At 43.8% G+C, this 247632-nt stretch overlaps 1 protein-coding gene and 1 pseudogene across 3 annotated transcripts; one reads left to right on the plus strand and one right to left on the minus strand.

The window, feature by feature from the left end:
• The first annotated feature begins 63147 nt into the window (after positions 1-63147).
• Positions 63148-238478, plus strand: Egflam (EGF like, fibronectin type III and laminin G domains). Of its 3 annotated transcripts, XM_052743187.1 has the most exons (23): positions 63148-63815; positions 130171-130280; positions 131954-132037; positions 142784-142901; positions 143981-144116; positions 158059-158225; positions 188430-188545; positions 189141-189459; positions 190121-190221; positions 191148-191248; positions 193645-193789; positions 197041-197230; positions 200910-201035; positions 202146-202389; positions 207838-207949; positions 211675-211791; positions 214214-214394; positions 220708-220731; positions 222658-222736; positions 225810-225953; positions 232697-232780; positions 236423-236526; positions 237233-238478. In XM_052743187.1, exons 1-23 carry the CDS (start codon positions 63719-63721, stop codon positions 237385-237387), a joined length of 3054 nt encoding a protein of 1017 aa, XP_052599147.1. In that variant the 5' UTR covers positions 63148-63718; the 3' UTR covers positions 237388-238478. The 3 variants fall into 3 exon arrangements, with proteins under 3 accessions (XP_052599147.1, XP_052599148.1, XP_052599150.1); XM_052743188.1 differs by lacking the exon at positions 220708-220731; XM_052743190.1 differs by lacking the exons at positions 63148-63815; positions 130171-130280; positions 131954-132037; positions 142784-142901 and having other exon boundaries at positions 144017-144116; positions 158064-158225.
• Positions 110019-116106, minus strand: LOC128113805 (peptidyl-prolyl cis-trans isomerase FKBP3-like; annotated as a pseudogene).
• Positions 238479-247632: the final 9154 nt, after the last annotated feature.

Here is a 247632-nt window from a genome sequence, read left to right on the forward strand (position 1 = left end):
ATGAGGATCCCTCAACATGTTGGCTATTCCCTCTTCCTGTGGAGTGGGACAGGAAGGGAGAAGGAAACACAGCTCCGATCCAACCCTGGAAGCTGTCCCCACAGGGTTCCCCAGCCAAAGCCTCATGTAGCGAGTAGATGACCTGGGGAGATTTGGGCCCTGGAGTTTGGTGGGGTTTCCACTCCTGGACAGAATCACTTGCCTTTGTAGACCTTAACGTGCTGTTTAGAATCCTCTTCCTGGAGTAGAGGAAGTTGGGTACATACAGGACATAAATCACACCAACAGCAAATCGTTCACCATGAGAGAGTGTGTGCAATGTTTCACACCCTGCCAGCACGTTCTACTTATACAAATGTGGAAATTATAAGAACTGCTGATGTGAGGACTTAGAAATGCAGACCTGCTTCCAGGACCGCTTGCTGATCTATCCCTCTGTGTCCAGCTGTCTGACACGTCTACGTGTTTATTGTCATGGAAATTGCCACGCAGTGCTAAATACACAAGAACTATCATCTCAAACAGATGCAGAAGCACATTTGGGGTCATTTATAACTCACGTGAGGCTGAAATGCTTTCTAAATTAATCAGGCTATGTCCACATCCAGAACTAGCGTAACTTTGTCATCCATGCTCCCTGTTTCATGGTGTGACTGAACATGGTGGGTTCAGCCCCTGGTGAGGACAAAGCCAAGGAACACAAGGAAAAGATGAAAAAGAGCAGAGAGTTCACTGCCTGCACAGGCAGGGAAAGCTCCTGAGCTGATTCACAAAGCATGTCTCTCTAGAGGAAACGGTGGCTTTTTAAACTGGGGAAACACATATTAAATGAATCATATTGGTAGTTCACATTATATATCCATACAATTCATGTAGAAAAGGCCCATCATCATGTAGAGGTGGCACACTCCTGAGCATGCTCAGTTAGTGTTCTTATATCATGCATTTAAAACTCGGCAGAGAGAAACTCCTCCCAGCAGGTAAGACAGTGTTAGAAGTTTAGTCTAGGTCACCCAAAACAGTGAATAGAGAGACATTGAAAATGTGTCTGGTTCCTTGTAAGTTTCTCTGGAAAGGCTTATCCGAAATAATGATAATAAAAAGGCAATATTGAAGGAGTGTTAACAGTCGTTTAAAGGGGGCAGAAGCTACATCCTCCCCCTGACACACACCAGTTGTCTGACTCAAAAGATACTGGCCTATCTGCTCGCAAATTTGATGCCTTAATATGGCACTCTTGCTAATCCACCTCTCCACTGCTGCCCCTGCTCTGGGACTCAGGTTGAACTCTCCAGGACTTGGTGTAGCTAATTATATCCAGTTATCCCCTCAGGACCCCAGACAGCAAGTGCAGAGGTGGCCGTTTGTGTGATTCCAGCTCAAAACCTCAGAATCTTCAAGGCTACCGCATGCTTCTCTTCTGTCCCCAGACCTAGTTATTCACCAGCAACTCTTACATCTGTCCTCCTTTTACCCTACCCATCTTCACCACCACATCACCGTGCAGTGAACAAGGACTAGTGAGACATGAGTTCAAATCCCAGCTCCATTATGCATTACCTGAATGAATACGGACACTCAAGTCTTAGCTGGAAATAATCATTCATTAATCAACAGTAATAATTAATAAATAATTGTCAATCACAGGTATGAATCATATGCTTATCATTTGACAGGCTCTGGACAAGGCATTATTCATATAAAACAAGTCCAAAAGGCTTTAATTTCATGAAGCTACAAAACAACAGAAAATTAGTGTCTCCTCCTGGTGATCACTTTCACTCTTCTCTCTGGTGTATCTTGCAAACACACACACACACACACACACACACACACACACACACACACACACCACATGTCGTTTTCCACTCAAGACTCTCAATGGCTATCCATGTCCAAATCCATGACATAGATACTCTTTTTTTCAGCCTGTTGTATAACTATTTCCTTTGACTTGAAACATTCCCTCCATCAAGATTTCTATTGCTGCAATGAAACATCACGACCAAAAGCAAGTTGAGGAGGAAAGGGTTTATTCAGCTTACAATTCCACATTGCTGTTCATCACTGAAGGAAGTCAGGAACTCAAACAGGGCAGGATCCAGGGGGGAGGAGTTACTGCAGAGGCCACGGAGGAATGCTGCTTGCTGGCTTGCTTCCCCTGGCTTGCTCAGCCTACTTACTTAAAGAACCCAGGACCACCAGCCCAGGGATGGCACCACCTACCAGGGGGCTGGGTCCTCCACCAGCAATCACTAATTGAGAAAATGCCTTACAGCTGGATCTTATGGAGGCATTTCCTCCTCTCTGATGACTCTAGCTTATGTCAAGTTGACACACAAAACCAGCCAGTACACCCTCCTAGAGTGAGATGGAATACTCATAAAATCTAGGATGCTGAGGAAACTCAAAAGGCCCGGGAAGTTCAGAAAGTCAAAAGATTCATTCATAAGGCCCTTCCCAACGTCAAGGTTAGATGAGCAATCATTGCTAGAGAGAAGACAATCTCCAGCCTGCCAAAGTGTTTGCAAGTCGTGCAGGGACTTTCAGGGACACAGTTTTCATGAATGGCCACCAAGGCTTGGGTGGGCTTTTCAGTGATGTAGCTGCCTTTGAGCTGCCCATGCTCATGTAAGTGTAAGTGTCCCCAGTAAACTGATTGGTTCGGATGGCTTGAATTGTTTTATTGGTCTTCATCAGTACCCTATCTGGAGGGAACAAATGCTTTTTCACATCTCTCCAGGAAAAGTCACACAATGGTGTGTGAAAAGAACTTTTCAATGAATAAAACCCACACCTGCTTTTATAGACTAATTTCCTTCCACTCCTTACACAGATCCTCTTCATGTTCAAGAACTACCTGATAATCCTACAACATAATGGATACTTTTACTTTTTTCCCTTTATTATTTTATGTTAATTTTTCTTATTGCTGTACCAAAATGCCCAACAGACCATCACGGAAGGAAAGATTTAGTGCTAGAAATAAAATGATGAGATGTGTGGTTACATAACCTAAGAATTCAGGAAGCTGAGAGTCCAGGCTGGAATAGAAGCCAGCCTGTAACCCTTAGATCTCCTCCACAGAGACTCATGGCCTCTGGTTGAGTTTCTACTCCGAAGGATGCCACAAGTCCCCAGCACAGTACCACCAGCTGGGGACCAAGTGTTCACACACATGAGCCTGTGGGGGAAATGTCATCCAAACTATGACAATTACTGATTGTAACATCCTTTCTGTTTGGAGAGATCCTTGGGTGAGGGTTTTGGTGTGGAGCAGGTATGGCTTCACACTGAAGAGGCATACAGTCCTTTTCCCCATGCCACAGATCTTCCTGTGGATACAGATGACCCAGACACAGGCCATCAAAACATCTGCCTTATATTCTGTGTTATGAAGTGATATGGTGTCAGCTAAAATATTCCAAAGTGATGAACTCAAGAGATCCTACTGGAGGAATCATTCACAGAGGTAGGAGCAAGAAACCCAACAGCAGATGGTAAGAACTCCTACCTCCCCAAACTAGCAATACCCTTGGGGCTCACCTAGGCAGACAAATCTACATACAAGCTAATATAGCAAGACAGAAATAATGTAACATTTATCTAGTTTTTTTTTTTTTTTTTGGTTTTTCGAGACAGGGTTTCTCCGTGTAGCTTTGCGCCTCTCCTGGAATTCACTTGGTAGCCCAGGCTGGCCTCGAACTCACAGAGATCCGCCTGGCTCTGCCTCCTGAGTGCTGGGATTAAAGGCGTGCGCCACCACCGCCTGGCTCATTTATCTAGTTTTATCTGCAAAAAAAAATCTAAAACTCATATGAGAATACATTTTCATGTTTCTTGGCCAAGGGGAAATGGAATAACTTTGTCTTAGATAGGACCTATCAATATAAGTACAGTAGTGTCTTTAGATCAGGCATCAGAAACTGATCCTAGTTGTTGGCTTGGCTTATAGGCTGAAGCTACTGATAGACAGTGGATGAGAGAAACTCCTTAGCATGAAATAGACCAAGAAGTTAGGAGACCTTGAGAGATGGGGATGCTGGTGTAGATTCTGAATGCTTGACCAGCATCTGATTTTCAAGTTTCTAGAAAGGCTTTCACTGTGGCCTTTGGAAATACCATTGGAGGGAAGACCTCTAACCTCTGAACAGTGTTTCAGGACTATGTAAAAGTATGGCCTTTGAAATGGCTGTCGAGGCAGAAAAGAGCAAGAGAGCCACGGGCAGTACTAGAAGTTAGGTCCCACTGAGACAGAATTCGGCAATAATTCCTCAGGAATACAATATGTCTCTTACTCCATGTTTCCAATGTGAATTCAAGGTCATAGCAGGAACCAAAAGGAGAAGCACTTACTCAGCAGAAACAAGGAGTGGGGTATGTTGACTTGGTGATGGGAATTACTTCGTAAGGATTTTGTTTGAAACCCACTGATCCTAGAGTTCTGTGGGTAGATGAGTGATCCACTAGGATCCTATTAGCTTTGTATAACTAAAATTAACTTTCAGGGATATCTTAGTTAGGGTTTCCATGGCTGCAATGAAACACCATGACCAAAACACAAGTTGGGGAGGAAAGGGTTATTTGACTTACATTTCCACATTTCATCATCAAAGGAAGTCAGGGCAAGAATTCAAGCAGGGCAGGAACTAGAGGCAGGAGCTGATGCAGAGGCCATGGAGAGGTGCTGCTTACTGGCTTGCTCCCTATGGCTTGCTCAGCCTGCTTTCTTACAGAACCCAGGGCTACCAGCCCAGGAGTGGCCCCACACACAATGGGCTGGGCCCTCGCCCATCAATCACTAAGAAAATGCCTTACAGCTGGATCTTATGAAGAAATTTTCTTAATTGAAGTTCCCTCCTTTCAGATAACTCTAACTTGTATCAAGTTGACATAAGACCAGCCAGCACACAGGGGGAGAGATTGATGATCTAACAATAATTTTATGGTATAGATGCATGACTAGAAAGCAAGAATATTAAAACACCTGCTTCCCTCTCAACCTGTTTCCCATGAAAACATCAATGGCCTTGTGGACTGAAGGAGTGCAAACTTTCACCCAGGAAGTTAATTACGCATCAGAAAGGCATCTGCCCATATTGGACCCAGATCATACTTCAGCAAAGCCAACGTGTTGAAGTTATTGGCAGGGATAGAAGTGACAGCTATGATAATGGCGAATAGAAAAGCTTAGTTTAACTGGCATAAGAACTACCTGGACTCATTTTTATGGATTTTATAATTCTGTAATTTCATTGATAGAAGAATTTACATTTATAAACACAGAGGGGATAGCATATCCCAGTGAGTCACAATTTACCTATTTGGTATAGAGTAATGACGTTAGTTTCAAATAGAAAGGATTTGGATCTTGAAAGGGTTTGTTCTCTGTTTGATCCTTAAAAGGTTAAAGAATTATGAATTATATCTAAGGAACTCAGACCACAGTCTTGGAGGTCTCTTCAGTACTAACAAAACAGGAAACCAAAGGCACTTGGCCATGGATGACCCTTCCATGAGCTAAGTGCTGAATGAAGTAGTCTGTTTGGCACATTGCTCTTACACACAAACTAATTTAGAAAAGTTCGTCCTGTAGAAATTTGGTGGCAAAGCAAAAAATCTCAGACTCAAGCATTTTTAATCAACTAAATTAAAACTCGTAGGTTCTGGCATCTCCTATAACCTGAAAATTAATAACATGCTTTATGTGATATGATGTTGTTTTAATTAAGGTTACTATTGCTGTGATGAAACACTGTGACCAAAGCAATTTGGAGAGGAAAGATGCTACCTCATCACTGTTCATCATCTAAGGAAGCCAGGATAATTTAATAAACTACTTAATAATTTAGTTATGATTTATAACCTGTGGCCATGTGTCTAAGCCACATTACTGAGGCAGAGAGGGACAGTAGAACCATGTGCTGTCCTAGAATGAGTTGAATGCATCTGAGGCAGAATTGTGCAAGAACTCCTCCAAGCTTTCCAAAGTAACTAAAGATTATTTAGCAGGGTCTTCAAGGTAACTGAATTCTGGGGAAAACCACCATTATGATAATGATGCTAAGCTAATGAATTCTTAGACTTTGAACTGGGGCTTACGGGGCATGGGTGGGTGATAGTTGGCCCCAAATCTCAAATATAGCCTGGTGAGTATATCCTGGCTATTTCACAATCCTTTAGGTGTATAGTTAAAATTAGTATTTTGATAGGAGAATCTTGTCACCCATAGAATATGATATTTCATGGTAGGAAGACCCCAAAGATGATGTTTGGAAAACTCTACCACAATATGCCCACCCTGTATAAACAAACAAGCAAACAAACAAAGCAAGAGAACGAACATAATTTAGCATCTGTAAGAGCAGGAAGAAGATTTTCATACTGATTGATCATACTTGAAAGGTGCAGGTATATTGAATTTCCAAAATGAGGGTAATAATAGTACATATCTCACAGAGCTACTGTGATAATTAAATAGGTCAGTATGTATAAAGAAATATTAGTCACTTAACAAACGTTAGCCTCTATTCCTCAAGCATTAATATCTATAACCCACATTTAACAATGCACGGGGTTAAGATTATAACACCTAGATAATAGAAATAAGTAAGCATTCTAGAGCTTAGATAAGAGAATAAAAATAAATTTCTTCAACTATCAGGCTTTCCATGTTGAAATTCCATTGAGAGGTCAGTGGTCTGGGGCATGTCAGCCTTTGTTTTCCAAGTAAGGCAAATGGACATACCCCATTCACCTTGTACCAAAGACAGATGTCTAGATTTTGGATATGATGAACGTTCTATCTGTGCTGGACTGCCAAGAATCACTTTTGAGCTGACTTGGAGAGCACTTATTTGGTGAAAAGACGGTAGCTTTGCTTAAAACTCTTAAGGGCCTGTGTGGTCTTCTGCTGGGATTTGCTGTAGGGCCACCTCTCTCAGAAACTCAAATTACCATGTATAAGTCAAGTTCCCTGACCCTTCGTGTTAGAAAGCTGAGAGGTTCCACCTGACCTCCAGCTGGTCCATGTCTCCCTAGGGGAATGTGCAATAGCAGATTCTTACACTCTGTGTCAGCATTATATGGGTTCTGGGAATCTCAACTTAGGTTTTCAAGTTTGCACAGAGCATTTTTACCCACTCACTAAGCCATCTCCCCAGGCCATTAGTCAACCTTGGAAATGCTTTTATTTTTTTGAGATTATAATATAATTATATCATTTTATCCTTTCCTTTCCTCACATTTTATCATTGCTGTAACAAATACCCAGGAAAAATAACTTAAATAAAGGAAAGATTTATTTAGGCACATGGTTTAGAAGGCGTCAGTCCATCTTGGCAGGGAGGGTGTGAGCAGAGTGGCTCACACAGAGACATCCAAAAAGAAGAGAGGATGTCAGTACTGGAAGACTTTTCCATCTTTCCATTATTCCATCTGGGCCTCTAGCCTATAGCATAATAAGGCCAATATTCATTATGAGTCTTCTGTCCTTAGTCAACGGTCTCTGTGAGCTCCCTCAGTCATACCCAGGGATGTGCTTTACTAACATCATAGGGTGTCTCCATCCCATCAAGTTGACAATGAAGATTTATCACCACAGTCAGCATAGCAGTCATGGAGGCTATGCATGTCAACCCTGAAGGTGTCAACCCCACACCTGTCCAGGTTGATCACACTGAACCGGTTCTATGGTGGAAAGGCTAGTGATTTGTCTTCCCTGGGAGATATGCTTCCCTGAATTTGCATTTGCTTCTCTTGGTAGCTTCCGAACCGCTGGCTTCTGCAATTGATTGTCACAAATAGACACACTTCATGAGTCATGATATCCCACAGTATAGTGCTTTTGGCTAAAAGGAATTCATTTCACAGTGGAAAAAAAAAGAAATGGCAGTTGTTCAAGAGGTTCTCTACTGGTTGTGCTTGAGAATACTCTCCATCCCTTTTTAGAAATACATATGTATTTCTATAACAAAGAAATATATATATATATACATATATATATATATATATATATAGTACATAACACACACACACACACACACACACACACACACACACACACACACACACATCTCCTGATAAACCCACATAAGGCAAAAATTAAAGTGAATGTTAGTGGAGGTATGTGTCATTTTCAAGCAGTAGCTTTTGAGCCAGTGAAGAGTTTCCATGTTGTACTTTTCCTGTCTTGTAACCAACAACGTCTTGGCAGAGGCAAATCTATCTGCCTGCGTCCTCGAGTGAAGTCACCATCAAGCAGAATTGTAATGGTCACACGTAGGGTGAGTTGCAAAGAAACCTCTGTTGCTTGTTACTGCAGCATTACTGTGCTGACTGATGCTTTTTCTTGGCAACTTACCCACAAGCAAGAGGCATCATGCTCCGATCAGTATGATGGTCTGCGTAATGTTCAGTCACCGCACAAAAGGTGTGATGTTCTTTATGAGAATGTTCTCACAGACAACGATCAGTGAGCACACTGTGCTTTTACCCCCACAGCACAAACTCAGAGGTGAAACATGGATTTGAAGGGGACAGCTAGACTGTGAAATTCACTTCCCAGCTCTACAGATTATCTTTAATAATCTCTGAGGGTTTTAATGAACAAGGGAAGAGTACCTCTCAGAGGAGAATCAACAGTAGCCGCATTGTATTGCAAGCTGAATGTGCACCTGAACATTGTGTCTTCACACTCGCTCAAGTAAGCAAAAGAACTATAATTGATGATGTGATCAATCTAGCTATCAGATATATAAGTTCGTGCTATACAGAGGCAATAGATGGTGTAGGGGATTTTGCTCCTGATTTCCCCCTTCTGGTCTCTTCTGAGGCTTCAATTTTCCAAGTTTCAGTTCCGCTGCCCAGAAGACTCTAATATTCTTACTTAAACCTCATGCACTGCACCATAACCAGCTGCATCTGGTAGCCAAGAAAGTGGAAGCTTAATTCCATATCTCTTTCTTCTCCTCCTCCCAGACTATCTCCACCAGACTGTCCACTTCTGCTGCTGGCTCGGTGTCTTCAGGCAGATGCCCCTTTCATATTGTGGTTCCTTTCTGTGGAAGAATTACCCAGTGGTCTTACTCTGTTCCTACTAGAATCAAGGTGAAATTTTGACAGAACTAAATAGCTTGAGTAAACTTGACATAAGTATTGTGATTAAAAAGTATAACTGTCAACTTGTCAGAATCATGAATTGTTTGGGAAACTGGCTTCTGGGCACGCTCAGGGGATGATATCTTGATTATATTAATCAACTGGGAAGAGCTGTCTACTGTGGGCAGCACCATTCCCTGGATGGGATCTTGGAGTGTATTAAGTGGAGACTAGGAACTGAGCAGCAGCACGTGCTCCTTGTTTTCTGCTTCTTGACTGTGGTTACAATGTAGCTAGCTGTCTCAGGCTCTGGGAGCCATGACTCCGGTCTCTGGTCTCTGTGACGGACCTGCACCCTGGAGCTGTGAACCAATGTAAGCCTTTCCTTATCCAGTTGTTTTGTTAGGGTGTTTTATTAGCAGAAAAAGAAACTGAGCTGGGCAGTGGTGGCACATGCCTTTAATCCCAGTACTCAGGAGGCAGAGGCAGGTGGATCTCTGTGAATTCAGGGTCAGCCTGGTCTACAGAGCAAGATCCAGGACAGGCACCAAAACTACACAGAGAAACCCTGTCTTGAAAAACCAAACCAAAACAAAATGAAACTGAGACAAGCTTGGTAGTGCACAGCTCTAATCCCAGTACTTAGTGGTTTGAGGAAGAGGAATTGCCATGAATTCAAGGCCAGTTTGGGCTGCAGATTGAGTGGCAGGCCAGCCAGAGTTACCTAGTAAGATTCTGTCTCAAAACAAAACAGAGCAGAACACCTCTCCCCCGCCCACACCAATCCTGCAAAATGACATTTCTCAGAGATCCTGTCAGTAGAAATGGAAACATACCCAGCATGGAAGAAGTGCGGAAAACAGCCCTTTGGGTGAGTATTTTGCTACTTAGATATTGTACAGGAATTGTGAGGGTTGAAGAGATTAGCACAATAGTGGGACATCAGAAGCATGTGCATTGTTGGAAGCCAAGGGCAAAGCTCTGTCCTCACTGGTCTTCTTCATTCAGATAGCAGGAACATGGAACCTATAAACTTGATTTCCCAACAAGCTTCTCTGTGTTCTTCCCCAATAGAATTTTGTACATCTGGATTGTGAGTTTAGATTAATTGTCTAACATGTGGATATCATTGAGATATGAATTTATTGTGCTCTTTTAATTTTAAAATATCATTCTATTCTCTGGGTATATGTCTGCCCATACAATGCTTTTGTGTTTGTTTATCTGTTTCTTTGTTTGAGACAAGATATTGTTATGGAGCAGAGGTTAGCCTCTGATTCCTGATCTTCCTACTTATGCCTCCTGAATGCTGGGACAATATGAGTTTAAATTCATTCTCTATCTTGATCTCTTGTCATTATCTAGATCATTAATATTGGGGGAGATGGGTTTTCAAGTAGAATTATTGCTCTATAATTCAGAACAGTGCCCCATTGGAATCTGAGGCCTGTCAGCTGTGTTAGTGAGGCTCAGCAGCAGCAAAGTTAAAATGTTCAGCAAGATCCAAGGGGCTAATTACACAAAGTGTTCTGCCCAATCAATGGCCTCAGGCATGTTCTACAAATAGAGAATAATGAAATAAAACCACTGTCAGACATGTTTCGCCAAAGGCTAAAATATAACAAGTATTTTTGACATTGGAGGGAAAACTCAGCAGGGAGAGGCCATCTTTTTGATGAAACTTTCCATTGGGAGGCATGGATTTGATTCTCCCTGCAGAAACCCAAGTGGGGGCTGTTCGACACTTCTTGGAAAAGAGAGCACACACCTGTCTTGAGATCAGCTCATGACAGTTTTGCAGATTTTAAGCCACAAAGACAGGGGAAGGTTGATGTCATTCAAAGTAGCTTTGGCTAGGGTCCATGGGTAGTAAGTCTGAGACTACGCCACTCCTGTGGCATGCCGACCATCCTGTTCCCATGGTGAAAGCTTTGACTGTATGTTTGAATGTCTATCCTTTCTATTCCTATTTTCTGGGCTTGCATTCCAAGCTTTCCCTTTCCCTAATGTTCTTCAAAGGTTTAGCATCTTTTCAGTAAGAAGCCTGTCTGGTACTTCCCACGGAACTGCACCTTTCTATCCTGATGCTTATCTAACCAAGGGTTGTAGTCACTTTTCCATTGCTGTGAAGAGACATCATGACCAAGGCAACTAAAAGAGGGAGTGTGGTGGTATTGTGTTCCCCAATATATCATGCACCCTAATAAATTTATCTGGGGTCAGAGAACAGAACAGCCACTAGACAGACATAGAGGCCAGAAAATGGAGGTACTCACACCTTTAATCCTAGCATTCCAGAAGCAGAGATCCACCTGGATCTCTGTGAGTTCAAGGTCACACTGGAAACAGCCAGGCGTGGTAACAAGAGCCTTTAATCCCAGGAAGTGATGGCAGAAAGGTATTTAAGGTGTGAGGACCAAGAACTAGAGCTGGTTAAGCTTCTAGGCTTTTGAGCAGCAGTTCAACTGAGATTCATTCCTGAGAAGGACTCAGAGGCATCCAGTCTGAGGAAACAGGATCAGCTGAGGAATTGGCAAGGTGAGGTAGCTGTGGCTTGTTCTGCTTCTCTGATCTTTCAGTGTTCACCCCAATACCTGGCTCCAGGTTTGTTTTTATTAAAAAGACCTGTTAAGATTCATGCTACAAGGGAGGAGTTTACTGGGACATGCAGTTTCAGAAGGTGAGTCCATGACTATCATGGAAGGGAGTATGGCAGCATGCAAGTAGCCATGGGGCTACAGCAGTAGCTGAGAGATTACATCTTTATCAGCAGATAGGAGGCAGAGAGAGAGAAGAAAGGGACTAACTGGTAATGACATAGGTTGCTGGGGGATGTCTTTCTGTATGCTGTGAATATATGTTGTTCCCATTGGTTAATAAATAAGCTACTTTGGCCGATGGCAAGGCAGCTTAGAGGCAGGCAGAAAATCCAAGAGAGAGACAGGAAGAAGAAAGGCAGAGGCAGAGGAGACACCATCCCACTGTCCAGAGAGCAGCATATAATGGCACACAGGTAAATCCATGGAACATGTGGCGACATATAGATTAATAGAAATGGGCTGAGTTAATTATAAGATCTAGCTAGCAAGAAAATTGAGCCATAGGCCATGGCCATACAGTTTGCAATTAATATAAGCCTCTATGTGCTTATTTTATAAAAGGCTGCGGACTGCAGGTGAGAGATGTGTCCTGACCACAGACCAGGTGGGACACAGGAAATTTTCCCACTACAATAGGTTTTTGAAACCTCAAAACCCACCCCCTGTGACACAGCTTTTTTGACAAGGCCATACCTTCTAGTCCTTCCCAAACAGTTCTACTAGCTGGGGACTAAGTTTTCAAATACATGAGTGCCTGACTTGAAAATCTCCCTTTTTTCTCTTTGACTTCTTTCCTTCCTTTGATGTATTTGTTGGCTTTGGGTGCCCATTCTTCCAAGTGTAAAAGATCTGTGACTCTAAACGCCATTCACAGACTCCCTTGCCAGATGACTTTGGATTGGCTTATGCCACTGGGAATACTGACCATCTGTTAGAAAAAAAAAAAAACAACTAGATGTTCAGATGAAGGATCCTTGTTTGCTCCTAGGTACTGATGACACCTCCCTGGTAGATGGTAATGGACATGCTCTGATGTCCCTCATCAGGTGCAGCATGGAGGGTCTATCCTTGTCCCAACCCCGGATTTCAATGTCCCCTCAGTAGTCATAACACTAGCCACACAGCCTTCAACCCCTAAGCAAACCACTAATGTCATGCAGAACTTCCCATCAGAATGTCCCCATGCTGTGGAGCCCTTTGTCTGTGCTTCCAGGATGGTTTCAAATAACACTTTGGTAGTTTCAAAAAACTCAATGGCAACCTAGTACAGTGGTGCCACAGATGAGCTCCTGCCTCTGGGCAAAACCACCTTCTTCTCTTCATTTCTCTACCTATGGGGAAGAGCTCCCTCCAACAGGCAGACTGATTGTTTGACTTCCTGCCTTTCCTTTCTTTAACTATTTAGGATTGATGTAACTACTTCCCTGAATTAAATCTTCTGTGCTAGAAATATTTAGGTTGGTATCTATTTTCTCGATTTCCTGAACAATGATGGCCCCCTCTTCAATGCTGGAATGCCTTGAAGAATGCCTTCTCCCAAGTGAAGTCTTATCTCCCATCCAGATAAAATCTCTCAACTATTTGCATTTACTTAACAAATTTAAACTCATTTCCCATAAAGTCACTTAGTTTAGCCCACCTAACTTCGGTTAGATTTTAAGTAGATTGGTAACAATCGCAGAATCTTAACCTCATATCCACTAGGTCAGCACTGTAAGATTCTAGGCAAATAGCTGATTTGAATGAATGATCCAAATGGTTGGCCTGTGGACAAAGAGTGTTTGAAGTTTCCAATAGTTCTACTGCTTGTTATGCTGCAGAATAGAAATGATTAAGCCTGTTTGGGAAAAAAAAAATCTTGTGAATGAACATTTGTTAAAATAATATGAAAACATTTACGTACTCCATTTCCTACCGTGTTAAATGGTGCCTTCTAACTTACTGAAATGTATTCACACATATTATGGCATTTAAAGCTCACACTAACAATCCAAAAAACTTCCCTGAGTACTGAAAGGCAGAGCTTCAGGCTGCCAACCTTGACCCTCAAGCCCCCAAGTCCTGTATTCTTCCCTCTCTTTCACCCGGTCTGGTGTTCTGGCCAGCCAAGCATTGTGGTTCTCCCGGTCTTTTCTCAGTCCTAACACACAGTGCGAGAAATGCAGACTTCTGCAAATCTTTTGTAAAGGTACGGAAACAACAGATTATCCGTGTGATTCCCCTTTCATATGAAATTGAGGGAGAAATGGCTGTTCTATCCCTTTGACTTGGAAGATGTGGACAGTCATGTTCTCAATTTCACAGTTCATTGCATGTACGTTTATTAGATTAGCACTGGCTTAGAAACGCGCCGTGGAACCTCCCAATAACTTGGCAGTCACTTTTTGATTGCTTTTCGGAATTGTACTGTCTTGTTCTCCTGAGATTCTGACCAACGTTTAGTGGCTTAAAACTGAAATGCTGCAGACACAAATCGAATGCAACCCAGGCAAGGCTGGAGTTATTACATTTCTCCATCTGATTTCTACTTGGCTTTCCCCCCATGTGGCAGGAATTGCTGCTCTTATGGAAGCAGACACTCCACCCTACCCCCACACTCAAGCTGGGAGATTAATAGCAACATATGCACCATAATTTAGAGGAGATTCATTCCCTCACTATTCAGTATTTATCTCCAAACACCTACCTATATAGCCCCAGCTAGCCCATCTTATACTTGGTAAAAAGTCATTGTTCCGTGGCTATCTATATGTGGTGTTATTTGAAGGCTACTGGTAAGGTCCAGGCATAAATGTAGTTCCCTGTGCCACATTGCTATTGATTTGCTGAATTCTGCCAGTAGGAAGTAATTTCTTCCTGTCTAGTTTTAAAAATCACATGTTCATACAAAGTTTAACACATTAAGTCTGTTTATTTGGTCTTATCCACACACCCCCTTAGATTGTTTTTGACTCTAGAAACTTGGTTTGTCTTAGTCACCACCTGTCTTACCTCCCTAAATGTGGGCAAAGTAGTTATATAGTGAGCCCTCAATCAAAGATAGTTATTACTGTTATTGTTATCGTTACTAGATTTGTTTTTCTAGCTCCATGAATGAACAGTAGTCAGTACTCACTGAACAATACTGTCCTTGGGAATGACTTCATCCATTTAATTTGTCACTTAATTATTGAAGTCACCTTTGAAGTAGGCACTGTGTTCTGCCTTCTTTCAAGAGTATGGAGACAGAGAGACAGCTGCAGTTTCCCAATACCGAAGAGCTAGACCGTGGCGCACTACTAATATTCAGTGGTCAGCAGCCTCACTAGCAGAGGAGTTGAGGGAAGGTCAGGAAGAGGAGCCTCACAAAGCAAGCCATTACCTTAGTCGAGGAAACTGATAGCTGGGCGTGACCTCAAAAACATGCAACAGATATGAAATTTGTCAGACAGAAGAAGAGGTTAAAGGCTTGAGCTATCAGCATGGGCTCCCTTTGTCCCAAGAACTTCCAGAGTCGGGCACATAGTATCTGGAAGGTTTTGAATGTAGCATGCCGAGAAACAGAAGATGTATTAGTAATATTGTTCTAATATTTTTGGGTTACATTAGATTTACTGAGACAACACCCACGTGTACTTAGGTTTGCCTGTAGATAACACCTACCCTTGACGTGAATACATTTCCTTTACTCTTCACATTGGAAATTAAGTGAATGAAGGAGACATCATCTCAGAGCTGTACTACTTTGGAGAACATGGGTCTGGATGACCTTAATGGGCTATCTTAAAGAGAAAGCACCTGGAGAAGGCTTCAAAGCAGCCTTTGACGTCTGCTCTTCTCATGCTCACTACTGATAGCTGTGGACATTATCTTGCCTATGGCTCTACCTCAGGATTTGGGGTATTTCTTGACAGAAAAATAAAAGGAAAAGACAGTGGGATGATTGATTGGCTGGGTCAACCAAGATCAGGTACACAAAGTCCGGACATGCTAGGAAGAAGAGTGTCACTAGTCAGCCCTCCAGCTCTGCAAACTGAGTTGAGTGCCCAGCCCCAGGCTTAGAGCGAGTTCATCCCAGTTATTGAGCTTGAGAGGCTGGAGGCAGGGGTGGGGGGTCAGGAGGATGCTGAAGGACAGTGGCAGGCCCTGTTTTTGTATTCTGGCTCTCATATCTCCCCAAACGTTTTTCTCTTCCCCTGCCTCCCATTCTATGAGTTCTATGTCATTTCCTTTCATCTGAGTAGCCACAGTATCGGCCATGTTAGTGATGAGAAAACTACTAACAGCTCCCACGTGATAACTAGCAAGTTCCACCATAACATTCTAGAGGGCAGGGACTATAATAGAGTGACCTCTGTGAACACAGAAGCCCAGAATCTGTGGTATAAATTAGGAAACAATCCATAATAATTAGCTGTTATGCAGTATCAGACATTTGTTTCTCAAAACAGGTGGAGGGGACTGGAGGGGGGAAGGAGTGTGTGTGTGTGTGTGTGTGTGTGTGTGTGTGTGTGTGTGTGTGTGTGTGTGTGAGAGAGAGAGAGAGAGAGAGAGAGAGAGAGAGAGAGAGAGAGAGAGAGAGAGCTATGAGATCCATGGCTAGAGACTGGTCTCCCCATTACATCTTCCTAGTGAGCCTCCCCCCTTTCCTTGCTGACAGGGACTCATTCTCCACCTCCTCGCTGCACTTTCTCAACACCCGCTTTGTTTCCTTGTCTCCTTTCTCCTCTTCCCTCCCTCCTTTCCTTCTCCTTCCTCATCCTCTCTTGGTTTTCTGCTTCTTTTCATCTCATCTTGAATTATGATATGATAGAAAACAGTAGGCCAAAACTCTAGTCAAGAATGAATTTCTTCCACTTCCCCCCATAGAGTTAGACTGTATCTACATGCAAAATCTTCTCTTCCCATCATCCAGCATGGTTTGGAGTGGAAATGGAGATGGAGATGTGCCTTAGCCAAGCTTTGGGACGAAGCTGCTTGTGGCGCTCATCAATTACCCACATGTCTTACAACGCTCTCTCTTTAAAACAAATTAAATGAAAAGAAATGAGTATTACAAATTTGTAGCATGTGATTGCCACAGAATAACAGCCGCAAACTTAGTGGCATGGCCATTTATTTTGGTTATAGTTTTGGGTCAGTTTTAGCTGACTGAAGCTGAGCAGGCTGGGCTCTACCAAGAAAACTAGTTCTAGTCCATGAGTCTTTTTTTTTTTTAATCCCTTTGTAAGTAGGAGGGATTCTTGGAGCCCATTTGTCTTAGTTAGGGTTGCTATTGCTGTGGCAAAAAAACATGACCAAAGAAACTTGTGGAGAAAAAGGTTTCTTGGCTTACATGTTCATATCACTGTTCATTGAAGGAAGTTGGTATAGAAACTCAAACACATTAGAGACCTGGATCAGGAGCTGATGCAGAGGCCATCGAGGGGTGCGGTTACGGGCTTGCTCCTCCTGGCTTGCTCAAACTATTTTCTTATAGAACCCAGGACCACCATCCCAGGGATGGTACCACCCACAGTAGGATGGGTCCTTTCCCGTCAATTGCTAATTAAGAAAATGTCCTACAGGCTTGCCTGCAGCCTGATCTTACCTTACAGAGTATTTCTTCATTGAGGTTCCCTCATCTCTGATGACCCTAGCTTGTGTCAAGTTGACATAAAACTAGCCAGTACACCATTCTTTTCTGAGAGAAGACAAAAGGCACAGTTCAAGGCTTTGGTCATGTCTTCTATGTTCACTGGGCAAAGAAGACACACGGCCAAGCCAAAGTAAAGGATCAGAAAAATGAGAGATAGAAAGTCACATCATAAAGGGTGCGACTATAAGAAGGAGTGAAGAACTGGTCGGACATCTTAGCATAGTCTGAGCTCCTGAACCTGGACGGATTTCAAAGCCAAGTCTCGGCATCCTTGCATAAAACCTTCCATATGGGAAACAGGCTGCATGGGCGCCCTCTTGAGGCTGAGGCCATGAATGAGATGAAAAAGCAATCACAGGGAAAGCAGGCATGGGCATCCAGGTAACAGGGTGAAGACTCCTTGCTTCTTTCAAAGGGTCAGTCTCCAGGGCACCGTCTCCTTATATAATCTTGAGGCCACTTTTCTATACTTTGAGCCTCTGTTTTTCTGTGGAATAGTGGAAAAGAAGGTCGGGGTGAGCAGTCTGACTTCACCTGATCCTCCCAGACTGAGAAGGGCTTAGGGGTTCTATGCAGCCTAAGCTCACCAAAAAGTTGCTATGTGGCTGAGACTGGCCTGGAACTAATGATCCTTGTGCCTAGATCTATAAAGTGCTGGGATTATAACCCTGTGCCATCACACCCAGCCTTGAAGGGGTTAAGTTTTGACCCAAACAATTAAGAACGTTCTTATCTCCTTTTTTGCTTTTATCCCTCTCTTCAACGGTTATATTTGCCTATTAAGACCTTAACCCAAACTTGCCCTAGCTTCACACCTGAAGCCACGAAGCCTTAGTGTTCTTGAGGGGAACCACACAGTGGATTAAGCCAAGTCCATGTTAGATCACAGCTAAAGAACTCAAATGGGCTCTGGGCATGAACAGTCCTCCTGCACTCTCCTCATAAGCCACTCTGCTAGCTCGTCTCTCACCTTTGCAATGTTTTCTCTTGACCTCAACTCATAACTTCATAGACAACAACAAAGAAGCAACGGATTCTACCCACCAACATACGACTCTTCCTGCTGCACTGCCGTAGCTGATGGGACTTACCACAGCTCAGACAATTTACAAAGGCAGAGTAACAGGAGCAAGAAACAAGCCTTTGTGTTGAGCACCACACTGAGACTCTGGGGATGCTTGTTACTGCATCGGATCTAGTGAAAACTGACTGCCAGTATATTTTTCTTTGGTTTATTGGGTTAATAAGCAGAGTGAAGACAGCTACAATTTGAATTTGTAGCTGAAAGTTAGAAAACCTCTACTTCTCTAGACCCGACCTTAGATTCGTTACTGGGTAACCTTCACTTCTGGACCTCATCTTTGTAATTCTTAACTTGAAACTAGTAAAGTGCCATGGGTGTTTCTGCTAGTTATTATTTTCATACTATAGCTAATAACATTGCTACCATGTTTCCCCTCTTGGTGTTGAACCCCCTTCCCCACTCCATGTACGATAGTCGATATTAAATGTCAACTTGTCACAGCCAGTAACTTGCACAGGGATCCTCAGTTCAGGAATTGTCTACATCAGGCCAACCTGTGGTGGCTGTGGGGGACTGTCTTCATTGCTTTATAGATGTGGGAAACCCCACCCCAAATGTGGGTTAGCACATTATAAAAGAGGAAGATCATCCTTCCTCCTCTACTGGCTTGACTTTCCCTAGGGCTGCTGTGTTAATCTACTGTTTGCTGCTGTTGATTCCTTCGCTGATATTAGAACCAGCTTTTCCATGTGGACTGTGGACCAGCAGCTCTCCAGGAACCCTCCAGGGTGGTGGGACAGACTGGGACAGCAGAGGCATCCAGCCTCATCGACAGAGAGAATAGTGGGTTCTCAGCTTCTATGGTGTGAGGCGGTTAAGTTGGACTGCTTTGTCCACATTGCATAAGCTGATTTAAGATTTCTATGAGTGCTAGGCGGTGGTGGCGCACGCCTTTAGTCCCAGCACTCGGGAAGCAGAGCCAGGCGGATCTTTGTGAGTTCGAGGCCAGCCTGGTCTACAGCGTGAGTTCCAGGAAACGCGCAAAGCTATACAGAGAAACCCTGTCTCAAAAAACAAAACAAAGCAAAACAAAAAGATTTCTATGGGTTTTGTTTCTCTAAAGAATCCTGGCTAACATACTTGACCTTGAGGCCAAGCACCTTAGCACTACCACCTTCTGACGGGGGGTAATTGTTATCTTACACATTCAGAGTTCAGGGTCTTCTAAGATCAAGTGACCTGGCCACAGGTGACAGGATAGTGCACAGCTGCAATCAGGGAAGGAGTGACTAGAAGGTGAGACCATCCTAGGCCATACAGTAAGGTCTGGAATAACCTGGCCTACACAGCAAGACCCTAACTCAGAAGCTAAGGGCTGAAGATGTAGCTCAGGCTAGAGTGCTTCCTAGCATGTGCATAATCCTGAATTCCTGATCTCCAGTGCCACTAACAACACCACCAGTGATGATGGACAGGCTATTTCCTGAAAGAAGAGCACTGAATTAAGCCAGGGTTTGGGGGAATCTATATCTATAATCTATATCTATATCTATATCATCTATATGTGCAGTTCCAAAAGAAAGTGGGAGCTGAGTTTTTCTTGAATTCCAACCGGCACATTATATGAATAAACACTTTAACATAATCATTCTTTATTAGAATAACATAATAGCATTAGGCATAGTTGAAAGCTATACTTGTTTCTTTGTTGAAAAAGAAGGACTGGAAGATGGCTCCACAGGCCAGAGTCATTGTCCTGCAAGCACGAGGACCTGAACTCTAATACCTAGCATCCATGGAAAGAGCTGGGCATGACTTCATGCACCCGCAACTTCAGTGTAGTGGGGTAGAGATAGGCAGACCCACAGAGAGGGCTGGCCAGCCAGTCTAACTGAACTGGCAAGTTCCAGGTCAGTGAGACCCTCTCTTAAAACACTAACACAGAGGACGGCAGAAGATACCCAACATTTTGGCCTCTGCAAAGGTGCACATGGGCATGCAACCACACAGTTACGTGTATACAAAACACACACACACACACACACACACACACACACACACACACACACACACACACCCCACGAATTTTTTAATGAACAGTTTTGTTGCTTTTTGCCACCAGATGGCGATCAAAGCCAACAAGCGCTATCAAGCTGCTGCGTCCAATCCCGACTCAGCCCAAATATTGTGATAAACAGGCCTTCTGCTCGCTCAGATCAGGGATTCCAAGCTAGAAGACCTAAGAGCTCAGTATCCACTTGAGTTTTAGGCACCGGGACCCATAAGTCAAGGCTAAATTTTTTCCAGACACTTTTCCAAATCAGGTGAACTCACCCAGAAAACTTAGACCAAATTCTCTTCTGTCTTTATAAAATTCAGAGGTCTTCAGATCATTCCCACCTTTTGTCAAGAAGCGTGGGTTGGGGATGTGGCTCAGTTGGTAGAGAACTTGCATAGGGCGAGGAGGAAACCCTGTGTTCGATCCTTAGCACTACAAAGTAAAGCAGGTCTGGTGGTGCTCCCCTGTACTCTCAGCATGTATGAGGACCAGACACCCAAGGTCATCCTCAGCTACATAGAGTCTGAGCTCAGCCTAAGCTACAGGAAACCTTTCTTTAAAAATTAAAATTTTATTATACATGTTGCCATCCAGGGTGATAAAGTAGATAGATATTTAATGTAACTAAAGTGTCTGGGCTTACTGTTAAGTGAAAAATTATTGGAGCTCTTTAGAAATGCAGAATTTCAGGACCTACTCCTGACTTGCTGGGTCAGAATCTGCATTTGAATCCTACTCCCAGGTGATTGGTATCGTATTCGAATCTGAGAAGCACCCAAGAGTCACTGCTGGTAAATCGTTTAAAATGCTTCCACTTACAGCCAAGTTCACGGAATCGAAGAGTGGATGGTGGTTTCCTGGCTGAAGGAGGGGTGGCCTGGGTGGTTACCAACTGGACAAACTTTCAGCTGAGCCCGCTGAGTAAGCCTCCTAGCCATGCTGTACAGCGTCAACCCAGTCAATGACCTTTTTAGGGGTGTTTGAGTGGTTTTCTTCTGAGCAGAATAGAATTTCAGGCCTCCGGCATTTGGGGGTAAACGGCGCACTAATCTGCACTTTACACAGAGACCCTGAGTGTTGATGGCCACACTGTGCACACTTGGCAGTCACGTGTGCATTCTCCCTCTTCCCACATCCGCTTTCTTCCTCTCTCAAACCCGTTAGCTCTTCTTCTCGTCTCTCGTTCTTCCTCTCTGTATGTATGATTTGTGCACCCAAAGAACCACCACCATCCACATACATAATATTTGTGTAATCAGGACAATAAGTTACCTTAAAAATGTGTCTGCAAAAATCACTCTTCGATCTTCCAGCTGCTTGGAATCTTTATGACCATCCATTAGCCCTGTAATCAGGACTTGATTATCATCCCAATCCTGGGATACACACACACACACACACACACACACACACACACACACACAGTCACTCATAAACTCAGGCTGTGGAAAGCATGGCAGAAAGTGATTCCAAATCCATGTATTCTCTACAACATCCACAGCAATGCAGAACAGCTGGTATATGTCTTACCACGCCTCGGCATCCTGTTTATTAAATAACAACAAAATAGTCTGGATGGCCTCCGCTGTAATTCTCATCATATTCTCACTAAGCCCTTTTCTGTCTGATGCTCTGTGTCTGAGGAATTAGGTTAAGTCCCACTGGAAAGCTGAGCTGGGCCAACCGCCCCTTGGAGCTGGAGAACAACCTGGGATTTGGGCGCCTCCAACAGAACCAAGTGTCAGCTCAAGGAAGGTCTGCAGAGGAGTGGGGGGGCGGGACTCTATTGGAGCAGAAGAGGGAGGACTATAGGCAGGAGAGGGAGGCTGGGGAGGAGGAAGAAAGAAGAGTAGAGAAGAAAAGGTAAGCAAAAACAGAGAGAGAGACAGAGAGAGAGAGGGGGGCGGGCGGGGGAATGCTGGCAGCTCAGAGCAATCCCAACAGCTCTAAATAGTGGTGATATTCTAGAGCTCGGTCGTTAAGGATATTTGCCACCAAATCGGATATCCTGGCTTCCATCCCCAGAACCCCCATGGTGGAAGGAGAGGACCGGCCCCCACAAGTTGTCCTCTGACCTCTACACAGGCACTGTGGTACATGCGTAAGTACACACACGACACATAAATAAAAACTAATCGAAATTCAAAATCTTTCCTTCTCATACAGAATTAGACGCAGACGACTCTCGATGAGCCCTAACCTGCCTTTCACACACGCCCGCCCAGACTCTCCGCTTATCTCCCACTAGTCCTGACAACCCACCCTTCCTCCTGCCACATCTCCGAGACTTTGCCCTCCTCTCCCTTTATCTGCAAGGCTTGCTTTCTCCTTCAGCCTGTCCCCCTCCACCTGCCCCCTCCTGCTTTCCTTTCCTTTATAGTGCTTATCACTTTCTGATACTGGGTTCTTTCTTCGACTCAGTGGATCAGAAAAAAAAATCAGTCCCTAGAGAATAGAGACCCTGGTTGACCCTGAGAGAAGACAATAAACCCCTGTGGAGGGGAATGCAGGGTTTGCTGTGGGCTGGGCACTCCTGTAGCAGCCCGATTAGTCCTCACCACAGCCCTAGAAAGCAGGCTTTTACAGGGGAAACTGAGTCACCAGATTCTTTGCTGGATTCTTCTCAGACTATCCATTAACCAGTCTTTCTCCAGCACATGCTGTTGAATGGGTGTCGGCTCTCTCATCAGACCCATGCCATTGTGTTTCTGTAAGGGAATGTGTAATGGGTACAGGTGTACCCAGTCGCTCAAGTTTTCTTTGTAGCTGCTTTTGTGCTACAGTTGAGCGGCTGGGACAGGAACCCTATGGTCTAGAAAACCTACAATGTTTACTAACTGGCCCTTCAGCAGTTTGCTGAGTCCTGATTTGGAAGTTCACTGCATTAGTTACTTATCTCATTGTTGTGAGAAAACCCCTAACTGAGGCCACTTGAGGGGGAAGGGTTTACTGGGGTTCAGGTTTTAAGAAAGGATGCAGGCAGGAAGGCACAGTGGCAGAAGTGTGAGGGAGCTGGTCACAGTGCATCTGTGTTCCGGAAGCAGAAAGAGAGGAATGCCAGTGTCCGGCTCCTGTCTTCTCCTTTTGGCCTTACTGTTCAGCCCAAGACCCCAGTTCACGGAATAAGCCTGCTCACATTCTGAGTGGGTCTTTCCTCCCCACCCTCTCTGGAAATGCCTTCACAGACACACCCAGAGGTGTCTCCTGGATTGGTTTGAAGGGTAGTCATCAGAGTAACCGAGCAGGAAAATAAAATAAAACTCCCTGGGGTCATGGAGTTGAAGGCAGAGGTATAATAATAGCTAAGGTTGCTCATGTCTTTCCTATGCAGTAAAAGGAGGATGGAGAAAAGAGTTCTGATTCTAGATGCAGTAAGTGTCATTCTCTTGTCTGTTTCCTATTAGCTGTGTGACTTCCGGTTATCACTCAATGACGATAATGATGATAATAACGTAGATATTAATACTGGCTTTTGCCAAATGCCAAGCTCCATGCTTGGGGTTTTACTAAAACCGTAATGTTTGACGCTTGGCATTAACCTTGTGGATTTTTCATAAATACTTACATTCTTCCCTTGCAGGAACATGGTCGAACGGTAGGTAGGTATGGCCATAGGACTTAGTTTTGTCAGTGCATTGTTGGAGAATGTGATATGTGTGGCTTCTGATTCAACTTTAAGAGACCATGCACATATCCCACCTTCTCTGCATGCATGTTTCCCTCAACCATAATAACCAGAAACGTTCTAGAAAGTGGGTGCCCCTCTGCTGGGCCTCAGAGCATGGACAACGTGCAAATGCTGGGGTGGTTAGTTTTAAATGTTGACTTGCCGTAACCTAGATCTGGGTGGTCTGTAGGTGTGCCTGTCAGGGGACTGCCTGGATTGTTCATTGTTGTAGGAAGACCAAGCCCATTACGAACAACATGATTTCATGGGCTCGGCCCTGAAATTCTGTGAGAGTAGAGGAAGCTAGCTGGCTAGGAAGCAAGTAAAGATATGTTTGTCTTTGTTCTTGGCCTTGGATGTGCTGTGATTTGCTGCTGGACCTCCTGCCTTGACTGCCCATCAGTGATGGACTGTAACCTGAACTGTATGCCAATTCTTCCCTTAGCTGCTTTTCATCAGAGCAACAGAAACAAAAATAGAATAAATATCAAACCTTGTGGAGCATGAACACTCACTCAATATACTTATTGAAAAGTCACTGAGATGTAGGGCTACTTGCGACTGAAGCATCACCTACCCCATCTTATTGAATAAAACATCCCTAAGATAAAAGCTCTAGAGTCATAAGAATACAAGGAGCTTAGATCCTTGCTCTGGAGCAGCAGCATCATTATGTTGCCTCAGGATGACATCACTCTGTGGTATAGAGAGTAGAAAGTGATGTGTGTCAGAGGTCAGCTATGTCTAAGGTACCTAGGCAACAATGGAGAGGATGAGAGAGGGATGCAGCTCTTTTTCAGTGACATGGTAGCAATCCAGTCTACCTTGCTGTTACTCCAGTTATAGTTAGAATCATTCTAACTCCCAAATATCTGCTCTGTGGCCACATTAAAATTCCATTCCTGCTCATCACCTTGGGTGGTGGTTCCAAAGGCCCTTATTGAAATGCCCATGCACAAGGCATTTGAATTTGGAAAGTGGGTACAATAAATGACTGGAAATCATAAATATAGAGTTCTCTTCCCTGGAAGGTAAGTTACTGGGCCTAAGAGAGATACATTTTGAAATGGGGTTTAGGGAAAGGCTTAGCCCTGGACATTCCTTTAAAACAGAAGCTAAAATAGCAAGTGTTCAAAGAGCATGCTGGGAAGGAAGACTGAAGGGGAAAGAAGAAAGAGAGAGAAAACATAGTTGCTTCACTTTGACACAAGTTTGAATGTCAGGCATACCCATACTAGGGATTGGTGTGAGCCTCAAGTTTATGTTGCTTAGCTTTCAGTCACCACAGCAAAATGCCAGGTTTTGTTGGGAACATCATAATGGTAGTATACAGCAGATAAGACAGAGAGAGAGAGAGAGAGAGAGGTCTCACAACTCATACTTAGAGGGCTGGGATCCTGATCTACTCAAGGACATGCCTTTAAGGACCTAACTTCCTCTCACTAGGTCCTACCTCTTAGGGGTTCTACTACCTCCTACCAGCACTGTAGGCCAATGACCAAGTGTAAATGAAAGATGCTTGCTATAGCTTCATTTTGTTAATTCAATGCAAAAATCCACAACATATGAAAAAGACAAGAATGGAACTTATTTTAATAGTAAGCGTAATTGGTAGTCTCCTCCCATTTATTCCCCTCCAACTCATTTTCAGTCAGTATACTTGGGATTCTACTTCCAGATTATAGTGCAGAGAATATGTGTGAAATGGTCCTTTGATCATTTTGACAAATTTTAACTGCATATAGACATTGGATACCCTTGTTTTACAAATTGGAGAATATTTTGCATTGTGCTAGATTAAAGACTTAGTGTTCATTTTAAAGATGAGCTACAGATTACTCTAAAGCAGTGGTTCTCAACCTGTGAGTTGTGACCCCTTTCAGGGTTTTAATGACCATTTCACAGGAGCTGTGTATAAGCTATCCCTCACGTCAGATATTTACGTTATGATTCACAACAGTAGCAAAATTACAGTTATGAAGTAGCAACAAAAATAATTAAAGGGTCACAGTATTAGGAAGATTGAGAAGTACGGCTCTAAAGTGTAGGTGGCCAGCAAAGATAGAGCCAAGTAGCAGCCACATTGGAAATGACAGTAGGTAACTAATGAAGAAACTACACGAGGGTCTGAGGTGCCACTGTTACCGCCATCAGAAACGGAAAATGCACATTAAGCATCTACTGTGTGCCAAGCTCACAGTCTTCTTGTGAAATATTAGCCAGCATACTGCTCCACATGAGAAGGACCACATGTGTACTTTCCATGAAGACTGTAACATGTGTTTGCACTTGGAGATGGAGTATGCCTTTGAATTCATGGTGTGAAGAGACAAGGTTCTTACATGAGAATGGGGTAAGAGGCCTCGAAGGTGGTCACAATCTCGTGTCCTGTTGGGAACAACTGTACGAGGAAGGATCCTCCTGGCAGCTGAAGGTCATACAGTAGATGATATATTTTAAGGCATTCACAGGGTTAACACATAGCAGGACTTTAGAAAGATGGAAGGATTTTATGGGTTAAATGATGCCATTTCTTCCAATGAACTTCAGTTTCCTGTTGCCTTTGTTATCATCATCTTAGTGAGTTCAGTTACTATAGCTAATTACCATCAACTAAATGGCTTAAGTAATAGAAATTTTTTTTTATCACAATTCAATGACCAAAATAACAGTAAAATTAGGTTCTTTGTGGGGCCTTTCCCTTGTTTCTAGAAGTCCATTTTCTTATTTCCTAGAAGGCTGGGGGGCAGAGAAAGGAAGCTAGCTTTCCCTTCACTTTTCTCCTGAGGACACAAATCCCACCCATGAGAACCTCATTCTCATGACCTCCTTACCTTCCAAAGGATTCACCTCTGATCCTATCCGCCAGTGGTTAGGACCTCATCGGAGCATTCAGTTCTTGATGGCCAGAGAAGGTAACACGTGTTTCCTTTTGACAACAAGGGCTCAGCGTGTTGTAAAAGGAGGTGGTAACACAGCTATATACCATGAACACACCGTCAACTGTTTTACATTGTTATAAAGATGGTAGTCTCATATAATTGCATTATAACTTAAGGGAAATAGCTCAGTCTACAAAATGCCCACTCTGCCAGCAAAAGGACCTGAGTTTAGCTGCTAAAACTAATGTAAAAAAGCTGGGTAGGGTGGTACACACTTGTAATCCCAGCACCTAGGAAGGCAGAGACAGGTGGATTCCTGGGGATGGCTGGCCAGCCAGTCTAGCCTCATAAGGAAGCTCCAGACAAATGGGAGACTCTGTATCAAAAACAAAACAAAACAACAACGAAAAAGCAGATAGATGGTGTCTGAGAAATGATACCCAGGGTTGATACACACACATGAACATACCTGTGTACATCAGTTGTTTACACACATATACTAACACTAGCTTGTACTCTCCCACACAAAACTCAATGACATATTTATTAATGGTTTTAAGAGCTAATGAGAATAAGTCATTGGATGAAGTACTGTCATCTTCCTCCAGCTGTGTGTCTAGGGGAGGAAAGTATCCACAGCATCACAGGTAAGCTTGTGTTCAAGAGTTTACCATGCTATCTTAACATCTGTTCACGGTGTATCCAACTCTGTCATAATTACTAACTGAACTGAAAGGCAAGGTTTCAATGGCTGGTGTACCTCTGGTGTAAGGCAAGAGATTTTCTGACAGAAACTCATTTTCCTGACCTACCAGCTTTACTCTGAACCATTCTGGTTTAATATTTAGAAACTTAAATGCTACCCAGGTTTCTAAGCTTAAATCCTTTGTAACGCTCAGTGCATCCATCCGAAAATACAGAACTTCAAATTCTGGGTTTTTTTTTTTTTGCCTTAGTTGTTTAAACTCAAAGGGTATCAGATAGCAAAGAGAAGAAGTTTTTTTTTTTTTTATCACATCCAAAGCATGAGCAGATGGGGGTTTTATCCCACAGTATTCTACAGTGGAGGGCAAACATCATTTTATGTCAGCAGATACACAAAAATATTGGAGGAGAAGCCCCATTCCATATCAGTTGCTCCTTGTGTGTCCCTAACCTCATTTCTCTCTTCTGGGCCTGAAATTCTGCAATTCAATTCCTTCTATTAATTCTGTAGAGTGCTTGAAGACATGGCATATGGGGAAGAGACCAAATGAAAAGAAGCCACCAGACATGTAGTTAAACCATCTCACTGCAAAGCAGGGCAGGGGGAGCACGGACTTAACAGCAAGTGAAAATGAAATGAGAAAACATTTTTCAATTCATCAGAAAACGATTTCCTGTAGTACCCATGAGGTAGGAAAACACATTTAGTCTCCTCTACAAGATGAATTGGAAATGAAAACGAAATATTAGATATAAAAATGGTAGTAAAATCTGACTTTGGTCCCAAATGAGTACTTGAATACAACTTATTTAGTTATGAAAAAAAGATATTTAGATGATGAATTAAAAGGCTGGTTGAAGATCTTTTAGACTATGGAAGAGCCAAGCTCAGAACTGTGATCTCCTAGCTCCCAGAGAAGTATTTATTTCAGTAGACGATATTGCCTCACCCTGCCTCCAGCAAGGACTGAGCTCCTCCGACCTCTCTGTCCTGCTAGAATGAGCTTCACTGAGGCATTATTCTTTTTTTTTTTAAAGATTTATTTATTTATTTATTTATTATGTGTACAGCATATGTGACTGCAGACCAGAAGAGGACACCAGATCTTATTACAGATGGTTGTGAGCCACCATGTGGTTGCTGGGAATTGAACTCAGGACCTCTGGAAGAGCAGTCAGTGCTCTTAACCTCTGAGCCATCTCTCCAGCCCAATCATTCTTAGGTGCTGTCTTGACCCCAATTGCCGTAGGCACGTGGGTCTTTCTTTGTCTTGAGCCATATAAAGACCATTGGGAAAGAGAAGCACCTTTCTGTGGGGGAAACCACATGCAGAGAACCAGAAAGAACCTTTATGAAGAGAAGATGCTGGGACTTTAAGAAGCCCCTCATGAGCATTTCCAAGAATTTTCATTTTTCTGATTCCTCCTCTTTATACACTGAAGTGTTTACTGGTTGGATTCCATTTCAAAGTTAAAATTCCAATGCGATGAAGCTGAGATGGAGATCTGAGCTGAATCTCACTTTAGAATGACCCAAGTTCCCTATCCATGCCAATTTTTTGCCTCTGTGTGTGTGTGTGTGTGTGTGTGTGTGTGTGTGTGTGTGTGTGTGCTCGCCTGTGCATGAATGATGCTTTCTAGTTGCCTTTGAATTTTCAACTCCATGAAACATCATGTTGAAGTATTCTACTCCCCAAAGTCTAAATGGTTCTCCAATCAAACAGTACAGCCTAGCACAATACCCGCTCTCAGACAGCCAAAGACATAGATAGGGGCCAAACAAAGTGCAATTGTGTTAAAGTTGTTTAATAGCCCGCCAATGTGCAGCCCACCAAAATCAGTAGGGCATAGGGGACGGGATGGGGTGGGAGAGCTGGCAGTGACACCCCAATACATAGCAGCACTTTCACATTCAGAAACAAAGCTAAAGAAAGTCTTTGTTTAACATACTTGGGATAAGAGCACAGTGTGACCTAATAATATAGACACCAGCCATCAGCACTCCCCAGGGAGAGAAGACTGATATCTGAAAGTGATAGGCAGATGGATGGCTGTTACCATGGAGACTGTTACCTGTCAGCAGCAAACTCTGGGAGTCTCTAACATTTTGGGGACTGTGAGGCAGATGAGGATGTGTTACCAGTCTCTGAAGATTCTGAGAGTTTTGTTGGTGTAGCTAGACTCTTAACATCCTGAAATGGCTGCCCCCCAGCATCAGGAAGTTAAATCTTCAGTGGTCTGGCAGAAGCAAAGGGTGTTGGTTGGGAGTCGGAGAATATAGAACTGTCTGTCAAAGATGGCCTGAAGCTGAGGAAGAGAGTTCTGAACAATGATCCATTGATGATGAAGAATTTCAGAGATGAGGCAAAGAAGATATTAATGGAAACCATAGATGGGATGTGGGACCGAGTGGCCCCAACACAAACAGTGCTCTGGCTTTTCATCTTTAAGCTTCTGTGGAAACCTGTGCTTCTGACTCTTTCTTACATGTGCAAATCAGCTGGATTTCACAGAAAGACGTGCTCCCTTCCTGTTACATTATAGGAAGGACTCAGCAGAGGGATGTTTGAAGTGAAACAACAACCTTTTGTTTGGTAAGAGTTCCATACTGAAGATTATGACAGTGGGCTCTAAGATGTTGCTGAATAGTGTTTTAAGAGTAAAAAGCCCAAAGCCTTGGAGATATAATTAGTCACTGTCAAATTGTGCTCTTATTTTAAGAGACACTTTCAGCCTCATTGTCACTAATTGTTAAAAGGCCTTTCCACTTATTTGATGAGTTTTGTCTAAGTGGCTATAACACAGATAACTGGAACCCTTCTGTCAATTTTGCATTTTTGATTAACAACTTATATAAACCAGAATTTTATTGTGCTGTTAGATAATCTTCAAATATTAGAGTGAACAGGAGCCCACTGGAAGCCTGGTAAACTATGGGACTCCACCCCCAGAGACTATGATTCAGAAGGGATGGGACCCAGGAACCTGCATTTGAGATTGACACCACAAGAGTAATTCTGAACACAGGCCTCCCATCACTGGCACCTTGAGAGACTCTGCCTGCCTCATCCTTTTCCATTTTCTGTGTCCTTCTTGCTCATGTTAACTCTATCCGGTCCCCACCTCCTGCCATAACTCTTCACGAGAAATCCAAGTGTGGGAAACTTTCTCACAGCCTGTTTCCCGTGTCATCATAGCCAGCAACTCTACCTCTACCCATTAGAAACAGTTTCAAATTTCTCCTGCTTTAGAATATCTTCTAGATAAGTCAATGTCATTGGTTAGTGATAAAATTATTTCCTTTTTTTTTTGTCATATCGGGGATCATTACTTTTGTGTTTTGGTTCATCAACTTCAAAATGAGACAGGCAAGATCAATGATTCTTAAACCTGCTTGGGAGGTACCTACCTAGGAATCTTCGTGGAATGACACACCATATGGAATTTTCTACCTACCTCTGGAAAATGATCAATGAATAGTTTTACTAGAACAAAACTTGACTATACAATATAGAATCATAGACTCACTACAGGAATGTCAGACTGTTCCATAGGTGGTCATACTCATTGTGTCCAATCCCATATATTTTGTTGTTGTTGTTGTTGTTGTTGTTGATATTTTTGCAATACTGGAGGTTAGATACAAGGTCTCACACATGCTGGGCAGGTGCTCCATCATCAAGCTATAGTCCCAGCCATCACTTTACTTTATATTTTGAGGCAGGTGCTACAGGATCTCACTAAGTTGCCCAGGTTGACCTGAATTCACTCAGTAGCCTAGACTGGCTCTTGACTTGAGATCTTCTTGACTCTGCCTTCCAAGTAGCAGGTATTATTGGTCTGAACCACATAGACTTTACCCTACATATTCAAATAATGTGCCTCTATATTAGTATCAGTTACTTTTCTATTATTGTCATAAAATTCCATGAACAAAACAACTTATAGAAGAAAGAGTCTATTTGGGCTTATGATTCCAAAGGGTTAGAATGTATGATGGCTGAGCAGAGGCATGGAGGCTAGACCAGAAGGTGAGAACTCACATCTTGAACTGCAAGCAGGAAGTAAAAATAGCAAAAATGAAATGGGACAAGTCTTTAAACTCCCAAAACCTGCATCTGGTGGCATACTTCCTCCAACAAGTGTAGCAGGGTCCTTGCTGTTGTTCCCTTTGGGGGTGGGGGCCAAGTAGGCGCAGAGTCAAACCACACAGACTCTGGGAGAATGTCGAAACAACAAGCTCAGTTTATTCAGGAAGTGGCAAGCCTTATATACCCTCTACCCCACCCTGGGGGGAGGTCTGATGAATATGCATCAGCTGGTGTGACATGGCTTCCTCTCATTGGTCCAGGTCATCTCCAGATCATGTTTCAGCTGCTGTTGCTAAGACCATCAGGCAGACCCAGGCTGGCTCTCAGAAAGTATCTTTTTTACTTGTTTGGGCTGTCTGGCTCTCAAGCCCGTTAGGGATGAGTCATCCCACAAACAAGGCCACACCAACTGGGTCCAAACAGCACCACCAACTGGGAAACAATAATTCAAGTGCCAGAGTCTATGGGGGACATTCTCATTCAAACCACCAGACACAAGAGAAACTTGTGGCAGCTCCGGTCCACAGAGTTTGGGGAAAATGCTACTTCTTGATGTCCAAGACTAGGTCGTAAAAGAGTATGGTTTCCATCTGCCTCACCTGCTACTCTACCTCCTGGTATTCACAATGGCCACCATGTCAGGAGGAAGCACAGCTGTGACATGAAGCAACCATTCTGCTTCAGGAATGTTGAGGAAGCTGGGCCACCTAGGTGTGATGGCTCGGCTCTTAGATGAAGTCTTGCTCTGTCAGCCTTGAGACATGGCTTGTTTGTTTGGAGACATTGTTTATTTGTAAGCTACAAGAGCACAGGATTTTAATCTAAATTAACAACAACCTTTTGGGGTTTTGTTGTTACTGAAGCTTACTTTCTTGTTGTTGTTGCCATTTTGGAGAGAGCGTCTTGCTAAATGATAGAGCTTATCCTCCAATTCATCATCCTCCTGCGGTAGACTTCTGAATGCTGGGATTAAGGCATGAGTCGTATATATCTAGTTTGTTGAGTGGTTTTAAGATGAGGGAAATCATGATGCTACTCATGCTTCTGCTTTTTGACATTTGTTTTTGTTTTTGTTTTATTTGTTGGGTCTCTCTACATAGCCCTGGTTGGCCTGGAAGTTGTTATGTAGGAAAGACTGGATCCAAACTCACAGAGATCCACTTGCTCCTGCTTCCTGAGTCCTGGGATTATAAGATGGAGTCACTACACCCAGATCAACTACTCATGCTTTCAGAAGGTAACTCTCACAGGTCTGTGAAGAATGGCTTTAGAGATAAACATGAACTCTGGGACACCTGCAGGAACATTTTGGGAAATAATTTATGATGATTCAGACAAAAGTAGTAATGTTGCGAATAAAGAAAAGCACATAGATTTAGGCTATGAGTTGAGATATAGGAATGCATTGGCAGGATTTGCCTGTGGCATTGCTATAGGAAGTTGTGAGGAAAAGGATGCTCTTATCTTTTGACTCGTCTGCCTGGATGGAAAGAGAACCGTCATCATCATACTAAGATGATGACAGTGTAGAGTATGGTGGTGCGTATGGGAATGGCCCCCATAGGCTCATATATTTGAACACTTGGTCCCCCATTGGTAGAACTGTTTGGAAGGATTAGAAGATACAGCCTTGTTGGTGAGATTTCAAAGCCCACACCACTCCCAGTTAGCTTTCTTTCTCTCTGCCTGGTGCAATGGATCAGGTTGGCCTTTCTGTCTCTGTTCCACGCTACTGAGTCTACTCCTGAGTCTCTACCAAAGATGATTGCTACAGAATGGCCGTCGTTTGTAGGTCAAGCTGCTTTTATGACAGAAAACTCTCACTCAACACAAGCCTCAGCTGTCCTCTCACCGTTAGCTAACAACCAACACTGAGGGATATTCCATTTTAGGTACAGCAACTCTGATACACTGAAGCTGACAATCTGGGTCAGAAACCTGCATTTGAATATTTATTTGGTCTGCTCTTTATTAGCTAGGTATGTGGCCTTGAACATACTCCTTACCTCAGCGGTTCTCAACGTCCCTAGTGCTGCCACCCTTTAATACAGTTCCTCATGTTGTGGTGACCCCCCCCCCCAACCATAAAATTATTTCATTTCTACTTCATACTTGTAACTATGTTATGGCTCATAATGTAAACATCTGATATGTGGGATATCTGATATGTGATGCCTCCAAAGGGGTCACGACCCATAGGTTGAGAACTACTGCCTTAGCTTCTCTGATGCTTAATTTCCTTATCAGTTGGGGTTCTGACCTCCCCGTGAAGATTGTCTCAGAGAAGGCGTAGGAGCATTTGTACTTTCTCAGTTCTGAGGAAGAGACATGGACTTGGCTGATGTCAGTATGTCTGTTTTGAAAGGGAAGAAACACATTTTGATAAAGGGAGAAACGTGGGGCGGGGGGAGAGGGAGACACAGTGAGGATAAAATGTGTTTTGAATACTGGAGATGGGATTGTTTGATGCTTTAGGGAATCATTCGATTGCTTGTTATAAGCTGAATCCATTTTTAATTAAAAAGAATCACAATATACAATAAACTAATTTTTTGTCTTCCCTCACCCTCCAAACCCCAAGAGTTACCAATGCCTGCTCTACCAAACTTTCAGAACAAGCTGAAGTTGAATTTTACAAGCTTACCTTCTTGGGAAATATCCTAATGGGGGGAAAAAAACAACCCAAGGAGGTTTTGGATAATTCAAAAGCTGGGCAGTCAGCTACTGAATAACTGAGTTTGCTGGTCAGGCTCCAAGCTAGTTAGTGAGCCCACCAGTCCCGTGAATACCACAGTTATTGAGTGGATGCACAGCTAGGCCTTGGAAATCCTCATAACTCCAAAGGACCCCCAGCACTCCAAACACAGTATTTGACCGATGGCTTCTAAAATCCAAACGCACGGTGCCCAGGCCCGTCTGCTCTGTGTGTAGTTCAGTCTCTGCTCTGTATATGCTCTGTGTTTGCTTCATCCATGTTTAAAGAAAAACTTGCCATGCTTCCTAACAACGACTGGGAAATGAGGCTGCCTGTCTACAACATCACTCACTGGAAGCCGAATTAAGAGAATATTTCCACTACAGTTCCTGGGAAGAGTGTTGGTGGGATGATTTTTAGGTTCCGAGCTTAGAAACAAACAATAGTGTGATAATTAGGTGAAATCTATTAAGTTTTAATGGAGTTTGCTTTGCCTCTTTGAATGCTGAATAAGCAGGCGTTTGAACTCCCATAAGAATCACTGAAGAAAATAAAAAGGCTTCCATTTTTGCATCGTTCCTGGATGCTACTGTGGTAGAATAAACAACCCTATCAATCAATACTGGTGGTATAAAATCTGCAATTTCTTTTACTCTCCAGCGCATCCACTTGCCAAGGGGCTCATTAACACAAGGTAGACAGTGATACCTGCCAAGGAGGGCATGTCAAAGAAGAGAATTAAATGCTTTCTGAGAATCAATGGGGTCAGCAGCCATCACATGCTTCCCAAGTTCTTGGCCTTTTCCTCTATCTGCTACGAGAAGGAGAAGGTTTTCCGAGGGACCACACATACTATCCCCTTCTGGGTTGGATAGTTTTATGTCAACTTGATACAAGCCAGAGCCATCTGAGAGGAGGGGACCTCAATGGAGAAAATGCCTCCATAAAATCAGGCTGTAGACAAGTCTGTAGGGCAGTTTCTTTATTAGTGATTAATGGGGGAAGGCCCAGCCCATTGTGGGTGGTGGATCCCTGGGGTGGTGGTCCTGGGTTGTATAAGAAAGGAGGCTGAGTAAACCATGAGGAGCAAGCCAGTAAGCAGCACTCCCCCATAGCCTCTGCATCAGCTTCTGTGTCTAGAGTCCTTTCCTGTTTGAGTTCCTGTCCTGAATTCCTTCAATGATCAACAGTGATGTTGAAGAGTAAGCCAAATAAACCCTTTCATCCCCAAACTGCTTTGGGATCTTGGTATTTCATCACAGCAATAGTAACCCCAACTGGGAACACTTTCATCACTGCACAGGATGCCACAACCCAGCCTTTGGGGAGCATATAGCTTGGAACATACTTCTTGAAGCATTCACTGTACCATGATGAGGCTATGTGCTGAAGATCCTGTGTGAACTCAGCCTGCTTCTCTTGTCAGGCTCTTTACTGAACTGGTAATTCTTTTCATTCACAATTTATCAGGGTGTGAGAGCAGTGCCATCTTTGAAACAGAAAAAAAAAGCGTTGGGATTCCGTCTGTTAAAAGCCACTTTTGCTCTTCCAGATGGCTTGAACTTGGTTGCCAGCATTTAAGTCAGGAAGCTCTCAACTGCCTGTGAGTCCAGTTCCAGAGGCCACTGGCCTTCATGAGCACCATCATTCATGTACACATAAGCACACACACACACACACACACACACACACACACACACACACACACAATTTAAAATACATTATATATAAAGGATATCTTAAAAAGTGAAGAAAATGAAGGCTCAGATGGTTTAGACAGCTCCAGGAAGTCTGTGTTTAGAGACATGTGTACAAGGACAGTGGGGATGAGAACAAAACAAGGGGCTGGAGAAACGGCTCAGGGTTTAAGAGCGCTGGCTGCTCTTCTAGAGGACCTGAGTTCAATTCCCAATAAATAGTCACAAAAACATGGAATCCATTTTGTGTTGTCCATCTGGACATGAGGCCTGCCCTCCAGTGTGGTTGGTACACCCAGTGGCACTCCACTGGGGAAAACTGGTTTCCCCCTTCCCAGGAGGTATCAACTGCAAATAGCTTCTTTGTTAGGGGTGGAATTTTGTATCCACTTCTCCTTCTCCATACTAAGGTTTTGTGTTTTTGGAATATACGCAGATCTTGTGCATACTGTTACAATCTCTGTGAGTTCATATATCTATCAGCTCTGTTGTGTCTGGAAGACAGTGTTTCCTTGGAGTCATCCACTGCCTCTGGCCCTTACATTCTTTCTGCCTCCTCTTCTGAAGAGATCTCTGGGCCTTGGGAGTTGGGGGTGACAAAGACATCTTATTTAGGGCTGAGTGCTCCAAAGTCTCTCATTCTCTGCACTGTCCATTTGGGGATCTCTGAATTAATTACCATCTACTACTAAAAGAACCTTCTCTGGTGTGGGTTAAGTGAGGCACTGATATATGGGAATAGCAATATATCATTAGAAGTCATTTCATTGCTATATTCCTTTAGCCTAATAATAGTGACTGGTTTCCCTCTAGGGACTGTGAACTATCTAGTCTCAAGTTCTTGGCCACTTTATCTGAGTGGGCCTTAAATCCAATAAAAGAAGAAGAAGTGGTTGGTTACTCCCAAAACATTTATGCCACTAGAGTACCAGTTTATCTTGCAGGAAAGTTGCTTTTGTAGGTAACAGGTTTTGTAATTGGGTGATGTTGATGATTATTTTTCTCCTTTCATAGTCTGCAAATTACCTTCCAACACCATCAATGCTAGTCAGTAGGAGTGAAGCATCTAATTGGACACCTGCTCAATTTCTCCATGTTCAATGACAGAAGTACATTGTGTCTTCAATAAGCATGGCTTACCATCAAGTTGGGGAGGATAACCAATAGCCTTGAGAATAGTCTGTAATGTTTAGGTGGAGGAGTCTTTGGAACCCTTTTGGGAAATGACTAACAAGATAAAACTTATTTCTGGAAATTTTTGCAACTGTATTCATGAGGGATATTGGTCTATGATTTTCTTTTGTTGCTATATCACTGTGTGGTTTTTGTATCAGGGTAATAGTAACTTCATAAAAATAATTTGGAAGTGATCTTTCAATTTCTATTTTGCAGACTAACTTGAAGAATATTTGCATCAGTTCTTCTTTGAAAGTCTGATAGAATTCTGCACTAAATCCACAGGGCCCAGGGCTTTTATAGCTGGGAGACTTAGTTAATGCTTCTATTTCACTAGAAGTTATGGGTTAACTAGGAGTTATGGGTCTGTTTAAATTGTCTATTCCATTTTGACTCAACTTTGGTAGACTGTATATATCAAGAAATTTGTCTATTTCTTTTAGTTTTTTTTCCAGTTTGGTGAAATACAGATTTCTAAAGTATGTCCTTAAGTCTCTCTGAGTTTCCTCAGTATTGCTGTAACATCTCCCCTTTCACCTCTGATATGATTAATTTGAGCTTATCTTTCTTTTGTTTAATTTGGCTAAAGGTTTGCGACTCTTATTAATTTTCTCAAATAACCAACTCTTCATTTCATTGGTTCTTTGTATCATTATTATTTGTTTCTAGTTCAGTGATTTCAGCACCAGATTTTTATTTCTTCCTGTCTACTCTTTTTGAGTATTATTTCTTCTTGCTTTTTGAGAGCTTTCAAGTGTGTTATTAAGTTATTAATATGAAAGATTTCTTAGTATTTGATGTAACACTTAGTACTATGAACTCGCCTCTTAGAAATGCCTTCATTGTATCCCATAGGTCTGAGTGTGTTGTGTTTTCATTTCCATTACATTCTAGAAAGTTTTTAACTTTCTTCTTGACCCGTTTTTCATTCAATGGTGAGTTGTTTGGCTTCTGTGAGCAACATAATTTCTGCCATTTCTATTGTTGTTGATACTCTGTTTTAATCCATTGTGGTCAGATAGGATGCAGGGTATTATTTCAATTTTCTTATATCTTTTGAGACTTGTTTTGTGTCCAAGTATGTAGTCAGTTGTGGAGAAAGTTCCTTGAGCTGCTGAGGAGAAGTCATATTCTTTTGTGTTTAGGTGAAATGTTCTGTAACTATCTTCTGGGTCCATTTGACTTGTGACATTATTTAACTCCGACATTTCTCTGTTTAGTTTTTGACTACATAACCTGTCTATTGGTAAGAGTGGGGTGCTGAAGTTACCTGCCATCATTACATAGGGGTCACTATATGAGTTTTAGCTATAATATAATTACCTTTATGAATTCTGGTGCCATTTTGTGTTTGGTGCATAAATGTTTGGAATTGCAATGTCCTCTTGGTGGATTCTTCCTTTGATGAGTATGTTGTATTCTTACTCATCTCTTCTGATTAGTTTTGGTTTGAAGTCTATTTTGTCAAATACTAAAACCTGAAGCTAAGCCTGCCTGCTTCTTGGTTGCGTTTGCTTAAAATACCTTTTTCCATTGCTTTAAGATGATATCTGTTCTTGGTGGTGAGGTGTTTTTCTGGGCTATAACAAAAAGATGGATCTTGTTTTTTAATTCAGTCTATTAGTCTGTGTAATTTTATTGAGGGGATTGGAACTATTATTATTGACAGTTATTATTGAGTAATGTTCATTAATTCCTGTTATTTTGTTGTTGTTGTTGTTGTTGTTATGGTGGTGGTGGTGGTGGTGTGTGTTTTCCTTCTGATTAACTGTTTTGGGATTATTTATCCCTTGTCTCCTCTTGGGTACAGTTAACATGATCTTCAAATTGAAATTTTCCTTCTTGTGCCTTCTGTAGTACTAGATTGCTGGACAGACATGGCCTAAATGTGTTTTTGTCATGAAATGTTTTTCTTTCTCCATTGATAGTGAATAACGATTCTTCTGGGTAGAGTAGTCTGAGATGGCAACTATGGTCTTTCAGAACTTTCAGAACGTCTATCTGGCCCTTCTGGCTTCCAAAAATCAGGTGCTATCTAATAGCCTGTCTTTTTTCCCCTTCTGGTTTTTAATATCCTTTTTTTGTTGTTTTATTCATTTAATGTTTCAATTACTATATGTCATGGGGAGTTTTGTTTTCTGTTCTTGTATATTTGGTGTTCCGTATACCTCTTAAACCTTGATAGACATCCATCCATCTTTCTTCCCTCCCTCCCTCCCTCCCTCCCTCCCTCCCTCCTTCCCTCCCCCACCTCTCTTTCTTTCTTTCTTTTGACAGAGTCTTTCTATGTAGTACTGGTTATCATGGTAGACAAAACAAGTTTCCAACTCACAGAGATCCTCCTGCCTCTGCCTCCTGGGTACTTGAATTAAAAAGATGTGCCACTATGCCTGGCTATCTCTTTCTTTAAATTGGGGAAATTTTCCTCTATGATTTTGTTAAAAATATTTTCTCTGCCTTTGACTTGGGTTTCTTCTCCTTTCTCTATTCCAGTTATTTGAAAGTTTGGTTTTCTCATAGTGTTCTATATTTTTCTGGATGTTTTGGGACTGGTTGTTTTATGTTTAATGTTTTCTTTGATTGAGGTATCCATTTCTTCTACTTTGTCTTCAGGATCTGAAATTATCTCTTCCACATAATTTATTTTGTTAACCCGAAATTTTTGTTTAACTTCAGGAGTGTTTTTTAACTTCAAGTTTTATTTCAGTTTGGGTTTTCTTCAGTGATTTTTATTACTTTGATAAATTCTACTTTCAAATCTTCAATTGTTTTTCATTATTTCATTTAACAGTTTGTGTTTTTTACTCATATCCTTTCTAAGGTCTTTGAACATATTCATAATTGCTATTTTGAAGTCCTTCTCTTGTGCTTTGACTGAATTGCTTTTCTTGGGGCCTATTATAACAGAGTGGCTGGCTTCTGGAGGGGGCGGATTGTCTTAGTTGTTCATGTTTATGTTTTTGTACTGGGATCTGGGTGTTTGGAGTTTTGACATGTGTGGTATCTGCTGGTGTAGATATCTGGTCTCAACTTGGTTGCACAGGCATTCTGTCCTTTAGCTGTCACTACCCCAGTCTGGTTCCTAGCCAAGTGTGGTGACTGTGGGGGTCACCAAGGAATGGTGAAGGGCTAGAAGGAGTGGCTGAACCCTAACCAAGCATGTCAATTGTGAGTTCCCTGGTAGAGAGTGATTCTGAGTCCCACCCAAGTGTGTCAGTTGTGGGGTCCTCATAGAGAGTGATTCTGAATCCCATCCAAGTGTGTCAGTTGTAGGGTCCTCATAGAGAGTGATTCTGAATCCCACCTAAGTGTGTCAGTTGTGGGGTCCTGGTAGAGAGTGATTCTGGATCACAGCCAGATGTGGAGGCTGTCGGCCTCTGGAGGGAGCAGTTGTGCAGATCAGCAGGGAGTCACAAGGAATAGAAATAGGATGGGAGGAATGACTGAGGAGGGTGGGGGGACAAGGGTACCCTAGGTCCACACTACGAGTCCCAAAGACATGGCAGTGGAGTGGAAACAGGACTGAAATAATGATTTTTTTTTTAATTCAAAAGAAAGAACAAATGCAACAGGACCAGGGTTTTGTGGTGGGACAAAGTTTTGCTTTCTTTGCCACAAAGCTAAAAGGAGACTGTCATCTGAATGCATGGGGCACATTTCTGGTCTGAGATCTTGGCCCTGCTCTGTCCCTATATACTTTCTGACATGGAATCATACTTTGTCCATAATTAGCTTATGGGAATTGCCAAACATACAAAATGTAAAGCATCCATGACCCAAAGCACAAACTTTTATTCTTTGTGAGCATGTGAAGGGAAATCTTTTGTGTCTTGTCCTCAAACAAGTTACATTTCTAATATAAATTTTTTTGTGGCCTGTTACCAGCAGGTCCTGCCACAGAGCAGGAGTAGACAAGAGAACCAAAGGAAAACTAGTTCAAGTGAGCAGAGGATGACCAGGATCATGCAGAGGATGACCAGGACCATGCAGAGGATGACCATCAGCAGATGATGACCATCAGCAGAGGAGGGCCATGCAGAGGATGACCATCAGCAAAGGATGACCAGGATCATGCAGAGGATGACCATCAGCAGATGATGACCATCAGCAGAGGATGGCCATCAGCAGAGGATGACCATCAGCAGAGGATGACCAGGACCATGCAGAGGATGACCATCAGCAGACGATGACCATCAGCAGAGGAGGGCCATGCAGAGGATGACTATCAGCAAAGGATGACCAGGATCATGCAGAGGATGACCATCAGCAGATGATGGCCATCAGCAGAGGATGACCATCAGCAGAGGATGACCATCAGCAGAGGAGGGCCATGCAGAGGATGACTATCAGCAAAGGATGACCAGGATCATGCAGAGGATGACCATCAGCAGATGATGGCCATCAGCAGAGGATGACCATCAGCAGAGGATGACCATCAGCAGAGGATGACCATCAGCAGAGGATGACCATCAGCAAAAGATGACCATCAGCAAAAGATGACCATCATCAGAGGATGACCATTAGCAGAGGATGACCATCAGCAGAAGATGGCCATTAGCAGAGGACAACCAAGACCATGCAGAAGATGAGCATCAGCAGAGGATGACCAGGACCATGCAGAGGATGACCAACAACAGAGAACAACCATCAGCAGAGGATGACCAGGACCATGCAGAGGATGACCAGGACCATGCAGAGGATGACCAGGACCATGCAGAGAACCTTCCCTCCAGGGCTCAGAATTTCAAGAAATGGGTGAAGACAGCAGGAAACAATTTCCTTGGTGCTAAATTACCAAACAGAGATTAAATTACTCTTTTAATTAGGTTCATTTATTACAAAATAATTTCTCATAAAAAATCAAAACACTTACAAAAAAAGGCTTGTAATTTATAAAAGAATATTTCTTTTTGAATGTATAGTAAGTGTCATATCAGGACTGTCTTCCATCATCTTCAATCATGAGGTCTCCCTGGATAGAGACTGTGTAAACATTCACCAAACTATTTCCCTTTCCTCACTGACACCGTTAGGCTGCATTTTCCAACTTCCTTGCAGCGAGTAGGACCTTGAAAATGAGCTCTGGTCTATGGAGTGTGAGCAGCAGTCACATACACTGCGACTGTTGCCTCTGAAACCTCCTGGACAGTATCCCTGGTTCTCTTGTTCCCTTGTAGACGGCTGGAAGCAGAGGAGTCGAGGGATGGGGGGGGGGGGGAGTGACAGGGAGGCTTTAATTCAAGGACTTCAAACCCAAGAAAAGTGAATGGATAGAATTTGGGGGATCTGAGACCTCTGATGGGTAAAATGTTGTATACTTATGCTTTCTAGAAAACTGGAATTTGCTTCAGTCATGGACAAAAAAAAAATCACAGCAGAATTCACAATAGCTGTGGTTTTGTCACCATTAGAAATAAGTTATTTTTCACATCATATCTGGTAATTGGGAGCGTTGAAGACTATGTGGGCTTTGCTACTCTGACATTTTGCTGGATATTTTGCCACTTCTGGATGGTGTTCTAATAGAGAAGCATGTGTGTCACAGTTTCTTAAATACTTAGAGGACTGTGTTTGGACCTTTGTGATCCTCAGTGACAGCTCTCTGCTGGCTCAGCAGAGTGCCCTGTCTTCCCCAACATCTTTCAGCTGAGCACTCCCACAGTAGGCCAAAGGTCAGCCTGTGAAGGGACAGGAACAACAAAGCCAGTGTGGTCCAAGGACAAGATGTTGAATTGTTCTGAAAGCTGGCATGGAGTAGTACCTGCCTACATACTGCACAGCCACGGGGAAGACAGTTGACCGTCTCTGCCAGGGAGTGCGAATAGCTCTCTGTCAGTTCCCTTCAAACGAGTATTTCCTTCAACACGCAGTCCAATCTTCAGAAATATGCCCTTATTTTTAAAATTGGTTTTAAGACAAGAAAAGCATTTCCATGTGGTCCTCCAAATAAGTAATTAAATAAGTTAGGAGGAGTGCCCACCGGAGGCCATGCATATGCTTCTCATTAAGTTTGGCTACGATGACCTTTTCTTTTCCTTCCCCTTTTCTTTTCCTGATTTGTGTAACAGAACATTTCCTATGATTCTATCTTAATGGTCTCATGATGGTGTTGTATGCATTCATATGTACATTTTTTGAAGAACAGTGAGTTTGTAAGCTAAATTAGGTTGAGGATCATAGAAATCCAAACCAATATCTCACAGGCAATTCTTCATGCACTCTATCTTCATCTACACTTCAGTTGCTAATAACTCGACATTATTTGACTCTAGCCTATTCCATAGGCATATGGACAGAAAACACAGCATCTCTGGCATTCTAGGCTCCCGACACGTAAACTGCAAGGAACCATCTAACATGCTTCAAGTTGGCTTTGTTAATGAGTAGCCTGAATATCTTAAAGGCATCTTATCTCTTAATTAAAAATTCATTTGTTGTATGAATAGATGATAGAGTGAATGTAATTTCCAAACATGAAAGAGCACCAGTGAGGTAGCATGTTTGATTTTTATCCCTTGTTCTAGAAACTTAGTTTCCTCCAGTGAAGGTTGCCACCATTATAAATTTATTACATACCATTTCAAGGTATATATTCCTTTTTATATGTATGTTCATTTCTTCATACAAACAAGATATTGTGCTATGAATAACCTTTAGTGACTTTTTAAGACTTAACAATAACATCCATAAAATCTTTTCATAAAAGTACATAAAAATCTTTCTTTGTCTTCTGTTTAATATTCCATTTTATGGATATACCATGTTCTGTTTAACCAGTTTCTTGTTCACAGACATTTAGATAGATTCTTATCTCTTATGATTATAGCATTTCAATTGTCCTTCCCCAATAAGGTCATTTTATACACATAAGAGGGTGTATCTATTAAGCAAATACCAAGGAAGAGAAGACATGAGAATTTTAATCTGATAAACACCATGAATTATCATAATTTCATAATAATGTCCTTTGCAATGACTAATAAATGGACTTCTCCACTGGAAAGGAATTTCCCCTGAAGAGTTTTAGTGATGAGAGGACCCAGCAACTTCCTTTGCCTCTTTGGTCTTAGATGAAGGATTAAACAGATAGAATAGCTTATACCTAAGGCAGTAATCAAAGATGCAAAGGGCTGGGGGTTAGGGTAGACAGGTGAGGGGCGCGAGAGTGTCTGGGAAGGATAGGCTAATGGTATTTAGAGTCAAGGCTACCCTGGCATCATTAGTGCTACTCTGGCTGAAGATGTCAGGAAGTGAAAAAGAGAGGGACTCTGGAGAATCCCTTGTGTGGTTGGAGAGAAGGGGAGAACAGTGATGAAATTGGGATTGAGAAGACTTAAGCTCACCCTCTCCGATTTCCACTTACTAGGATATCATGATACTGGATAAATTAGGAGAACAGTGCCTTGCAGGTTGTTGTATTAGATACTCCTTTGTACCTGGCAGGAAGCAATTTAAGGAAGGAAGATTTTATTATGAGTTCCCAGTGTAGGGGGTCACAGGCCATCACTGGCAGGAACTTCATGGTGGTGGGAGCATGAGGGAGCTCGTCACATCATGTTGTTGGGAATCAGGATGCAGCAAGTTGTAAACGCTCTCATGCATGCTTTCTCCTTTCCCCCCATTTTAATCAGCTAGAGACATTACCCCAGGAGTTGGTGCTGTCCACATTCAGGGTTTGATCTTCCATCCTCATTAAATGTCACTGAAAACACCCTCATAGGAATGCCCAGAGATGTATCCTCTAACTGATTCTAAATCTAGTCAAACTGATAATGAAGAGCAACCATCACAGGTACCCTAAGGAATAAAAAGATAGTACCTATGAAATATGAACTTAAAGTATGACTGGACCTGAACTAGATTCTCATGTGTTTAGGCATAAATGAACACTAACTGTTGAAAGTTCACCAGAGCATCATCACCTAAGAGCCTAGGCCACGTCTGGTCTGCTCACTGCCATGTCTGCCGCGATTCCAATTCCGGTCCTCATGGAATACAAACCAAGTGAATACTGTTAAACATTCAAATGATGTTAAGTCAACTCCCCTAACCGCAACAAGGAGACAGAAATGCAAAGAGAGAGGCTTGTGAGTGTGAGCGGTCGGATTTAGGGGGCTGTATGTTTATAAATAATCACCATGAGGGAAACCTGACAGTGGTTGCTTTATTTAAATGCCTTGATTAGATAAGCAACTGAATGATGACCATCTCAAAGTGCTTTCAGAAGTTGTTATTTTGTGAAGCGGGTGGGCTCCTCAAACCCGACTGCAAGAAACGAAGAAAGAAGTATTTTGAAATGTATGTGTAATAGTGATGCAAACTGCTGAAAGTTGGCCTTCTCTTATTTCCTTGTAGTTTTAAACTATTTTTTTTTTCCGAACACGTTTTGTTTGAGGAGATGAAAGCATTCAGGTGGCCCGTTGTTGGCTGATTCTAAAGCCTGGCCAACAGTCCATTCTGTCCCCATGCAGAAATGTGCAGATAAGGGATAACTGTTCAAGTGTGGCCAAGCATCCGGTTTTCAAAAATAAAATCAGAGAATTGGGGTTAAATGAACTTGAAAGTTCTTTCCAGCCCTAAAATAGTTGAATTTTGCCAGTGAAGGCACAATGGGGAGGATAGGGGTGAAAAGAATTAAAAAAAAAATAAATAAATGAAAGGAAACCAAGTCCCCCATGAGACAGAAGTCACATTATAGTTGGAGGGTTATAATAAGCACCTATATGTCTTGCTTTGCCTGATTTTTGCAGTTCTTGCAGCAGAGGCGTAGGAGAGTCTGCCCAGAGTCCAGCAGCTGAAGTGAGGAGCTTGCTCTGAGCACATACCATGACTCCAAGCAGCAAGTTGGCCAACAATCAGGGGCTTTGTACAAGTGACTGCGGCCTCAAATCAAAGAACACTCTTCTAGCGAGTTGAAAGAGCTATTAAATGGGGGTGGTCTGCCAGGCACAGAGACAGGCAGAGATAATGTCAGCTGTGACTGAAGGCCAAAGTCTGTGCCGTGGAGCCTTTCCGGTCATGACTCCATGGTGTAGGCCTCTTGCCCTGCTGCATCCTCTCTGAGCGCCAGTTACTATTTCCTTAATTGGTGACATTCTTCCTTCTTTCTATTTCCCACTTTTGTTCTGAGCTAGCCTGGGCAAATTGGCAATACTGTCTCTAGTTTCTTTGTATTAATATCAGGTCTATGCCAATAGTCAGAGGAGGTGAGGTGAGGAATACAAATGTGCAAGCCCATGGTCACGTGACAGATGATACAAGCAGCCCAAGAAAACCCCTACTTCACACATTGCGGACAAGCAGACACAAAATTACATGTAACCCAGGGCCCCCAGGTATTTGTTCCCTTTGACTGGCCAATCACTTCCTGTTTGAATAGTACAAAGGAATCCACGTCACAATGGCATGGCTCAGGTGACCAACAGCTATCACATGACTAGAATTTTCCAAACTCGCAGTTGATTTAGTACTGTCTGAGAGCCCATCTTACTGTGTGAAGAATATGTATTCTAGAACCCTGTTCATTCAAGGACAAATGTCATTTTCCCACATACAAAGCCAAGAGCTGGCAAGCTAGGGCACATGGGCCAAACGGCCTGTGTCTGTCTTAGCAAATAAAGTTTTATTGAAACCCAAGTTTGTCCATCCATTTACCTTCTGTTCATGGCTTTAAGTAGTTGAGCTTTCTCTCAAATCAGAAAGCCTACCCAGACATGGGGGAAAGTTCCATTACGAAGGAATTAGAAAGTGAACTTGGTCTTCCAGTCCTATGTGGACTGAGGGTGAACTGACCAATCTAAAATGAAAATAATGCATTACCTAAGGCTATTCAGATAAAAATAAATTTTAAAAAGCCACTTCCCTCAATTCTTCTTGCTGAAAATGAAAAAGCTAAAGGTTTCACAATTTCTCCGCCATGTAATCCTATCTCAAGGCTGTCAGTGTCTTAATAGTGTATTGATTGGCCCACACTTCAGCTATCTCTAAAGAAGCATTATTACTGTTGGGCCAAACATGAAAAACTACTTTTAAAGGCCTTTTTAAGGGCTTTTTGATTTTTCAAAAGCTTCTTGGGGGCTTATTGAGCTTCTCTGAGAGCAGAATTAACTCTACAGAGCTTTCTCTGTTACCGAGACCGTGAATTCATCTGCAGCCAGCAAAGTATCAATGACTCATGGCGGGGAAATGAGGGGCCCTCAAGATGAATTAATGTGGTAATTAGTTACGTGGACACCTGGATTTCTAGTCCTTTTCTAAGTAAGGAGATTTTTGCTGCCATTGCATTGGAGACCCGTGATCATTACCAATATTCTTTAAAATACATGGAATGGATTCCGGTATGAAAGGGTAGGGAGTAAAGAGAAAGGAAGATGGATTGTAAAAGTTAAATCTGTTAGTGCATAATACTGTTTTTCAATTATATAAATGCCTGGCAAGCAGAAATAAGACATCTTCATTTATAGCCTTCACTGTATTTATTGATTGTTCATATCTTTTACTTCAACATAAAAAAAATAGCACAAGAATAACTTTCATTGAGTGCTTAGGAAAAGATTTGGTGACCGTCCACTAAATGTTATCACTTGGGGCTCCTGTTGTGCTCTGGCCTTTCCTGAAGCTCTGGTGGTCTCTGTGCTTCTCTTTTATCCACTGATCATACAATCCGGTTGAACCGGCTTCTGCCACACTGTTTCCTAGGGAAACCACTTAACCACCTACAACCTTACTCTACTGTCTCAAAATCTGTAGTACTGGGCCAGTGAGATAGCGCAACAGATCAAGGTCCTTGCCTCCAAGCCCAGCAACCTGAGTTTGATTCCCCAGGACCCACGCGGTAGAAGGAAAGAACTGACTTCTGGGTGTTCTTCTCTGGCCTCTATATGGGCAGCCTGGCACCAGTGGGCTGCCACTCACATACACATCATAGGCATGTATATTAATTCTTTATTAATTTGTTACTTATTAAAATAGACAAAATAAAATGCAAAGGACACAATGTACAACTTCAAAAGTGGGTTTGTTAAGGTATAATTAACATATAACTTACAGTTCACAGAGTTCTATACATTTGACAAACACATAAAATTGGACCACCACAATCCAGATACAGAGGAGTGCTAGCCCTAGCCCCACAAATCAGTACCTCTGTCATAGTAACTCCTTCTTCTGCTCACAACTTCCGCAACCACTAATCGGTTTCTTCATCTCTTGTCTGGCTCTCAATAAGGACATTTTTCTCTTACTTTAGTTATCCAAATGTCTTGATTTGCCTCCTTCTTGTGTGGACAGACACCTGCTCCTTTCCAGGCAGAAAGATCACCTATCCCTTTGGCTGACTCCGTTACTTCAGAGAAAGCCTCCTCACTGGCTCTGAAAGATGAAGGATGCTGAGTCTCTAGGGTAAGCATTTGATGATTCCATGCTTCCTTGCCAAGGAACGTGCTAAGCATTCCATTTTGACTACCTCTCCCAGGACCAAACAGATGACTTGGAATTTGCTTTTGACGAAACGAATGTACCTGCTTGCCAGAGATCTCATTACCCAAGGATTGATTTAAAATTCCAAGTCTACACAGGGTTGAATAAAGACCTCTGCTTGCTTCAGCTCCTCTTTGAGAATGGTCATCTGTGACATGGGTGAGACTCTCTTTTTTTTAAGATACCAGGGCACCGGGAGCAGAAGCCTGCTCAGTCCTCATGCTCTTTGGAATGCCTGTTGCTTCTCCTCTCGGTATTTCTTCATTCATATCAATATCATCCAATTGGCAGTTTAATATCTTGAAATCATGATGGCTCCGCGTTACAAGTCTTCAGTATTTGTTCATTGGATGAAGTCTGGGCTTCTTTGGCTGGTAAATAAATGGCCATCTGAGCCCATCCAGGTTGGAGAGTAGAGTTGACATATTTGATTTGTTCCATACACATAGACCCACGTCCCCACCAAGGAAAGAGCACAGAACATTTCCAAGCACAGATCACTAATCCGGAGAACAAATTTCAAGTGGTCCCCAAATCTTGTTGTCACAGATAGGCTGTTTAATCCCATGGAAAGGCTGTGAGGCTTAGGAGCCCACCTGCCCTTGTGAGGATCCTGACCACTCCTGTTACTCATTCTGTGACCTGGGGCTGGTGACACACCTGTGTGTGCTTTTGTTTATTTGTGAAACTTAAAGACTTGTTGAGGAAAACCCTTGTTCCTCTACAATCTCCTGTTCTCCCAGTAGGCTCTGTCTTTGGACAACCTATTCCACTGTCCTTGGATTTGCAGAATCAAACTATTGGCCTTGGTAGCCCTGGCCATTTCCTCTGACTATTTTCTTTTTAAGATTACTCACTGTGTGTGCTTGCACACACGTTTTCTCTCTCTCTCTCTCTCTCTCTCTCTCTCTCTCTCTCTCTCTCTCTCTGTGTGTGTGTGTGTGTGTGTGTGCATGTAGACACTTGTGAGGACAACTTGTAAGAATCAGTGTTCTCTTTCTACTATGTTGGGACCTCAGGGATCAAACTCAGGTCATCAGGCTTGGTAGCAAGTGCATTTACCTTGCTGTCCCTCCATCTGATTTTTTTTTTAAAGACAGATGTTCACTAGGCAGCTTTATTCTATAGAAATTACTGGAATCCTTGTTGTCTCACTGACCAGCAAGACTCCGAAGCAAGAAGAGCATAGAACACTTTAATGGGTGTTTTGGGTGCCTGTTATAAGGAAGGTGTTCACTCTCCATTGCTTCTGTCTATGAGTTCACTTATCTCATAACAAGTCTAGAGTTATTTCCCCCACTTTACAGAGGAAGAGACAGAGACACAGCAGGCTGTGTTATTTGCCCAAATTTACCCGGCAGCAGAATAGTTAAATTGGAATTCAAATATGAGAACTGGACTCCCAGTGTCCATGTTTGAAATCATACTGCATTGAGGGTGTGGCTGACTTCATAAAAGCCATGGGTTGATGCTTTTCTACCTAAATTTGCATAGGAAGCATCCAGTGAATGAACGTAGAAATGAGATGCTGATTCACAATGTCCAATGGGGCACCGAAACTGCCTTCTTTTTTGTTTTGCTTTGTTTCTCTTTTCTTGAAAATAGATTTTTTTTCTCAAGTAATATATCCTGATTTTGGTTTCGCCTCCCTCTACTCCTCCCAGTTCCTCTCTACCTCCCCTCCCATCCAGACCCACCATCCCCTTTCTGTCTCTCATTTTAATCTCTATCCATCTACTTCTCTTATTATCTACTTTTAAAATTTACTTTACAATGTTTACTACTATTATGTGATGTATGTGGGGGCTATACATGCCACAGTGTGTCCGTGTCCGTGTGTGTATGTGTGTGTGTGTGTGTGTGTGTGTGTGTAAAACATGGAGTTATTTTTCTCCTGTCTTTATGCGTGTTCTGTGGGTCAAACTCAGTCATCAGCCTTGCTTAGCAAACACCTAACCTGCTGAGCTATCTCCCTGGACCCCTTGCCCACCCTTATCTTTCGAGTAGATTTCCAGCTTCTACCATGTAAGCATCTACAACTCAGGACCACCTTGGGGGAGGCTCATTGGTCCCTTGAACTGAGCTTTGCTTTGAGGAAGATTTTCCCTTTTCTTGTCTCCTCCTATTCCTTTCCTGTCTTCTCTTCTCTCTTCTCCCTTCTCCTTCCCTTTCCCTTCTCCCTCTTCTCTCCCTTTTCTCCCTCCCTCTCTTTTCCAACATTGTCTCCTTCTACAGGCTATCCTGAAACTCACTGTGTAGACCAGGCTGGCTTTGAACTCGCTGTGAGCTTTCTGCCTCTGCCCGCAAAGTGCTGAAATTACAGGTGTGAACAACCATGCTGAACTTGGAAGAACATGGCTTTTCGCTGGCTTATTACCTGCCAGATGCCCCCAATGGTTTCATTGAGGGAGTTCTGTTTTCTGGCACATTTATTCACCCTTACATGCAGTGGAGTTACAGGAACCCACCCTGTTAGTTCAAGCACCCATGCTCCCTCTGTGGGAAAACATTTTCTCAGCTGTGAGGCTCTCAATTCAGAGAACCACAGACTCTTGAGAGTTGACAGGACCCTTGATGTCGTCTCTACCTTCACCACTCACATGTAGCCTTCAGAAGGACAGAACTGATAACTTCTGGGAGACTGTGAGACATGCAGGATCCCAGGAGCCACCCAGAACTACTGAGTCAGAATTGCAGTTTTAATAAGATCCCAGGAGACGAGAGCTCGCATGAAAGGCAGAGAAGAGTTGCTATGCAGTAGGCTTCTATAAGATGCAGGGATCCATCCGGTCGATAGCCTTCAGGGTCCAGCTTCAGCATGGACCACATGCTCTTAGGCCAGAATATCAGTTCCTGACTTCGATTGCACATGGAAATCACATAGAGTGATGATTTAAAAAAAAAAAAAAAAGAAAAGAGAAGCCGGGCGGTGGTGGCGCACGCCTTTAATCTCAGCACTCGGGAGGCAGAGCCAGGCGGATCTCTGTGAGTTCGAGGCCAGCCTGGGCTACCAAGTGAGTTCCAGGACAGGCGCAAAGCTACACAGAGAAACCCTGTCTCGAAAAACCAAAAAAAAAAAAAAAAAAAAAAAAAAAAGAAAAAAGAAAGAAAAAGAAAAGAAGGGAAACACTCTGATGCTGAGACCTTGCCCTTAAATGATTAGATTGGAATCTCTGCTGCATGAAGTCCCCTAGTGACTTTGAACTCCTGATACAGAGCCATCTATTTGCATCTTATGCTATCTCCTTCTTTCCTTGCTTTGATTTCCTGTGAAAATGCAAATATGCCCTTAGAAAGGCAAAACTGTTATCTCTCATTTACACTTTGCTTGAAAATAGTATTTTTTTTAATCAGCATAAATAATTTATCACAAACTCTCTAATATCCTGCAGTAGTAGGGCATGGCAATTCACACAGGAGCATTCTGAAGTGGAAAGGCCAAGGGTCCAGGGAGGGCACGAAAGTGCACAGTAGGAAGGTGGCCTTGAAGGGCAAAGGTCATGCCTGACCTTCATTCACCAAACTGGGGTGGAACTGGGAAGGAACTGAGCCAGGGCCAGAACCTGAAGCTCTTCTTTGGCTGGTCCGCTGTGGCATTCTTCCCGTCTTCCTGCTTCCTCATGCATAGGATGGGATGAGGGAGGGCTGAGGCAAGGAACGCCAGGGCTGCCTAGGACTGCTGAATCTACCAAATTCTCCTTTATATGTATTCATTTCTCAAACCAAATTATTTTTGCAAAGTAAGTCAATTTAATCTAGATGCTTGAGGATAAAATCTCATCACAATTTCTTCCCCCTGTTCCCGATAGGCTAACTTTTAAGCCTGAACAAACATACTGGGTTCTGTTAATAATGACTTTGACACATAAGATAGATTTATAGATACCTTGGAGGTATAAAAACTTGCTTCTCGGGTCTTTAAATATCCCAGTAGGTGATGTTTATAGATAAGCGTCTATTACAATTCACTCTTTACATCAAATAATATTATAGGAAGAGGGTTTTTTTTTCTTTTGGTAATTTCTGGTGAGGTACAGATGTTGGTGGTCACTATAGGAAGCAGGTGTTCCCAGGTTGCCGACATCTTGCTGAAAGAATTGAAGAAGCACACACAAATAACAAAACAGCAAGGGATTTTCTTCAAAGGCTGCAAAAGTACAGAGTAAACAATCCAGCAAGGAAGTAGAGGGCTCCAAGAGAGAGATTTCAAGAGTCGTGGTAAAGAAGGGTTAGTCTCTAGGAGTGGGGCAGAGGTGGTTTCCTGTTTTGATTGACAAGCTTAGGTGTGATATATGCCTTTGTTCCCTATGTATGACCTTTCCCATGATTCATCTAATTTCAACCCCATGCCTAATGAATCATGCATAGGCATATGACGGTACATAGTTCATCATATAATGTGTTCGTTATGAAGATGTAGCTTGTATTACTGTGCATGCACTGAAAGCCAGTCCAGGATGGGCCAGCTCATTGTCTCCAGTTCCAAGATATATCTCTGGGTGTGTGTAACCACAAAGGGAAATTACTGGAAGGTTCCTAGGGAGCTATTTGGTAGTGTCAGGGATGAGTAATGAGTTGCTTTGTTTGGAGAGAGGTATATGTGTAGCTCAATGCAGCTGGGGGTCCCAGGTCGCTAAGCTGGTCCTGAAAACTACCTGTTTCAAGTACACAGTGCGGTGTGGCCATCCCCAGGCTCAAGGCTGCACAGGAGATTTCCAGAGCAGTGGTCCTCAACCTTCCTGATGCTTCGACTCAACACAGCTCTTCATGTTGCAGTGACCCCCCAGCCATAAAATTATCTTGTTGCTACTTCATAACTGTAATTTTGCTCTTGTTATGAATCAAAGTGTAAACAGCTGATACGCAGGATATCTGATACGTGATCCCTGTGGGGGTCATGACCCACAAATTGAGAACCACTGCTCTAGAGCATATTCATGTTGCATAACTAAAAACTTGTTACCTACACATTAGTGACTAAGTCCCTTCTCTCTGGTGACTACCCCGTTGTGTTTTCTATTTCTCTGAGTTTGATTTTTGTTTTCTTTTAGGTACTGGACATAATTGGAGTCATATAGCATTTATCCTGTGTCTGGGTTGTTTTACTTAACGTAATGTCCCAAAAGTGCATCCAAGTTGTTGTGTACTACAAGATGTCTTTTTCTTGGGCTGAAGAATATTCATATTACATACACACACATGCACACGCTTTCCTTAGCCATCCGTTTGAGAAGGACTTAACGTTGTCCCACAGCTTGTCAGTTGTGAATGCTGCTGCAGTGACAAGGAAGTGCTGCTAAGGACAGCATTGCTGTTTTCCATTATGACCACGCAATTTGCTTTCCCAGGAAAATGTGAGTGGAAGATGGAGAACCTTTTTAATAGCATGTTTTCTGGTAAGCACAGTTATTTTTTCCCATTAATATGGTATTTGAATTTTATTTGGATGCCAGTTTTGGTATACATAGTCTACTTTTTTCCCACTGGCTCGTATTTTAAGTTCAACGTTTGTATTTATTTTTGAGCATATACAGACTGGAATGACTAGCTTGAATATTCTTGACAGGTTTCTATTTTTAAACTAAAATACTTGGAGAAATTACGATGGATTTTTTTTAAGCATGAAAAGAATTCCAGTCATTTTCTGAATGAATCTTTGGTATCAATTCAAATTTCTTAAAGAAGGGTACTCCTAAGAGAATTCAGTGATAATTGTTACTAATACCCCACCTTGAACACTTGACATCAGACAAACATGGTCCTAAAATATACTTATTCAGATTTTTTTAAAGAATGGTACACCTGTGAAGGTTCATCAGCTCGTGCTGGTAGTTTCATGTACCTACTCATTTTGTCCTGAAAATGTGGCAACATGCAAACTTGAAACCATGCAGTCAAATATGAGACAATTGTACAGGACACATGTGGCAATATTCTACATCATCCATGTCTGTTCCTCTTTCCAATTCTAATGTATTTTCCTGATGTCAGTGTCTCGTCTTTGTCCCGAGTTCCTTCTGTATATGTTCTTGTTCCCTGTGGTTAGTGAAAGCTTAAGAATGCACATGCACATCTACTTGCACCCTCAGGTCCACAAAGAACAATAGTACATATAGATACATTAGTTACACAAATATATACACACATGTACAAATACACGGGACACACACACACACACACACACACACACACACACACACACACACACACGCACATGCTTTCTTACCCCTATTAAGGACAGCTTTTCCATCGCCACATTCTGCTTCTCACCCTGGTGAAGGAAGATAGCTTGAATGATATGATTTTGTGTACATGTATAATTAAATTCACCACTACAAAAGAATTTGGAGCCAGAGAAGTATCCGTCCCCCTTTTCACCAAATACACACTTTCAAGGACACTTGCGACACAGAAGACACCATCTCCGTGTTCTAAACATCTTCCTGGATGGTGTATCTATGATCCTGCACTCCACAAACACTCTGACCTCTTCCCACAACTCAGACCCAAGAGCCTTAGTGGTGTCTCCTGGGATACTCTGCTGCAGTCTAGACACAGCTGAGGAGGATGTGCCTGGGACAACCCTGTCCTAAAAGGGACACAAGAATGTGCAAGTTGGGAAGGACATTGTTCCCACCAGTTTAGCCCAGGAAAACGATGTCAGAGAAGCACTGTGACTCATCTGGGGCCCTGTAATAAGTAACAAACAACACCAAAGGACACAGAACATGAAAATCAGACATACTGGGTGAATTAAGAGGCACTAAGGCTGTCGGAAACTCTGCGTGGGCCTCCCCAGCAGCTGGGACTAGATAGTGTCTGCTGCCATTTGGAAGTAGGTTCTGTGTGCACACGCCCCCATTTGAATGGACCAGTCACTCTCCCTACCCAGAAGAACCCTTACCTATTGTCTCATTATTCTTTTGGAAGGTCTTTCATTGTCCCAAGATTCAATCTTTGGTTCATCGTGCTTCTAGGTCCATGTAGGAAACGAGCGATTTGGTTCTTTGTCTTGACCTCGGATTTTGTTTATCATCTCCATGCTTTCTGGGGTTTCAGCCTGGGGTAGACTCAGCTTTGTCTCTGGGAAATGTGACATTGATGGGGTGAAATGAAGCACACAATCGGTGCACATCCACCGTGTGGTGAGCAGAGTGCATCCATTTGTCCCGTGAGCACATCTTTGGACATATAATTTATGCCCCATTGTTCAGGGCAAGAAACAAAAGCTAACTCTCTCATCCTTGACCATTGATCCTTCTTTATATTGTCATTTCATTTAACACCATGAACCTAAGACATCCTCTGCTGCTTCTCTGCCTAAGTAAGTTTCGTGAAAAGACACCATGGTTGCTCTTTCTAACAAGGCCACCATCTGGACATGACACACATCTTTCTCTTGAACCTTTCTGACCCCACAGCCCTTTCCCCTGTGGCTGGGTACAATGTGAGTCTCCCCAATCTAGCTGTTTTCTCCCGACTTGACACATTCTACTTTGTAACACTTCTCAGACCAAGTAATCATCCCTTGTCTCTCAGCATCTGTGAGGAATGAGTTCCAGGATATCCCATAGTTACTCAGGTCCCTTGTATAAAATGCCACAGTAAATCCACATAATCCAATCCCCATCCTTCAGTAGACTTTAAACCATCTCTTGATTACTTACAAAAACCTAATACAATATAAGTTCTATGTTAGTAGTTATTATAAAGTATTGTTTAGACAGTAATGACAACCAAGAAGTCTGTAGATTTTAAAAAGGGACACAGTTTTCTGGAGGTGAGGGGAGTATTTTCCAGCTGTGGATGGGTGAATCTCAACAGTATTGAAGCAGTGGATATGGAAGGCTGGCTGTTCTTCCCAATCCTTTAATCTACCTCCTAGTTCTTATTGTTCTCCTTTTAGGAAACACACAAATAAAAATAAAATCAATCTCAGATGGCAAAATGTACTTTTAATTCTTTTCACAGGTTTTCTCTTGGCATCAGGAAAATCCATATTTATAAGCATCGTTGTTGAATAACTCAAAAATGAAGTCTGCGTTCTCCTGCTTCCCAGGCTCACCTCCAACACTGGAGGTCTGCCCTTCCCACCTTCCCTTCTCACGCCTCCTAGCCTCCCATTTCCGCTGCGTGGGAGGACTCGATATGGGCTGCCTGGAAACTATGATTTGCCTTCCAAGAGCCTTTGCAGAGACAGGGGAAGGCTTTGGTCCTGTGATCAATATGTGGGGTGTGTGTGTGTGTTAAATGCTGCATTTCATTTCATTTTGTTTTTATTTTATTTTACTTTTGGCAAATGAATGGCTTTCCAAACCTCAGGGCTTTTCTGAAAATAAACCTCATACAGGACATCCTTTGCTTTTAACAAGTGACATCTGACTGAACCGGGGTGGGGAAGGAATGTCTTTTGTGGAAGCCGAGACTGCAATGTCTAGGTCGAACTGAGACATCATTTTTCTGATGTCTTCACTTTATAGAAGAGAAAAATAAGGTCTTGAGAGGTCAGTGGAATCAGTAAACTCCTCGTGACAATTAGTGACAGGCCTGGGAAGAGAGTACAGATCTCCTGACCCCACGTCTGTGGAGACTTCGGAGCTGCTGTATCTTCCACAAATGAGCCCTGTACTTTGCAATTGCAAGACAGCTCTCCACATAGATACCTCTAGGAAGAGACACGGTGGTATGTGACAACTTTGGGCCCCCTTGTTTTGCTATACCACATGTGGCTAGCAGCTATGGGAGGCCGGATGTCCTTGAAGCATCCCCAACATCTCCAAGCCTTTCACACACCAGATCTCTGCGCTGTCAAGAAAATGGCAGCTTGTGTCTCTTTCTTGCATGTTTAATTTGGCAGCTCTGGGCAGAATGACATAGTTTGTGAGGTCGGCTCTTCCTGCCCACCTGCCCCTTGGGAGGGCTCGTCTTATGTGCTTCATTTCCCCCTTCTAAGATGTTCAGGTCTGAATCTTTCTCTTGCTGTTTCAATCAGTGTTGTTCTTCTTATCCTACCAAGTCCTTTACCTGAACTGCCCTCTAGCCTTTTAAAAGTCATTCATATTTTCTCTTAGACCTAAATAAAGACATTCCACTGATTAAATCACAAGCATTAAAGAACAAAAACACAACACCACCAGTCTCCTCCGTTCACTGTGGACTCCCGAACACACACACACATCCACTAACACCTGACGTTTGCTCTGATTCTGCTTTGGCCACTTGGTTCATTTATTTGTTTGTTTATGTTTTAGGTAGCTTCACAGATTCCACTGTTTCCACAATGTGTGCTCTTGATCTCTCAGGCTAGGATGGGTCTATGTGTTATTTCCAGGGCTTTGCTATCACCAAGAATCCACTCTGAACTTTACTCACCACGTATTTCTCCTTCCCGGATCACTGTGAACTTGAGGATCTTACCTGCTGTAGATTCTGGAGTTGCTGTCTTAGGAGACAACTAAATTACCGTTAAATTAGTCATTATGATTACGACTAATGGCACTGTAGTAGTGTGACTTTCCTTCCTTTGCAGGAAGAATATGCCCATTTTGTGAAGAAATATGTTGATTAAAGTTCTTAAAACATGTTCCTCTACCTCTCTTTATTTTATGTTCCTTAAACAGGACGTTCATTTAACTTGAGGTGTATATTTCTGGAAGTTTCCAGAACACCCAGAGTCTGATCAGTAAGGTATTTGAAGGTGGCTGGTCCTGTATTCTTCAAAGCATTATGCTGGATTCCCATTGGATGGTCCTGAGTAGGAAGGGCAGTCCTAGTTTTAGCCTTGAGAATGAGCCCAAGACACCATGTGGAGATGGACCTTCCCACCCTTCAGTCAGAAGGGAGCATCCAGCTGAAAAAGCCTCAAGCATTGTCTTGCTTCCTGCTCCATCTATGCAGGTCTAAATGTAGAAGGAAAGTTTAAAACATGCAGAAGAAAGCATGGAATGAAGCATTCATGACCTTGGGTAATAGTTCTTACACAGTTTTAAAATACACTAGCCGTAAATGAAAATTCACCAGGAATAAGTCCAGGACTGTTCCTGGGAAATCCCATTATGGACATAATCATGGTTTAGACTTTAATGAGACTGATGATTATTAGTCTTCTCGTCCTGTTGTGACAAAGTGCCATATGCTGAGTGGCTTAAACAACAGTAGTGTATTGGGGCCAGCTTTGTTGGGTTCTGGGGACAACTCTGTTTTGTAGATGGCCACATTCCTACTGTGTTCTAACAAGCAAGGAGTGAAGGGGAGCAGAGAAGGGGAGGGAAGAGGAAAGAGGGGGGACTTTTTTTGTATCATGTAGTTATAGTTGGCCTAAAACTTGCTAGGTGGACTTGGCTGCCTCAAACATGCCTCTGATTCCTGAGTATTGAGATTGCAGTCACAGTCTTATGAGATTAGGCACCTAGCCCTGTGACCTCCTTAACCTTAACTCCTCTATAAAACTCTGTCTTTCATGGATACCTGGGACTTTGGTACATTGACATATTAATTTGGGAGGGATGCAATTCAGTCCATACAGATGGCTGTGCATTTTATAGTAATATGTGTCATCCTGTACCTTGGTACTTGCACTGTTATGCCTCCAGTATTCTGTTTTAGGGAATGACTGTCTGTACAACTGTTTTCTTGCCCCAATAAAAACAAGTTCTCCCAAGTCCATTTGTATTGTAATTTTGTTATAGTTTGTTTGTATTTTCTGTGCTATATTGTTTACATTCTTATCGCAGAGGCTGCCACATGATGGGACCCATTCTCAATGGATGTTGGACATGGGGGAAGTGATTCTATTGTTTCATGATTGAGTTTTATCTGTGAATGGGATGTCTGAATTCTGTCTCAGGAATATACGCTAGAGAAGTGCGAGCAGGACTTGATGAGTACTGGATGGGTCTATGTCTTGATCTTGGTGGTATTACAATGTGCTCATTTTCCTCTATATAATTCTTCAGGCTGAATACCTGTCCTTTGCATACCTACATACCTTATGCATTAATAAAACATGTGCCATGTGTATTCCACACATATAATATATAAGTCTAGTTTAGTAAGACATTATGTTGGTGTGAGTTTGTGGAAATAGTTATACTTACACATTATGTACCAAAGTACAATTTTCTTTGGCCAAATTATTAAAACTGAAAGCATTTACCTTGGCTGAGCAAGGGCTCACCTAGAAATGAACCCTGCAGTCTATGATAACATGAGCAAATGGTCCCACATTCAAGGTCATTCACTGCAATGCTGTTTATCATGATACAATGGAAAACAATAGAAAAAAAGAACAAATAAATCAGACATCACATGATAGAAGATTATTCAGATGTTAGTGAGGAGGCAGCAGATCTGCTGACTTGGAAGGGTCTGTGGATTAATAAATATGCAGAAGGTGCTCTTGTGTGAGAAAAGCCCAAGCATGTGTGATTTTCTTGGTGCTTGTAGGTCTCTGTAGAAAGCCACCGGAAACACCTACCTGGTGGCTTTCCAGGGAGGAAAGGTAAAATGACACTTTGTTGCTGTCCAATCTATTTAATAAACATTGCAAATTTTATTTCATTTAAGTCAATGACACCAACATTGACACGACTTTTTCCCTTCTGGGCTTCTCTTGTCTTCATTTAGGGTGTTACCAAACACTCCACAATTGAAAGTTTCCCTTTATTTTCTTCACATCTATCCATGGAGCAGAAGCCAGACTCTTCTTCTAACGACATTGAGCAAAGTAGGTAAGGCCATTTGCCTCCTGGCGACATCATTAATTGAGTTTAAATCACCAGAGAATTTGAACACATTTTTTAAAAACAAAACATTCCAAGTAATTTTTGCCATTGTTGGTTCCATCCCCACCCCGTCTCCCCCGGAGGCAGGAAGAGGGTGAATGTCAAGTGTCTCATTTGTCTTTACCTGGATTTACAAGATCCATGAGCTGGTTGTCAGACTGCAAGGAGAGGGAGCCTTGAGGGAAGGTGATTTTAATTGCAAAGGAGAGGAGTGGGTTCCTTCTAAAGCTCCCTTTATATCTGTGACAGTCCCCATGAAGAAAGTTTCATGTCTGTGGCCCCGGGACCCAGAGTATGCAGAGGCCCTCAGAAATCAAGTATGACTCGAAGGTGAGGCCTGTAAAAAACAAACAAGGGTAACCTTTGAAGAAAGAAACCTGCTTCCTCCATCAGCTGTGGCTGTCTAGAGCAGGTAGAGACTACATGGCCAGGGAGAGACATCAGCTCCTATCTGGCAGAGCCCTCGGTATGCTAAAAACCCATGTTTGCAAAATTAACAATAGGCAATTTATATAACGGGGTTTTAAAAAGGCACAATGTGGAGGGAGGGGAGCAGTGGGGGCTGGGATTCCATGGTCCTGCTGCATCAGCTAACACAAAGTTGAAGGTAGAACTAGGGGTGTAGGAGAAATGGGGGTGGCACGCCGTGCCAAGAAAGCTGGAAGCAGATTCCAGGGTGGCATGGAGGTGGGGCAGATGACCCCTAGTGGCCTCAGTGATCCTCATGATCTACTGTCATTATCCCAGCAGCACCTGGGGAGGCTAAAGAAGGCAGATTCTCATTTCAAGGCTGTGGTGGTCTATGCAGTGAGTTCCAGGTGCACCTGGACCACATGGTGAAGATCTGCCTGGACAAGTCAAACAAAACAAATTGCAAACAACAACAACAACCACAACCCCTCTGAAAATTGAGTTATGGCCACCATCCATTCATTTGGGGGACATACACTCCAAGCAGAGCCTGGGGAGAAACTCCCAAGTCTCCTGTTGGGTCTGTCCTCCACCTGATCCCCCTTGAGAGCCTGGCTCTGCGCTGGAGGCAGAAGCTCTAGATTAGTCTTAGTTCTGCACTTGCCAGGAGGGGACATGCACGAATTTGGGCACGTTACTCAGCCTTTTCCTGCTTCAGTCTCCTTAGCTGTGAAATGGGGATAATGCTAAGAGCCACGCCTTCTTGGTATAGTTGCTATGGGGACTAAAAAGCACTTCAAAGAGAGCCCTGTACCCAGATTACACACATATAATACATGCACATCATACGTTCTAACATTAAGATGTTAGTCTTAATATTCATGATTATTATTTCAAATTTATGCACCGAGGAGTCATGTTAAGCAAGAAGGAAAGGGCACTGGCTTGGTCCTGGATATCCCAAGAACTCCGATGTCAAATGTCACTACTGATAGGAGGCGATACAGAAAGATTCAAATGGGGGTGGCACTCCATGCCCAGAAAGCTGAAAGCAGATTCCAGCGTGGCACAGACGCGGGGGAGAAGACCTATAGCGGCCTCAATGATCTTAATGGTCTACTGTAGTGGCAGAAAGTATCTCTTCAGAGTCACCTTGCTTAGTTTGCCTGCCAGGCTTCACCTCAGAAGTGTAGTTCAGTCTGGACATTCCCACACTAATTCAGTGTAAAATGAGAAGCTCCTATGTCCCGACTTAGAGGTCCAGATATTCTAGTAGAGGTGGGCTTTGAGCTTATTTATGGGACTATTGCACACCTGAAAAATGTCAAAAGGTAAGGAAATATATTTTCACCCTGCTAACAGGATTAGGTACATCTGGGGGTCAAGAGCAGAAATCAGGGGGCGGGGACTCAGTCAACACTCTGGCTCTCCTACAGGAAGGTTAACAAGAAGTGGCAGGATGCTGCTCTCCCAGGTGGGGCGTGGCGATCACCCGCAGACCTCAGTCAGTGACGGCAGTATCCATCTGTGGGGCGCTTCCGAGGGCCTTTGATCTTTCCCCGGGATCTGGCGAGGGCTTCTTTTCCTTTTTAGTGCATTCCTCTTAGTTTATTTATTCTATCTGCTTTCAGGAAGGCCCAGAGGTCAGAACCAGTTTGCGCTGGAGTTGGCACCCTTTTGGGACAGTACTGGAAACTCCAACCAGCCACGCACTTCTGGGGGGGAGGAGAAAGGTCTATCCTCAGCTGGGGAGCTACGTGCTGGCCCCCTCCTTGTTCCTATTCTCCAATCCCAGCCTGACCTGCAAATGCTCCCTTTACAGAGGATCTTCCCTGTCAGAAACCAGCGGGGAGTTAGTTGCAGGATTACCTGGAAGTTTGATCTCCTTCCCTGAAGGGTCCAAAGTTGCCATCCACCACCATGAGGGGACCTGTTCCCCAGGCACCAGTCCCTAATCTCCATTTAGCCTTTGCGTCTGAGTGGCCTAGCCTCAGCTCTCCATCTGTGCGCCTTAAATCCCATTTATCTTCTTAGCACCCCAGACTTGGTCCGCCCTGCCCCCCCTCGTCCCCACTTGCAAATTACAGCCCCTCCCTTGCGCTTCCTCTGGAGCTCCAGACAAAGTAGAGTAACCTTTGAGTTGTTAGGAAAAGTGATTTAAACTGGGTGCAAGAGACACAGAGGGGTGTGGGGGAAGAAGGGTCCAGCCAGCGGAACCGAGGCACCCCAAGAGTTCAGGGTCAGGACCCAGCCGAGGACCCTGAGCCCTCAGTCTGAGTCAACGAACTCCCGCGGAATGTCGAAGTCGGTCCCACCCAGGCCCCCAATCTAGGTCACCCACGGGGAAGGGCTGAGCTGGGGGCTGTCTGCTCCGGAGGTGGGCGAGGAGTGAATTGATTCAGACCCTGCCCCTCGCTCTTCCACGAGATTGTAATTCCATCTCTGGCGGGTCGAGCCGCCCTCCCTCCGGCGGCCAGTGCGTCCCTCCCCTCGGCCTCCAGCGTCCACTCCCCAGCCCCGAAAAGCCCTGCAGCCGAGAGAGCCCGCTTCACTCCAGCACGCCAGGCTCCCAGCTGCTGCCTTGCCTCCTCGGACTCCCGAGGGGCTCCTGATTCAGCTCCCTGGGCTCCCCGCCTTCTCATCCGCGCGCCACTGGCGTCCCCACGTCCCCCAGGAGACGCCCTTTCCCCGCGCGCCCGGGACTTGGTGAAACTTTGCAGACACCGTCGGTGAGATGGATTTAACCCCAACCTTCTTGCTCCGTTTCTTGCTCCTGGCCTGCAGCCTCCCGCTCAACGCCGTGTCACTCCGAACCGCTCTGCGAAAATCAGGTAAAGCTCTCAGTGCGCTCCGAGTCATGGTGCCCGAGCACCCTGGTCCTGGCCTTTGGTGGGGTACAAGAGCAGACAGCTCCACACTCCTCTCTCCGCTGACCAGCGTGGGCTTAGCTCGCGTAGGCTATGTTCAGTGCTCAGCCAAAGGGTGAGCCTCGCCCTCTCCTAGCTCAGGCGGTTCCAGGGAGATGGTTTTAAAAAAGAAACACACCAATCTGTTTTCCGGAGCTAGTAGAGGTGGTGGGCTCTGTATGGGACCACAGACTGCTAAAAGTTGGGGGCAGCGATCGCCCTGTCTCGGTTACTGAGGGCTGAGAGAGCGCAGAGGACTTCAGCAGCTCCTCCTGCTTCTTTGAACATCTTATTGGATTCATACTGCCTAGAGCCCAGCCATTTCCTGTTGAGTGTCTGAAGGTTTGCCTGGAGCTCCCCTTCCTGGCTCTGGTCCTGTCCAAGCACTGGGTAGGGACCTGTGCTTTCTGTTTTGGGGATACTCTTGCACCCTGGGGCCATTTGTGCAGAAAAGAGCTCTCAGTGGTTTAACCTGATCTTGTTTAGAACTCCTGCCTGTACTCTGCTGTTCAAACAATGTATAGGCTAGCAAATACAAAGGATCGGAGAGAATGTGAAGCTACAAAAACTAGCATTTCCTCTAGGTAAAAAAAAGTATGTTTTTTAAATCTACATTGATTTGGTTTGTGTCACGAGGGAAAGTAGAACATTCTAAACAATAAAGTTCCAAACATTGCTTCCGAATAACGATTTTTAGTCTTTGTTGGCCAGGACCATATTTAGAATTGTGAAAAAAAATCTGCTTTTTCTTAGCTTACTTTGCAAGTGGGGGTTGTCTTATGGGATTAATTATGTCCTCTGAACAATGGAAAACAATCTAACTATTTGGATCCAGCCTGCAAAACCTCACAGAAAGTGGAGTCCCCCTTCACAATGTTTCTACAAGAAAGAGGCAAACCAGGAAAAATTATCGGAGTGCAAAGAAAATAATCTTGGCAGGCTCCCATTGAGCTGCTTAAATATATCTATAGGAAGTAGTAGGACTGTTGCCTTTTATCCTAGGAGATATCTCAGTCTTCAGGCTGCGTCTGTGGTCACCTGTATCCCCTTACCTGACTTGAAATTTAGGAACATTCTCAGCGTCCGCACCACACTGGGACTGGGAACAAATCTCTCTGCACACTGTCCAGTTCATTTGGGAGGCAAGAGCAGCCACCCAAGGTAGTTTCACATTAAACTGTCTTCTCGAATCTTCATACACCTCCCAGCATTTCAATATGAGGCTCCTTTGAACTTCTTTCCTCCAGAAAACTACACTATGCTCACTCGCGTTCTGCAGGTTTCTGCACAAGAAACCATCTAGCTGCGTGTTTGAATAGCTCATGCATACATCCATGGCTCTTAGCCTGAGTGACATATGCAAGGATCCCTAAGGGTAAACTCCAAGCCATTTAAGCAGGGTGTAAAAATTATTGCACAAAGGCCCACTGTATAAGATTGCACACATGTTTTGCCCCATTTGCCCCTTTATTTCCTCAATTTCATCATTCCTCTCCTAAAATACGTTTTCTGCCTGGTTCCCTCAGATATTCATGTCACCAATGTATCATGTTGGCTTCTTTGGTTTTACTTGAAGTATGGATGGGGGTGATTTTGAAAAGCTTCCTTTTAAATGTTCTTGGCCCCACCAAGGTGGAAGGGATATTTAGACTAGCTCTAGCCTAGAAGAAGCTTTTTTTTTTTTAAATTACTTCATAATTTTATCCAGACAATGGCTTTCAGGTTGAAAAGCTGCTTGGGTGAAAATGACAACTGCTTCGTAAACTTCAGGGGAATTTTTCCTTGTGGGCTCATTTACATCCCATGGAAAGACTAGTTTTTGATCCGTAAAATTGGTCCAGATTAAAAACTGAATGTGCCCCAGTCGGCTCAGATGGGAACAGCAAGAGAGCTCATTTGTAATCTCCCCCAGATACCAGCAAATCCTGCTCCAATCCATATGGGAGTGACTTTGGACCTTGTTCCCCCCCCCCCCCCAATAGAAATTGGCTTGTGTGCAGCACTTGGGCGGTGGTGTGGCCATCCTGCAGGCATTCCAAAGCGGTCTGTTTTGTTTATCTATTCCCCTTTACTCTTTTGATAAGTACAGTTTAGTTGAGAAGTCTTGGATTCTAATTAACCTGAAGGCTGCCTCCCTTCTTTTAGAAAGAGATAAGTAGAAAAGAACACCTTGCCCCCTTACCCCAAGGAGTAGCACCTTCTGGCATTGAGCATTAGGAAAGAAAGCTCCACAGATGCCAAGACTCACAGGAGCTGCCACAGCAGTACTCCAATGAAGTCAAATTAAATAATAATAAGTGACACTAATTAAGTGCTGGTTACACTGTTCTGAGAACTGATTTCTGTAACCCAGCCAGCAGCTTGTTTCTTTGTTTCGCTGAGGGGGAAACTGTGGCTTAGAGAGTAACTCAATATCTATCTTACCGGAGGCCACACAGAAGCCAAGTGGTGGAATGGGAATTTAGGCTCCTCCGGTATTGGCACCAAATCTCAGCCCTTGGCTGTCTTGTTTGTAAAACTATGTATGTAGCCTTGGGTGTTTTCAAGGCTGAGTTCTCCAGGGACAGAGCCCTTCAACCTAGGTGGAGGGCCTGGCCTTGCTGTTTTGTGTAGGAGACCTGTGTCACCTATGGAACATGATGACATGGCCCTCAAGTAAAATAGACTACTAATGTGGGGTGCAGGAAGATACTATCCCCCGACCTATGTACATAAAGCATGTACATAGCCTTACAGAGGAATGAGCTGCTGCTTGCTTTCTTTTGTTAGACTTCTGGGCATTAATAACGTGGAGTCCAGAAGGTCACTGGAGTCCCTTGGGGTTAGGACAGTGAGAAGCTGGAGGGCCCTATGTCTACACCACCTTAACACACCACCCCCACAGGCCTCCAAGGTGTGCAAGCACAATGTGCTGGAAAGGCTTCACTCCTGTTCTGCTACAAATCGGAAGCAAGTGAAAACTCCTCGTTTGGCAATGGGACTGAGAGGGACTGAGTGATTTGTCGGAGTTGACACCAAAAGCTGAACTGAGTTAGTGTGAAGACCCCCAACACCTGAGACCTGTAGCCTCTTGCTTCTGCTTCTCCGCAGGAATTTTGGGGGAGGGGCAGGAGAGTCACACAACTGTGGGGACAAGCAGGGAAGAAACCACCCATAGCCCACAGGAAGACCTGTGATGCTGGCCTTCATTATAAAGATCCTTTCTAGGCAGCTCCATTGAGATAAAGACATTTAGAAAAATTCTTCCTTTTCAGGAATAGTGTGACAAGTTCCAACAAACATATTCAGTAATGAAACTCTGCACCGTTCAGCCTCAGCCAGCAATAACCACCTAAGGGGCCTGTATTCTCCCTCATCACCAAGGAGGCACCTGCCTATGAACTAGCTCCCCTCCTGCAGGCCTTTGTTTTGAAATATATGAATTATTTTCTTTACTCAAGAATATAATCTGTGCTCCTTAGTAAAAACAAAACAAAAGAAAAACAAAAACAAAAAACTACCCCTTTACAGTCCCTGGCAACTGATGATCCGATTTCTGTCCCTATAGTTTCGAGTCTTCCAGAACATCATGTTTTGTGTAGGCTTTCTCACATCCAGCACAACTTTTAAGGTCAATCCATTTGCAGTGGTACTTATCAGTGGTTTGTTCCTTGTTAGTGGTTAGTAGTAGTCTTTTGTACAGGTCTTAGATGGCCACACTTTAATTGTTCACCAGGGAATGACTTTTTAGGTCTTTTCAGCTTCAGGCTCTGGTGAACGAGGCTCCTGCATGCAGCCTTATATGTGTCTCTGGGTGGATACTCTTTCATTTCTCTTGGTAAGGAGCTGAATGAGATCCCTGCTCCCAGAAAACCCTGGCTTGTTTTTCAGAGTGATTTTGCTGTTTCACATTCCTAGGAGCAATGTATGGAAATTCCACTCATCCTGGATTCCCTACAGCAATTGGTACCTGTTCTACTTTTGTTTCTGTAGCTATGAGGAAAAAAAACCAACACAAAACCAAACCTGACAAAAAGAAAATTAGGGGAGGAAGGGTTTAGCTCAAAATTCCAGGTTGTCGTCCATCACGGGAAGTGACAGGACTTTGAAGCGGCCCAGCTGTGCCATGTGCAGTCAAGAGCAAAGAGAAATAAATACACGAGTGCTCGCTCACTCGCTCGCTCGCTCGCTTGCACTCAGTGATTTCTCTGCTCTTAGACAGTCATGATCCCCCTGACTAGAGAACGATGCCGCCCACAGTGGGCTGGGCTTTCCTACATCAACCCATTTAAGATAATTCCCACAGGCCAATTCAATGCTGACAATCCCTTGCTAATATTTTCTTCCCAGGTCATTCTAGGTTGTGTCAAATTGAAAATTGAAGCTAACAATCAATGCACAATTGTTTCTTTGCCGTGTCTCTGTTTTTGTTTTGTTTCAGGTATTCTTTTTTTGTTTTGTTTTGTTTTGGTTTTTGGTTTTTTTTCCAAACAGGTTTCTCTGTGTAGTTTTGGTGCCGGTCCTGGCTCTCACTCTATAGACCAGGCTGGCCTTGAACTCACAGAGATCCGCCTGCCTCTGCCTCCCAAGTGTGGGGATTAAAGGCGTGTGTCACCACCACCTGGACTTGTTTCAGGTATTCTAATAGATGAACAATGATAAATCTCACTATATTTTTAATTTTTGTTTCCTTCATGACTAACGATATTAAACACTTTTCATGAATCATTTGCCTCTCAAATTTCTTTGCATCTTTTGTCTTTTCTGAAAAAATTGAGATATTTGTTTTGTTACTGGATTTTTAAAGTATTCTTTGTACATTTTGAGTGCAGTCTTTTATGTAGTCCAGACATTTGTTTTGAAAGCACCAGCTTCCCAGGTGCAATTTGGTGGTTTTTATGCATGTGTGTGTGCCCAAGAGTGTGTGGGTGGATATGCATGTACAGGCCAGGGGACAACCTAGAATCTCATTCTTCTAAACCCTATCCACCTCTTTTGACAGAGGGCCTCACATTGGCCTAGAGCTAATCAATTAGGCTGGACTTGCTGGCCAATGAACCTCAAGGATCCCCCGTCTCTTTCTCCGCAGCATTGAGATTACAAGTACATATCACCATGCCCACCCAGAAGTTTTAGATGGATTCTAGAGGTTGAATTAGGGTCCTCAGGCTTGCGAGGCAAACACTTTACTGACTGGGTTGTCTCTTCAGCCCTTTCTTTTTGTTTTCCTAATGGTATCTTTCAAAAAGAAGAAAACTTGAATTTGGACCGGTCCAACTCATCTCTTTTTAATGATTATTCCTTTTAAGACAACTTAACCCATGATTACAAAAGTGTTCTTCCTTATCTAGAAGATTTTAAGTTTCCATTTAGTTCTACAAGTTATTTTGAGCTACCTTTTTGCATGATGTGTGATATTATTTATTTATTTATTTATTTTTAACTTTTTTAGATGGGGTCTCTCTACATAGCCCTGGCTGTCCTGGAACTCACTCTGTAGACCAGGCTGGCCTATAACTCATAAAGATCTGTCTGCCTCTTCCTTCTTAGTGCTGGGATTAAAGTGTGTGCCACCATGCCAGGCCATGAGGTGTGATGTTTAAATCAAAGTTTTGTTTTTTTTTTCCGATTTGAGGATGTACTGCCTTTATTATACAAGTACAGTGCTTGGTGGTCACAGTGGGGGTGGGTCTTTGGCTTAATGGATTGCTATGCCTGCTCACAGAAGCTGGTGCCATTCAGGCCTGCTCACCTCCTCTTGCAGCAGATAAGGGGTGAATCTGCCATCTCTCTGCAGGATCTGACAATGTGGCTCGTAGGGATGCCTCTGCCATGGCATGTCTGTTGCCTGGTGCCAAGAGTCAGGATGGGTATACTGGGGCTTGAAGATTTATGGATTAGAGGCCAATACTCCCAATCCTAGGGTGTGAAGTTGTTCTTTATTGATACAAAATGCATGGCGTCATTAAATCTGGCCAAAGTACACAGGAAGGAGAGAGCACATGGGTCCTGCTTTCCTTGCTGACCTGTCCTTTTTTTTGCCTGAGGTCCCAAAGCCAGTGGGAGAAGGTAAAGCCGGGGTCCAGGGTTCAAAATTTTCCTGGAGAAGCTGGTATTTTCCAGTTTCTTCAGTACTTCTCCATCTGTATAATTAGATTAAAATGAAGATCTAGGGAAATTAAAAAAGAGAAAACAAAATCCTGGAGGAGGAGAGTTAGCTCACAGGCAAGTACCTCTTTGGTGGATGGTGAAGAATACAGGTCCCTTTGGGTGATTTCTGCCACTGCTGAGTAACACCAAAAGGCAAGACATCAGGGATCGTCCTGGCATACTTCCCAAACACCACCCTCAACAAGTTCTCCAGAGACTAGCAATATTTTTACTTAGAACTACTTCTAGACCTTTCCCAAAGTATGTGATTTGGAGGCCTCATCTCTTCTGGATGCCCCCAGCCCCAATTTCCTTTTACCAGCCAACTCTATTCCATCACAGTGAGGTTGCATTGGTTCTTGGGGGGAAAACTACTGAGCATACAAATCCCCCCTCTGTGTGTATGGGTAGATGGATAATAGATTGATAGATAACAATATATAGGGATATATCATACGCATACATGTGTATGCTCTCATGCATGTGTAAAATCTAGCAGTTCCTAGCTAGTAATGCTCCAGTGAACTTCAGGGATCGTGGCAGAAGAACCTCTGACTCATCACTGTGTTCACCTCCCTTTCCACAGATGGATCTGTCATATCTAATAACTACAGAGAAACACTTCTACTTGCTTTTTTCTGTCTTTCTCGCTCTCCCTCCATGACTGTGATGATCAAACCTAAGGAAAGAGTCAAGGTCAAGGTAGATGTGCAGATGTGGTTTGACACAAGGCTGTACTTTCCCTGGAGTGACTGATTTGGCCAGAAAGAAACCAATTGGAGATATATCTATATCTATATCTATATCTATATCTATATCTATATCTATATCTATATCTATATCTATCTATCTATCTATCTATCTATCTATCTATCTATCTATTTTCTTCTGTTCCATCACCCCCAGTGGGTTAATATGGCCTGAAAGTATCCAGTGATTCCAAGCTGGATTTATGAAAGTCATAGTCCCATGTGTCTGAGGGTTATAGTGGGCCTTAGCGTCCACATGGTTTGTCCTGTGGATGTCTTGTATTCCCATGTCTCACTCAGTGGGTTAAATCGGTTTGTAGTGTTTTCCAGCTAAATGAAGGGAAGATTTTTTTTTTTTTTTCGTTTTTCGAGACAGGGTTTCTCTGTGTAGCTTTGCACCTTTCCTGGGACTCACTTGGTAGCCCAGGCTGGCCTCGAACTCACAGAGATCCGCCGGCCTCTGCCTCCCGAGTGCTGGGATTAAAGGCGTGCGCCACCACCGCCCGGCTGAAGGAAAGATATATTTTTGTTTATTTGTTTTGATAATTAAGTGAAAACAGGACTCACGTAACTCAGGCTTCCTCCAGCTCCCAACTTCTGTGACTCTGGGTGTGTACCACCACACCTGGCATCATGGCGTCTTGATGGAAGCTGAATGCTTGAGCTGGCTAAGCCCCTGCCTCTTAATGACCCCTGTATGTCAGGCTGCGCGTACTGGGAATTGCCTACAGATTCTGACGGGAAAAGAAAGGAAATATAGATAGCAGAGCCTAAGACGCAAATTGTAGGGAAAGACCCTCAAACCTGTTTATGAACCCACTGCTTGTGGGCCTCCATTTCGAAGAAGGACCCAAAGTGTGGCTTCTATCTCCTGACACAAACCAGCAGGTACAGTAAGTAAGTCTCCATGCTGAACTGCTGATTGAAGAGGGGAGTCCCAGGTGTAACACTTACAAAAACGGCCAGCAGAGGGCGTACTTCCGAGGCTGGCTGGAGCAGATCTCGGGCCTTAGGTGGGAGCCTATAAAAGTCCTCAACCATGCAGTAAGAATTTTTAGAGAACATCCCAGGCATCCGTCTTTGAAACAAGAACTTCAGGAGAGTTGGTAACAAGTGACTCACAGTCTACACATGGAGAATTTGGGCTCCTCTGCCTCCGCTTCTTCATACCCCTGCCCCTGCTACACCACGGTATCCGTTTATCTCTTCCACATCAAACTGGGCCAGCTAGCAGCAGCGTCTGGGCAGGGATAAATTAAATTACGCAACTGTGTATAGACTCCGTGGGATTTCTGGAGGTTGGTTTGGGGATTTGCTCTCTCCTTTCTTCTCTGGTTGCTGTTGTTAACATTATGTTTTAGAGACGAGATCTACCTTGATAGACAGCCCAGGTTAACTCTAAAGAGGTAATCCTCCAGCTTCAGGCTCCTGAGTGACTTGTGGACTTAAGGGGCATGAATGACACCATTCTGGAGCCCAGCCATCCACACCCTCTTTCCCTACTTGTCCGCTGAGGGATGACTGTGTGTAGAAGGGAAACCCTGCGGAAAGACTAACAGCCACACCTCATTCCACACAGCTAATCCTCACCCTCCATTCTTCTCTTACCTCTGTGAAGCTGGTTCATTTAGCTTGCATGGGTGGCTCCTGGCTGAGCAGGCCTGTACGCACTTCAATATTTCAGCAAATTTGGGGCCAAGCTCAGCTTTCTTGTTGGTTATTTGGTGACATTTGGAAAATTAAGTAAGCTATGCAACCGTTCCCTAGTTTCCTTATCTGCAATTAATAAATGAGTAAATAATAATGTTAAGGAAAGTACCTACCTTCTAGGCGTGCTCAGAGGATTAAGGAGGCAGTGCATGTACCAAAGCATTAGATAGGACTGACTGATGATTACAGGCAAAACTGAAGAAACTTTTAAACTGGATTAGATGGAAAAACTTGAAAGACTATATATGCATATGTATTTACAGGTATCCCAATAAACTCGAGCATTATGTTATCATTTCTTTTTTATCCTTTTCTATACATGTTAATGTATCATTGCATGTGGTTTAATCTGCAGTGACTTATAAACATTTCAAATGTTTTATAAAGAATTTAAAAAAAATTGTTCAGCCACATACCTTGATTTTATGTTTGGAAAATTAGGCTGCCAAGAGCATGTGTTTCCTTCGAATGAATGACCTCTGTAAAACAGTATAACCCTTGGGCGATGCTTGGATTTTACCTGGTAACAATTTCGGGTGAAGTTCTACAGAATAAAGGGAAGGGAAGCTGTTTCTGAAAGAATATTCTTGTGTTTGATCTGTGGCAGGGAGTCAGCACAAGTCTGAATGAAGTCACGCACTAAGAAATGGCTCAGGTCTTAGGCACTGCTTAGCGGTGACCCAGACAGGTAGCCCAGGCCCGTGAACTTCCTGTAATGATTTTACCATTTCCTTGGCTATAAGAAGCCCTCACTTCCCCCAGGTAACCTCACAGCTACCTTACTTTGAAAAATCAAAAGAAGTAAAGCAGGCCAGTGCCTTGGAAGAGCTGAAGTACTGTGTCAGGCAGGGTAAGATATGCCAGACTGAACATCCATATCCAAACTCTGAAACCCCAAATCCAAACCTTCTTAAGTACTCACATAGCTCCTCAAATGGAAAAACCCACTGATGGCTGGATATGTAAAATTTAGTTTCCTGCACAAAATTATTTAGAATATTCCATAAATTACCTTTATGCTCTACGTATAAAACATTCGTAAAATGTAAATGTTTTGTGTTTTGACTTGGATCTCATCCCCAGCAAGTATCATTATATGTATGCAAATATTCCTGAACCTGAAAAAAAGTCCAAACCCCTCTCGTTCCGAATTAATTTGTATAAAGGAAATCTGCCTGCTTCATCTAAGAGTAATTGCAGGAACCACTGGTACTTCAGCCAGGCCTGGCAAGCCTGGCCCTTCCCATACCTCTGCTCTCCTCTGGTTTTATTTCTAACTCTCTCCCTTCTCACTCCCCTAATGACACTTGAAATGTGTTTCTTATCTGACTCGGCAAATACTGAGCAATTTAAATTTTAACACTCGTGTTTGCTGACAGGGCACCCCCAAATCCTGAATTAGTTTTAATACAACGTTAATGCTATTTATTTTTCCTGGTGCAATAAGTTTATATTAGCCTTTTAACAGTTTACACTGTGCAAGAGGAGTCGTATCAGCAGGCACTTTTCTGTAACATCTGGGCAGTTGGCAACATAATACTTAAATATAACCTGCATTTAAAGCCTTCCTTGGACAGATGGCTAATTTTATTGATCTAATCTTACACTTTGGAGTAGGTCCCATGATCCTTTGCTCGTAATTCTTGGAGTGAGCAGAGAAATAAATAAGATAGCTGGTGGTTGTGAATTAGGAGGCTGTTTCATGTCTGTGATTTATCTTTTAAATACTTCCATGTAAACAGTAGCGGTATGAATTGCTTGAATCTCTACCCTAAGGGAGTTTAGAGAACGCTCGCCATAACACAGGTAGGAGGGCAGCACTCAGGGATAAGAGTTTACATCTTTTCTCACCTCTTGGTGACAGTGTCATAGTATGGTTAAATGTGGAACATTACCTCAGCCTTAGGCAGGCATCAATGCCCCTGGGCTTGTGAGTTATCATTTGAGCAATTTTAATGTGAAGTCCACTCTCAAAGAGAGCTGCAGAAGTAAAGTCCCACAAGAAACTACGTGTGTGGTGGTACATGTCTGTGTCCTAGGACTTGGGAGGTGGGAGCAGGAGGCTTGTAAATTCCAGGCCATCGTGGGCTGCTACGTAGTGAGACCATCTCAAAACCAAAACCAAGCAAACAAACAGACAAAACCAAACATCGCAACAACAAACCCAAATTCACACGGAAGGGTTTGGGAATCCGTGTTAGATGTGTTTTCATTAGTGAGATATATGACTGGCTAAGAAGTTTGTACATGTTCCTCTGATTTAATCCAGCAAGTCCAGTTCAGTGATTTCTTCATGGGACAGCAAACTCGTTTGTCCACTCTAGGTTAGTGTGTCCTATTGTTAGAATAGTGACATGTCTGTTGCAGCACAAGCAAGTAGGTGCTTGTATCCATCAGGCCAATTAACATCAACCGCTGGATGAACAGCTCTAAAGGTTGGTTTGTTTTCCACTTATTCAAAGTCCAATGTGTGTTTTTCTGGTTGGCTGTTCCCTCTGAACAACTCTCTTGTGTGTGGTGACCCGAGATCTTATCGTCCTTTCTTGTAATGCCACTATCTTCAAGTCAGACCTCCAAGGGGGGAAGTGAAGAACATGAAGGTTTGTGGGAGAGGTTTTATGTGTCGGAACAGACCACAGTCACATAGCCCCAACTGAATTGCAAGGGGCCCAGGAAATGCATTTTAGGTGCGTGCATGGGAAGAACCTGAACCTGGGACAGTGGTTGTCTCTGATGCGCTATTTTGAAGTTTCTTAAAGGACCAAGAAGAGGTATTACCAAATGTTTAGAAACAGGTCATCTACAGTTTTTGTGTCTTTTTACCCCTGGATGAATTTGACCTGGAGTATGCTTTCATTGTAGTGTACAACCTTGCTTGAAAAACAAGTGCTTACTGTTTAAGGCTGTGTGCTGTTACTATATCAGAGTGAATGAAGAGAAGAATAGCCAAGGATGGGTACTTGCAAAGAAAAGAGTAGCCGAGGACGGGTACTTATGAAGAAAAGAGTAACCGAGGATGGGTGCTTATGAAGAAAGAGGTTTACTTGGACTCATGGTCATGATCTGAGATCACAGGCTGCACCTGGTGATACCTTTGCTGGTAAGAATCCTGAGGTGGTACCAAGAGGACCTGGGGCATACAGAAGGGAGAGTGTGTGTATGTATCCTTGTCTCTCTTTTTATAAAGGCACAGTACCTAAGTATAAATGCTCTACTCCATCAGCCTTATCTAATCCTAATCACCTCCCAAAGGCCCCAGCTCTAAGCCCTGTACTCAGATTAAATGTCCACCCTCTTCTCACAGTGGGGATTAAATTTCAACACATGTTACCTAGGGAGATGCAGGCAGATCATGTCCAAACTATGGGAGTTACCATCTGTCCTATTTGTCAGAAGCCACAGCAATATAAGGAAAGACCTTAAAAGCCAAACAATCCAATTGACTTGATCAGTTTGGAACAAGGCCCAAAATATGTAGAGGACTACGTTAACTAGGGCATACTAGCATTCCTCCATTGTGGTTGAACTCTGACAGTTCCTGAAGCTACAGTGATTTGATTTCCAAAATGGAAATACTCAGTTCATCTAGGTGTTTGACTAGCTTCCTTTGCACCCTCATAGCTGGTTCAGAGGAAACCTGACTCCAGGGGCATGCTATGGGCTCCCCATCAATCATGTGGCATAAAACCTACTACCTTCCTCTGGTATCCCAAAACTTTTCAAGCTAAGTGAATGTATGCTGTATGTTACTACATGTTTTTATGTTTTACAAGAAGTAATAGTAATCCCTTTATAGTAGTAACCTCTGATTAGTGCACTGGTTCTCAGCCTTCCTAATGCTGTGACTATTTAATACAGTTCCTCATGTTGTGGTCACTCCCTATCATAAAATTATTTTCATTGCTACTTCATAGCTGTAATTTTGTTACTGGTATGAATCGTAATATAAGTATCTGTGTTTTCTGATGGTCTTGGGGGATCATGACTCATAGATTGAGAAACACTGAATTAGAGCATGGATTTCTGGGGCCAGAGAGATGCTTCAGAGGGTGTCTTAGGCTTTCTTTTGCTGTGAAGAGACACCATGACCACAGTTGTAGACTGAAGTTTCTCAGTCCTGCCCAGTCCCATCTGGGCAGCAACTGTTTTTTATAAAATAATCACTCAGAGGCTTAATATTAATTACAAACTGTTTGGTCTATGGCTCAGGCTTGTTGCTAGTGAGATTTTATATCTTAAATTAATATTTATTTTAAATTTAAATTAGATTAAATTTAAATTAGATTAAATTTCTATTAATCTGTGTATCACCATGTATCTCATGGCTTTACCTGTGTTTCTATTACATCTTGCTTCCCTAGCGGCTCACAGCATCTCCCCGACTCTACCTTTCTTCTTCCTGTATCTCTCAGATTTCCCACCTGTCTATATCCATAGGCCAAAACAGCTTCTTTATTAACCAATAGTAGCAACAAATATTCACAGTGTACAGAAAGACCTTTTTTTTAAGGAAAACATTTAATTGGGGTGGCTTATAGTTTCAGAGGTTTAGACCATTATCATCATGGCAGGACATGGCAGCATGCAGGCAGACATGGTACCTAAGAAGGAGCTGAGAGTCCTACATTCTGATCTGCAGGCAACAGTAAGTGAGCTGTGTCACTGGTCATAGCTTGAGCATATATGAGACCTCAAAGTCCATCCTCATAGTCACACACTTCTTTGAACAATGCCACACCTACTCCAACACAGCCACATCTCATAATAGTGCTGCTCCCTTTGGGAACCATTTTCTTTCAAACCACCACAGAGGGTAAAGTTCTTGCCACAAAAGCATGAGAAATTACCAAGAACCCATGTTTAAAAATCTGCATGTGGTGGCATGCACTTCCAATTCCAGCACTGGGGAGGTAAAGACAGGAGCCTCTGTGGGACTTGCTGGTCAGCTAGTGTAGCCTAATTGGTGAATTCGAGGGTCCTGGAGTCCATCTCTGTCACCCACACACATGCTCACATTCATTTAAGCACATGTATACACATAAGTAAAAGATACATAAAATAAATAAACAAATGGTACTCAAATGTATAAACTAAAATAAAAAATGTATGAACTAAAAATAAAAAATGAATAAAGTAATAAAATAAATAAACAAATGAATGGTACTAAAATATACAGACTAAAATTTTAGCTGCTCCACCCACCAGTTTTCTAGAAACTCCTCTATTTGTGTTCCATCACAAAAAGAACTCTTGAGAGTGGACAATTTATTCAGTAAGATGCTTCTTAAAATATGACAATCATGGACAAGTTATTCAGTAAGATGCTTCTTAAAATATGACAATCACCCTGTTCTGACGAGGATGAAGATAGTGTGACTAGACCCTACTGAGCATAAATTCACAGGTTTGGTTGAATGACTTTCCTGAGCACATCCAGAAAGCTGATTTCCTTATGACTTTGTAATCTTCATCCCATCAGGGCAGATGACTTAGAAGCAGGGAGATGGTATAGCCAAGACATGAACCTAGGCTGGCCAACGGTCTAGCCCTATTGCTTCTGGTCAGCCCAGAGGTGTATCTGCAGCCGACAGACAAAATAACAGTAAAACTCTTGGCAGTAGACTTGAGTCTCACTCTGTTGGATGGCTTGCTATTTCATAGACTTATTTGCTTTCCCAGTGTTGAATGTTATCCTCACATTGGTCTGACCTTGGAATAGCTCTCCCTTACATTGCGCCTGGAGGGATCTCACCAGTGAGATTTCCTCTTCATCCAGCCTTCTTTGAAGAGGCTATGTGCATGCCATGGACACTCTGGAATGACTGAGAACTGTCATGTTCTCAGGCAGCTGGTGTGCAGATGAGAGCTCCTGAATCTTCTGGATGTCTCTGATAGGAGAATTTTTGGTGTCTCAGAGACCACCCAGATCACTGCCTAGCTTTGAAGTTTCTCATCCCTCAAATATTCAGCCACCTTCTTTGGTAGTTAGAAATGATTGAATCTTCCAAGGTTGAATATGTTACATCTTATCATTCAAATGTCAGGGCTTTCTCTGATGTTCTGAGGGTTTCTAATTGATGCCATGAAATAAATAAACCATTAGGTTGTTTAATGGCTATTCTAAAGTAATGATTAATAAGCTCCAGTTACAACCCATATGCAGAACACAGAGAAATTATAGAGATTCCATTTGAATTCTAGCTTCAACCTTTACTGTTGTCTGATTCCAGATGAGTAACTCATTTTTCCATTCTTTATGTTTCTCGTCTAAAATTTAAGCTTTATAATACCTAGAATAAGATTATCTAGATAAGCCTATAAAATACCTAAACATTTGGTGTTCATTAATTAGGTTCATTATGCTTTATAGAGTTTATATAGTAGCAGAGATGGTAGTTGTTTCATATTGACACAACCTCAGATTCAGATGACATTGACGTAACTATGTAAATGAACTTAGGAGCCCATGAAAATGCAAATGAAAGAATTCCATTGCCATAAAGTCACATCGCAGATTTTTAGAATATATGCCCTCAAATGATGAGTTTTGATGTCTAGCTTCATTGTAAAGTTCATGTCCTTGACAAAGACCCAAAGTCAGAGTCAAATAAAAATGGTCAATGTTCCTTTGGGGCTTTGAATAAGATCAGGAAGAAAGGATCGGGCCACTATAGTAGCAATAGATTTTTGTATGTAAACTATCAAAAAGGGGGCTGTTTGAAGTTAAAATATTTTCTTGAAGTTCCTTAGCTACCTTTCCCATCATTCTATCAACAGAATATATTTAAAATATGCTCTTTACTTTTGAGAATTTATTTTCATCTTCATTTATCTATATGGGTGCACACTTGCGTGCAGGTGTCTGCAGAGGCCAGAAGGTATCAGATCCCCTAGAGTTGTAGATGGCCGTGAGCTTTCCAATGCAGATTCTGGGACCCAAATTCTGGTCCTCTAGAAGAATAGCATGCACTCTTAACGATTTGAATCTCTGGCCCAAAAGTGCTTTGTCTATGGTAAATGCTGTCTCTAGGCTGTCCTGAAACTTACCATGCAGCTAAGAATGGCCTTGAATTTCTGATCCCTCTGCCTCCTCCTTAGTGCTGGGATTACTGGCATATAACCCCAGGCTCAGTTTTGGTTTTCTCTCCCCATATTTGATTTGACAGAATTCTGTCAAAATAACTTTTCTAAATCCAGTTCTGGTCCTGCAACTCTTGTATTTAGTGTTTGGTTTTGTTTTGTTTTTTTTTGTTTTCAGTGCTCCTCAGCCTTCTAGACTCTAGACACTCCAGGCTTGTGATAACGTGGCCTTTATTTTCCTGTCTCCTCACTGAATTCAATTCACAGCCTATTCTCCAGCCAAGCTAGATCGCTTGTTATGCTAGAGACCCTCTCCTCATTTTCCAGTGCTGAATGCTATCCACATGTTGGTCTGACTCTTAAAATATCTCTCCCTCATCTCTGCCCAAGCAAATACCTTTGAAGTATGAGTCAATTGTTCCTTGCCTGAGCGTTTTCATATAACACCCCCTAGGCAGCAGCCGGCCCTCTGGCCTCCCATTCTGTCTGGCATGTTGGCTGCGGTGGTCTTTTGCTTTTGGTGTAGTTGAGTTATATCTCCTATTCCTAACTTTGTCAAGAAAAGCATCCTAATTTCTCTGCTTTTGCCTCTCCTCCATTGCCTGATGGAGTGTCTTGAGTGAGGCTGGCCCTTCAACCGACAGCTGTGAGATGGGAAACAACAGCCTCATTCTGGGCAAATGCGTTTTCACATCGTGTGATTAATTTGGTCCCTCTCGCAGCTCCCAAACTCATTTCCTACCTCAAGTGCAATACAGAAAAGGTGTCACCTCCGTGTGCTAACGTTGTTGCTCAACCTGTGCAGACATTTGGAAACCCACGCTGCAGTGTGATTTAGAGAAGGGAATGCCCCCAGGGAGTCTGTCTGCAGCAGCAGGTAATTTAAATCCCACCTCTGCCGGCACAGGGCTGTTGGTGTGCCAGAGTTTTAAGGAGACTTTGATTGAGTCTAAACTGTGAACGGCATCTCTGTTGCTACCCAGAGACAGGTCTGGTCTGAAATAACCTGTGGGACTCAGACTCGCCTCACATGCTCTTCAGAGGTTAAGAAGCCAAGGCAGAACCATGTCCTTAGACGTCAGAGGACAGTGGGTTAGGAAGGGAGAAAATACCCATGTGCCTTTAAAACCAGAGGAAAATGAGCCCCTCATGGGAACGGAATGATGGAAAAGGTCAAGTTGCTGGAGATGGGCTAAAACTAGTCAGTCTACCATAATGAGGTCTGACCACAAGGTCGTGAGGAAAACAGTACCCCAGTTTTTCCACATTCACCTTCAGTTTTATTGTGCTGAACCTGGATTGCTTCCAAAGATCAATTCTGCCAACCCTGGAAAGGCCCAAAGCTGGAATTTTGCAAAGGTGTTTTTCATTGTCTGTCTTCTGAGGACTAACAAGCCTTCTGAAATGAATGCTTCTGGGCAGCCTGACTGAAAGCACCCAATCGATTGACCAAGTAACGGACATCTTGATCTATCTGTATATCAAGAAATATATGAGGATGTACACTCAGACATGTATAATGGAGAGTTAAAAAATGAGTCACATTACGGTTGAGATTAGGAATGAACGACACAAATGATTTGGTGATAGAAGAAAATGTGTCGATGCCTGAAACTGACTTTGAAATGCACTAGGTTTCCTGACAGACTGTTGGACAGATAGTAAAATATTGATGTAGAGTCCTAGTGGTGTGTAGCACGAATTGTTAGAAGGTCTTATTAATAAAAACAAACCTGGAGCCAGGTATTGGGGTGAATGCTGGAAGATCAGAGAAGCAGAACAAGCCACAGCTACCTCACCTTGCCAATTCCTCAGCTGATCTTGTTTTCTCAGACTGGAAGTCTCTGAGTCCTCATCCAGAATGAATCTCATCTGAACTGCTACTCAAAAGCCTAAAAGCTTAACCAGCTCTAGTTCCTGGTCCTCATGCCTTATATACCTTTCTGCTTCCTGCCATCACTTCCTGGGATTAAAGGTGTGAGTCACCATGCCTGGCTATTTCCAGTGTGGCTTTGAACTCACAGGGATCCAGACGGATCTCTGCCTCTGGAATGCTAGGATTCAAGGCGTGTCCTACCACTGCCTAACCTCTATGTTTAATATTATGGATGTTCTGTTCTCTGACCCCAGATAAGTTTATTAGGGTGCACAATATTTTGGGGAACAAAATATCACCACAGTGGTGAGTTCCCTCTAAAATTCTTTCACTTTTCCTTACATTTGAATATTTTCATGGTAAGTGGATGGAAAAGGTGAAATAAGGCAACAAGCAGGTATACATTTTTTTTTAAACCATAAAAAGTGAGGTTCTAACATGGTTTACTCCGCACACCAATGTTTTTTCCTTTGTGGGTGTGTGGTGTATCCCTGTGTATGACTTCATGTAGATGTGTACATGTTGAGTGTCTTCCTCAACGGCTCTCAACCTTATTTGTTGAGACAGGGTCACTCAGTGTGCCTGGAGCTCACTGATTTGACTAGACTGGCTGGCCGGCAAGTTCTGGGGACCCTCCTGTTCCTGCTTCTCCAATGCTAGGATTACAGGGATGTGCCACCAGGCCTGGCTTTTTATATGACTGCCGGAGATCCAAACTCAGGCCCTCAGGCTTCCCTTTAGAGCACCGAGTCATGTCCCACCCACAGACTTCTGACTTCTCTCTTGTGCCCCATTCTTCATCAGGATGCCCCCAGCTCTTCTCTGTCCTGCTCTATGCTCCATAGGGTCAACTCCCTGGACTGTGCCTGAGAAGAGGTGAAGGGAGCCTGGTGAGACCCCCCTCCCCCACTTCCTCACTGACTTTGAACTGCTCAACTGGCTGCGGCTGGGTTTTCCTAAAAGTTGGAGCTCCTGCCATTCCATGGCTCAACTGCAGTGGACTCCAGGAACACCATTTTCTGTATAGTGTGTTCAGCCCTGTGGGTAGGTAGTAACAGCACCACACTGGTGTGATCTCTGGGTGCCCAGGCATCTTAGACTTCCTTAAAGCTGTTCATGCCTCTATATTTTAATTAAGTAGTCTCTTAATTAAAATCTTTTTAAATATTAAGTGAATTCTTCTTCCTGCTGGGACCTTGATTGATACCACTGATACCCGTATTTTGTAATAAACGCCTTCTTTCTGCTATGTTCCTTGCAGGGTATACCCACAGGGCTCTGATTTGTGTGTAGCTAACATTTACAACTCTCTGAGGAGCAGATCTGATTTAGTTGGAGGCTGGCTGCCTGAAACCCATGCAGTAACTATCAGTTAAATGGAAACTTTCATCTTTGGAGACTGGGCTTGTCTACTGGGTGAGATCTGATGACCACTTGGACCAGAGCTGGGCGTGACATACCTGTGGCCGTGAGGGGCTAAGAACTGATTTCAGTGCTCCCAAGGATTCTCCATAGAAATTCTATCAGTGAGTTCTAGAGATCTCTGTACAACCTTGGGCCTATGGGATTCAATATGTATCTCACAATTAAACATCGATTAAAAGAGTAGACTTTATGTTAGGTATTCTTATCATGATAAAATAAAAACAAAAAAATTAAGAAATTTCTCTTGTCACATATACTTTGCTAAGTTTTGATGAATGTAGAATTAAAAGTTAAATGAGGCATTTTTTATCTGATATTACCAGATAAATTACAGGGTTGAATTTGAATTTCAGACAGACCACACATGTGCTGAATCAAATAAATAATTTTTAGTGTAGATGTTCCCAAATATTCTGTGTGGCATACTTAGACCATAAAAGGTAATTATTTGTCTGGTGCTGAAATTTAACTTGACATTCTGTGCTTCTACTTGTTAAATATGGCACTGTAGCTATGGAGTGATCACAGGAGGGTGTCACATGGCTCTGTCTCAGTCTTGGTGCCCCTGGTGCCCAGGAGTAGTGTCTTGTGTCTCTAGTAGATGTGACTTGGTGGAACTTGAATCTGAGTCCCATCAACTGCTTTCCAACTAGGAGAAATGGGACCAGGAAAAGGGGGTTCACTACTAAAGAATTAGGGATTTTCCATGAAGAGGGACCAGAAATAGGTTACATCTAATACACTACACCTGCTCAAAAAAAGAAAAATTTACAGTTGACTTTATTTCAGTAAAAACAGCTGGAAGTTTTTCTAAGAACTCAGAGGCATCTGGCCACATGTGAATTGGAGGGAAGATAATTCTTTATTTACCTCTTAGGAAAGTCTCCAGACCAACCTGGGTGCTGAGAGGACAGCAGGTTTGGTGTGTTCCCCCCCACCCCCCACACACACTTCTGGCTCAAGAAAAGCAAGATTTTCGCTATTCCCATGTCTCTCTCTCTCTCTCTCTCTCTCTCTCTCTCTCTCTATATATATATATATATATATATATATATATATATATATATATATAAATTTTCTGTTCTGATTTTTTGGCTATAGTAGAATTGAACAGGCTTGTTAGTCAAACTCAAGAAGAATGTATTAGTTCACACCATTGTCTTTGATGAGATTCAGCAAAGACTAGATGTCAGAGGAAGAGTTGAATGAGAACAGCTTGTTTGAAAAGTGCAAAGAGCCGGGCGGTGGTGGCGCACGCCTTTAATCCCAGCACTCGGGAGGCAGAGCCAGGCGGATCTCTGTGAGTTCGAGGCCAGCCTGGGCTACCAAGTGAGTTCCAGGAAAAGGCGCAAAGCTACACAGAGAAACCCTGTCTCGAAAAACCAAAAAAAAAAAAAAAAAAAAAAAAAAAAAAAAAAGAAAAGTGCAAAGAAAATAAACAAGGGAGACGAGGGAGGGACAGGAAGTGAGTGGGGCTTTCAAGGAAGGTAGAAGAGAGACACGGAGTGAGTGGGAATCTCTTATCAAGTAATCTGTACATGGGATGACTGAGTTAAAATTCATGGGAAAAAAAATCTAGAACATGACCCAGTTATGATACCCAAGAGGCAGGGATCTGGGATATTCAGACTGGTCCTGCCAGACACTGAAGGAAGACTGCTGGAGCAGGGGCCCTGATTCCTCAGCATTGCCTTTCTTTGGCTTATGTGCAGAGCAGGTCTCTGTGTCTTTTGAGAACGCCCTCAGGCAAACGCTGCAGACCCTGGTAGCTAGAAATGTCCAAAGAGCTATAAAGTGATGAAGCCGGAAGGCTTATGACAAGTGCAGCAGTTCCGCCACACCACTAACTGGCTAGTTCAGCTTGGAAGTGCAGGACCGAACACCATTTACCATCGTGATAGAAGTCACCTCCCCCATCCTGCATCACACGAAAGCACTATAGTTATATATTGTCGATCCCTCATATCTGTAGTTTTACCTTCGGGGTTCCAGGCCCCATTGTCTGCCTCTGTCCAAAAATAGTAAATGGAAAACTCCAGGCATGAACTATTTGTTAGGTTTTTAAAGTGCCTGCTGCTTGGGAAATGAATCATCCTCTGTCCAGTGTTTCCATGCTGTGTACACTACCTGCCCATTAGCCATTTAATAATTCATCTCATATTATTAGATCATCTATCTCAAGACCACAGTGCTCGTGTTCAGGAAACCCCTATTTCACTTAATAATGTCTGCCAACTGCAGGAGTAGTTATGTTGGCAGCTTTTATACAGCAGATTATTAAAAATTATTCCATTTTGTTATTACTCTTGTATCATCCCTAATTTATAAATTAATCTTTATCATAGATTTTATATATATATATAGATAGATATATATATGAACAAAACAGATTACTTACTTTAAAATGTCTATAATGTCAAGCATCTACCAAAAGAGACTTTAATGTTTGGGAACTACAAATTCTGCATCCTGAGTTCTAAGTTTCACCATGATTTTTAAGAGAGAAAGATATCTGCGCCACGGTACAAAACACAGCTATTTTATTGAACCACCTGTTCTCTAGGTGAACTCTTGGGGTTTTAGATTGGAGAACTACCATCGACATCCACTGAAACAAACAAAACATTTCATTCATTTGTTCTTAGGCCAGCAGACTTCAGTTTTCATTACCTAAGTCATGTCTGGTTGAGAAGCTGGTTCATAAATCATTGATTGCTATAATGGGTAAGAATTCACCTTTGGATTTAAAGGTTCACCTTCACAAAACACTAACGACTGACGTTTATACAGTGCTTGCTGTGTGCCAGACAATGACAGTACCAGTACAGCCTCAGAAGGCTGGAATTATAGGACCCCTGGAAGAGGGAGTTTAGGGTGACTGTGTTCTGTAAAAGATCTATCATTTGCCTAAGGCCATCATGCTAGCATGGGTAGACTCTGCTCTAGGATCCCAGTTGTCTGACCCTTGGTCTGCTGCTCTGTCTACAGCTAGATCTACCTGTAGGACTTTATGATGGAGAATGAATGGGTAGATTCTACTTTTATTGAATCTTTCTTCACTTCAGGATTTAGTCTTTGTTATGTATGTAGAGCTAATAAACCACTAACCCAGGCTCCTATAATAGCTTTACACCTGGAGAAACAACCTGTGTAAAGATTGTCTCCACTTCCAGTTCCATCAGACTGCCTTCATGGCCACCTCTTGTAAGCTCTGAACTACAGGTTTGTGAAAGACACAAACTTCTAAGCCATGGAGGCCTGCAGTTGGAGAGGCAGGTGTGTCAGGTACAAATGAGAAGTGTGTTCCCGCTGGAGTTATCTGTATAATATACTCTAAAATAAGACACCTGCAAAAGGGACATTTGTGTCATAGGACTGTGGAAGTGGCTTAGTTAATCACTTGGCTTGCTTCTCATTGTTGTGGATAACCTTGAGGAGGAATTAATTCATCTTGACAAGGTTCCAGAAATGTTTTTAAAAACACAATTGCAGTCACCTTTCTCAGAGCATTATCCTGTGTTAACAAAGTCCTTTAGAACCAAGGTTAGCAACAGTTTTAGTCAAGGGTCAGACAATAAATATATCATTGATTACTATTTCTATCTATTGAATCTATAGTCCAACTACTCATCTCTGTCCATTGTAGATCAGAAGCAGACATAGGCCATATGTAAATAGGTGTGCTACTGCTGTTTCAATAAAATTTTATTTACAAAAAGAAGGCAAGGGCCAGATCTGACCTATGAGCTGTAGTTTGTAGATCCCTGCTGCAGAAGGCAGGGAACCTGTCAGTCCTATGTGTTCAGGTGGCAGTTCAGAAGGCCTATCACCTTTGTTTGCTCCTTTAACAATCTGTTAATTCATCAGTAATCTAAGTAACACCTTCTTTTCCTGCTGAAAGACTCATTTCCTGACAAATAGTTTAATTTAGTTCTCAAACATCAACAAACAAAGACTAAGTTGTTACAATGGTTAGGGTATGTGGTAAACATTAGGGCAAGTCCAGGGAGTTAGCCTTATAGACTTGTGGAGGGTCTACTGTAAATACAAATAATCTTGAGAAGTTTAAGATATCCATCCATCAAAAAAAAGTATAGCATTAGATAGGACTGCTAGGCAATAAATGACTATATCCAACATACACATAGACTGGCTTTTAGCCCTACTCTATATCCTAGAGTCCTTATTTTTATGTTTAAAAAATTTTAAAAATAGATTTATATATTTCCTTTTATGTGAGGGTTTATGTATACCACTTAAACCCTGAGAATTCTTAGTGTTCTCAGAGGTCAGAAGAAGGCACTGGATGCCATGGAACTTGAGTTAAAGATGGTTGTAAACCATCATGTGGATGCTGGGAATCAAACCTGGGTCCTCTGCAAGAGCAACAAGTGTTCTAAACCACTGCCCTATCTCTCCAGCTCATATTTGCATGTTTTAAAAAGAATAAAAGTAACTCCATTACAAAGAAAAAAATCAGATTCAATTTTCTCAAGAGCAATTATTTTCATATAATTAAAACAGAAACTCATCCAGTCCAATTTTCATCGGTTAGTTAATTGAAAAAGGGATGGTTTTCATAGAGATCTAATTACATTTTATGATCAGTTAAAAATGGTCATGGGAGATCTTCTTGGCGAGGTTTGGGTGTAGAGCAAAGCTTCTTTATGTTCTTTGTTTGCTGAAAACTAGAGCCCATCAGTTGGTTACCTTTCAGATGTCACCTGTAGCCACAGTTCATTATCCAAGTCCAGGTTGCTCTTAGACTTTCCCATGTATGAGAGTTATGGCAACAGTTTTTAGGGATCACCTTCATGGACTTATTCAAAAGCAGTCATCTTAGCTCATACAGAAACAAGTCCAGATATTTTGTTTGATTTCTGACCATACCTGCATTTGCTCTGCTTACAAAAGAGATCGTGTGATTACAGCAGCAACCAGGGCAGTCGGAGTAACTCTGACTGGAGTAACACATGACTGGAGGTGGGGCAGGAAGAGGCTGAAGCATGACGGATGAGCGGTGATAGGGGCATGCAGCCAGGACAGGTCCCTAGAAGACTTTGGCCTACGCCAGTGTCAGTACCAGTGAGCTTGACACAGGAATGGACGCCGCTTGTCTATTCAGAGAATAACTTGGGAGACTTCTTTTGCCCCCAGTGTTAGAAAAAGCTGTGCGCCTTTGCTTTGGTCTGCCAGAAATTAATTTCCTTCCTCTTGTTCACACTCTCACTATATTCAGGTAATCTGTGTACAATCCTCTGCCAAACTCTAATAAAACTGTCGACTATTTGGCCTTGGTGGAGTTTCAATCAATGAAACCTTTCTCCAGAGAGTAACCCTCCAACCACCCCTAAAGCTTGCATTTTCCATAATGAAACACATATGTCCAAATTATAGGGACCAGTAAACTTGAGATTTTATATAAAAAAGAAAACATTTATACGGTTTGATTATGTACAGAACATGTTTCACTAGGTTTGATATAATAATGCTTTTGTTCCTATTAACATCAGTTTGAAGCAGACATTCTCCTGTGACCACCATGAAGAGACTAAGACAGAGAGAGGTTAAGTAACAAGATCAGGGCTTGACCCCAGGAAGGCTGCACTAGCACCTTCTTTTAAGCCGTGTCTCCTTTCTGCTTCTCCAGGACTGCAGGTGCATTGAATGGGAAGTGTTGCAACATCACCCACACAAGCATTTTGATATTCGTATCTTTTACATCTTACAGTTCACCCAATAAGCACAAATGGCAGGGTCTCAGCAAAGTGTATCGGAGAGAACAGTCTATGAGGGGCAGTGTGACCTCAGCTTCCCAAGCTACCTAAGTTTTCAGAGAAGGAGTGCTTGCATTGGTGGCTGGAGCGGAATTTCAGTCCTGAATGAGGGTGTGAGAAGCCTTGAGTCAGTGCTCACCAATCCTTTGAAATCCTCAGCATGTCCTCCTAGAGCTCCAACATGCCTACCTTTCAGTGACAGCTGATGGTTGAAAAGCAACCTCATTTGACTGACTGGGAGTACTTTGCTAGCAACACCATCCTTCACAAAATAGTGGGCAGCCATCCCTTCTGTCCAGACTCGGGACAGATGAAACAAAGACCAGTGAACAACTGCCCGGACAGTGATGTCCAATCAGAAGAGACTGGGGGTTTGAACAGAGCAGATCTGGCAGAGTCTGCCACAGTGGTCTGGCAAGGCAGGGACCCGCTGCTCATATTCAATGGTATGCATCAGCTTTAGAGAAGAGATGTTAGTTGGGCAATTCCCGTAACATTGGATATTGGCACACTGTGACAGTGATGGTAGTGTGTAGCTGTAAAATGCTTCAGAGTTTAAAAATCTCTTATCTACCCCATCACAATTGCCGCTTGTATGAACCATCATAATAATAGACTTAGAATGAGACCTATTTTGCCATCATACCTCCTGAATTTCTGACCTTGGTTATGTTCCTCAATCTTTCTGAGCCTCGTTTTTTTTTTTTTCATTTATAAACTGGAACTAAATCATTTGTCTTTTGGAGTTTTATGAGTTGTTATATAACACCCGTGTCATGTGTGAATAGAATTTGGTTGGCAGTAGATTCAATGCAAACCTCCTTTACATATGACACACGCAGGAAGGCTGACAGGCATGGCAGAACTGGACTCTACCTCTCTGGTCTCTCTGACTAGCAGTTCATCACACATTACCTGGAGGTAGGCATGTTTTATTTAATGACTGATGGGGCAGCGGTACCACCCAACTGCAATGGACGAGGAAATGGATCCATGCTCTGAGAAGATAGGGAAGTGAGTATCATTCAGGCCCTGAGTGGGAGCAATGGGAAATCAATACGATTTTATTAATCACTCATTCAAGTTTACATAATCATTGATTGGTCCAGTGGTTGTTTACTTAGCAAGTAGCATATGCCAGGCATTGTGCTTACTAATGGGAATAAAGCGAATAAGATATACAATAATTTCTCTAAAACTCATTAGTGCTTCAGAAAATTCCAAAGATATAACGATTTCTATTGGAAATAGAAATTACTTACTTTGTAATTTAACTCTATTAGATTTAAATCATCTGATTACAGATTATAGAACTAATTATAAAGCTGAAAGGTACATTATGAGCTGCTTTTCAGTCTAATTTCTCATTATAGATCTTTATTAATGTAGTTTCGTATAAATGAAAATTCACCATACAGGTTAGATGGTCTACAGATTTCACAAAACTGTGAGAGAAAAAAGGGTTTAAATACACGGTAAGGTTGTTTTATTGCACTATCCAATTTTCTTGACATCATCTAGCACTTCCAATATAATTAATAAAATAGCTGTAACTTTGGTCAGTTTCAAAACTGGAAAATGGAAAAAAAACCACATTGATGAGAAAGAAAGGACCTCCACTTTGATATGATCTCTTATGCATATCCCATTCTCACCTCTTTCTATTCTCATCTCCTGGTCGGGTAGAAAACCTCCTTTCACGATTGTACTTAGGAAAACTGAACTATTATTCAATAGAACTTTATAATATCAAATAATCTGATTGCATAGCTCCGCTTTCAGTGCTAAGAGTAGAGTTTTGAGTTCCTGAAGCCGTGGTTCTCAAGTCGAGAAGACACAGGACACGCCCTAGTCTTACAGAGAAGACTTTTTAGTTCCATAATGAAGCTCAGGGAAAGTGTTGATTTTCTTATGGCAAAATCCTCTCAGACCATAAGGCAGCAAAGGCTGATAGTAAGTGTTTGGTTTCCCCTCCCTTACAAGTTACATAATCAAACTGTCTAGACAATATTAAATTGACCAAACTGTTGAGCTCTGTTCTGCTTAGATGTCCCTCTTACACACACACACACACACACACACACACACACACACACACACACACACACACACACGTCCTGTGTTCTTCAGGAACGGGGTCTCTGTCCTTGTCCTATTTAGGTTCTATTGCTATGACAAACATCATGACCTAAAGCAACTTGGGGGAAAAAAGCTTTATTTCATCTTATAGCTCTTATCTGAAGAAAAGGTGGGACAGGAACTCAAGACAGGAAGCTGAAGGCAGGAGCTGAAGCAGAGGCCATGGAGGAATGATACTTATGAGTTTGCTTGCCATGGTCTCCTCGCCATGACTTCCACACTCTGGCTAGCCCAGCTTGATTTCTTTCTATACCACCCAGGCAGTCTGATAGAGGCATTTTCTTGATTGATGTCCCTCTTCTGGATAACTAGATTGTGTAAAGTTGACAGAAAGCTAACTGGGACAGTCCTCTGGAACCTTCCATAGTCAATCGTGCTCCTATAGAGCATGCCCTATTCTTGTTTCTCAGACAGGGGAGCATTTGTAGACCTTGACAGATTTCATCTTGAACCTCTTGTAAGCATGGACCATGTTTTCTTCGTAACTTCAGATAAAAATTATGGAATGAGTCTGGTAAATGCGACTGCAGAGGTGCACACACATACATGTACATTCATTTTGCTTTCGGTCTTTCCCAAGGTCACAGTGCAGCCTGGGTTCAAGGACAAGTTTCCTGTTCTCTGCTTCCTGCGCTACCATTGGCTTCTTTGCTCAGCTGGCTTCTGTCACCTGGGCTGTCACTTGCAGTTTCCACTCCTAGGTAGGGCTAGGAGAAGCTACCCACCAAGGACGGCAGCAGTCTCCCGAGTGTGTGACAGGCCCGCTTTCCACACGGTGTAGCTGGCAATGCATGCCATTGTTCCCGCCAGAAATGTAAGTAGAAAGGAGGTAGGGTTTGGTCAATGCAGATGTCACGACAAGACACATACAATTCAATAATCTGCAGGCACTTTGCCCAGGAACTTGACCCTTTACCCTCGCCACCGAGGATCATGGGTAACCAGGAAGTGACACTAGCCTTTGGCTTTGCGTGGCTAGAACTGGAGATGGGAACTGGCTCGTAGGTGCTCTCAACTGATATCTGGTGTTGCCATTCATTAATCTAGAAAAATCGGGCCAGACTGAATAAGAAATTCCACGGGGCTCTTCCTCTTTCAGAGTCCTAGCCTCAGGTCAGTGGAGCTTTTCAGATTTCTGTCACCCACTAAAGTTCCACACAGAGAAGAAACAGTGGAATACATGACTCTGGCCTCATCCATGGAATGAATCTCTTTCTGAGTTGTGCATGCCACCAGGTGTTTTTTTGTTGTTGTTTTTTGTTTGTTTTTTTCTCTCTTGTTTTTAGATGGGATCTAAAAACTATGTCTCTCTGGCTAGCCCGGAATTCATTATGTAGACCGGGCTGGTCTCCAGTTCACAGAGACCCACCCGTCTCTGCCTCCCAAGTGAGTACTGGGATTAAAGGTGTGCACTACCAGACCCAGCTGCCATGAAGTTTCCTCGCCCAACCTTATCTTCTTATAAAGATTCTGGCCTGGTGGTGGTGATGCACGCCTTTGATCCCAGTACTCAGGAGACAAAAGCAGGTGAATCTCTCTGTGAGTTCGAGGCCAGCCTGTACTACAGAGCGAGTTCCAGCACAGCCAGGGCTACACAAGAAATCCTGTCTTGAAAAACCAAAAGAAAAAAAAAAGGTTCTGGACACATTGTGATTCATTCTAAGCAAAGATAAGTGACCCTTCTCCCCTCCTTCACAAGCAAGGGCAGACACAGATCACACTCTTAGTAAATCCTTTCTTTAAAAAAATTTTTTATCAAATTACTTGCCTTAACAATTTCATGCACAGTCAGTTTGTAAGTTAATTATGTACTGGCTTTAAAATGCCTTTTCTTTTATCGGCTTTAAATGACTTGCTGTTTGTTGGATTTCATTGAGTGTCTCTTTGTTCTTACATGGCTGAATCAGGGTTTGTTTGAAGAATGGCTTTGTTGGGTTTTCTGTGTTTGTTGCCACTGCTTAAACAGAAAAGCCTGGAAGGAAAACACTGGGCAACAGCTGCCCAGTTGTGGTTCTCTTGCAAGCACGGGCAACCTCAAAGTTTTCTTTCATCTGCCAAGTGCTGAAATCCTTCCCATTTGTAAAGCATAGAGATGCCCCCATTTGCTGCTGCATGCTCACTGGGTACCCAGAGTTAGTGAGCTGATGATTATTCCCATATTGAAATCATACAGAGGTGGCAGGTGCATTAAATAATTGTTCCACATGCATGTGTAGACAATTTAGGTGCGCTGCGCAAAGACCAACGTTCTTGTTCGGAGCATCTGGGGCGTATGTATGTGTAGGCAGGTTGGCTGGGACTGGGGTGGGGGATGGGAGGACTAACCAAGGAGACCCTTCTGAAGGAGTCAGATTCTGTGTCAGCTTTCTGGGGTGCATGGGAGGAATGAGTCTTTGCTGTAATTCTGTGGAAGCCATATTAAAAACAGATAGAATAAAGAAAAGTCATGTTTTCTGTATCTCACTCTGGAGCCCACAGCATGGCTGCCCTTTTTTTCTGTCTCCCTGTGAAGTCCATGACAGACATGATTGCCCTTCTCTCTGTGTCTCCCTATGGAGCACACAGCATGGCCGCCTTTCTCTCTGTCCCCCTATGGGGTACACAGCATGGCCGCCCTTCTCTCTGTGTCTCCCTATGGGGTACACAGCATGGTTGCCCTTCTCTCTGTGTCTCACTATGGAGCACACAGCATGGTTGCCTTCTGTAGAGCAGCACATTGGGAATCTCCTTTCCTGTTTCCTGCTTGTTTATTTTTAGGCTGAAGCTTTTATTTCTGCCTTTGAGCCTCATACTCCATATGTTTTTCATTTCTACTCGGAAGAGTTTGGATGGCTCTTGACTAAGAGCTTGACTGATTTTTAGTCTAATAATGTTTTTTGTTTGTTTGTTTTATGTGGTTTTTTTTGTTTGTTTGTTTTCGAGACAGGGTTTCTCTGTGTAGCTTTGCGCCTTTTCCTGGAACTCACTTGGTAGCCCAGGCTGGCCTCGAACTCACAGAGATCCGCCTGGCTCTGCCTCCCGAGTGCTGGGATTAAAGGCGTGCGCCACCACCGCCCGGCTATGTGTTTTTTAAACTCTTATTTCATCTGATGTTTTGAACTATCAAGGTCTTTCTTTCCTAATCTGGGGTATATGAGAGTTAACTTCAACTGTGAAGAACATGGGTTTGAATCGGGATAGCTAGGTTTTAGCATTAGCTTCAATCTGAATGGTCTGATTTTAGACAAGTCTTTCTACCTCCCTGGACTTCAATAAAGATAACACCATTAACCCACAGAATTCCAGCAAAGATTATTTCAGTCACATGCATCCAAATTGAAGAAGTCTTTAATCCCTGATCATTGCTCTCATGGTGCTGGCTCCATACTGATTGCCAGGAATTCCTCCTGTCAGTTGTTTTTCCTTTCTGAAATACTTTCGTGAGAATCACTTATCCACACAGGAAACAAGTACAAACGTATTTTTTCCTTAGTAGTTGCCCTTCACCAGCTCCTCAAAGTGCCTTCACATGTAGTTCCTCAGATACAAGGGAGAGCTGCAGTTCTATTGAGTTATTTCCTGAGCCCAGCGATTATATAAGAACTGCACAAAAAGCCAACATTACTTTTGGACATCTTTGTTTTTATTTTGATGTCTCATAAAGTATAGTGTAGATGCTTGGTGTCCCACGTGAGAGTTTCATATAGGGAGTCATTTGTGGTAGCATATTTCTCCTTCAACACCAAAGAAAATTGTGCTTGGGGTTTGATCCTGACCCTGGGAGATACCTGAGGGAATAGAGACCATTAAAGAGCAGTGGGTCCAAGACTCCCATGTCACAGTCACTAAGGGCGTTTGCTCACTCTGCAAATTTTATATCCACCTTTCTTTCTTTTAAAAGTTACTTGATCAGGCAACTATCACCCCAAACTCAATGACCACAGAGTCAATGACCTATGAGAAGTATCATCCATTCCTTCTCACTCACGTTTTATCAGATTGGTTGGGGCCAGGCTGAACTAGGCTAGATTCCTTCTGGAATTGACCTTGTGTGACAGTTTATACACAGATCTATTTCACATTCTGAGACCCAGGCTCAAAGAACAGCAGTCTTGGCTGGGTGGTGGTGGCACATGCCTTTAATCCCAGCACTCGGTAGGCAGAGGCAGGCAGACCTCTGTGAGGTCGAAGCCAGCCTGGTCTACAAAGCTGGTTCCCGAACAGCCAGGATTGTTACACAGAGAAACCCTGTCTCAAAAAAAAAAAAAAAAAAAAAAAAAAAGAAAGAAAAGAAAAGAAAAAAGAAAAAGAAAGAAAGAAACCAAAATTCAAACAAACAAACAAACAAACAAAGAACAGCAGCTTCTCATGGCCACAAGGCAAGAAGCAAGCAGAGGAGGCAAGTTCAAGTGTGTGAGAATATTTCAAACCTCTCGCCGCATCATATACGCCAATGTCTCACTGCTCAAAGTAAGTACGGCTTCCAAACTTAAACACAAGAAGTAATGAAACATATATATCTCACTTACCATGACTCCAGACAAATTATATAGACAAACCAAACATTAGTGGGGAAGAGAAGTGTGCTTCTATGCCGGGAGAGGAGGATTAAGCGTTTTGATCAATAACTTCATCTACTTCCATTGCCAAGTGCATGCAGCTGAGGTTCTATTAGTGAGCACAATGCATGGTCCAACTCCGCAGTGAATAGCCATGCCGAAGTGACATAGAAGACGAGGCTTACAGGTGATGCTGTCCTGTAGCATATTTCTACTGTGAAAAGAGATAACGAGGCTCATAGGTTTCATGGGCTTCTCTTAGTTCTACCCATAATTCCTCCTTCCCCTCACAAGAAAGGTAATGTTCCTCAACAGGTACCAGTTCCCACATGCATTTCCCCATGTGAGGGGTAAGCCCTAGAGTGTGACTTTAGTGTTTAAAGAAAGAGGTCTTGCAAATGAAATTTTTGAGTTGAAATGATATTAGCAGTGCTTTAATTTAAAATCTCACCTTGATTTGTTATAAAAAACAAAACAAAAAGCAAGTGTTGTCTGGACAGACAGCTTCAGAAGGAAGTTTTGAGTATGGTAGTGGTCCAGGCTTCTCAATTCGCTTTTTATCACTTTCAACTTGGAAAGAAAAGCAGGTTTGCAGCAGTAATCAAGGCTGAGAGAGACATTTGAATGAATGGCTGTTTGACATAATGCATCTGCTGAAAGGTTTTAAAATCCAATAAAGTAGAGACAGACAAGCCGCTGGATAGGGAGGTGGCTAGGCTGGGTACTCTCTTTTATTACTCCAGATGCATGTTAAAAGAGCCCCATTATTTCATGAAATGAAAAAGAATAGAAAATAATTGGTTAAAAATAGAGAATTGACTGAAGTTTTAAAATTGGAACAGAAAAGTAGACTTTAATGTGAACTTTATTCCTTTGTTCTTTCGTCTACCTTCAAAATGCATCAAATAGCAAACATGATTATGGTAATAGTTATCAGGCAACTGGTAAATCGTGTCTTCCACATTGCTGGCACAAAAATAGTGCTTGTGTAAAGCAAAATGTATTCCATTACTAAGCAAGCCTCATTTATCAATCGGTAGCGGGTTGAAAGGGCATAGTTTTATATAAAGTGTAGTAGAGTCATGCAAGCCTGAAATATAGAGGGGAGTGTGTGTGTGTGTGTGTGTGTGTGTGTGTGTGTGTGTGTGTGTGTGTGTGTGTGTGTTGCTACCAATTCTCCGGCCATGAAATGCTTCAGAAGAAATGTACAAAAAAGAGAGAAGACTATTGATGGGGTCACATAAGAAGGAAAAGCTATCTCCATCCTTGGTCTTGGTGGGAGGGCTAGGCGGAAGGAAAGAACATCTCTTGAGTTACTGCTTTAGCCTTTCTAAACTAAGATAAAACACTGATCTACAGAAGACAATTTTTGATGGGTATAGTGATGATTATGATGATGATAACGAAGATAGAATTTACTTACTAAATAATTCAGATTCCAAGAGGCCAGTTGTAGGGGTTAATTTTGTTATCTTGATTGAATTAAGAAACCACTCAAAGATTAGTGCAGCATATCTCTGTCTCTGTCTGTCTGTCTGTCTGTCTGTCTCTCTCTTTCTCTCTCTCGTGTGTGTGTGTGTGTGTGTGTGTGTGTGTGTGTGTGTGTGTGTGTGTGTGTATGTGTGAGATGGTGTTTCCAGAGACAGATCATGAGGGCTCAGAGGTAATGAATGGATTAATCCCTTGATAGATTCATAATATCACAGCCTTATTGAGATGTGGTGAACAGTTACATATGGGGCCTTTAGCAAACATAAGCTGTATCTTGCCACTACTCCTTTCTATTCTTGTTTGTGTTTCATGTATGCTGTGTGGTAGACAGCTTCTGCTAAGTGCTCCTGCAACCATGGTCTTCTGCCTCACCATGGGCCTAGAAGTACAGAATCATGGGCCAAAAATTTAGAAATCATGAGTCAGAACAAATCCCTTCTCCCTTACATCGTATGTGTTGGGTATTTGGTCACTGTGATGCAAACATAATCAATATGCTGGTTTATCCCTGAAGTCCTTTTTTCACACTCAACTCTCTCCACTTAAAGAGAATGTTGCATCCTCCACAGAAGAATTTCAGTTAGTTAGGGAATGCGGGAAATAGAAAAATCACCACCAGGCAGATACTGCAATAGTAGTCGATAGAGGCAATGTCCATCAGAGGATGCTAAAATCAGTGGGCAAAAGCTTGAGAGAAGGAGCATGACCCACAGCATCAAAGAAGCCTCCACCTGAGGGTATTTATTATGAACATAGGAAAGGTTGTCATTTTATAGTGAAAAATTGTCAGATAAATCATATCTAAATAGGCAAGATTTAATAGGACCAGTAATAAGATATTGATATTATGTACTGCTTGATGCCAGGCCCTGAGAGAGGCACAGTGCTTCTCAGGAATTCCTTCCCAAAATATCTTATCTCAGTCTATAGTGAAAACACGTCAAAAAACCAGACTGAGGAACTTTCTACAAAATAAGTGACCAGTGCTCTTCAAAAGTATCTAAGTCATGAGACACAAGGAGAGGCTGGGGAGCGTGTACGGATTGGAGGAGGTTGAAGAGGAAGATCTAAGTGGAGCCAGAGCTCCGGACTGAGACCTGAAACAAACAACACTCCCTCCAAGGAATGAGCAGAAAACTGGCAAAATTCAATGTCCATTGTTTTTTAGAACTTATTATTATACTACAGTAAGAGTTAATAGCAGAGGCACACTGGGGCAAAGGGTCTGTAGGAATCATTATTGTTATAGTCATTGCAACTTTTCTGCAGATCTGAAATTACTTGAGTAAAGAATTTAGAAAAATGGAGAGAATGGCATAAATTAAATTAATAAAGACTAAATACCTTATTTTACCATCAGGGAATCATTCCCTTAGTAACTGAAGCTCTTACTTGCCTAGAAACATAGTAATTCCCAGAATGTTTAAAACAGCTACTCATTTGACAATAAATTTCAAGTTGCATAGCTCTGTTTAGCATTGAACTGTCTATGCAATGTTTTATTTATTTTCATTCTCCTGGGTGGATTTGTAATTTATATAAAGTCAAATCTATTTGAACAATAAGTCATATCAAGAATAGAAGGAAACATTTTCCTCCTTTTATTGAAAATAGATTCTTTTCTCATATAGTATATCCTGATTACAGTTTTCCCCCTCCCTCTACTCCTCCCAGTTCCTCTCTTCCTCCCCTCCCATCCAGATCCACTCCCTTTCTGTCTCTCCTTAGAAAAGAGGAGAGACAGGCTTCTAAGAGAGAACAACAAAACATAACAAAATAAAATATAAGATTAAAACAGAAACTAACACATCAGATTAGGACAATGCAAACCAGCAGAAGGAAAAGAGCCCAAGAGCAGGCACAAGAGTCAGAGACCCACTCGTTCACACACTCAGGAGTCTCATAAAAATACTGAACTGAAAGCTATGACATATACACAGAGGACCTGGCGCAGACCTGTGCAGGCCCTGTGCATGCTGCCTCAGTCTCTGTGGGTTCATGTGAGCTTTGCTCAGTTGACTTAGAGGGCCTTTTCTCCTGGTGTCCTCCATCTCCTCTGGCTCTTGCATTCTTTCTGCCTCCTCTTCCTCAGGGGTTCCTGAACTCTGAGGGGAGGGATTTGATTGAGACATCCCATTTAGAGTTGTGTTCCAAGTTCTCTCTCTTCCTGTGTAATGTCTGGCTGGGATGCTCTGTACTTGCTCCCAGCTGCTGCGTCTCTGATGATGGCTGAATAAGGTACTGATCTATGAGTACAGCAGAATATCATTGGGGTCATTTGTATTGCTACATTTTTTTTTTCTGTTTTTAGATCAGTATTATTTGGTTTTACCTTAGGACTCTGGGCTATCTAGTCTCTGGTCTTGGTTACCCAAGCAGTGTTGGATATGGGTTCCATCTCATGGAGTGAGCCTCAAGTCAAATCAGACATTGGTTGGTTACTCTGTCAAGCTTTGTGCCATCATTGCCTTAGTATATTTTGCAGGAAGGACAATATTGTAGATCAAAGGGTTTGTAGCTGGGTTGTATTTACATTTCTCTTTTAGTAGCCTGCAGAGTACCTTCCTGTACCAAAGACACTAGAATGTAGAGGTGAAGGTTCAATGTAGGGCACCAGCTTGACCCCTCCATGTTCCATAAGTTCTTTGGGTGTTATCTTCAGCAATGGGGCCTTGCTGACAGTTCATGGAGGGCAACCTATTGTCTTGTCAATAGGCTAGATTGTTTGGGGATTTCCATGGGACCCTTTTGGCCAACAACTTGATTGGATGTAACCCACTTTCAGTCTTCCATCCTGGAAGCTTTGGTGACAAGAGATGGCCAGGTAGGGCTGTGTCTTTCGCATTATTTGAAGACTTCGTTAGGATTGCCTTCGTACATTTTAGGAGGAGAAACCTTTTAAGAATGCTATGTTCCTAACCAGACTTGCTCTGCCCTCTTAATCTGTCTTATGTAGTAATTATCTGGCCTCTAAACTCACACTTTTCAGGCAAAGATCCAGCCAGAGCCATTCATTAGTTAGTGTGATAAGCGCTGTCTTTCCCAGGCACGAGGGTGAACACTCCGGGCTCTGAGAACCTCCCACCGAAGATCCTGAACTATTTCTGGGTGCTCCCAGCCCCAGGTCCTAAATCATTTGGTAAAGAGAAGGAACCAAAGAGGAGAGACTGCAGCTGGGATCTGCTACCCCTACATGTCAGTGTCAATGTCTCTCCAGGGCATTCCAGACAGGATCCAGTGTGTGTGGACTGGCCACATAGGAAGAGTGGTTTTGAGAAAAATCAGTCTTCAAGAACTTGAAAAGAGCCAGATGGACGAAGTCCCAGAGCTAAGAGTTGTTATCTGCTTAGACAAGGAGGGAAATGGCTTTCTCACATGCTTGGCCCACGGACCTTTGCTGGCAGAAAGACTCTCTTGGGTGTTGGCTTCTATTTCCATCTGGGCAGGAGTCTGCATCCTTAACGGCCATAACTATGACCCCAGCTCTATCTGAACAATGTCAAAGTAAGCTATAGAGTGCATTTCCCAAGGACTCCATTCCAGGGCTCTGTCTGATGTTAGGAGAGACTTACAGCATCACAGCTTGTGGGGCCTTCCCTGTCACTGCTTGTTGCGTTGAGCTTTCCAGCCAACTCGTTTGTTCGGTCACAGTGAGATCACACCATCACACTCTCTGCTCTCTGGACCGCCTCTAGATTTGAAGTCACATGTGGAAGCTCCTGTGTTGGAGTTTGAGATGACGTTGAAACCTCTGTCATGTATTAAGTACTCTGTTACCTAGCTCCTTAATACCTGTGGATATAAAAGCTAAAACTTGTATGAAATGACTAGAAATGAACAACACAAATATGTTTTTATCACTTATATGCTTATATATTTGTCAACAAACTTACATGAAGTATTTATTTATTTATTTGATTTTGAGACATTACCACATGGAGCCCAGGCTGGCCCTAATTTCTCTATGTAGCTGAAGTTGACATTGAACTCCCGATCTTCCTGCCTTTACCTCCCAGGTGCTACGATTATATGTATGTGCTGCCAAGTGTCACATATGGGATGTGGCACCTGAACCCAGGGTTTCAGGTATGCTAGACACTCTATTGATTGAGCTGCATTTCCAGCCCATTAAAAATTATATTAGCCAAAATTATTTAATTTTTTAAAAAGATTTTAACGTTTTAGTATGTGTGTGTGTGTGTGTGTGTGTGTGTGTGTGTGTGTAGACATGTGTACACATGTGTATATGAGTGCAGGTGCCCATGCAGGCCAGAAGCTTTAGATTCCTTTGGAGCTGGAGTTATAACTGGTTGAGAGCCACATGACATTGAGTTGGGAATTGAACTTAGGTCTTCCCCAAGAGCAGTATGTGCTCTTAACTGCTGACCAATCTATCTAGCCCCTGAAGGTTATATAGCAAGCATTTAAAAAAACTTCTTCCTCATCCTTATATTATCTAATTTAATCCTAAATTGCAAATCTTTAAAATGATGCTAGATGTAAGCTCAATAAAGATGTACATTTAGCAGCTCAGGAAACAGGCACACGAAGGAAGGAGATTGCCTTTAGGAATTGCGGCTCGTGAGTGGCAGAGGCAGGTCCTGGGCAGATGAGAAGACCATGTGCCCTGGTCATCTGTGTGCTGCTCTGGGACATGGTATGGAGTCTGCAACACAGAAAAGATGGATTCAGACAAGATGGCCTCCTCAGGTGCCCCCTCCCATGCAAAACCCATACTTCTACTACAGTATTCCTATGCATAGTTGTTATTGTCTCCTTGCAAAGCAGCTTCAGCTATCTGTATGTACTATGTGGCTTTGGGAAATGAAAACCAGTTTGAATTCAGAATCTAGGATATTGTGTGTACTGGCTAGTTTTGTGTGTCAACTTGACACAAGCTAGAGTCATCAGAGAGGAAGGATCTTGGGTTGAGAAAATGCCTCCATGAGATTCAGCTGAAAGGCATTTCCTCAGTTAATGATCAATAGGGGAGGGCCCAGCCCATAGTGGGTGATGCCATCCCTGGGCTGGTGGTCCTGGGTTCTATAAGAAAACAGCTAAGAAAGCCATAGAAAGTAAGCCAGTAAGCAGCACTCTTCTGTGGCCTCTGCATCAGCTCCTGCCTCCAGATTCCAGTCCTGTTTGATTTCCTGTCCTGGCTTCCTCCAACAATGGACTATGAGCTTAGAAGTATCAGCCAAATAAACCCTTTTATTTCCAACTTGCTTTTTGGTCATGGTGTTTCATCACAGCAATAAAAACTCTAAGACACCAGGGCAGGCCAGGTAGGCAAGGTTTGGCTGTGGCACGCGATCCAGTCAGTATCCCAAGAGAGTGTTCTTCAGGATGAATCAAGCATGCATTTATTAAGCACTTGTCATGTGCTGGGCCCTGTTGTAGGTGTTTGGTACCTCTGAACAAAAACAAATAGCTATATTCTAGAGGAAAGGGGCACTTTAAACCAGCTGAAAGTAAAAGTGTGTGTGTGTGTGTGTGTGTGTGTGTGTGTGTGTGTGTGTGTGTGTGTACTATCGAACACAAGAAACATTGACTTGGCTGCCAAAAGGCAGCTGAGGATACAAGGCAGGGACAGATACTCACAACAATGGTCAGGCTGATGTCAGAGGGGTAAAGGAGGTGAGGAGATTATCAATGAAGAGAATGAGCGGCCAACAAGCTCCAGGATGGATGTGGCTGGCAGGCTATGGGAGCATCAGGGAGCACCAAAGAGTCTCTGATTGGGCTGAGCTAGGGCTGAGTCGGAAGAGATGAGAGAGATAAGAATCACAGTTGGATTTAAGGTCATATGGGAACACAGGACAGGGTTTTGAGCAGAGGGATGACTTGTGAGACTTTTTTTTTTTTAAGTGCTGGAAACTGAACATAAAACCTAAGAAACTGCTCTACCACTGAGCCATACCCCATACCCATAGGCTTCCTTTTTCACCACACAATTCTGGCTATTTTCTGCTGAGACTAGGATTTAGGAGGTTGAAAGCAGAAAGAGGGAAACATGTCAGGAGGTAATTGCAGTAACATCAGAGAAAGCAAGAGGCAAGGCAAGGCACAGGAGTGGCGACACATGCCTGGGCTGCGGCTATATTTTCAAAGTAAAACCGACAGGATTTACTGAGACATTAGGAGTCAGTGTGTGAGCAAGAGACGAAAGAATTGAGGCTGACACCAAGATTTTAGCCTGAGCACCTCCGTGGAGACATCATGTTGATTCAAATGAAGGAGGCCATGGGTAAAGCAGGTGTGACGGTCAGAACAGATCAGGAGTCCCATCTTAGAGGCATGGCGTCGGAGATGCTCCTGTAAGGGTGGGAGTTGAAATTGTGAGCCTGCAGTTCAGGGAAGAAAGTGTGGGTGAAGCAGTGGTCTGGAGAGCTTTATGATAGTTCTTAATCAACCTGACAGAATCTAGAATCACCGGGGAAAAGAGTATCACCGAGAGACTACCCAGATTAGGTTGTCCTGTGGCCTGTCTGTGGGCGGTTGTCTTGATTGTATTAGTTGATGTGATAAGACCCAGCCCACTGTGGGTGGCACCATTCCCTGGGTGTGCATCCCAGATTGTATAGAAAAGGAGAATCCGAGCATACCTGCATTCATTCTTCCTCTGCTTTCGGCTGCAGATGTGAGTTGCTGCTTTAGGTTCCTGCCACTGTGGCTTCTCCATGTGATGGGCTATAAGCTGGAACTGTGAGCTAAAATAAACGCTTTTTACACTTGATTGTTTTTTTATAAGGTTATTTTATCACAGCAACAGGAAATGAAACTAGACCAAGTCTTTTAAGTATGAACAAGATGAGCAAGGGAGAGAATACAGGATAAAAGTCAGAGTTAGATGGAACCAACCACAGCTTCTCAGAGGGAGTGAGGTAAATTTATGGGGAGGCCAGGAGCCTGAAACCAAGGGGAGGATGTAGATCAGAGGGACAAGGGGTCGACTTTGCAAATGTTACTAGGTCAAGTAAGCTGAAGACAAGCATTACCCATTGGAGTGGCAAAGCAGGAGCCATTGGGGCTTTTGTGGCTGGCACCTGAGTGGCACACAAGGGTGATGTTTCAATGATGAGTGCTTGAGGGGGAGTGGAATGAGGGGTGGAGTGATGAGGGGTGCTGGCAACATGGTGTTTAGATGGTGATTTGGGGGACTGTTTCTAGAAAGTAGAGGTGAGTTGGATAGTAGTTGGCAGGACAAAAAGGGTCAGGGACTTGTTTTCTTTAATGGCAGAAATAGCAGTAGCTTTAAATAATTCATAGCCACATCTTTAAGTCGCAGGGTGTCATCTTTCAATGCTAAGGCCAACAGAGAACTCTAGGAAACATGACAGCTTGGGAGATGGGGCTCTGAAAATGGGGCCAGATGAGAGTAAGGGCAACATGTGAATGGGAAATGAAAGAGAGGTGTTTCAGAGTTTACATCAGTTAAAATATGTGGGATTGGAGAGTGCTCCCGACGAGCTGGGTCTAGGTTAACCAAGCCACTTACGATAGGCAAGCTTCCTGTCCAGGCATGATACATATGTGACATCAACCTCCTTATCTCTTTGTCATCAATGGAAGTCCAGCTTAATCTTGTGACAGAGGAGTTCGCCCTCAACTAGACATGTAGAGTAGACTGTGACTGACGATCCAAAGTCAGTTTCTATAGGAAGGAAGTAGTGCTGGACCCAGCCCAGATGTGGCAGTTGGGTAAGCTTACATTTGAGTCTCAGCTCAGCCACTGTCTTACTCTAAAGCCTCTGAGCCCATATTGCATGATGGGAAAAGAGCAAGGAGCATCTTCTAAGGTTGTTATAGGAATTCCATGAAGGATCAAGTACTTACATGAAGCAAGGCTTCGGTAAATGAGCCTCCTGATCCTCGCTAAAGTAGAAATTAACTTTATTTCCATTCCTGGGGTTAATTTTTCTTCAACAGTTCAAAAGCACCACTTTACTCGGGCTCTTGAAATCTGAGATGGTTTCTCTGAGAGGTCTGTGTTTTAGGTTTCGAAGATTCAGAAAGAGCGCCTAGAAAACGGGCCTTTTCTCCCCCTGTTCAAGTACCTGTAAAATGGACAATATGTATTTTTCTAAAGCTTCCCATATGCCTGGCGAGAGAGGTGCCTTTGTTCCCTTCAGCTTTAAACAGACAGAATCTCCGAGTAGGGATTTTGTGAGTAACCTCGAACCTCACTGCTCTGGGATGTCTTCAGGCCTGCCAGTAACAGTTAGCTCAGGCCATGCGTAGTGTGGCAAGTGTTACCCAACACATCTGCACAGCCACAGTAGGAAAGATCAGGAGGGATGTCATTACCATTGCACAGTGATTACAAAGCACTCAGTAGGATCAGATGGCCAGAGAATGCACATCTTCTCCCTGTGATTTGCCCAGTACCCCTTAAAAGAGAAAAACGCTTCCCCAACCTGCCTTCTCTTCCCTAGTCCACCATAGCCCTTTCCCTAGTCTTCAATCAGTGAAGAATTATTGAGAGAGACAGCTGAGCAGTTGCTTAGAGAGAGCTGAAATATCACCAGCAAGTAAAAAAAAATCTCACCAGAAATATGGGCTAAGGGCAGTTGTATTCATCAGAATGCCACTCATAGATGGTGCTTTACAGCAGGGAGGGAAATTTGAGAGATACATGTGGGAATGGAATGGATAAGGTCCACCTCTCAAGGACAACTCCTTTTAACAAAGGGCTCTTTGCCGTGCCAGAAAGGGGAGAGCACTAGTTACTGTCACCATGGAGACCATGATAACAGACAGAAACAAGGGAAGAGGGGAAAGATTTATTTTGGCTCACAGATTCAAGGAGTTTCAGTCTATCATGGTGGAGAAAGCATTACAGAGCAACTCGGTTCATGGTGGCAGGAGTGTGATCCCATCATGGCAACGAGAGAGAGAGAGAGAGAGAGAGAGAGAGAGAGAGAGAGAGAGAGAGAGAGAGAGAGACAGACCAGAGCCTGGGCATAAACTTTAAAGGCCCATCCTTAGTAAACCTGTCCACCAGTTAGACCCTATCTCCCGAATGTTCAGAGTCACAAAGTACTGCCACATGCCAGAGAATGTGTTCAAAATACGAGCCAGTGGGAGTCATTGCAGATTCCACCATAACTGGGAGAGCTGTGCAAACGGGGCAATAGAGCTGAATTGCTAGGCAACGAGGATGAGGGTGAAGGATGAGGATTATTAACTTTTCTTTTCCTTTTCTTTAGGGTTGCTTACCACATGAAGAATATTAGCTCAAATATTGGAGGCAGTAGAGGTTAAATGTGCAGTTACTTTTGTGTGTTCTTGAAACTCCACTAAAATTGATTTTTTTTTTTCAAAACAAGCAGGTAGGGTACCAAAAGCAAAGAGAGGATGTGAGCACAAAATTTTGGAGAACAACACCCTAAGCTGGCAGTAAGGAGAGCCGAGAGGTGAACAAACATGCACCCCAAATCCTTAAATTCTCAGATGCTGGCATCATCTGCTGATGCCGGAGGGAGGAGGTGAAGGGGAGATAAGGAAAGCCTGGCTGAAAGTGTGACTGAGAAGCAGTCAGGATGCCACATCTCTTTCTCATTTCTCCATAGCCAGGCAATTGACTCACTTCTAAAATGACTAGGAATGCAGAAGTTCTATGGATGATGGCAGCCATCACTACTGAGGATACAGGTGTCTCGGTGAAAGGCATAAACTATTCACTGCCAAGACCTTGAACCTTCTCTAGTTAGCACCCAGAATTCTGGCAGACAGTTCTCTCCTTCGGGTAGGATATGAGGCCTTTCCTTTGGACTTGGCCAGCCTGAGATGAAAGGGCCAGTGTTGCAGATAGTGAAAACTCACAACCACTACAGACAAGCTCACAGTCGACAGTCCACTCCGACACAGCTTGCAATGAGTGTTAGATATCTGAGCATCTAACTAGGAAGATAAAATCAAGACCGTGCAGGCATCTAAAGAATGTCTCTGGTACCCACACATAATGTCCCACCACTAGACAAAGAACAGCAGGCAACCAGTGACTGCCGGAATAAGGAAAATTAGTCCTTCCCAGGGATGAGCTCCTTATTGGTCAGCCTTGAACCTATATACACATCAACACCAGAAACAGACTCAGCAACTTGTATTTAAATACGTTTGAGCATGTACTACACCACACACACACACCACCACTACCACCACCACCACCACCACCACCACGCACGCACGCATGTAACAATAATAATCAAAGAAAAAAAGGCTATAAACTTGAGAGTGTGGGTGAAGGCTCTAGGGAGGATATATGGGAGGGGCCAAAGGAAACAAAAGGTGGGGGAAAGCGATACAATTCTATTTCAATTAAAAATAGTTAATAAAAGAAAGATTCAACTTGGAGAAAATAGAGATTATGAAAAGGGGGAAATATAAAAGAAACACATCCAAAATGCATTCAGATCCTAGACACATAAGATTCTGCCACCATGGCATGTGGGCAGGATAGTAGGTAGGAGAACAGAATCCTTTTTGAAACACTTCAGTGTCCTTCAGCAAATGTTATCTTAAACAGCGCCAGGGTGTTGGTCAACCCACACATCTATACTCAACATTTGCTCACCTGGTCACATCACAGACAAGTGGGCCCAGCAAGGCTCACAGTCTTGACCATATGCCTGCTCAGCTCAGGCTGGTGCACTGATTGGTGGTGGTGTACTAACCTGGCCTTCTAGTTCACACGAAAGGTAAAGTCCTAAGTATCTCATATTCAAAGCCATTTTCCTAAATTGCAGTTGCTGCTATTATTGCTCTGGTATAATTCATATTCTTCTTGCTTCCATGTAGCACGAGTTTTATTTATTCTGTTTATGCATGCATTGTAGTTGTGCTGCTGAGCAAGCTATTTCTCATACCAAGGAGAAAAAATGACCTGTGTGGCAGTCTACTACACCAGTGATCCCCAGTGAAGAGATCATTCCTCTGGTATTCACATCCTTCCTAAACTCCTCCCTAGAGTTGGCTGCTGTGTGGAAAGGCCATATGCAGGAGAATCTAAAAGCCCACTGATAACAGGAATGAGTCCTGCTGAAGTCCCAGCCAACAGCAGACCTGGTTCTCACCCATATGAGTGAGTCCACCTTACAGTTGGATCCTCCAGCCCCAACTGGGCCAGTCTTGCAGATGATGGGTAGTGTGGAGCCGTGATGCTTAACTATAGGCTGGTCCCTGTTAACGAATCATAGTGGACAAGTAAGCCTTAAGGTTGTTTTCAGCCATTAAATTCTGGGGTTGTGTGCTAGGGAGTAACAAATAACTAAACAGCTCTTTCTGCTTGCTTGTCCATTGGACCCACTGCCTGATGTAGCCAGGGATCTGCTTTGAGTTGTATTTTTAATGCAGCACTGAAAAAAACATGGCGCTTGTAGTTTCTTCTGTTGATTTTTATAGGTAACTCTCTTAGCAGTGAACTTTGTGTTTTTGTCCAATTGAGGAAAAAAAACATTTTAAACAGCTTAGACATTCAAGGGATCATACAACCTAAGAGTGGAGGGATTCAGCAATTTGTTTTAGACAGGATCCCACTATGTAGCACAGGCTGACCTTGAACTCAGGATTTCTCATGTCTCAGACTCTTGAATGATGGCTTTACAGGCATGTGCCACACACCTGCCTGTGGTTTTCTAATATTCAGTCAACAGAGTTACACTGACCTCTGATCTTGTTGCCCTGTAATATTTAGAGTGGTGTGTGACCTTCCTAGACCATGACTGCTATCTTGGTACTTCTCTGGATTGCTGTGGTTTCTGGGTCTAAGTTGCTTTTAGCTTTTTGGGAGAACTGGTTATTCAATCCCTGTAGTTCTGTGTGGGAAAAAATAGTTTCCCAGAAAAAAATGTCCTTGGAAAGCCATCCCTTAGGAAAAAACAGACAGATTTTTTTTTCCTTCTGTATTCAAGCAGCCCCTTGCAAAACCTCTTCTTCTCACAGCTGCTAACTGGGAGATTTAGCCACTACCATATAAAAATGTACAACCACAAAGCTCTTATTAGCATCTTGCAAGCAGCCAACCTAGCTTCTCCCTCCTTTCCTATCCTTTGAAGACCCGGGAAGTCCTGACCATCAATAGGACCATGTCCTGGCACACGTATGGTGAAGTTCTTGTTGGATATTGTCTGCCCATGAGACTCTCTTCATGCCTAGGGCTGGGCTGTAGAATGAGTGCAAAGCTTGGCATTTTGGTCCAGAGTACTGGTTTTGAAACTAGATGTCTCTAGCTTCTTCTACCCGGAGACCCTCAGCCAGTTTCTTATATTCCCTTGGGTTTCCTCATCCAGAAACCAAGGTATTCAATGTTTGCATTTGGAGATTGCTCCAAAGTTTAAAACTAAAAAATGTTTAAGGACTCAGAACACAAACTGAATTTTTGGTAAATGGGTAGCTAGGGACTGGAAATGTGTAGTTCAGGAATACGTGCCTTGCCTAGTATGTGAGGTGCTGGATTCAACATTCAACACTATTGAAATAATAAAACAAAAGTAGCCATACAGGCCGGGCGGTGGTGGCGCACGCCTTTAATCCCAGCACTTGGGAGGCAGAGGCAGGCGGATCTCTGTGAGTTCGAGGCCAGCCTGGTCTCCAAAGCGAGTTCCAGGAAAGGCGCAAAGCTACACAGAGAAACCCTGTCTCGGAAAAACAGAAAAAAAAAAAAAACCAAAAAAAAAAAGTAGCCATACAGAACATGATGATGATGATGAGGAGGAGGGGGGGGGGAGGAGGAGGAGGAGGAGGAGGAGGAGGAGGAGGAGGAGGAGGAGGGACTGGAGGAAAAGAAGTAGACTTTAGAGGGGTCTTAGATGTTTCTTTCTGTGAGGTCTCCCTAACCCAAGATAGACGGAAAAAGTAGGCTGGTTTTATTTTATATGCTGTAGCTCCCTGTTTTTTTTTTTTTATTGTTGTTGTTCATTGTTTTTCAAGACAATCCATGACATTTTTATTGAGCCTTTTAGTTTATAATATGAGGTAAAGGAAAAAACAGTTCTCTTTAATACTTTACACAGCTATAGTGAAATATCTGAGACTTAAAGGGACTTCCAGGGAATTACATTTCTCAAAAATTGGGATCAAGTAACAAACGTTAACTCCTCAAATTTCTCAATTGACTTCTTCTCTTCCAATAGTAATGATCTCTAATTAGTCACATTAAGCTTCAAGGCCAAGGCTTTATTGTTGCTGATGTCTTTGGATCTGAAGCATTGGTTTCAGTCAATATCTCCTAATTCCACTTCAAGACTGAGTTTTGCATTTGGTGGAATTTTAGCATCAGGCTGCTCTTTCTTTGAATTGGGTACACTCTGGTTCAATCTCCAGTCCATCCTCCCTTCCATTACTTACAGTCAGGAGCATCCCAGCTTCTGATAACCTTGCCTACTCTGACCTTTAAACTTAAAGGCTTAGCATTTTTCTTCTTCTTTGAACTTGTTTGAACATTAGTATCAAAAACAGTCCCATCCTGGAGTGTCCCTGTATACCAGCAGTGAACAACATCTCCCTTTTTGGGAAAGTTGGATTATCTCCTTTTTTTAGACCCGATTTTGTTTATTTCAGTGGACCTCATCAAGAGTCTCTTCAGACTTGGTTTCTTTGGGTTTATCGTCATCAAGCTTCACATCTCTCACTTGCTCAGACGCTTCGCTTACAGTTTCAGTACCCTTGGAATGCTTACTTTCAAGAAGATGGCTATAGGCTAAAACCAAATGGTCCGTATTAGCAGTCTTAGCTACATTTTTAACGTTTCCCAGTGATTTATGCTCTGCAAGAAACAAATCTGAACCATGATCCTGTAGAAACTTGATAACGTCCTTCTTGGGCAGCTACATACTGCAGAGCAGCTGCCACCATCCTCCCTCCCTCCCCACTCCCTTCCCCCCTCCCTCCCTCCTCTCTCCCCTCCCTTTCTGATGTGTCACAAAACCTATCTCCAAGTATACAATACCCTTAACTCTCATGACTGCTCTGTAGAGCTCTTGGACTTATTTCCCCCATAACTGAAATGCTGTAGCTTTTGTCTGACATCTTCCTTTTCCTTCCAGTCTCCATCCCGGGTCACCAGCACTCAGCCCTCTGCTTCTTCGAGGTCATCATGTTTAGATTGCACAGGCGTGAGAGCTCATGGTGTTTCTCTGTCTGCCTGGTTTATGTCACCCAGCACCACGTCTTCCCGGTTCATCTGTGCTGTTACCCATGGCAAGCTTTCCTTCGCTTTTAAAGGCTGAGTAGTAGTCTAGTGTACACACGCCACCTTATCTTCATTCATCCATTGATGAAGACACTCTTCTAGAGTTCAGGGATCGCTTTCTGATTGGCCAGTAAAGGCAGCAAAAACGGAAATGGAAAAATGTTTATAAAACATAAGAGAGTCTCTTACAGCCTCCAAGATCTTTATCAAACCACAAGCTTGGAGCAAAGTCGGCCATCTTAGAGTTTCTAGGGCCAAGGAAGGAACTCACAAAAGGCAGAGAAACGGGATGAAGAGAATATTGCCACTGTTTGTACACTTTCTTAAGTAAGAAAAGGGGCACCAGGGCAATGAAATGTGCACCGTGGCAGTTTTCTCCAGGGGTTGGGGTTGGGGGGTGAGGGGGTAGGGTTGGGGGGTGAGGGGGTGGGGTTGGGGGTGGGGGAGTGGGGTTGGGGGTAGGGGGGTGGGGTTGGACTTCAAAGTCAGATGCCTGAGCTCACTGGAGTTCCATTCCTGCTACTCTCGTTTGCCACGGTCACTAAAAATATCAAAGTCTCACTTTCTTTCATGTGTAAGATGGTAACAGTGGTAACTTTATAGGGTTGTTGTATGGAATAATTGCAATGATATCTGTATAGTGTGCTTAGAAGTACTGGCTTTAGAATCAATCTGTCTTGACTCACTAGCTAAGTGATTTCAGAAAAGTCACTCAATTGCTGTGTTGTGGGTTATTAGTGACACAGGAATGTTAACACTGAATGAGAGGGTAAATACACGGGCTCCTTCAGAATATTCTGTCACTCAGTATGTGTTGGACTCTACCCTCTGTCTTTACTGATAAACACCAGCATCATCGTCATGTGAAGTTCCCATTGAGGTAGACACCTGCAACACTCCATTATTATTTTTTTTTTAAGATTTATTTATTTATTATGTATACAGTGTTCTGCCTGCATATGTCCCTGCAGGCCAGAAGAGGGCACCAGATCTCATTACAGATGGTTGTGAGCCACCATGTGGTTGCTGGGAATTGAACTCGGGACCTTTGGAAGAGTATCCAGTGTGCTTAACCTCTGAGCCATCTCTTCAGCCTCCAATTCTCCATTATTATCAGCTGTTGAGATGCTTATCTATCTCTCAAGAAACAACACACGCTTTTAAAATGAAAATTAAAATATATGAAAAAGTAGAAAGAAAATGTAACCACTTTGGAAAAACTCTCAATAAAATTTTTGTTGATTATTTTCTCAGAAAAATACTATTTTCTCAGAAAAATTATTCTGGTTTATATAATCATGCATTGTATGTACACTTCTGTATTATATGTACAGTCCTGTGTTGTGTATGCACTTATGTATTGTATGTACACTCATGTGTTATATACCACTGTATGTTGTTTGTACAACTGTATGTGTGTGTATAGCTGTGTGTTGCATGTACAACCTTTTATTGCTTGCAGTCATGTGCTATATATACATTCATGTGGCATTTGTACAGTCATGTGTTATATGTATACTCATGTGGCATTTGTACAGTCATATGTTATATGTATACTCATGTGTTGTGTTTACATTCATTAAAAGAGACTGCTTTGCTCACATACATCAGGAAACAATCATTTCCACCTTCTTATTACAACCTGTTGATAAGCATTGTTTAAGTGGCAGGCCATTATGCACATATATGTGACCATAATCCACTTCCACATTCTTGCCTAAACTCTTGCTGTTTGAATTTTTGTTTATTCTGAGTGTATTAAGATGAGCATATTTATACAAAAACTTTGTTTTTTTCTACATAAGATTATTTCTTTGATACAGAGTGTTAGAATTATATTTGGGCGTATTGGTATATATTTAAGGTCTTACATTGTCTCTCTACTTTTTAAGAGCAATACCAAACTATGCATGATGGCGCTTCCTGTACTCTCAGCACTTGGAACCCAAGAGAGGGAGAAAGCAAGTTTGACATCAACCTAAGCTACACTGAGACCTTGTGAGAGAAAACCAAACACTGGGATATAGCCCAGGGAGGAAGGCTTGCCTCATCTGTACAAAATCCTGAGTTCCGTCTCCCTTACCACAAACACAAAAATAACTGTATCAAATTAAATCAAAATATACAAAAATGCTCCTAGAGAACTTATCATTATTAAAAATTTGTTTCAGCCAGGCATGGTGGCACATGCTTTAATCCCAGCCTTTAGGAGGTAATCATAGGCACAAGGAGGATCTCAGTGCGTTCAAGGATAGCCTGGTCAACGTAACAAGTTTCATGCCAGGCAGGGCTACGTAGTGAGATTTTGTGTTTTAAAAGCAAAACAAACCAAAACCCAACTGGTTTCATTTAAATGTATGTGTGGGTTTGTGTGTGTGTGTGTGTGTGTGTGTGTGTGTGTGTGTGTGTGTGTGTGTGTGAGCATGTGCATAAGCATGCATGTAGAAGTTGGAGGACAACTTTGTGTAGTTCACTCTCTCCTTCTACCATGTAGGTGCTGAGAATTGAACTCAGCTTGGTGGAAAAGTGCCTTTACCTGTGGAGCCAACTGGCCAGTACCTTGTTTCAATTACAGGAAACAGTGGCCTCCAGGGATTCAGTAAGAATTGTACTTCATTAATTACTCATGTGTTCTAAATATTTTTCCTATGTGTGTGTTTAAATTCTGTTGTTGCTGGTAATTTGTCTCTTTAAGTCCCATTCTCCCTCTGTGGACCATAACGTATTTCTTTTGTATTTTGCATGAGCTCCTTGTGTGTCAAATGATATTAATCTTCTATTGGTTTGTAAATATTTGTCCTTAAGTGGTATTTTTATCTTTGGCATTCTTCTCACATAAGAAATGTTTTGGAAAACAGCTGTACAATCTGTTTATTTTGTGTATGATTTTGTCTAAGTGAAAACTTAGATGTAATAATGCTGGAGTGGCTGAGGGTGACTGGAGAGAATGTCCCTGTTTTATGGCTTTACAAATGTTTATTTCTCAAATTCTTTAATCCATCTGGAGTTGAAGTTATGTCCGTATAGAGTATGAATTAAGGCTGGAGATTGATTTTCTCTTCTAATTTGCTAGCCGACTGTCCTAATGCCATCTGAGGAATAATTCTTCCATTCCCCATTGATCCAAGATGCCTTTCTTATCATAAATTAAGTTTTTATATGTTCTAGAGCTATCCGTCCTGTTCTATTGATCTTCCTGTCCATTCCTATGCCAGTTCCGTGGTGTTTTAATTATAGTTGAAGGATCTTTTAAGTCCACTATTTCAAGGATGCCCAGTAGAGCTAGCACATTGTATGAACATGAGGGTAAGGGCAATAGATACTTAGAAATGCCTAAGGATTGTATTCTTCTTGTTCATCTTTGAGCCTGAGAAGGCCACACAATGATCACTGTTTATTGAAAACAGGTACGTAGTAGCATTGATGTGTCTTTGAAGGGCTTCCAAACATTGGGTCACCTGTACAGGACCTAAGTGGCTCCCACTACTGTTTAATTCTCTGACTGATTTTCCCGTGTTCCGTGGTCTTCAAACTTCGATAGACTGTTATTGTTAATACATAATGGTGATCAACCAAGTCAGGTGAATCATATGACTAGCATTGTTCAATGAGAGATGAGCTATGGTAACTTTTGTCACCCCTTGGGAACAGCTTGATTAGTGAGTTCATGGTTCACCTTGCTCCAAATATTAGTCTGAGCTCCATGATGGGGACAGAATGGGAGGAGAGCTATAGCCAACCAACCCTCAGTGATTTGTAAATTGTTACTAATCCCTCTTGTCGTAAGCCATGGTACTTGTGGCTCATCTGTTAGAGCAGCACAACTTAGCCTGTCCTGACTGGTAACAGAAGGTGAATCAAAATACTTAGTAGTTGGTGTATCACGAATTAAGTAGGATTCTTAAATTATATTAGATAATTAAGATAGATACCTGCTAGGGCATCAGTGAGGCGCATGCAGAATAATTTAACCTTGTAATTTACTCAAGCGCGTCTCTTTGAGGTAGCAGTATAGATCACAGATCTCATTGACTGGGTATTGATTTTCTAACTCAGGAGTTATCAGCACAGTAATTCTAGTCTTAATGATTCCTCTCCTCTCTGATATCATAACATGATTTGCTTGTGTCAGAAAATAGAAAGATCCTCCTGTCTCATCATTTTAGTTAGGCTGATTTTATTTTATTTTTCATTGGAACTTAAGTCCTGATGGACACCCCAGTATTCTGCAACTTCTGCCCATCATTGACGACCTGTTATTGACGATCACACCATTCATCCCACAGACACATATTATTATGTTCACGTTGTCTTTAAAAAGTTAGGGGTTGGGGATTTAACTCAGTGGTAGAGCGATTGCCTAGCAACTGCAAGGCCCTGGGTTCGGTCCTCAGCTCCTTCATTCCTTGGTGCCCAGTCTCTAGAATGCCTCTGCTTGTATTAGTTATTTTTCTGTTGCTGCAATAAAATGCCATGGCCAAGACAACTTATAAGGCAAAAAATGTTTATCTTAGCTTGCACTTCCAGCAGAATATCTTAGCTCCATTATGGCAGTGAGGAATGACAGACAGCCAATGTCAGGCACGATGGCAGGAACAGAAAGCGGAGGAATCACACCTTCAACTACAAACAGGAAGCGAAGAGAGAGCAAATTTGAAGTAGGACAAGGCTATAAATTCTCAAAGTCCACCTCTAGTGTTGTAATTCTTCCAGCAAGGTTGCACCACCTCCCCAAACAATGCCACCAACTAAAACCAAGTGATCATAGAGCTAAGCCGATGGGGGAGCACTTGTCATTCAAAGCACCACACTGCTTGCCTGTCTTCATTACTTGAGAACAGGGTCTTGACTTCTGCATCCCTTACATTCCTCACACCTTAGGGCTGTTAGAAGATTGTTGAGTGAACACATCTAAATCTCTGAAAACTATAGCTGAAAGGTTCCTGTCTGTCTAAGTGCTCGGTGCACTATTATTGTTCTTCATTTCCATGCCTTTGTGACTTAGGCAATTTTTATAAAAAGATGTAGCATCTCTTCCATATTACAAGCTAATTTTATTACATTCTGTGGCCTTCTGAACCCCACATGACTCCACTCACCCTGATTACCATTACTTCGTTGGCATGAAGTCCATTTAAACTGCCCCCTCTTGTTAGAAAAGTCTTGCTTTGGAATCCCAAATCTGAGGGTGGGGATAAAACACCAAAGTGTTCTTTGGTCCATGGGCCAAGTGAATAAGTTATGTATTTAATGTGACTTCTGCTGGCAGTTGCTATCCATGTAGTAAATCTGTTCTTTGCAACATTCCTGTGGTATTATTGTATCTCATGATCCTAGCAGTAATTGCAAACATCTATTTTGAAGTGAGAGAGTCTGTGGTAAAATCTTGGCTTCATCTTCTGTGATCTTGAACTTGTCGCACCCCGTTTGAAAAATAGGTATACTGCCACCTGCATTGCAGCTCAATCTGGAGAGTTGAAAAGGGTAATGCATGTTATGTTGTATGCAACCGAGCAGGTAGAGAGCTGCAGCCCAGGTATGTCATCCCCTGAATCTCCCAGCTGCTGAACTGCTTGAGCGGGAATAGGCTGCAGTAGGCATGAAGGTCTCTTACCATGCAGTATCTCTGGCCTAGGAGTTTGTGTTTTCTAGGAAGAAGAATCTAGTTTTTATTTTCCCAAGTGTGTCTTCTGGGCTTGAGTGCCCTCCGCATAAGATGTCAAGGTGACATTGATGGAGGTGGTTGCCAGGAGATCATACTTAACAAGTTTGTGGGCCAGACCTGTGAACTTACCAGGAATTTTAAAAGCCACCAGCATTCAGGGTAAAGGGAGGCCATTGCTTTCCTTTCCACTCTCAAATGGCTGTAGTCTTTATTCTCTGAAAGACAACGAGTTCTAAGCCCTTTGCAATTGTATATAATAAGCCATTATATAAGCCACAGTAAGGTTCACTGATGGTTGGGCTCTATGCTCTCAAAGACCCTGGTTTTGCCAGGAAGGGGCTACAAGTGAGGGCTGGCCAGGATGTGCCTTAGGAAAACCACAAAGATTGGGTGTTGGTGCTGGGCATGGTGGCTCACACCTTTAATCCCAGCATTCAGCAGAGACAGGTGGATCTCAGTGAGCTTGGGGCCAGCCTGATCTACATAGTGAGTTCCAGGCCTTTCAAGGCTACATAGTGAGACCTTGTCTCAAAATATCCCTCCAACACACATACACACAGAGTTAGAAAAAAGCAAGGAGGTGGATGCTTTTTAGGTCAGGTTCCCAGCAGTCCTCCAGCGCTACCTGTGTTACCAGAAACTAGTGTTGGGTATAAAAAAGAGGGGTGGGGTGGGGAGGGAGGCTTAGTTTGGCATTGGTTTTAGATAGAAAAAGGAAAGAAAGCTGCATTTACCAAAGAATTGGTGTGGCATTCTAGTGCTCTAAGTGGCACTTGGAGAAAGGATCAGCTTTGTGGTCTTGCAAATATTTTTTAAAACTAAATTTTTGAAATCGTAATGCATGTGTACAGTGTATTGTCATCACGTCCAACCCTTATCAGTTCCAGCGCCTCCCAGGATTGCCCATCACATCTTCATAGCCTCCTTCTTTGGCTTTTTTAATTTTTGAGACCCCCTGAGTCTAATTAGTGCTGCCCACACGTGTATGCCTGTGGGATCATGCACCAGGTCATGAGGGACCCACCAGCAGGCAGACACCTAAGGAAAAGTAACTCCTCCCATGGGCAGCCATCAATTCCTAATAGCTCCTTAGCTAGAGGTGGTGCCTTGGGAGCTGCATCGGTCCTCCATGCTGGATGGCTTTGTATTACTGATTTTCCAGCTTAGACAGTCTGCTTCAGGCAGCCAGGTGAGAAGGCTCCCTGGGCAACCAGGGTCCCTTACTGGGGTTGTGATGACAAAAAGAATGATGCCTTTTCTCTTTGCTCATTTTATTTTCAAGCAATTTCCAGTTTACGCAAGTGTGTATTTCACATAGATTTCAGACTTACACAGTAGTGTTTCCATAGAGCCTTTATTCAGCGTCTTCTGATGTCAATGTCTTACATTACCATGGTGATCAGGTATCAGCTCTAAGAAATTAACATCAATACAGTGCTATTAACGACAGAAAGTTATTATTCAAACTCTACCCACTTTCCCCAGTACCTTTTATTTTTAATCCAATCCAGAATCCCACTCTGCCTTTTGATGTCACATCTCTTTAATGCTGTCAGTGGCAGATGCTCAGTTTGTTTTCGTCTTTCGGGACATTGATGCTTTTCAAATGGGTTATTATTTTCATAGTGACACTTAATTTAGGTTTGTCAGAAGTGGCATACTCTTCTCATCTCATTTCATCCTATCTGACACGTGGCTAGCCTGGTTCAGGCCTGATGAGGGGTTTAGCTCTACTCTAGAGTGGATTCTTGACTCCTCCAGGTTTATATGTGGACACTGAGTCCCCAAAGAGTTCAAAGGTAGGACATTTGGAAGGTGACCAGGTCATGAGTGTACAGCTCTCACAACTGGCATTAGTACCCCTAATAGAAGATGTCAGCCTCCTCTCTACCATATAAGGATCCAGCAAGAAGGTGTCATGTATGAACCAGAAAGTAGCCTTCACTAGACACCATGCCTGCCATGACTTAACCATGGACTTCCCCGTGTATATGTATGAGAAACACATTTCTATTATTTTTAATACCAGCTTATGGTATTGTTATGGTTGCCTTCACGGACTCTGACAGGCTCCATGTTGTAGAATTTGTGAACGTGAAAAACCTTGACAGCAGTTTGCAAACATTTCTGGTATGATACTTTGGAGCTGTGCAAACTGTTTTTCTTGGCTGCTTCAGGGAGCCTTCACCTTGGATTTGCCTGCAATGATGACCTCTGACATTCTAATGGCAATATTCTATCTGCAATGACCCTGCCTGTGGGCACAATAGCCCCCAAAGATGCTTCCTTCTAGTAGCAAGCCAGTGACATTCGGGGGGGGGGGGGGGCTAGTTTTCTGTAGATACAAGCCACCTTCTCTGAGGCCATCAGAAGATGAAGGCTGGTTACAGGTCACTGACTTATGATCCTTAGTCCCTCCAAAGGCTTCTTTCCTGCCTGTGGCTGTGGGCACACAGCATGAAACACAATACCTTGGCTTTTCCCTGTGCCTCTCAATGCCTTCTTTGGAAAGGTGGGCCTTGTTAAGAGTTCAGTTCCCAGAACCAAATGGTAGAAAGGAAGAAACAACTCTTACAAGACACACACACACACACACACACACACACAGAGAGAGAGAGAGAGAGAGAGAGAGAGAGAGAGAGAGAGAGAGAGAGAGAGAGAGAAGAGAGAGAGACTAATGAGGCTGAACTTTAGGAAGTTCATTAAGGAAGTTCATTTAGGAAGTTCCTGAAAAGGAAGGACATTGAACCATATTCCAATCCCAGCAAGTCACTAGCATAGGGCAAAAGGTTTCCAACCTCAACTGTGATAGTATTTCTGGGCATTGAGAGAGGCTCCATGCATGTCTGCAGTAGGCTGTGAAAACATGGCACCTGGAAGAGTAAATCCAGATCTGTGGTTAATTCAGAGGTGTGAGTATAGATGGGAAAGAGGCTGGTTAGGGTCCCAGGTGCAGCGCAAAGGGAACAGGGATTTACTCAGTCGGTTGTTTACTTAGCTTCCCATGTCTACTTTGTGCCAGCACACAGGAGTAAGCCCACAGGATTAAAGAAGACTGGAGGGGGTCCCAAATGTCCCTGGCCTCATGAGGCTTACAGTCTATGAGTGTCAGGAGTGGCACAGAGAGTCCATCTGAGACAGAAGAGAGAAGGGGACTTGACAGTGTGCCCTGGTGTCCTGGCTACGCGGTACATCAGAGGAGGGGGACATGTACAGGGAGAAGATGAGGGATCTAGCCTGCAATATTGGGCATTTGGTGTGTTTGTGATTGAGGGAAAAGATCTCAAACTTTTAGGTAAGTTTGTAGTTTTGTGTTGGGACATTCATAATTAGCCTGGGGTGAGATTGGCCCAGTAGCCATAGGTTGAAATGGCCTGCCAGTAAAGCTTCTACACTGCAACCTTGTCCAAATGTCATCGGCAGGGTTCATAGCCTGTACTTCTCTGTCTTCCCCAAATGGTACATGAGTTTATGATTGTAGGGAAGGATGAGCATGTTACTTATAGGCATTTATGTGTATCTGTGTAATGTGTGTAAACTTCTGTGTACGTGTATGCTTGTGTGCATGTGTGAGTGTGTGTGTGTGTGTGTGTGTGTGTGTGTGTGTGTGTGTGTGTGTGCGCGCATGTGTATGGTGATAGGTACCCATGGTGGAAATATTCAACCTTCTTTCTTGCTTTCTTAGACAATGTGAGAAGCAAGCTTGAGCCCCCCACTCCAGTTTCCGTGTGGGGGTCAGGCACACATACCCATGGATGCCTCAGCCCATATCCTAACCTTGTCAACCCACGCTCCAGAATGATGGCCTGAATTCCAGTGTTAGACTTTGTAACAGTGGACTTCCAAGAGGAGCCTGACTGTGGCAGCCATGGGCTGCCTCACACAAAGAGGCCCACAGGGCTCTGGAAGGCAGGACCTCTTGCGATCTGGTGTCTGGGCATTCCTCAAATCCTAGCTTGGGTAGAACAACCCCTGTTCTGTGCTTTAAAGTCAGGTTTCTGCTGCCTTGCAGGCATTAACTTGGAAACATTTTCTGTGCCGGGGGGCGGGGGGGGATTTAGACACATCCTTACAACGCTACTGTAGTAATGTAGTAATGATAGAGCACGCTTCAAAAGACACAAATGTGGGTTTGTTTGCTTATTCAGAATTTGCTATTTTTGGTTAGCCAGGCACTTTTTACTGCATCAGTGACTATAACGTGGTTCACTCCCTGAAAATCAAATAACGGGGAGCTGGCCACGTGTTTCTGTCAGGGACCGTGTTTTGGTTTGCCTTTTGAAGTGGTTTTATGAATTGGATTGCAAAACTAATTAAATCCGAGATGAATTTTGCTCAGTAAGTTGAAGTATTTTACAAAATAAAATTACCATAAGAAATTGATCTAATTATTTGGAAGTTTCTAATGCAAAACAAAACAAAAAACTAATACTCTGTGTGTGTGTGTGTGTGTGTGTGTGTGTGTGTGTGTGTGTGTGTGTGTATGTGTTATTTTTTGTTTGTTTGTTTTTTAACTTTCCAGAGAAAGAATCTCAGAAATAGCCCCTCCTGGCAAAGAAGAAGCTTTTGTTTAGTTATCTCTTTGGAGATGCAGCTCTTACAAGAACACAGCTTCAGGGCTGTGTTCAGGGCTTGCTTTATTAGTGAATGGTGCTCATTTATTCCACTTCCTCAACACTGCTTTTCTATATGGAACACAATTGCATCATCTACAGCCATCATTGTCAAGATGGAAACATTATGTTTTGTCTTGCTGCTTGAATCTTGTTTGTCCTAGCCATGAGTGGCTCACTTTCGGGGGGGGGGTTGATGCTGGGGGAGCACTGCTGTGTCCTCACCATAACAGACAAGCTCTCAGCCTAATTGAGATCAAACTCTTTGTGCTTCCCAGAGAGTTCTTGACGAGCCAACACTAGCTTTTGTATGCCTTACATAAAGTCTGAATCTGCTTTGATGACTCCGAGAGTGTAGAGGTGGGAAGAGAGTTTCTGTTGTGGATGGAGGAGCTTTTAGGGAAGGGATTACTGTGATCGCCTATGGCTGTGAAGACCATACCCAGACGCCTTCTTGTCTCTGAAGTTGATACAAGCCTGTTTTCTCCCTTTGGTTGATGGTTTCTCTGGTCCTTCCGGATCCACCATGCTTTCCTGACTGGAGTTTATCTCTATCCCAGGGGTGACACCATGGGCTGCCTTATCCCTGCCTATAGCCTGCCCTTCCGTATCCCAGGAGTCACGGAATTTCTCTGTAAGCAATGTTCTTGTGCAGAAAACACAGCTTCAAAGAACACCAGCTGACAGTCTGCCTTGACTTCCAGAACAGGTCAAACAAATACACAGAGATGTCACACTCAGCATGCAGACATGGCTTGGGGAGTCTCTAGTTCTTCTAGCCACCATTCATGTGTCCTGGATACAAGCCCTAGAATCCCATCCTCTGGCCGGAACCACACTGTAGACAACTGCTTCTTGAATGAGAAGAAGCAGGGAAAGGCTGCCCTCCCTTCATGGCGATGAAAAACCTTATGATGTTGATAGCAAAGAGGCGGCTGGCTAAAATTGCCAGCCTGGATTAGCTAGCAGAGCTGCTCCCAGGCCTAGGGTTGAAGGGAGCTTACCTAAAGAGAGACTGATGGAGACAGTGCAATTGTGTTCTGGAAGTCATGGTGGGTGGTGATGGTAAGTCCCCAGAACATAGGTGGGACTCTGGTTAAAAAGGAAGATGATAACGTCAGAGGCCCGCTTGACATCTTGTTCTACTTTACCCAGGCACACAGGGCTTTTCCTGGGCCACAAGGGGCTGGGCTAGAGGAGGAGAATAGAGAGCCACAGGCTATACATGGAAGGGATGCACAGGGAGGAGGGTGTTGGGGGAGCTGAAGACAGGGGAGCACAACAGAATCACGAATCACACGGAATCACACAGCCTGAGGCCGGAGAGAGGGAGGGAAGAACACCCAGATTTTATTCCTCGATGTACCTCATTCCATCTCTTTGGCAAGATCTTACATCCCTAGACCATACAACTCTGTTTCTTCACCTAAAAAGTAGAAATAATGCCTGCCTCAGCCCAGGAATGGTATGAGATGAATTAACTTCCTGCGGACATGGTAGGTTGTGCAGAGATCTTTGCTACAGGTCTCTTTAATATTGGAGCAAATGCTTGCAAGATGAGGGAAAGAACACTAGCCAGAGGGTAAAGGAAGCTGAATATAGCAACAAAGAAACTTTGAAAACCAAAACACACATGGGCAAGTGGCGTAGGATTTAGAAACCAAGAAAATACGACTTCTAGCCAGCAATGAGGGGCAAATAGGAGCTGACTAATGTTTTCAGTAATTTAAATTTTCCAAAGATTTTTAATCTCTCTTTCCCACTGTGTCTCTCCCTTCCCTTCGACCTCCCTCCTTTTAAAAGAATGTTTATGTGGTATGGTACTAGGTCATTGCCTGGATAGTCAACAATACCTGTCCCTCTACTGATGGACAGTTTAGTTGTTTCCAGTAAAAATAGATTAAAGAAACAATTAACAATGGTATGAAATACAGACTTACATGAGGAGAAGACCAGTACCAGCAGAATAGTCACTGTCTCTGGAAGTGGGGAAGCAAGGGGGCAGGGATGGAACATGGAGTTTGATCTGTATTTGTTTAGTTTTTATTTTTAAAGAAATCTGAAAAATAAAATTATAACAAGTAGTAATAATTTTAGTGTTATACGGAAGCTAGTTGTTTGAAGAAAGAGAAAAATATCTTTCGTTTTTATTTATTTATTTTTATTTTATGTGCATGCCTGAGTGTATGTAGGTGTACCACATGCATGCAGGTGCCCACAGAGGCCAGAAGAGGGCGTTAGATTTCCTGCAACTGGAGGTACGGGTTGTTGCGAGATGCCCTATGTGGGTGTTGGGAACTGAACCTTGGTCTTCTGCAAGAGCAACAAGTGCTCTTAACTACAGAGCTGCCTCTCCAGCCTCAGAGAAAAATATATTACAGTCAGATGTGCAGACAGGATGCTGGAAGCACTGACCACCAATTCCAGTTAAGAATTTTCATGGTGATGTGAAGCCACAACCCTGTGCATGGGACCTGCTGCTCTACCCCTGGACCCAGTGACAACTAACCAAGCTATCCTCTGTGCCTTCACCTCCTGTGAACACCTGTGTTGACAGCCCTCTCTTGGGATAGGAGCCCAAGGAGACAGACTGTTTATGAGACCTTATTCCTGACCAGAACTTCCTTAGTGAATCTAAAACAGAGTAGGAAGGATCATGCAAACTCCTGCCTTAGTTATAGCCAGCCATTGAATAGCAAGGAGTGTGTATGTGTTTGGGGGTGGGGGGTGTTGTGTCCTTTGCAGCCAGCCACTCCCTGATAGAGGTTCAGTCACAGTCAGTATGCAATTCCATGTGACATTTTAATGCCCCTAACAACAGCCTCCTTCCTGGTTGTCTTGAGTTGACTGTGATGGTTGACATGAGACATGCCTACATAAGCTGAAGTAGGTCTATTACCTTTTGCTGTGGAGAGCAAATCTGCATTATTAATTACAAACTGTATTTGGTCTTATCATTCAATAGAGGAAAGGAGACTGCAGACCTGGGACAGCTCTGTTTATTCTAACTGGCTGGTGCAAACTGAGCCCTACCTCGCAGATTTCCTTCGTAACCGAGGGTCTCGGCTGGACTCCTAACCCCGCAGTTCTGACCTTTAGATGCAAAAATACTTTTTGCAAGAAATTTCTTTAAAATGTGAGAAACCAGGATGCTAACGTTGTGTAAAGCTTGTCAAATAGAAGAAAACAGGGAAGCGAAGAGTCCTTAATCTCATCCGCCTAAATGTCACAATCAATCTTTTTCTCTTGCCATCAAGTTATTTTTCAAATAAATCCATCATTGGGCTGTAATCAAAGCACTATGGTCATCTGGGTACATTTCTTAACGTTTACACTGTATTACTGTAAAATAGTAAAATTGTATAGTGTAAAGAATTACACTATATATTCCAGGCATGAACAAGGTGTGATCTCTGCCATGTTCTCTACATATGCTGTTAGACGGAAATAAATTCAGGTTTATGGAAGAGTTCCAAAGGTGGTGGGGAGAATTCCTTCATACTTCAACTCAGTTTCTCCTCATGCTCACCCCTCCATAGCTGTGGTGCACGTTTGTCAAAATCTCATTTAGTGAAAGCATAACTCTATCGTTGAATTAATTGAAATAATAATATCAAGGAAGCCACAGACTCTGTCTGGAGTTACTCGTTTCTGCACTAATGTCTTTTTTTCCCCAGGCGAATCCAAACCAAGGTGGCATGTGTGTGTGCCGCAACCTGTGTGTTGTCTGGGAGATGTAGTATAATCAACCCGGCTATTACCCTTTCCCTGCACATTTAGATCCTCATGGTGTCCCTGTACCCCGAGAGGTGCTATGCAAAGCATCTTGCTGGGGCAGCCTTCTCTTCTTTTCAGACTCTCCCCTCAGGCAGCTCATCACACTTCTAGGAGCCAAAAGACGGGACAGAGTCATGGCTGTGGACGCCACTGATATTGCCAAACAGTCTTCCAACATGCCTGCATTCTCATTTGCATCCATACCTGATTGTTGGAAGGCAGTACGGGCACGTACTCTTGTCAACATCCCTTACTCTCACTTAAACATTTTGGCCTAATTTAATAGGCGAAGCCAACGTTTCCAGTTTTTAGAAATTGTTTCTTTCATAACTCACAAATTTGAATATTTCCCTGTGAGTGTTTACTGGCTATCCTTCTTGTTTGAGTTTTCTCTTCATATCTTATTTATTAAGGTTTCAGTATGTTTTCTCATCAATATTTATGCATTTCATAATAAAGATATCCCATGGCCTGCCATTTAGCAGCAATTACTTACACCTCAATCTGCTGGTTTGAGTTTTCCTTTTGTGATTTCTGAAACGCGTCATGAAAGTTTCATGATTTAGAATCAACTTGTTTTCTTTTGATTTATTTTTTAGCCTCTTTTAAGCTTAGAAATTTCCTCTACCAAAAAAATAAATATGACTTTGAAATCCAAGTACATCTTGTCATTTGATTTCCCAGGTGTCTCAGGTTCTTCTGGAATCGTTTTGGTATTTGGTCCAGATGTCTGACATGGCTACCTTCCGTGCGCACTCCTACCTCCATAGGTGGCACCCAAAGGTCATTAATGTGTTTCCAGTTGACTGGGGGCCATATGTTCCTTTTTCTCTGTGGCCCCAGGCCGAATCTCGGCAGCCATCCTGAATCCTTCCTGCCCTCCCTCTCATGCATAGTCATCTGTCGCTCCCAGACTGGTGGATGTGGGCTGGAGATGCCCTTCCTCAATTGGAGGAAAAACAAGATGTTGCTTCTTCTGTCTAGGGCACTTTCCTCACTCACATTCTTGTCTGCCTCGTTCTTACAAATCAGGCAAAACCAGATATGTGTTTGCTGGGTGCAACAAAATTGCTACATTGTCCCCAGCAGTAATGGTCCTTAAATCCAATTGCAATGTTTTGTTAACTTGTTTGTGGGCCCACATCTTTTTATCCTTACTGTGACCTCACTGACTGACCCAGTCCCTTGTACATTTAGGAAGCTCAAGTTATATTTGTTAGATGTGTTTAAAGAACGAAGAAATGAGTGAAAAGGACAATGAAATATGAGTCATAGCAATGCCCAGCGTGATTTGGTGTAAATTCTATCCAGAGAATATGACAGTAAAAAAGACAGATTGCTGGAATTTATGTTTTTATGATATCAAGATGGGTGCTGTGGTTGACATTTTCCCTATCCATCTCACTTTCTGTATAGGAGCCATTACTGCAATGCAAAGACTTGGAAACAAACAAAACCACACACACACACACACACACACACACACACACACACACACACACACACACACGACTCCCCTGCAATCAGCATTCTGGATATAAACTAGGTTCTACCAATCAAACATGCTCTTGGAAGATATAGAGAGCAAGAAAGGGTCAGAGGCCACTTCCCTCCTGCTGTTTCTGCAGCCAGGCTGGGTCATCAGACTATGAGAACTCAGCATTCTAGCGTCCATTACTCTCCTGGCTGTCTAGAAGCAGCTGTGGTACCAGTACTGACAGTGGGAGGGTAGAGGCCTCTTGGTTCTGAAACTCTGCTTGAGAGTAGAAGTCCCGCCTCATTCCTTCTGCCTCTCTTTCTTTCTACTATCTGTCTACCATCTATCTATCTGTCTGTCTGTCTGTCTGTATGTCTGTCTATCTGTCTATCTGTCTATCTGTCCATCCGTCCATCCATCCATCTATCCCTCATCTATCTATCTCCATCACAATCTGCTTATCATAACAGTTGATGGAAGCTACTATACTCCAATTCTCTGGCCTTCTACCGACTTCTGTAACTATCTTTTTTTTCCTTAAAGATTTTAGGATGTTTTCTAGTTTATGGACTGAACCGTTACAGACGTACAAGCAATATGACTGACTCCCCTTTTCCCCAACTAAGCAAGCATCCTGCCTCCATCAATCTTAACTTTTCCTAGGGCATAGCGAGAATTCTTGTTCCTATGACTACAGATAAATCTGCTGTCGGTTATCTTAATGTTTCTGAAGGAATGTTAAACCATTTCCACCATCTTTGTCCTCATTTTTCCAGCCTCCTTTGAGGCTGTCTAAGCACAGACCTTGTAACTCAGCAATGAATCTGGCCTGTAGTGGCAATTATACAATCAGACCCAATAATAAAGTTATAGTGAGAAAATATTGATTTAATGGCTAAGATCTTTAACTTATCAAAAGTTCTTATAAAACAGTAAGAAAAAATAATTCAATTGACAAAATTTAAAAACACAAAGAAAAATGTCCAAAAAAGTATAAGATATTTAATTTTAAAAATTAATTTTACGAAGGTCTTTTTGTTTGGTTGTTGTTGTTTTCTGAGACAGGACCTCCCTATGTAATTCCAGCTGGCCTAGAACTCATTCTGCTGTCTCGTCTATCTTTGAACTCACAGATTTGCCTGCTTCTAGCTCCCTGGTGCTGGCATTAAAGTCGTGCACTATCATGCCCAACACACCATTCAGGTTTTAGAACTTGGGCTATCACTCAGCAGTCTTATGACATATTCAAGGCCCCAGGTTCGATCCTCAGAACTGCCAAAGTGGTGAAGGGAGCCTTAAGTTTTTCACAGAAGTGTAAGATTCACAGAAAAATTGAGAGGAATGATCTATGAACTAGGTAGAGGCAGAAAGATCATTGGTGATTAAGTTCCTGAGTGCAGGTACCTGTGGGAAAGTGGGTGCTGCCGCCTGGCCTCCTAGTTCCTGCTAAGTGAATCAGGCTTCCATTAGTTAGTCCAACTGAAAATGTGGAGTTCTGTTATTGGAAACATTGGTGAAGCAATTAATTATTTAATTACTCAAGAAAGAATGAGAATAGCAAGGTGAGAGATGTCTGAAGACATTTTTAAAATATGTATGAAATATCGAACTAGCAGTATTATACCCAAGGTTAACAGCAACTGCCTCAGCTTTTCAAAACCATTAATATAACTCAAGTAATGAAAACATCGTAGTTATGGGGGGAGATAAGAACATTGGTGAACAGCCTTAGAAGTAAGAAATTGTCCCATTTAAATAGACACACTAGATTTCTGTAAATTGCAAATATTTGACTGATAAACCACAGAATTCTAAAGAGTAGTTAAAAGAAAATCACATCTGGACACACCAGGAAAATAAAAATTAAAAAAAAATTAAGATGGGGGTCTCTCTACATAGTTTTGACTGGTCTGGAGATGGCCTTGTAGACCAGGCTGGCCTTGAACTCACAGAGTTACATTTGTCTCTCCCTCCTGAGTGCTGGGATTAAATGCATGCGCCACCACAGTCAGGAAGGAGAACCAGATTTTAGAACATTTATTCACTTGAGGGATGTTTTTTGAGCTCTGATTATTTCCTACTCTGTATGCTGAACAGGAAAGAAGTTTCTGCCCTCATGGAATGTTATTTAAAATGGTAAATTATGGGAAATAAAGTGCTTAATGATAGTGGAATGAAAAATACTGCTTATTATGGAACAAGTACGATATGGGAGTATTTACAGTCATTAAAAATAATGATTTTAATGACAGCAAATTAAGTAAAATATAATATAAAATTATGAATGTGAACGAACACACAGGCATAATCACTAAATTATAAACAAAATGATATATAACTAAAACTATATGTATCATGCACATACAGAATAATTTTTTTTCAATTGCATGTGACCAACAGAAGGTCTACTAAAATGCTAACTGGACTCATTTCTGAATAATAGAATTGTGTGCATGTCTGTGTTCCAAATTTCAACAACTTCCATATGTTGTTTTATAAGTATAAAATACATTATTTACGGTCATAGCAGTGCTTAAGAAAAATAGTGTCCTGGTTTCTTTTCCTGTTGCTGTGATAAAACACCCTGACAAATGTAACTTAGAGGAGAAAGGGTTTATTTTAGGTTATAGTTCCAGGTTACAGATCATTATTGGAGCTAAGTCAGGGCATCATCTTGTCATATTGCATTCATAACCAAAAAGCAAAAAGCTTTGAATACATGTATGCTTGTGCTCAGTTGCCTCTCTCCACTCTTTAACATGTATTTATTATTTATTTATGTGTTAATTTATTATTTATTTATATGTATGTGAGTGTTTGCCTGCATCAATATATGTGCACCACATGCATGCAGTATCCCTTGAGGTCAGAAGAGGGTGTTGAATCCCCAGTAACTGGAGTTACAGGCAATTGTGAGTTGCTATTCGGGTGCCAGTAACTGAGCCCAGGTCCTCTGTCAGAGCAGCAGCAAGTGTTCTTAACTCTCTAGCCATCTCTCTTCCCACCTTTTTCTCTATTCCCACACAATTCAAGATCCAAACTTGGGGAGTAGTGCTACCCATAGAGTATGGGTCCTCCTACTTCAATTAACATCATTAAGATAAAGAGCGATAAACACATCCACAGTCCAATCTGGTGTAGATAATCCTTCACTGAGACTTTCGGGTGATTCTAGATTGTGTCAAGCTGATAATTAAAACTAACCATGAGAGACCATATTTTCAAAACAACCCATATAAATACATCAGCTATATAAGCAGATGTATGTATATAATGCACACAACATGTTTGGTTTAAGTAGATTAAAAACTGATCATCTTATTCCACCCTTTTCCAGTCCTCATGGGAAAGTCATAAAATTTGACCCATTCTGCTGCAAACTGTAAATTTCACTTTGCTGATCTCTGATGACCACAGCTTACAGAATGGATCAAAGGTATCAGGCCACTTTCTCTATCAGTGCCAGGTTGGGAGTAAGCAGTCAAATTCTAGTGAGATTGTCTGAGACAGATATGGGGTATCAGAGGGCTGCATTGCCTTTAAGTATGATCTCCGTCTATAGGTGTGCACTCAAATCTCGTATAAATAAAACTGAAGATGGGCCACATGGAGCTTCTAACACAGTCTCTCTTGTCTGGGACAGGCAAATTGGGGCCTCCTCTTGAGATCAAGCTGGGAGCCTTGAACTGTACAGCTTTCAACATCCAGTGGAAAACACCGAAGCGTTCTGGTAGCCCCGTCATTGGGTACACAGTGAGTACAGGGGCATGATGATGTCTGTAGTGTGTGTGTGTGTGTGTGTGTGTGTGTGTGTGCTTGATTGTCCATTTTTGCTATGTTTGTACCTCCTGAACAGGTTGAGTATCCCTTATCTGCTTGGGATCAGAAATATTTTAGTTTGGGGATTCTTTTTCCCTTCAAATTTCAGAGTATCTGCTTAATACATAATTAGGTATCTTGGGGCTAGGATTGAAAGCTAAACCCAAAAATCTAATAATGGTTCATATGTACCTTATACATACATAGCAGGAGACAATTTTATATAGTTTTAGTGCATCTAGGTTTCTACTCATCACATGAAGTCAGGTGGGACATTTTATTGTTTATGTTTTGGTGTCATATCAACAGTCAAAATGCTTCAGGTTTTGAAGCAACTCAGAGATTGTTTTTTGTGCTATAGGTACTCACCCTGTTTGTGGCCCCTCACGTAAATCCTCTTGTGTTAATAACTATGTCATTTTCCTCTTGTGAGCTGGTCGAACCATTAATACACTGGGATCTTTCCAGTCTTTTTGCTGTGTAGCAAAGGGAAAACAGAGCAAGAAGAATTAGTGGTTTCTGTTACCAAGTGCATACCACCAACTTTAGATCATAATGCAGAAGCAGAGGAAGTCATAGGGAGTCACTGTGAGGATCCGAGTCAGAGGGGGACACAGATAGAGCAGGGTGATGTTTAGTGACTGCGTCTGTCCCACCAAAGACTACAAACTAGGTTGAACGACTAGAGTTTGCCACAAAGTTTGTCTCTGAAGAGTGTTTTTGGAGATGAGGTAACTTTAGAAGCCAGGGCATTTCAGACTTCTGAAATCTTTGTGACATTGGGAGAGCTGGCCATATCAAGCCTACAAAGCCCCGCCCAGAGTGTTGAGCATTTCATCTGGGGTGGAGAGAAAGCTGCTTATTCCACTTGACTCCCACCACTCCCTACTGTCTTTGTTTCACTGAAGAATGGAGGCTGTAGTTCATGGTTCATGCCCTCTGGTCTTCTGAAAGTGGAAGTCTATTTTGAGACTGTCTTAGTTAGGGTTTCTGGTGCTGCAATGAAACACCACGACCAAAAGCAACTTGGGGAAGAAAGGGTTTATTTCATCTTGCCACTTTCAGGTCACACTCCATCACTGAGGGAAGTCAGGATAGGGACTCAAGCAGGGCAGGAACCTGGAGATGGGAGCTAAGGTAGGGGCCATGGAAGAGTGCTGCTTACTGGCTTGCTCTATCTGCTTTCTTCCACACCGACAACCACCACTCAGAGTGAACAGGGCCCCCACACATCAATCATCAAACAAGACAATGCACCATAGACTTGTCCAGTGGTCAATCTTATGGGGACGTTTTCTCAACTGAGGTTCACTTTTCCAAAATGACTGTATCTTGTGTCAAGTTGACATACAACGAGCCATCTACAAACATGAGATATGAGTGTCCCAAGAAGGTTATATTTTGGGGGAAAGGGGACAAGCTGAGTCCAACTCTACCCATCCTTCCTCATTGTATGGGTCTTTCTCCAAGCTTGCGCATGCTTATAGTACTTATGGGACAAGGTGACATACCTCAATACCCACAAGCTTTCTGAATGTTTGTGAACCCTTGAAAGTCTTAGGAAAATGTTGCTTCTATTCTCACCAGGGTCTTTCCTTCTTTTCAAGGTATTTTTCTCTGAGGTTGGTTCAGATAAGTCTCTCCAAGAGCGGTCACACAATGTACCTGCTGGCCAGGACACCCTAATCACTGTGAGTATTTCCATGTAGGCGGCAGGTTGTTTGGGACCTTAGGGAAATGCAAATCGATTTCTGGCTTGCTACATGTACTCCCAGGTATATAATGATGACAATGGTTTGTGTTAGCATTCTCAAGTGTTGCCTGTGTGCGCTGCTTTGATGACATGCTATCTCCTTCCAGAAAGGCGGGCAGTTGATGAAAGGGTCCATCCCAGACACACTCCATTCTTCCCCGAGTGAAATCAGCCACCCAAAGGCCTCCCCCCTCCATTAATTCTTCTCTTCACAAAATTCAAGGCTGACATTTTTGTAATCTCAATAAAACTTTACAAATAAACTCGACACATCTGTGTATTGCCAGCAGGCTGGAGACATGATGCAGAAGAAAATGATGTAATTCGCAATGTATATTCACGTGGTCTGTTGTTTATTTGATTTTCCCAGCCCGGCACCATATGTCAGCTCCTCCTGTTTCATGTCAGGGTCTTTCAGGGTGAACATTTTGCTTTTGGCTTCTTCCTGTTTCTTTCCTTTCTGCCCCTCCTTTCCATTCTGCCCCTTAGTCTGCAGTCTGGAGCTTCAGAATAGCTCCATAAAGCATGGCCCTGGCTCCTACAGAAACAACACTGTCATGGTGGCGGTGGCGGCGCTGTCCGTCACTCCCATTTAATAAGTGCCTGCTGAGTACAGCACAGCTCGGAACCTATTTGTCATCTTCGGGAAGCCGCTATTACTTATGAAGTGTCTGTCACGCTGAGGCCCATCCCTCCTCCTTTATGTTTGTTTTTCTGTTTACTCTTCACAACTCTTCCATGACCTCATTCTACTGACAGGAATGCTGAAACAGAGAGGTGAAGTAACTCCCTCAAATCGTAGATTCGGAAGAGCCCGCATCACTACGCACCTTGGCTGGAGGTCTGAGCCACAGACCTGGCTCATCTTTCCTAAAGCTCTCACGACCCGGAAGGACTAGCTGTGAATTTCACCTTGCTTGCATCCTCCTGTCAGCCCTCAGTCCTAAACTCGTCAGCCTCTGAAGCCCTCAGCCCCAGCTGGTGGGGTTCTCTCTGTCCTAAGTTGAAAGATGAGGACCAGGCATTAGGGTGTCCTATCAATTTCTATTCCAGCATCTTGCTGATGTAACCACTGGTGTGGCGGCTTCTGTATGTCCACTGCAAGATAACATGCAGTCCCTGTTTGGGGACAGCATTCAGTCTTAGAAAAATTCAGCCTCGCCATCTAGCATGCAATCCCAGCTACACAGGAGGCTGCGGCAGGAGAAAGTCAGTTTAAGGCCTGCCGGGCTGCAGAGTGAATTGAAGGATACGCGTATGGTACTTATTAAGACCATGTCTCCAAAGCAAAGGAGAAAGAAAATGGGAAAGGGAAAAGGGGGAAAAAAGGCTGAGGCAGCAATTCAATGATAGAGTACTTGACTAGCATGAGCAAGACCCAGCATTCAAACCCCAAAATATAAAAACAAAAGAAAGAAAAAAAAAACCTTACAGTTACCCTGATAAAGCAATTAGAGAACAGTGGAAGACCAAATGCCATTAACCTGACATTTAATAGACAGGATCTGAAAGGGAAAGATAAATATTGGCACAAGTAGTCAAGAGATAAAACTTGGAGCTGAAATCAAAAGAGAACTTTCTCGAAAGTCAGATTCAAAGGAACACCATCCCAATGGGAGGCAATGGTTTGGACCTTAGGGATGGGCATGTGTGTGTGCACCTATGGCCGGGGGCCTATATGTTTGGGTGTGGGTGAGGACACTTGTCCAGTATGCAGCGCTGGAGATGAATTAAGGACTGTGCATCAACGCTATAAGCCAAGAGGACAGAGTGGGAGGCTTGCAGGGTAGCTGTCCACGAGCTCAGAATCCTGTGCTACTGCAAACCAACCGGGCAATCTTCCCGAGTCTCCGTCTCCCGCCAACAAAATAAGGATTCTAGTGCTCTGCAAGGCCACAGTTAGTATCTGTGGTTCTCAAACTGTGTGTCCGAGTACCTCAGGGGTCTTCAGCAGAGCTTCTCAGGACACTGTGAAACATTTTAAAACTTTGGAGCTGGCAGGAAGGCTTGATGGGTTAAACAACAACAACAAAAAAGTTGACGACCCGAGTTTGCTTCCTAAAACATGTAAAGGTGGAAAGAGAGAACTGACTTCACAAAGCTGTCTTATGCCCTTCATACATGTACCACATATATAACATGCATACACAAACACACATCATCATCATCATCATCATCATCATCATCATCATCATCAACTCTTTCAAGGAAAACAGCAACATCTCTGTGATATGCCATACCCGTGGGCAGAGGCAGGAGCTCTGTGGGTTGAATTTAGCCCTGGGAATTTTTTCTTCCTCTTTAGTCCTCTCTGTTTTCCCTTCTTGCTCTGTCTTCAGGAACCTCCTGATCATCAGGCGATTTTTGTGTGTCTTAGGGAAATTGAACCCCAACCCCAGCCCAGGACCAGGGGAAAGGAGTCCTCTTCACCAAAATGTTGAATTTTCTGCATCCCCTCATCCTACGTAAGGCCCACTGTAGATAACTAATCCTAGGGTTAGCATGTGGGACTTTAATCATTTAGGAAAGGGTATCAGCATCTTTGTGCCTGATGTGTTACCTCCCATGGCAAAGAAAGGCTAAAGGGTGGAAGTCATTTGAACTCGGTTCTACGATTATGGGAAGCTGATGGAAAAAGAGAAAATAGTTAAACTCATGAACAGCATACTGAGGAAGCCCTGCCCCAACCCTGAACCTCTCTTATCCTTATTTTAACTGCCCTAGAGTGTCCTTATAGTAACACAGGCCCCATCACCAAAAGGAAGATTGACTCGGTTTTCCAGATTGAATGACAAGTAGGGAACTAGACTGACAAATGTTTAGTCTGATTCATCACCAAAAGGAAAATTGACTCGGTTTTCCAGATTGAATGACAAATAGGGAACTAGGCTGACAAATGTTTAGTCTGATTTAAATGATACGTTGAAAGGAGGAGACATGGCAACAGATAATTTGACCAAAGTAACCTGGCTGGCAGTGTGGAATACTTAGAGATGGTTGGATAGTCTTCCTTCTAGAAGCTTCTGACTTGATTAGCCTTTTACACCCACTTTATCTTTCATCTTAGAAAAAGAACTTGCAGTTCCACTCAGGAAAACAGAAAAGAAACCAAGCAACAAAAATTTGATAATATTTTCAAGAATTAAAAATAGAAAATAATGGTTAGACTGGTGGTTTTTTTTTTCAGTTTGATCATGTATCATCAGTTAAGTGTTTGAGCACACAGCACTATATGTATATTTATGTATTTATAAATTATACATGTAGGACTATACTAATATATTATGTACATTATAAAATCCCACAGAATCTTAAAAGAAGAGATAAAACAGAAATGGAAAGTTCTAGTTTCTTCTGCTATCTTAGTAGTTTGTGTTGCTTACCTAGAGAGAGGCTCTGAGCACTTTGTTGGACTCTACTGGTCTGTCTGAGCCAGAGCATTGGTTCTGTTCGGGTCATATTTAAAATTAGAGACAGAAAACTCGGGAATCAGAGGATTTGTTTCGAGTTCTCACTCTATCGGTTGAACAGAGGTGACCTTCAGCAAGATCTCTTTGACTGCACATGGGTAGGTTAGCTTCCTGACTGGAGCTACAGTGGTCGATAGAGGGCATGTAGAAAAATGTCTGAGTATTTAGTGGGCAAACACCAAGGTTATAAACTCTCTTATGCTCTTCAGGAGAGATTCCCCACAAGGGGGATTTTTAGCCCCAGGCTCTCTTCCAACCCACTGATCATTTCTTTTCTCAGGATTGTTTTTACACACGTGGTATGTGTGTGTGTGTGTGTGTGTGTGTGTGTGTGTGTGTGTGTGTGTGTGTGTGTAGGCATTAGATCCCTTGGGTCTCATGATTGTGCAAGTGGCATTGATGAGCTCTCTCTCTCCCTCTCTCTCTGTCTCTCTGTCTCTCTCTCTGTCTCTCTCTCTGTCTCTCTCTCTCTCTCTCTCTCTCGCCTCTCACCCCACTGTTCTGCTAACCCTTTGTACCCTCATCTGCATGGTCTGAAGTGGCTAACTGCCACAGACACGTTGTAGCCAATGAATGAGGAAAAGGGGAAAGGGAACATACACACTTCCTTTTAAGGGATAGCTCAGAAATCGGCTTCTGCATTTTCATCTGTGTGTGAACTGATTTCCTTCATGTGACTATGACAGAGGAAGGGAGGTTGGCCATCTCTTGCCATGGTCCAGCTGAACTGCAGTGATTCTATTAAGAATGAGGAAAGAATGAATATGAAGACATAGAGTCTTAAGATCAAATTGTGAATGGAGGTAGTACTAAGGCAGTAGATACAGAAAGGCGATTGAACTTTGGACAACCAGAGACTAACCTTAGATAATAATGTGCTATGTCTGGCAGAGAGGAGATTGGAAAGACTAAGTCATGGAATGTTTTATAATGGGAGCTAGACCCCACTGTTTCTTGGGAGAGCTTCATGCTGATTGATCTAGTTTCAGCATCTATAAAGTGGGGAATAATAGCACTGACTTCTTAAAGATACTGTATGGATTGAAAGATGCACTGGCATGCCAAGATCTTATAAATTCCAAAACACTACATAAAAGCATTTGGCTAAGTCAGCCATGAGATGCAAGTGTGATACCATGGCTAGCTGAGAAGAGGTCAAGAGTCTTGGGGAAGAGATATCTTTGTTCAGTTACTTGAACTTTCTGAGCTCAGTGAAATAAATGACTTGCCTTTTAAAATCTCCCACAGATGTGAATCAGTGGACACAGGTTAAGTGACAGATGTTCTTGGTGTTGTAGAGAGAAACGATGCAACTTTAGGAAGTGATTTTGCATTTCAGAAAAGAATAGGCAAATAAAAATTAGGGTTATCTTGCAGCACCCAACCTTGCCAAAACACACACACACACACACACACACACACACACACACACATACACACACACACACACACACACACACGAAAGAAATTGAAAGGGAGTTGTTAGGGAGGCTGCTGGATTCACTCTGGTTTCTCCCAGAAAGCATCTTCAATAGACATGAAGTGCAAGAGAGAGGAACATCTTGGCTTGTTTTCAGACTTCAACAAAGCAACAGAACACAGCAAACCCTTTTTTACTTAGAGAAGAACGCAGTCAACATTTTCTCCAGTTTCATGAAAGGCTCAAGTGGCAATTACAGGATATCCAAGGACAGATGTACAAAGATTTGTGGAATTGCCTGGTATTTTACTAATCATTCCACAGATTTTCACAAGTTAGCAATATTCTGAGAAATTCTATCTGGGAGGAGAAGTGTCAGCAGAAGAAGTGACAGTTAAGTCACTGAATCCAGTTCTTTCTTCCTGGCCCCAGCTTCTCCGTTCTCTTGACCCTCTCACAGACTATCTGGCTAGCATCTCAGCATGAGAAATAATGGGCCGGAAACAGCTGACCTCTGATCTCCCCATCGGAGGGTCACACTGGTCTTCCATGTCTAATAAGCACTTTGAGTGCTTGCTAATGCATATATGCCATGTCTATAAATATAATTTTCCTTGGTTTTTATTTGTGATACACTCACATTTTCGATATATGAACATTCATGTTCACAGTTAAATAATAATCTAGAATTCAGTGTTTGTAAGTACTTATTATTGATTTAAACATCACAATACTTTTCAGTATAGATATGATTCATTTAGAACTCAGGTTTTGGAGTCATAGTGAGGAGGTCTTGGATCCTTAATTTGTCACCTACTAAGTATATGTCCTGATAAAATTGAATTAAATAAGGGTATATGCTCAAAGGTAAACACATAGGCCAAATAAAACATCCACAAGTGGCAATGAATGATAGTTAAATTTGGTATCAACACCTGACAAAACCAACACTAGTCTATGAAATCACATGACTTCCCTCCATTTTCATATATTATGATGACTTCTAGAGAAAAGGATCCTACAGCAAAAGCCTGTAGAGCATTCATTTGGTTTGAAAGTATTTCTGCTCACTGGGACAAGCCTGGGGTGTCAGCCTAGAGAAGAGCGGGACTGAGGTCTTGGACCCACATGTTCCCTCTAGACTCTGTACCTTTCAACTTGACCTAAACCCAGGCGTAGAAAGTAGAGTTGGGATTCTAGGAAGCGGAGCAGGAGGGGCACTATGGACACAGGCCTCAAGTTCAGCAGAAATTCTTTGTGAAGGTGTGTGTAGGAGGGAGAGGGGGAGTGGAGAGAGCACACAAAGGGGAAGACTAGAAACAGACACATTCTGGACTGCTGTAGCAGTGGCCTGTCGAGACCAAGGACTCTGAGATAGAAATGGAGGAAGGGGGTGGGTCTGAGGACTTGCATGGTGGTAGGCAGAGGACACTCAGGACTGCAGAGCCTGGAGCCGGGGTGCCGTCTTTGCTTGTTTTGTGCTGCTACAACAGAGCATCATGGGTAATTTATAAAGAGGAGAATTTATTTGGCTCATGTTTCTGAGTGCTGGATGTCCAAGAGCATCACAGCCACACTGTTCAGTATCTGGTGAGGGCCTTCTGCTGCTGCATCCCATTGTGGAAGGTGAAGGAGCCCAGAACACGGGAGAGTGAGAGGGGTCAGCTCACTTCTATTTATACTTTTCAACATCTATCTGTCTGTCTGTCTATCTATCTATCTATCTATCTATCTATCTATCTATCTGTCTGTCTATTTTTGAGACAGGGTAGCTGTAGCCCAGATTGGCCTCAAACAAACTACCTCTGTAGTCGGGGATAACCTTGGATTTCTAAGCCTCCTGTTTTCACTCTCAAGAGCCAGTTCCTTCAATAACTAGCCTACTCCCACACTAAGCAATGGAATGACTCCCTTCTTGGGGGCTCTGTCCTCATGATCTAATCACCTAGGACTTTGCTCAGTCTCTAGCACTGATGTACTGAGGATCTGAGTCTTTATTAGATGATGAACGTGAACTTGAGGGGGATGCATTCAAGCCATAGAAGGCACTATTGATCATGATGGAGGGGTCAGTAGTTGAAGCTCTTTTCTTGATGAGGTAATCTGCTTCTCTGGGACATCTTGGCTCTTGATTTCTTTCTTTCATTTCACTACAGTTCACTCATTCATTCATCAAAAGCCCCACATGAGCCCTGGAAGCATGTCTGGCAATGCTATGCTCAGCTCTGTGGTACCAGGGAAATAGAAAGTTGCATCCCGTCCTCACCCGGGTGGGGAGAAGGTGACAGATAACAGGCAATCACAATACAAGGTGAGCAGTGTTAAGATGGAGGCCCACCAAGGACACCAGGGAAACATAGAGGAGGGGCATCTAACCAGACTGGGGGACGGGGGAGAGAAATGAGGTAATGTCTCAGTTGAGTCATGAAGGATGGGCAGGGTGAGCCAGGCAAGAGTAGGGAGAAGGACATTTTATGGGGAGGAACAGCAGGTTCAAAGGCCCAGAGGCAAGGAATTGAATGGCATAAGTGTGATCCTTGCCAAGTTCTTAGGTGTGACTGGAATGGAGAATGAAAGAAGGGGCAATGGTATGGATGATGTTAGAAGGATGAACCAGGGGGACACACATAGGCTGTTTTAAGGGAGTTTTTAAAGGGTAAAGTGATAGGAACTGATTTGAGCCTTCGGAGGGTAACTTTAGCCTAGCAGCGTGGGTGGGGTCCAAACTGGAGTACAGTCAGTATGTTTGGTAATCAGAATCAGCCCATTGTCTTCATTATATGGGCTTAGACTTAAATGACTATTGGGATAAGAAAACGTAGCCAGATTCCAGTGGTGTGAAGACAGTGTCATCAACCGCACTGATAACTGATAACTGATTGGGGAGTGGGCATGGAGGAGAATGGATATGTAAGCATGAAGAATTTCTGGCTTGGAAATTGAGAGGAGGACAGGGAGTGATGTTAGTTAATTTTTTTCTCGTAGAAAGAGAATTAATTGAGATTTAGTTAGGTGTGTGTAGTCAGGGATTAACAATTGGTGTTTTAAGTGTTCATAACTGAGAGTTGAATGCTTTGAAGCAGTTTTTAACCTCCTAACTTTCGAACGTTTAAGTATCTAACGATGTTGTGAATAAAAATAAGATGTGATCCCAGTTCTCAAATAGCTCAATGGTTTTCAACCTTGCTTGAGAAATGGGAACAGTTTGCGGTGCAAGTTGATTGTTCCTTGTTCAAATGCTTCATCAGAGTTTCACCCTTAAACTATTTTCGGAATCTTGTGTGTGTGTGTGTGTGTGTGTGTGTGTGTGTGTGTGTGTGTGTGTGTGACAGAGAGAGAGAGACAGAGACACAGAGACAGAGACAGAGAGAGAGGAGGTAAGATTCATATAGCACCCAACTACAAACACTAATCACTTACGTCTCATGTATACTTTATCACATGTTTTGAAAATAATTTCATGCAGTTTTCTTAGTTCACCAGTGCTCTTGTCTGACTTGTCACATGTATAATTTTTGACTTCTGATACCATATTGGTGTTGGAAAAACTTTGGATTTTGTTATTTTGGGTTAGAAATGTTCAAACTATGTGTATATAAGGGCCAAATTAGTGGCAAAATATTCAGTGGGTGTGATCACCAGGTCCAGAAAGATGTGAAGGGAAGAGTTGGAATCCTGAAGTGGATGATGAACCTAAGCAAGCAGAGGAGAGTCATCACAGACCCTGGACAGTGGGTATCACAACCTACTTCTTGAGCATGACCTCCATACCAACTACAGCATGGTATACAAAATATCCTTAATGCTATGGTCTGGTCGCTACATGTCCACTACTGAAAAAAAAAAGCCGAGACTCAGGAGGTTTGGTGTGACTGGCACAGATAGGAAAGGGTGGAAGAATCAGGATTCAACACCAGAACAGGTTGGCTCCAAGCTGGAACACTTTGCACTGCACTATATTATGGTTTCTCTCTGATAAAGACAGCTGCACCTCCCACTTAGCCCTGCTGTTGGGGACCAGCCTCTTTTCCTGAAGCTGAAGGAGCAAATCTTCTTCAGCTAGGGATTTCCACTTAGTGTGGTTCTGCCAGGGAGTTCACACATGCAGCTATCATTAGTTCTAGCAGGTCTTAGGGAGCAGAAAGCAGCCAGCATCAGCAACACCATCAGCATCATCTGGGAACTTGTCAGAAATGCAACAAATTCTTAGGCCATTCCTCATGCAGACCCCTGAATCAGACACTCTGGGAATCAAGCCCATAATTTACCTTAGGAGAGCTTTCTCGATGAGTCCATCACTTTAAAATTTGAGTGCCAGATTTCTATCCCTTATTCTTTGGGTACAGATCAAAACTCAAGTTTGCCGTGGGGCTGGCCCCTCAACATTGCAGCTTGCAGATGGAAAGAAAGACACAGAGGTATCCCTGAAAGATTCCTTCATGAGTTGCAGCAACCTTCGAGCAGCATTTGAGGAGTGAACAAGCTCCAGCTCTGGGGCGAAGTGTAGACTGTAATGAAGATTAACCCTCCAGATTTGAGAAATATGTTGTGATGTTTTGCAAATTTTGTAACTGGGCCGAAATCTAACAGAGCAAATAGCCTCTGTCTCAAGCAAGTTCCCAGAGATCTCAAGATATAAACCTTACAGAAACTGTCTAGATCAGTGGTTCTTTGTAGCATGAATCTTAGAAGGTCTTATTAATAAAATCAAACCTGAAGCCAGGTGTAGCTAGAGTCTTCCTGCCTGGCCCACAGTCAGGACAAATCTCTCTCACCTGCCAGTCCCACAGCCACTCAGACCCGACCAAGTAAACACAGGGACTTATATTGGTTACAAACTGTATGGCCGTGGCAGGCTTCTTGCTAACTGTTCTTACAGCTTAAATTAATCCATTTCCATTAATCTATACCTTGCCACATGGCTCGTGGCTTACCGGCATCTTCACATGCTGTTTGTCATCATGGCGGCTGGCAGTGTCTCTCCAACTCAGCCTTCCACTTCCCAGCTTTATTCTCCTCCTTGTCCCGCCTACACTTCCTGCCTAGCCAATGGCCAATCAGTGTTTTATTTATTGACTAATTAGCAACACATTTGCCATACAGAACATCCCACAGCAGCCAGGTATTAGGGTGAATGCTGGAAGATTAGAGAAGCAGAACAAGCCACAGCTGACCTCACCTCGTCAGCTGATCCTGTTTCCTTAAACTGGAAGCCTCTGTGCTCTCATCTGAATGGGTCTCAGCTGAACTGCTGCTCAAAAGCCTAAAAACTTAACCAGGTTAGTTCCTGGGCCTCACACCTTATATACTTTTCTGCTTCCTGCCGTCACTTCCTGAGATTAAAGCCGGGAGTCACCATGCCTGGCTGTTTCCAGTGTGACTTTGAACTCACCGAGATCCAGACAGATCTCTGCCTCTGGAATGCTAGGATTAAAGGCGTGTGCTAACACTGCCTAAACCTATGTTTAATGTTATGACTGTTCTGTTCTCTGACCCCCAGATAAGTTTATTGGGGTGCACAATATATCAACCATAGTTCTCAACCTTCCTTATGCTGCGACCCTTTAATACAGTTCCTCATGTAGTGGTGACCCCAACTATAAAACTATTTTGTTGATACTTCATAACCATAATTTGGATCCTGTTGTGAATCATAATGTAAATGCCTGATATGCAGGGTATCTGATATGTGATCCCCGAGAGGGTTGCGAACCCACAGATTGGGAACCACTGGTCTAGATTGTTCAAGTAGAACTTCTAATTTTGGGTACTTTTCTTGTTTGATTACTGACAGGAGGAAGTGATTGGAGATCTGAAGCCAGGCACTGAATACCGAGTGAGCATAGCTGCTTACAGCCAGACTGGCAAAGGGAGACTTAGCTTTCCTCGGCATGTGACCACTTTGTCTCAAGGTAAAAATAGGCTCAAATCCATTAATAATGGGAAGGGGCTTCCATTTACTTATGCATTCATTCAGCCAACAGCACATGCCAGATACGGTCTTGGGCTCTGAGAGACCAGTGGTGACCATAGTAAGCATGCCTCTGCTCTCTCAGACCTCAGCAGGATCAGGCAAGACATTGGCTGATTAGCATATAGTAACAGATTGCTGAATGTGATACCCACAAGCTGCAGGGATGTACCACATAGGGATGCAGGAAGAATGTACCACATAGGGATGCAGGAAGAACTCACTGAAAAAATAGAGAGTGAGACTAACAGGTGAGTAGGATCAAGACAGGAAGAAGAGAGAGGAGAAAGACCCAGCAAATGTTCATCCATGTGGTACAGAGATGGGCACTGGAATACAATGCTGGGTCCACTGCGGATGCTGTTCACACTGTGCTTGCTCTCTGTCGGGAAGTGACATTAATCTATCTCCACACTGTATTACAAGAAGGGCTTAAAGTGGTGGAAAAGTCCTCCAGGCCTAAACAATAGTGTGCATAAAACTTGAAGGTATGTAAGTCCGGACATGTAGACAGTAGTACATACCAGGTGATGGGATCCTTTTTACATATGAGGGCATACCCCACATGTCCTACCACTAGTTGTCAGTACATATACAAAGCACATGCACACACACACACACACACACACACACACACACACACACACACACTTGTTGAAATGTTGGAAAATAAGTGGCAGCAGTAATGATGGGTATTCAGTTTCCTTGGGGGTAAGTACCAATTACAACATGGAGACAGATCAACGATGATGGCAGAAGATTCTCGGGTACACATCATGTGTCTCAGGGACAGTGGTTTGCCAGCCAGAGGTTCTGGGAGGAGACATGAAGACAGGAATTCGGTGAGTGTATGTTATATAGTTAAAGCTTCTGTGTTTTTTTATTATTTGGCTTGGGTTTTGAGGCCATACCGAATAAATACGTTCCAGTAGTAGAATGTACACCTGTTTTTGATGTATCCAACCTCTCCATCGGTGGAGACCACCAGCCAAGTCTAGCTGTATTTGTCATCCTGCCTAGATTCCTGCTTGCCCCCTGAAGCACCCCACCAGCCACATGTCCTTGTGGTTTCTGATTCTGAAGTGGCCCTCTCTTGGAAACCTGGAGAGAATGAAGGAAGTGCCCCAATTCAGTTCTACTCTGTGGAGTTCATCAGGTAAGTCACAGGTCAAACCACAGAGACTGCAGCTACTCCCCATATGATGCTATGCAGGGCAAAGATCATCACTTAACTCCAGCCAATGTGTGTTGAAGGTGGTACAAAGTCTTAGCGGGCCATGTTCGCAAGTGGGTCAACATATATCCCTGAATATCTTTGATGAGTAGTCATTGGTGACACTCTCCCCTCTACCTCATTTCTTTTGTAGCCACTGTTCTGAGCTCTGGAGGTTCTGTATGCACTGCTACCAACAAGCTGGCCCATATTTCAGGCTTGAAACTTGCCCTTCTGACTTTAAAGTATTGTATTTGAGTAAATATTTGATGGTTTTTCTCAGAGGGAGAGGGAAGAAATCTTTACATACAAACACCATGTACTGTGCCTTCCAGATCCAAATTACCTTGGGACAAGTTTCTGAGTTTGAGTTCAACTTTCTTCTCTCCTAGTTACATCTTAAGTTTTTGTTATTCAGTTTGATGGAATGCAGACATTCATATAGAACTCATGATTGCCAATGCTGCTTGCTGCACAACTTTATTTATTTCTTTCTTTAAAGAAGAAAAGGTGAACAAAAGGAATTCCCAATGCAAGGTCTTCGGCCTGAATTTGGGTCTCCATTTGACTCTGGGTAGAAGCTGGGTGAATGGCATCAGTCTGCCCTCCATTAAAGATGAGGAGGCTCCTCTGAGGCCTGGATGTTGTGGATTCAGAAAGAGACTCGGAAAGACCTTATTCCTCGGGCTTTCTGAACCTGGGGCAAAGGGTCCTGTCAAGATCTGATGAGTTGATTTTTTTGTCCTGACCTCCCAGTTTATTCCTGGGCTGTGGGAAACAGACATTTGTGTCTTCAGACAGGGCTTGCTGAATTCTAAGTGGCAGAAACTTGAAAAGATTGAAGCAATAACGTATCGGCTTCTGTGATTGTCAAGTCCAGTGGCAAGTCTGAATTCAGTGAGCACTAGATTCTTGCCACCTAGGCAGTCTGTGCTTCCATCTCTCTGCTTCATTGATTCATTTCTCAGCAGGCTTTCCCACACCCTTAAGTGTTGTGGTCATCAAGCTTAGCAAGAGAGTATGGATTTCTTCTTGGACCCAGCAGAATTTTGATGTGCATTCTGGTTAGCCAAGTCTAGATCCTTTTCCATTTTCCTAGCTCATCACAGTGGCCAGGGTGGAGAGAAATTATGGACTAATCAAGCACCGGCCATATTGTAAGGACTGAAAGCATCCATAGGTGAGGGGTTTCAGACCTGGGGTGTATAGGCTAAGTGTTCAAGAGAGGGTAATCCTCAAAGGGGAACTGTAGAACAGCTCTTGGGAAGTGGCAAATGGATGATAGGAAAACCTGGAAGGAAAGAAGGGGAAGGAAATAAGGAAAAGAGGGAGTAAATAAGGAAGGAAGAGAGGGAAGAAGGAAAAAGGTAATGAAAGGGGAGAAGGAAGAAGGGAGGAGGGAGGAGGAGAGACACTATGGTAAAGATCAGACCAAGGCTCCTCCCTGAGGGTAGCACATAATCCTGCCTCTCAACATACCTGGTGGGCAAAGCCTGGTGTGTGCCTAGAATAGAAACGATTCTGATCCTGGTTCTAATGCAAGCTAACTGAGCAACAGTTGGAGTTCTCAGACTCCAGTTTTCTCATCTAAATAGCCCAGGGGGGAATTTAACACATGATTTAATTCCACAAGTAAATTAGACAACACCAACAGAACAAAATGCATTCCTTTAAACTTTGAGAAATGCAAATTTTTTATCATCACCTAGCAGATCATCTGTGTAATCCCCAGCAGGGTGGTAGCTCTCATTTACTGTTAGTTTTGCACTCAAACATATATTTTTCCAACTCAATCTGTGTCTGATATGTTGATAAAAGGTGAAGATAGCAGTTTCCTAGTCTTGCATGCACATTGGAAGTGGAAAATGAAAATATTTGTCTTCAGAACCAGAAGATCCAGGAGAGAAAATTGGGTCCCTTAACTCTCCTGTCGCCATGTGGCCCTAGACATGGCTCTTCCCTCCTGAGCCTCCAACACCTCTCAGAGTTGACAGTTCCCCCAAAGCATAGCTTGAGACGAGGATTTGGGTATAAGGAATTTACTTCAAGGCCGTAATGAGAGTGGAGACTCTGAGACATGGAGAGGAGACCATAAGAATGTGTCACTAAAAGTAATGGAACCTTTTCTGGAACCTTGACTCTTCCAGAAATATTACATGTTGTATGGTTCCAGGGAAGATTTGAACACTGGTAGCCATTGGGTTGAAACACTAGCTGTAACCCGGAGCAAGCTGGGTAACCCTGTGAGTTTGACTTTCTTTAGCCAGAAAATACAGATGATCGGAGGAGGAAAAGACAAAAGATGTCTCTTAACACTTAGAAGCAAGGTCCACAGAGGACTTTTTAGGTTTTCACCCTGAGCCACTTAGAACTGATTACATTACCAGCCATTTGACTTGAAGGAGCTAATGTAAAAAGCACTAGAGAAATGTGGCTAAAGGAACCTTTCGTCACTAGTATCAGAGCCAACATCCTACCTCACCAACTGCAGACATAAGAACCAGAAAGACCCAGGTTGGATCTGCGTATGCTCACCCTACCCACGGCCATCCCCTTTGACCCTCTGTCACTGTCCAGCCACCATTGGAAGATATTTACTGCTGTTGTTTTCTAACCACACAATGGTTAGAAGGAGCCTGTGAGACGGCTCAGGGGACACAGGAGCTTGCAGCCGACCTTGATTCCAGAACCCATGTGATGGAAGGAGAGGACTGACTCCAGCAAGTTATCGTGACTCCACATGTGGGCTACCATGAGAGCATGCTCATGTGTACGAGCACGTGTGCAAGCGAGCACACACACACACATACATGCATGTACACACACACATACATGCGTGCACACACACACATGCATGCATGCATACACACATACATGCATGCACACATACACACATACATGCATGCACACACACACACACATACACGCATGCACACACTAAATAAAAAAATAAAATAAGGCTATCAGTTCAGTGTATGGTAAAGCTTCATATTGTCTCAGTATTTGCGACTCACCTGAAGGCTCTGACCGAAGCTTCGTCCCAGGTGGAGTCAAACGTGAGATTTAGCCGTCTTCATAAATAGATGAACCACCAAATTTCTTCTCAGAACTTTACTCATGCCCAGAATTTACAGCAATAACCGGAGGAAAGACTGCAATATTTAAGAGGAATGTGGCCCTGTGTTGGTTTCTCTAGCCCTCAAATGTCAGTATTGAAAACATTTGAGAATTCTGTTATTCTCTGTTATTTTGTTGTTTCTTACCAGCTGAGTAAATCACTGTTTCTGAACTACATACCCAGCCCTAAAGAACTATGCTAATGCAATCAATTTAGAGAGAATGGAAAACAGTGAAAATACGCCCCTCCGCCCTTTGGAGAAAGTATTTAGGAAGTTAGGGTGCCCTCATATAAGCCCTCCTTGACAAAAGGACCATAATTAGCAATAAGAAGGCTGCCTGGCTCGGATGTCAGCTGAGACTCCAAGTTAACAAATGATAGCCTTGTGAAAGCAAGAATTCCTTTTATTACTTTACTTTCAAGATTGAAAATCTCAGAAGCACCTTGCAGACTGGCACAAGGTCCTAGAAATTCTGTTAGCCATTAAGGCCTCAGGCTTAGATGAAGGGGCTAAATGTTTTTGCAGAAATCATACTCCAGGTAATACAGACACATTCCCTTCAAACTTCAATTTTCCCTTCTGTGATGGTTCCTAGTGAAATCCAGGTCGGGGTGGCGGGAGTTGATATAAATTGAATTCTGATGTAGCAGCTTTGGGAGCCATTTGTAAACCGCAAATGAAAAAGTATGCTCTCTTCTCCTCTGGCCCACCTAGACCAAACTGCCAGTCAAGTTCATCACTGCCCCATTCCACCCATCTGTTCGTCATTTGATTACTTTAGACCAATATGTAAATAAAGAGCAGCCAGAGAGCTGAAGGTCAAACAGATTTTTTTTAATGTGATGAGTTAATGGTTTGGACTTAACACCACAGTTCATTTGGTGGGGGGGAGAGCAAAATTTGCACAAAACTAGCCTCTGAAACTGACGGTGGAAGCCCCATTGAGTGCATGGGGCTTTCTCTCACTCCTGTCCTGTCGACCCCAACTGATCGATGGGATTGCATCTCTTCCCTCAGAGCCACGTGCTTCTCTTGCAGTCTGCAGGGCTCCAAAGGGCCTCTTAGAATTCAAGGGGTCTCTGTACTTGGCTGGAAGATAACTATATTCTCCCTTTCGGCAAGTGAAACTCAGCACTGTCTTCATAAATCAATGACGATCCCAAACCCCAGTGGCACAAGCAGTTCCTGGGACTTTCGTCCCCATTGGACTGGTCTTTTCTTATCTCATTACAATTGTTACACATATCTCAAAATAGCAGTTATGTTTATTACTACACTAAAATTATTACAGTGACTGAAATTCATTACTGGGTTCTCTTACTTAACATATGAGAATACCATACTTATTACTTAGATTATTGCTGTCAACATACTGATTGCAGTCTTATGTTTAGATGTGTGTACATAAAAACCATTCTCAGCCGGGCGGTGGTGGCGCACGCCTTTAATCCCAGCACTCGGGAGGCAGAGCCAGGCGGATCTCTGTGAGTTCGAGGCCAGCCTGGTCTCCAAAGCGAGTTCCAGGAAAGGCACAAAGCTACACAGAGAAACCCTGTCTCGAAAAACCCAAAAAAAAAAAAAAAAAAAAACATTCTCAGAAAGGGTACATGGGTTTTGTCAGATAGTCACAGTGGCATAAAAAGGTTAAAGATGGCCAGGGCAAGCCTTTTCTTGAGGGACCAGACAGCATTTTTGCTCCACCAGCAATATGAGGTCTGTCCCAACTACTCTGATATACCACTGTCATAGCAAAGCAGCTGTGGACTTTAGGACCTCGGAAATGTGTTCCCATAAAGGTTGACATCTGAATTTTCTTAACCATTGGCTTAGAGTATCCTGTTATTCCTGACATACTTTAATTTCCTCAAGCACCCCTGTTAAGAGCCTAATGTGGAAACATCTATTCATACAAGCTTGTGTTGTTAACTTAAGTGTCCAAATCATGGGCAAGAGATTTAGCGGTGACTAAGCTGTGACCCAAGCTTTTGGACAGTGTCGTGAGGGATGTAGACGAGCATAGTCCAGAATGGTGAGTGACATGGCAGGGGTAGAGACACAGGCTTTGGGGAATGGGTGCTCGGCAACTGAACTTATATTTAATTTTGAAAGTTTTAATTGACACATCAAAGTTGCACCTGTTTGTGGGTGACCCAGTTTTGAAGGCGTCTGGGCAGGCCTCTTCCAGTAGCTAGGAAGGACACAGCAGAGATAACTTCAGAAGCGGAGGGAGGAAGCAATATGAAAGACTTAGGCTAGAGGAAGCCACTTAAGCAATGGCTTGGAGGCAAGGCGAAAATGTTCTCGGAATTGCTTAGAAAGCCCGGAGCTATGCGTGGTGAGGGGGGAGTAAGCGTGGGTCAGAACAAGAAAGGCATTAAGAGAGAGTTCGCTTTTTATCCTGAAGGGGAAAAGGGACCACAGAAAGTTTTAAGGAGGAAAGTGATTTCAGTATTTGCATTTTTGAAAGACCATGCTGACTTCTCAAGGAACATCGAGACAAACAGTACAAAGTCCCAATGATCCGTGAGCTTGCAGCCTAGAAGGAAAGACAGAAAATTTAAAGAAACTATATCTGAAGATGATAATCAATGTACCAGCCGCATTGGGTTCCAGGCACCAGGAGATGTCAGAGACACCCATGCCACCAGCACGTGAGCTGTTGCTCATGAAGAATAAACCAGGAGCCGGAGATACTCTTAAGCTATCAGTGAATCCAACATCCTTCAGCAAATGTTAAATGTTAAATCGGGGAATCGTCACAGGTTTGAAAGAGGCCCCACATTATCTGGTAGCACTATGCACTTGGTCCACTCCATCTCTCCAGCCAGAGGGCAGCCTCCACTCTCCAGGCCATTGCACATGTGTTACCATGTCCCCTGGAGGGTGGCTTTCTGCTCCAACAAATTCTACCCTCAAAAAACGTTTTCCTCCTGTGATGTAACCACCTTGAGTTAGTTTCCTTGTTCACGTCTGTAAGATGTGTAAGCTTCACCTTCACCTCAGCTTCAAGGACACCAGTTTTCAAACTGTAAGAGATGATGGATTTGAAGGTATTTGAACTAACCGGGGAGATCCTGCCCGACCATTTTTCAAAAAGAGGACACAATAGAATAGAAAAGAAAATATGAGAGGATGTCACATAGGGCATATACAGGGTTTGTGAAACATGTTTCAGTTGTGTGTGTGTGTGTGTGTGTGTGTGTGTGTGTGTGTGTGTGTGTGTGTGTGTGTGTGTTGTTTATAGGGTCACAGAACCCAGTGTGTATTTTTCTGTGGGTCATGGAAAAAGCATTGCTCTGAATCAATATAGATTAAGGTCAGAGGCAGTAAAGTAAGTCCAGCTGCCTACCCTGTTCTGGAAGTCACTTACCACTTCAGCTTCCGTGACTGATGGCCACATTCCTCCGCTTCTGTACAGCCGTTGCTGCCAAGGCCATCCCTCCCAAGGCATATACCTTTATTCCTAACCGTTCCTAATTGACACCAAAAGGTTTTCCTTCGAATGAACTACCATTGATGTCTGTAAGAAGCCATTGGACATCCCATTCCCACGTGGAAAACCCAGAAGTGTTTACACCATCATCACAGGATGATTGATTCCTATGCTCATTACATCCTGTGCATTTAAGCCAAGCAGTACCCACCCTTTGAACTCTGCCTCTAGTGGTCAAAGACTGCAAAGTAATAAACATAGAATAAACCACTTCCTGCTGGAAGCAGTGGTCCTTTTCCATAGCAGATGACCCTCAGAGTTCATAGTGACCACTTTGAAAGTCGAAATTAGTGCCTTTCCTGCTGTAGGTTTTCACTCTGCAGTTTCCCCCTTAAGTCTATTGAATTGACTTGCTTAAGAAACTAACATGAGGTTGTTGTTGGTGTCCTCTTAAATTGCGCTTGAGTTGGTTTTACCTTTGCATTTCTATACACTGAGATAATTTTGAATTCTGTCACACATCTTATGGAGGGTGTCTTGGTTAGGGTTACTATTGCTGTGATGAAACACCATGACCAAAGCAACTTGGGGAGGAAATAGTTTATTTTGCTCATGGTTCCATATAACAACCCATCATCAAAGGAAGTCAGAACAGGAACTCAAGCAGGACAGGAACCTGGAGGCAGGAGCTGATGCAGAGGCCATGGAGGAGTGCTGCTTACTGGCTTGCTCCTCATGACTTGCTCAGCCTGCTTTCTTATAGAACCCAGGACCACCCAGCCCAGGGATGGCACCACCCACAATGGACTGGGTCCTCCTCCATCAATCACTAATTAAGAAAATGCCCTAAAGGCTTGCCCACTGCCTGATCTTAAGAGGATGTGTTCTCATTTGAGGCTCCCTTCTCAACTGAGTCCTGATGGTGCCAGCTTGTGTCAAGTTGACATAAAAGTAGCCACTACAGACAGTCTGTGTCCCAAGTAAATATCGATATTTCTTTTTTGTTTTTTTTTTTTTTTTTTGGTTTTTCGAGACAGGGTTTCTCTGTGTAGCTTTGTGCCTTTTCTTGGAACTCACTTGGTAGCCCAGGCTGGCCTCGAACTCACAGAGATCCGCCTGGCTCTGCCTCCCGAGTGCTGGGATTAAAGGCATGCGCCACCACCGCCCGGCTAAATATCGATATTTCTTAAAATTCTTTGGCTTGTTTTAAATATGACTCTTTCTTCTTTTGAATTCCAGCTACTAAGATCTTTGTTAATGTTTTTTAACTTGGCCGTGTAAAGTTATTCCTTCTTTTTACCCCCGAGGATCCCTCCGGCCACCACCTACTTTGTCTTCTTCTTAACCACTTGGATGTTCTCAGAAACCACTTCCCACATCCTCTTTTGCCCATCTACCCATCCAAACTTCTCTAAGACACGTGGGTGTTCCAGGCAGGCTAATAATTTAGAAACCTATTAAAATAACCATCACTTAGTATTTTCAATATATTTATTTACAGGCAGAACATCTAAAATTTTGATTATCTTTTTCTCATTTTCTCACAAGACCTTTCCAAGGTGTTTGCAGTCCAGTTTTATGTTGTGTTGGTATGATTTCCATCCTGCAAAGGTCCTTGAAGAAGTGTGTGTGTGTGTGTGTGTGTGTGTGTGTGTGTGTGTGTGTGTGTAGGGGGTGGGTGGGTGTGCACACTCATGTGCACATGTGTGGGTGCTTGCACTAATACACAAGCACCTGCATCTCTTGGGCATACGTTGGTTTATATGGACACACTCAACATATTAGCTAATTTTCTCAATTCTGTTGAAAAACAGCACTCAGCACCTCCTAAGGGAAGGAAATGTATTGTGTCTCACAGTTTGAGGGTATCGTCCATCATGGGATGGAAGGCATGGACATGACAGCCTCTCTAGCTATGGTGACAGGAACTTGAGGCAGACGGTCCCATGGCATCCACAGGCAGCAAGCACAGGGAGATGAATGTTGTTGCTCCATTTACTTCCTTTTTAGTTAATCTGGGACTTTAGCCTAGGGAATGGTGCCATCTCCATTCATAGTGGCTCTTTTGACCTCAACTACACTTTTCTAGAAATATACTCACAGACAATACCTCTTAGGTAATTCAAAATTCTGTCAGGGTCATAATAGAAGTTAACAACGACATTCACCCATTTGCTTTCTTAGAAGTCTTCACTGAATAGCATTGAGATTGTTGGTGAGATCTTGATTTTTAAAAGCCAGTTCAAATTAGGACTCATATTTTAATATGATGCTAATACCTTGAACAATCTTCTAAAAGATAAATCTGGTAAATGTGCATCAATTAACCACATTGTTAATGCAAAACTATGGTAGTTCCTTTGCATGTGGGTCCCCTGACTGGGTTGCTGTCTTGAAATTCCTCTGTATCTCAGAGATCTCATCTGTACTAGTAGTTTCTTCAAGAAAACCAAAAGGTTAAAGTCATTTGCAATGCTGAGTAAAGAATCCTTCTTGAATTTTACAATTTCCCAAATCTTCCTTCTTCCCGTTTCAAAAATAATTATTTAGATTTCAGCTTTATCAAATCCTTAAAAAAACAATATAACTGCCACTCATTTTTAAATTTAATGTTTCTGTGCTGTCTATAATATTAATAATTATAATAAACACAAAAGTCCCAAAATGAAGTCAGATGTGGTGGCATATGCCTTTAATTCCCACATTCTGGAGGCTAAGGCAGGTGGATCAACATTCAAGGGGAGCCTGGGCTCCAGACGGGGCCTTTTCTCAAACAAACAAACAAACAAACATGAATAAATCACCAGTGAGTTCTGGGATAAACTCAATGTCCTTTTGATGATCAGGTGCTCAGTTGGTAGGAACAAATGCAAAAAACCTTGATTCTGTATGGAGAAAGATGCCATAGGCTTGCTTACCTATTTATAGTTAATGTTATCCTGCATTGTACCCATCTTTTGTATAGATTAAACTCATATCAGTGACTTATTTATTCTTTGGTAATCCCACTTAGCCACGTGTACTTAGTGCTTAACATGTTACATCACACATATGATGTTATTTGGATTTCTCCATTTCTCCACACACGGATTCTCCATTTCCCTGAACTTGTTCAAATCGAAACACTTTTGTAATTTAATTTTTTTTTTTCAAGACAGGGTTTCTCTGTGTAGTTTTGGTACCTGTTCTGGATCTCGCTCTGTAGACCAGGCTGGCCTCGAACTCACAGAGATCCACCTGGCTCTGCCTCCCGAGTGCTGGGATTAAAGGCATGCGCCACCACTACCCGGCCTTGTAATTTAATTTAAGTTCCTCTTGGTTCTCATGGATTTCCCTCAAGAGTTTATATTGAACTGTTTAGATACAGTTCTTGGGGCCTCGGGAGATGGCGCAGCCATTGAGAGAGCTTACTGTTTAGTTTCCAGCACACACGTCAGTCAGGCAGCTCACAATCACCTGTAACCCTGACTCCAGGAGATCTGATGCCCTCTCCTATCCTCCCTGATACTTACCTATAGGTGGAACACACAAACACACGCACAAATAAAATAAAATAAAATTTCAAGTACAATTCTTAAAATATACTTTGTTTTTGCACTGAGTTCTTGCTGGTTCTTTGAGGTTCTGTCCTGCACTGTTCCCCCAATTACATTATTAGCTCCCCGAGGTGGACTGTCTTTATACTCCCCTAGAAGCCTCCCAGAATATAAGTCCTGTGATGGACCCTGCCAAGGCAGCCACCTGCAGAATTTCATGATGTCAAGAAAATGATTGGTCACTAAGATTTTGATTGGCAATGGGAAAGGTGATGAAAATATTCCAAGGAAAGAAGTAAGAGGAAAATATGGTTCTGCATCTTGAGGCTAATTATACTCTTTCCGTGTTTACAAAAGTAGAATGGTAGATCTGGCTCATAAGCTTTGGGGATCATCATTATCTTTGAGAATATGATTGAAGCTTATTCAAGTTTACTTAGAAAAGTAAAATAAGGGCTCAAATATGAAATCTTGCTTATAATTTCTGAGAATCCTCAAACACTTATCAGAATAGATCCTCACATTGCTGGTGGTAAGCAATTCTTCCCACTAAAGTGAACCACTGTGTGAGTATGTCCTGATTGCTTGAACAGGCTCCTTGAGTAGCCATTGCTGACTCTTGTGTGCCCTACCCACACATCCTTGCCCCATCACTCCAAATGTAAGCCATGGATCTCCTGGCTTCGCCCCTCTGGACCTTGCCCCATGCCACTTCTCAGAAAGCGCTGGAAGTGCGAGCTGAGCCCTGCTGATGGCTGGCCCTCTGCCCCAGAATGGCAGCACAACTTCTCAGTCAGCTTCTCCTACTCGGGCCTTTTCGTTGTCGGGGAAAGTGCCAGGATGGTGTTGCTGTGGTGACTTGACTGCCAACCTTGTAGTTAGGATGAAATTCCCTCCAGGGGAAGAAGATGAAGCTATTGTTGGGGATGGTTGAAGACAATACCCCTGCCAGGCTATCTCTCACAACCTCACCTTTGTACTTTGTGCCTCAAGAGACTCTGGAAACAATGAAGTGGAAAGCCCAGTACAAAGCCAGAGGCGAAGTGTTAAAAGTTTTGAGCTGTTATTCAGTCTCCACCGGCTATACATTATCAAATGAAATGTTAATGATTTCCATCATTTTTGTTGGGAATAGGTTTTTTTTTTGTACATGGAATGAGCAACGGATATAAAATTCTTCCTCCCTCCCCTCCCCTCCCCCTGTAACTTTTGCATGAAGATGAAGATGGCTGCAGATATTTGCAAGTAGCTCTGGGTAAACAACAGCACCCCCAGAGAAGAGATTAGAGTTCTTTCGGCTGGAAATAGCACAAGGGAAGCTTAGCAAACGATAGGAGAGTTTTATCTAAAGCCCACATCTCTCCTGACTCCACTTTTTGGTGTCTCCAGTGGCTTTCCTCTGTGAAGGGATTCTGTGCTAATGTGAATTTGCAAATGTGTTTCCTTCACCCATTCAGCTTTTCTCTTTGATGATAAAATCTTCTTAGAGAGAAGAATTCCACCTTTAGGACAAGACAAGGAAGAACTGAACCCTGCTTCCTCTATCTAGTAGGCGCCCTGTGATGTTTTTTTCTCTGTCCCCAGACCAGACACTGTCAGGAGTTACAGCTCATAGCCACTTCCTGGGGTAAGCCTGAGGAAGTCTCTGTTTCCTGGACTAGTAAATCTCACTAGTGGAAAACTAGGCAAACACATATTTAAGAAGTGGAGTCCATCCAGACTTCTCCTTTTACTTCTTTTTTTTTTAATTTATTTATTTTTATGTGCACTTGTGTTTTGGTGCCCATATGTCTGTGTGAAGGTGTCAGATCCCCTGGAACTGGTGTGACAGACAGTTGTGATCCACCATGTGGGCGCTGGGCCTTGAACCCGGGTCCTCTGGAAGAGCAGCCAGTGCTCTTCATCTCTAAACCATTTCCTGATGCCTTCTTCACAAACAGCAAGCACAACATGTTTTATTTCTGGCTACTCCTCAAATACCTGTGAGTAGGGGGCATTTAACACCAGAGAGGGTCAGGGAGGTCTAACGCCTGAAGGTCTAATGATTGCTCTCTGCCCACCATCACCACGGTTTTTAATCCAGCATCAAGGATTTGAATCTAACCTCATCTCTTCAACCCAAAGTGGCCTCAGCAGTTCTCAGCCGTGACTTTGTCAAGTTCCTTGCTGTGTCAGAGCTTCAGTTTCTCTTCTGTATTATAAACAGAAACAAAACATGGCGATGTTAGCGTTAGTGCTTACTGCAGAGGGTAGTTGTCGGTGAGTGAAGGCATCAGGACAGTGTTGGGTTCTTTGATTGGCAGCCATTAACACAAACCCTCCAGTTAGGCCCCCAGCGAGGCACTGTCTTTCCAGCTTTCACTTTGCCTTTCTTCCTGCCTACAATGTTCTTCCTCCCCTCTAGCTAGAACATCCAAATAGAGCTACGCTGTCCAAAAGAGATGTGGCACAGCCCTCTATGAAGTTTATGTTTTAACTGTGGCATCATGGAGGTAAAAAGAGACAAAATTTTAAAAAAAAAATTTAAGATGTATTTATTTTATTATTTTATGTGTATGAATGTTTTGCCCACATGCACGTGTGTGTACCATTTGGGTGCCTGACATCCCCTGGGACTGGAATTACATACAGGTGGTTTTGCGCTGTGACCTGGACATGGGATTCGAACCCAGGCCATTTGCAAGAACAAGTGCTCTTAACTACCAAACCAACTCTGCAGCCCATGTAAAATGAATTTTAATAAAAACATTTTAATTTGTTATATCCAAAATATTATCATTTCAATATGAAGATAAAATAAATGTTATATTTACAAAAGAGACAATTTTCATGTTTTTAAAAAAGGCTGTGTGCATTTTGTACTTAAAGTACATCTTAATTCACGCTGGCTGTTTCAAGGGCTCACTGACCCCATGGGTTAGCAGTAAGCAAGCAACTATGTGTTCTTAACTCCAGAAGTAAATAAATTCTATCAGTAATGGCTGGCACATATTTATAGCATGATGCCAGAGAGGATGCTAAGGTGTATTTCATGCCATCCTCATGGCAGTACCCTTATCTAGGTCACTGTATTATTCACATTTTACAGATGGGAAAACTGAGACATACATATATTAAGGATCAGCTAGTAAGCAGCAGAGCTCTGATGGGAACTTGGTTCTATCAAACTCCAGAGATTATGCTGGCTTTGTGCGTGCTGTTTCATTGATTAAAAGTCTAAATGAAGACCAGCCTTCTCAGCAAGGCCCTCAGAAGGACATGTGAAGGTTCAGCACATTGACACAGATGTAGTTTATAAAGACTGTGAATGTCTGTGAGTGTAGTCATCACGGGTGCTCCCACGGTAATTCATGCCGTCAGTCACCCTATAAAACTTGTACTTGTTTACTCGTGAACAGATTGCAAAGAGATGGAATCTCTGCTCTCCTGACCTCTAGGGATGAGACTGCCAAGGGGGAGGCTTGTTTAGGGAACATCTGGAAAATGAAATTCTTGCCAATGAACTCTCCCATGTGGGGTCTTTTCATCCTGGTCAAGGCCAAGCAGGCAGAAGTAGATGGTCTCTAAGCAGTGCTTATAGCTGGCCCTAAAGATGATCTACTTGTTTTTACTGGCAGATGCTTACAGTTGGTGACGTTATGGTCTGAAAGCAGGACCACTTTCAGATAGGAAATGTTAACTCACTTTTATGAGCACTGCTCTCAGTGTGAAAATGGTGTTAGCTCCCGGTGGCCAGCTAGCCTCTTTTCCCTGTGGTATTTCTGAATTGTCGCTTTTCTTATTTTTAATCATTAAAGGCCAGATTTTGACAAGAGCTGGACCATAATCCAAGAGCGGCTGCAGATGGACTCCATGGTTATCAAAGGCCTTGATCCAGACACCAACTACCGGTTTGCTGTGAGAGCCATGAATGCCTATGGCTTCAGCCCACGCAGCCGGCCCAGCAACACCATCCGAACCCTGGGTGAGTGCTGTACCTGTCCTGAGGAACATGAGTAGCCATGCCGCTGTGGTTGCCTCTCAGAGCCTCACTTGACTGGGGCTCCTTAGTACCCAACAGACGAACAGCCTGGGATGGGGCTCTCCTCAGGCTTCCTCCTGCAGTTTTCCCAGACCTTTGAAGGTTCGACTCTCCACAGGGACACAGACTATTTCTGTTCCTAGGCAGTCATGGAAGGTTTATTTTTGCATCGTCCTTGGGGAGTTTCTGGTCAGTTTTTGTTCACAGTCACGGACTAGATCACATAGCAAATGAGATGTGCGGTTCCCCCCTGCCTCTCATCTTTTGAGAAGGTGAGCTCATCTTGGAACCCTGGGGGGTAAAACTAAGACCTCACCCCCAGACTCTTCGGGTTAGTGATTGCCTGCCAAATCAAGGACTTTCAGTTGAGTGTGGCGGACCCCTGCAATCTCATCTCTTGGGAGGCTGAAGCAGGAGGATCAGGGTTCATTCAAAGCCAGCCCAGGCTACTTACAAAGAGCCTGTCATAAAAACAAACAAACATAAACAAAACACAAGGACCTTCAAGTCACATTAGTCCCTCTAAGTGGTGGTCAACAAGTCTCAAAACAGATGTTGGCATGCTAACACATAACTTCAGGGAGTAGTTGACTTTGTAAGTTCTCATGGTACCTCCTGGGATCTGGAGGAAGCTTGGAGCAATGCTGAGCAAATAAACGGAGGATTTTCTTCAAAGTCAGATCATGTCTCTGGTCTGGGGTTCAGCAAGCTGTCACATGATGTCAAAAGCTGTACTTCCATTAGAAGGGTTCCAGGAAGCTTGCCAAGCCTGGCCCAGGCCAGCATCAAAGTCTTTTGTGCTTTGGAAGTGGGGTCACATTTACATAAACCTAGAACCATGGGTAGTGAGGTCTCAGAAGGGAGATACAAGCATATTTTTCTTTGAAAGCTCTGTGTCTTTGCAGTGCAGCCTGTGAATTCTTCCAGAAGAGCCCTGCAGCTGCTGCAGGCCCTGTTTACCCAAGAGGGGGGCTCTAAAAGGGAAGCCTACCCTGGGTAGCTGGTTTCCCATTGGCTTGCACAAAGCCCTATTCTTGTTGTTAGGATCTGAATAAGTTTTCCCTGCCCCCTCTCCTCATAAAACATCCACATAGCTGCCTTCCAAGGCTAATGCTAGTTCCGGGAAGAGATCCAATAGGGTCCACAAGTCCTGGGGATTCGTGTTCTTCTAAACAGAGTGTTTATCCTGCAACCTCCGATGCTGGGTTTCCATTCTTCAAGTTGAATTGTTGGAGTGTGCAGGGAGGCCTCACCCTTAAATCTACCCCCTATCTTCCTATTTCCCAATCACACAACAACTACAGGGGGGTAGTAATTGTTTCCCCCTCCTCAGAATGGAGAAGCTACCCAAGCAGGCTCTTAAAATGAAGGCACTTCTTTCCACAAGCCATGCTAGCCACTTTACTTCAAGGGCAGGCCTCCTTCCATTCTTGCTCAATCTTTTGTCTTCTGTCATCCTCAATGAGCCAAAGTACAGGTAACGGGAGCTAGGGGATCACTGTACTTCCAAGTACATAGGCTGTCTTTGTGTGTGCACCCTGGCACTTGGTATGTAAGCTCCCTGTGCTTAGCACGAGGCTCTTCTGCTCCATCTGTCCATCTGTGCTCAGTGTCCCCTACTCCACAGAGTGAAGAAAAAAGAGACATGGTGTGTGTGGCTCAGGCTGACCTTGACCTTGGATGTGGGAGTGGACAGATAGCTTAAGGAACAGATAGGTGAGTGGGTAGGGCACCCCTTGAGGATTTTCTTTCCTTAAATGAATTACTGATGCGGTCTTTGAGATTCTGATCGTTTTTGCCTCCATTTCTTGATCCTATTTTGAATGGAAAAGGTGAGAAATGCAAACAAAGAAAAAAAGGTGGGAGGTGCAAAAATACTTTACACATATGAAACATTACAGTCTATTTTTGACTTTCAGGGAAAGTAAAATTTTATAATTTCATAGTAATTGTGTGTGAAGAAGGATGACAAAACCAAGCCAACCAACCAACCAACCAACCAAACAAACAATAAAACAAAAAATCCCAAACCTCAGTGAAGTTTTCTTTATGAGAGTTTTTGTTGTTATTTGGGATGTTTGTTTTGGTTTGGTTTTGAGACCTGATTTCAAATAGTTTGGGCTAGCCTCCAGTTCCCTAGGTAGCTAAGGATGACGTGGAACTTGGGGTCCCCTTCCTGAGTTGCAGGCGTATCCTACCGTGCCCAGTTTATGCCCAGCTGGATATTAAACCCAGGGCTTCATTCACACAAAGCAAGTGGTGTAGCAACTGAGGGTTGTTCCCAGCCCATTATTTTTAACAAATATTCTTAAATAATTAGAAATCTGCTTCTGCATATGTATGATTGCTCAAATTAGGATCACAGGAGTAGACGTCGTTAGATGAGCTGTCGCACGGAAGTCTAAGAATGTGCTGTAAGTGATGCTTCGGTTGTTTGTCTCGTGGCTGCACTAATGTCCTAGAAAACCCTCTCTTCTTGTACATTTTTGGTCTTAATTTGGTATTGGTTTTAAACTATATTGCTTCCAAACGCATTTTTTTTTCCCATACGAAAGCCACATACTTACCAGCTGGCATTAGCTGAGTCTTAATGAATTTGAAGTATTAAGACTGGCACTGGAAAGCCTGCTGCGAGCCAAGTCTTGTGCTGCCCACTTGACTTGTGTGAAATCCACTCTTTCCTCCCGGAAACCCACCCACTTCTTATAGATGGAGGAAAACAGCATCTCGAAAGACTGCACGTTTTCTCAAGACTGATAACTAGGAAGGCAGGATTCGAAGTTGGGTTTGCTGACTGCTGCTTCATTGAGTCCGATTCAAATGAATGGAGTCTTTTTGTCAGCACAGGAGGGTTAAGGTCAATGATTCAATGCAGTGGGGGTCTGTGTAGAATCTGAGGGCTAGGGAGGTGCTGGGAGCGCAGAATCCAGCTTCCAACATTGGTGTTTCTTTCCTTTTTTCCTTTCTTTATAAAACAGAAATGTTTCTTTATTGCAAATCTCTTTCTCTGTACCCCTTGTAGTCATATTTACAGTCTGTGTTCCAGTTCCAATACCTGATAGTCACTTCTCTGTTCATCACGCATCTCTTGTCTTCCAGTTTCTTATCTTGAGAATGTCGTATAAGTACAGTTGTACAGTGTAGAATTGGGATGTCTTAGCTGCTCTTGGGTCTGGCAGACAGTGATGGGAGGCTAGGGCCCCGCCTCTGCTCAGCCAAAGTGAAGCCAGCATGGTTTGGGTGGTACCTTAACAGACATATGCCTCATCGGCCTCAGCCTCGTTCCAACACAAAATGGAATGGGAAGAAAAAAAAATAATTACAACTCTAAGTATCTTGAGAAATAGGGTTCTTTTGGTCACTCTAAATGACAACACACTATCCTGCATTTACCTCAGGCCTCTCACAGGAGGCTCCTCACAATTCACTTCCCATGTTGTTTCCATGAGAAAATGGGAAATTAAAACATAAATTAATAAATAAAAATTTAAAAAACTAAAATCCTCTTCTCTGACTTCTTATCCCCATCCTGCTATATTTTTTTTAATCCCAGAAGGGAAACACCAACAGCATTATAATTTACGTTTGATCTCGTAAATGACTAGTTGATGTGACAAGCTGGGGGTCTTGTAGGATGTGCACCCAACCCATCTGTTGGTGACTAACCCACTAAGCTCCATTCTTAGCTCAGCCAGGAAGCATGGGGCAGGAAAGAAAGGACATGAAGGTAAACAGGGCAGAAATAAAGTGCATGTATTCATTATTTTCTTCATAGACAAGATTTAAGTAAAACTAATACATGTATAATCAATCCCGAGGTTATGCAACTTCCCCTGAGGAATGGACTATGACCTTCCCACCCCAAATCATTTAATCTCTAATGTTCCATCCTTGTAGGACAGTCACAGAGAGAATCAATAAATTCTTTACTGAAGAAGATCTGGGGTCCTCAGGGCAGTCCCCCATAGATGTATTCTTTTTACTCCCGCCAATAGTCATGTTCTTCCCACTGCCTCAGGCCTTTGGGACCTGCTGTTTCCTCTGCGTGGATCTTTCTGTGGCTGTGGCAGCTTTCTCTATTCTGCTTTTAGGCTTCTGTTGTCCCCATGCCCCTGCCTCATTTCCTCTCTAGCAATGTCACGGTCTGGAACTATTGTATACATTTCATTATGTGTTTCTCCCCTGACAATAAGCTCCTTGTTGGGGCTGGAGAGCCTCAGTTGATGCTGACTCCCCACTCTACCCCCTCTCCACCATGTCAGCACTCAACAAATGCTATTGAGCTCATGTGTGAGTGTGGCTTACCCAGCCAAGAGGCTGTTTTGGAGGTTGAACTGTACAGCTGATGTCAAAGCAGGGGCAGGCAAGGGTGATCTAGAAAACCACACAGGTCCAAAGTGGGCCACCCAATGGCAAAGTCCTGAGGCAAAAACATTGAAACCTCTAGAACTGCAGTATAACATAAATAAGGAAAAAGTAAAGAGGATAAAAGAAGGGAGGAGAGAGGGAATGGATGGTGAAAGCAGCCCCAGTAAATTTAAATTCGAGGCACTAGGGATGGAAAAGAAGCCTTGCTGATGGGACGGGAGGAGGAATATTTATATCCCATTCCAAACCAAGCCCTCAATTCTCCCCTCTGCTCTTCCTTAACCATCAGAACAAGCTCTAATGTTTCTCTATCACCTTTGCTTCTGGTCCTAACAAGTCTCACCGTGGTCTCAGATCTTCAAAGACTTTGTAGAAATGCTTTGTTTGGGTTTTTGCCATCTCCCCAACCCAAGCTTTTCTACAGTTTTAGACCTTCCTCTTCCAATGATCTGAGACAGAGCCACATGGTTCCAATTAGTCAGATTTCTACAGCAAGGGCTTCCCACATCCTGCCCATCCTTCCCGGTGTCTGGTGATGTCTGTTTCTATCTTTGATGGCTCAGTGTGTGTGTGTGTGTGTGTGTGTGTGTGTGTGTGTGTGTGTGTGTGTGTGTGTGTGTGTGTGACTCTGGCTTTTGCTCACTTTTGCTCTGAGACTGGAACCCTTACTTTTACCTTTCCAACTATCTCCACAGCAACCGGCTTCAGGATGCTAAGGATCCCAGGTACATGGTACATATATGACCACAGAACAGATTTGCCTATCCCCAGTCTCAAGAGTTTTCTGTTTGGTAGCAATGTCTCAAATGGACTGCAGCAAGAGTGCAAACAGTAAGCACATGGAGACAGGGGTGAGCATGTTCTAAGGATCAGTAGAAATCAATCAGAAACTATTCTGAAATCCATGGCATCACCTTCCAGAATCCCCATAGCCTGATGCATATGAAAAATCCTTACCAATCTTGGGCTTTTAACTGTGTCTCAAGTCGTGGTCCTTTAGGAAAAAAGCAAAATCTGGTAGATAACTCTGGTCTTGAGGGATCTGTAGACTCTCGTGGTCTCATACATTCCCTTGTCTTCAGTTTCCTTGTCTCTATGCTCAGTAGATACAGTAATGGCTGGTGAAGGTAGTTATTTCTAATTCTCTGGATGGTCTTGGGGAAATGCACATGGAATGGAGATTATGCCTCCTGCACATTCTTCAGGGGATGGAAAATTTAAATGGTTAATGGTTGTTTCCTCCATGCATCATTCCTGAAGGGTATAGAAAGTGTTGGAAAGAACCTCCAGTGAGTCTAGTAGCTTTTCCTTTATGACTCCATATCCTGAGATCTAGCTATGGAGCATGAAGTCAACATCAGGGATCCAGGGCTCAGAAACCCAAGTCCAAGAGCAAAAAAAAAAAAAAAAAAAATCCTCGATCAAGAAGTAGAGGAATGGAAGAAGTTGTATGAGTTAGGAACATTGGCATCCTTAGGGTGGGTTTTGGTGGGTATGGGCATGGGGACTCTCCTTTATCCTCTAAAGTTTCCATAGTTGAGTCTATGAGATAAATGGACAGCAGACACGATAATAGGAGAAAAGGTCTGCAGACTTACCACCTCCACGGGGTTACCAGCAAAAAGAAGTGACCCGTAAACCCAGTAAGATCAATAAGCCAGTATACCCTTTGTGTGATAGGAGAGTTAATCTTCATCGGTTATGGAGTTCCCTGGAGAGGGGTACCTGATGAGGTCCTTCTGGAAAAAGCATTCAGGGAGAGTGACCTTTCTGCTTTGATGTCCTTCAGGAGTCTTCAGGTGAAAGTGAAGTGAGAGGCACATCTAGGTTGTCATCCCCTGAAAGTCTTCCAGGTCTAAGAAACTTCAATTAAGGACAGCAGACAGCTCAAAGTGCATGGGTACACAGCACTGTGCGCGTTGAAAATAATAAAATCCCGTGCCTCCATACCATACTGCAGCTTTAGGCTCCTGGTCATATTGGTGCAAATGCTAAAGAGGTTGAAGCAGGAGTTCAAGGCCAGCCTAGGCTGCAGCTGGGGACAGAGCTTAGTTGGGAGAGTTCTGAGTAGCATATACAAAGTCCTGAGTTTGATGCCCTGTAATGTGAATTGCTAAACAGTTTCATTAATAAAAAACCTGGAGTCAGATATTGGGGTGAAAGCTGAAAGATCAGAGGAATAGAACAAGCCAGCCACAAGTTCTTACTGCTAGGAAATCCTCAGCCTAAGAGAGCTGCTTCCTGGATACTCACACCTATATATGTCTGTGCTCTGCCACCTTACTTCCTCTCTCCGCCCAGCTACATCACTTCCTCTTTCTGCCCAGCTCTATCACTTTCTGTCTGTCTGTACAGACCTGCAGCCCTCTATAATTAACTAGTGCTGGGATTAATGGTATGTGCCGCCACATCTGGTTCTATTCCCAGTATGGTCATGAACTTGGAGATCCGGATGAATCTCTGCCTTCTGAATGCTAGGATTAAAGGCATGTGCTACCACTGCCTGACCTCTATGTTTAATATAGTGGCTGGCTTTGTCCTCTGATCCCCAGGCAAGCTTTATTTGTGAGAGCACAAATAAAATATCACCACAATTCCCAGGAACCACATTAATGGTGTGATGGCACATGCTTGTAATCCCAGCATTTAGGAGGTAGAGGCATGAGGATTAGAAGTTGAAGGTCATCCTTCCTCCATAAGGATTTCTAGGGCAACCTAGGCAAGAGATCCTGTCTCAAAAAACAAAAACAAAACAAAACAAAAGTCCTCCAGGAGAATTAAAACCTAACAGAGCACAGAATGGTACTGTTGTAACTCTAGTTTTTGTTGTTGTTGGTTTTTTTTAATCTCTTCAAAGTCAACCAGGAACTCAGACAAGGATCAGTACATTTTTCTATGAAGGTCAATTTAGTAAATATTTTAGGATTTAGACTTAGTTATTGCTGAAGAAAGATATATATATATATTATATATGTGTATGTGAATATATACATACATATGATAAATAATATGCATGAGTGTGCTCCAATAAAAGTTAATTTATGGATACTGAAATCTAAATTTCTTATGATGTTTGTGTATCATCAAAAATTTATTATTTAAAAAAAATTTCCCTTCTATCTAAAAATGCCAAAACTCTTGTCAGTCCATAAACAAGAGAGGTGATGTGTCCTTGTCCTGGACTAATTTGTTGAGCTCCGCACTGTGGTTCTGGGATTTATCCTCCAAAGTTTCATAGTCTCTGGGAAATTTGGGAAGCTCCTTTTTTAAAAGTAGCAATTGTGTGGAGCTTGGAAGGAGCCAATTAGCACATACAAATGGAATTGTTCCCCTGACAGAGCTCTGCAATTTAATTTTTGAAGAATATTTCTAAATAAGAGCCCCGAGAACCTCAACCCAACAGCAGAGGAGAGGGTTTGCACTGCCTGGTTTGAAAAAGAAAGAGAAATGGGGTGGTGGGGGGAGTTGTTCTGCTGGGCTTTTCTCCAGGATGCAGGGCAGGCCTGTAAATTAGAGCTCCATGGATTTGTAAATCTTTAGAATGGAAGATGGAAGCCGAGACTGGAGAAGGAACAAATCACTGGTTTCACTCCTGGTGCAGATGAACCTGCATTTTAAGTGTGTATCTTCGCATAAACATAACTGCAAATGTGATTTTACATTCAGGGTGCCTGCTGCAGTAATCGCCCTATTGATTTGCTAATGCCTGGATTCATGTAAATCTGAATTACGCCCATTTGCACAACTTTATTGGCTTTGAAGGGAATGATTCACTTTGCTGTTTAAATACCTGATACCTATTAATTGCTCTTTGGAGGCTTTTGTGCACGCTATCATACATTTATTTATAATCAGTGCACCAATATTTTACCCTCTAGCTAGAAAGAGAAGACAAACTAAAGCAAATGATAAGAAAATATGATTTCCCAAAGCCGAAGCGTTCTCCACGCTCCAGCTTTAACCATAACACAGTTTCCTGTTGGGATCATGTTGATATGGGAAATGTGGGGTGTCTTTGTGTTCCAGGGGGGCATTCCGCTCCCCTTGGGCTGACTTCAGCTTTGGAGTTAAGACACTGAATGCTCACTGTCACACAGACTTCCACTGAGTCAGTGATCTCCTAGTTCCTGTCTTGCAAACTAAAAGTGGGAAATATGTGAACCACAGAGGATGAGTTTTAGAAATAAATTCATTAGATTCATGGGCAAGAGCTTAAGAGAAAGAAGGAAGGCGCAGCTCCCATATAGCAGGGGCTGGGGCGGGGGGGGGGGGGGGCGGGGGCAGTTCAGGGATGCTATCTATCAATCTCCCTATCAGACTGCTAGTCTAGAGGCCTTTTAAAGGGCTTCTGGCAGAAACTGACAATGGAATAGGGAGATGTCTGCATGTCTTAGTTAATGTCCCGTTGCTGTGAAGAGACACTATGACCACAGCAACTTTTCTAAAGGAAAGCATTTAACTGGGGCTGGCTTATGTGTCAGAGGATTAGTCCATTATCATCATGGCAGGAAGCATGGTGGCACACAGGCAGACGTGGTGCTGGAGAGGTAGCTGAGAGTTTCTACATCTGATCTACAGGCAGCAGGAAGAGAGAGTGAGGCACTGGGCCTGGCTTCAGCTTCTGAAGCCTCAAAGCCCACCTCCAGTGACACACTTCCTCCAACAAGGCAACACCTCCTAGCAGTGCCACTCTCTAGTGACCAAGCATTCAGATATATGAGTCTATGGGGGCCATTCCTACACAGACCACGACACTGGGTGCCTCCTCTCAGTGTCCGTCACTTTGTCACATTTTGACTTTAGGCAGAGATTGCATTTAGGAGAAGAGCCAATAGGGAGCAGGAAGCAGAATTCTCTTTGGCATTTCTGGCCTCCATCAAGGTCATTGTCAGAGCAGCTACTCTGGGGTCCCTGCCCTGCCTGAGCAGTGTCTATCTCATATTCATGTCAGTCACTTCTGAGCATCTGAGTTCCAGTTCCACTTAGGTTCCTTGATGAGCAACCAGGACCACCAATATGGTTCTATGACCGATGTCAGAGTCTGGTGGGCACCTGCCGGGATTTCCAAGGTTCTTGTGTAGATTGGACAGGGACATGTAGAGAATGGTAGAAGTAGGCACAGTTTATGGAGGAAGAGTGCATTTCTAGTGGAGAAAGTGTGCCAGAACTGAGCGGGAAAGCTCAATGGAACCCACAGCATCCATAATTGGGACTTTCATGGGATATTTGTATGCAGTGAGCTATTTTAAATGTATGCTTTATCTGCTGCATGGCAGCCACAGTAGGGATCGGCTTCTAGTCTCACTGCTAGGTAGTTTCTTTGGCATTACTGGTTTGGGTTGCCTGCTCCAGCCACAGTTTAACACAGCCTAGAGGTATATAGAACAAGCTTGACATAGTGACAGACATGTGGGAGGGGCACAATATGTGTGATGGACCTTGTCTGATGATTAACTGAATTCTAAACAAATAGTTACACACACCTTAGGTGTCACCGGACTCCTAAGCAGGAAATAGAGAGAGAGGCAGTTGAGTAATTTGAAGCAAGCTTAAAGAAGAGTTTGTTGGCAAAAGCTTGCACGGCAATAAGAAAGCCAAGAGGGAACACTTGCTGGCATCGGGACAGGTAGGAAGAGACATGTTGCAAGAGCCATGGCTTCCATGTACAACATGTGAGAACGGCATATATGGCTCACAGGTAGGAATTATGGGAAATAAATACCCTCTTCCTCTTTCCTTCTTCTGCTAGTGATCCCTGATAGCAGAATACATCAGCAAGCCAGGCATGCTAGCCTCCCAGGGCACAGGGCACAGTGGAACAGGGTCTGGGGACAGAGAGAAGAACCCACCACCAAAAGGAACAGTATAATCAAATAGAATACAGATTGGTGCCTGTTATATTGGGTACAAAGTGTGTGTGTGTGTGTGTGTGTGTGTGTGTATGTGTGTGTGTGTGTGTGTGTGTGTGTGTGTGTGTGTGTGTGTGTTAGGGCAGAGATGTGTCATCTATCTGTGTATTTAGCATGTTGTCCTGCACATAGGCAGTGATGAACAGTCAGGCCTCTGTGTACTGAGGTTTTATACTCCCAGAGCTGGAGAGGGATGGCCTCTGCCTTGTACACAAGGAAACAGGTCTGTAAATGCCGCAGCCTTCTCAAGGTCACTCCCTGGCAGATCTGCACGGAAACCAGCTGGCGATTGCTTTTCACAGTAGATCCCTTAGTCGGTGGGATTCTCTTCTTAAGGACTGGCCCCAGGGTGTTCAGGGAAGAAGACCCATCATGGCTCTGGAAAGGATGGTTCAAGGGAGTACCTAAATAGGCCGGGATGGTTGGCAAGGCCTGACTAGGGTCTTGAGGCCACTGGAAGCCACTGAACTTGCCTGTTTCTTGGGGAGACATGAGGATTCTAGGAGGCACTGGACCAACCAAATGCAAAGTCTTCACTTAGATTTTAGCAAAATCATTTGAATGAGGCTAAGAAAATCAACAAGTTAATCCCAAAACAGAAATAACTTCCATGTTCCTAAATATAAACAAACAGCAGCATTAAATATTTTTTTTTAAATCAAACTGTAAATCCACTCTAGCTTTACTATCTAAGGATAGCTATTAACATTTTAGTATAGAATGTCTGCTAGAATTCTAAATTGAATGATGTGGTCATAAAACATACACTTTTCTTTTTCTACAAAAATACTGAAATATAAAAGAATACAGGCCTGCCTCATTAAGTTAAGAATGATGCCAGGTGGTGGTGGTGCACGCCTTGAATCCCAGCTCTCGGGAGGCAGAGGCAGACAGATCTCTATGAGTTCAAGGCCAGCCTGGTCTACAGAGTGAGTTCCAGGAAAGCTAGAGCTATAACACAGAGAAACCCTCTTGAAAAATCAAAGAGAGAGAGAGAGAGAGAGAGAGAGAGAGAGAGAGAGAGAGAGAGAGAGAGAGAGAGAGATGGAGGGAGGGGGAGAGAAAGGGAGTAAGGGAGGGAGGAAGAAAAGGGAGGGAGGGAGGAAGGAGAGAGACAGACAGAGAGAATGAATGAATGAATGAATGAATGAATGAATGATGGTATATTCCATTATGAAGCTCCACTGTATGTGTCTAAGGAGATCTCTGTTGACGAGTGTTTAGATTGTTTTATAAGTGCAACCAAATCAGATCTCTTGCTGGTGCCTTTGAACACCCCACCTTCTTTTTCTTTTTAATGTTATGTATATGTGTGGTATGCATGCATGTGTGGTACACATGGTATACAGTTCACATGTGTGTGGACATGCAATGTGCTTGCCTATGGAGGTGCAAGGTTGGTGTTGGGGATGGTCTCTAAACAGTCTTCAATCTTATTCTTTGGGGCAGACTCTCTCAAGGAAACCCAGGTCTCATCAATAGGACTAGTCTTGTTAGCCAGTTTACTCTAGGGATCCCCTGTCATCTCCTTCCCAGGTTAGAATTATAGACAGGCTGCCACACCCACTCATCATTTTACCTGGTCTCTGGGAGACCAAACTTGGGCTCCTCGCTTACATAGGAAGTGTTTTAACTGCTGAGGCATCTCCCCAAAACCCTTTTTTCCTCCACAAAGGAAAAATGAAGTCATCCGCTTAAGGATGTGCCGTTAAGTTCAGCTCTACTGCTGGCATTCTTTACGGTGGCCCCGTCACTGTGACCTCAGCTAAAGCACCCATGGGAGAGGAGATAATATAAAGTGAGAGTCTCTCTTTAGCTATCTGTTTATCACATTTTTTTCACTTGCAAAGTTAGTGTGTTTAACAGTTATGTAAGAATCTGAGCTTGAAGCAGAGATACAAAAAGCTGGCCCTGAATGCCTATCAAAGGAATGGACCTACAGAGGAGGAAGTCCTCCAGGCTAGGAATGACGGGTGATCTTAGCATCCCTCAAGACACCGAGGCTCTTTTCTCTTTTAAAAATGAGTGAGTTGTCCCTTCCAGATAATCTGGAGGATTAAAAGCCATCTCTGCACAACTTGGTAAAAGGGAAGAGTCAAGATGAAGAAAAAAGATGATGACGGGAAAAAGGCAAAAAGAAGAGAACTATGCCTACATGCAGGTTTTCTCTGCAAATAAGCCAAACCACACTACTTCCTCCAGCTGGGGTCAGTGGCAGCCATCAGGGAGGCTGTGTTCGTTCCTGGATACAGGTACCACAAGAATGGCCAGCAGGAGAAAGACTGGCCAGGGGGCAGCAGTGTTCCCAGAAACTTAATACACCATGTCCAGAGAGAGATAGCTGTAGCAGGACAGGCTGTGTAGACGGAGGGAGAAGAGGGTCACCGGAGCCTGAAGCTGAGATTCTCCACAGGGATTCTGGAGTGAATGGCCAAAGGTGGTGTCAGCCCTGCCATGCCACGCATGATTACTGAGCAAGAGAAGTGTGCCGCTGAGGTTTCGCTAATGAGTAGGGCCAGGAAAAGGCCACCCAGACACAAAGGTAACACAGATGGGCAGGCCTTCCATGTCACCTCAGAGCCTCACTCACAGAAAGAACGCTCTCCAGCGTACCAGAAGTGATGTTGAAAACCAGAAGTAAGGTTTCAGACAACAGAATTCTGGGGGAAATAGAAAAATCCCTTTAGCAGAAGGACACACTGACCTGACGTGCTTGGATTATGGAGACTAGCATCTCCCCCCACACCTGCAGAGGGAATTATGGGAGACAACTGAGGAAGCAGGAAGCCTACATCAACCCAGCTAGGAAAAAAAAACATTGACTAGGGTTCTACATTCTATTTCATTTCATCAATTCTTACTATTTTTAATTTATTTTTGCTTTAAAGAAGTTTTGTCCTTTTAATAGTTTAACTGTCTTGTTTCGGCTTGTATCTTACCTGAGCGGGCTGTTGTGACTGTCCTTTTTCTTTAGGATCTGTTCTTAAAATATTTTCTCTGTTTCTCATACCTCTAACCCATGTATTTTTCTTCTCATTTACTTTTTATTTTCCCCTTTCTCATTCCCTCTTACTCAACAATTTAATCATTGATACTTTTATCTTTACAGAACTATAAACTTTATTTTCCCCTAGTCTCTGAATCTCATTGAGGAAGTTAACCGCTATTGCAAGTTAACCCTGGAACTGCCATCAATCTTTGTATCTGTCACTGCAGTCAGCCTCATCCTCAAATAGTACTGCAAAACATAACCCGAGTCCCAAGTCTAAAGACTTACATAAAAATAAAGGGGCTAAAGAGATGGCTCAGTGGTTAAGAGCACTTGCTAGTCTTCCAGAACCTGGGTTCAGTTCCCAGCACCCACATCAGGAAGCTCACCACCAACTATAACTCCAGTTTCAGAGGATGCTCTTCTGACCTCCCTAGATACCCACACCATGTGACCCATGCTCTGCCAGACTTCTTATATAGCCCAGGTCCACATGCTCAGGAATGTTATTGCTCACAGAGGGCTAGGATTTCCTACATCAATTATCAGTTATGAAAATGCCTCACAGATATGGCCACAGGTCTATCTGGTTGAGGCAATTCTACAGTTGAGGTTCCCTCTTCCCAGGCAACAGTAGGTTCATGTTAAGTTGACAACTGAAGCTAACTATGACAGTATTCCACACAGTAAGCCAGCAACCCTAATACTAGTAGTGCAGGAAGAAAATAACTACCATAACTACCAATAATCCCCTCAACCAGATCAACAATAACAATGGCATAGGAAATAGCAAACCCTTTTCAACGAACAGCCTTAAATGCAAATATTTTCAACTCACCGTTAAAAGACACAGATTGGCTGACTCAGTTAAAAAGCAAGATCTGTCCACCTTGGCATGTTCTTTGGTGTTCTTGTTCAACTCATTTGGGACAGCCATGTCGATGTGAATTTATGAGTGTGTTGATGATATTACTAGGAGACACAATCTCACAGCAAACTCTATGACTCTCTGGTAGGAATATATATGTATACATATGTACAAGCAATAACAATGAAAAAAGAGGCCATGAATTTGAAGGAGAGTGGAGAGATGTATATGGAACTGTTTGGTGGGAGGGGAAGGAGAAATGTTGTAAATACATTACAATATCAAAAAAAAGAGAAGAAAAGAAACCACACAAGATCCAACTATCTGCTGTCTTCAAAATCACACCTCACTGGCAAAGATGCCCACAAATGGAGAGTCAAATCATGAAAACCAATTTACCAAGCAAATGGAAACTGGAAACAAACTGGCCATAGCTATTCTGATATCTGATACAGTAGATTTCAAATTAAATCAGTCAGAAGAGATAAAGAAGACTACTACATCTTAATAAGAAACAAATCCTAGGTTTTTGTTTTTCCATAAGAAGCTGAGTATTGTTCTTTTGAGGTCTATGAAGAATTACGTTGGGATTCTGATGGGGATTGATTGAGTGTTTAGATTGCTTTTGATAAGACTGCCATTTTTATTATGTTAGTTCTACCTATCCATGAGCATGGGAGATCTTTCCATTTTCTGATATCTTCTTCAATTTCTTTCTTCAAGGACTTAAAGTTCTTGTCATACAGGTCTTTCACTTGCTTGGTTAGAGTTACCCCAAGATATTTTATATTATTTGTGATTATTGTAAAGGGTGATGTTTCTCTGATTTCTTTCTTGGTCAGTTTATCATTTGTATATAGAAGTGCTACTGATTTTTTGTAGTTAATCTTGTATCCTGCAACATTACTGAAGGTGTTTAACAGCTGTAGGAGTTCCCTGGTAGAATTTTTGAGGTCACTTATGCATACTATCATATCATCTGCAAATAGCAAAAGTTTGACTTCTTCCTTTCCAATTTCTATCCCCTTGATCTCCTTTTGTTGCCTTATTGCTCTTGCTAGACCTTCGAGTACTATATTGAATAGATATGGGGAGAGTGGACAGTCTTGTCTTGTTCCCTATTTTAGTGGAATCGCTTTGAGTTTCTCTCCATTTAATTTGATGTTGGTTGTTGTCTTGCTGTAAACTGCCTTTATTATGTTTAGATATGTCTTTGTATTCCTGATCTCTCCAAGGCCTTTATCATGAAGGGGTGTTGGATTTTGCCAAAGGCTTTTTCAGCATCTAATGAGATGATCATGGTTTTTTTTCTTTCAGTTTGTTTATATGATGGATTACATTGACAGATTTTTGTATATTGAACCATCCCTGCATCTCAGGGATGAAGCCTACTTGGTCATGGTGGATGATTTTTTTTAATGTGTTCTTGGATTTGGTTTGGCAGTATTTTATTGAGTATTTTTGCATCAAAGTTCATGAGGGAGATTGGTCTATAATTCTCTTTCTTTGTTGCATCTTTGTGTGGTTTGGGTGTCAGGGTAACTGTAGCCTCATAGAAAGAGTTTGGCAATGTTCCTTCTGTTTCTAGTGTGTGGAACAATTTGAGGAGTATTGGTATTAGCTGTTCTTTGAAATTCTGGTAGAATTCTGCATCATGATGGGTAAATCTACAGAGACAACTGAACCAAGCTCATAGGAACTCACAAACTTTGGACTGACATCTGTGGAACCTGCATGGGACCAAACTAGGCCCTCTGCATGTGGGAGACAGTTGTGTAGCTTGGTCTGTTTGAGGGGCCTCTGGCAGTGGGATCAGAATCTATCCCTGGTGCATGAGGTGGCTTTCTGGAGCCCATTGTCTATGGTGGAACTTTTTGCTCAACCTTGATGCAGGGGGGAGGGGCTTGTTCCTACCTCAACTGAATGTACCAGGCTTTGCTGACTTCCCATGGGAGTCCTTACCCTTTTGGAGGAGGGGATGGGGGGGTTGGGGGAAGGAGGCTTGCGGAGAGTGGGAAGAGGGATGAGAGGAAGATCTGTGGTTGGTATGTAAAAATGAATAAAAAATTGTTTTAAATGAAAAGAATAAATCAAGGAGATATAATATTTGTTCAACAAATATTGAGGCTCCCAATTTAATAAACACTAAAAGACATGAAAGTCAGATAAGTACTGATACAATAATAGTGGGAGACTTCAGGATCTACTCCAGTCTTTTGAAGGTCTTTCAACTGAAAATCAGTAAAGAAAATTCAGAGTTTAACTACACCATAGATCAACTGGATTTAACAGCTATCCACAAAACACTCTACTCAGTAAATTCAGAGAACACTTTCCTCTCAGTGGTCCATAGAATCTCCTTTAAATTAAATTATAAAGCAAGACTTAATAAGTATAAAGCAATAGAAACAATTTGTGTATTTTTAATCTGATCATAACACTTGAAACAAACAGCAAGAAAAAGTACAGAAACCACAAAGACACTTAATGGTAGAACAATGTATTTTTTGAATGAAGAGTGGGTCACTAAAGAACCAAGGAGAAAACACTTTAATCCATGGAATCAAATGAAAATGAAAATATAACTTACTGAACTTCTGAGATGTAACTGAAGTTATTCTAGGAGAAAAGTGTGTGGCTATAAGTGTTTACATTACAAAGAATTAGAACAGTCTCAGATAAATAACCTAATAATTCATGTCAAGTTTCTGTAAAAATGAGAAGCCAGACCCAGAGGCAGTACAAAACAAGCAATAACAAAGATTAGAGCTGGAAAGTCATTGTCTTTAACTGTGTGCTCGCTGGTGAATCCACCAAGCTCCAAATCTGCGACCACAAGAGGAGCTAGCAAATTTTAATTCATTTACATAATTTACATAATTTCATGAAATGGAGATTAAAAGGGCAAGATACATGATCTATCAAAGCTTTGGTTCTTTGAAAGTTAAATAGAATTGAAAAGCCCCTCACCAAACAAATCACAAGAAAGGGAGAGAACATGAAAAATGATAAAATTAGGAATGAAAGGGGGGAAATATTGCATGTAACTCCAGTGAAATGCAGCGTTTCATTAGGGAATATCTGGAAATCTAATATTTCCAAAAGCTGGAAAATCAATAATAAACATAGTTTTCAAAATACATACCTACCAAAAGTATGCCAAGAAGAAGTAAATAACTTAAACCCCTAGTAAGCAACAATACTGAAGCAATAATTAAAAGTCTCCCACAAAAAAAGGCCCAGAACCAGGCAGATTCACTGCTGAATTTCCCCAAACTTTTAAAGAAAAGCTTAAGAGCCAACACTACCACTTTTCAAACTGTTCTACAAAATGAAAAGGAGAGGAGTACTACTAAACTCAGTCTATGATACTGAAACTTGAGGTATCTATTTGTGTAATAGTGGCACAACTATTATGGGAGTAACCAACTACTTTATGCTTGGATTTAAGACCCTCTGAAGAGGAGGGAACCAGTATCTGGTACTGTCAACCCAGTCAAAAACATTCATAGACCTTGGAGAGAAACTTATTACTGTTGTTTAGTTAAATCAGCAGAGCATCAAACTTCCTTCTAAATTTCTATATTTATAACCACATACAAGTACTAGTCTCAACCTTAACTCTTCTTTGCAGTAAGTGGTGTTGGGTACAAAGACACACAACTGCTCAAGGTGCTGAGAATGAGTGACTGGTAAGCGTTGAGCCCTAAACAAGAAATTTCTATCACTTCCTGAGAAAGCTAAGGAAACATCATGGGAGGGGGTGGGATGAATGTAAGAACTGGCAGAGAGGCAGAAGGACTGCAAAATGCTATCTTCTCCGTACGACAGCCATTGCACTCACAATGCACAGCAGCTGAGGTTACCTACACGGGTCCCGCTCACATTTGGCCCTGTCAACGCTCATGGATGGGGAAGGCATTCATGAGGCTGTACTCCTTCATGCTGAGCTATTAGCTACTAATAGATGCTAAGAGGGGGAAGTCATTGTCTTCAGCTGTGTGCTCACCGGTGAATCCACCAAGCTCCAAATCTGCGACCACAAGAGGAGCTAGCAAATTTTAATCCATTTACGTGAGGTGGTCATATATGTGAGGTATGCTGTGTGTAAAACTAGAAGAGGACCGTGAAGAGGTAGAAGAGATGTTATGGGGAGGGGCAAGATAAATGAATACATGTGTGATGATTAATATTGTCTACTTGACAGGATCCAGAATTGCCAAAGAGATAAACCTCTGGGTATGTCTGTGAAAGATTTTCTAGATTAGGCTAATTGACATGGGAAGACCTATTACAAGAAATCCATGGAGTCTGCTTAAAGGGTAAAGAAATTTATTAGGGAGGAAAACTCACTACAGCATGGGAGATTTACCGCAGACTCCTGAAAAGCAGAGTTACAGTCCCACACTGTTCTTCTGCCTGGTCCGTCTCAGCACCCAAACCTACGAGGGAGAGAAAAGAGTAGCTTAACTGTGTCTCAGGTCTTAAGGGTCGCCCTGAGCCATGCTCCAGGGGCAGGTACTTCAAGATCATAAATAGGTAGGACAGTTGCCTGCTACATCTCTAGGGGTGGGTGCTTCAAGGTCAAAGACAGAACAGCTATCCACTACAAAGACCCACCCTAAATGTGCTGTTCCATAGGTTGAGGTCCTGAACTGAATCAAAAGGAGAAAACAGGGACAGGAGAGATGGTTAGGTGGTTAAGAGCACTGGATGCTCTTTCAGAGGACCCAGGTTCAATTTCCAGCACCCACAGCTGTCTGTTACTCCAGTTCCAGGGGATCTGATGTCCTTTTCTGGTCCCTTCCAGCACTAGGTATGCATTTATTGCACTTACATACAGCAGGCAAAGCACTTATACACTATATATATATATATATATATATATATATATATATATAGAGAGAGAGAGAGAGAGAGAGAGAGAGAGAGAGAGACAGAGAGAGAGAGAGAGACAGAGAGAGAGAGAGGAAGGAAGGAAGGAAGGAAGGAAGGAGAGAGAGAGAGAGAGAGAGAGAGAGAGAGAGAGAGAGAGAGCGCACAGCTTGGGCACCAGCATTTTATTGCCCTCTGTTTTCTGTCTGTGGGTGCAGTGTGACAAGCGGCTTCAAGTTCCTGCCACCATTGCTTTTCTACCACAATGTTACCCCAAAATAGGAGCAAAGAGTCCTTCCTTCCTTGGGTTGCCCTTGCGAGGTACTTTGTCACATGTCAACACGTGGCATGAAAGCAGAAGAGGAGGGCGGAGAACGGCACCAGGAAGAAGAAAGAACACACATAATGAGGCCCACTACTTTGTGCATACTTAAGAAAAACCGAAGAGAGGGGCTGGGGGGGGGGGAGGGTCTTCAGGACATTTTCTTTGTTTGGAACTTGAACAGAAAGTTGACCCTGTGTCAAAGACAGACAATGTTCTGGGGCCCAGGTACCAACCCCCCACCCACAAGGCAAAGACCCACTGAGATCCCTCATAGCGAAATTCACACAAGTTCCGGCCTTTCTCTCATTGCTTTCTGTGAATTATAATATAGATGCAGAGGAAATTAGATCACTCCCACCTCAGCTCAGCATGCCAAACTGTAAGCTAATCCATTTTTCTTTACTAAATCCTGTTTCCCAATTCTTTGGGAAACTGAGACAGTGGTTTATGGACCTAAGTGCCTGGTTATGCCCGTTGCTTGTCTTAAGTGTGGACCAGTGTCCGCCATCACTGAACTTCAACTCCAGCACAGACCACATTAAGAAAATCTGGTTGTATCTCTATTTTGACCCAGTAAACTGCTTCTCCCATCAAAGTATTGGTCACTTGATCATCCAAGCATGGCAGAGGCCAGTACGGGACTAGGAGACTCCCAAGCATTAGGATAGGATCACCACCACCAGTTCCCGAGGATGTCCTCCAGCAGGTGGTGGTAGTTTGCAAGTCATCCAGCAGGTGGTGATAACTCACAGACTTCCGGAGCAGGAAGAGCCAGGAGCATTAGAGTAACCTGAATTGAATAAGGACTAACAGGGGCATTCCATTCGACTGCCCTGTGGTGAATTTCTTCTAGACTTAGCTAGTCCCAGCCACAACAGAAGAGGGCAACAAATCTATATTTTAGCTTTTAATTCAAAGGAAAAGATCACAAGCTTACCATCGTTTGTCTTAATGATACATAGAAATCATAAGTCTTTTTTTCTTTTTTAAGGTAAAATATACTAAAGATTGTCATGTTTAGCAAGTGTTGAAACAATGAAAATAATGCATTATAACAGCTGTAAACAAGATACAAATTTAATAATAATAGACTGTCATCACCCCCTTTCTTCACACATCACCATCAGTTAAAGTCACCCTAAAATCACTTTACTGAAGAAACTATAGCATTTAGTTTCTGAGCCTATAATGATTATTTTGCCTGTTTGATCTCTTATTCACACAATTCTAAAGCTATGTATTTAATGCCTGCTTAATGCTGGGCAATTTCTGGGTGCCAGGGTATTAGCAGTAAGCAATACAGTCCATGTTCCTGCCATCGTGGGGTTTACACGTGGGAGAATCTGCTTTCACCAGGATATGAAAATAAAATAAAGTACCAAGACACCAGGTGTAGATGTATCCAACCTTCTTATTAAATAAGAAACACAGAACCAATGCAAAGAAGAAAGCCAAGAGGTCAGAGCTAAGAGCTAAAACCTTACCCTTCCTCCTGCGGTGGTCCTACCTCTCCGAACCAGAGCTACCCCTGTGTTAAAGTCTTTATATAGAGTTCCTGTCCTGCCTTCTCATTGGTTGTAAACCCAACCACATGACCGCCTCCTCACGGCCTGTCTGTATAGGCCTCCAGGTTTTCCATGATTGATATTAAGATTAAAGGCATGTGTATCCAATAATGGCTGTATCCCTGAACACACAGAGACTTACCCAGCTCTGCCTACCAAGTGCTGGAATCACAAGCGTACGCCACCACTGCCCTGCTTTCCTATGGTTTGCTAATAGCTCTGACCCCCGGGCAACTTTATTTATTAACCTACAAATAACATTTTAATACAAATAAAATATCACCATAACCAGGTTGTATGTCTAGCTCTAAACCTTCCAGTCACTAAGATACTTCTAATGTGTCCTGACCTCACCTGTTGCAGAACCCAACTTGTATGCATGGCTGGGCTCCACATGCAAGAGTGGCATCATTTCTTATCAACTGATCCTGAACTTCCCATCCGTCTTCCACTGGCTCCTTTTTGGAGCGGTGGGGCTGTCTGTCACACCTGAGTCCTAAGTGTGAACTTTCTATATCGGTTTTCTGAGCTGCTTCCTTAGTTGCTTCCTTTAGCCAGAAGTGCTGGGATTCCATTTCCCTCTCAGTAATGTGTAGGAACATTTCCCGACTCAAGCACACATTGCGTTCTTCTGCAAACTTCATCCACTCCAGCAGGAATCCTACGGTAAGGTGGAAGACACTGTGCAGTTTAATTCTGGACCCTAAGTGTGAGTTATGAATCCAAGAGAGGTTAATGAACACCTGCTTCTGGTCTACACACACACATACACACACACACACACACACACACATACACACACGTACATGCACACCTCACACACCACATACATGTATATACCCATAATTAAAAATAAAAATGAAGAAGTATGTGTGGGAGGGAATGTGTAGTGTCTCACCCTTGCTGAACCGAGAACCTTAAATTCTTATATCATTTGACTTGATTTTTAAAAAATACTGCTTATGGCCTACCAACCTACTTTCATAACCCTCTAATGTACTGAAATCTGTAGCATGAATAATAGTGAATCAAGTACATCAGGAAACTGAGTAGAATTTTGTGGCATATTAGCAACTCAAGGCTGGAAGGAAGGGAGCATTAGCTTTGCTGGTGGACGTCACATACACTTATTTTTGACAAATGACTGTTTGGAGGAAGCTGAAACAACCTTTGAGGCAAGGGCTTATGGTCTAGTCCAGTGATTGGATGCATCTAAAACACCTTAAGCCCCTGTGTTTACACGGTGAGCATTGTTAGCAAACATACCCCGGAGTATAGAGGGGGCAGGGGTTGCTTTGTGGTGAATGGTCTGGAAGGAGGACTGGCCAGAGGTTTCACAGTGAGGTGATGTTGAAGGTGGCCTGCCCATAGAAATGGAGTTGGATTTCTCCAAGAGGGTGGGGATGAAGAGCATGGGATCCTGTTGGACGGGTTTTCTTGGTCTATTGTTAATGAAGGTCTGAGAGAGTATGCTTGGACATTGTTCAGAGGCAAATGGGTATAGGAACCCCAAGAGTGAAGATAGAAACCAGTCCCACAGCTGCTAATGGGAAACCACACCCCTAGCTAATGTGAAGGTCACTTCAATCTCATGTTTAGAATAGTCCATGTTCCGGCCCCAGCTAACTCTGCTGCATATACTGTTTTCATGTCCTCTTTCCCCACTCACCAAATTTCTGCTATTTGGTATTTTCTCAGGATGCAAATTTTCAAAACACAGTAGAAACTCTTCCATCAGAAAGCAACTTGTGGATTCCGTTTGTTATTCAGACAATGAGTGCTCTGTCTTGGCAGTTGACGATTTTCTTTCTGATGGAGGTGCTTGTGTGATGGTTCATGCTCAGAAACCCTCTGCCGCACCTTGAGTTCCTCACTGGCTCAATCTTGCTTTAATCAATATGCCAATACTTATTTGAACAGGAGAGCAGATTACTCCTGTTTCTATTTTCTTTTTTTTTACGAAAGGGTCCTTGGGCACAGATTAATCTCATGACCCAGAGAGAGGCTGGCTTGCTCTCGTCACGGACTGTCTGGAGTTTTCAATTACTGTTGAGTATGATTATGGATCAGAGAGAGGCTTTAGGCCAGGCCTCTTCCCTAGCATAAAACTGACTCTGCTTGCATGAACAGAGAAGTGTACACCTTTTGCCAGTGAATGCTGCAGCTAGGACCCTCCCAGCTTAGTGGCCGCTGTCCTGCTCCACCAAGAAGGTGGTTACTTGTTGCTTATACTTGTATAAGTTTGAGTTTATTCAAGGAATTTGAATGCACAGATGGCCCTTAGAATCCAAAGATTCTGTAGCTGTAGATTCAACCAACAGTAGATGAGAAACATTTAGGGAAATTGTGTCTATACTAAACATGTAAAGATTTTGTTTTCTCGCCACTGTTTTCAAATGTTGTGTGACTTTCCTCATGAGAGCATGAGAAATGAACAATTGTTCATCTGAGATAGGCCATCTAGAACAGCCCTACACACAAAAAAAATTCCATCCAAGGCTATTTTAGTGAATTGGTGAGTTGTGTTGAGGGTTTTTTATAGGAGTGTACATAAAGGGTTATTTACAGGAGCACGGACAACTCAAAGGCAGTTATCTGGGTGACCATTCACAAAAGCTTTGGCCCTGGATTTCCATGCACAACTCACGGGAGTCTGCTCTTCCCCCCACCATGCTTACTGCTTATTCAACCTTGGAGAGAGGCCTTATGGGAGCTGGAACTTTCTGAGCTTCCTGGGTGTTTTAACTTCTATTTACTTCCTGAATCTTATTTCTCTCTGTTTTCCCCCTTCCAGAAGGAGATGCTTCAACTCTGAGGAAATAGTTACACAACATGTGAGCAGTACAGCAGCATTTCTATAACATTTCCATTGAAATAGGTGCTATAAAGAATCTACAGGTGGTTTAAAACATACAAGACTGTGTTTGTAAAGTGTGTGTGCATACTGCACCATTTTATATAGGGACTTGAGCACCCATAGATTGTCAATCGACACCAAGGGTCTACTGTATTATTAATTCACTGATATTTAACCACTGTGGGAAATGAGGAAATATATACATTTTAACTTTTTTAAAAAATGTTAAGGTTGAGGTCTCATGGGCTCCCCTGTCCCCCATACATGTACAGAAAGGACTACAGGCAACTAAGGAAAGTTGAAAATAGAAGAAATAGTCTTCCCCAGGGAAGAGCTCACCAACTAGTTATCTAATACCAAATGATCAGCCCTGAAAACATACATTCAAGCAACATTATACAGACTGAGAAGGATGTATTTAGGAATGCATGTATATATATGCAGATGCATGTAACATCAATGAAGGAAGAGGCCATGAATTTGAAAGAGAGCAAGGAGGGGTATGTGAGAGGATTTGGAGGCAAGAAAGGAAAAAGGAAAGTGATGTAACTATACTATAATCTCAAAAATGAAAGAAATATTTTTGAAGTGAAAGGTCTCAGGACATGGCTCAATGTTCCAAGTGCTTCCTGTACAAGCATGAGGACCTGAGGTCAGATCTTCAGCACTGATTGAAAAAGCCAGGTACTCATGACTATGACCATAGCATTGGGAGACCGACAGGTGGCCTTACCGGCCAGACAGCCTAGGCAAAATGGCTAACTACAGCTTCAGTGAGAGGACCAGGCATATAAGGAAGACACTCAAAGTGACCTTTGGCCTCCCCACAAGCAAGTGCACATATGCACACACTACATGAAAAATGTGATGTAGTGATAATAAACCAAATAGATACAGCAAGTAAAAAACACACCAAGACGAGGTTTGCAATTAGGCATTTTGGCTCGCACCTATAATCCCCGCACTTGGGAGGCTAAGGCAGGAAGATTACCATCTTAAGCTACATAGTGAGTTCCAAGCCAGCCTGGTTTCTGAGTGAGACAATGCTCTGGATGTCACTAAATTTGGAGCTTTCTGTTAGACCAAGAGAAGTCAAGAAAAAATTCTTTTTTACTACATGCAGTTGTAGGAAGCACTTGCAATATCTTGAGCATAGCAATGAATAGCAAGTTTCAAAGTGGTTTTATTGTACACGAAAAATTATAGTTTGCATGGCTAGACTCCCCTTTTACTGGTTCTTATTAAAAATTAAAGGGGTCCATTTGAAGTATAGCTGACTGCTGGCAGATTTGTTCAGCTCAACAGAAAGAAAACCCTTAAAAGTCAGAAGCATTGTGATCAACCTGTTCCTTAGATCACTCAGCTGGTCCCTCGTCTGGGTCTTAGAGAACACCACCAAATCCACTTCACTGTCATAGACCAGGATTGTGTCTTTTAGCCACAGTTCAAGTCGATGTTTCTAATGTATCTCTCTCTGTGTATAATAGAATAATAATAAATCAAGTAGATACATGGGGATAAAAGTCATACCAAGACGAGGTATGCAGTCAGGCATTTTGGCTCTCCCCTGTAATCCCAATACTTGGGAGGCTGAGGCAGGAGGGTTGCCATCAGTTTGAAGTCATCTTAGGCTACATAGTGAGTGTATGTATATGTGTGTGCTCATACACGAGTATATTTATGTATCTCTGTGTTTACACACGTAGGTACACATATTTACAGGTATGTGTGAGGGCCAGATGACAACCTCAGGGGGCATTCCTAAGGCGTTACCCACCTTCTTTTTTGACATGGGTCTTTCACTGATCTTGGTGCTCACCAAGCAGGCTGGTCAGCAAGCCCTGCACCCCCAGCACTGGCTTTACAAGCTTGTACCACTAGAGGCAGAATTTTTTTTTAATGTGGCTTCTGCACATGGGATTTGTATCCCTATGTTTATTCAGCAAGTATCTTATGGACTGAGCCATCTCCACAGTCCCAACAAAAAACCTTAATTCTTTGTAACTCAGTCTCTCTGAAGGTAGAGCCTCCCTTTAGTAGGCCATGTACTGCTTAGATCTTCCTGTCTGGGCCTGCTTGTTTCTTTACTTACCCAACTTCTTACCAACACAGAAGCCATCCTCTTGATTCTTAGACTTGCTTTCTGGACAGTAAATCTGTTGTCAGCCTGTGTCAGAATGAAGGATTCATTTTTGCTGAAACATTATTCCATTCAGCCCATCTTTGGGTTTATTTTCTTTCTCCTGGTCAGCAAGTATTTTTTTTTAATTTATTTACTTTTTAAGTTATATATCTTTTTGTAGGTTGGTATGTAATCATTAAATGTGCAGTTACAGAGAACAGTGTGATGATTTGATCTATGTATACACCAAGTACCAGTCAACTCAGAGCAACAGCATCCTTTTATTTTCCATCTTCCTGTGTCTCATGATTGATGAGCTTTCTGAAAGCACCATACAGCTCATACTTTTAAAATTCAACCTGACACACATTTCTTAAATGAGAGACTTATTACATTTACAGTTATTATAATTATCAGCATATTTTATTCATTCCTTCAATCTTTTTTTTTTTTGAAGTTACTCTGGGTCCCTCCTCTCCATTTTTTTAATTGAAGAGGGGGGTTTTGTTTCTGCTCTTTTCTTCTTTCCTATATGATTTACTATTTCTGTCAACTGGGATGAAATAATGTATTCTTTTATTAACTGTTTATAAATTGTTAACTTTTAGACTTAATAGTCTAAAGTTACTCAATAACTGTTACCCTTCTTTTAAATGATGAAAGATTCAGAAGCTTCCCTTAATTCAGTTCCTTCTTGTCTTCCACGGAACTTCTCAGTATTTCTGTCCTATCTCCTCTAATAGCTGAATCTTCAGACTTTCACAAAACTGGAAAGTGTTAACCCCAGCACTCAAAGGCAGAGGCAGGTGGAACTCTGTGAGTTTAAAGCCAGTTTAGATCCTGGTCTATGTCATGAGTTCTGGGTCAGTCAGGGAAACACAGTGAGACTCTGTCTACAAAAATTTTTTAATAATTAACTGCTGAGCCATCTCTCCAGCCTAAAAATTTTTTAATAATTAAAAGAAACTAGAATGCTGCTCTAGATTCACTCTTTCACTCACCAGTTTCCTGCCTGCTATTCTTCATGTCTTATTTTTTTCTCTTCCTCCTCCCTCCTCTCTTCTCCCCTTACCCCTTCCTAAGCAGTTTTTTTAGTAAATGATCAAAAGGTCTGTCAGTGATATACTGTCTCTGATAATGTCTTTGTTTCACTTTTAATACTTAACCATCATCTCTTTAAATACAAAACTTAGTACTGGCAATTATTTTCTCTAGTCTTTGTATCAGAGGCCTGATGAGGGATGCTCATGTCCTCAGTTTGAGCAATTTGCCCATCTGAATACCTAAAAAGAATTGAACTGCATGATTGTCCACAGAAGCCAGTCTAAGGGCCCCCAGAAGACTCAGGACCCTGGTTCTTGGTCATATCACAGAATTAGTCCTCTTACTGGGTAGATACAGGGACACACGTCTGTCTTTCCCATCCACACTGAGAGTCACACACAAGTACATTGCATCTCCTTCTCTTGACCACTCACTCTCATGTTCTGGTTCCCAACTTCCAAATGCAGGATTTTGGCTGAGCCCTGTCTGTGGGGAGCCAGTTGGAGACAAGACCACATATGTGTCAACACTATCAGGCTTACCCTTTCCCATGCCACACAGCCTGCCTTGCTCTGCTTTCCCACTGGACCCTTTCTGTTGGTGTACCAACATGTATTTCCTGATCAGAAAAGGTCATTAAATCTGAAAAAAAAAGAACCAGTTTGGATGGTGCAAGGTGAGGATAAATAAACTGGAATGTGGTCTAGGTTCTGACTAGCAAGACCAAATCACAAAAGGTCTTGGGGAGACTTTGAAGGGACTCAGACTGTAGCTCTTATCTGTCATTTTCCACCTGACCAGACTCCCCTTGTGCATTTGTATTGAGATGTCCCAGTTTCTTCCCATAACCCATTGTCTCTTACAGAACAGCCCTTTCTCCCAAGCCATTCTTGCTCCAGTGGCAACAGAGTTTTTGTTGTTGCTGATTCGGCAGATCAATTCACAGCCCCTTTTCTCTCTGCCCACTTTTAGAATCAGTTTATAGGTCAGCAAATGCCATTAGCAGATTGGCATCCTTATGTCTGACAAAGGCCAAGTAAGAAGGCAAGCTTTCTCTGAGAGTCAAGGTAGGTTTGCTAGGACCCTCTGCCTAGTATGGGATGTGTGATAGCCTGCTTGGGAAGCTTGATCATTTGTGACAATTCTACCTACCTAGGACACTTTGTCCCCCTAGACCTAGTGAAAAAAGGTTACAGGGGGGACCAAGGTTACCCACAGTCCCTCCTCCTCCCAGCATTTCTCAGTTCCAAAGAGTGGGCCAAATGCAGCTTGATCACTACCGCTCCCTCATAGGGATGGAAACCTTGGACAAGAACCCAATAGTTCTGTTTTTCAATGTCATCTTCCTGAAGGAAACTTCGGGGAAGGGGAACAAGTGTCCCCATTGAGGCCTCCATGAGCTGAGCTGTTAAGACAGGTTCCCCTGAGGCCCCTGTAACAAATGATTCTGATGGTGATAAGACATGGCTTCATGGAAGCTTAGAATCCTGAACACAAAGCTCCGATCCTCGGAGCACGTGAGATCATACCAGACTCTTTTCATCCTTGTAAGTAAAACCTCCCAGTTGTTTCTTTTTTCAGATCTTGGCTGGTGTGCAGACATCTGGAGCACATCTGCACTAGCAGTGTGAATTCCAGTGTCACAGCAGTTGAAGAACTCAATGGTTGTGAAAGCTAATCTCATCCCTTATTTGTGTGTGGGAGGTGTGTGTGTGTGTGTGTGTGTGTGTGTGTGTGTGTGTGCTTACATGAGTGTGAGGCAGAGAGAGAGAGAGAGAGAGAGAGAGAGAGAGAGCCTGTGCGTATGTGTGTGTGCCAGAAGACAACCTCAGATGTCATTATTCTGGCACTGTTCATCTCTCTCTGGAACCTGTAGCTCACCAAGTCTGCCTGGCTGACTGCCATGTGAGCCCCAGGGATCTGCCCATCTCTGCCTCCCCAGTACCCGAATTACAAGAGGTTACCGCCATTTCCAGCTTTTTCTGTATGGGTTTTGGAAACTAAACTCAGGTCCTCATGCTGATGTGGCAAGCACTTTCTTAACTGAGCTGTCTCCAAAGCTCTCATTCCTTATTTTGTTCAGAATCACGAGATCTAACAACATTAAATGACTTGCCCAACAACAGATTATTGTGCCCGTTTCACATGATCAAGAGATACTTCCAACTATATCATATTGATCATCAGAGAAACAATGTACAGAAAAACCATGATGTCCTTCCTAAACACAAACATACATAGATTTTATAAAATAAAGGACGGCCTTTGGTTGACCCACAAAAATTTGTATTTTAACATTCCTTTTTCCTTAGTGTGGAATAACCCAGACTTTGTTTAGCATTCATTCTGTGGTTTGACTATTATGGTCCTAATAAATGTCCGCTATTTAATGTTCTCTTTTCTTAATTAACCAAGTGCCAAGTAGAAAGAGATAAGTTATGCACTTTAATTATAGCAACCCCAGGCTACTCGGAGAATCCTTATCAGTAGGATAGAATGTACATCCTACACGCAATGAAAAACAAAATTGGTGGAAGCTTCACAGGTGTGAGACTGAGGAAACAATTCCATCTCCCGCCACTATCAGGAGAGAAGAACAGCAGGGTTTCATCCCATGACCCTTGGGTCATGCAGGGTCTGGTTTTATTTGTGCTTATTTTATCTTCTCACTTATCATGAGATGGTGAATAATCTGGATCCTGGGAGAGACAGGGTATTTATAATGCTACAGAGGGGCTGTCAGGAGCTCTGTCCTGATGACTTCTCTTTTCTAGAACCTTCCATGGACTCTCCAATCCTCATTGAGGATTATTGCTTAGTAAAGTATATTTTGAGGTCTGGCTAAAAGGTGGGGGGGGCGGGTCAGGAGAAAGTGAGGAGGTAAATGAGAACAAGGTATAATGCCATGCATATAAGAAAATGGCATATTTCATAAAGTACTTGAAAGTTTAATAATTAAAGGAGAGGAGGCTGGAGAGATGGCTCAGTGGTTAAGAGCACTCACTGCTCTTCCAGAGGACCCTGGTTCAAGTCCCAGCACCCACATAGCAGCTTACACCTGTCTGTAAATCCAGTTCCAGGGAATCTGGCACCCTCACTCCAAAGTGCATGAAATAAAATTACATAAATTATTTAAAAAAATAATTGTAGAAGAAAGGAAGTTGGGACAAGAAGTTGGGACAAAGAAGGCATAAGGTGACAGGTCATGTGCTTTTCTTTGTGAAGGCCCAGAGGAGGCAGGAAGTGGCAGCTATGGACCTCGGTATATCACCAGTACAGGAGTGAATGAGGATGATGACGGATCTGAAGATGAACTGGATCTGGATGTGTCCTTTGAGGAGGTACCGTCACCTCTGTTGTTGACTCCAGTGTGCTTTGTCTCCCTGCTGACCGCAGCAGCTTAGCCACAGAGCATGACCATGAAAGTTCAAACTGAAATGGACCCATCAGCAATGATTTATTTCCTCTGACTATGATGCGGGGGGGGGGGGGGGGGGGTCATGCGGGGTACGGGATAAATTAACACTAGGAAGTTTTCTAGCAGGCTGTTATCCTATGAACAGCCTCTGTCTACAAGTAGCCTCATAAACTACCGAAAAAAAAAATGTAGATTTACCATCCACGGAATTTTGTAAAATGAGGCAGTATAAGAAAATGAATGATTCCTTGGCAAAGCCATGCATTTTGTAATAGTTTAGTAAGGACAGGTCATAGAGTATCAGCTTTACCACACGGAATTTTCTGACTAATACGGGACAGGTGCTTAAACTCCCTGAGTCTCAAAGTCCTCCTCTGTAAACTGGGGTCAGGGCCTCTGTCCCACGGACATCCTGGGGTTTTTGGACATTCACAGTGAGCCTATGGTCCAAGAGATGCATATATGCAATGTAAAGATGACTCTGTGTTTATGCTAAGTCCTTTCCTTCTCTCACATAGGTTAAACCACTTCCTGCTACCAAAGCTGGGAGTAGGAAGGTCTTGATAGAATCCAAGAAGACTTCTCTCTCTAACCCAGAGATGGGTTCTAGGCTTGCACAACCTACCCCAGCATCTCTCCCTGAAACTACAGTGGCCATCCCACACACCCCTGCCCAGCGGAAGGGGAAGAACAGTGTGGCCATGATGTCAAGGCTCTTTGACATGTCCTGTGATGAAACTCTCTGCTCCGCTGACAGCTTCTGTGTCAATGACTACACCTGGGGAGGCTCACGATGTCACTGCAACCTGGGCAAAGGGGGCGAGGGCTGCTCGGAAGGTAAGCCCTGGAAAGGGAATGAACACAGCGTGGTTAAACCTGCAGAGTCCTGTAGATGGTTGTATGATACAAACACAGCACCTTCTGGCCATCTTTTTTTTGTAAGATAAGCCTTTCCTTTATGTATGGGTTGGTAAATTAGCTCCCCCAGGGAAAGTGAGAAGCATCTTCCACTGCCTCTCAGAGGCAGTAGCCCTGTTTCTATGTGTGTCTAGTGTGAGGTTCTTTGAAGCAGCTATCGAGAAATCATCTCAATAGGACCAGGAGGTAGACTCTACCGTTATCACATCTCTATCAAAACGATAACCAGAACACCCAGAAGGGTGGAGAGGGCTGATGGCTGAGCCACCTGGGTACCGCAAAAGCCCAGCATGAAAATGAGTGATGTTGGACTTCAAGCCACTCATTTCTTTTCCGGGAAGCAGGAACCCATCTTCCAAACCCAGTTTCTTCTGAAGAATTTCCCTTCAGAAAAGGCTCCCTGATCCCGAGAGTAATAGGTGTGAAAGGCAGAGAAAGGGAGATGGATGGGAAGGAAGCTGAGTGTAGTTGATTAGATGAGGGTTTTACTGGGTGATAGGCAGACAATGGTGTCTGTTGATTTCTGCTTTGAAAAGAATGAGGCAAGAGCATTCTGTCACATTGCGCTTTTTTCTTTTAGATATCTTTATCCAGTATCCTCAGTTCTTTGGTCACTCCTACGTAACCTTTGAGCCTCTGAAGAACTCTTATCAGGCATTTCAGATCACTCTGGAATTCAGGGTAAGAGGAGCTGCCACATAATTAGTGTCCATTGAACACATCTGATTACATTAGAGGAATACAGGGAAGAGGGAAAGTAAAAAAGTATGACACACCTAGCCTGACCCGAAATCAGTCACAACATCTGGCAGGGTGGGGGTACATTCACAGTGTTCAAGTGCACAGCTGGGGGAGGGTGGGTTTACAAGTCACCAACTATGGAAGATTAGACTCCCAGTGAGCATGCTGCTTCCAGGGTGATGGTCAGGGGCAGGATTTCAGGACTAACAATGCATTCCATTCCCCAAAGTCCTTTAGAGCGATCTCTCTGGTCCCAATCATCTAAAGACCAGCATCCAGCTGGCGCTTGGAGCTTAATGTGATTCATTGAGTGTCTTTGAAGAAGCAAAAGGGTGAAGGGTCTGGAAACCCCTTGGCAAGTGTTAACTGTCTAGGAGGTGGCCTATCCCTCAGCTATCACACCCAGTGTGACTACCCAGTGGACTGCTGGTACTGCCTAGAGAGAAGGAAAGTAGCAGATATACATGCTTCCCAGGTAGAGAGGAAGAGCAGAAGAAACACTTTAGAAATGGAATGCTCATCGGTGACGGTAGAAAACGATGAGCACAAACAATGTGCTCTGTGTCCGGGGCTATAGGACTCAGGCTCGTCCGCAAACTTTGCCGGTGCATCCGCAAAGCCAAGGAAAAAGCAGGTTGGGTATGGGCCTTCCTCACCTCAGAGCTGCTCCTCAGGCACTATTCATACCACTGCTATTTTTTTAATGTGAAGGAACCGGCCTGGATATGTGGGAACTCCCAGGAGTCCGTGTGCTTGCAGCAGTAGGATGGCAGAGGGGAACACTCATGTTTTGTCTTCATGAGTGTTCACAGAGGAGGAGGAAGGGGTGGCCATGGTTCCTGTGGCTTTTGCTTGTGTGTTCACAGGCAGAGGCAGAGGACGGCTTACTGCTCTACTGTGGGGAGAGTGAACACGGGAGAGGTGACTTCATGTCCCTGGCTCTCATCCGACGCTCCCTCCAGTTCAGGTAACTTCTACCCTAAGTCCTGTAGACCTTAAAATTCTGCCACATACGTTGTACACAATGCGGGCCGTACAACTAGACTCCAGTCACTAAAGGAATAGTGTGCAGGAGATGAGCCGGGGCCAGTTTCTCACGTCCCAGAGAGCCGGGACGGCAGAGTAACCTTTGAAGTTTGAGTTTGGGAATGTTGCCTCACTCACTCATTCTGACGCCACAGTTAGGTATGGAACACCCACTGTGGGCGCGTGGCAGTTTGGCAAAGGCCAAGTCCTCTCTTTCCTGAAGCTCAAGCAGAAGACAAGATCTTCTCAGAGCCTCCTGGAGACAAGATGGCCATCAGCTATGGAAGGGCAACAGGCCCCCAAGGAGGCCCAAACCTACCATGACTTCCCTGGGGTTGGGCTGAATCCTGACTTGCCACCTGTACCTGGGTCATTTTTTTTTCCTCCAGATACTTTGGAAGCTGTTTTTAGTTAACTTGATTTTTCAGGAAGGCAGAGTGTGGGCACATAGTGTCTGTCTGTGAATGAATGACAGGCACCAGTCTTGACCCTGTCCATGGTCCTCTAGCTAGTCCTGATGGCATCATTTCCTTACTGCCTGACCTTTGGCAGATGACATGAGCTATGGGAGTTGCCTTTCCTCAAAGGATTATGGAGGGGATCACATGAGCTCTCTTATGCTTAGCACAATGCCTGTCCAGGAAGCATATACCAACCCTAATGGTTTATTTAATTTTTTAGGCATTAAAAAATACTTTTGCGGGAAGGGAAGACAGCTGAGTCAGTAAAGTGCCTCCCATGCCAAGCATGAGGACCTGAGTTTGGATCCATAGCACCCATGTAAAAAGTCAGACATGCTAACACACACCTATAACCCCCAAGCACTGGGAAGCAGGGACTGTAGATCCTGGAGTTTGCAGTCATGGAGCTCTGGGTTCAGGTACAGAACCTGTCTCAAAAAAACACAGTGGAAAGCATAAAAGGAAGGTATCTGATGTTAACCTCTGGTGTCCATCCGGCTTGTGACATCTATCACACACACATGCATAAACACACACATACACACACACACACACACACACACACACACACACACACACACACACACACGTCTTGAGTTCTTAGGGTTACCTTGAAGACATTCAAGTATGCTTTGTTAGATGAACTGATTCTTGGATGCATGGTGGAAGGCACCAGGATTAGGCTAATGGTTCTAATCTCATGGGCTCTAGCACTCAAGGATGAGGTAGACACTCAGTGGTGTGGCAGTATTGGCTGTTGGCAGGTCCTTAGTGTAACAGCTCTACCTGAGTGATGCTTCCATCTCCCTCTATGAATCCTGGCCATGCCATCCCCACTCGTGAGGGTGGGGAAACAACAGTCACAAGAAAGGGGATGTAGGTAGCATAGTGTGGACGTGCCCATCCTGCTTTCTCCAGGAAGCAATCTTGGGGGTCTGGGTAGAAGTGTCTGGATGGCTACTCTCAAGTTAACAGGAAAGTACCCAAACTTTCCCTGTCAGGTATAGTAATTACTGCTGCCCTGGGCCACAGAGACACTGGGAGAGAACCAGAATACTGCAGCCATCTCAGTGTGCATCTCCCCTTTCCCATGCCTGGGCCTGAGCCAGAGTCTCCTGGGGAAACCTCACCTGTGTGGGGGCCTTGGACATGGATGGAAGGGTAGCCTGCTTCTCAGAACTCCTGTGAAGACTGCATTTTTACACTTTATTAATATCATAAGAGAATCGTTTGAGAATTGGGGAGATTCCTCAGAGAAATGCCTGGAAGCAGAATGATGCTCTCAGTATTGTATTCACATCAACTTTGAGCATCTGACTGTCTCTGGAGAAGAGACAAAGAATCCTACACCCCATCTGCTTCTGAGTTGCTGAGAAGATGAGACCACAGGTTAATAGGTCCCCGCAGACAAAGGCTCTGAGACCATAGATGAGCAATAACTAGACCAGGACCATCAGAGGAAAGAAAGGCCCAGCTCTTCTGTGTAGAGTCATGTGGCTCTTGATAGCCATAGATACAACTCTGGACACATTAACTCTTAAAATAACTGTTATCCAGATGTGGTGCCTCATGCTTATAATCTCAACACTCTGGAGGCTGGAGAAGGACTACCTAGTAAGTTCTAGGCTCTTGAAGTACAGGGTAAGACTCTGTCTCAAAACCAACGGAGAGGATGGGGAGATGGCTCAGTCAGAAAAATGCCTACTCTAGAAGCATGGAGAACCGAGTTTGCATCCCCAGTACCCATATAAAAAAACACACACACACACATTCACCCCAAAACCAAAGAGAGGAGCCATTGTCCTAGAAGTGATGATGTGGAGTCCGAAAACATGAGCTGGTTTATTCTAGAATCTTCCTTCCCTCCTCCCTTCAGGTTTAATTGTGGAACCGGGATTGCCATCATCATAAGTGAGACCAAAATCAAACTTGGGGCCTGGCACACAGTGACACTGTACAGAGATGGGCTGAACGGGCTGCTGCAGTTGAATAATGGCACCCCGGTGACAGGCCAGTCCCAGGTGAGTGTGAGCCCATACCCTCATCTGGTCCTCAAGAGGAGATTGCTGCAGAGAGCAAGGTTCTGGACAGCTCTGGGAGGCTGAATTTTTATAGGGCACACAGTAGAGCTGTGGTGGGGTCCCCACAGCTTTGCCTGTCTGAGCTTCCATGTACACCTTCCATACACACTTACTGGGCAGATGCCTTGAACTTGTGAGTAGTAATGCTCTGGGTGCACAATGCAGCACACATCACCTGTGCAAGGATGAGTTATCTTTGCACAAGGTTGTCCAAGCCAGAGGTCAAGAAAAGCCCATATGGGAAGCCAAGAACCCATCATTAGCTTCAGATAAAAGGTAGAGACGAGTGTTATGATCCTGTGGCTTTAGCAACTGGAAAGAGTTGGCTTGTCTGGTTCCATACAGAGGGATAATCCATTTATCCTTCTTGGGATGCATCACTGGAGGAGGAGGAGGTAAGTTAGTTATCTCCTGTGTCGCTCTACAGGTCACTGAGGTACTCACATATCTGTTGTGCTCACAGTAATTTGAAGATTATCTTTTAGAACAAACGGTTTGAATTAGTGCCTGGCAAGGAGCCAAGCTTAGAGTTACCATCAGCCAGGTCTCTGTATTTTCTAAAGGAGAGGGCAGCAAGGGAGCCTTGGTGCCTATGTCTGAGCTTCCTACCCACTGCCAGGTCCTTGCTGTGCTACAAACAAGACATGGTGAATAAAGGTCCATGCCTCAAAGTCTCATTGATGTGGGTCAAAAGGAATAAGGAGCCAACTCTAGTGAACTATATAGTACCTGGAAATTGCTTATGCCCATTGCTAAAGAGGAGAAAAGACAGGTTGTATGTGTATGATTCTAATACAATAGTATAAAATGATCAACTGAATTTTGGTAAGAATCTTCAATCTGCCGGGCGGCGGTGGCGCACGCCTTTAATTCCAGCACTTGGGAGGCAGAGCCAGGCGGATCTCTGCGAGTTCAAGGCCAGCCTAGGCTACAGAGTGAGTTCCAGGAAAGACACAAAGCTACACAGAGAAACCCTGTCTCCAAAAACCAAAAAAAAAAAAGATTCTTCAATCTGGAGTACAGAATACTACCATGAAAGCAGGATGGTTGAAAGCAATGAGTTTTTTATGAAGATTGCAAACAGGGTCACATGTTAGCCCCAATAAGCTAAGGAAACACATGTCTGCATGGATGGAGATGTGGCATCCAGAGAAGAAGTAGCCATCTTCTGTCTCAGTGGTTCTGGAGTAATCTAACCATTCTATGAGGACATTCTAAGAGGTGAGATATTCCAGGGGCTGCCACTCAAACAAGAAGTTGACCTGAAATGTCTTCAGTAATTGGTTGACTCAGTGGAGCTTTGTTAGCTTGGAGCAGGAAAGAGGAAGGCAGAATGGCAATTTTTTTTCCCTAGGTCAAGGAAAGATACTTGGGGAAGAAAGGTCAGCCTTCTGGGAGAGCCTTGGGAAGTCTGGCAGGTGTAACAGACTGTCTTGGCAATGGGTCCCTGTCCCAGGGGGTATTTAACAAAGCAGCATATGTAAGCCATTGAAAGAGATATGCAGATATGCATAGGATCCAGCAACCAGTGGGAACCTGCATTATATGAAGTTTCATATTTCCAATCCCAATATTTTATGAGTTTATCAAATATAGAAATTAACTGCAAAGAGCATGTGATGTTAAGGCTGATCAGGGTGAAGTTTGTCTCTGTATTACAGGGACTTTGGGAGCATAGCAAGTATGAGCAGGCCCTCAGCTGGGGACTATTTAATAACTGTCAGGAGACAGTAGTTCTATTTTAAGCTGGTTCCCCAGAAACAAGCCCAAGGTGAAGTCCTATACATAGGTTGTTTTTAGAAAGTGTTCCCAGTCGGGAGACCAGTTTTAGAGAGGAGAAGTTGGACAGAGGAGAAGAAGGAGTAGTCAAGACTGAGAATCCCACATGATTCTTCCTAATACAGTTTCCACCTGGTCCCATGAGAACAAGGGAGCAACATATGCCTCAGAGCTACCCCAAACTATTGAAGGCTGCCGTGGGGGACCCAGGGCACTCACATGCACAGACAGTCAAAGCATACTCCAGGGAACCACAGGCCAAGGTCCAGAGCAAACTCACCATCTTCACACATCTATGTCCCAGGAAAACGTACTGAGCTGTAGGCTCCCGGCTGTGGCCCAGGACAGGGGGACAAAACCAGAACAGAACAGTAAGGATGGGGTCCAGAAATGACTCCTGAGAATCTGGATGGAACAGGCCAAGAGAGCATTTGAGTCGTCTGATGGAAGCAGCTTGTAGATGACGAACACTTAAAACCTTCTGAGTACTGAGTGGCTCAGTCTCCTAATTTACACACATTTCTTACCTATTCATTGGAAAAGATTCAGCAGTGATTAGATTCCCACTTGCTGGAAGTGACCACTTTAAGGGTACACATTATAGTCATGGACTGATTTGGGATGTTTTATAAGTTCTAGGGCTGCACCTTCCCCCAGCTCCCATGTTCATCGTTTAATCCAGATGAATGAGATATTCCTATACTAAAAACAGAATGACCAAGAGTGTCTTAATTTTTTCCCCCAACTCACGTTCAGCCCTGTACTCTGTAACCTCCAAATTTACAATTCAGACTGTTGCTTTGGCCCTGGATTGCATTGTTTCCCTGACTCAAGGTAACACTTAAAAATTAAAAAGAAAAAGAAAAAAAAAGGAGTCATGTCCATGAGTAAATTTCAAGATATTTTGTAACACAACTTGTTGGTTATTTTCCAGCAATGGCTCTTATGCTACTTAGCGTGAAGGGGGCTGGGATCGTGAAAGGGCAGATGTTCAGGCAGATGTTCTCCCACACACCATGCCACCTTCGGATGCACAGAATAGCGTGACCCACCCAAGATACACAGTAGATTGGTGTGAGGACTGGAAAGTGTGCTGTTGGTTTTGGATGCCAACCTGCTTCAGAGCCGGCTAGACTGGCTTGGATCTGACCTCCTTCCTTCTTTGGCAGCCATTCCAAAACCACTGCTTCTGGAAGCACAGCCCTCCAAGGAGTCAGTGAGTTGACTATGGTAGTCAATAACTCTGGGTTTCATTACCTAACAGGGCCATGTCCTAAAGACAAACCCAGATAAAGGAATCCCTACGGTTTTAACCTACATCTTAGCCATCCCCCTCAATGCAATCTGTTGTGTTCTGGTTTTTCTTTTCTTTCTATTTTTAAAGTGAGATAAAGTTTTCATTTTTCTTAAAGGGCCAGTACAGTAAAATTACCTTCCGGACACCTCTGTACCTCGGTGGCGCTCCCAGCGCTTACTGGCTGGTGAGAGCAACGGGGACAAACCGTGGCTTCCAAGGCTGCGTGCAGTCACTTGCTGTCAATGGCAGGAGGATTGACATGAGACCCTGGCCACTGGGGAAAGCCCTCAATGGGGCTGATGTAGGTGAGTGCCCAGGGGCTAGCCTGGACCTGGGGGCTTCGTTTCTGGTCGGGATGAGCAGGGGGACAATTGGTTCACTCAAGACTTGAGGAGTGATGAGCCCAAGTCTGTGCTCTGTGAACATAGCCGTTCATAGAGCAAACTTGCTGTGCCTTGTGACCATCTTACTTAGCCTGAGCTCATTGGTCATGCACTTTGACCTTTCACCCTGATGCATCCATGTATGCCTGTGCTATTTGTGTGCCTGGTGCCCGCTGAAGCCAGAAGAGGCCGTGGATCCCCTGAAACTGAAGTTACATGTAGTTGTGAGCCACCATTTGGGTAGTGGTAACAGAACCTGAGTCTCCTGCAAGAACAGCAAGTGATCTTAGCCCCTAAGCCATCGCTCCAGCCCCAGAAAAATCTAATTCTTGACCATAGTTTCCAATACTTTCTTGTCTACCCTCTCATTTACCCTAATTTTAGAGGGGAGAAAATATTATTACAGCTACTATATAGATGAATAATGGGGACTTGCAAGGTGAGGTGCTTTACCAGAGCGGCAGCGGAGCGGGGATAGCTTTATAGTACCAAGAACACTGTTCAACCTTGGACAGCAGCAGCGTGGCCCATTTTCTTCAGGGACTGCCTGAGTCTGCTAAACATATAACAGTGTAGCATGGACTATGTGGGGTAAACAGAAATCTGTTCCTCATGGTTGAAAGAGCTGTGAGGTCAAGGTCCAGGTACATGGGGGTTTGGTTTCTCCTAGGCCTTCCTCCTTGGCTTATACATGGCCAATTAGCTTCTCACCTCTTCCACACGTGGTAGGTCTTTCCTCTGTGTGCACACCCCTTGTGTCTCAGGTGTCCAGATTCTCCCTCCTAAGGACATCGATGAGACCAGATTAGTACCCCACTCTTATGATCTTATGCAATATTAGAGGTCTTATTTTCAAACACAGTCCTTTTAAGAGTCAGGTCTTCAATCTGTGTGTTTAAGAGATAGAATTCTGTCCATAACACCACATTCTCTTACCAGTAGCTCCTTGTTCATAATAACCAGGGTATTTGGGGTGCTCCTGGACTCCCACTTTCAGTTCATGTCTTTTACCATCCTAGGCATAGGTCTACCATTAATGGCTTCAGGAACTCGGGGAAGCTGTCTCTTGAGGACTGACTCCAGCAATGACATGTCCACAGCGTCATTAAGTGGTGCCAGAGGGGGCCCCCACTCTCCTCTCCTCTTCTATTCTTCTCACAGTCTTTCTCTTCTTCCCTCTTTGAGAGTGAGCTGGCTGCTCCACACCCCCCCTACCCCCAGCCTCCACAACGAAGCCCTTCTTCTCCTCCTGATTGTTCACAATCTGTTTGTGACACTGTCATCCTTCTGGTCCCCATTCCTCTTCCCCATGGGATTTCTTCCTCTCTCCCTCCCTGCCCCTCATCAGAGACCTTGAATGCCATTAACAAAGCAGTTTCATGGAACTCCTCAAGGAAGCGCCCAGCTGGTCTTCATGCCCCACTTCCATTCCCTCCTCTTAAAAAAGTTACATTGCAGAAAGATTTGAATATTACTTTCTTCCCCGAGAATCTGAAATAACCCACAGACTTTACTCCTCATCTGAAACCAGCAGAACTATTGGGCCCTCGGCCCCATGAGAGTCTGGGTGTTAGACCAAAGCTGGAGACTGGCTGGGGCCATGTGCTCAGACTAAAAGGAGATGGTAGTCAGTTTACTTGACCCAGTGGCTAGCGACTGGGATTCTTAGAGACCCACCCTCCAGGGTATCCACCAGCCAGGGCCTTTTAAGTGGTTTAGCCTCCTGAACTTGGTCTTCTGATCCCATGTGAAATCTGAGCACACAGCCCTGCCCACCTCCTCCTGGAGAGTCCTTATGGTCAGGGAATTCGGGTGACTGCTCAGGCAAGGATGGGACTGGCCCTGCTGGGGTGACATGGCCAGATCAAGGAGGGCTGTTCATCTCTCGGGAGCTGGCTACCAAATCAGATAAGTGTGGCAGAATGCTGGCAAATAGCGTGGTTGGACTCTTTATATTCCGGCCCTTCAGACTCTTCCTGGAAAAAGTGCTTTGTACTCACCTGGTGTTTCCAGAGAGACTGTGATGAGGCACGCAGAAGAAAGGCAGCCAGAGCACGTCAGTGAGTTTCCATGTCAGGTGGAAGATGTATGTGCAAATGGCAAAGTAGTTCTTCCAGAATACTTTGCTTGTTTAATAAAAAGACACATATATACACACATACATACATAATGTTCTCTCTCTCTTATACAGACACACAAACATATACTCTCTCACACTCACACATAAACACAAACTCACACACACATACTCTCTCACATATATATATATACATACACACATTCTCTCTCATACACACATAAACACATTATCTCATGCACTCACACTCTCACACACTCATAAACAGACTCTCACACACAAATACACACTCACAATACTCTGTCTCTCACACAGTTTTTCACATACATACTTTCTCACATTCTATAATACACACTCTCTCACTCTTATACACACACCCATATACACTCTCACACACATATACACACACATGCTTTCTCATACATACATAAACACACCCATGCTCTCTCTCATACACATATATACACACATACTCATATATACTTTCACATACATACATTCACACATACACTGTCACACACACATATATACATACACACATACTCTCATACACATATATATATATACACATAATCTCACTCCCATTCTTTAAAAACACAGAATCACAGTCTCTAACACACATACACACACTCTCACACACAAATACACACTATCTCACACATAAACATACACTCTCATCACACATACACATTCTCACTGTCAAACACAATCTCTCACACACAAACATAAATACACTCTCTTACACACTCTCATACACACTTACACACATACATACATGCTCTCCTCACATATGTATATATACACATACACTCACACACACATATACAAACATATATATACACATACACTCACACACATATACACACATATATATACACATATGCACTCTCACATTCTCTCTCTCTCTTACACACACACACACACACACACACACACACACACTCCCATCCTGTGACATGAAGATAAGTCTGAAGTGTTTTTCACTATGCCGTACCTTTCTGACCTCTTGAAACTAACTAGAAAGAAAACCAGGCTTCCAAAGCATGTGCCAAGGCACCGTGGCACCTCCCCTCATCCTGCCCCAGTAGAGAAGCTCAGTGATGGAGTTCTTCTGTTTCCAGGCTTGCCTTGTGTGGCTGAGCTTTGAACCAGTGAGGCAGCGGCACTTAAGCTAATTGGGGTCACACAATGAGGACGCTTTTAACATAAACACTCGGGGGATGGGGGAGTTGCTGTTCATGCCACTTTCGGGAACAGCAGAGAGATGGATTAAAAGCAGGAACAGTTCCATCATCCCCTTTGGTGGTTATAAAATGTGTCCTTTGATTTATTGTGTCCATCATGTTTGGAAAAGTCTTTAGCTCTTTCGGGGGATGAACCAACATGAGAGAAAGTAAAGAAGAGCAGGTTCCCCTCTGCTGAGAGCTGGTCCGTTATGCAAGGGTGGACAGCAGACAGAGGGGCTCTCCATGGTGCTGGGGTCAGCACCTGGTGACCTGGCTTTGTGACCCGCACTCTGTTTAGGGGAATGCAGCAGTGGAATCTGTGACGAGGCCTCCTGCATCAACGGAGGAACCTGTGCAGCCACCAAAGCTGACTCCTACATCTGCCTCTGTCCCCTGGGATTCAGAGGTCGGCACTGTGAAGACGGTGAGACCGTGGGCCCTGGCTGTGTGGGGATGCATGTAGATGCAGCTCTCCATCATGCCCATTTAGCAAAGTCCTGCAAGTTCTTAAGGGATCCAGGTTGCTTTGCTGGGAGGGGTGGGAGAGTCTCAGGGAGTCAAAGCTTTAAACCAACCACAGACATGTTCCTTTTAATAAGTTAAGCATGAGCTGGCTCCTCCATCCTTGGAAAGCCTGTATCCGTGTGGTTTGTAAAGACTGACTTAAGTGTTCGAAAACCTCATGTTCTTTATAATATCCAACAGTTTCCAAGAAAATATTGGCAAAGTGTAAGCAAAAATAAATAACACGATAAGACAAATGTGTTCTTCATTTTACTTCTTTCCTCTGATCTAACAATTTATCCCTTCTTTCTATACTGTATCATGTAAATACACACATGTAGGCAGACACGTATGTACATATACATGTAGTGTACAACCACACACAATATGTACATACAAACACTCAGAAATAATAACTGAAAGTTTTAAAGATTGGGGGAAAAACATGAAGGCTTGAACCCACTTTAATTTTTCCAGAAATCAAAAATTAAAGACAAAAGAGAATAAAATTGGAAGTAAGATTACAAAAGTACTCAGATTTATCTACGAATGATTCAGGATTGAAACTAAGACACTACACGGGGGAAAATATTTCCACGGATGTCTGTGGAAGGGTGTAAGTGAGCCAGGGCTGGCCGGGGACATCTAGGGTTTCTTTATCCTCACGTAAGAGGGGCTGATTCTTGCTCTCCTGCTATGTCACCTCAGGTCAGTAGTTTTGGAGGTTGTTCTGCTCCATGAAGTCATATGGGAGCAAAGTCTCCACCCCTCAGAATCATTTACCTAGCCGTCATGTCAGGAGAAGAGATGAGCACCAGGGAAGGAAGAAAGTTTTAGGGACAGGCTGGAGGTACCATATATTTCACCCACACTCCCCTGACAGAACTCAGCCAGACCACCCACTACCCTCAGGGCAGCTAGGAGATGTAGGTAAGTCCCTGCCCAGAAGGAAAGCTTCGCAGCTCCATGCAAGCCACTGGCTGGTCTCACGCCGCACCGGGATCTCTTAACACTCTGCTTGTCTCTTCAGCATTCGCCCTGACCATCCCTCAGTTCAGAGAGTCGCTGAGGTCCTACGCTGCCACACCCTGGCCCCTGGAGCCCCAGCATTATCTTTCTTTCACGGAGTTCGAGATCACTTTTCGGCCAGACTCAGCAGATGGTGTCCTTCTGTACAGCTATGACACGGGCAGCAAGGACTTCCTGTCCATCAATATGGCTGAGGGCCACGTGGAATTCCGCTTCGACTGTGGTTCTGGGACTGGAATTCTCAGGTGAGGGCCAAAGCCTTGTGCAACATCCTCCTCTCCAAAGCCACAGCCGCCACTATGACCACTAAATTGCTACCCACCACCCTCTTCCTGTTTTCTCTTTGCCAGCATCCATGGAAGCCTGCCCTGCTTCTGAACGATGCCAAGCCACCTGTAGATCATGTACTTACTCTCCTCCTCTTCTCTCTCCCTTCCTCCTTCCCTCCCTCCTTCCCTTCTTTCACTAAATATCTATCAAACAGGTATTAATTCCCAGCTCCAGATTATGAAAAATGGGCTTGCTTCCTATGGGAGCAACCTGCCTCCATTTTCCCCTGAGGCCATGCAGTACCATCAGTAGCCAGCCACTCAGGGAACTATCCTCACCTCACCCAGAGCAGCGTATGTTGGGCACTCCACAAACAAATGTTGACTATGAAAAAACTATTAATAGGGGCTGGTGAGATATGATTCAGTCACTAAAGTGCCTCCTGCACTGGAATGGGAACCTGAGGTCAGATCCCCAGCACCCATGTCATAGCCAAGAGCAGCAGCACACATCTGAAAGTTCAACACTTGGGGGCAAACAGGCGGATCCTCAGAACTCACTGGCCAGCCCTTCTAACCTAATTAGTGAGCTCCAGGTTCAGTGAGAAACCCTGTCTCCAAAATCAAGGTGAATAGTGCTTGAGAAGCACACCTGACATCAACCTCTGGCCTCAATATACACATGCAGGGGCACACACACACACACACACACACACACACACACACACACACACACACGCACACACAAGGCACCACATATGCATATACACATACACATATGTATACTCCAGAAAGATCAAATTACAAACTGTTTCCCTGATGGTAACTCACAACTTGGCGATTGTCTTACATGCTCATTTCCCAGGAAGGAGACTGATAGTGACTCCTCCACAAATGTTGGGGTAGGACATAGGATGAGGTTTCAGTAGCATGACAGTAGAGGGGACTCTTAAAGCATTTGATCCAAAAAAAAAAAATCATCCTTGCCAAATTGGTGAGAGCAGCCAAAACTTTCATCTTGTTATCTAGTCTGAACTATTAAATACCTTCAAAGAGCCCTTGTGGTTCCTACAGTGGTTCCATGGCCTTTGGAGTCCCTCGGAGCCTTGTTTGGTAGATGTGAATTTTTCTTGTTTATGTCTCCTCATTTAAAAAATAATAATTTGTGTTTTATTTTTAAAATATGAAGTTTTTCTTTATTCTTTAGAATTCTATACATATATGCAGTGAAATATAATCATATCTATTCTCCTGTTTACACCTTCAGTTCTTCCCAACACATTTCCTTCCCAACTTCATATCCTTTTTTTTTTTTAATAACTCACTAAGTCCAGTTAGTGTTGCCTGTATGTTTGTGGGTGCAGGGCCATCTACGGGGTCCTGGGAATCGCACCAGTGGCCACACCCCACAAAAAGAATGGCTCTCCTTTTCCCAGCAACTGCCAACTGCCAATAGCTCCTTGATAAGACATGGGAGCTGGAAATCACCTTCCACATCTTTGCCAGCGTTTTCCTGGCTTGATCGTGCACAGGAAACTAGAGCTTCTGTGAGTTGACACTGGCCATAGCCACACAAAGTCCAGAACACAGCATGCTATAGCGCTCTTCCCCATCCTCTGGCTCCTACATTCTTTCTGCCTCCTCTTCTTTACTGATCTCTTGGTGGCGGGGTGGATGGGTGGGGGTGGCAATGGGAGAGATCTAGTTGTCCTGTTTAACTTGCTTTCTGTTGTGCATCTTTCCATTGGCTACTGCGCACTTCGGAAAAAAGTTTGTCTGACCCATGTTGAGAGCAGCCCAGGTCTATGGGTGTAAACATAAATACTGAGATGTCAGTGACAGCGTGGCCTCTCACTATGCTTCTCTTGGAGTACTTTTAACCTTCAAGCTCAAGGGCCCCTAATCTAATACAGAGGTCACCATTGCTATGTTTGTCTAATTCTTTTTTTGAAAGTGCCTGGGACTTTGCTTAAACCTCGCCACAGGCTTTCAGTCTGTTGTTACTTCCAAGGAAATTGTGGCTGTACTCAGTGGTTGTTCATTTTGCTAGCCTGGCATTTTTAGAAGTCATTTGTGGGGGAGATGTTAACACCACTCATTTCCCTAAACTGATGACTATATTTTTTATGGTTGATGGGAAATGCTGTCTCTATTAAGATTCAACTGTTAGTCAAAGGATTTTTTTTTTTTGTCCTTGTGGCTGAGTTTCTACATCAGGTGACACCTCCCACCCTGGGGAAGGGACAAATATTTTTTCCCTCTAGTTATGTAAAACATTCTATATCTCAAGACAACTTTTGTGGGTATTTAATTGATTCAACTTACATATGATTATGCAAAACAGCATAAGCAATTCACTTAGAACTATATGTCAGGTTTAGAGAGTACAACACCTTGATAATCACCTTGCACTTTGAATCACCCCTTCAGGATAAAGAGTGACCTTAAGATCTGGAGGCACAGGTATGCCTCGCACTCCTTCTGAACACTGGCCCCTCCCACCTGCCCCTCTGCAATAGCAGATCCCAGTTTGGGGTCACTGGCAGCGAGAGCCTAGGGTGTCCAACATTTCTTTATCAAACGTCTATGCCAATTTTCAATAAGAGGCATTTTAGTTTTTTTACTCTGTGAGTTATCCTCTTCCTACCTGTCAGGGAAAGTGATTAGAGAAAAAAAAATTCTTGGATCCTGAGTGAAAACAAGACAAGATTCACCAGAGATTAAACTACCATTGGCCTCCCATCCCACCTCTGTTCCATGCAGGGTCATGTCCCATGCAAGGTCATCCCAGCTGACAGCAGGGATCACTATTAATATCTCACATGCCTCTTGGGAAGTTATTTATTTTGAAAACTGTTTCAAAGAATCGCCACTTAATTAAGAAAATTTGGTGAAAGTCTGAAGCATAGGAAATTATGGAATTGGCCCAGTCATTTTAATTTTAGGAAAAGGGTATTGTGGTCAAAATCATTATGAGTTTGATTCAAACATCAAGACAATTGGAATGAGCTTTCGATGACTGTGATCAATATAACTGTGCAGAAGACGGTATCGGATTGACAGGCAGTGACCTCTGCAGGACAGGAACATGACAAGTATGCTGTTAGTCATTATGGAAATAGACCACTTAAAAAGGCCTGCTTGTTTCTTTATTGCATATTGATTTAGCCAAGGTGATTAAATTCTAATTGCTAAGGACAAATCACAAAAGCATTTGCCTGAGCAAAGGAATCAAATTAGGGGGTGCTGACCCTTTAATAATCATGCCATTGGTATTCTTCTTAGTTTTCTAAAGATGATACCGGACCGAAAAGTAATTGGGAGGTTCAGTGAAGGCCAAAAGCTAGACATTGTTAGAAATAGAAATGCAATAATTACATTCTTTCTGCACACCTCACTCTAAAAAGTAATGTGTGGAACCTCTGCAAGTAACATTTCAGCATCAAGTGCTCCCACGTTAACTTAGTAACTGAACTTTTAAGGTCATCTGAATCCCATTCAAAGCACCAGTAAACACAGACTCTGTTTCCCCATGTCCTCATTCTTTGTGTGCCACTCTAACAGACTGTGGGAAACAGGAAGAATTTGTGAAGAGCAGAAACTTCATTGAGCCTCGGAAATCCAAGGTCAAATAACGTGCATCCTGGCAAGGGCCTTCTTGTGTCACCCCACGGGAGAAATAGATGGATATGAGAACACATCTGCATGAGTGTGCAGGAAGGAAGGGACTGAAACCTAGACTTTTATGAAAAAGCCCAAGTGATCATGACATTAATCGACTCATGAGGCAAAGACCATCTTTTGGTCTCCCAAAGTTCACAACTCTCAGTGGGGCACTGGGGATTAAACTTTTAACACATGATCTTTGAGGGCATTTTCAAACTAGAGCATTTTTTTCCCAATATTCTATTATGAAAAATTTCAAAATGAGCCAGGTATGATGGTGCACATCTGTAATCCTAGCACACAAGAGGCAGAGGCAGGCAGAACTCTGTGAGTACAAGGGCAGCCTGGTGTACACAGCAAGTCAGATTTACATAGTGAGACCTTGTCTTTTTTTTTTTTTTTTTTTTGGTTTTTCGAGACAGGGCTTTCTGTGTAGCTTTGCGCCTTTCCTGGATCTCTCACTGTAGAGCAGGCTGGCCTCGAACTCACAAAGATCCGCCTGCCTCTGCCTCCCGAGTGCTGGGATTAAAGGCATGTGCCACCACCGCCCGGCAAGACCTTGTCTTAAAAGCCAAATGGGGGCTGGAGAGATGGCTCAGAGGTTAAGAGCACTGCTTGCTCTTCCAAAGGTCCTGAGTTCAATTCCCAGCAACCACATGGTGACTCACAACCATCTGTAATGAGATCTGGCGCCCTCTTCTGGCCATGCAAGCAGAACACTGTAAACATAATAAATAAATCTTAAAAAAAAAAAAAAAAAAAAAAAAAGATATAAAATGGAGCCGGACCCCCAGAAAAAAAAAAAAAAAGCCAAATGGGGCTCACAAGATGGATCAGCTGGTAAACATGCTTGCTGGGTGTCCTAGCTGCTCTCTATCACTGTGACAAAACACCATGATAAAAAACAGCTTGTGGAGGAGAAGCTTGACCTGGCTTACTCTGCCACATCACAGTCATTCACCGAGGGGAGTCAGATTATCTACGCCATCTCCACTAGGACTTGGTATCTTTTCTGCAGCTGCAAGCCAAAATAACCCCTCTCTCTGTTAAGTTGCTTCTTGTTGGGTATTTGAGCACAGCAACCTGAAAAGTAACTAATACAGGTGGGTGCCTATGGTGGCATGCATTTCATCACGTCATCATGTACTGATGGAATGGTAGTGCACACCTGTGACATGCCAACTCATGTTCGGTTTCCATCTATATTGGTTAGGAGTCTCCAAAGAAACAGAGTCAGTAGGGGTATAGATAGAGGTGTAGGAAGACATTTGTCTGGTGAGACTATCTCTTATGATTATGGGTACTGAAGCATTCCACAGTTTTCTTCAGGGAGGCTGGAAGCCAAGAAAGCCTATGGTGCAGTTCTGCCCAAGGCTACAGGTGAGTCCATGGCACAAATCCCAGTGTGAGTCCAAAGGGCCAAGAGTCAGAACACTGGTGACAAGTTCTGAGTCATGTCTTAAGAACTAGGAGTAGTGCTACTGTCCAAGAGCAGGACAAGAGGGATGCCCAAACTCCAGCAAAGGGAGAAAGCCCACACTTCTCCTGACTTTTCATTCTGTTCGAACCCACAGCAGATTAGATAATGTCTAAGTGCATTAATGAAGGCTGTCTTCTTTAGTCAGTTCACCAATTCAAAGGCTTAGCTCTCAGAAATCCCTCATAGAGACACCCCCACAAAATTCTGTACCTGTCAGCTGGGTTTCTTCGCGCAGTCAAGTGGACATAGAATGTTAACGCCACATCTTTCTTTGACAGGAGTGAGGATCCCCTCACCCTCGGCCAATGGCACGAGCTGCGTGTGTCTCGCACAGCGAAGAATGGTATCTTACAGGTGGACAAGCAGAAGGCGGTAGAGGGAATGGCAGCGGTAAGGACACACTTGCTTCTCTCAGTGGTTGGTGTGGCCCAGACCATTGTTTTCCATTGATGTTGGTAGAAAAGTAGCATGAAGGGGGCTGCTAAGTGGCTCAGGGGGGCTAAAGTGCTTGCCACCAAGGTTGATAACCTGTTTGATTCCCAGAATCCACAGAGTGGAAGGAGAGAACTGACTCCTGCAAGTTGTCCTCTGACCTTAACACGGTGCTATAGTACATCATGTATGTAAACACACACACACACACACACACACACACACACACACACACACACATACACACCACATAAATGTTGTTTTACTTAAAACGACATCATGTAGCATCTGAGTACACAGATTTTAGTGCTGAGGCTGAAATCCCAGCTCTGCATTAGACAATTATGGTTCTATTCTGTCACTATAAAGGGGAATGGGAACAATGGTGCTGACCTCACAGGGCTGCTATAAACCTGTGAGTTATACCTTAGCTAATACTTAGTAAGCAGGGCGCTTTTTAAGAACTCTCCTTTCACACACATACACACACACACACACACACACACACACACACACACACACACACACACACCCCAACCTGTCCTTGCCATCTAGATGATGTGGTAGCTGAGGTCACAGACCCAGGAGTATAGGGATGATGTGTTTGTCAAGAACATGCTACAAAACAAAACTCCTGAGCTTCCCAATCCAGCTTCACCGCTCACCAGCAGTGTGAGCTCAGGCTGGTCATGTGACGGCTGAGCTTATGTTTATCTCATTGGCACCATTATCCTCATATCAGTGGAGACAATCCTGATGATGACAGCACACAGCGGAGAGTCCTTGTGAGAATTAGGAGAACTGCATCAGCGGCTCACAGCAGGGCCCGGCACAGGGTCAGCTCTATATTGCTTCACTTGCTGGTCTCATTAGTTAAGACTGGGCTACTGTCGACTCAAGGGCACAGAATTTCCACTGTAGTTGATTTTATTTCCAAGGTCCCATCCAAAGAAAAACAACGTTCTTTAAAGAGGAGATGAGGACAATTGGCATGAAACTATAGGCTACCTCTTTCCTTCCTTGGCTGTGACCGCTGAGCCTTGCCTCTGTCAGCAGGAGGGACGGTTGTTCAAAAGCCCAAATGATGCTGTTCTCATCCCATTCCCAGGACACAGTGGAACTCAAAGACCTTTCAGAACTTTGAGTTTGACTCAAAGAACAGCCTGCCGTTGACTCCACAGTCTTCTTCCTTTCCTCTAATAACTCAACTCTGGGGTCAAAGACAAGGGAGAAAGGCTTGTATGTGACAACTTCAGCTTGAGCAAATTTTCTGTTGGACCACAAGGATTCCAGAAGGTCCCTGTGCTTCCTTCATGACCTTGCCTTGAATTAAGAACTGTAAAGGGGCTGGGGTTTAGCTCACTGGTACTGTCCTAGCCTAGCATGGACCAGGCTTAGGCTCCATCCCCAGCATTACAAACAGCAGGAGTCAGGCCCTGTAGGTACTCCTAGAGGTAAATGGAGCATGGTTCTCCATGATCATCTGTCTCTTTTTCTTCACCCTTGATGTGATCCCCAATCCACTCTCCTCCCTCTGACCAATGATCTTCCTAGAATGCATAGCCCTCTCTTGCTTCAGACTTGCTGCCTTTTGGGTCAAGTTCAAACTCCTCACGTGGCGCCTGGGGTCCTGCACTACCCGGTCCTCCTGGCCCTGTGCTACTCTGACCCCCGCAACCCTGACTTCTTCCAGTTCCACAGTTGTTGCTCTTCCTTGGCCAGCTCTCCCACTCCCTATGTCCAGGGTGAGGTAAGAGACCTCCCCATCCTCAGGTACACTCATAGGAACCTGGGCATCCTCACCTGCTGTGATTCCAGCTACCCATGGACTTGGCCCATGTTACCCATTAGTATAAACCCACAGAAGGCAAGGACTGGGTCTTTCTTATAGCATTCAATACATCTCTTTAGTACAATAAGTAGATGCCTCATGTTTGTTAAGTGGTTTAATGACACTACTATTTGTGTTTCGTTTGTCATAAATATGTAATGTTTTAAAATATTGATTTACGTGTGTGAGTATCTGTGTCTGTGTGAGCATGTGTGACCCTGTGTGTGTGCACACACACCCCATGTATGGGGGAGGAGGGGCGAGAAGAGGCTGATGGATTCCCTGGAGGCATTTGTGAAATCCCTGGCTTATTACATGGGTGCTATGGTTTGAACTCTGGTCCTGATTATTCAGCAAGCACTCTTAACCACTGCGCCATCTTTCCAACTCCAAAAATAATACCTTGTGTTTCCTAAAGTGTTTTGATGCCCAATGATCTCAGACTTTGGCTTATTTCTGTTATCTTATGGTAACTTCACATATTTTTTATGGCTTATGTTGAAATTAGATAGTGTTATACATATCTTGCTACCTGGAACCAAGGGAGGACAGAGGTATTCCCCAAGAACTGGGAGGATAGGAAAACTTCTTTGCTATTTACATTTATTTGATCACAAGAACCCACCAGATGCATTCCCTTTGTCCTTTGTCTTGGAGAGGTTCTATCCATGCCATTCCCAAACAGAGCAGTAGGTACATATTGGAATACTGATAGTGTATTTAACGCTGAGCAAAGTCTAATTAAGGAGAATCCCAGCCCTCAGAATAGGCTAGACTGTTACCAACAACTCTGGAACATCATCTGTTTATAACACAGGGTTAGTTCTCACTCATGCACATGGCCACCAGTGACTCAATACAGCTTTTACTTAAGAGCCAGACTGAAGGAAGGAGAGGGCAGAAAGGGTACAGAGGTCCACTCCCAAGTTCTGAAATCTTCTGCCCAGAGAAGTTCATTGCTTTTCTGCTCCATGGTCTCACCTGAGCTCCACCATTGGGAGACAGTTTTCCTGAGGGTGGAGTATGAGCACTGCTCATCAGTGGACAGTGATGTAGTCTATGTTGTACCCAGAGTCCCCTAAAGACCACCAAGAGACCGAATCCTATGCAAAAGCAAAGCATCTTTTTACTACTATGGGTTAACTCAGGACTCTCCGTCACAGGGTTTTTAAAGCAAGAAGGGCTTGGGGTCTACAGAGTATGTTGGAACAGACTCAGGATTGGTTTATGTGAGTGGCAATCATGTTAGTAACTTTTAATTGGCTAAGGTTAGTTGGGGGTTACAGTTATCCATTTTTGGGCAGGCCTGGACAAGTCTCAAGCTTTGTCCTTGAGCTGCCATGGAGGCTGGCTGGCCTAGCACATATTGGTTGTCAGGGCTGGCTTGGTGGCCCAGGCTTTCACATCGACCCATGCATATAGCTCTAAGTTGATGAGGGGTCCCAGACAGTAAACAACTAGCTGAACCTTGAACGGTCAGAAATGGGAGCTTACATGCAGAAAGGGAGCTACTGCAAGGACTATGTCTTTTGTTCATGGCCCTCCCAGAAACTGCTTGCTCAAGTCTCAGGAAACTGAAACTGAGGCCTGATCTCTGAGAGAAGACTGAGCAGCCTGTAATGGCATCTGCTTGGTCCTTTCAGCCTATACATGCATTGGGATTCAGATATTATATTAGGATCCTATTTACACACAATGAAGCTGAGCCTCAAGTCCATATGTTCAGTTACCACACAAAACAATGTGAAGGTCCAGCCAGTGTGCAGCCAGGTTGCTGTGATGCTCTGGAGGATGTTGTCACCATCTATCCTAAAGTTAGTCTGGGACTTGCTATTTTTTTATGTCTTGGCAGGGGGGCTTCACCCAGATTAAGTGTAATACGGACATTTTTATTGGTGGAGTCCCAAACTACGATGATGTCAAGAAGAACTCGGGCATCCTCCATCCGTTTAGTGGGAGCATCCAGAAGGTACGGCTTTGCTTCCTCGTGCTTGATGTTATTCTTACTGTACACAGTGTTAAGTGTTATAATCAACGTTATCTGCTCTGCCTCAGGAAAATGGTTTCAGAAAATGCCGAAATGGTTACAATTTTACTTTTTAATGCTTACAGTCTAGTTTTCCACACACTTGTTCCTGGGTTTCTGTTCAGTACAGAGTGATTCTGTGAAGTCAAGGTGAATTTTTTTTTTTTTCCAGCAGAAATTCCCCAACTTTTCTAGGGTTATCAGGAGAGGTACCTGACACCAGGATGCCACAGATACTTGTGTGACCAGGAAAGGGGCAAGCAGAGGCAGGGAGCAAGCTCAGCTTAGGCTGCTCTCTGAGTCACTGTGGAGTTGGTTCCACGTAAGAGCCAGCTGTCATTGCCACCCACCCACCCACCCACCCACCCACCCACCTACGAGCGGTTGTTCCTCATCAATCACACAGTGGAGCTCTCGGGTTCCAGAGACATGCTCCAGAAGGGTGATTATAAAAAAAGTGCTTGGCCAGTGGAAGATGCTGAGCCCACTCCCACATATCTTCCTACTCCTTCTCTTGGGGTTGCCCAAGATCCCTCAGGTCATGAGAATGCGTTGGCTACGGAGGTGCAGACTGACTCAGAGCCCAGACTTGCAGGGTTGCCAGCACTGGAGAAGAGTGAGCTTGGACCCTTGCTCCGCCTCATCATGCTTCCCTTTAGTGATGACTTTAGTGATGACGGGTGGCATGGGGATCAAGGGAGGACCCATGACAAAGTATGAGAGTAAAAGACGAGAGAGTGGCCGCACTAGAAGGACGTCCTATCACAATTTGGGGAAGGCCCCTGGTGTGTGTGTGTGTTGGTTTAGGAAAAGTCCGGCCAACATCTGCTTGCTCCCACAAGCCTTTCTGTTGCTGAACTACAGTACCCTTGGCATCTCAGATCAGACCTTGGTTCCCCACAAGAGGTACTGGTCACATTCGCACAGGTTCGAGGTATGAAAAAGCTCACCCACACCGCCCTCCCTCTTCAAGCTTTGCCTCTGGCTCACAGGGCACACGGTCCCTCTCCCCTGCCCTCTAGAAAGGCTGTCCTTCCCTTTTGAGGCACTGGCTCTGCCATGGCCAGCAGGAGACAAGGGCCGGGCTTATATTGGCTGGAGCACATACTGCTGGATTTCATATTTTTCACATGCAGCATGAAGGAAGGAGCTTAGAGAAGGGTCAGGCTCCTCACCAGTGGATTCTCAGATTCAGGGCCTCGAGAGGTTTCCTCCTAACCTCGAAACACTCACCAAGGCTGAGGTACATCTTTGGAAATGGAGGTAGAGTCCCAGTAAGAAGCACCTCTGCTAACCTAACACCCCAGACAATGGGGGGATCCCCCAGGGTACTTCTGTGTCTCTCAGTTTGGCAAGGCTAGCAGCAGCAGCTCGATGGACATGGGCATTCTGCATGCTAGGTCAAGGGCTAAAGAGTTGGGAGAAGGTAAGGCACCCAGTCACATTTCCCAGTAATATATTACTTTGCCCAGAGCCGTCTGTCAGGAAAGAAGAAGCAGCAACGCTCCTTGCCTCAGGAAGTATATGCACAGTGGAGCAAAGGCAGAGCCTGAGCTTTGCTGCAGTTCTGTAGAGGGCACGGAGAGGGAGGAAACTCAGAAATGTTGAAGAAGAAAGACCAGGAGAGTGGGTGGGAGAGTCAGCAAGGCCGGGGTTCTGATGTCGGTGACATCCCACAGTATATGAAGGAAGTATACCAGGAAGCTGGCATAGAGGAATATGGGTGAGGGGTCACTTCCAGAAGCAGAAATCATTCAAAAACAGCTGCATCACCAAAGCCCACCCCAGCAGGGGTGACAGCTCACAAAAGCCAGAAACCTGGAGCACAGCACAGTCTACAGGTGGCTCAACATGTTGGAGTGTCCTTTCCCAGAGGTTCAGTTGGTCTGATCGTCTTCTGTGCAGTCTGTCTGGTCTCTGCCTCCTCCAGGTTATGGGCCCATCTCTGTTTCTTCCAGGCTGCCAGGCCCTGGGCAGCTCAGTCTGAGAGTCTTCGTGATAGCTTAGCTTGCCTGTCTCTCAGCAGGCTTTACTGTTCATGTACTCCCAGGAGAAAGGGCCCAAGTAAATCTGGTCAGTTTCAGGGAGTTCCTGGAGCTGTTTTGAGTTGTTTACTTCCTGTCTTATGGAGTGTCCCTGTGGGATGGAATGCTTAGGTTTTCAGAGGTAACTGATCACAACAGAGGGCCCTCCTCTGCAGCTTCCCCCCAAGTACCTTTCCGTTGCCCTTCATTTGAAGGACCACCAGACCAGCAGACAGATTTTCTTTTGTTGTTAACCTCCTTCATTATATGTAGCTCAGGTTGGTAAACTGCAAGTTTGTTTTCCCCAAGTCTTGAATTTCTTTGTGTTTCTCTATCCTTAGATCATCCTGAATGACCGGACCATCCACGTGAAACACGACTTTACATCTGGTGTGAATGTGGAGAATGCGGCCCACCCCTGTGTGGGGGACCCCTGTGCCCATGGGGGCAGCTGTCGGCCCAGGAAGGAGGGTTATGAGTGTGACTGTCCCTTGGGCTTCGAGGGTCTGAACTGCCAGAAAGGTATATTTGAGGTCTTGGCTTGGCTTCTTGGAGGGCATCGAGGCCACAAACTGATTTACGGGGACCACTAATTTTAATTTTTCTTCATAGTACTGAGACTTGAACCCAGAGCCTCACACACACTCGGCAAACACTCTGTCACTGAAATATATACCCAGCCCTTTCTGTAGTTTTTTTTTTTTTTTATTTTGAAAGAATAGCACACTAAGTGGCCCAGACTAGCCTTGAACTCATCTGTAGTCCAGATAGGCCTTGAATCTACAAACCTACTGCCTCAACCTCCCAAGATGCTGGCACTCCCAGGGATGGTGAGAGCAGTACTCTTAAGGGGAGAATTGGTATTACAGGTACAGCTATATTGGTCATTTTGATCAACAGCTTCAGTAATAGATCAGGTAGCCATTACATCGTGTAAGCTACTATAATTGCTGAAGAAGAATATGAACAATGCATTGGTTCTCCAAAGGAAAGTATGCACAACCATCTGTCCAGCGCTCTATTCCATGGGACTGAACCAGTCTGTGTCTCAAATGTTCTCATTCACCAGGAACTGCAGTACAGACTAAATGAGGCAACGTCTAGAAACATGTGGAAGGCTGCCTGCCGATGGCCACACTGATACTAGCCACTATTATTACCGATGAGAGAAATAAGCTCCTCTAGCAGGTGCTGTGGAAGTCCCCGTCTGAAAGGTCGGGTGGGCCCCAAACCACAGACTCTACTTGACTCTTCCTATACCTACTTCAGGGAAGCAGAAGCCATGGTCTGGACATCTAGCAGTGGCCTGTCTATGCCTGTCCATATACACCCATAGTCTAGACTACATCGACCATCTTATTTCTAACGTCTGAATGACCCGCCCGCCTTAGAGCTAGTTTTGGACTCAAGCAAGCAGGTCTGAAGGAAATTGATCAGTGAACTCGTGAAAGAACCCCTGATGGTTTTCTCGTGTTTCCACTTGTTACAGATGCCTGGTTTTTACCAAAAGAAGAACACTCTAAATTTTACAGGTAGATAGTTTGCACACGGGAGGGTAAAGGAATTCTTTACAGCAGCCATGGAAAATACGAAAGGTGTCAGTTTGCCAGTCAAACAGCTTAGTAGCATCCCTTACATTTAAAATGACTTCTGGAGTCTGACAGAGCATGACATCATACCTTTTTTTTTTAAAGCAAAGAAGAGTAACTGTTTATGAATCTCAGATGATTCTAATTCTAACAAGCGCATTGGTAAAGAGCTAATGGGTGATATTTGAAGGAGGGGCTACTTCAGAAGTGGCCTGTTCCTTTAGGAAATTGGGTGTGGAGTCAGGGGAAATGGCTCAGCTGATAAAGTACTTACTGTGTAAACACAGACACCTGAATTCAGCTCCCCAGCACCCATGTAAAAAGCCTGGGTGAAACGTGGGGACAGGAAAATACTGGGGCATGTCAACCAGCTAGTCTTGTGGAACTGGTAAGCTCCGGCCTCAGTGAGCGATCCTGTCTCAAAAATAATAAATAAATATAAATAAATAAATGTAGATAATAAATGGTGGAGAGTGACTGAGAAAGACATCTGATGTCAACCTCTGTCTTCCACACACAAGTACAGACATGTGTGCACATACCAGCATGAACTCATATATACATGTGCATATATATGTATGTGCACACACACAGAAAGGAACAAAATTTGAATTTGGAGCTCATCCTTCAGTGTTGGCCCTAAGTCTGGAGGGTCACAATAGACTCATCGAGCTTGCTTCTGACACTAATTGTCTCAATATAGGGTCTGGGTTATGTGAACACTTAGCTTTGAGGGTTAAAGAGAGAAGGAAAAGACAGGTTATGCCCTTGTTAGCCCTGTGTCCTGATACAGAACTTCGTCTGGCTCAGATATACCGTGCTCACATAGTGGCTCTGGGACTCTAGGCTCATGGCCAGTGAGAAACAGATCTCACCAGAATGGGAGGGCAGACCTCAGCAAGAGCCTGGGCTCCTATAAGATCTGAAGAAGTAGGCCGGGGCTCTTTACCAGCAAAGCAGGCTAGAGGCTGGTGAACCCTCAGCTGCCCTGCATGTGGCCCTAGCATCCCCTCCAGCTCTGAAGTGAAAATACTGCTTAGGAAATGGAGGCTTTGCAAATGCCAGGAAGGATGCTATATGGGAGGTCTTGCCTACATCCCATATCTCCTCTCCCATGACAATGACCTGGGAGGATTAAAGGGGCTCTGTGACAGTTTCTTCAGGTGGCAGTAGGCACGAAACTGTGAGTGGTGACCTCCACTGCTGCTGTGATATTGGGCATCTTCTCCATCGGAAGGGTTGGAAAGAAAGGGAAGAGAGATAGGCCGTGGCTATGTTCCTTAGCGAGGGAAGACACTGGAAGCTGGGGTAGAGCCAAAGCTGCAAAGAGCAAGAATGCTTGGAAACCATCTGCGGTTGTCAGGGAGAATCCTGTATCGTTTAGCAAGGTGCCTCTTCTGCATGCAACCGCTGGAGATTTTCCTACTTCATAACTGAACTAAACTCCAAAACGAGAACCTGTTCTAAACGTTCTCCACAGAAGTTTGACTGGTCTGGAGTTTTTGTTAGTGTTGCTTATGATTTTTTTTTTTTTTTAGACCTGGTCTTGCTGTGCAGCTCTGGCTGGCCCGGTACTCACTGAGCAGCCCATGATGACCTGTATCATTGCAGACACCCCTGCCTCAGCCTCCCGAGTGCTGTGATTACATGCATGTCCTCTGATTTTTATTATTCTTGATGTTATTTTAAGCAAGGAGTGGACTATTGCGTTAATACCCAGAACCAGACCTCACGTAAGCCACTCGAACAGCATTTTCTCCAGGAGGAAGGTGATTTTCTAGAGCGTTTCTCTGCTTTTGCTGTACTCCTCAGGGCTGTAGTCAGGACATCTGACACGTCTCATCATATGAAGATAGGGTGAGAAAAAGATTCCAAACCTGTGCGGGCCTGCAGACCACCATGGGGAGTACACACACACACACACACACACACACACACACACACACACACACACACACACACATGCACGCACGCACACTTTGTCCTCCCTGTGAGGTGGGAGAGAGCAGTAATACAGTAATAGTGCCCACATAGCCTCTGAGAGGATCCACAGGCCAAGGTTCCTCTGTCGCATCTGGAGCTGCACAGAATCAAGTCTCCCAGTGTCAACCTCAGACCCATAAAGCTAGTGGAGTGACAGGTCCTTCTCTACCTCAGCCATCACTTCAGGTGTCAACAAAACCATAAGGCTAGACTTCTTTGGTCACCTCACTGCTGATTTGAAGACTCTGAAATCTTCAGAAATTTCAGAAATCTTTCCCACCAAACTGTAGCACTTCATGCAATGCTACTATAGTGAGATTCCTTCTCATCTCAAGAGGGATGTCAGCAAGGCTAACCCCCAGAGCTGTTTCCATCATTGGACCTTTCTTCCCTTTTTTTCTGAATTCTCATCACACTTATCTACCTCGGTTCTCAGTCCCTCCAGGTTCCTGTGTCTAAATAAGTTGTCAATAATTTAGAGCTCAGCCTTTCAAACCGTGTGGAAAGGGTTTTAAGGTCTATTAATGACTGATTTTTTTTCATACAATTCTCCCTTTACAATCTCCCCAACACTTACAAACAGGTGCTTTCACATGAACAAGACAGGAGCTGGGATCTGTGGTCAGATAAACTTGGATAAATCTGAGTTAAACAGTTAACAGCTATTAACTCAACACACAGTTCCCGCCTCAAAAGGAATGAGAAATAGTTTATTTTGAAGCCAAATATGTGTGGCATTACTCGTGAATTCAGATTGCCAGGAACACACATTCAGACTGCCTCCAATACCCTGTGCCAATGTACTAATGGTGTTCCTGAGGTGTCAATAGTTATAGGGGGGAAATGGTGATAAGTCAAGGCCTAATTAAAATTCATTGGTGGGAATATCAGATAGGTGGGTTACAGGAAAGCAGGGAAGTTCATGTTATCGGTCTCAGATGTTGTCTGATGACATTCTGCTTTGTAAACGCATCCCAGGGTTTCATGTGATAGTCACGAAGACTTTACAATGGGCGGCAATTAAGGAGGCTAAAGATAGGACCAGATGATTTGGCTCTGGGTTTGCAACAGCTCAGTTGTCCACAGTCAGAAGTTCTGATCTGTCAATCAGCCTTGCAGAATTTTTTACATAGGTGTTCGGGGACGTGGATGGTGGTGGTGGTGTGGTGTTTGCTTGCTTTTTAAGGGAACTTCAATTCACACAGCTCTCTCTTCCGTGGGAGTTCTCAGAGCCTTTTCTGTATTTGAAGTGCCTTGGGGAGGGTGAACACAGGACACGGTTGTTTTTCTTGAGGTTCTCTTAACCCATAGCGAACAGGTCACTCCCCAAAAATAACTTGTTAGCTGTGATCCCTGTCCCGAGTATGGCTCTGACGCAGGTGGTGCAGAATCCGGCAGGCCACTAGGTGGGGCCATTTCTCCATAGCAAGTGGGCTGTTCATCATCCCACAAAGCCAACAACCTCGGAGGCAGGGCCTGGGCCTAAGGCATAACATTCCTGAGCAAGGCTAGGTCTTCAAAGATCCATCTTGCCTGAGCAATGCTGATTTAACACAAGATCAGCGCTTAGATATTTTATGCTGAACTTAGCAGATTCACATATTGCTAGAGCTGATTTGGGTGATTAAAAAAATATTTTTTTCTTTTCTTTTTTTTTTTCTTTTGGTTTCATTGTGTAAGAAAACTGCTTCAGTAGATATAAACCTCACTTTTTAAAGGCTACTCATAAGAACTTGCTACTAAAACACTCAAGTCATGCATACTGCTGGGAATTTATTTTCTTAGGATCATTAAACACTGGAAAAACAAGAGTGTTTGAGCTACACTGATCTTCAGTTAGTTTCAGGCCAATTTGGAGAGACAAAGGTTTTATTTGTTTCCATATATTTTGTAGATACTAAATTAGGTTGTATAGGCCTTATCCAAAGTGCTTGGAACCAAAAAAATTTCCAATTACAGACTTTTTTTAGAATTTGGAATATTTACATATACATGAAGTGATTGATATCTTGACGATGGGACCCAAATCTCAATATGAGATATTTGTGTTTCCAATAAATACCCTTTATGTAGAACCGAGAAGCAATTTCCTGCAGCATTGTTAGCGTGCCCACCTTTTGAGTGTGACCCATGCCATGGTCTCGAGTGTGGGACTTTCCAGGTGTTGGCATTTTAAAAAGCTTCAGAGTTTATGGGGATTGGATGTGCTCAGCCTGTACACCAAAGAATTATGTACCGAGTAAACTGCCCTAGAAGAGTGTATTCTGCCCTGACTGTCAATTGACCAGTCTGATTGTTCCCTGGCTCTGAGGTGTACCCAGAAGCAGTGCTCCCTACTAACCTCCTGGGTGTTGAGACCGTGAAACTACGACACCCTCATGGTCCTCTCTGTTTGACTTCACGTGAGTGTGTTGTAAGAGAGAGCTGTTCTTTCAACTCATTTTCAAAAACTATAAATCTTTCAAGAGGAGGATTCTCTTGGGAGTGGGGCATGGAACTTGCACGTGGAACGCTGTTCTTCATTGGCAGTTTTGGCACCACATGATGGCACGTGCTTTAGCATAGAGATATGAGGGGATGCCAAGACATTTTCATCATGCGCCAGGCCATTGCCACAAAAAAAAAAAAAAAAAAAACCAGAAAAGGCCAGGTCTAAAGGTTAGGTTAAAATATAAACTTGTTTATAATAAAACTTAACCCGTGAAAGTTGAGAAACGGGCTTGATGGTCACTCCGAGAGCTGGTGTTTTTGAATGGAACAGCTTTTTACCTGCATACCTGCATGCCCTGACTAAATTGAGGGCATCGCCATGGTATTTCATGGTGTGGTTTCTGGAGAATGCCTCGCTGTTAGTTAATCACAAGAAAGCTTAGTCTCCAGAATCCTGCAAAGGGCACCGGACAGACGTGTGGCTGGCTGGCTTATTGTTCCTTGATTACGTGCAGGCTGAAGCTAGAGAACAGTAACAAGCAGAGAGCCATTTTTTCCAGGTATAGTAGAAAGATGGGTTGACGGTGGAGTCGTGGGAGCTTATGATAAACGTATCGTATCCTTAGTTCTGCAATAAGCTCCAAGGGGGGGAAATAGCACCAGCCGTGCCCTGAAGAAACTTCCAGGGGCTCTTGCAGCAGCCCATCCTCCATTTGGGTCTGGATCAACAGGAGGGCTTTGTGACGCAGGCAGGTCTGGTTCCCAGTGATCCGTGCAGAGTACAATGTCTGAGTGCTGACTCTCCCTTTCTCTTTCATGCTGGCACCTGGCAGAGTGTGGGAACTACTGTCTCAATAGTAAGTACAGTAAGTCCTGGGAGAGACTGAACCACATGGGCTCCTGCCAGAGCCTGCCAGCTCTGGCCAGGCCATGAGCACAGCACAGCCAACGGCAGGCAGAAGGGCAGTGGGGTGAGTGGGAGTGGGCATCAGACACACCCACTAAGGTACCAAGGATCTACCTTCCAGAGTGGGCCACCCAGCTGGCTTTCTCTTAGCTGTGTCTCAGAGAGTGCTGAGCTGGGGGCGGGGAGGGTCTAGCTGGCAGGCAGCTAGACTTAGCCCCCACAGACAGATGCCTCCCAAGGCTCTGTTTGCAGAGCTGACTTGTGACAAACACATCATGACCATTTTAAGGGGTCCAAAGAACAGGATGTCTGTGGGTCACAGGCCCACAGACAGGGCCAACAACAGCAGCAGTGGAGCCCAGCTATACCTCTCCCCCTGGAGTGAGCAGAGCCCACTGGGGCCTTCTTGGTTATGTTTAGGCCAGGGTCAGACTCCTATGCCAGTCAGCTGGGCACTGGTCCTACGCCGGTCAGCTTGGGCACTCTCCTCCTACTTCCTTATCAGCACACAGTTCCTGAAATAAGGGTCTGGTGCCTCTTCCAAGAGCTCCCTCCCCTTCCTTTTCCCCGTCCTTCTCTTCTTCCTCTTCCTCCACTTTGCACCTCCCTCCTTAACCCATCACTGCTGCTCCAAGCCCTGGGAGCTCAATCCCTCTCTTTTCCGCTTCCCCGCTTTTGTTTTCCCGGTTCACGTCTCCCCTTTTCCTAGCCCAGTGCCTGTCTATCGACTAACCTTTCTCTCTTCATCACTGTTTTATGTTTAAAAGTCAAATGCAAACTCTCACCATTGTCCACGGCATCAAATGACACGTTTTCTTTCCTGGGTGTGGCGTTTTTATGCCATGTCTTCTTTGTATCAACCACACATCTCCTTGAAGCTATAATTGTTTCATCAGCCAATTAGTCTCTCCTTTTACACACTTTTTTTTTAAATTTTGGTTTTGGTTTTGGGTTTGGTTTGGTTTTTAGGATGTGAGATTCATTCCACCTTGGTCTCTTTAAGCTGTTACCGCTGTATCTTTCCAAAGAGGAAGGCGGTAGTATGGTTATTTCTCTAGCAGAAATCCCCTCTGTGACATCCCAGTTTGTGACACCACACACGCCTGTTCTTTTGATGTGTGTGCAAGGGTGATTCCTCTGGGAAACCAAGTGATGAGAAATTGGGAGGAAGGAAATTCATTTCTGAAATACTGGGAAGTAAGGGGTGGGCAGGAGCCAGAGGAGGCGAGCCACTCTGGTTCAGGGTCTGCTGCGATCTTAGCCGGGGAGCTTCTTTCTGTGGCTCATTTGCCTCATCCTGAAATGGAGATAGCCAGGCCTGCCCCACTTTTCATGCTTCTTCATGAGTTTGGGGCAAAGGCTTTGTAAGCGCGCACATGTCTGAGTGAAGAGTCCGAGCTCACACGCTGTGCTCCCCATTCTCTCCACATCAGAGCTGTAGGGGTTCAGCAGATGATCCCTAAATAAAGAACTCCTCTGGGTCTGTTTGGGGATGACTTTCTCTGCCTCCCTTGGCAACACTCTGGGGTTATCCCCAGCTGCTCTCCACATGGCTCAGGCTCTCCTCCAGCTTCCAAGAAGCACTGGGGACAGTTCAAGTTTCAGCACATTGCAAAGCCATCTCAGCAGTGCCAAGGCCAGTGACAGTGACCGCCAGCTCCCAGAGAAGGGAGAGAGGGGAGAAATCACTGCCAGGCCACCAGGCCAGGCTGCCACGAGCCAGGCTAGTACATGCACAGCCAAGAGGAAGGGGCTGACAAGTGGTCAAATGTCACATTCCATGCATAGCTTTCCTGCCATGTTACTGACATGTGTATGAGTGCAGAGGTCAAGAGGGCCCCGTGCTTCCTAACCTTCGTTTTCTGTTCTGTCTCAGCTATTACAGAAGCCATCGAGATCCCACAGTTTATCGGCCGCAGTTACCTGACATATGACAATCCAAACATCCTCAAGAGGTAATGGGCCAGCACAGCAGCTTGCTTATTCCCTGGATGTCAGTTTCTTATCATCACTTATTCTTATGTTCAGTGCCAGATAGTAATTCTCCCCATGGGCTGGGGAGGAGGGGGGCACAAGAAATAAACATAGAAACAAGAACAAAACAAAACAAATAAACTAAACTTGAAGGCGTTAGTCTTCCAAACAACCCAATTCATTATAAACACTCCAAACCTTTTCTGGTCAAAGGGCCTGGAAGAATGTGACTTGCCCCTGGGGTTTGCAGTGTTCCAGTTTGAGAGGCAGAAGGGATTGGATGCTCCTACAGCCGGAGTGTGATGACATACCCCCACACACACACATACACACACACACACACCCATGACCTTAGCAGGGCTGTTAGCTCCGGCTCTTCTGTGCCATAGCCTGCAGATCTGCCTGGAGTCATTTGGAGAAGGACTCAGCTGCTCCCAACTAGACAAATAGCTCCGAGCCATTGCATACCAGACCAGCACCCATGTCTTCATGAGCATAGGTCGACTATCCTCCTGTGGCTCTGCCTGCACTGTGGAGAGTGCTCAGTTCTCCTCATGTGGGCAGAAGAGCATGACACAGGGACAGAAGGCATGACACAAATGCCCAAGCGACAACTTTTGTTCCCTGGAGGCAGGGATGGGCTAGAATTTCAAGCAGCCTGTATATGTGGCAAGGAGTGAAGCTGCCTCTTAGAGAACCCTCTATGCAGCCTGTTGTTGTTGGCAACTTCAGTTCGTCCCTCGGTGTTCTGCCATTGATCATGTTCATCCACCATCAATCACCAGCAAAATGGTTCTAGAATTTTCCTTTCCCTTTAGGTTGGGCACGTAGTAACAGATGACAAATCTTTGATCTAAAGCCACCCTGCTTTAGGTCAGAATTTAGGGTTTTGAGAGAAGCAAAGTTGATTGGAAGATCATTTCCAGGGTCACTTGGGGTGACTGTGGGCCTATCAGAGTATTCTAGTGGTTCGAATATGGATGGCCACCATAGTCTCATATGTTTAAATGTTTGGTTCTCAGTTGATGGGCTATTTAGGAAGGATTGAGAGGCACGGTTTTGGGGGAGGAGGTAGACCCTGCTTCACTTCCCTAATCCCAGCTTCTGTTTGTTGCCTTGGTATGAGGATTTAAGTGAGATGCGTTCCCAGCCAAGGTCCACCTTCTTCCCTCTTCCCTTCCCTCCCGATGATAGGTCATTCAGTTGTCCCCCTCCTCCCCAAAGCAGAGTGTTAGGTAAGGAGTCCGAGTCATCAGCTTCTAGTGCTTAGCCAGATGTAGCACTACACAATATCACCACAGCCAGAGGCCACCGAGGGGAGCTAGCGCTGTGGAGGCAGCAAGAGATGGAGAAGCCTTAAATCAGAGCCTCTGTTGGAGTACACCTGCTGATGTGTGCAAGTAGGTACATGTACACCTGTGTGAAGGGATACAAATGGAAGTGTTCATGATCTATTTCAGTTTGATACCTTCAGAGGTTCAAGTAACATAAACAGCTTCAAATGTCCTAAACAGGAAGAGGATTTACTATAATATGTGCAGTCTTCAGCTGGGCTGATTAATCCAGAGGATCTGCTGTGTCATCAGAGACCCACGATCTCAGTTACATGTCTGCTGTGTCACTCCCAGTATATTCTAGCTGCTCACAGGACACTCAGTGGATGATGATCAAACTGGGCAATGTCCTATGGAAGTGTAAAGGACTCTCATTAAGGAGAAGGAAGCTTCCCCAGAGTTCTCCTGGTAAACTGGATAATAAGTTATATGTCTGCTTTTATTTCAAGCATTGATAAGAGCAACGGAATTGGCTTGATTGATTCACGCCAGTCCATATTGCCAAGGGAGGGAAGGAACATGGAATCAGAGACAGAGACTAGAAGGTTCCCGGGAAACTGTTTAGGGTTGAATTGCCTGTAGCTGGCCTAGCGGACCTCCCGTATAAGGAAGACGAGCTTGGTGCCTTCCTATCTAGACCAGGCCGTGGCAAGCCTAGACAGAAGTACCACCAGCATTCACTGTCGAATGCACTGTACAGCTCGGGAACTAGGTATGAGGGAGACGGAATGGTACCACAGATGGGAGAATGGAAAGAAAAACACGTCCTCCCCACTCTTCTTACCAGAATGGGTAAGGGAAAAATTGAACTATTCTGTGTCTCTTGTTCTAGTGTGTTGCACTATATGTATGTCCCATCTGCAGTGTGAAAGCCATGGAAGTGACACTGGCCAGCTTGGGAAGATCTGAACATCTAAACTCCAAGAGCCTTGGCTTTAGGTTCTAGTAGTGTCTTGCTGATGGCAATATTAACTTATATTTCCTTCTGCCTCACCTTTTACTGGAGACCCTCAGGCCACATCAATTAACTGCTGATAACTTTAGCCAGAAGGCTTTCTAAACTAGCCTTAGGAACAGACAGGCACACAGAAGCCCAGGAGCCTCTTCCCAGCCACGCATACAGCCCAGAAGCCATCCTGCTTGACCCCTACTCTGCTCATAGCTTCCTGTGCTTTCCTCAAAGATTCTGTCATGGCAACCTTCGAAGACCAACAGCCATTCCATCAAGTCCCCTCCTTTGAGACCAGGCGCCTTGTCCATCTGCCTCTCCAGAACGGCCCCAAGGGCAGTCATTGCTGCCCATGCTGGCCTTCCACTGCCATGATTAGAGCCCCAAGAAACTGCTGATTTGAGCCTTGTGGCGACTGGGAAGCCCGCTTTCTGCTGGGAAATGAGGGGCAGCTTCCCAAGAGCCATTGAGTAGCAGGGCAGGAAAGGAAAAAGTCTGGTGCATAAGGCCACCTGCCTGGGACTGTGACATTGGCCAATGTCTTACTCTGTAAGTGTCCCCTCGTAGGGGCAGACACTGCTGCTCATGGAGCATGCAGAACTTTTTATGAATGGTGCAACTAGGAGGGGTAATGCTCCTTCTGTTCGCCTGGTGCATGTAGCCGCAGAGAGGGAAGTGTATCTCCACATCTGGCTGCTCAGGGGAGGCGGGGTTGACTCAAAACAGATGTTGGTGGTTGATTTCATGGACTCCCCTGTGCATTTCCTCCAGGGTGTCTGGATCAAGATCAAATGCCTTCATGAGGTTTAAGACAACCGCCAAGGATGGCCTGTTGCTGTGGAGGGGGGACAGCCCCTTGAGACCCAACAGTGACTTCATTTCCCTGGGCCTTCGGGATGGAGCGCTGGTGTTCAGGTAACTTCCGCCCAAGCTCTGCCTTCAGCGGCACCTTGAAGTTTCTTCTCTGACAGTGCAGATTGTTCTGAAGAGTGAGGCAGGAGTGACCCCCAACACACTCTCCTGGAGGTGGCAGTCGCCGAAGGCACCAGCCTCATTTGAGTCTCCTATTTTTCCCCATCAGCGACATCTAGGCCTGTCAGGCAAATTCACACCACTTCCCAATTTTGCCAATTTATTCCAAGTTTTATCAGACTACTGTCGTACTTGTTCGTGTGTGTGTGTGTGTGTGTGTGTGTGTGTGTGTGTGTGTGTGTGTGTGTAGTCTCTTACTGGGTTCAGGCTGCCATGGCACATTGGAGTAGCTTCAAAGGGAACTGCTTGGCAAAGTCGCCATATTTACTGCCTGGCTGTCTGCGGACGGAGCAATTCTGTGCAGGCTGTTGTCCTGTGTCCCTGCTGTATGCTCCTCACGTGTGGACTAGAGGGCGTGGAAGTGACGCTGGCCAGCGTGGGAAGATCTGAAAATCGACTCCTCCGGGAACCTTGGCTTTAGTTCCATCTGCCTGACTGAGTTCCACAGCCTTAGGGCGCGTGCTGCTGTGAGGACAAGGAAATGCAGATTCCTGTCTCTACGGAGCAACCCAACACCTGGATCTCCATAAATACTTGAGCGGAACTCAGAAGGCCATCCCAGAAGCTCTGACTTCCTCTTTTAAGGATTCACTTCTTAAGTTATTTGTATTTGTGTGTGTGTGCTTGTCTGTGTGAATGGATGTTATTTTATTTTATTTTTGAAATAGGGTCTTACTACATGGTCTGGGCTGACCTGGAACTTTTCTATATCTATCAGGCTGGCCTTAAATTCACTGAGGGCTGCCTGTCTCTGCCTCCCTGGTGCTGGGATAAAAGTGTGGTGATATTGTGTTCCCCAATATATCATGCACCCTAATAAATTAATCTGGGGTCAGAGAACAGAACAGCCACTAGACAGACATAGAGGCCAGAAAATGGTAGCACACACACCTTTAATCCTAGCCTTCTGGAGGCAGAGATCCATTTGGATCTTTGTGAGTTCAAAGCCACACTGGAAACAGCCAGGCATGGTGACTCACTCCTTTAATCCCAGGAATTGACAGCAGGAAGCAGAAAGGTATATAAGGCGTGAGGACCAGGAACTAGAGTTAGTTAAGCTTTTAGGCTTCTAGCAGCAGTTCAGCTGAGATTCATTCTGGATAAGGACTCAGAGGCTTCCAGTCTAAGGAAACAAGATCAGCTGAGGAACTGTTGAGGTGAGGTGGCTGTGGCTTGTTCTGCTTCTCTGATCTTCCAGCATTCACCCCAATACCTAGCTCCAGGTTTGTTTTTATTAATAAGAACTTTTAAGATTCGTGCTACATAAAAGCATTTACCATGCCTGGCCGGCAGTTCTCACCTCTTTTAAGTTAGTTTATATGGCTCTCCAAGTTGTCAACTGGATGGTTACGCAGTAGCTAAAGAATCACTTGGACACTTTCTCCCCATCCTTCTCTTTTCTAGAATGAGTGAGAGCTCAGTTTCTAAAGGGCAGGGGCTATCTTGTTAAATATGAAAAACCAGGGCATCAAGACTGTGGAAGGTGCTTGCCACCAAGCAACAACCCCCTTGGGGAACTTGTTCAAAATGTCAATCTCCAGGCCCCAGCCTGACCTGGCTGCATTGTAACCAGGAGGTTCAGTTGCCTGCTGGGAGCCTCTGCTCTGGCTCTGGGTATTTTCCCCAGGGTGGGGGTTGTTTGTTAAGCTTTTACTCCCTTTGTCTTAGTACTCCCCCTCTCCAGTGAGAAACCCCAAGTGTATGGTAAATAATAAGAAATTAACAGGAAATGTAACAGAGAGAGAGAACTGACCTACAGACATGATAAAGACTGGATTCCAGGGCTTTGACCCGTCATGTGTGCTGTCCTGTGTGCTGGGGCTAGTGGAGGTCCTGCCGCCATCTAGATGAGGTTAACATGAAGCTGTTTAATTTGAAGAAAAGACATTTTGAAAGGAAATGTGACTCTAATGCCACACCTGCTCTGTGATTCAGCCCGGTGATGGGGGACATTGTAGTAGTACGTAGCTTAAGAGCAGATGTTGAAAAGCGAGGGGTCCCCCGCTCCTCTCCAACTGTGCCTGCTCCCCGACCTGTGACCCCATCACCATTCCCCACTCCTCATTGGCCCACAGGTCAGATGAGGGGGAGCTCTTCCCACCCTGTCGGCTGGCTGCTTCAAAGCCATTTCTTTGTGGTTTTCCTGTGGTTAACCTCACCCGGGCCTCAAGTACTTGATTGTACCCAGAAAAGGGAACTAAAACGGTAGCTAAGTGGAGGGTGGGGTGGCCCAGCTCCCCCTCCACTGCCAGCTGAATTCAATGCATGGAGACCTGAGAAAACTGGCCACCGGCTGTCACCAGCTCAGCTCTCACCCCAGGCTCTGGAAGCACCCCTGCCAGCCCCTTCTCACCCCTACCACCCTTCTAATAGCTTGCTCCAGCTTAGACGCACACCCTAGGTTCCCATTTCTTTCTTGAGTTGCTGCAGCTGTCTGGGGGATTTCTTGTGTTCTGTGTACACTTCCGGGGCCCAGGCGGGGCTACAATTGGCATCCACATCTGGAACCACCCATCGCTACTCACTGGGCACTTTCATCTGGGTGGTTATACAACTCTATCCATCCATCCAACACAGATGCAAGGGAAGTCTAGGCTGGGCTGGGAACAGGCAGGATTATGATAAAGGCAGGTGGTCTAAAACAAACCAGCACACACTGCAGAGCCTGTCCCAAAGGTAGATTCCTGGGCTTGCCCACCCCCAGGCTCTGATGGAGTTAGTGTGGGTGCGCACTGGGATCTTATTGGCATCGAGCACCCCCAAGTATTCTAGAAAGCATACCCTGAGAAACAGAGTTTGAAGGATCTTTGGGGTTCCACACACTTGATCCCCATGGCTGTGTGATCTCATGCAAGTCATTTACCTTCTCTTAGCCTCTGGCTCCTCTTCTGTGAAAGACAAAAAGGCTTGTTGGGAGGATTTTGTGAAAATGAAATGAAGTCATTTTTGTAGAGGCCCAAGTGCATGGTCAAACACAATCAGTTTTTAGTGATGACGAGAATGCAAATTCTTACCTTCATCGAGTGTTTCTGGGCTCTGCAAACTTCGGCCTCTATGAGATAACCTAGCAATGAAGCCTTATATAACAGCTCTGCAAAAATGTAGTCACTTACATATTGTAAGATCCGGACCTTACCAGGGAAGATGTGGCTGAACTCAACTCTAATCCCAGCTCTTCCAAGGTGGAGGCAAAGAGATCAGGAACTCAAGGCCATTTTCAGATTGATAATGAGTTCTGGGCTGTGTGAACTCCATGAGCCCTTGTTTCAAAAAAAAGAAAATAAACAAAAGTTTCTGGCCTCGAGGATGTTGCGTCAGTGAGGCCTAGCTAGAGTGTACACTATTCTCTAGGATGCACAAACCCACTCTCAAGCTTGCAATGTCTCTATCACAGATGGGAGAGAAATCCTGAGATAACAGGATGCACTCACTCTAACTTTCTACACTCACCCGAATTAAGGCCCTTTGCTCTCACTTATCCTGGGAATTCCTGCCAGAGAACTGGGGTGAGCAGGACAATGGAGCTCTCAACCCAACACCCTTAGTCCAGAAGTCGATTAGAGCTCACAGAAATCCAAGTGCTTCTCCGACATGAGCGTGACTTTCAGTGTTACCGCGGTTTGTTTCGTTCTAGTCTGTCATGTGTGGAACACAAAACCAGTCAGGAAGCTTTATAAATGTCACGAGATGCCCTTCCCAACTTATTTGGACCATGTAACACTTTCAGGCACCAGAGAAGAGCAAGAGGTCAGATATTAGTAAGGTACCCTGTACCATGGTTTGAAAGGGATGTTACCGAAAGCATCACCGCACGTGCGGGGCCTGAAGATGACCAAGTAGTTTTCAAAGGCCAGACTCAGAGTCACTTCTGGGTTGGCCATCTTGTTGGCTAGCCTGTCAGTCATTGGTGCATATCAAGTTAGGTGGCTTGGGAGAACCTAGTCACAGCAAGAGTCAAATAACATTGATGGAGCAACCAGGCAAGCATTCATTCATTCATTGCTTTTATGGCTGGAAAGCAAGGCATAACTTCACAGCAGTGCACATCTGCTCAATGGACAGCCTGGTATATGTATATATAAAGATGTGTATATTATTTGTTTTGTGTGCTGCATATGCATATATGTATATATGTCTATGCATACAAAACAAACAATCCAGGGAGAGTAGGAACAGGTGGCTCTTTGCAGGGCCTGACACTATTGAGACCGGGCTGCAAAGGTAGGTCATAAAGAAACCCACGATGTTGGAATTTTTGTCTGCCAAACTCTTATTTCAACTCCCTTGAGCATATTCTTTCCCTTCAGGTGAGTAAGAGAGTTATTGACTTCAGAAAAGAATGACGCTCACCCTTGTCCCACCTGGTTCTAACACAATGGAAATGTTTTCGTCACGGGCACACTGACTGGCACATTCAGGTGTGGCTCCCTGCAGTTACATGCAGGTCACCTGAGTGTAGGACCTGGGCATTCTTGACACTTCAGTTATGTGTTTACCACTTCGGGTCCACTCCCCCACAGGGCTTCCCTCTCCTCAGGGTGCATTGCCAACCTCCCGAGTAAGTGTCACCAAGTCCTATGTTTTTTGGTACGGTGACTTCATTTGTTTAGTTCCTACTGGGTGCTGTGTTGGTTAACATTCCCTGTAGTCCTGCAGGGAAAGTGTCTTACCTGTACTTGATAGAATTAGGCGAATCGCCTAAGGTCACAGAGCTGGTAAGTTGACCTGCCCGAGGATCCAGGCAGGTGTGTAGAATTTGAGTATCCATGACATGTCACTCACACTAATGCTCAGCAAAACTACATGCAGTAACTTAGCCCACCCACTGGCCCTGCTTCATGCTCATTCCCCTTTAATTATTTAATTATTACATTTACTTCCCACGCTGTGTGTGTGTGTGTGTGTGTGTGTGTGTGAGCGCGCGAGCGCGTGCCATAGTGACATATGGAGATTAGAGGACCTTCTGGCTATTTTATAGGAGACACTTGATGTGGGAAAGTGGACTAGAAAGTGGTGCAGATTTTAGGGTCGGAGTGGCAGCTCTGTCCCATGGTTTGTCAAGCCACCACAACTTCTATTCATGGTTCAATGCTGTGACTGTGTTGTTTCTTTGAGACTTTGTTATGAAATGAATGAGCAATAGAACTTTCTCTGGGAAAACCAAGTGCTTTCTATTCTCACTCTGTTCTCAGAACAAGGGTCTCCAGAGCTCTGGGGGGAATCAGCGTTTCATTTGAGCCTTCCTCTCCCCCCCTCCCGCTATCATGTATAGAGAACTCCCCTCTCAGGATGAGGGCAAAGCTGCCCCTGTGGACCCCACTCTCTGGTGGCCTGAGCGAGTGGTCAGATTGTGTTACCCAAGGGAAGCCTAGGCAGTTGGCTCCCTGCCCGGGCTAGAGTAGTCACTCACTAAATATTTGCTGGATTGAATTAAGTTAGAATAACTGAGTGAACAGTGGGTCATGTTTTCTGAGTCCTTGAACATTTCAAAGAATCCAGGAGTTAAAATGCTACAAGGTAGAGCTGACATCAAAGGAAGTGAGGCAGAGGATACGAGAAATTCAATTCTTTATCTCGCCTCTGGTTTCAGACAAATTCTCCTCAATTCTTTAGAGTTCAGCTTGCTCCTCAATAATGTTTTTTTTCTTTCTTAAAGTGAAAATGTTGCATAGTTTCCTAGGACTTTTGTAATAAATTACCATGAATTTTATAACGCTGAAGAAATCAATGTTTATACAGTTCTGGAGACTAGGAATCCAATATTCAACATGTTGCTGGCACCGCTTCCTTGGCAGGATCAAGGGCGGTTCTTTTGGTGCTTCTGGCTGGGGTTCTGGTGCTGGCTGGCAGTCCTTGGTGTTTCTAGCTAATAGATGTATAGCTGCAGCCTCTTCATCACCACATACCCTTTCCTTCCATGTGTTTCTGTATCCAAATGTCTTCCAGTAACGGTACCAGTCATATTGATGGATGATCTCTCTCACCCAGTGTGGCTTCATTTTTAACTAATTGCATCAGACCCTCTCTCCAGACAAAGTCGCATTCTAAGGTTCAGGGTGGACAGGAATTTCAGGGAAACACTGTGTAAGCCAGTGCAGATGATAAACTCTTCTCACTCGTCCCAATACTGTAGCTACAGATGCTTCCATACATGGGCCTGAATCACCCTGATGACCTTACACTATGTGAAGGAAGGCCCTCACAAAAAGGCAGCTGTCATGGGATTCTGCTTAAGTGGGTGTCTACATTAGTCAAAGCCAACAAGTAGGAGAGTGGTGCTCAGGGCCTGGGGAAGGGGGAGCTAGCACTCTGCAGCATTCATTTTGTAAGATGGAAGTACTGGAAATGTTAGTTACCCATGAATATTCTTAACATTCCTGAAATGGACACTTAAAATAGCTTAGACGGTGAGTGTAATGTTTATCCTCCCGCCACTGAAAATTGAAAAATTCATTCACTCATGTGTGAACCTGGAAAGTGACTCCCTTTGGTGCCACCCTTTTTACTTGGAGTTCAGGACATTGCATTCTGGGTGAGCTTTTGTAGTGAGAGCCTTCGTGAACTGGCAGCTTCCTGAGTGTCTGTGTTTCACTGGTTCTTTTCTTGTTCTTCCCTAATACCCTTAGCTACAACCTGGGCAGTGGTGTGGCTTCCATCATGGTGAATGGCTCCTTCAGCGATGGCCGGTGGCACCGAGTCAAGGCTGTCAGGTAAGCACCTGCCACATGGGAGACAGAGCCAGGCTACACACAGGAGGGTGGATGTGTGGCCAGCCTCCTTTCGGTCCCACTGTACTCTCACCCAACTTTACCTGGCAGCCTCATGTTGCCATCAAATCCCACCCATGCCCTCTACTGACACCAGTGGGCAGAAACTGAACCCCAGCATCTGCTCTGAATGAAAGGAGATGGCCTGGAGAAAACACTCAATGAATTGTATTATATATATTCACATACTACATAAGAACATTTACATACAAGTATCTAATGTATGCTGAGCACGTCCCTGCCATACGTCCATCCTTCCCTTACCATTGGCCCTCCCTTTGTTCCCTTAGACAGTTTCATTTCTGCTTCCATGTCACATGTCCATATGTGATTTTATTTATCTATAAATAAAGAGACCACAAAAGAGGAAAAAAACATAATATTTGTCTTTTTGAGACAAGCTTGATTTTGATTAATATGATTATCTCCAGGATCATACATTTTCCTGAACAATATAACTTTTTCCTTTCTTTATGGATGAAAAAAATCATATATATATATATCACATTTTCTCTAACCATTCTTTGGTTACTGGGCACCTAGGTTGCTGTAACTTAGTTATTGTGAACAGCGCTGCAGTAGGCATTAATGGACAAGTATCCCTTTGACATGTAGGGTTGGAGTCTTGGGGTTTTACCAAGGAGCAGTACAGCTGGTTCATCAGACTTATTGGGGGATCTCCATATTAATTTCCATAGTGGTTGAACTAGTTTACATTCTTACTAGCAATCTATAAGAGATTTGGTCCATATCATTTGGTCCAAAAAAATTTCCTTTTGGTCCATAACCTTGTTAGCATTTGTTGTTGTATGCAGAAAGCACCTTTTAGTAGCTCAATTGGAGAGGGGCCTTAAAATCTTACCAGGTGAAAATCTGAGAGCATGAAGACATTAAAGAGTGCTCTAAATGTGCTTGCATAGGCAATCCTCTCCTTTATAAGAATGTTATCTGAACATGAGAAGTCATGTATGTTCACCTAGCCCCCATGATATAGCCATGCCCTCCCAGTGCTAACTGCCATCCTGACTTTTGATTAACCTCGGGCAGATTATTCCTATGTCTTTATAATTTTGCCATGTGTGTCCTTATTCCTCACAATACATTTTCGGAAATCAAAAAGCAAGTCCAAATCAGTAATGCCAGTACCGCAAGTTAAATGAGCCCAAAGTAAAGAGAAGCTGAATGGAGATTCTGATTGCAGCTCCCTGAAAATGTACTATGACTCTTGCTGTACAATCAGCAGGTGATGGACAGTGTGAGGCCCGGGGGCCATGGGCACTCAGCATTGTCAACTTCCTCTTCTGCTTCCCAGTAGGCTGTGTTAAGATCGTCCTTATTCAGCCCCCTGCCCTAAGCACCTGATGGTGCTTGCCTTGGAACCTCAAAAGGTGTTGAAGACACAAAAGCAGACCTATGTTTATCTGCTGCCAGGCAGCCCACAAAGCCCAGATGTACCTGTAGGGATTTTAACAAAGTCCCGATTCTAGTTGTTGAAAAAAAACAAATGTTTTTCCATAAATGCATATTTACACATTTGGATCTCATTTTTTTTTTCTGGAAAACAAGTCAAAATGTAGAGTCCAACCTAACTTCAAAATACTCTGAAATGTTCACCTTTGGAATGGCTCATTTCTCTCTCAATCATTCACAACGGAGGTTGCACTCAGACATCTCCAAAGGAATGTGAAATGCTTTGGTTCTCAACTCCAACCACATTTAATCCCAACTGCTGCCCCAGGAACATCAGGGAATATACCCTGCTTATAACCTTGGGTCAAAATGGTTGGTGGAATAGTCACACACTGTAGAAGAATTTAAACTTTGACTGTGACTGTGGTTTGATTGTGTCTATGAAGATACACAATTGTGAGGATACCAGTCCCTTCCTAGACATCTAAGGAAACATGTTTAATGCATTTCCCAAAACTGTGTAAATTGCTGTAGGCAGAACCTAGATCAAAAACATTTCTGTTCACCTCATGATGCAGCCCACACACAAGGATTTCAGATGTTTGGGAGAAACAATGCAGTGGAATGTTCCCTCAGAAGAACTTCATATGCCAGATCATCAAGCTTGGCATGTGTGAATAGCTCAGTAGACATATTAACATGGACATCCTTCCTATTGACATCATTGATCTCATTTTTAGTAAGCCTTGGGTTACAGTGAGGGCTGAATAGGAGATGAGGCCAGGAGCTCGATGGGTTGGAAGTGTCTGTGAGTTGTGAGCAGACAGGCCTCATGGGAACTGGGTTAAAGCTATAGCTATCACATATGGCAAGAAGAACTGGATTGGTATCTTAATTCTCTGTGGAAGGCTCCAGGTCAGAGACAACAGAATGAACAAAAAGGGAATCACTAAAGGGAGGTGGGCTGCTATGTGCACTGTGTTGCTTTGGATGACTTCTGGTCTTGCAAGCATGACACCTAATACAGTAGAAGAAATGTCTCATTTATCCAACATCTTATGCCATATACTTTAGACACAGTGCTTTATAACAGCTCATACTCATAGGAATTTAAGATCTGTATTTTTTTTTCATTTTTGTGGATAGAAACAATCATATGATAATACGTGTGTAACCATAGCAGCACGCCCCTTGGCCAACCTCAATAGAGCAAGATGTGTGTCAGGTACTCCGCTCTGTGCTTTGCATGCATACCAGATGGTTTCCACAATAGCTTTGGAAGTTGATCTTAATCATTACAATTTCATAGAAGGTTTGCTCATTGATCTGTTATTATGAGCCATACACTATTCCAACACCTGAGACACATCATTGAGGAAAACCAACACTTTGCCTTGGTGGTCTTGCATTCCTCTGGGAGGCAACCAACAATGAGTAATAAACAATGAATTATGCATTAGAAGTTAACTATATTTTTCCCAATCTAAGATGTCATTGATTAGAAGGTATATAATTCTCATAACTGATGAAATCAAGTAAGTGGGAATAGTTTAGAGTAATGGGAGGTGAGTGGCAGGGCAAGCAAGACAAAGTAGGAAGGCCATTGCCCATCAGAGCATCAAGGTATGAAGGTCTAAAAATTATTTTTAAAGTACAGAGGACACAGCAGGAAGGAATTCTTGAAAACTCAGTGAATGAAGAGCTAGTATCAAGAAGTGAGCCAGGGCTGGTCCTGTAGCTGAAGTTTCCCTGTGTCCCACCTGACCCAGGGTCAGGACAAATCTCTCTCACCTGTCGGTCCCACAGCTGCTTGGACACAAGTAAATACACCGAGGCTTATAATATTTACAAATGGTATGGCCATTAGCTCAAGCTTATTATTGACCAGCTCTTTCACTTAAATTAACCCATAATTCTTATTTATGTTTAGCCATGTGGCTTGGCACCTTTTCTCAGTTCTGCCTTCACATGGTCCCACTTCCCATGGGGCTGTAAAAGCTGGCAGTGCGTGTGTGTGTGTGTGTGTGTGTGTGTGTGTGTGTGTGTGTGTGTGTGTTTCACAACCTCATTACTTAGCACACGGTAGGTACTTTTATATCTCTAAATAAGAATGATGGAATCAACACCAAAGATGGTAGCTTATTTCGTTTGGTTTCGGTTTGCTTTGCCTTGCAGAGATGGCCAGTCTGGGAAGATTACGGTGGATGACTATGGAGCCAGAACAGGCAAGTCACCTGGCATGATGAGGCAACTTAACATCAACGGGGCTCTGTATGTGGGTAAGTGACCTTGACTAAAGCTCAGTCGGTCGGGGCTTTTCCTTGGGAGACCTTTGTTTGTTGTCCCTGGGCTGTGTACTCAACAGGTTCAATCAAATACCTGGAAATCAGGAAGCTGTCCAAATAGTCCATTCTCCCATGTTCTGAACTTGTGACTCATGGCCGAGGAGGCAGGAAGGGACTCACTCACATTGCTTTTGTGCTCTGGAATCATCCACCAGGAAAACCTCGCTTTTCTTGTTTATAGAACAGGAACTTTCTAAGTTTAGCCACATGAGTTCTCTCTGAGGAAGGAGGATCCGGCTTTGTGTCCTCTCTCAGAATAGAATGAGTAGAACTCCTATAAATGGCTAATAATCTGAGACGCAGACAAAAAAAAAAAGGAAGAATTAATACCTTTTGTGATTTCTAAGTGAGCTTAATTGAAAGCAGCCAAGACAGTACCTGTTGTTGACATTATATAACATTTCAAAATCTGTTGGAGAGCTGTTTGGCTTTAAGATTGTCATTTGAGCCAGAAATCACATCTGAGATCAGCCTTTTTCGTGTTCAGAGATATATTCAGTTGATCAAATCAACCTAATACATGTGATGTACTAGACCGTTAGTCCTTGGCCAGGGGACATTCAAGTGGACCATAAAGAATCTCCCACTAGTGACATCTCTTCTTGCCTCCTTCTCTCCCTCCCTCTTTGCCTCTTTGCAGGTGGAATGAAGGAAATCGCTCTTCACACCAACAGACAATACATGCGAGGCCTCGTGGGCTGCATCTCCCATTTCACACTGTCCACTGATTACCACATTTCCCTTGTGGAAGACGCTGTGGATGGGAAAAACATCAACACTTGTGGGGCTAAGTAACACCAGCTGGCCTTGTCCAAGGGACATAGCCTCTATCCTGAACATCCCAGGGGCCCAGAGATCCTGCCTGATGCTGCACACAGAGGTCTGGGAATCAGATGTGGTTCCTGTCATCAAGGACAAAGTACACCCTGATGGGAACCAAGACTGGAGGCCCTGGATGGCCTTCTCTGCAAACGCTCTGTGGGCCAAGCCCAATGAACTACTGTGGATAGGAAGCATTGGACTTTGTGGTTCAACATATAGAGTCTGTGAGAGATCATACATCGCACCAAGTTCCAGGGACTGTTTGCTGTAACTCAATGGCTATGTTGTGTTAAAGAATGAGAGCAAGACTGAGTGAAAAAGAGAGTGAGTGAGCGAGAGAGAATCAGAGAGAGAGAGAGAGAGAGAGAGAGAGAGAGAGAGAGAGAGAGAACCCCCAGAACAGTATTAAAATACTTCTGCCCTTCCCTGACTTCTGACACTAGCAGACTGATTGTGTGACCCTGAACTTCATACTCTAATCTTGGCCTACGGATTGTGTAGATTACCCCCTTCCATTCTTCACTGGCTGACTCAATGTGCTCTCACTAGTCCATAAAAATAAAGGTTTGGGGGAAATTACACATAGAATCATAATCATCCTGTGGCTCATACTGTGGCCCCCTTCCCCAAGCTTACCTCTAATGCAAAAGTCCTTTTTTATGATGCAAACTGAAGAAAATGGGCAGCACCCCTCCCCCCGATTTTGTAGCTGTACTTTTGTATGTGTCTATTTTTATAGCCGCAGACTGTCCACACTGACGGTGTGCTTTTGCAAGTTAAGGTGGATGATCTTAATTATGGCACACTTTCCTAATAGTTTTCTGGCAAATGAGATAGGTTTGGGCCATATGTAGTGTCAATGAAGGGGTAGAGTGACTATGGGGGGCCGCTGGGAGAGGTGGCCACTTTCTTTCAGTGCATGCTGAGGGTTCAAGGGAATGGATGTGATGCTGTCCAGAGTGAAGAGACTAAATGGAACGGCATCACTGAGGTGGGGCACTGCCACATTGTTTTAAGTGAGGGCGAGTATCTGTAATAAACGTGAATAAAGGGGGTGAGGAAGAGCTCGTTTGTGGAGATGTGACTGATTTCGCAGAGGCCGTGCCCACAAAGGCACAACAAGGCTACTTAGAGAGTCCAAGGTTGTGTGGGGCTTGGGATATGCCCCCAGCAGGGTCGGAGGGCTCAGCCCAGAACAGTTTCTGGACCATCAGCTGTACCCTGTGCTATTCATGCACATGACTGCAGACAACTGGCTCCCTGGCGGGTCCCCATGACAGGACTTACTCAGGGAAAGGTGAGATGAATGCCGCCCCTATAAGTGGAAGGAAAGATGACCCAACTCCTGAAAGAGCCTATAATTAGTCTACGGCGTGATTCTATTCTTGTTTGTGCAGCATCTTGTTTGGGTTGCACCCATTGAACTTGGTGCAAAGCGGAGTTTCAGGCATATTAAGACTTCTAAGAGATAGCCAAATAAGCCAGAGAGCTTTGATTCATGCCACCACCTCCTGCCGCTTGTGTTTAGGAGCCTTTGATGGCAAGGATTAACATGACTAACAACAGTCAGAGTGACCTTGGTCTCCTGTCCATGTCACCTGGTGATCACAGTCTCAAAAAAAAAAAAAAAGGCATGTGGTAGACCGTGGGCCCCACTACCTCTCAGTCACCCTCAACTCAACACCTTTGCCTGGTGGAGGCTCCTGGGGCCAGGACTTCCCAAGATAAGATAGAGTTGCTTTTATAGCACATTTTGAACGGGTTTCCTCTGGAAAAAAGATAATCATTGTGACTTTAGCAAAATATCCAGCTGAATGGAGGCCAGGGAATCGTCCTGCAGATGAGCTGTTGTTCTCTGCAAGGGTTATCCTAGGACTATGGAATGACCCAGGGAGGAGGGCCCGGGAGTACGCGTTGACTCTGAAGACCTCGCTGGGCGGGAAGCACATGGGGTTAAGGGGAGGTGGTGACAGGGACAGGGGGGTGGAATACAGGCAGTAAGGGTCCTATAAGTGCCAGGGCAGTGAAGTGGAAGGACTCAAAAGGGCAAAGGGTCTCAGGGTCTGGGTAGAGAGTAAGAAATAAAGGATCATGGCTCTCCCACCCTCTCTGTGGACAAACCCCGGGCACTGTGGGATGAGTTTACAGCAGACGTAATTATGAGGCTCAAGTCTTTAACCTTTAGCTGAGGGATCAGACCTCCCTTGGTACTAATGAGCAAGAGGGCTGGGAAGAGCTTAGCCTGGGCCAGTGGGTAAGCTGCTTTGATCTCTAAGTGTAGCCATTATCTCTTGTCACAATAAGGCTTCCTCACTAACATCCATGTCCCATCCCTGCCCATGGTTCACAGCAGTAAGTTGCTCCTGTGCCTTGAGTAGCTTTGGTGAGCTTGACAAGATGATTCTCCAGGTCTTTGCTGGAATTCCTCATCTGCAGAATGGCTGTGATGGTAATGTGACTTGGATCTGCTGGATGTACCTCTCATTTTTCTGGGAACAATTGGCTGGTGTAGATAAGTCTGCTTCATTGACAGTTGGGGAGAATAGGAACACTAGAGAGCCGGAGCCAGGTCTCTTGGGGCCCAGGTTCAGAACTGTGATGTATTGTTTCCCCTGCATCCTGTTAACATCTGCAGATTCAAGAAACAGAGACAGTTTCCCTCCCACAGTGAAAAGGGAACTCCTCTTTGTAGCGAGAGGACCTACTAAGTGAGTCACCATGGATACAAGAAGGGGTGAAAACGTCAGGACCATTAATGAGTTGATTCGCCCTAGCAAATCATGTCATTGAAAGACGTGCCATGGAGGTGAGGGGTCCCTGACGACGGCTCTTCTGCAGAAGCCTTGGGACTGATGGCGTCAGAGCTATGTGAAGCTACCAGTGACTGGACAGGCTCAATTCATGTGGCCTTGGCCTCTTCCTTCCCCCTGTCTTCTGTGCCTCTGTCTTGCTCGACTACCTACCCTTATCCTTGCCTGATATATAGCAGCTGTGTTTTTCTGGGGGAGGAACTAGCAGGACCAGAGCCTTGGCTTTGTGTCGCTGCTGTGGTGAGAGACAGGTTGAGAGGTCTGGCTGGGAGGAAGGTTCAGGGAGTGGTCAGGGAATCAGTGTAATCTCATCTGAGGAGAAAGGGTGATATGAAGCATCAGTTCCTGAAAAGCTCCCTTAACCAGAATCCGGGAAAACATGCTCAGAACCTTCCACCGGTCCTAAGCGGGGATGACGGGAGCAGAGTGCAGACCAATAATACCCTGGTTTTTGTTTTGTTTTGTTTTGTTTTAACTAAAGTGGACTTCAATAACCTTGTATATTTTCTCTAGACCCACCTCCAAGATCTCCCTCAGGCAAGTCTATGGGGTTGTCTTTGTCCCTGCGCTGGCCCCAGAATCCTGTCAGGCGTGTCTGTCATCGCTCTGACTGGCTTCCTGCTCACTGCCTTCTTATTTGCCTTTCATTTCCTGGTCAGTCCCATTCAGGTCTTGAGCTGCTCCAACACAAACAGGCCCACTGGTTTGCACACACCAACGGCCCCAGGTCCACAGTAACTGGCCTTTCCTTCCGATTTCCCTCCTCTGCTTTCCGCCACCCCGCCCCTCCTCCCTTCCCCACCTCTCCAAGTGGGAGGAAGGATCTAGGACATATGCCCGGAGCTGGCAGGCAGAGTGCTTCCCACTTGGAGGAAATGCTGCATTTTTCACCTTTAACCCAGAAAAAAATATGGTTCTCAGAAAGCTTGTTTTTAGCACTGAGAGTTCCCAAAGGAAGAAACGTGAGAAGGAGGGGCCTGCAGCCCCTCACAGCGGCCTGACCACAGGGGTCTTTGCCCCATTGGGCTGTTCATCCTGGGAAGGAATTGCCCAGGGGCAGTCTGCAGAGTCTCAGCTGTTGCTGCATACACTTGGAGATCCCATTTGCAAGTATGAAGAAGTTAGGTGGACACGTGGACACAGGGGATCTGGACAAAGCATTAGCTACTTCCCAGTCCCTCCTTCCCATCCCTGCCTCATCCAGCTTCTGCCCAGCCCGGGAATGTACAGTAGCTGGCCATGAGATGGAAGTCTGTGAAAGCCTGGCCCACCCGTGCCAGGGCACTTTCCCTGCCAAGAGGAATGGAGTGAGGTTCATTAATTCTCTGGAACTTTCCCTCTGAGGGAGCCCAGCAGGGAAAGAGAGACACCAGCAGGAATCAAAACCACAATGTCAAGTGCAGGATGTGTGTGGCTTCAGTCCAGTCCCACAGTGGGGTCTCAACCCGGAGACTGTCTTTCAAGTGCATTGTAATTGGGCGTGCACATAAAACAGACTGAACCAGGAAGGGCCTGATGGAAGCTACTGCCCCACTCATTGGGGGGCCATAAAAGGCCAAGCTTGGAGGTCCCAAAGATGGCAGGCAGTAGTGGAGGTGTCAGGCTGTCCTCAGGAATTTCTAGATTACAGGTGACTCCATGGAGGCTAGCATATGACTAATCCAATTGGATGTAGTGGACCAGCTTCTGGCTAAGCTTTCTGAGTGATCAGCTTCAACCACATGTCCAAAGAATACGTGTGCATTTCATCTTACCGGTTGTGCTCCTAGGATGGCCAGAGCGGGCAGGGGCAGGCTTGTTTGACTTGGGAAGAAGAAAGCTATGCAAAAAGACAGGTGATGGACTGGGCAGTTTGACGTCAACTTGACACAAGCTAGAGTCATTTGGGGAAAGGGAACCTCCGTTGAGAAAAGTACCACACCAGATTGGCCTGTGGTACATTTGTTGTTGTTGTTGATGATGATGATGATGATGATGATGATGATGATGATGATGATTGATGTAGGAGGGCACGGCTTCACTGTAGATGGTACCACTCCCGGCCGGGAAGTCCTGGGGGCTATAAAAAAGCAGGCTGGATAAAGCTGGAAGAGCAAGCCCATAAGCAGCACTCCTCGGTGGCTTCTTCAGTTTCTGCCTCCAGGTTCCTGCCTTGAGTGCCTACCCTGGCTTCCCTGGATGAAAGACTGCCAGCTCCAACAAACCCTTTCTTCCCCAAGTTGCTTTTGGTCGGTGGTATTTGATCACAGCCTAGAAAAGTAACTACCATAGGTGACTTGTGGGGTTTCAGTGAGAGGGCACAACCCTGACGCTGCATTGGGAACAGGACCCTAGGGTTCTAAAGGGGCCTTCTGGGACTTCTTGGGGTTCGAGGTCCTGGCAGTACAGGGAGGGTTGGGTCTCCTCGTCCGTCTTTTGTCTGAATTCTTTCAGGGCTCTTCTATTGCAGGTGTGAAAACAGCTTCTCCAGCTGGGTGGGATGCAGGCCCCTCTACAGGCAGCTAGGTCTGGATTCAATTCTTTTCCCTCTTCTCCTTTGCCTCCACGTCTAGAAATAGCCTCCAAAACTCAGGGGAGTTGTTGAAACTATTTCTGGTTAAGCAGTGATCCCTGGGCCCCTGCCTCGCCCTGGCTTCAAGCACAAGGCATGCCAGCCGGCAACGCCTCTCTGCCTCACCTCCTTTTGCTGCTTTTCCCTGCTGAAACATCTTTGTCCTAGAAAGTGCGTAGCTCCCAGGAGCACTAGTCCTTTCCTGGAAAGACAGAGAGGAACATCTTGTCTTAGCATTTGGAGGAAGTCTTTGCTATTCATCTATCTTCTTGCTCTGCTTTGTCTAAGATCCAACGGGTGTCTGAAGGCACAGAAGTTTCCCAACATGGAGTGTGGTCCCCCCCCCCCCCCGTTGTCCCAGCTGCCCACTTCTAAGTGGGGGAGGGGGGAACAGCCTGGGGCTGCTGCCTCTTTGGACAGTCTGATACTAAGGGGCCGCAGCTCTGACTTGGCTATGCGCAAGACGACTTGGACAGGAGTGTCTCTGAGAAGGAAGGCCAGGGAGGCTCAAGGAATTTGCCGTTTATACTCATTTAATAACAAAAGTTAGGGGCAGCAGGCCAGAAGATTAGCTGAGGAAAACCCTGCTAGGAAGCTGGCCGAAGGAAAGCAGAGCCCGAGAAAAAGAAGTGTCAGATAGAACCCCATGGGAGGAGAGGCTGAGGGGTCCCAGGGCCCCTGCATGATGACCTCAGTGCCTGTGGCAGACATGCCATATTCCATCTGAACTTGGGGCAGGGCGAGTGTTGGAGGAAGCTATGGGAAAGAGGTGTAAAACGGGGGGTACTGCTTAATAGACAATGTGCCCACTCCTTATCCAGGTCACATTCACACAACCTCAGACATGAAAGACGTCTGTGTGATGGTTGGCTCCGGCCCGCTGAGCACGCTGATGGGGTAAATCCATGGAGGTCTCACCTGGTGATCTCATCCTGGCTAGCCTAAAAACTAAAGCACCTGGAGTTTGCTCGGAGGCCTCAGGTTGTTGAGGGTCCGCAGTCGGCTGGGTCCTCAGTGGCCTTGCTGTAGAGCTCTCCCCAGGGGGCCTCACCAAACCAAACTCACATTGTAATCATTTGCTGAGAGCTTGTTCACAGGAAGCTGGTGAGAGTGTAAAACAGAACCAAAGGCTTCAGGGTAGCAGTCTTCTGAGGCTCAGCCTACCCTCTACGCTCACTGGCCACTCCATCCTCTCAAGGCCAGTGGAGGTCATCTCTTACGGAAGGGTTGCATCCTTTCTATAGTATCGCCTCTATTCAGTTAGGCACTCGGGATACCAATGTTTTGTTAACTTTCAGACCACTGATTACTAACCTAACCACAGGAATAATGTTTCATCTTACTCAGTCTGGGACAAGAACCCTTCAGGCCAGGTGCCAAGGATCTCAGGGGCTTCTTGGAACCCTGCCTGCAGATACCATTTACTATTACATACCAAGAATAGCTCGCTCATTTGCCCATTTCCCTAAACAGTGAGTCAGAAACTCATAGGATAGGGAAATTTCATATTCAGAGACAAAAAAAAAATCTATTTTAGAACTCCTATTTATAGTTGACAAGAATCTATTTTCTTTGAGTTATAAGGATGTATTTCCAGCGACTGCTTGTTCAGGGTGGAGCGCTTGTGTTGGCACCCTGGGGACCAAGGAAACTGAGTCATGAAGTTGCCCTTTCCAGTTGTCACTCAGCATCAGCCCTGGAGAGCTCTGGCCCCGGAGTCTGTTGGCCACATCTTAGAGGAAGTGGCATATGAGTAGAACCCTGAATTCGATCCACATCCTCATTAATCAGTTAGTTGTAAAAGACCACATTTTACGGCAAAGTGGCTTTGAGACGTCTCACAGAGATGAGTGGCTACCAGTGTGAGCATCAAGTATCACTTCTAACTGTGACCAAACTCAGGCCAAGTATTTCTGACATTCAGAGTCACTCGCCTTTTTGTGAAATGATGGACAATATAGAGGAATCTGTTATATAGAATTAGATAATACATCTATCATCTATCTGTTGGTATTTTATACATCCATGGAAGAACAGTGTCTTAAAAGTACTGTTGATAAGATTTTCAAGATATATTAAATAACCGAACCAAGTTCCCAAATAGAACATCCACCATGTTTAAAAGGACAAAAAGTAAAATGTTAAAAAAAAAATGGTCAATATTGCCCAAGATTATATAAATGTCTTTTATCTTTCCAATTTTTCTTTAGTATTGATTTATCCAATCAAGGATTGCCTATAGGCATCAGAGGGCACTTTTTAGTCCAAGGACAGAAGTTTAATGAGGGTTCTTCATCTTTCCGTGGTTGGAGACTGCTCCAAAGGAATCACCCGGTGTAAAATAACCGGGGACTGCCCCTGTCCTTTCTCTTCCCTCAAGGCACACTGATTTGCCAAGTCTCTAAATATGGCCACTACTGCACCAAGCTGGGATTGTAAGAATGTCAGGCCTCCCCCACCCTATTTGATTTCCAAATGAAGCCCCCTGAGGCCTTGGAAAGGTGCATGGTGCCTCAGAAATGCAAGGACTGTGGCAAGCAAAGGACTGAGGACCTAAGGACACTGGCAGAAGCTCCCATGACCCAACAATAGCCAACCATCCCACCGAGACTGGAGGGTGGAAGAAGTTACCTGAGCAAAATGGGGCTCCAGCAGAGTGTTCATGAAAACAGATGTCAGGGTCTCCTTCTAAGGCTTTTGATGTGTGCTATCAAGTTCTGGAAAGTTGAACGGTGCAAGGGAATGTGTGTCTAAACTAATATGCAAGCATTTACACCTTTACAGAGCTGGCCAGAAAGAGGGTTAGGTTGAAAGCAAGCATCTATCTTGTAGGGAATGTTATGTGCTTGGCCTATAATAGCCTTAGCATTCTTTTGTTTGTTTGTTTGTTTGTTTTTTGTTATTTTTCAAGACAGGATTTCTCTGTGTAGTTTTGGTGCCTGTCCTGGATCTCGCTCTGTAGACCTGGCTGGCCTCGAACTCACAGAGATCCCTGCGGCTCTGCCTCCTGTGTGCTGGGATTAAAGGCGTGTGCCACCACTGCCCAGCAGGCTTAGCATTCTTGTGATACACATTGAGGCCCAGGTTTTAAGATGATTGGGATGTGAGAGAGGTTGAGCATCCTCCAATAGCGTCTGTGGTTCTGGAGTAATTAAAACACTTGGTTCTTTTTCTTTTTAAAATTTTTTTCCTAGACAGGGTTTCTCTGTGTACCAGTCCTGGTTGTCCTGGAACTCCCTTTGTAGACTAGGCTAGCCTCAAATTCACTGAAATCTGCCTACTTCTGTCTCCCAAATGATGGGATTAAAGATGTGCACTGCCCCCACCACTGCCCGGCTTTTTCTTTTAATTATTTTTATTTGATGTGCATTAGTGTGTGAGGTCCCCTGGAACTGGAGTTACAGTTGCGAGCTGTCGTATGGGTGCTGGGAATTGAACCCAGGCCCTCTGGAAGAACAGTCAGTGCTCTTAACCACTGAGCCATCTCTCCAACCTCCCTTAGTTCCCTTCTGATAGGGTATGAAAGCTGTCTGCACTGTGACTGGGCAAACAGAGTTGAGGGCAAGCCATCTACTCTCAATACTGCTTCCTCAGCCTCCATGTGTTGGTACCATCAGCTCTTTGAAAGGGTGGGGTGATGGCGAGGAAGAGAGAGAGTTCAGTGATGCCTTCCTCTCAGGCTGCCTGGCACACTGACACACGTCTGCAGTCGGTGACAGGCTGGCCGGAGCCATAAGGGGACAGATGGTTTAATTCTGAGCTGGAACTTAAAATTTCTCCCTTTCAAGCATTTAGCCACCAGAAAGATGAATGAACTGGGATTTCGTTCATTCTAACATTATTTCTATTTGACAGCTTATCAAAAATCATTTTCCAGTGCTTTTCTTATTCCCACAACCCACGATTGATCTCCTAAGAATAAAAGTCATCTCCAATTTAATTTTGAATCGGTTCAAGTCATCTCTCATTATCTCAATTTCCCTGGGTTATAAAGACTAAATGTCTTGAAATCAGTTTTACTGCTGGTCATTCATGGGGAAAGGAACTGGGCCAAATGTACAGGTCATTTAAAATGAATTCTATAGTTCTTTTGTAAAGGACCAAGGTTTGCTAGCCAACGCTGTACTGTGATGTTGGAGATCATGCGTTACCATTTATTCATCCATCTCTTGTTTCTTTTTCCTAATAAGCACATCCTTCTTCTCTTTAGCCTTTCAGTTTCTGAAGGTAATGGCGGTATACATTTTGGCTCCAGAACTCACCTTCTGGGAACAAGTTCTGCATTGAGAATTCCCCAAAGTACAGACCATATGTGTGAGCTTTTCTAGCACTTAAATATTAACATGTGTTTCACAACTCATTTACAACTGACTTGCACTTTTACAGGCTAAAGTCAGGCCCATTCATGCTCTGGCTGTTGCTCGTGGTGAGTCTGAGCTAGCTCCACAGGACAAAGAACTTCATTTCTCCCTTTATAAGCCTCTCATGGCATTGCATACTTTAAAATGACTAGAGTTTTGCTAAGTCAGTGACTGTATTTCAAGATTCAGTAAGTTGAAATTTTAATGCCTTCCCAGAAACTCCTGAAATATTTGGCTGTCTTGGGAGATGGTAAATTAAAACCCTTGCTTTAAGAATCAGCACTTTTCTCCCTCCCTTCCTCCCTCTCTTCCTTCTTTTCCTTCCTTCCTTCCTTCCTTCCTTCCTTCCTTCCTTCCTTCCTTCCTTCCTTCCTTCCTTCCTTCCCTTTTTGAGACAGTATGTAACCCCGGCTGGCCTGGAACTCAGAGATCCATCTGTCTCTGCCTCCCTAGTGCTAGCTGAGACTAAATGTGTGTGTACCACCATGCTTGGCAA

Source organism: Peromyscus californicus, unplaced genomic scaffold (genome assembly GCF_007827085.1).
Source record: "Peromyscus californicus insignis strain IS unplaced genomic scaffold, ASM782708v3 Scaffold_18__1_contigs__length_77618521, whole genome shotgun sequence".
NCBI lineage: Eukaryota > Metazoa > Chordata > Mammalia > Rodentia > Cricetidae > Peromyscus > Peromyscus californicus.

Coding starts and splice junctions, on each gene's coding strand:
- Egflam (XM_052743187.1), top strand. CDS start 63,719: ATGGATTTAACCCCAACCTTCTTGCTCCGTTTCTTGCTCCTGGCCTGC. Junction 130,281..131,953: donor GCCCCGTCATTGGGTACACA/GTGAGTACAGGG, acceptor CTTCTTTTCAAG/GTATTTTTCTCTGAGGTTGG. Junction 189,460..190,120: donor GGGCGAGGGCTGCTCGGAAG/GTAAGCCCTGGA, acceptor TTTTTCTTTTAG/ATATCTTTATCCAGTATCCT.